The sequence below is a fragment of the Chelmon rostratus genome, chromosome 24 (assembly GCF_017976325.1).
Source record: "Chelmon rostratus isolate fCheRos1 chromosome 24, fCheRos1.pri, whole genome shotgun sequence".
Classification (NCBI taxonomy): Eukaryota; Metazoa; Chordata; class Actinopteri; order Chaetodontiformes; family Chaetodontidae; genus Chelmon; species Chelmon rostratus.
The window spans coordinates 11,904,026-12,147,818 of record NC_055681.1 but is presented as its reverse complement, the minus strand read 5'-3'; the positions used below and the strand labels follow the sequence as shown (position 1 = coordinate 12,147,818).

The 243,793-nt window shown below is 44.0% G+C and overlaps 6 protein-coding genes across 8 annotated transcripts; 3 read left to right on the top strand and 3 right to left on the bottom strand.

Moving 5' to 3' along the window:
- Positions 1–451: 451 nt before the first annotated feature.
- mgat5 (alpha-1,6-mannosylglycoprotein 6-beta-N-acetylglucosaminyltransferase) lies at positions 452–84,697 on the bottom strand. The gene is made up of 17 exons (XM_041966419.1): positions 84,562–84,697; positions 71,755–72,233; positions 65,708–65,872; positions 51,479–51,555; positions 48,682–48,771; positions 44,912–44,983; positions 42,285–42,446; positions 39,866–40,035; positions 37,924–38,058; positions 32,805–32,938; positions 26,153–26,286; positions 11,943–12,092; positions 5,313–5,459; positions 5,085–5,201; positions 3,948–4,022; positions 973–1,130; positions 452–675 (listed from the first exon to the last, which is right to left on the bottom strand). Exons 2-17 carry the CDS (start codon positions 71,993–71,995, stop codon positions 477–479), a joined length of 2,226 nt encoding a protein of 741 aa, XP_041822353.1. The 5' UTR covers positions 71,996–72,233; positions 84,562–84,697; the 3' UTR covers positions 452–476.
- A 1,404-nt stretch (positions 84,698–86,101) lies between these two features.
- clic5a (chloride intracellular channel 5a) lies at positions 86,102–94,253 on the bottom strand. Of its 2 annotated transcripts, none has more exons than XM_041965982.1 (6): positions 93,789–94,253; positions 89,343–89,452; positions 88,212–88,337; positions 88,010–88,116; positions 87,731–87,894; positions 86,102–87,647 (listed from the first exon to the last, which is right to left on the bottom strand). In XM_041965982.1, the coding sequence occupies exons 1-6, from the start codon at positions 94,251–94,253 to the stop codon at positions 87,483–87,485; spliced, it is 1,137 nt and encodes a 378-aa protein (XP_041821916.1). In that variant the 3' UTR covers positions 86,102–87,482. The 2 variants fall into 2 exon arrangements, with proteins under 2 accessions (XP_041821916.1, XP_041821917.1); XM_041965983.1 differs by lacking the exon at positions 93,789–94,253 and adding an exon at positions 91,409–91,650.
- A 1,798-nt stretch (positions 94,254–96,051) lies between these two features.
- Positions 96,052–103,833, top strand: enpp4 (ectonucleotide pyrophosphatase/phosphodiesterase 4). The gene is made up of 8 exons (XM_041966161.1): positions 96,052–96,157; positions 98,412–98,649; positions 98,737–99,030; positions 99,230–99,334; positions 99,728–99,926; positions 100,167–100,340; positions 100,646–100,915; positions 101,297–103,833. Exons 2-8 carry the CDS (start codon positions 98,413–98,415, stop codon positions 101,392–101,394), a joined length of 1,377 nt encoding a protein of 458 aa, XP_041822095.1. The 5' UTR covers positions 96,052–96,157; position 98,412; the 3' UTR covers positions 101,395–103,833.
- A 7,556-nt stretch (positions 103,834–111,389) lies between these two features.
- Positions 111,390–118,049, bottom strand: LOC121627463 (XK-related protein 6). The gene is made up of 4 exons (XM_041966389.1): positions 117,463–118,049; positions 113,900–114,096; positions 112,753–113,170; positions 111,390–111,894 (listed from the first exon to the last, which is right to left on the bottom strand). The coding sequence occupies exons 1-4, from the start codon at positions 118,047–118,049 to the stop codon at positions 111,390–111,392; spliced, it is 1,707 nt and encodes a 568-aa protein (XP_041822323.1).
- Positions 118,050–124,502: 6,453 nt separating this feature from the next.
- On the top strand, positions 124,503–132,173 carry gckr (glucokinase (hexokinase 4) regulator). Of its 2 annotated transcripts, XM_041966323.1 has the most exons (19): positions 124,503–124,625; positions 125,121–125,270; positions 125,349–125,417; positions 125,497–125,565; positions 125,858–125,931; positions 126,460–126,526; positions 126,615–126,668; positions 126,758–126,852; positions 126,954–127,059; positions 127,154–127,272; positions 128,122–128,220; positions 128,603–128,700; positions 128,905–128,981; positions 129,972–130,068; positions 130,167–130,276; positions 130,363–130,440; positions 130,780–130,923; positions 131,363–131,497; positions 131,581–132,173. In XM_041966323.1, the coding sequence occupies exons 1-19, from the start codon at positions 124,575–124,577 to the stop codon at positions 131,692–131,694; spliced, it is 1,806 nt and encodes a 601-aa protein (XP_041822257.1). In that variant the 5' UTR covers positions 124,503–124,574; the 3' UTR covers positions 131,695–132,173. The 2 variants fall into 2 exon arrangements, 1 of the variants encoding a protein (XP_041822257.1); XR_006008024.1 differs by lacking the exon at positions 131,581–132,173 and having other exon boundaries at positions 130,746–130,923; positions 131,363–131,496.
- Positions 132,174–147,118: 14,945 nt separating this feature from the next.
- On the top strand, positions 147,119–154,744 carry c24h8orf74 (chromosome 24 C8orf74 homolog). Its single transcript, XM_041965801.1, has 5 exons — positions 147,119–147,187; positions 152,910–153,093; positions 153,708–153,931; positions 154,226–154,387; positions 154,472–154,744. Exons 1-5 carry the CDS (start codon positions 147,119–147,121, stop codon positions 154,742–154,744), a joined length of 912 nt encoding a protein of 303 aa, XP_041821735.1.
- The last annotated feature ends 89,049 nt before the right edge of the window (positions 154,745–243,793 follow it).

Genomic DNA, 243,793 nt, shown 5'->3' with positions numbered 1-243,793 from the left:
GAGGGTGGAGGGGTTGGGCGGCTGTCAGGGAGGGGGGGCTCCTTGGTCCCTTGCTGTCCTGAACCTGAAGACAAACAGGCAGGAAGTCACTGATATGTGCACTCGACCAAGGTGGCAGCGGACAGCTCGTCTGCTGCAAGTGTAAAGTCTAAGACAACTCCCTTTGTTGATTCAAGTAGTTGTACACGGCTTCCAGGACTCGCAGCGCCCCCGCTGGTGAGTCAGAGGGGCGACGGATGCTCGGGTTGGCTGCAGGACGTCCAGCAACTCGACAAAACAATAAATATGATGAACAGACGCAGTCAGCTGAATGTTTTTCTGCTTCCCACAAGAAAGTCAGGCGCGTGCTTGATTGACAGCACTCGCGCTTGTTAAGATGCTCCGACGTCATTTAAACCCCATCCAGCCACGCCTAAACCCCCCGCCCCCAAAGCCCCTGCCCCACCCCCCTCCGCCCATCAGGCTGTGTGTTGGTGCTATAGGCAGTCTTTGCACAGCGCCACCTGGCCCTTCATGTAGTCGCGGCAGGGGCAGATGCGCTGCAGCGACTGGTGGGCGCCTGCGCAGCTGAACAGCAGCAGGTCAGACTGGAAGATGCAGTGGCGGCGGGTCTCGCTGTAGGCCGGGACCACCGTGTCGGCGCTCGACTCCACCGTCTGACAGTCCACACCAAACCTGACAGACAGAATTCCTTCAGTCATTATTGCTAATAATGGCTTAAAGTCATGTTCCTCTGGATCAGGCATGAGCCTTGACCCACTTCATCCAGTAAGCAAACTGGGCCCTCCACTGGTGATAAGGTGATACTGCAGTTAACTGCACTTCATTGAAATTCATTGAATTCACAACATATGGCTTCAAACCTATGGTGTGCTGCCACCTAGTGGACACTTTTAAAACAGCAACTACAAGTGGGAGAAAGCATGTACCTGTTCATGTCTGTGTGTGTGTGTGTTTGTGTGTGTGTCCCACCTGGCCAGGTCCTTGTCCTTGTTGAGGTGCTGGAAGAAGGAGGGTTCACAGATGAGCTGCTCCTCCTGACACACCTGCTTGCAGGAGCGTCCGGCCTCGGCCAGCTTGACCTGCAGGGCGCTGAGAGGAGGCCACATCACCTGACCGTGGCAGAAGTCCTGGCGAGACAGCGTGATGTCACACAACGGTAGCACACACCAGCTTTCACTCTGTCATATTGCTCATCAGTTACAGGTGTCTGGTGTTTTTTCTAACTCTGTGTGTCTCACTCTCTTTGTTTCTCTAACTAACTTTCTCTCGCCATCAGTCTTTTATTGTTCACTCTCTGACCCTCTCTCGCTCTCCCTCACTCATTCTATTTATCTGTCTTTATCTCTTGCTCTGTATCGCTTACTCACTGTCACTCTCTCTCTAACTCACTCACTTGCTCATTGTTTCTCACCTCATCCTTCTAACTCAGTGTGTCTCTCACTCTTTCTAACCCTCTCTCTTTAGCTCTATCGTTCACTCATTCGATTTATCTGTCTTTGTCTATCATTCTCTCTCACTCTCTGTCTGCCTCTTTCTCCTTCTCTCTCTTTCTATTTGTCTTGTTTCTCTGTCTCTCTCGCTTTTTCTCGCTCTCTCAGTCTCTCCCACTAACTCTTCATCTCTTTTTATTTATCTGTCTGTTTATCTTCATCTCTTTCTCCTTATCGAACTCTTTGTATCTCACTCTTTTTCTCTCTCACTCATTTGTTTTATCTTTGTCTCTTCCTCTCTCACTCTCTCACTCTGTCTTTATGTCTCTTTGTTTCTCGAACTCTGTCTCTCACTCTCTCTCCCTCTGTCTTATCACTCACTCTTTCATCACACTTTCTTTCTCACAATCTTTAACTCACTCTGCCTCTCACTCTAGCTTGCTCTGTATCACTCTCTCATTCTATTTATCTGTCTTCATGTCTCTCTCTCTCCCTCACTCTCTGTTGTTCTCCTTCTCTGACTCTATTTCTACTTTTCTCTATCAGTCTTTTATCGTACACTTTTTCTTTCTTACAGTCTTTCTGTCACACTCCTGTCACTATTTCTCCATCTTTGTCTAACTCTTCCTCTGTTTCACTCTAGCTAGTCTCTAACTACATTTCTCACTATCAGTCTTTTATCACACTCTCACTCTATCTTGCTCTGTATCGCTCACTCATTTTATTTATCTTTGTCTGTTTCTCTCACTCTCTCCCTCTGTTATTTATCGCTCACTCTTTCTATCTCCTCTGACTCTGTCTCTACCGTTCTCTCACTCTTTTATTGCTCACTTTCTTTATCTAACTCAACTCATCTCCCACTGACTCCACCTCACTATCAGTCTCTCTCTCTCTTCTTTCTTTTAGTCTCTTTGTCTCTCTCACTCTCTCTTTCTATAACTATATACCTTTCTCACACTCATTCTTTTTATGTAACTCCCTCTGTTACTAACTCTTCCTCCCTTTGTCTGTTTCTCCTTCTAGCTTTCTATCTCTTTATCTCCCACTAACTCTTCCTCTCTCACCCTCTCCTATCTGTCACACTATCTCCTTCTCTAACTCTTTGTTTTCTGTCACTCTAGCTCGCTCTCTCTCTCTCTCTGTACCTCTCACTATTTATCGCTCACTCTTTTTCTTTGTCACTCTCTCCCTTTCTTTCTTCTCCTTTAACTCTATTTCTACCTTTCTCACAATCTTTCTGTCTTCATGTCTCTTTCATCACACGTCTCACTCATTCTTCACTTTCTAACCCTCTCTCGTTCTCTCTGGTTATCACACTCTTCTTCTCTAACTCTACCTTTCAGTCCGTCTCTCGCTTTTTCTCCCTCTCTTTATCTGTAACTCTCCCTAACTCTTCCTCTCTCACTCATTCTATTTATCTGTCCTTATGTCTATCTTTGTTTCTCTAACTCTCTCCATCTGGCTTTTATCACTCACTCTCAGTCTGTCTCTCACTCTCTCCTTCTCTGTCTCTAGTTGTTTCTCACAATCTTTCTAACTCTGTCACTAATTGTCTTTCTTGCTTCCTATCTCTCACTGTTTGTCTCACTCTACCTCTATCTCTCACTGACTGTCACTAATTCGTTCTTGCTTTCTAACTCTCTCACTATCAGTCTCTCCCACGCTCTGTTTCTCTCTCTCTTTCTTTCTCACAATCTTTCTGTCACCAACTCTTCTTCGCTTTATCTAACTCTGTAACTCTCTCCCTCACTTTCTGTCATGCCATCTCCTATTTATCTGTCTTCATGTCTCTCTCTCGCCTTCTATCTCTACCTGTTTCTCTCGTTTATCAAACTTAGTCTCTCTCCCTCATTCCATTTCTTTCTCACTTTCTAACCCTCTCGCTCACTCTTTTTCTCTCTCCTACGCTCATTTTCTACCCCTCACACTTGTTTCTGTCTTCATGTCTACCTTTCTGTCAGTCTCTTTGTTTTCCAACTCTCGCCCTCTTTATCTGTCACTATCCCTCTCTAGTCCTCTCTCATTCTAGCTTACTATCGCTCACACATTCCGTCTCTCACTTTCTATCTCTTGCTCTGTCTTTTATCAATCTTTCTAACTTAGTCTACTTCCCACTAACTCTTCCTCTCACTCATATTTGTCTCTTTATCTGTCACTAACTCTCTCTCTTTCTCTAACCCTAACTCTGTTTCTTTATGTCTAACTCAGTCTCTCCCATGCTCACCCTAACCTTAACCCCATCTGTCGCTCTCTCCCTTTCTGTCTTTCTCTCATTCTATTTATTTATTTCTCTCTCACTATCAGTCTTTTATCACTTACTTATTCTACTTATCTTAGAACCTGTATCTCAAACTCTGCCTTTCTTGCTGTCTATCTCCAGCTAACTCTTCCTCTCTCACTGTAGCTCACTCTTTGTCTTTGTTTCTCTAACTCTACCTCACTATCTTTCTCGCTCTCTATCTCTCGCTCTCTTTCTCAGATAAGCTTATGAAGCGCTACATGTTCATGCAGTACCTGGTTCTCAATGAAGGCGTTGACTCTCTGCAGCATCCCCTCACAGGTGAACTCATAGGGCAGGTAGGGCTCAATCTGATCACACAAACACAAAACACACAACAGGTCAAAGAAGTGTCAGGATGCTCTGCATGGTGAAATATCAGCCTGCTCTTTGTACCACAGTCTTCAGAGTCCTATCCACAGACTCTGAAGACTTCAAGCAGGGAGGAACAACAACTGACGCCTTTGTCATAGCACCAAGTCACTTGCTTCTGTCTCTATCCTTGTGTACAGGGAGGAGGAGGAGAGGGAGGGTGTGCGAGCCAAGCTGGAGCCTGGTAGGCTGCAGCTCACCACAGATCAAAAAGCATATGAGGCTCTGCATGCTTGCCCGGTGAACAAAGCCATTGTTCCGACCCGCTCAGCGGAGCACAGCACAACACGAGGTCCTGATCCCGGGCTTTAAATATGCATGGATCTGAGTGTGAAGATGGAACAGGATCTCTTTCTTTTCCCCGTGCTTTCACTCATTCTCTGTCTCTACAGACAAGCATTTATGTCAGTTCGGGCATCCAATTTTGATCATGATTCACTGTCATTGTTTCTGGCAAAGCAGCCTAGTTACAGCTTCTCAGCAGGGAGGATTTGTGATAGTAACCTGCATATCTTTGGGTCATTTTCCACTGCTTTCTCACACTTTATAGACAAAATGATGAAGCCATCAGCAAATGAATTGAGAGTGGAGATGGTCATTAGATGCAGCTTTACTGGAGTTTATGTATAAATGTGAATAAATAGATATATCTGGACACTGATTTCATGTACCTTTAACATTAATTATTTGTGTAATTAGTCCTTTTAATTATATTGCTTATTATTCCAGCATGTCTAACACAGTATTATTTTACATCATATTTTGAAAAATGATAAATATGCAACAATTTTGATAATCAAGTATTTGTGTTAGCCATTTTCAAGTAAACATTTTAAAAAACATTGCTGCTTTTCTTTGTTCTTTGTTAAATGGGAGCTTCAGCCTTTCTTTGCATTGTTGATGCATTATGAAATGCAATAAAACAACTTGGGTATCTGAACTAATTGAATCTCGATCAAAATTTTTCAATATCCATCTAGTGTGTCTTCTTCCATGCTTACCTTCTGGCTAAGGATGGAGCGGATGGCCCTCTCCACCTCGGCAGAGTTCTCGATGTCCACCGTCCACACATGGGGTTGACCAATGTACACCTCAGCATACGGATGTTGAGAGGTCAGCTACAGAGTGCAGAGGTCAGGGGAAAGAAAAACACCTTTTAAGAGTCATATCTTGAGCGGGGGAGTGTGCAGAGTAAACCCATCCCCACAGATGTGCCCTCCTCCTCTCACCTCTCTCAGTGTGGGTTTGCCCTTGAAGAAATCTGTGTTCTTGCTGCTCTTTGGCGGGTTGAATTTGGGGTTGAGGAAAGCGCAGCCGTTAGCGATGGCCTCCAGGGGGGCGGGACCCTCGTAGGGGAAGGAGAGCCCCACAAACAACTGCAGAGGAGAGAAAACAAAATTGATTAGCCTCCACATGCATATGTTTTAAAACAAGATGGAGGGCAAACTGTAGATGGATTAAAGTGTAACACTGACAGGACTACGTTTGTGCTAATACTGCAGGTGGCACCTGGGAGCCGACATTTTGCAGCTACTGAAAAAAACGGACTACCAAAGAAGCCAGGGAGGGTAGAGAGGTGGAAAAGTTCACTGGCTGTGTTGAGTTTCTGTTTGCTGATAGCAGCAATTAGCCCTTGTTGAGGCAAACCTCCTTTGTTATCAGCACAAAATAAAGCAGAGACAGCACTTTTTCTCTATAAAACAAGGAAGGAAAAACAGGCGGAATAATGTGAAGACACCGCTCTCATGTTTATTCTTCCCGAAGGCCATTGAAGTTTGGTAAAGAGGGAGTACCATGGATATTTTCGAGGTGGAAACACAATAAACCTCAGTAGCCCAATGAGAATGACTGTAGTAACTGGCAAAGACGCTTTAACACAACCACTTTACAAATCTGAAATATCTCCTTTAAACCAACATTTCTACAATACCAAATCTCTATCACTGTGTCTCAAAATAAGCGTGTGACCCCTTAAAATGAAACAGACAAGGGATGTCAAATGTCTACTTGGAACCCCTCATCGCCAGTTCACCCACAGTGATTATGGATAAAGTGAAGTTATCCTCTCCTGGTAATCATTTGTGACCTGTTGCAGGGGTTCTTCTTCTCTTCCCCACCCAGATTTACCACACTGGTCTGGGAATCAGCCCACCAAGTCTCCTCATCCTTATTGTACATGAGGTCATGTCACTAAAATGCTCACTGAAACATTAGAAACCATTTAAAAAGAAATTTAAAGACAAAAACAGAGACATAGGCTGGGAAAAGTCAGGCTCTGTGGTCTACAGTAGACAAACTATATGTGCTGTGAATATTCAAATACAGCCCACAGTCCTGCTGACACAGCCTGAGGTAAATACTGTATGTGCTGTATAGTGAACCAGAGGGGGCTCTAATAACAGCTCCCTCCCGGATGGGAAGAGCAAATATTTGCGAGGCGGCAGCAGCTTGTCGACATGAGGGTGAGACAGTTATCTGGAACCAGAGAGAGGAGGGAGGGGTGGAGATGGTGGTGGCAATGGGCTAGCGGCTCGTTTATTGGAGGGCCGGAGCTGGCTGACTACAATGGCTAGCCTGTGTGTATTTGTATTGGTCAGTGTGTATCTGGCCATAGGGACAGAACAGAAAGTCTGAGAGACGACACGCTCTCTCTTTAACACAATGCAGCACTGTACCATGAAGTGTGCATGTACACACTCGAATAATCAGACGTGGCTTTTATGCTCCTCAAGCTTATATGTGGTCATAACCAAGATGTCTACAGCCTTCTCAGCTGCAGATGTCGGCCAACAGGTGGCAGCATAGCACACTTCTTCTACTGTGTGTATGTTGTGAGCATGCATGCAAAAGCTCCTCAATGCTGAGAAACAGTCACCCACTATTTATAGGGAGTGAGGGGGGGGGGTCCATACAGACTGAAGGAATGAATGATGTCTGCATCTCCTATGTCACAAATAGTGTGGAAAGCTCTATGGCAGTGTGCATTAAAGCAGTTTTGTGTATTCACGTTCAAGGACACTCTACTAATTAGATCCAATGCTACAGATCAGAGATGTTGTTTTATTGATTTATTCTCCGCTGCTGACACGTCCTGCCTTAGATAATTGTGACGTATCCTGACCCTAAACCACAGCCGCACGCAAGAGCGATAACACCCAGCAAGAAGGACGACATCAAGAACAATTAAAAGTCACAGAGCACAACAGACAAATGATATAAATACTCAAATCTCAAATCCGTCACTGAAGTAAAGACAGCAATACGACAATTCAAAAATACTCATTATGCAGAGTAATCTCTTCCAGAGTGGTAAGTCACAGAGCCACAACACAATGTTTCTTATGTAAAATGAAAGAAACTAGTTAAGCACAGCTAGTTAATATGCCTCTGATATATAGTGGAGTATAAAGTAACTTCACCTGGAAGCTACTCTGTACTTGTATCATTTAGTTTCTGTTTTCTTTTTACTTATCTCATTTGTCATGCAAAGTGTCGCAAAGCAAACAAGAATACAATGTTCTACAGCATTCTTCATATCATACCCCTCATGTTCATACACCAGCAGTGTTTTACTTCTCAGACACAGTCGTAGCTCACAAAAGCATTTGCATTTCTGATTCTGTCAGTTAGTTAAGAGTCTAAATGGAAATCAGCAGTTATCGCCGCAACGTGGGTGCAAACAAGCCAAAGAAAGACTGCACACAAAGAGGGGCCTCTGCTATCTACAGGCATGTGAAAAAATTAGGACACCTCATGAAATCCTGTGTATTTTAAAATATATTTGGACATATGGGTATTTAATGTCAATTTTAATTAAACTGAGGGATCCAAGTAATATAACTAAACAATAAAAAAATAAGAAAAGCCTGTTTAAAACTTTCTGTAAAATTTAATTAAAAAATAATGCAATTTCTGGTGAGGAATAAATTAGGACACCCCCCTATATTATCCCTCTTAAAATGTTGCAAATCCCAAACAGGTGCATCACGTCAGGTGCACATGATTAGTACATCGTTACCCAGCATTTGAATGGAGCCTTGCCCTATTTAAACCTCAAATTTAGTTTGGTGTGGCCCTGACAGTTGGTATGTTGAGGTGAGCGCCATGGTGAGGTCTAAAGAGCTTCCTGATGCCCTCAGAAAGAAGATTGTGGCTGCTTACGAATCTGGTAAAGGATTTAAAAAGATTTCAAAAGAATTTAACATCAGCCATTCCACCATTCGCAAAATTATTTACAAGTGGAGGACATTTAAAACAACTGCCACCATGCCAAGATCTGGCCGTCCGAGCAAGTTTACCCCCAGAGCAGAACGCAAGATGCTCAAAGAGGTCCTGAAAAATCCTAAAGTGTCATCAAGGGAATTACAGCAGGTTCTGGCAACTGTCGATGTGAAAGTGCACGACTCTACCATCAGAAAGAGACTGCACAAGTGTGACTTGCATGGGAGGTGTGCAAGGAAGAAACCTTTGTTCTCTAAAAAAAACATCAAGGCCAGACTGAAGTTTGCCAGAGAGAACATAGACAAAGACCACGACTTCTGGAATGAGGTTCTTTGGACAGATGAGTCTAAAATTGAATTATTTGGACACCAGAACAGAAGACATGTTTGGCGTAACCAAATACAGCCTTCCAAGAAAAGAACCTCATACCAACTGTAAAGCATGGAGGGGGCAGTGTCATGGTTTGGGGATGCTTTGCTGCAGCAGGACCTGGCCAACTCACAATCATAGAATCCACCATGAATTCTACTGTGTATCAGAGGGTGCTTGAAGAAAATGTGAAACCATCTGTCAAAAAATTAAAGCTGAAGCGTAACTGGATACTGCAACGACCCAAAGCATACCAGCAAATCCACCAAGGACTGGCTAAAAAGGAAGAAGTGGAGAGTCCTGGAATGGCCAAGTCAAAGCCCTGATCTTAATCCCATCGAAATGCTGTGGGGTGACTTGAAACGGGCTGTACATGCAAGACACCCCTCAAACATCTCACAGCTGAAAGAATTCTGCATTGAGGAGTGGGCCAAACTTTCTCCTGATCGATGTCAGAGACTGGTAAAAGGCTACAAAAAGCGTCTCGTTGAAGTCATATCAGCCAAAGGGGGCAACACTAGCTACTAGGGGGTAGGGTGTCCTAACTTTTTCCTCCATTGAAATACATACTTTATTTTTTTTCTTTTTTTGGATTTGTCAAACAATGTTCATTTTTGTTGTTAAATTGCAATCAAATCACTTTCTTTTTGAAAAATACATAAAAACATGACTGGATATTGGTATGTGTACCATTTCTAAATAAAGAGCTGATTATTTAATGGGGTGTCCTAATTTTCTCACATGCCTGTATACCTTTGACGCACATGTTCATTTAGGTTTATGTGCTGACCCGACTGAAGGTCGTCATGCAAATTATGAAGAGCAAAGAGCTCACTATTGTGCTCCAAAACAAGATGTCTCATGGCTCTGCGTCAGCCCACGCCACACCAGCTAATAAGGCGGTTGCTGAGTTTGAGCCAGCGAGTTAACTACTGTTTTTTTCTTCACATTACAAATTCCAGCACCTGCAGTGGGATGTGTTTGCTTTCTACTGTGCTGGATATGATGACAAGAACGATGCAGTATAAGACAACGCAAAAGCTAAAATTAGAATAACTAGAATAACTTGAAAACAATACTTCCTCCCTGTTTTACATATAAATCTATGGTTAATATGTAGAAAGAGAAGGAAAATAAGTAACGTATGTAAGACAAACCAGATCCAGACAGTAGGGGGCAATTAAACAGAGTTAGACATGCGAGATGGAAGAAAAGCCAAGTCAGAAAAATCAGAAACCTTTAACTCCGTCAGCCTGCAACGTGACGCAGTAAAGCTCTGCCGCACTTCAGCGGTTTGATCATTGACACTATTCCCCTGACGCAGCGCAGCATGTCAGTGTTTATTTCAGGAAATATTGGTTGAGAGAACACCAAATGTCAGAAGTCAACAGTGACAGTAATCAGCACGAAAACCTCCTTGTTTTCCTTGTGCTTAAGTGCTTAAACTAAACTGCAGTGCTTAAACTAAACTGCAGCAAAAATGTTTTCTGGGCTTTAATAAGCCATTCTCCTGTTGGTTTCCCATGCACAACCACAGGCTACATGAACACAGCAAACCAAAACTCACTCTGGCACAACTTCTTGAGTGCTGTTTTGTCTTTAGCCTTTTTTTTCCCAACACGATGGGTGTAATGATCTGCTCCACTGCTGAATACACCTTTGTTCTTCTCTGTAAACGCCTCCAACATCACTGGCTTCCTGGTTTTAGGTGCTCACTACGGCTGGATTTGCTGGATTTGCCGGCCAAGAATCGTTTTTTGGCTCAGAATCTTTTCAGTACAAAAGGGGGTTTAAATCTCTATCCATCTTTTTTTTCTATAAAAGTCTGAATCGTGATCTACGGCTCTCTTGCTCCGTTTTTATCCCTGCCCCTGCTCTTGTCTGATGTCTCTCTCCTCTGTCTGCCTCTCCTCCCTCCCTGGTCTGATGGGAAAGCATCTGGTTTCAGAGGTTAAAGAAATCGAAGCTCTTCTCCACCTTATACTTCTGAAAAGGTCGACGACTGGAGCCAAAAGACAGACTCCATCTTTCGACGCCAGCACTTCTGATGGTTTTAATTCCATACAGCGACGGGCAGCTCCACAAAATCTAGTGGAAATTCACCGCTTTCCTCTATGCTGTTGTGCATTCAAGAAAAGTAGGCGCTGTGTTTTAAACGATAATTAATGGCGTTTTGAAGAGATTTTGCAGGTGTGTCTTTCCAAAAACACAAGAGCAAAAATGTACAGAATGGATTGAACAGTCTTTGTTTGCATTAAACATGTGATGCAAATGTTAGCAATTCTGGCTTACTATCTTACTATCAACAGCTGCTGGCTAACTACCTGGGCAGCAGCTAGCTGAGATAAATCTGAATAAAGAAAAAATTGATCTGTTTCAGACGATATTGATACTAAATCTGTTTGTATGTCTTGTTTTTATTCAGCTTTGACTTGTTTACAGCATGCATTTAATTCAATCAGTTTGAGTTATGATGCTCTACATGCAGCTTTCAGCACACAAAGCAAAGCCATTCGTGTTTAACAACGCCACACACGCTCTGTTAATATGTAAAGTGTGTGTTTCGCTGAGCGCTCACTCCACGCGGTCCAGTCCTGTCTGGCTGCACTCTCTGGGGCTGTGTCCTTGTCTTTGTGAATGAAAGTGGTTTGAGCAGTGAGAGGAGAGGACAAGTCATGACGTGAATGGAGAAGTGCTGGATGGTAAACTACAGCCACTTGGATCAAGGCTCTTTTCAAAAGAGGCCCTCTGTTCACGTACTCTTTCTCACCCTTACAACATCCAGCATCTCCTTTAAAAATCAGTTTTACTCCCAACTTGTCTTTTACTGTACGTTACAATTTAACACTGAAGCGTGAGCTGTCTTTGTAAGACGCTGTGGTTTTAGGCTTGCCTATTTTGATTAAAAGCCAACGCCTCATTAGGAAACTGAAATTTTCTGTGAATCTTTTAGGAAAGAGCTCACTTCATTCAAACAAAGCTTTGCAAAGTAAGTGTCTCACACATCGACTACTATTAGAGGAAATGTTCAGAGCAGGTTTCGCAGCCTTGACGCACAAAAATGGGCCAAGGTTTGTGAAAATTATGCAGTATTCAATGTTCTGCCAGTTAGCTGGGCCACACTTTGTCAGTCATTTAAAAAAACGTCAAAGGGAGAAGTGTGGGAGTTGGTTTGTGGCTTTCATGTCTAATAAGCACCGTGCCCCCACACTTTTATTTCCCAGCAGGGTCATTTTTTCATGGGACATTTTACAGCCGGGCAGACTCACCTTGGTTTCCCGGAGGAGGAACTGCAGGTCTCGGCCGCTCAGGATGCCGTGGTTCTTGACGTAGCTCGGGAGGTGCACGGTGCTGGTACCGTGCACGGTGCCATGGACCTCCATGTAGCTGTGGATGGTGTCCAGGTACTTCTTTTTGTCCTGGAACAAACAGGGAGAAACATTCAGTTTATGTACGGATTATTTTTCATGAAAAGAGGTCCACAAACCAAAGTCCTCCTGAAAACCACCATCTTTTTAAGTCCTTTCTGAGAGGATAAATTTCTCTCAAAGTGAGACGCACCATTAAAAAAACGCCACCTGCTCTTGCAACATACTGACAAATTGAAATGAATTTAGTGAAAAAAAATCCATTTAGTTTATTTAGGTTAATCTGGTGCAATCCAAAAAACCCTATCCTTGAATGAACCATTTGAATTACATTTTTTTGGAGGGGGGATCAGTATCATTACTTTGTTATGTGGCCCGGTGAACTTTTGTTCAAGCTACCTGACTGACCATCTGGCCACAATGGCAGGCTGAGCTAAAAATAGCACTGTATGAAGAGCATCACTGCACACAATACGCTGCTACTGGTATTATAGTCTACCTGATCCATGATGTCCTTGATCAAAGAGACAAAAAAGCATTCAACGCATGCCAATAAATCCTACTTCATTCGGACCAAAAGTCATGTCCATCAGGAAGCAATGCTGCACAGCGGAGATTAATGTGGACGAGGTCAAAAGTGAAACGAAGAAATGAAGAAATTTAAATACATGTTTCATTTTCTTTTCAATTTGAAAGGGGAGCTCCGCCTAACGTCTCATATCAAGTTAACTTCACTTGTCATTGTTTACGATGTCAACATCAATGTTATCTCGGCTTGGGCTTGAGACTTGAAATGTTTAATCAACTTCTTGTCTGGGGGCAGGAGTTTGACAGATTTGGGCATTTGCCAGGCAGGGAGGCTCCAGCAAATGACACTGATCACTTTGCGTTTTGGGTAATGAAGGATGAAGCATTTTTGAAGTTTGACCGAAAAACTAGGGACTATAAGTGACGTTCTTTTGACTGCATTTGATTTCTTTTAATGCCACTGTTATGAGTTTGCAACTTTATTAAAATGCCAAGTCATTTGAGTAACCTTTATGACTGATTTCAGGGTCAAGTTGTTTGTTTTATTTGTGTATGTCAAACAGTCAATCACCTTGCAAAACAATAAGTGAATCGTGGAGAGCGAGTCACTGTCTTTTTAAACACCATGTCAGTCATTTCAGTAAATGAAAGACCAATGATTGCAACAAGTACACTGCCTCTACAGCAGAGCAGGTGTCAGCAATCTGTTCCTATTATACACACCCTGACCAAGACCCTGTGAGGTCAAAACCAGCCATCTTTTTAAAAACATTTATACGCCCCAAAAAATAGATGGCTTTAATAATAATGTTTTTTTCTGCCTTGGAGTGTGCTTTCATCTTCAAGGGCACCTTTGAGGTTCCCTGAATTTACTGCAGTGATTGCACTTTGCCTCTGCATTCCTTCATGTGTTTGGAGGATTGTGAACTCGGTCCGAGCGATAACAGTCCAGTGTGTACTGAGGCAGAATTATAAATGATATCAAAGGTGGTGCAACATACTGAAAGTGACTGTGTTTACTTTGAATATCTTTTAGTTTCCTGTCAATCCCTGTTGAGTGCGTCATAGAAGCCACATAAGAGCTCCTTTTTAAAGAGTAAGCCATGTTAATCAGTTTGGATGGAAACATTACCTCCATAATACGAGGCCTTTGATCGTCCCCACGCTGAGGCTGTCACAGCAGGTCTTTGATTTTCAAAAACGAGGACTGCCGTATAACACAGCCAAATTTGTACATAAGCTATTCCCCCGTGTCTCCTGCTGAAACGCAGTGTAAAACATCTCTTTTTCACTTAGTCCAGTGCCTGCAAACACTGAGCCGTATGCGAGTGACATGCAGCGCAGTCAAACGCTCGTAAAGCCGAGCCATTCAGGGACGCAGTATCGGTGAAAGCTGCCCATTTTCTCCACGATGACAGGATACCTTTAAAAACGCAGTCACCGATATGTTCCATGTTCACACGCTAATATGAACTGGAATACTACCGATTACCAATGGTTTCAACGCTGCCTCATTACTGTTAAACGTGACCCGTTTCAAATTTACACACAACTCCTACACACAAGCCTGCCTTTGAAACAGTTCTGCCTCCGGGACATTTCGCTGCTCTCACTCTGTGTGTGTGTGTGCGTGTGTGTGTGTGTCTACCCCAGCGCTTCCTTTTCGGGTTTAAATTTCAGGTAGCCGCTCGTCAGGGTCCCCTGGAGGCCTGGCTATCAGATGCCTCCAGCCAGCCTGCTGTAACTAAAGCAGCCTGGTGTGTGTGTGTGTGTGTGTGTGTGTGTTCAAGAGAGAGAGAGAGATGAAGTCCTAATTAGAGGGTGAAATCACTATCCTGTAATCTTTTCACTCAGGAGAGCTGAGCCAGGATTTATGTGTGTGTATATGATGGGATTTATAAATGAAGGATACTAGCTGGTACCTGAAGAAGAGGGACACACACAAACTCACACACACACACACACACTTTAAAAAAATCTATAGAGGGTTGTGCATGAGATCTGAAAAAGCAAATGAAAAGAGAAGAGCTGAGGCATCCCCACCTAATAACAGGAGGAAAGCAAGAAATACTATGAACACTAATATTTTCACACGTTTCTGGAAGTAAGGATAAAAAAAACACACTAATTCCAATGCAGTCTGGTGATTCATGTACATATTTTAAATTAAGATATTTGTTGCACTTTTACATTAGCTTTAGTACATCTGACAGTATGTTAAGGGTATATGTACAGTACATTATAAACAAATGTTCAGATTGGGAATAGTTTGTTGGCATTCAACTTAGTATAAATTAATGAATTTATTGAAGGATCTGACTGATTACTGCATTATATGCCTACGTCTGTGCAAAGTTTGTGAAAATTAAGTCAAAACAACTGTAAAATGCTTTAAACGTACATAACAATGAGTTAAGTGTTGGATTATAACCCCAATTCCAAAAAAGTTGGGATGCTGTGTAAAACATGAATGTGATCATGTGCTCATCCTTCTCGTAATATACTCACTTGGAAACAGTATAAAGGCAATATATTATATATGTTTTACCTTCCACGGGTAAACAGGTTCATTGGTAACAGGTGATAGTATCAGGATTTTAGGGAACACTGTTGGACTGTAAGATTGTGTTGAGCTACTGTACAACATGTGAAATGACCATGACTGCATGGAGAGGAAGGACAAAAAAAAACAACATCAAAGGAAAAACATAAAGCATCTTAAGGCAGCAGGATGTGTGTGATGTGTGTTTATAGTGGCTGCTTCAGTGACTTTGTGTGTGTGTGTGTGTGTGTGTGTGTGTGTGTGTGTGTGTGTGTGTGTGTGTGTGTGTGTGTGTGCAGGAGAGGAGCATAGATTGGCTTGACCCTTCGAGGCAGTCGCCACACAAAGCTTTTACGGTCAGAGGACATCACCAACAGGAAGACAAAAGTGGGACAACATGTAAGAGGCGTGTTTGCAATGAGCATCGCCATTTTTAGATCCATTGTGGATTTTCTTTGCTTTTCCTTAACGTAATGATATTGTGTCAACTTCAATTCATAATCCTGTCCCGGCTGTCAGCGCACTGAAGCAGACAGAAGTTATGACTTTGTAACAGACTGATAACATTACGAGAGAGTTATTCCCTCCATGTCCTCGGACAGTCCACATGGTATACGGCGAGTGGAGTGTGTGTGTGTGTGTGTTCATCTGTACTGAACGTGGACGTATATGTCTCCGAGCGCATGCAATATGCAATCTGAAACCAGGAAGCAGATCGATTGCGGCAGCCTTGTACAGGAGCATGTGCTTAGGGAGTTATAAAATAACTGCTTTAGCTGGAGAGGTTGATTGAAGCAGGAGAGACGGAGGAGGAGGTGAGTTTTATGACCTTGTAAATCAGAGCGAATTTGTAAACCCTGGCTCGCAGAGGAAACAGGAGAGGTGGCGGCTGCTTCTGCTTTCTGTCGGCAGAGGGGAGGGTTGAGGGATGAGTGTCCGGGGAGGAAAGCTCACTGGCTGAGAGACACGACCACTGAGACTCACAGCGAGGAAGTTAAAGCAAAAAAGATTGAGATGCACTTGACGCCGCTGATCCCTTTTTATGGCTGCTAGCATTACAGCACTCATAAGTAACAAGCTGCAACATTTTCCAACAAATACTTGTCAAGTCCACTATTTGTAGCCAGACGATATCACAGAATTGCAATTCAACAGACTGCGTATCCAGTTAATGAAAGGTTTTACATGTTTACTGTGTTTTATTAAAATATACCATGATCCATGTGAATATTCAGTTCTGATTGGCTGAAATTGTCTGTTTGCTGTTCTAAAATAACTCATTGGCCACATACTATCAGCCTGTATGTGTAACTATAGCAACAGAGATGCAGGAAAAGCATGTGTTTATAATTTATTGCAACACATTAACAAGCTAACATCTAATTACAACAATGATACGCACGATACAGCAACTTTGACATTTGCACTTCAGCTTCATTCAGCTACTGGCGTGCCTTCACATGCAGACGCAGCTGGCTTTTAAAGGGAGCGGGAGATGACATGGTTTAATCCATGTTGGCCAAAAACACACCAATGATTAAGTGACAAAATACAACGTCTTTGCTCCTTATGCCTTACTTAACTGCTGCTCAGATGGAATTCAACAAGCTTGATATGTGAGTTTATAGCAGTGTTTTCCCTTTTCTTATTAAACCTCTCCACTCTGTGTGTTCACAGGGGGGCATAGCTACAGGGCTGAGAGGAGATTTTGATGTTTCAGCGCTTTATCTTGACAGGCAGTGGTGTCAAGACACTCGGGATGTTGCAGATTAATCTTGCTTTACAGCACATTTCATCTGAAACAATCAACTTCTCCCACAATCTGAGACACTGTATGCGATACAAATAGTGTCTTCCTTTTGTTCACTCCTTATGTTTATTCTTTTATGTGAATTCTTTTGTATTTTGACGAGGTACGTCACTGCACGTTGTCATGCTTTAGCTTTCAGCTTCGTCGCGACGGTAACTGTGCCCGGGTCTTGAACGAAAAGAACTTTTCCGAGCAAAGCATCGTATGTGTAATAGTTTCTGACACTACTGCAGCAACTTTAAGAGGCAAGAGGAGCTCATCAGAATGCAGACAGGTGCACTTGGCTCGACCCTCAAGCTGCCTTCGACATCAAACATCAAATGCACCTCTGATCATCTTCCCATCTAAAATAATTTCCAACTGACAGACTCTGAGGCCCCAGAACTGGAAGCTTGTCAGTCAGGCCAAAGAGAATCACTTCACCCATTCTTCAGAGAAGGAGGAAAAATCATTTTCCCACATGACACACACATTCTTACATGCAGAGCCCATCACGCACACACACACCTCCGCAGTCAGTCAGAGAAAATGGTAGTGGTTCAGTTTAATGTGGTGATTTGCACCAGGGCACTTCAGCAATGCTAGCAGCTGTCAGGCCCTCTTGGTGCTCCCGCAGCGTGTGACCTTTTCTCCTGCTGGCTGACATCTGTCCGTATGGTACAAAGCCGTCTTTGACAGTGAGGGCGCCATCACTGAATAACTCCATGTGGAGGAAGCATCGTCATCAAAACCTGAGCAGAGTTTTTCCAATATGATATGATGCCATGGCCGTTATTCATATCAGGACAGCTTCAGGGACTGATGTTTAAAATATTTATGCTACAAGTTTACAAAACAGTGCAGTGCTATGCATTTCAACTATTGTCTGAACTTAAATGATTGTGATTCCTGTGCAGCAGCATATAACGTTCATATATAGACACATTCATCACTGTATGCAGGGTGTTTTTATCAAATTTGCATGAGACATTGCTGACAACAATAATTATTTTAAAGTTGCATGTGCTACTGCAGTTTTAATGTTACCATGTCAAACTGTGTGGGTGCTATCACTTTTTTATTGTATTAAGTTTTGAGTTATTCATCTTAAAATCAATTCCATAGCTATTACTTGTATGTATATGTCATTGTATACACGGTATAAACCTTGATTTCTGAGCACTGATATTTCAAAACCCTCAGTGCTGCACATTTATCAAAAAGAATAGATGTGCTTATTATACGAAATGTACAGTTTGAGCTATTGTTATGAGTTTTATGATGCATTAAAAGTGTACTGAGGCCCATTCAGTCCCATTGAATCTATAACTCAGTGACCGCATACAGTAGAAATGGTATTCAGATCTCAAATGCTCAGTACTGCATTAATGAATTTTGAATATTATATATGATATGTAATAATATGAATAAATATTAATGAATCGCACACTGTAAATAAGCTCATTCTAACGCCCTGCTCACTTTGATAAAAGATGCATTAAAGTCGAATGCTTCAGTATTTTCACTTCTATTGCATCTCTAATTCAGCCAATACTTTATGGCCAATGAGTATTCATACACTGTAACTAGACAGTAATCGAAAGTCATGCCAATCAGCATTAACGCTGCACGCATTTAGGTCAGGAAATATGTATGATTGGCGTCATTAGAACTGCTGCTAAGAAACCCTCCAGAACTCTCAGATCATCAGACACTGGCCTCCTAACTGTACACATGATCAGAAGCAAATCTGGTCATGGACAATTCAGCTACTATGAGCCCAGCGTTTGGAACAATCTGTCTGATGAAGCACCGCAACTGTGCAAGCCTTTAAACACAAGCTGAAGACCCACCTGTTCTCTCAGGACTCACCAGTTCGCTCTCTCTTTCCAAGAAAAAAATGTATACGTCTCTGAATATATATTTTTGTTCTATTTTACTTTGTTAATATTTGCAAGTTCACATGAATTGTGCTACATAAAGACATCTGGCGTGACTTCAGTGTGGTTCAGTGTGTCCCATGGGCAGAAAATGCTGCACACCACTAAAGATAAAAAGATACCTAGTTTAATAGATGAAGGTATGAGAGATGTACTTGTAAATAAACAGATTGATGGATGCACTGTAAAACCCAACAGACACTTTGACAGATACTTAAGAAATGCCCAGGGGAGCATGGGTGGGAAAACAGTATCCAGAAGTGCTTGGAGTGCGGTCAGGAGATGTTATTTACTTCAGTGCCTTGCCACGCCCCATTAGACATAACAGTGTAGAATCTATTGGACTTTGGTGGCTTGCCATGCCCCTGACAGTCAGAAAGTAAAGGAGGTGCTACGTGATTGCTGAAAAGTGAGTCCTGGCTCTGTAGATGTGGAGCTGCACAATCTTCCACTTGTAACGTATATGTGAAGAAATATTGGGATGAAAGTCTGGTTCAAGAAAAATAAATAAAAAAAACACATGCAGCAGCTATAATACCCCTGCTTGTCCTGCAGCGATGGAAACACCTGTACCGTCATATGCTTCATTGGGTGCAATTAAAAGCTTTGCGCCTTGTATACAGAAGCTAATGGTGCCGCAGGGATCTTAACACCATTTCCATACATTCAAACTACTACTTATTGAAGCATGCAGTGTACAAAACAGGTGCCATCGGGAGGGGACTGTGTTATTTCAAGCCTAATTATCAGAAAATTTGCTGTCCTTAGTCTATGTGGTAAAAGCTGTTGGGCCATTATAGTTTATTCCACTGTTAATAAAATATCTTCCTGAATAAGTAGTTCACTGCTTCTGCGACCACGGAAGCAAACAGAGTTGACGTTGAAGTGGATGAACACAACACATGTCAGGTCATTGTAAGTCAAGGTAGGTCAGTGTGTCCCCATGGCAAGACAGGAAATGACCAACGTGTTCATACTCAAAATATCCATCTGCGTTCTTATTCTTTTAATGACAGTTCAGCCGCTCTCACCGCTTACAGTGTACGTCAACTGGCAGTTCCACTGCTTTCGTCTCTCATTTTTTAACCAAGTTCATCTGCCTCTTCCCAAGTCCCACAACGTTCACACACAGTTTACTGCAGCTGCTTTCAGTGCTCACACGTCAGCCGTTACTTCAACTGGCGTCTTCTTTCAGTTTAGACGCTTATACACTACAACCAGCTCAATTTATCACCTACACACAGCTGATGTCTCAACTTGAATGTTCAACTTCATTCAGTCATTTTAACTTGTTTTGGTACAATTTATTTTCTCTCAGTCGTTGCTTTTCTAGTTGTAATATACTAAAGACACATGGGAAAGAAATATTTCCCACTTCGACCCGGCTCTTTCCACACATGTCAAATTCAGGTTTCGACACCGACACTCGTGCCAGATTAACAGCACAAGGGATTGCTTCATTAGATCAGACAAGCACAGTAAAACTACAGAAGGTTTAATGTTCAACTCAACTTGGTTATCTGTCACGAAAGCAGGATGAAACACACTGGTGTCTGTTTATGAGCCTGCAAGGGTAAGAGTGTGGGATGGTTGCCCTTCCTGCTCTGCATATGCCAGCACTGTGTGTATGTGTGCATGTGTGTGTCCCTGTCAGCTCAGTGTGTCTCTCTTCACCATGTCCTCTGATCTGCTGCCAAGGGCCTGCAGCTTTCCCTCTCCGTACATCCTACTCATTCTCACCTTTCTCCATGTTCCTTTCTGCCTCATCAAATGCTTTCTTGCACACGGAACGCTGAAAAACAGGGAAGCTGACCGATTTAATGGAGACGTAGTTTACTGGTGAGTCCAGGTAAATGGCTGATTGGTTTCTTTTATTAAATCTCTACCAGTTAGAAAGGAGATAAAGTTGTGCCAACGGGTTTGCCTTCTCAACACTGAACAACCATGAACACACAGTGAAACACTAGCTGGTTTCTGTGGTGTATGTATGGAAAGAGACAGACAGAGAGACAGAGGAAAGACAGGCAGTCATTCTCAGCTCCCCTTGCTCTGCCTTTCTACTCCTCCTACTGGGTTGCTATGGAAACGGCTCCCTCAGAGGTGGTCTGGCCATTTTATTTCAGGTCTCCCCATCAATGCTGTCTCTTCAATAACACAATAATTACTCGCCATCCTGGTTCTTTAATCCCCAGGATCTCCTTCAGGGCGATCGGCTGCTTTGGCCTTCATGAGGTTACCGGGAGGCTGAAGCAAAATGAGGAATAATCTAATTTCACTGCAAACCGATTCACTACAAATGATCCCCGCTTTAATCACAGGTTTGACTCTCAACTACTACCACACAGACAAGTGCCGACAGCTTGAAATCCTGCAGGAAGGTGTTTTTTTTTTTTTTACTCTTTTGCTTTAGTAATCTGGTGTTATAGGAGCAGCACTGCTCCATTGAGGAATAGCTCAGTGAGTGAGCCAGAAAAAGACATTGTTGAAATGCAGGCAGGTGTGCTGGCGATCGGTCAGTAGTCAGCTGGAAACGCAGCAGTAGAGGTACAGCTCAAGCCACAATTCATCAGTGAATAAACGCTGCAACTGCTCAGCAACAACAGTTTTGTTTCCCTCTCACTGAGTAAAGTGAGGGGGATTAATCCCAAAGTTAGGCACAACCTCAACCCTGGATCAGTCAGAATCTCTCCTGTGCGTCCCAAAAATCTGCACACTGTTAATTAGCTCACAGAAATCTATAACTGCAACCTTTCAGCTAGGCTGACCTTAACAGACATTAATGTTTCATGACTCATGCTAGCACTGCTGACACTAATGTCCAAATGGGTGTTGGACACCAGACACAGCCCCTCTCCTGAGGTTGTTCTTAACACGTGGGATTTTTGCTCCTTTTGTGCTTCTATTAAATCACACAACAATGTTTAGCTTTCCAATTTTTGCTTCAGAAGAGGAGGCCAAAAAAAAAAAACAAAACAGAAGGTACATGGACAAGAAACCCTCCCCAGATGTTGAGACTACTGTTCCTGATAGGGGTGGGCGATATGACCCAAATCTTCTTCTTGACATGAGACAACACTCAAGTTGAAAACAAAAGACTCGAAACAGTAACACTAACTTTCTTTCAAAATGGTTTAGTTTAGGCGAGGTGTGGCGCCTGGGGAGAGCATCCAGGAACATCGTAATGATAACCGCTCTTGGGTTGATATCAATACTACATGTATTTGGACATATCTGCAACATCAGTGAAAGAGTGGAAAGCAATATACAAACATGCAGAAAAGAGCAGAAAGCAGCTACACTCTGTGCAACGTCATCAACACGCCCACTAGCCCACCGTGTAGCAGGGTAGCAGTGAACACACTGGGAATGACAGTGTGTAAATATGGCTTAAGGCACAGGAAACAGTATCTCTACCGGTGGTCACGATGATACCGCCACAAGGTATATATCGTCATGTCGCCCAGCTCTAGTTCCTGATACCATGAGGTCTGAGCAGAGGTTCAATGTCTAACTTTGTCGCATCAGAATCTATATTTCTTTTCCCGTTGACTCCCAGATGTACTGCTGTTGATAAAAAAGTGCAATAAAAACATGTTCTGTGTGTGAATGGGAGACTATGTGTGTCTGTGTGTGAATGTGTGTGTGTGTGTCTGGGTGATTCCTCTGACTCACGCACTGGTTCACTCCTTACACCTGTGGGATGAGTGTGACCTGTGCACCTTTTTATTCTGATCAGGTAGAGAGACGGCCTTTCAATAGGCTGTGTTATGAGAGAGGACTAATACTTGCCTAACCCACATTAACCTCTCAAAATTAATCTCCAGGAAGGAGACGGCGTTCGGCTAGGGAACATTTCTGCAACAATGCTGGCTCTGGCACTCAGAGCTCACAACTAATGATTTTTTTCATTGTCGATTAATCTATTGACTACTATTGAAAACATCAGTATTTCTCAACGCCCAAGATGACACCCTCAAATGTCTTGTTCTGTCCACATATATTCAGTTTACTGTCACAGAGGGGTGAAGAAACCGGAAAATGTTCACGTTTACTGGAATCAGAGAATTTTTACTTTCTTTTCTTCTTTAAAGCGATTATCAATCATCAATAGTTCGTGATTAATTTAACCGTTGCAGCTCCACACTCTAAAGCAATAACTGATAAGAATTACCTGGGCATAATAAAATATGAGTCTCTTCAGCTTTCCTTATCTCAATCAAATTATTATTTCAATGATTATTTAATGATGCCTAAGAAGCAATAAAAAGGTACACGGTGCCACATTAGAAATATTGCCATTTGATTGCAGAGCCATGGTGGCAAAAACATGGAGGGAAAGAAGGAGGATTTGATAAGCGACATAAACACTGAACTTTGGCCATATTATCAGAGAGATTGCTCTACAAAAAAAACTAGCCGCACATTCCTGAAGTGTCAGGTGGTGAGTCTTAAGATCATTATTCTCATACCGTGAATATAATTCCATTTGGAGTTTCACCGTCTTTTTCTTACAGTATGACGCACTTTCTATTTCCAACAGCAGATATATCATTTTGAAATGAACCTGCTCAAGTGGAGAGAAAGAGATCGAAGGACAGCGCAATTTAAAAGGAAGAGGGAGGGAAATGGAGTAAGCCAGTCAGCTCGTTATCAGTCGGCTCCAAAATGGCCCTTTAATTAAAAGCAGGAGGTAATGAACACGCTTGGGAGTCTGATTAGTAGCTAATGCCCCTTGCTGTGAGCTGATGGGCTTCCTCGTCTGCCCTTTTAAAGCTACACTGAATGGCTTTGACTCAGTGCTAGAAGCCACAAACCACAGCAGCCCACCAGCTACCTCTGGATTCAGAACAGTGTGGCTTTGCACAGGTGTTAATGAGTCGATGAACACGTTTTAGATTCGGTATGTCTAGACAACATTTTGTTGCCCTGAAAACTGTCGAATTTGACTTGCATTTTTAAAACACAACACTTCCTTGTGTTGTTGCTGTTGATGATTGTGCAATGGTTGCTCACGTTATTCCCTCAGGATAAATCACATACCTGTGTGATCAGGATCACATTAATCCTGGAGGTGACACACAGGTGACACTAGCAGTATCATTTACCTGATCACTTTAAGGACTTTTGATCTTCCACGCTGGCTGTGTCGACATGTTGAGCATGCTGATGTCATGTGTGGCAAGGGGTGAAGCAGAGCTCAGCGGAGTGTTAACACTCAATCCAACCCTTGAAACATAATGTTTAAGTGGCCTCGATCCAGACACTTAACTTCTATCTGCTCCAGCAGAACTCCTCAGTGGTAAGTGGGTAAAAAAAAACTCTATTTATAGTGGGCAGTGTTCACATATGTAACTATTAGCCCTTTCTGAGCCATCAGTTGCAGAAACTATAGGAACACAGCAGCTCAGGAGCTAAACTAAGAACTAAATGGCCCTTTAAGGTTTTCGTTGCATCTGAATAACCATGAAAATTAGGCAAATTAGACCAATGGCGTACTAAAAAGCCATTACGGCTTTTTGAATTGCAATTTTCAAACTCAAGGAAACCACCAAGCTCAGAGTAATGGACAAACTGTTAAAGCAGTTAGTTAAGATAAAACCAGTGGATAAATGGTTGAAATCTTAAGCTTTTGCCACTCAAAGTGCTAGTACTGCAAATGCACATAAATATTGGTTAAACTGTCTGAAAACATTATTACCTCATAAAATTGATAGTGTTAAATGACATCCAGTTTAAAATCAATTCAGATGAACGGGTGGTATTGATAAAGGGGTACTTTAGTGCATCTTACAGGGTTATGAGGATAAAAAAAAAAAGGAAAGCAACTCCTACTGAGTATTTTATGATCAATTGTCTCTGCTTTAGAACGTCTTTCCCGTGCATATAATGCATGAAATATAATTGCTAGCCACTCAGCTGTAAGGACATGCATGCAAAGTCAATGAGTTGGTAAAGTGAGATAAAGTCAAGTGGGACAAACCATGACTGGCTGACGCAACAGTAACTGCAGCATAAGATCATTAAGCAGTTAGGTTCATCTTATTATTATTATACACAGCCTCCTGATGTTAGAAGGCATTTGAACTATGGTGACAAGTCTTTCTTGTAGCTTCTATGCTATCACTCCACAGAGCTACTCTGTCAGGCGTCTAAAGAGTCAGATGAATCTGGAGCAACACGGTCTGGAACATATATGGTGTCGGCGAAAGGCTGATCAAGACGCGGGCAGTAATCCAGCCATCCATGGCATGCCAAACAATGTGCAAATCTCTCCAAGTCTCTAAGTCGTTTTTGTCTAGGATACAGTAATCCCTTGGTCTCTGTGCCGCAGTGTGAGCATGCATTTGAATATATTAAAAATGCCACAGAAAGGGTGATAAGCTGAATTTGAGCTCCTAAACCAGACTGTTATTAAGTTTCCTGTGAAAGTTTTACCCAAGGTTGTTCAAAGAGTTTCACTGCAGAGCTCTCAGAGGCCTGGAAATGGGTTATCCTTGGTGCGCTGCTGTTCTTTGGTATGCCAAGTCTGTCACCTTCACCTTCAGACGTATACATCTGTGCATACGTTTATGTATGTCATACAGATAAGAAGGCACAAGTTTGCTGTGTGTCTGTATGCATGCATCTGTAGGTATATATGTGTGTACAGTAGCTGGACATATTTGTGGGGTTTTCTGGGGAACTATGTGGTAGACTGAGGTCAGAACTACTTTCTAGTCTGTCTGTGACTTGAGACAACAATATCCAGATCACTGATCATCAACTGGCGGCGCGCTGGCCTCATTCGACCGGTCAAAGCCTCCAGAAGAGGACCTTTTTGTTGAGATAAGGACTTATTCATTGGTAGTTGAACTGTGGGTTTTGTATTGAGCGCTGACTGCCTCCTTGGCAGACGTCTGCAAGCATTTTCCAGTAAAGTATCTAGTTTTCATTACAGATTTTCCATGGCTTTCAGGAGTCTGTTCTCACTGATATAGGCTCATAAAAATACATTCATATATAATTATTACACAATAACAGGATAATTAGGCCTAAAAAATACAGACATATTTTTTATTTGAAAGACTGGCCCCAAAGCGTTGGCTTAGAAAAATTCTGGCCTTTGGACAAATGCAGTTGATGACACCTGATCTACAAATAAAGTGCAGTGAACATGAAATAGAACAAAACTTACCATACAAAACTTACCGTTTTCAAAATTGTTAATAACTAAATACACTCGATAAAATACAATCATGTCTAAGTGTCAAATGTACATGTTTCAGAGTGTAAAAATGTATATTGTGTGCAAGTGCAGAAAAGACTTCAGTACCTTCCAGAAGTTGTCAACTTTGCCGTAGACTAGTGACTGGTTCTGCCTCTTGATGTCATCGATGTGCTTGATGTCGCTGGCATTGAGGTGCTGCTCCACCACGAAGCCCAGGAAACTGTTGTCTGGGGTGTGAGCTGCAGCAAAATAAACAAACAAAACCGAAGTGAATATGGGCGCTCTCAAAGGCCTCATTTCGCTTTCAGTGTGATGCATTTCGATGTGGTTTAAACGTGCTTCAGTAAAGCTAAAGGAAAAAAAGAACGAATGAAGGGAAGAAGTGAAAAGAAAGTCAGCGATCACTTCTTTGGGAATAAAATGACGAATGACTTCGGGTCATTTTCCTCGCCTTAATTTATGGATCCCTTAAGCAAAAACAAAAATACTTCAAATAAATCTTACACAAGTGTCTGCTTTTCGAAGTGCAGACTATTCAGCTAAATAAATAAAGCCCATTTCAACCTCATCATTGAGCACAGATCATAATTCCAGAGAGAGACTGCAACAGCTGCACAACACGACTGAGCTTTACAGTGCTGTAGGGACCGCAAAGCGCTGTGAGGCAGAATTGTGGTTTGTGATATTGGGCTATACAACTAAAACTGACTTGACACCTTGACAAGCACTCTGGGATTTTGTTCCCTCTGTTCCCTCTTGCCCGATGATGACTAGTTACTATGGGAACCACAGGATGAGCAGGTCAAGTGTGGAGCCCGGACTTGGCAGCACTTTACCTCGCTGCCATCTGCCTTGTAACCAATGTGAAGACAAAGGTTTGGAGTGTGGACAGAAAAGAGTCAGCCAAAAATGAATGTGATTAATAATCTAATTTAGAATAAAAAGAAAAAGGAATCGTACAAGCCGACTGAAATGCAGGCCTCATTACTTCAGTGGATGCAAGAGGTTGCTAGGGAGGTGTTTTGGTGCACAGTTGTGGTTTGTGTCAGGGCCCCAAGGGAGCTGCTGTGGTCAGAGCGCTTTTTTTTTTTTTTTTACCACAATGCTATTAGTACTAGAGCAGCAAATTAAGGTCAGTCAGTCAGGGGAGATGGAATTCGCTTCAGTACAGAAAAAGACTTATTGAGACCATTTCAGCAAAAAATCTCAACACCACAGCTGCAAAAAAAGGTACCAGCATTTAAAACAAGTCAGACAGAACTACTGCAAATATCCTCTCAACTACTCACTACTAGTATGTAATAAAAGGGGATGAATCATGACGTTTGACACATAAGGGCAGGGATACAGCTGCTGTAAAATGATTTAACTGCGGTAGATAACAGCAGAAACAATGACATACAGTAGAGGTTCGACTATGCTGAAGCAGTTTCACAAATACGGTAGATGTGTTTTTATCAGGGTGTTGGCTGGAATGTGACTTATTCCCTCACTTGACAAAAAGCCAGCGTTTGTTCAATTGGTCTCCCCCGGCAGTTCACATATTGGCTGCCGGCTAAGTGTCTTTAGGCAAACATAAAAAAAGAATGTAGAGTAAATGAGCCCAGCACCAGACCAAGCAATTATTGAACAATGACAAAAATGTGCAGACATTTTTCCGTAAATGGTTTGAAGAGGGCATGAACAGAAGTCTTTCATGCTGCCTTGTACTGATCATAATTCAGATCATAAAATCAATAATAGATGTTGAAAGCATGACTCCAGTTTCCATTACAGTAGTGGAATGTTTTTTGAATCCTCATCACAGATTGCTTTAGATACAATGAGAGTGTTGCACTATTATGGTGGAAACAGCTGCAAATTTGCCTGCTAGTCTACAGTTTTCAAATCTGTTCCTGTGCTGCACTTCCCAGCTTTACGATGCACAGAGGAACCTTTTACCCACCGAGTACTATTAGTCCACTTTGTGTTATGCGTGTGTGGGAGAGCACAGGAGTGTGGGAGTAGATGTTATGAAGATAGCACCAGCTCTGTGTGAGGCGTTTCTATGGGCAGGAGCTGAATGTTGGCAAATAACCTGCAGTGTCTCTCTCATAATGGCTGAGAAAACAATAGCTTTATCAATAAGAGTATAAACAGCTTGACAACACTGTTGATGACACTGCTCTCAAGCGTCACTCCCGAAAAGCCCAGCAGTTAAAGGAAAAATGTTAATGGATTTTATATGAGCCAATCAGTTCACTACGGAGCCTTGAAAGCATGTTTATAATGTCTTCTGTGGTTCTTTGTCAAGTTTGAGAGAAAATAAGATGCTTTTGAGAATAACACTTTCAGCCATAATCGCCCAACATCATGTCTCCTAATACAAAGCAATCACTGGACTTGCACTTGATGTTAGTAATTGTTACATGGTGCTATAATGTGCTAATTCAAAGATTGTGGTAATTGGATGCACTTACACAATTAGGATAAAAGAGGATTTTAGAAACACCTCAGGTGGTTGCTAATAAGTGAGATGTGTATCTGAAGGCAAAGAGGCAGAGATGGTCCAGGGCACAGGGAGGAGGCAGCGCTAACCACGTACCAAACTGACTGTGTAAACAGGACAGGCTGTTAATTAGCGTTCAGCCCTCTTGATGCATTTGGCAACAGATGCCTCCTCTCCCACAAGAGCCGCCACTCAAAATGTCACTCAACTTGCCACAGCTTCATTCGCTATTAGCTAACAAACAGCCTGGGAGGACAGCACTGCCGGAGAAGCAGCTGCTTTGTTGCTCTTGACTTGTGAGTGGGGGAACATTAGAAGGAATCCTGGATTCTGTTAGATTGGGCGTCAATATTGGCACAAACTGGTCTAGTTCGAGGAACAGGGTGAAGAAAAGCCGGTAATATGATCAGGGCAGGACATCCTGTCTGGCAGGGTGAGAGAGACTGTTCATGAGCTTCCTTTATTGTAGCCTCTATTGAAGTCTCACTGTATCAGGGACAATATCACATCATCACACAATGGCACTGCACAAGGAAGTACACCAGGAAAAGACTCATTTTACAAGAAACTAACAGGAGAAAGAGAAGAAGAAGAAACAGTAGAAATGCAACATCAGCACTAAAATCTCCTGCACTTTGAAAACTCAACATCAAAGACTTCTACAAGTTATTTGAATGAGCCTGGAGGGTGAGAATAAACTAAACCTGAAACGCTTTCGCACAAGCGCCATCTCGAAAGATTTGAGTGTGAGGTGATGTGAAGCACTGGATCTACCAGGCAGTACAGCGGTGCTGCCAACTTTCACAACGATGAAAATTACATGTGTTTAATCTCAAAGCAATTCTCTATAATCAGTAGCTATTTCCATCTCTCTAGTAATTGGAATATAAACGTTACCATCTGCCAAAGAACTAATGATTCATGATGTATGTCTATTATACCAGCATGTCCTTCAACACTGCTAAGCTTTGTATTTAGCATTCAGTTCAATTCGTCTATCGGGGAAATTAAATGAAAGGAATAGTTCGATTCTAGCCAAGAGTTAGATGAGAAGATGATAACACTACACAAACTATGAAGCTAGAGCCAGCGGCTGGTTAACTTAGTGCTCAGCATGGAGACAGGAAACAGCTATTACTTTTATATCCATGATATTCAGCATACAGACATGAAATTGGTATTGATCTTCTCAACCAACTCTCAGCAATGTTGAAATACGAGAGCAACATAAGTCTGAAGACGCACCCAGAAGAGGAATGAATAACTGATTCAGCAAATGATTAGCACTGATAATCTTAACATAAACAAGTCTTTCAGGTCTGGATGCTTGTCTGATACTTGTCTGGCACCAGCGTTTTATTACAAAAGGCCGTAAGTCCGGTCAGGCATATGGTGCGTAGGTACGGCCACATCCGTCTGCATTTCATTAACTATTCAAGGTGTCAAATGATGTTTATCCCATTTTCAACAAATCCTTCCTTTCTGCTTCGAAATCCTAGAGATATCAATTGCAAGAGCACATTTTTGTGTGAGCATGTGACGAGAACACAGAACAGAAGTCTACTGATCCCACACAAATGGGAAAAAAAGACCTTTAGTCAGAGGGTGTGCCAGCAACACTATCAATCTATATTTCTGCATGTTTTTATTTAATTTTATGCCTTATTGTTATTTATTTATTACTTCTATGTGCACTCAGTTTGGAAAATTGTCAACAAGGACCAAAATGTATTACGGCTACTGCTCATAATACGACTGCAAAGCTTTACACCATCAGCTGGGCAGATCTCGGGCTCAATTATGTAGTTGGCAATACTTCAAAGATAAATACTATCTGCTGCTATGTAAGTTCAACCTGTGACCGGTATGACTAATTATTTCCATTAGGGATTAAGTATTCAGCAGCAGGGATACACACAGGGATGTGTGCATATGCAGACATACTGTACATCATGGTTTCAGCAGTGATGCTGATAGGCTGGACATAGACGACCCCCTTTCTTTAACGCCTTTCAGTGCATTTACCAACAAGGTTATTGCTGGCTCTCTGCGGTAACCTGATTTCTTTAACCTCCTGTGTGAAATGTGGTCTTTAATTGTGGTAAGGGTTTAAGAGACACCAGGTTCACAAGGCTTGGTTATTTTTGTGCTCAACCAAATTTCTTAATGGGTTTTTATAAGGGTGTATGTGCATGACAGCAAGATGTCAGACAGTTAAAGTATCTCTATGACAGTAGTGCAGAGGGATTAAAGAGAGGATTATTATTCATAATCATCCTTGTTTTACTAAATAATTAGATAATACTCGGGATATAGCTGTGTGTAGTCAGTATAGTTCACTTCAAGTTTATATCCCATACAAAGTCCTTTGTAACAAGGTTGTTTTTAAGATGATGAAGTGTGTCGTACATAAATCAAACTTGACAGGATTTGAATCCCTCCATGTCATTCTGACGTACAGGAAAGTTAACTATATTATGAGTATATTTCCTGATTATAAATGACTTGTGCTGGGAAACAGTGCCAACTTAACGAAGACGTGCAGCCCATTCAAACACATATTGTGCACCAGAAAACACTCCCTGCTATCCCGACTGAAACTGATTAATGAGGTCAATTTGGCCTTGTCTTGTCTTATTGGCCAGGGGCCACATACTCCCAATTCCTTCAACCAATGATTTATGGGGCGCTGCCTAATCTTAACAAATGGACCAATCCAAATCTAGGATAAATTACCTACTAGCACCTGATTTGTCCATTGTAATGTCTACATTGAATAGGTGAGTAAAATACAATTTAAGGCCCAGGGTATCCAAATATGACATTGAACAATGCTTGAGTTTTTATTGTGGTTACTTTCTAACCAGAACTATATTACAATGACACTGTACGTGCAAAAAGTAATAAAATACTAATTTCCTTGAACGTCCCTGCAGGACCAGATTGGTGGGGTAAACGTGGGACAGAAACACGCTTCAAGACTAAATTTAGGAGCTACTTTTGCAGATCCTGACACCATCACCAAAAAGTCCTCAGCAATTAACTCCACCCATTCCAAATCCAAGCTGACCTACACATCCGCTCAGAAAAACACACTACAAGTTCAACATGCAAACATTACTTGTGCTTAGTCTGATAGCAATAAGGAACCTGAAACATTTGCATCATCATCCTTGGAGGTATTAATGCAATGTGCTGCTTGAGTTGCACGGCACACCATACGACTCTTTAACCTGAAGCTAATGTGTTGCGCAGCACAATGCAGAGAGGAAAAAAACCCAACAAATCTCTTGTGCCTGGAAGTGATGCCATTCTGTGGTTTTAACACTTGGCCAAGCCACTGTGCACTTGTTTCACCAGTGATATCATCTAACCTAGCGACTCTTAACTGGATTTTGTGCAAAGGCCCCAGTGTGTTATGAGAAAGACATACCCTATTCAGGGAACAAAGGGCCTTTTCAGGTGCAGTGGTATTCTGGATAGCTCCGGGCCTCACCTCGCAAACAGGGACTACAGGGGTAACATTTCACTTTCTCTTAGCCACGGGGAAAAGGTCAATACCCCGGGGGGGCTGGCACCCCTCTCTCTCCTCTGCGGCACCTCCACAACTCATCCACCTCAGCAAATGCGGTTGACTCCAGTTACAGAGTGATCTCACAGTAGGAGTGATGTGCACAGACACAGAGCAATAAAACCCCCACGTCCTACATTTATAATCACAGTAAAATGGAGATCTGAGTGTCTGACCTCTTACTTTCCTTTAATCTGCTTGATGATATTCCATTAGCGAGTGACGTGCTAGGATTTTCCAGAGCCTCATTTACGCCTCTTTTCCAACCTAAACATCGCATTTGTAGGAGAAAATCGAACTGCAATTGTGGACAAATGAAACAGCCTTACGTGTACTGGTCAGGAAAACTGATCTATACTGCACGTTGCCATGTTAGGTATCTTGACCCTACTTACACGACAGAGTGGGAAGTTTGGGCTGATGACTTCTGTGAGAGTCGCACGGAGAAGACGTGTTATTCTCGTTTAACCAGCACAATGTAAGTGAAGAATTCTGCATCGTTAACTGCAAATCAATCAGCAAAGTAAAAGCAAAAGTTTTCACGACATAAATTGTGGTAAACTGTTTTTAAATCCAGCACGCAGACAGACATGATTGACCCAAATGCTCTGCTTTTAAGCTAAAGCTTACCAGTCCTTTAAGTGACGTTTGACAGTTGGTGCTTTCGGAGAGAGTGTGTGTTGTGTGTGCCGACTTACGGAACATGGTGTTGAACTGCTGCGGGTTGAGGTTCCACTTCCCCCAGGGCGTCTTGTGACCCTTAGACTGGGCGTAGTGGGCGTGGTTGAACTCTGGTTCCGTCCCAAACGAGTCCAGCACCCGCAACATGCACCTAAAAAGTCACAGAAAGACAAGAGTGTTAATGGCTGCTCCATGCCAGAAGCACAGGCGCATGTGTGATTAGTTACTCAACATTAACACCATGCCGTATATTCCAACGAAGTTCGCTTTGAATCTTGTGAAATCAATAAATCCCAAACACTGTTATAAATCATGTCTACACTAACAGACTCAGTGTTTTATGTGCTTGATGCAAAACTGTTCACACCTTCTGCACACAATTACAGTTACAAAGAGAAGCTGAAGTAAGTGACTGCACAGTGCCTTTTCCCAAAAATGCTCAGTTTATCTCACAGTATTTCAAGAAACAAGCCTCTGGTTACTTTATTTTACACCAATTTAAACCTCACCAGCCTGAAGACCAAAACAATTACCCAACCTGTTCGTAGTTGGATATTACTGTATAGAAGCTACAAGGCTTTAGCACGAGAAATAAACACAGCTTTATTTTCCCAAACTGTGGGTGCTACAACAGCTAAAGATGAGTTATACATGTTTTTTAATGCTTTAGAAGCCCAACTGAGGTTTGCTAGCAGGATACTATGTTGGTATTCATAAACAAGAAGCTATGTCAGTTATGTGAGCTGCATTAAATAGAAAATAAAATGCAGTTTATCTTTTAGTGTTTACATCATGATCTAAGAAAGAGATTAGAACTAAAAAAAACTATTTTTTAAGGAAGATTTTTGAAATAACAAAAAGCCTGCATCTTTTGTTGTGTGTTTCAAGTGAAATATATATGTTCTTTGGTTCAGGAATTGTGTACAATATGTGGTCTGCAGCAGTGATTTGTTTTTTCATTGGACTACTTCAAGTTTTTATTTATATGAGCTATTATTGTTTGATTATTGGTGTGAAACTAATAAAAAAATCTTTCATTAGTGTTGTAGCATTAATGTTTAAGGCATGTAATCTGAGTTATGAGTGGCTATGAATCGGCAAATAAAAGGATTTTTAAACACAGTCTTCAAGCAGCTCAATACAGGACGATGAAACCGCAAGATGAATGCCTCCATTCTCAGACTGAGACTGAAATCCTGTCCTGTGGAGGTGTGACGGCGAAAGGACACCGTGGCTGACTCAAAGGTCACAGCACAAGATTAATTAGACCACAACCAGGAGAGGGAACAGTATATATGCAGAGAACCGCTCACTCGTGACCTTAAACTCCATGTGCTGCATTCACTGACTCGCTCATTGTTACTTTTGTAGATACTGGTTTGCTTTTGTCTGCTTTGTCCTGTCCTTCGGTGTCTACATTTTTCCATTAGGAGTGCAAAGGCCCAATGAAAGAAAGGAAAGCTAATATCAATCTGTTGACTTGGCCAGAAATGACTAAATCTATCTCTCCCTCTCATGCTATTAACCTTTTTTTTCTGTTTCTCACGCCAACTCCTTGGCTCTAACTCCTCTTGACTGCAACTTCTTTTATTGGGCAGAATAGTATTTTCTTGTGGGTAAATAAAATAAAGCGACTCCCACTTTGGGTTAAGGTAGAACAGTCAGCATTAATCATAAAGTGAGAGGAAGGAACCAGGTGTAAACAGACGTGCATGTGTATACACACTCAGTCTCACACACGCAGACATCTGCACCTAAAAATTCTCCCTCTCTCGCAGTGATGGTCCCTCCGCCCAGGCAGATGCTGTGCAGCTGCCTGTGTGAACTGTGAAAGGCCCTGGGAGAGCAGAGAGCTGGGAAACACATCCACCATGAGGAAACTTTAGACTGAAAGCAGAACAACAACAACATGCCCACATGCCATCTCCGCTGGCTCCGGAGAAAAACAACCTTCATCTGTCCCCAGTAGATATATCCTCCACAGATGGGCAAAGTGTTGTTGGAGCCATAACATGATGTAAATATAGCTGCAGGGAGGCTTTCAGCACATATTCGGAGAGCAGTGCGTTGACGGTGGGCGTTATAATGTGGCAGGAGTTGAGGCTGTTCAGCTCAACAAGTATGCACTTAGTAACACTTGCTGCAATATCACAGTCGAGCTGGTTTAAGTGGGGATGTTGCTGTCAAAGTAAAAGTGTAATTTCACTATAACTTAGTCCACCTGAAGTGATCCCAAATGGATAATGTATAACAATGGGTATGGTAAAGAAGGTTTTTTTTTCCGGTTGTGATTATTTCCCATGTGATGTCGGAATGGTTCCATGTGGGTCATTAACAGTGATATCAGGTGGGGACTCCTGTTTTCGATGAATCTACCTGAGGCTCTGTCACATGTCTGCTCACCCCTGAGGCAATACACGACAGATGGATAATAAACAGACATATGAGTTAATGATGTGGCTATAAAAGGAATTCGGCTGAATTACTTCCAAACATCAGGTTTTGGTTCAGAGCTGGGAAAGACACTCTAATATGCTATTGATTATCTTACTGGCATTGTCATAACCTGAAGCACCAGATGGTTTGTTCCACAGAACTATCTGGGAAACAGTTTGGAAAAGAGCGGGTACTTTCAACAATAACTTGGCAGGTGATTGGATGAAATCGGTCACTGCCTATCATGGGCTAAGTTCAACTTCAATCAGATCTACAAACCACAAGACTTTGGAGAGTGAAACTCTTGCCAAAGCCAGTCAGGAGAAGAGCAAAACCATCTTCTCCATTGAGAAATGCAAGTTAGCACCTGTGCTAACCGCTTTAGGAGGTTTTTGAAGCAACAGTAGCTAACAGAAGTTCCTCATAGGAACATACATTGCAAAAGAAATAACAGTCTGATATTACGTTTTTTCTTTTAATAATGTACTATTATATTAGGGCTAACTAGCTACATGGATTATCAACTGGTAAGGATGCCGTCTTTTTATCTGGGAAATTTGACAGATCTGTCACCGTTATCATTATAAACTTCATATGTGCCGTACTACAATGGAAATCTTAACAAGCGTAGCAATAGTGACTAAGGGCACTGTGGCTGAATATGGGCTCAATTATAGCAATTCTCTGCCAAAACTGTCCAAAAATATTGGCTTTTACATGTTACCACTTCATGATGTGCACAATCACACATCCGTCAAAGCAAGTTGTTGCCTTGACAGCGCCACAAACACCTCAACGACAGAAACTGCGGTTGTACAAAAGTCAGTGACATGAATCACACGCCCACACAAACCCACATACACGCAAGCAATAGATGCAGACAGTTGTTCTTGGCAAAAGCAAGAAAAAAAGACAGAGATAGAGGAGGGAGAGGCCAGATGATGAGATCAAACTTGTGGAAGGCACGTAGCTGATGACTAATTTTTCATTTGTCCTATTTCATTTCTGCACTACTGTCCTCAACAACAAATGTAGAACTGGTTTACACTGGCATATTTTCAGCAGCCTGGCTGATGCAGATGACAGTGCCTTGCCCGATTAAGTTATTGGATGAAAGGATTAAATGAAACAGAACAATAGGGCAACATTGGCTCCAGTTTATACCCAGAAAACAACAGCTCAGAGTATTCCCATTCCTCTGGAGCAGGATGAAACACAGTGCCACAGTACTCTAAGACAGATAGCCAGAAGACTGGGGCAATAACAAAACACATTAATCACAAGCAGGCCTGACAGTTTTGGCTGCTTTGTCCCCAAACACCAAAAAATAGCCCGTAAAAAAAAGGAAACAATAATGACACAGTTTATTGTTTGCAACAATTTTGGGTCTGATAGGCAAACAAGGCTAGCGTGGTCTGTCTTTTCCTGCCTTCCTGTATGACAAATACAGTCCAGAGAAGAATGAGATGGTTTCACAAAGGGATTCTCTGGCCACAAAAGGCAAGGAATTTAATTCACTTATAGGAGACAGCAAAGTAAAAGACACTTTGGCAGAAAGGCAACACGGGAAGACTAAGTTATATTTAGCGTAAGAGGAAAGAGCGGAGAAAAACCTGCATTCTAGGTCCTCTTTCACAAAGGTAGTAGAACGCGCACAGCGACATAGAGGGCTCTGACACAAGTCTTCACTAATGCTCCGAGAAATAATGCAGAAAATAGCATCTGGACCTTACATTACGCCTGAGGCTGAATCAATTTCCTCAGGGCACAAAGGGAGCGGATGTAGTTTAAGGTGTTATGTCGCAGACAAACAAAACCTGGTGACAAGCAGAGGAACCAGCGGGGCCATTAGTGCCCCCAGACTTATTGTTCCCTCTCTTTTCCTGTCAGTCGGAGCTGATGAGAGCTTCTTCAAAACAAACCAGGAGGGCCTCATCCACAGTCCTCAGCGGAGCAATCGGAGACAGAATGGACTCAGTGGGTGAAAACATCACGAACGGCGGACGCTGCTGCGGCCGTTTGGGAAATTGTGGTAATGTATGAGCAGAAAATAGACTCATTGTCCCACCAATAGCCAGACAAGCCAAAACCCAATGCCCTTTACGCATGTGAGGGAAAGCCGTTAAAGTTGGCAGTGGCAGCACAAGGTTAGAGAAGTGTAGAAATGGCTGAATTCTCCGAGTGGCTGACATGATGATGTGAAGAAACTGAAAGAGTGAGGCCTTGCTCTAACACAAAAGTGACTGTGCCAGATAATCAACCGTCAAAGGCTCAAGCAGAGAGAAAACTGTGGTTGTATAGGGAAGTTTCCCAGTGTGAAAGCATTGGAGGGTTTGAAAGAGAGTGCATGCTCAGCAAAACCTCCCTAAATGAATAAAGTTAAAGATAAAAATCAAATCACTGCAGCCACCAAATTCACATTGTGTTGATTTGGCAGGGCCTACAAAAGATTACCTCATCAGATAATTAAGGATCTCTGTTCTTGCTTTGGTTTTGCAGGAGTAAAATAAAAAATAAAGTAAAATAAAGTATTTTCCCACAACATTAAATAGTCATGACTAAGTTAGCAACAATCAAATTTAAAGTTTGGACAAAAACTTGATACTTGATATATTAAGTTAAAACTCTAACAAGCAGCTGACTCATAATCAGAAGCTGATTGAGGACATGACTTTTCAGGTAAAATAGAAATGTACTTACTGGTAATGGACCCAAGAAGGTCCCAGCGTCTTCTTAAACTGCGTCAGGCCCACAATGTCGATGTAGATGAGCTCAACCACTTTGTCACCCTGCGTCGGGCAACTAGACTTGTTACCCATGACCTTGCGCATGATCCTGGGAAGAAAAGTTTGGAATTAAAATTGACTTTAAAACAACAAATGTAAAAAAGATAAAACAAATCTAAACGTTCAGTCTGCTGCTGTACGTTATTTGTTTCTGATTTTTCTAATCAGTAAGCATTCACAGATTTTCCAGTAAACAGACACTTTGGGAAGATCATTTTGTTCACTCTGGTAGCACATGAAAATTTAAGACTTTTGCATATAAATATTCAGTCCAGTGCCATCTACAATTGTTAAAATATACTGGTATTTCCAGCCACAGCATGTATGATCACTGGCATATTTGATCAGGAGGCACCAATCTGTTCTGCTACACAGCAGTGAAGAAGTATTTGTACAGAAGCCGAGTGTAGATTATATAAGAGGATGTGTGTTTATACTATGTGTGTTGATATCCAAACTCAACCCCAGTCATGACCTTTCAACATTAAAAATGGATTTACTTCCTGCCTTACTGCATATTTGTGCTTTTGAAGGGAGCAAAAGAAAAGTATGATCCCTGACAAAGTGAGGACAAATAAGGGAGGCTAGAAGGCCATGTCAAATAGCATGCACCCGCTCGACAAGGGGATTTAGCTGGCCAAAAACCACTGACATAACCTGTGCAAATAACATGAGAGCTACTTTTGTTTACCCTAAGTTGAACCTTGAGCAAATACTGAGCCACTCAAACTGGATAAAAAAGATGGTAAACAAAAGGTGCTCTGATGTTAGGTCCTGTTCAGTTGCGCACAGCTGCACCAATGCAGCAAGAATCATGCAAAACTGCATGCAATCGAGCAACGATTATTATTTATACTGGCTGTGTTTGGCTTGAAAGAGTATTCCGCTGATTTAGCATTACACTACTATAACACTGTCAGACTCAAAGGCAGTTCAAAAAATGATCAAAATCGATGCTGCAGAACCTGAGATACTGTGTTTTCTATTCAGTGCATTCTTCTTCCTTGTCAAAGCTTGGCACCCACATCACCCACAATGCAACTCAACCACTAACAGCCCAGTCCGAGGACTGGACAGGTTTTTCTTTCGGCCTTGAGCTGCTGGCCTCCAGCAGAGACTAGGAGCAGCCTATAGGGGTCTCAATTCTTTCTAACTTCACAGGCCCAGATTCTCAGCCTCTTGCTACATCATTTTAGGCAATTTGTCAGATGTTCCTACATATTACGACTCCTGTCGACTCTGATTAGAGCAAACACTAAAGAACGTTGGATGTTCTGAAATCATGCATGATTCACTCCTGCAGTCGCATGCTGCCTTCAAATGGGGTCATGTTTACCGTGTTCACGAGAAGAGTCCATATGAACGCTCCTCTTGTGATATTCACAACCTCTGAAGTGTAAATTTTGTGAAGGCTCCGAGTGCACGGGTTGTGATGTGTTTGCTTTTCAGAAATGGAAACGTCAGCAGGGAAATTCAGTTTTCAGGGGATGATGAGTTAACATATGGTAATTTTAGTCACGCAGGGTTTTTCTTCGGAATTTTATGTCTCAGCAGCAAATCAAAATTTCTTGGAAAGAAAGAATGACAAGAGAATAACAAAAAGTCTCTTGGCATCCATGTTGCCACTGCCTAGCAGCTGTGTTCTCACGCCTAAATCATTTGAACGGTGAGCATATTGTGTACATGACTTCCCATGCCATAACCACTAGTTCCATTTGAAGGCAGCACCAGCCCAGCTCATAACAAAAGGATTTATAACAGGTACATTTTCTTAACATTTCATACTAAGTGCACCCTAGAAGGACAATTTAGAGAGCACTTAAGGCATATAATGGTAGTCTGTGTGTGGCACTGACTCTTTGAGCTCAGCCAGCGAGGCTGAGATGCGAACATCGTGGCCCAGCAGGTACAGCGTGGTTATGAGGTCGCTCCATTGGACCAACTCGCCCAATGGGCCACCGCTGAAGGCGTTTTCTGCTATTTTGAAGCCCGACTCCTTGGTCAGCAGGCCCAAGTGCACCAGGATCTGATGGAAGGGAAAAAAAACGAATGGAATTAAATAACAAATAGATATAATAAAATAAGTGTCATTACAGGAGAATTTAGTATTTTTGAAGAATGCCACAATTTACACTCCCTTTGCAGATTATTGTAGGAATAATTCAACAAATGCTCAATGTGAATGTTGCACACATGATAAGGGTTCCCATTAAAGCAACAAGATGCAAGAGAGCATAGTTTATAGTGCTTTTAGAACAGCGAAGGGGCGGAGTGCCTATATCACAGTATCAAAATCACCTCAGCCTTGTGTGGCTTCTTGCTTTCAGAAAACTACATAAACCTGGAGAGGTTTCATTAAAATATACACACAGCAAAGAAAAACACAATAAATTAGTTATAACAAATAATTATTCTTCCGCCAAGAAATGCAGTTCTTAGCCTTTTAGTGGAATGGTTGCCAAGCAACACACACTCACACAAAGCACCACACAGAAGCAGTGGAAAGTGAGTGGGGTGATTATTACCATTTATCTGAATACCGCATTAATGTGCAATTGTTGAAATAGTGTTTAATTGTGTTAGCACTCCTCTTTGCTGGTTTAATTGCGTGGTGCCAGAAGCAAGGATATTGGCCCAGCATCTCGTTGGGAGTTTGGGCATGGATCTGACAGAGAGCCTGGGTTAGCCTGAGTTTGGTGACGGTTTCAGCGCACCAGGTCTGAAAACACTCCATCTCTTTCAACCATTCATGCACGCTTAGCCCAGCCTGTAAATTAAAATTCACAACAAAATCTGACATTTTGAAACAATTTGTTTGGGGCAGTAACACTGAAGGAATGCAGCCACAGGTGGGTGTTTGAAAAGATTTAAATGGGAAGTGTAAAAAACATGCTTATCCTCAAAGGGGACTGGGAAAGCAGTTTCACTTTTTCCCCTGTACGCTGTACACATGCTGAGAAAAACACATTCAACTTAAGTGTGAGCGCACGCACGCACGCACGCACGCACGCACGCACGCACGCACGCACGCACGCACGCACGCACACACACACACACACCCACACACACACACACACACACACACACACACACACACACACACACACACACACAGGATGATTTTCAGTGGCTGAAGGGAACACAGTGTTCCACAGCAGGAGTAGGAAGTAATAGCATGCTTTGTTTGAAGTGGCCGACACATTTTTCATTGTTGACAGCCAGCCCCAGTCCCAGAGCACACTACTCGGGGATTAATATGTGCGGATTAATATCCAAGAGAGATTAGCGGCTGAAATAAAGACCTGGCTTTGAAAGTATCTGGACTAAGAGAGAAGAATGCATTTTGTTTAATTAAAGAGAGTGAAAAACAGAGAAGTAAGGAAGGATAGGTAATATGCCACTGACAGATGGACAAAGTTCTTATGTCTTGTATTCTCTGCTTTGCATCAGCACCAAGGTATCATGGGAATGTGAATTATTCACAAGGCCGGTGGAAATTGTGGAGTACATTATTCAGAGCTGGGAGCTGCTACCAGCTTGGGACACAATGGAATATCCATGTCAGTCCTTTCCCACCACCACTTCTTTCCTGAGCAGCAGGCTACAAGTGTGAATGCGTGTGTGTGTGTGCATGCGTACGTGCGTGTGTGTGTCTAATGCATGTGTTTCAACAGGCTGAAAGCTAAGGAGAGGTGTTTTCAGGAAGTTCTTGAGAGCATTATGTTCCTCTCACTTTTAGGCGGAAAGACATTAAATTTTAAGATAATAGCTTTATTAATATTCACTTGTGATATTTTGTGTGAGAGTAGGCGTTACATTCTCCCAAAATCTAAATTTGGAATTATTATCCATTATCATTATATCTGCTTGCACCTATTTCTGTGGCTGAGCGTGTGTTTGTTGGCTGGTTAAAGTAAAACAATTTTATATGGTAATCCATCACCAACAGATTTATTACAGTAATTAAGCCTACAGTATTTTCGGCTCAGAAGGGTTTTTCATTCAATATTGACGTAACTAATGTTTGGGGAAGCAAGAACAATAGTTTGTTTGGAATAAATGCAAAACCTGAACGTGAACAGCCTGAATATAACAACACAAAAAGAACTGAACAAAAATAGATGTGCAGTGATCTGTGATGTGCAGCAGATTTAGCCACCAAAAATGTCAACAAAATGCCAAACGCAGCTAGAAGACCGTCCCTTTGCCCGACTGAGAGCAAATCTCACTCAGTTTCTCCTGCGCCATACGATGGATTGCATGTATTATGCTCACCTTCTTCCTCCGACGCCGGGCCAGGTTCTGCTTGGCAGCCAGCGAGCGGATGGCGCTGACCCACGGCTCGGCCATGCGTTTGATCCTCAGCATCATCCAGCGGAACTCCTCACGTTGCGACATCACACGGTAAAGCTCCTCAAAGCTGGTACGGATCTCCGCCTGCACACAGTCAATGTGCACAGTGATACAGTCAGCATCACCCCATACAGTGAATATATGCTACTACTGAACAGTGTGTTCCTTCATCTGTACACCAGATAATATTAGGCTATTTATTTTAAAGCTATAAGACACTGTAACATTGTGTTCAATTTGTTATCCTGTTGCTCGCCACATTATCTGAGATAAATGTGTTTCTTTCAAGTGCTTTCATCCTTTCTGCTGCTGCTGTGACGCAAACCAGTGGGGATCTTGAAAAATGTATCTAATCTAATTTAAAATTGCAATATTGACTACTGCACTTTCCAAAGGGCTGTTTTCTTGGAGGGAGGCCCTTCTAGAATTGCTGTAATGAAAGTGAGAGCCTCTGCTCCAAGTCAAACACTGCATGCTTAATGATAAACCTTATATCTAAACTGCTCAAGTCTGATAATTTACCATTTAAGAATGGCAGATGGATTAAATGGATCGAGAAAGGAACGTAGGGATGGGTTGCATATTTATGATTGAATGAATTTTCGATGCTTAACATGTTGCACCATTTGTCAATCTCAGTGTGTCCTATTTCTTCCAAGAAATCTCTTTATAATCACTGACGCTGGAGTGCTTCTGTTGCGGTGATATTAACCGCCATAAACTGTCAAAGACATCTGCAGAGGAAATTATACATTGAGGGCACAGAAAAAAAGTGCCTTTGTACTGGCAAAGTGTGTATGTTTGAGAGCTCTCCGGAGAGCAAGACATCAAACAAACCTTAGCATAAATTTGTACAGTAAAGCTGTGAGGAAAAGAAAATTGTGGATTCAGAAAGGCATCGTATTTATGTTGACAGGAACAACAAATACAGAAGCATTCAGAGCGCCTCGATGTCACGAGTCAACGTGAGCTCTGGCTCTGTTGTCTGAAAGGGGTGAATACATCAGTCACACCTTTAATACCTCATTTATAAGACGGCTTTAAGGAGGAGAGGAGAGAAAAACAATAAGGAAAAATGAAAGGAAAAGAGTGAAGAGGTAAAGTAAAATAGTGAAAAAGGAAAAGAAAGAAGTGGAAGCGAAATAGAGGGAAGGCAATGACAGTACCCAGTATGGTCACTTTTTAGAGAGCCAAATTAAAACAGTTTTTATGAGTAACAGTAGGCTGCAAAAAGGGGCAGTATGTCCAAAGGTTTATTAAATGAGCTGTGATGGAAAACAAATCAAGCTTTGAAACGCATGTGTTTTACAAAACCCATCCTGTGTTGCAAGACTGGTGACTAACTGGAAGCCAAAATAACGTAACACAAAATACAGAAATGAAACTGCGGTGACTGCGGGACACATTTTCAGGATTTGTAGTGTCACGCCACACTTCGAGTGCAGCACAGAGAAGCTATGGTGAAGATATTCGTACTTTTGTGTATTTCGGGTATTGAAATTCAAGCACTCGTGGACAGCATGAATAGAGGAAAGAGAAGCAGTGAATGGGACAGAGCCAGCGAGAGGAAGACAGAGCGAGCGGAGGAGAAACCACAGTGCTATTACCAGCTGCTAAGGTGGCTGAAACAAGGCTGTTGCAGGGCATTAGCATCCCTCATCACGACAGGAAATCACTTCCGCAGACTGAACCTATTAAAATCTGGGCCTGAATTAAAATCTCCAAAGCCTGTCAAATGGCATCTACCCACCACCGAGGGCTCAGTGCCGTTGATGCATCCAGAGAGGGGGATGAAGAGTGCTTAATATTGATTCACCCGCAGCACAGGGAAGGGGGAGTGTTTTCGAGGAGCGCTGATGCCGTGGCCTGTGCGCAAGCCAATCGGCCCGGAGAAGCGCTATAAGTGGGATTTGAGTGAGCTGCCGCATTGGCAGGGATAGTAGATCATTATTCCAGATTTGTCCCAAGGTCCCGTCACTCCGGCTTTGCTCTGTGAGAACTGCTCGACTCTTTTATGCCATCGAGGCATGTTGACTCTGTGGATCGGCCTCAGCCCGCTTGTTCATTTTAAAATAACATACACACTGCACCACTGCCATTTGAGTACATTTTAAACAATTAAATATTGAAAACCATACTGCAAGTGATTCTTGGAACTAAATATCCCATTAAATGGCATTTTCTATGGTGTCTCAACATTACACAGGATGATGGAGTGGGACTTAACGCTGAGAGGGACTCAAGTTAAAAATTTATGCTAATGGAAAAATGCGCTGTCACAAAGTCTGGAGTTGTCACAGACACATACAAGCCTCTTTGAAATTAATACGTTCAAGCCACTTGGACCACAACCGTGACACTTGAAATGTAATATGAAACCCAAACACGTTCCTGTTTTGTAAAAAAAACATAGTGTGAAGAGACCATAGGCGGTTTTGGTACAAGTGATGTCTTGTGGCGAGAGCCCTCGAAAGAGCAGCCGGGGTAGCCGGAGTGTCCGCTGTGTTCTTAGTTTACGGTCAATGGAAGCTGTCTGCTGTGTTTCTCACCTGTCCCCTCCTGTCTATTTCTTCATTCAGGGTCTTTGTCCTCCAGGGCAGGCGAGGACACCAGTTCTCCACCTGTCAAATCGAAAACACCTTTTTAGTTTGGTGAAAGTCAGAACACACACACACAAAAATATAAAGCAACGGAGATGCGGGTCAGCAAAAGTCAGCTAATGCATGCTGAGAAACTGCTGTTCCAAGTGAGGCCTTGTTAGAGTCATAGGAGGCCATTAATAAGCCCACAGCAAAACACTGCCAGGGGTGCAAATGTCTGCTGAGCCGCAGTTCATTTGATGATCATCATGAAGTGCTGCTATAAAAGACTGAGGATGTTGTAACGCATACACACACGTCTGAAAACGAACACACTCGTTTTGTGCTGCGCAACTTGGAATAAATTTTGAAGAGAAAACACCTCTGGAACTGCAAGAAGTGGGATATACGAGGAAATATTAGTTACATAGTGCAATGCTGAACAACAAGATCAGAGACTGAATGAATTGAAGTTGACTGCTGTAAACAGCGAGTATTATGGGTATTACTGGCTTCTTCAGTCATATCTTACTGCACTACATCTGCTCCAATCCCTTTAAAGTCGGGAAAAATACAAAACATACTCAAGCAAGGAGGCCAATGTGTTCTTGTTGCACTGAACAGAGAAACTTTTAAGTAATTTATATTCATCTTTTAATTTTTTAATTTTAATGTCCTCCCTATGTGTGTGTGTGTGTGTGTGTGTGTGTGTGTGTGTGTGTGTGTGTGTGTCCGACAAAACAGTGCCACAAAATTTCCTTTCGGATAAGAGCATTTGTTTAAAGTCAAACAGATAGCACTCATTACTGACACTGGCTCATCTTCATCTGATGCAAATTACTTGTCCGCCTCTTCTTCAGCTTCGACATCTGTCACAACATTTCCTTCCTCTTGTATCAAGCATGATCGCCTTTGACCACACACAGCCTCATGGAGAAGTGATGTGTGTGTTTTGCCAATCTCAGCAACAAGAGACAGAGCTCCAGAGATGTGGTGCGTTTATTGTCCTTCATACACACACCGTGCTAGTTGAGCCCTGACCTTCCACAGCTGAAGATCCATCATGATACGCTGCCCTCTCTGGTCTGCCCCTCTGCAAGGTTAATGCGGTGGTCGACAAGTATGAATTATACATGCAAAAGTGTGCGTACTTGAGCCTCTGTGTGTGTGTGTGTGTGTGTGTGCTCTTAACAGACGAGCCCTATTGCAGCTGTTTCTAAATGGAAATGCATGCTTATTGCCATGGTAACCATGAGATCACATGACCAGGAGCAGGAGCAGAGGCTGAGGGCTGTTAGATAAGCAGGATGGGATACGGAGCGAAGACGCAACCGTTTTAAACCTTTCCTGTTCTTTACAGCAAATGGTTTTCTGTTTGTGTCCTGTTTTTCGAAGCACTGGATTGACATGAACAGAGAGCAAGACAGAAAAGGGTTTCTCTCCTCCTAATGGACTTTGCCGTTGTCTCACTTCTATTTCTATACAGAGCGGGCCGGGCTTTCTGTGCTCCTTAATTCACTGCAATGCTTTCAGCTCATATACAATATTCATAACAGGCTACTGACCTTCCCAGAGCTGAAGCCACGACAGAAATCTCCTCTAAAAACAACAAAAAGACAAGGAAGAGATCTCCAAAAGGAAATGTTGATTCTCACTTGAATCAGCACTTGATGAAACAACTTATTAACATGGACGCTTTTCTGGTAGAGGAGAGAGAGAATGAGGAACACACTAACGAATCACAATCAAGTGGAAGAGTTATAACGGCTATGATCCATGAAGGATCTTTGAAATGGTGAATCACAGAGGCGTCTCACGGGAAGCAGAGCTGTTTTCCAGATCTGAGAATATGAGTGTTTAAACAGTTTTGCAAACCAGCGTCTCATGAGCGCAAGTTGTGCATTCAGATGGTGATGAGAAACGTGTAATGGCAAATTATTATCAGATCGGGTTTAAGTTCAGCGTCAGGAAAGAATGAAAGCAATTACAGTGAAGCTGAAAGGACGGTTTTAAACCTTTCCCCCAAACTTGATCCATTTCAATAATCAGACTTACATTAGAATTAACAACAAGATTAATTTCATCGCTAGAAATACATTCTGGCCACGTTGGCTGGTAAAAGACAAATCGTGCAAAATTGAATGTCTCAAAGTGTCCCCTGAAGGAACATGAGCTTCTATATGTTAGCGCTTGTCAATTATGTACGACTCCTCCATGCTGGCCTGGCTGCGTTCTCCTCTTTGCCAAGGATATGTAGAGGCTAAGGCAGGGAAGCAAAGTCATTCCACGTCTTCCCTTAGAGGCTGAAAACTCATCTCTTGAAAAAGTACCTCACACCACCCCTCCTCGCCCTCCCTTCCCACTGAATCATCTCCTCTTTCTCCCACACCGTCCTCCTCAACACACTCTAATTTGCTCTCATTAAAAATGAAATCCTGTCTACCTCTCTTATTATCTTATTTTTAGCGCTTCATTCTTACGTGATCATTCTCAGGTTACAGGAATACTGTCAGGGCGCTCTGCCTCTGAACCATCCATTTTTCTGGGTTGTCTGTCCTGGTATGTTACAGAAATCCCAGCGTACTCTACTCTTGTACGCACTGTACTCCTGTGACTAACAGCGGCTAAATTATTAAAATGTTAAATGCAAATGTTCCCAATAGAGTTCCACTGATATGGCATTCTTGAAGGTTGACAGAGGCGTATTAGCAGAAAAAAGCATACATGACACATTTCCATCATGTTTTCGATCATTTGAAGTATGTCTGGAACTCATCTCATTGTGCCTTCTTCTTCAGTTGTTTACTGGCATCTGATTGGACAATAAGCACATTCATTTGCATGTCTTTAAGCAGATTTTATGGAAATTTGGGTAAATTTTGCTTTTCAATTGAATGAATTTGACTAGCAACTGCACCTTTGTTCAATAATTTCTCCACCATTTAGCAGTCAATAAAAATCCAATAATGTAATTATGAAACCTGTGATATTCAAGCATTACAGTTTTTTGAATATATTTTTGCTTAGATGCCTGGACTGTGGTTTCCCATAGCTTTTGTTCTTCGACATGAAATTTTTTCTGTAAATACCCCACTCTTGAACTTTGAAGCTTTTACTTGTCTTAAAAAAGGCAGTTGCTAACAAGTGGCTAAATGAGAGCACGCAGGTTGCCACGTCAAACACGGAAACTCATCTACTCGCTAGTTTACATCCTCGTGTTTATACTTCCACTCCTGGAAACTTTTCCAACCCACACTTTCCAACATGTAGATTCATCTACTTGAAGTAAAGTGTGTATAGTGTAGTAGGAGGCTCAGTGGTGGTGGTGTAGAAATCACGTGATTGTTCAGTGGTGTTCATTAGATTATATTGCTGAACAACACCTGTAAGCATCTGAAACTTTTGTTTGCTTCAGAGTTTATTCTCTGCACTAGTCCAAAATTCAATGGACAGAGCCCATTGTTTTGTTTTTTTCAGGGAACCAGGGCGATCCTCACTTCCAGGTTGGCCTACAAAAACATGTCATCCCCGCAGCGCTCTATCATTACACATATCTAAGAAGTGCTTCTTGATGCTGTGACCAGTCAGTTCCTCCTGGCTTGGTGGAAAATGTCCAAAGTGTGGGGAACATAGAGGCAGTTGTTGACTGTTTATGGCTACATTTGCAAGTTAGACACCCTAATGAACTTGAAATACACCTGTACAATTATCACACATATGTGCACACACACAGGGCTCACCTCGCTGAGATAGATGAAGAAAGAGCAGGTGGATCCGTCCACACCGTAGTTGCCGTAGCAGGAGTCAGAGCGCCACATCTCCTTCATCCACTGAGAAAGAGGAGGAAAAGGCAAGATTAAACCTGAGCCCCACGTACATTTTCACCCAAATCACCCCCTCCACACACACCCGAACTTTAATATCTGTAAAATATATGAGCACTCTGTAAATTATCAGCAAATGTAAAGTAACTCTGCTCTGGCAATCACACTGAGAGCCAAACAACTGTCATTTAGAGCTTTTTTCATTCTAATAATGGAGCTCTTTGGGTGGATACAAAAAATAGTCAGGTTGATGCTGGAATTTACCAGTCGCTGTGGTGTGTAGGCAGGTTGAGATGCTGAGAGAATACATAATGCAAGGTTTCGAAACCTATCGCACGAGCTATCTACTTTTCACTGTCCTCATGGAAACGGTCCAGGCTCTTTTCGTGGCTCAGAGGTTAGAAAAGCAGGATTAAAAGTCATCATCTTCAATCCCTGGAATCAAATGGAAAATGTGGGGTTTGAAAGTAAAGGGGAGATCATTTCCCTTTCATCAAATACATGTGCAAGTCATCCAGTGGAACTGCTCCGTGGCCAACAGGAAAGGAGTGAGGTTGGAGTAGCTCTCGTGTGGAAATAAATCCATGTAAAAATGGCATTCTTGACTACAGCGGAAGAACATGCATCCTCAATGAATTTATCAACACAAATAATAGTGAACAACTACCCTGAAAGGAGAAAGTGCCTCTATCTCTTCTCTTCCGATTTGATCCCTAGCAGGAGGATTTCCATGGGCCGTCATGAATGACATGCTGGGATACATGCAAAGCGGAGGGGCTGCTGAGCCAAGATGTGGACTGACAGCTATTCTGCTCAGTTCATAGGCTGGAGCACATCATGCATGCTGACTTACAGTAACCTAAGGGAGCAGCGCACAGGGAAATATGAAATCGAGTTTTCAAAGCTGTTCACAGAGGGGGGACCTGGCAGATGGGCTTGGATCAGAGTCGCTTGGATGGTAAAGGCATGAAGATTGTACTATATTTGTTTCAATGACAACCAAAGAGCTCTTTAAACTTAGAAAATGGATTTGTCAGATGTTACCAACAATGTACCCACAGTAAAACTGCTGTGGAAAACCAGTTAAGTGAATTTTGATGCCTTTCGGAAAACAGGCTGGTGTACAGTGTGTATGAGTGTGTGTGTCCTGGTGGGAGTGTGTATGGCGAGCTTTGGCATCGGCTGGCGCCCAGTTGGAAATGCTGACAGTATCAGCGGAGGATTGGGACTGGCTGAGCAGATGGTGTGTATGATAGGGCCCTATCAGCTCCAGGGAGACCCGCACACGCACAGAAAAACAGAAACACTGGAATGAAAATGTGCATACATCTGTGTGTGTGTGTGTGCGTGCGTGCACCTGCATCTGTGTGTGGGCTCACTTGGGCCCCATTGTCCCTAAAAGTGAAATTAAACCGAAAGTCTGCCATTAGATTTTCCTGCACATGGACCTGTATCAGCGCTTGTAATTGTACTGTTTTTCCCAGGAGTTGGCCAATGAAACCAGAGCTTAAAGGTCAGTGAACACTGGTCAAACATCAGTCAGGTGCCCGAAAACATAACTGCAGTCATACGCTGGAGAGGTAAATAGGGAATTTTTTGCTAATAAAAAATCATGTAGCTATTGTGTCAGGTAAGACAACAACTGTTGAACAGAAAGGGTAAATTTAAGAGAACCTAAAGGTGAGGAGTTTTCGACCACTAGGAGTGTGATAAAGCTGCTGCTTTTTGTCAGCAGGTCCCAGATTTGTTTGCATCTCATGTACTTGCACGAGGAAGGACATTAGCGCACTGCAGGGCAAGGCTTTCCTGCCGCCAGCTTCACGTTACATCGATCAACAGTTGGTGACAATAATGTGCAGAGAAATGCAGCAATGTGTCAGGCAGGGAAGAAGAGGAAGACAGCCAGCTAGAAAGACATGCTTTTAACGCGTTCGCTCGGCCTCAAAGACACACACGACGAGCGCTGGATGCAAACATAAATCTGTTCTTATATGAAAACTCCACGGGGTGTCTGTAAATAGGTCAAGTGTCTCTACATCTAGATTTACTGCAAATTAAAAAACAGCACCATGAAAATATTTCTTAAAAGTAGTGGCTCTAGCCCTCTTGCAGATGCACATTTAAAGCAAACCTTTGCCCACAAGAAACGGTTATATGATCATGGTAAATGCATAATGTTGTTAGTCGTTCCAGACTAAGCAAAGCTGGAGCTGCGAAGCCCCTGAGTGTAATGATGTGAGCAAGGCTGTGCTTTATTTCTAATGAATTCAACTCCTCATTTGTAAGAGGAATGTGTTATTTCAGCTTTTAAAAGTTACACAGTTTCATTTTGTTGTTCGATCCGTGCTCTCCTCCGTCGCCTAACAGACCCGTGACGAAAGGAAGCTTCGAGGTAAAAGATTTGATTTGGAAATTTTTAAAACCCAACACTCCGGAGGCTCACATGTTGGGGTGTAAATCATTGTTTACACTTGAGGTGTTTTTGCTCTGCTCTTACCAGGTGATCATTTGTCAGTCAAACAGCGTGGGCATCTGGTTACAATTTCCATTCATGTAGTTTCAGTCTCAGTTGCTGGTGCTCTTTTTCTTGTTCAGGCTACCAACTTTACTCATTTCAAACCGATCAATTCACAGATATGGAAACAGCGTGAAAGACAGAGAGTGAGAGTGAGAGACTGTCTTAATGTGTGTTTGTGCAGGATGTGTGATTCACCTTGAGCTTGCCCTCGCAGTGAGGGAAACCTTCCAGAGGAGGCAGCTCACACTTCTCCTGGGCTCCATTTAGGAGGTCTGGAGGAAGAGAGAGAGACAAAAATCAATAAGGTTAAGTCAGCCGGCTCCAAAATTCTTTAACTGTCTGTAGCTTGAACAGGATGTGTGATCCTCACGCGGGAGGTGAGGCGGACGCAAACTTGAACGTTTCGGGAACATGCACATCTGCCCTGCAGTTCACAAAGCCTTTCCCTTCACATGTCTGAAGAGGGAAGAACAATCTCTGTGTGTGTCTGTGTGTGTGTGACTGGAGTTCACTGACTGGATTTCTATTTCTAATGTGTGACTTAGAGAATCTCTGCAGTTGTGAGGTTAGAGTTAGGGATTACTGCGAGCCAAAAGGGTGCCATTAACCAGTGACACATCTATATGTGTTGGAGAATCATTCACAACAGATAAAAATACTGAACTGCCGCCACTCCAGCTGTGTCATACATTCATCTAGTCCAGACAAAAACACCAAGATTTCTTTATTCCCTTTTCCCTTTGTACCTCTCTATATAGCAGTTTTCATTGTTAGTGGCTGAGGCCATCATTTCCCAAAAGTGAACGTAGATTTCCTCCGTATGCATGCTGGACTCACAGGAAACATTAAAAGTGTTCAACTGAACTGGCCAAACATGGGGCGGCTTTTATTGTGAAGCAGGCACAGGAAATGTACTGTTTTTGCCGGTGAGGTTGGTGCTGACAGCAATCATTCATCAAATACATGTCAACAAAACAGTCTTTTTTTTTTTTTTGATAGAGTCTCAGGTTTAAGTATAGCATGAAGAAATTGAACAAGAAGGAACAGACCAGGTGAGTTATTAGATGAAGAGCTGGATGGTTAACATTGGTTATCCAATACACTGTTTGGACCGAACAGCAATATCTAAAAAAACTGAAAGTTTAAATTTAACCTGCTGTTTTCAGTATTATCACGGTTCACTAGCTTTCTTTGGGACTGAAAGGAACCTCCAATATACAGACTGGCTGCCTGCCAAAGTAGCTTGTACATAAGCAGCTCGTAGAAAAGATTGCCTTCCCCTGGCCGAGACATAGGGTCATTTGGCTGCTCAATGGTGTTAATTTGCCTTCCAGCTCAACAGACACACAGGTAGAGCGGCATATAGATGACGTGGCATTTTAAAGCTGTTTTCCTAAAGCAACAGTGACGGCGTCTGCTCGATGACGGGTGTGGTTTAAAAGTGGATACTTCCTTATGCGTTTCCCCTTGTGAAAAAGCAAGGCGACATAGAAAGCAACGCACAATGCTAGCACTGCAGCTCTCGGTATGGCAGTGCGGGTCAGTTGCATGGCTTTGAACAGGCACAGTCGCAGCACATCACGCCAGTTGCATCTTTATAGAAGTCTCGTAATGACAGCTGGAGACTGCCCATTACTCTGTGGTCAGGGATGACTGTCAGCCAACAGGATCACCTTTGGCTTGGCGATCTGAACTCCATAACAACGGAAACCACAAAGGGCTCAGAGCCGGGCCAGTCGAGTCCACAATGATGCAAACACAGGTCGAGAGGTATTTGAGACATTTCTTTTTTTTCCTGAACTGTTTGCTTTTTGCAATAAACAATTCCTGCAACTGCAGTGGGGGAGGGAGTCTGATATTTTCTCCACATTGCTCTCAATATCGACACAGGATTAAAATTCAAGGCCTGCATGCAGGCTTCCCTTCCATATAATCACATTTTTGATATCCCCATTCAGAGACGTTAACGTCATCACCACTGACCTTTACAGCCGAAATATAAATAATGCATTATGGAAGACTGCACGGTGAATAGATAAAAGCTTAGAGGCAAACATCAGACTGATGTAATGTGTTTGTGGGTGGTGTTTCAGGAGGATGGTGTGTGTGTGTGTATGAAGCTAATCGGCGGCTCCAGCACTGGGTCAGGCTTCTGTCGGGGTGGAGGGTGGAGGAAAGGCTCCTTTATGATGTTCAGAGTTATTTCTGTTTATTTGCACCAACAAGTTGCTGCTCTAAACAGATATTCTGATGGTTAGCTTTTCTCTCTCGCTCTTTCTGTGCAGCTTCTACACCTGTATTAGTGTGAAAAACGTATTTCACTGACACTCTCTTTGGTTCGCTCCCTCGGCGGAACAATGAGAGATAAAAGAGTGGCGATGACACGCCTCAGACTAAAAACATCAGCAGTTCGACAGTAAGCCACCAACAAGTATCCATCTGCTTCAGTCACCATCAAGGGGAGGAGAGGAGCGAATATTGAGTCTGGTTGTATAAGGGTTTGAGTCTCTGCGACTATAAAATGTAGGGCAGTCTCAATGCTGTTTTCAAGCTTTACATGTTAAGATTTTATCAAGCAGAAAACTATGCAGCACTGTAGTCACCACTAAAATACGCCTTTGAATGAGGTGCTCATTTTTGAGCATAATAACAGTACTATTAAAAGTAATTTAAGTATCCAAGAAAGGGAACTGTCGTCATTAAATGTGAGCTACTATAAATTAGTCTGGAGTTCAGGGTACAGGACAAAGTCTGAAGGTCTTTGACGACAACGTCAAGTAAAGTAGAAATAAAATGTGTCAAAATAAAATAAGTGGCACAATGAAGACTTTATTAAACACGGAGATGTACTTTCTTGAATCCATGTAACAACTTTAAAATTCATTTACAGTTATGCTGAATATGAATTCTCAGATTTTAAAGCACTCAACAGGTGTGCCATTTTCAGAGTGTGTTTTGTCCCTCTGGGTTGGATCAGCGATTTCCCTGATAGTTCTTAAAAGGCTCACTGGTACCCCTTCCAGATCCTGAATCCTGGCTCAAACATTGTTATTGTGCTGTGTACTATAGTAGGTGTACAGTGTAAAAATACAAAAATAAAACAATTGTGTCAGCTATCTTTGAATACTCCCTCTTACTGTCACATGCATGATCATTTCAATCTGCAAGAAAGAGAGGAAATGAATAATTTTTATCAAACTGATGAGTACAGGAGATGTCAACACTTTTTGGTTTCCATTACTGTCGAATGGCAGTGAACCGGTAAAGGTTTAGACATACGATGGAAAGTTTTATTATGAGTAATAAGGAAAGTGTTATTTTTCCTTTACTGTTAACACTCCTGGTGATTAATATGACTTTAAAGGTGAAAACTCCTGATGGAGTCAGTTGGTCACAAGCTGAATACAACACACCATAATGGCTTTTTATATTGTTTCCAAGAGTTGCAGGAGTCGAGGATTAAAGCCTTTTTTTTAGAGATGACCAGATCCCAAAGATCGGTATCAGAGCTGATCCGAGCATACAGATGTGGCATTGGCTAAAATAATGCTGTCTTTTGTCCAGCCTAGCCTGCCAGTGCTGCAGCGATGCAGTCCTTTATCACAGCTGGGCTCTCCGATGTGAGCATTTTTTCGTGTGCGAAAGTGAAAACTGAGTGTGTGAAAGGGAAAAATGTGAAGAAAATTTGGTTGCATCTGCGACTGTCTCCGTTCTGACACCTGGTTTGTCCAAATTCGCCAAGCTCTGACAATGCTATCTCTCATCTGTCTTAGCAAAGAGCAGTGTGCAAAACAGGAAGCAGCTTCTCTTTTTTTACCTGACACTGCGACATTTAATCAGATCACATGTTACATGTGGCGCGCATATAAATGCTTTACTTTCTTACAAAGGAATTTCAAGCATGCATCGCATGTGTAGTGCTAACACAATCCAATCCATGCACACATACTCTCGCCGTTCTTGTCCCAGCATGTCCTTCTGCTCGGCCGTTTTTTTTATTGCCTCCGTGTGTTTTTCTGTAAATCACACTGTGGCAATTCCGTTTGGTGTTGCCTGCTTGACTTGTTGTTTGGTAAAGTGGCTGTCTTGTGCAGCATGCAAGAGCCGTGAAGTGCAGAGCGAGTTGCTGTTATCTCGTCCTTCATACACCCAGTCATCCAGTCGGTCTGCCAACCAACCAATCAAACAACCAACCAGGCAGCCTGTCATTCACGCTGTCGTTCAGCCAGTCAGCCAGAGAGTGCCAAAGCCACCAGGCAAATCTTCTCCAAGCTTTAATCAAGCAGAAGAAGCTGCTGCCAAGGAGCAGCTAAATATAGCTCCCTTCATAATCAAACACAGCAGAGGTGGTGCTGTTTCAAAGGGAGCCGATTCTTTGTGGTTCACCTCCAACAAGGATGGACATCAATCCGTCCACCCCCTTCACCTGCCTCTTTCACTATATATACACTAACATTCAGTTGAGACAAAGCGACTTTTCCGATCACTATCTGCTATGCATTAAAGCTGAGCATGGCATGGTGAAAGTGACAAACACTGGCAGAGCGTCTAGCAGCAGAGCGTCTAGCGGCAGAATTGGGAAAATTCACAGACAGACATAAGAACAGCGAGACAGCTGCACGTTTGCTATCACTGTCAACGTGACACTGAATAGGGTGACATGAGGTGTGACTGACATGTTCAGGGGATGATATGAGGCGATAAGCTGAGCGTCAAACCACACCTCTGTTTAGCAAACACAGGAACAAAGGCAAAGAGATAGAGAAAGGCACACACAGCACACGCCGCTAAAATGAAAACCCTTCTTCAAATAGTATTCTAACGCCAGTTCATAAAGCACTTCAACAGCATACTAAAAGCAGACCACAAAAGGCAACACCATAAAGTCAAACGCTATAAATAAAGAATGAGCAGCATATAAAAGTAAAAATAATGAGTTAAATACGCATTAAGAAGTGCCATGAAATGTACAGAGAACCAGAGGCAGAAAACAGATGAGATCATTCAGGGTTGCATAAGATGTCCAAGAGCCTCTCACAGTACTTAGGTCACTATTAGCCAGTTCCTAGCACACAGTGTTGGCCATCTGATAGCCCTTAAATAGCATCATCTCTAACAAGTGATATTACACACAGAGACACACACACATACACATACACAGGGTTCTTTTTCCCTCTCCCTCCCTGTGTGTGTTTGTCCAAGTCCATGAGGTAATCTGACATTTGACAACTCCAGAATTGGATTGAGGACATCTGGTTTATGTTATTCTTTCTCTTCTTGTGTAGCTCTCTTTCTCCCCGTCTCTCTCGCCCTCATTGATGCATTTTGAAGCCGCGCTAAAGTAAAAATCCTCCCTCAACATGAAATCTGCCAGGGCAAAGAGTCAGTGACACAATTTGGACGGTGGAAACAAAGTAAGCGCGCTTCTGGCTAAATCTATTGGCATACAGGAGAAGGGTTAAGGGGGTTTTGCGCCAATTATGCGACAAGTTCTCAAAAATACAGTTTTCTTAACACAAAAACCTCAGCAATGAACAAATATTATTTAAAGTGAAGTATGTGTAAAGTGTCACCATTGTGATTTTGTTTTTGTGGCTGCAATTTCCATGGCCGCTCACACTCTGTGCAGCACATTGTGCTTCTACCTGGAATGAGATGTGCTATATAAATAAAGTTTTGCTTGCTCGATTCTGTGGTGAAAGCTTGGAAGATATAAAGAATGAATTCACGGGTGAAAAGTGCAGCGTTCCTCGTCGCTGTGTCCTCTGATCCACTGGCTTAGAAATCCTAATTTTAGATGCACTTTGCGAGAAGCAGCAGAGGTATGAGAGTGAGTTTGTGTGTGTTTTGTTTGTGTGTGTGCATCTCTGCGGCAGCTCATCAATTAGACAGAACGCAGGCTGGCTGATGGACGGTCTCCCAAAACAGCTGTGCAGGTGGAGAGAAGATGGAGAGATAATCACACCACTAACAGAATGAGGAAATGTATGAGATTCGTTATTATAGGCCTTTTTTTTTACATAAAACTGGCATTTTCTACACATTCAGTATTATTTTCCATGGTGATTTTTTGGTGCTTTTTTGTCACATAATGAAGTCTGAATAATAAAAAAAAAAACACAAGTTTGTTCCTGCTGCCAAAGCAGAAAGGAAAAGCAGGGCAAAAAAAGGCCAGAATGGAAGAAATGAAAAACTGACAGGGTGTATGTGACCAAAATGTCGCATTACATTATATAATTTGCTAATTGGCTAATTAGGGACGAGAACATTTTCTTTATCTGAATAAAGACAATTAAAATGCAGCTAACTCAGTGGTCTGTTAGTGTGGTAAACTATGATCCTTCTGTTTGCTAGAAGTCCTGCAGAAACTCGGCTGTGTCAGAAACTGTTTCTTCTATCACTGACATAATAACCACAGTAAGTGATTCCACTGATGTGTAAAAATGTCTCTATTTCTCTTCAATTTTTCATTTCATTATAAGCTTTGTTCTTTTGTCCACATCTGAATGATGACATCTTTCCAGCGGGTTGATTGGTCAGCAGCCCCCTGTCTACTTGGAGGTACAGGCGGAGGTAAAAAAGAAGTGTACAACTTGAGCCCTGATATTTTAGCCTGTGTTTCTCTTTACATTTTAGCAAACTGGCTTTATTAAAAGTTTGCTGAATTAGTCATTACTAGTTCCTGTTTGCAATGTACCCATGAATGTGCAGGCAACTATCACTGGATGACTCTGAAACTGTAGAAAACTGAAAAAGCTGAGCCTAGCAGTTTAAAAAATCTCTCCTCACGCAGACAAAAGATTCTGTGCCCTTTAAACAAAATTCTCAATAACCTCCTTGTCACTTTTATCACCTCATCTGATTGGAGTACAGGGAAAGAACATGAAAATAGCTCATGTAGCAACACACAGCACCAAGCTTATTCTACATGAGCGTGCATGGTGAGGTTTTATTGCCGACATCTGATGAAACCTTCAACCCGTATATAACTTAAACTCACTGAAAACAACTGGCCTGGGCCCTGCCACCTGAGGGTAAACAGCAGTGCAACACACACCAGAGGGGCTTCCCAGCGTGAGGGGCACATGTTTGGAGCTGGTCAAAACACATGTCTCGTGCTGCCTCTGGTCCACACAAGTGTTCCGCAGAAAAGTCCTGGAGGCAAAAAACAAAATCCAAATTTCCCCATCTAACCCCGCTCTCCGGCCCTCGTCCAGTTTCCTGTTTCTCTCCGTTTCTCTGCTGCAAAGAGCACAACGTCTGTTGTCTGGCTGTAATCAATCCCTCTATTGTGCTCGATGCAATCTGATCAGCCCACTGCTCTCTCCGAAAATATCCAAGTAGAAGATTTGGATTTTGCACCAAGAGCGACGAAGGACACGAGGTGGCCAGAAAACCGTGATTAGCGCTCATCATTGCAAAGCTATGACTAATGTTCCACTGTTGATTTGTGACAAATGGTGGAAAGCTGTGGATTTGAGCTTTAAGACACGCTGGACTTTGAGTGTTATGTTGCCAAAGAACATGTTATTGTGATGAGAGGGGTTTTAAGTAAAACCGAGAATAGTCAACTTTGTCTCTAAACTAAAAACAGCTACATGCAGGTTTCATAGAAATGTTCCATTTCCACTGAAAGGCTTAAATTATGGAAACATTTTAGGTCACCTGCCAAACATGTGCATTTCCTGTAAACAGCCGGACGACTAAATGCTCAGCCTGCTTTAGTTTAACTCACGGGCACCGCAGTGAGGCTGAAAATATTCTGCGTGTTGTCATTAGCAAAGCTGCCTCAGAGCCGCAGAGCTGCATAATGTGCAACGAAAAATATTGTCTCATTCTCTGTCTAGCTCCTTGCGAAGTGTGAATGCATGTGTAATCCTGCAACACATCTATAGACAAGTGTGGGACATTACACACAGGTGTCGGTCAATGTGGGCGAATGCATCTTTGCATTCTACTTTCGGTTCAAGTGTGCATGCATCTGCTGCTCTCTCCTCCGACTTGGATCCTGCCACTATCGCCTGGAGAAAAACCACCTGCAGTGAATGTAAGATGAAGCTAGAGGGGCTGTGGATTTTCTGTATATTATGTTCACATGTGAGTGTGTTTCAGTGTGGATTTAAAAAAAAATGCCTGGAGAAATGGCTGATATTTGGGAGAAGGAGGCAATGCAGATTATAGTCCTGCAGGACTGAGGCTGCGGCTTCAACCAGCTCAACAATACTGGCGAAGAGAAAGAGAAGACAATGGAGGGAAGAGGATACAGAGGGAGACGGAGTGCAGCATACAAAGAGAAGCAGAGCAATACAATATGCAGAGAGCAGCAAGCACAGAGAAGGGAGACAAGGAATACAATGAGACAGAGTGTATGGGGGAAAGAATGATATATATTATTCCTTTACTTTGTTAATGCTGGGGTTCCCACCAAAGCTATAATGTGAAATACACCCCGAAACTGCACATCATTTCTGACATTTCAGTGGAGTCCCTGCTAAACAGTCACTGACTTGACCTAAGGAGAGAGAGAACACATTAGCTGAGAGTGAGATGGTGAAAAAGTGGGGTGCACGTGTCCCAGCCAATGGTGTGTTAGCGCCAGATGTTCCTCCCATCCCACCCCTGCCTCCTCAATCAGCCACAGCCTCAAGAGGGACAAGCACGCCTGTGGGGAGAGGAGAGGAAAGGGAGAGAATGTGTGTGTGTGCTGTGTGTGGATATGACTGTGTGTTCTCCTGGAACGGCCTCAGCTCACCTGTGATTTGACAGATTCAAATTGATTTTACAGATGATGAGCATTGCGATGCTGCGGCTAGTTCTGACTCTGTGTTTTACTGAGAAACACTGCGGTATCGATGCTGCTAATCTTTATTTCACAACAAATGAGGAGACAATGACAGACATAACAGCCATCTGCAAAAATCGCTGTTTTAAAAAGACAGTTGGTAACGTGTCTAGGGCCTGGGTCAATGATCGAAGCTAATAACCTATGGATCTTACAAATTATTGATATTACATAACCAATAAAAATCAGCATAACTACATTAAAAATCCTGTTAAATATACAGTGAAGAAATATAAATAGGTCTGATTTGTCGTGGATTTTTGAAAAAATGTTAAACACTTGGCACCCAGGGAAAACATCAAAGATGGGTCAATGCAACTTTCTTTTGCTATTCACTGTGCATGCTCTAACCATGGGGGCAACAGAAGCGTTAAGGTAAATAGCTGACTTCCAGATGCTGATTTGAAGCGGTGAAGCAAGAAAATTAAATTCTAAACAAATTGGTACCCCTTCTATGTTTTTTTTTTTTTGTCATAGGTTTTACCAGCTTGTCTTTATCCTTGCTCTTGCTAAATACAAGTTAAATTTAACTGAGAGAGACTGAGCATTGTTACCACTTTAACGCCTTAAATATAAGTGAATCTGCACAGTGTCAAACGGTGAGTGCAATCATACTGGTATCTCTGGTATGAACTGCATAAATGAGAAGCAGAGGGCTCACAGAGCTCGTGTTTATTCTCAGTTTACCTTTCCCTCTCCCAAGATAAAACAACAGTGCCTAACATGGCTGCGGACTGACATTTAAAATATGTTTGCACAAAATTCTTCTGCCAACATTTTTTGGGGGGGATTGAAGGAGTGTTTCTAAATTTTACTTACAGGAGTGGTGTGATTTAAGCATTAACGTGTGAAAGATAAATGTGTGATGATCCCATGAGCCGCGTCAATAACGCCTCAGGAAGCATTCCCAGGCTCTACACCCAGCGCCAGGCAGGCAACCTAACGAGAGCAAAACTGCCTGCACTTTCTTGCTGTTTGTTTACAACACAAGTATAAGAAGATCTGATGAACTCCATATAGGAGGGGCCTCTAGGGACCTGCGACAGCACTACACAAGACGCAGGCACAGATTCACAGTTGTGCATGCGGTTTGCTTTGCTGCGACATGTTCCATGCGCAAATGAAAATATCCATCCACACACTCTCTGACAGTCGCACTGGTAGAGCTTGTCTGCGCTTGTCTGTTGGAGAGTCGTGGAGAGGCTTGGTCCTCTCTGCTGTGTCAAGTGAAGCTCTCAGACAGGCAGGTGAGATGAGATCCGAAGCTGAGAAACACTTCCTCTCCATATCCCAACATCAAGGCATCAAGATTCAAGTCTGGCCCGATTACTGGCTCTTACAGACCATGAGTAAGATTTTTAAAAACTTTTTTTTTCTTAACTATTCATAGTCATTTGTCTTGAATAGTTGTTTAATGAAATAACCTCTTTACATAGTAGATCTATTGTTAACCGCAGAGTCCGCCATTTGCGTGTTGGATTCAAACTCCCTTCACACACACACACAAGGGATTTACACGTACGCAATACAGCACTATTATATCCAATAAATCCAATAACAGCCTCCCTGTTAACTGTTTGCTCTCTTTACCCTGGATCACGTCACCTCTAAGGCAAACGTAACACCTCCTGCTGTTGCTGCTTTAAATTTAAAGCAATCAAATGGTGAAACAAAAAGTGGCTCTTATTGTGAAGGACTAAAAATTACAGGACTACAACTTTAATCGGCAAGAAAGTAAAAACGGACATCAACAATTCCAATTTACTTCTTCCGTCAGTAATTTTGTCAATTTTTTGTGGCAGTACAGAAACACCAAGGTGAACAAAGTTACAAAATAAAATTTTAAGTACACAGTAAATGGCCACGGCTGCAAAACTAATGATTCTAATTCAGCTTTAATTATGCTGGTGCAAAAATTTACATCAAGCTGCAGAGTGATGAGTGTCAGGATTTACACGAGCATTTGAAAGTGTGTGGGAGCAGACAGCCTCGCTCAGCAACTTACTAGCAGTGCGTGGGTTTTGTGTGTACGTGTGTGCTTTATTGGTATTGATCTGTACACTGAAGAAGTAAACAGGCCTCCCAGAACATAATGGAGACCACAGACTCTAAATCAGCAAGAGTTCCACAAGAGGCTTTCAGTTTTAAAATGGTAATCGTATGGTGATTGCGTGTAGATTCAATTTTTCAGGTTTTGCAGGAATATAATCATCCAAGAATTAAGCTGAAGTCAGCCTTCTTGCCCTCCTTCAAGTTACATACTGTAAGGACATCGGGTACATGTTTAAAAAGAAGTGCAGGGAACAATGAAATCATGAGGTAACCGAGACATGTGCAATCCCCAGCAGAAACCACGGCCTTGTCCCTTACCTTTTCAACACTGAGACCTCAGATCTCATCTTTCACTGTGAGCTGCAAACAGAGATGCGCGCGGATCAATAGCTGAAAGAGACAAAGCAGTGAAGACGCCCTAAGGTGTAAAAGCACAGGTCTCTGTTTACCGAAAAAGCAAACTGTGTCGGAAAGACGGAACGCTACAAATCAGCCAAATGTCACTGGCAGCGTGGCTGAGATGTAAGGGACATAGATAAACACGAGGAGTAATATATCATAGAGGGAACGAAATGGAGAAAGAGGGAAGCGAGGGTCCTGCAAATCACCTCCTGACCATTCATTACATCCGTCTCTATGCCTGGGTGTTTGTGTGTGTGAAGGAGAAGATTACATTTCCATGCCACAGGCTGGCCCACAGATGAAGCACTGCTGGGGAGGTTGATTAGCCACATCAACGAGACATGGCAGGACAAGGCGTCACAGACTGCTGTTGGACAGAGGCCCATCTGCCTCCTGCTGAGCAGCAACCAAGGCTGGATCGACTTGTTTTGATTCTATAAGGGCCTTCTGTTGTCCCTGGCTAAATGCACCAGCTTACAAGGCCAAAGCTATTCCTGCGCATAGACAAAGCTAGCATAGGCACAAATCAAACCAATGTTAATACCATTGCAGTTTTTACAACACACACATAATGGAGTGTGGCTGTAAAGCAACGAGAACAGGCAACATTCTTGTGAGATGACCAATCACAAGAGAGACGCAATGTTCCACCAAGGGTGCACAGCTGTTAGTTCACAACAGCGGCAGGAAGAAGCAGAGGAAAAGTTGGACGACATCGATCACACGTGAGGCTCAGTGCCGTTTCTGATGAAAAGGTGATCCAGCCTATCATCTATAGGTGACGTCGTAGGATATTCAACGTTTGCTGAAATAGATTGCGATCTTTGTCATTTCAGCATTCTTTGGGAAGAGTCCCTAAACATTTGGGTTATTCATTAATGTTTTTCTTTCAAAATAGCCTAAACCAGATTTGTGCAATGTGGGATTTTAGATAGCATGGGGGGAAATAATGCAGTGTATCAACATGTGGTGCATCTTTTCAGAAAGAGAGGAGAGGAAGAAATTAGACTGCATTGTCACCCTAACAGTGCATATACAGTATGTGAGCTCTTTTATGTGTTAATGGGTTTCTGTCACATAAAAAGCCTAATTATATAAGTACTCAAGTGAATTGATTTATTCCAATCAGCTAGTGAGCTAAAAAAAAATGTTTGAAACTTTCAGCATTGCTTTCCCTGTTATGTACATGTGTGATGGTGTGTGTTTTCCTTCGCCATGTTTCTATGCGCATCTTCAGTTCGTGCATTAAAAAAATAAGTGGAAGAACCACTGTCGAAATGAAAATGAAAAAACACAGTTGCAGTGCTGTTAAGAGCATGTCAAATCAAGAGGTGGTATCATAATCCTAACCATAAAGCCATGTCGGCCAATCAGAAGCCTGAAAAAAGCTATTACCAGTTTAGCTGCAACAGGAGGTCAGGAAAAGGCGTTCCCTGCCACAGCGGGCAAAGGAGATAACTGCACACACTCATCATCACAAGGCAAAAACTTCGCTTTCTACATGTCACAAGCAAATTGAGTTTCTAAAAGGTCCGTTTTCAGTGTCTAAAACCTGCATTTGTGTGTGGATGAAACGTGAAAACACACAGAAAAAGCATATAATCAAATTAAATGAAACAAACATGAATGTCATTATCTCCATCATGTTTTCTACTTTGTTTTTGATCAGTCGCGATATCCCTGGCACACTTTGTATCTTGTTGCGCCCTCTTCCTCCACAGTGGTTTAACATGCAAGAGCCCTTGGCAATGAAAATGTATACAACCGAGGTGAAAACAGTGCAGTCCCTGGGCTGCTGCTCAGCTCCATCTTGATAGCAGTCCCTCTGAAAGCCAGGCGTGTTCCCCTCACTGTCCCGATTCTTATCTCTGTAATTGCCTTCCAGTCAGAGAAGCGCACTAGCAGAGTTGGCAATGGCGCTGCCTGCCACCCACTCCAAGACAGGAGACATGCTCCACTGGAGACACTGGAGTGTTGGGGCCTTTAGTTCATTGCCAAGAGAGATGCGGTAGCCGCTTTGTCAGCTTGACCTGCGTTCTGGATCCAAATGTTGTCTCTCAGGGGCAGTGCTGGAAGCTTTAAGTGGACAGGGCACTGAAGGTCTATTGACATGTGTCGCAGGTCCAGGTGTTATCGCTCTACAACGCAGGAGCTGAAGCCAAGACTGCCTCGACATGGTATATGAGATTAGTGTGTCATCTCTAGTGTCCACAATGGCCAGACTGAGACCAGACAGAGAACCAACTCTTTTACACATTGTCTCCCCAGGCAATGTGCACATGTTGTCCACATGTCATTTTTATGTATTCTTATACATAACTTTATCTTTCCTTGGTCTTAATGAAAAAGTCACAAAGGCATCATCAACATGTAATAAAGAAACGGCAGTTCAGCAGCAGTCATTAGGATTAGATCCATTCAAATGTGACTTTGTACAACTCAATCAGCCTAATACACGTGTACATATATTGCTTCAGAGCACAGACTCCACATTCCTTCTGTTTAATGCTATGCAAACAACTGAGAGCAAGTCGCAGGATCCCAGAAAAACCAACACCTCGCTCTCTCAACTGGGCTGAATCCATCATCTGAAAGCTGGCAGGAAAATCAATGAAAACTAATAAAAGGGTCATGCAGCGTGAACGGAGGCCTTATTTGAATTATGTCCAAGGATGCGGTCTGGTCCTATAAAGTGCCTGGTGTGCACTATGCAACATTGGCAAAGTTTAGCTGGTTGTATGGCTCGGGAATGCTTTTCAGTGTGAGAAATTTTGAAATGAAATGAGGGCCACAGACAACAGCCACAATCAGCTTAGCGTCATTTCTTTAATGGGTCTCAGCTACTATATGCATACTGTGCACTTTCAAACCCTGGAGGAAGAAACTGCAGAAACTTGCCCATACATGACTCACAGTTTACAGGAATAACGGCTTTCCGACTTCTTCAAAGAGGATGAGTCTGGATGGAACAGCTCTTTTGTGCCTTTTTTTTTTTTTTAGAGCTCCAGTCATTTGGGACGAGATTTATCAGAGATGCACACAAATCCAGACTAGGGACGCCACCTCACCACAACATGCTTGATACTTGAGACTATTCAAAAGCAAAAACAAAAAAAGGCAAGACATACCTGCCACGTTAACTTTTTCAGAGTTTGTGGCGCTGGGTGTGGCAGTGCTGGTGCTGTTGGTCAGGTTGCCCCCTGTGCCATTGTAGATGTTTTCCACCTTGGACTCCAGCTTGCCCAGCCTCAGCATGATGTTATCCAGCAGCACTGCGAGGGTCTTCTTCAAGTCTGCAAGTGAGAATGCAAATAACTTTTTTTTTTTTAAACTCTTCACCAAACACCTGGAATATCTTACAAGAGATGTAGCACTATTCCTGCACCCACTCTTTTCTAGATCCTGCCTATTCACTAACAAACCATGATACAGTGGCATATTACTAAATCCTAGCCTTCATAGCAGCTTCATAGCCCTTGTTCTATAGATCAAAAGTGTGATGTGAGGGAGATAAAATACACACCAGTAGGTTTTAGTCTTGTACAATATCAGCAATATCAATACTTTTGAAGAGAGCACATGAGACTTATTAAACAGATTTTTATCTGTATCTGAGTCACTGAGCAATTCATTCTAAGAAAAGGCTTCCAGTTCTTTCATTATCACCCGGCCAAGCATTACAGTGAATACATGCATGAATCTTGCTCAACTACAGTGTGTCTGAAAATGTACAACTGGGGACTCTTTGTGTCCCACTACAACAAATCGTTGGATTTCAGGCCGTCAGCTTGGGGCTCATTTAAATGTAAAACTGGAGCTGGGGCGTCTTTGGGAGTGACCTTACTGTTTAATTTGGGTCTTTGCCTTTCTGTGGGCATCTTTTTTTCATGACCATCTCGCTGCATAGGACAGAGCGAATGGTAGAACAGGCAGCAGGGACATACATTCAAAATGCTAAGGCATGGCTTTTTTCTTGGCCTTTGTTATTGTGGTATTTGTCTGATACTGTAGCCTGCAGGGATTGCAATGACATTTAAAGAGAAATGCGAAGGTGTTCCAAGCTGATGTAAGTGGTATATACAGCGCAACGGCCCTTATCAGCAACATGCCATTTGTCTACAGCAAAGAGCTCTGTCGTAATCATAAAACTCATAAGTATATGATTTTATCAATGCATTGGCTTTCATGTGTGCAGAACCGATCCCTAGTGCATCACGCCTGCTTTCCTCAGATGATGATAATTGCAGCTTGTCTATCGCATACAAGCGCCACATTTTCCCTCGCCGCGATGCATTTGACACGCCAGCTTTCATCACGTCAGAGAGATTGGCAAGGGCACAACGAGGCCTGGCAGAGCACACCAGCCTGATTCGTGTGAAGAGAAACGCCAGAGCATTTGTCTGATTTGGGCGAGCCTTGTGCTGGCAGGAGCAGATGCACAGGGAGCGGCGCAGCGAGACCGGGAAGAAACCAAACGGAAAGCTTTGGAGCGGCGGCCTTGCCAAAGCTATTCGGCTGAACATAATTAGAAAAAAAAGGGTGAGCCCAGAGTTAATGCCCCCCTCTGTTCACCTCTGGCACGTAGACCTGTGCCCACTGACTAGGGGCTGTACATCAGAGAGATTCACCCAGCTTGTCGTAGCTCCTACCTCAGCTTATATCAACATGCTTCATAATAGGAAACTTACGTGAAACTGGCTTCATTTCTTTATGTGACACTATCTTTTTAAAAGGCAACAAATCTACTGATCTTGTAAGAAAGGCACAGCATTTTCCCTGAATCGATTAAGACAGTGGGCTTTTCTCAGCCTGTGTTCTTCTGTACTCATGTTCTCACGGACTGATTACACTTCTTCAGTCACAGCCCTGAGTACTGTTCCAATTCAAAGGCCACATCGAGCCAAGTGCAGTCCAAATGACGAGAAGTGTTCATTTTTTTTGTTTTATCGAGACTTTAAGACCTAACTTTTGTGGACCTTAATTAGCCAAGATTCCAAGCATGCACTAGCAGCAACCAGCTGGCTCCAAAGATGACAGACCTGTAATTGTCCATGCTCACCGCAGTAAAAACACCTCAGCAAGCTCTTTGTTTATTTACCAGTGATTCTGATGGGTAGAGGTAGACATCGTATATTTACGAAAGTATACAACAGTGCTGCCTCTGTGGATTTTTGGCTCCTTACATGCACTCTCATTGCACTTCAACAAAAAATAATAAATATGTATGAATGTCAACAAGCAGAGGATATTGCATTTTTCCCCTTTCCAAAAAAGTCTGTTAGTGGACCTTTGAGTTGAGATTATTTGGTCTCATAACAGGCGTACAGTTGTGTCTGTAAGCTGTGTATGTTGTTGGATACACATTGTTATGTGTGGGGTGTCTGGTCTTTGTAGGTTTTAATTAAAGTCAAGAATCAACTCAAAACAACAAATGACACCTGAAACTAAAGTGAAACTAAACATCAAAATGTTCTTAAGTCTTTAACAATTTGAATCAGAGACCTGCATAAACCAGCGTGTTTCTCTGCATCCATGGCGCTGTGAATAATGCTCCCACTTGTCCTTCTGTACACTAACACTGCTGCCAGGTAACCAGATGAGTAATAGCATACCTCGGGACACATTTCTGCCTGTCTCAATATTTCTTAGCGAGGTGATGCAGTTGCAAAACAAATTGAGCGGTCAGCACGCTGAACTTCACTTTGCGTTTAATAATAATGTCATAGAAGATAATAATCTGGACGCCCAATGACCTGGGATTTTTCATTCAGCCCATGAGCATTAAAAAGAAGTGATTACAGGGGGAACATAAGCCCAAGGCATTCATCAGTGATCCCTATTGTTTGCTGTCATCCGTAGGGCTTCAACCCAGCCTAGCAGCAGTCTCCATATCTTACCGACATAATAAAACAAAGAGCAGATAGAAGCAGAAGGAGCACACCATGACCTTCCGCCCTGGAGAGGACGGAGAGGATTAGACCAGCAATATAAGCTGACGCCAAACCCAGACCTCTCTGTTGGTAGTGGGATTTTCCCTGCGGGGGCCAGCCAAGTCCAGGGGTGCAAGTGCGTTATGTATCTACACCATAAAAGAAATCCACAATAGCTGCTGAACTGTGTTGTAACAAGGGGTGGTGTCGGGTGGTTGGTCACACCCAGCTGCATGGCTCAGTTTCAGGAGGGGAAAGATCATACCCTCATCACCTTCTGGGGAAGAAGATGGTATGACAGTATGACCTCAGGAAGAAACATGTTTTAGGTGCAGCTATAGCACTGATAGGTCAACTCCTGGAGTCTATTCAATCGCCAGAAATCAGAAAATCAATAAGTAATCAATGATATTCAAGCCCCTTAAAGTTCAAGGATGTGCTGCTCTTTCCTCTCCCATATGATCACGATCTTAATATTATTTGATCTTAGACTGCAGGTCGAACAAAACAAGCAACCAGAGGACGTCGTCATAAGATCCACAAAGTGTGATGGGAACTCCACTTCACAATACTCGATTAACAGAGAAAATAATCAGCTATGAAAACAATTGGTGATTGCATAAAAGGAATGGAAAAATTAGTTAAAACTGCATTTTTAGCTGGAAGTTATGGTTTGTAAGGTGCTAAAATATGTTATAGGGATAGGGACCCGAGCATACTCAGATCCAATCCAGAATGTGATCGTTCTAGACAGACTCTAATGGTGAGAGAAATAAAACAACAACACCATCACCAGCATGATGCACTATCAATTAAAAAGCAGCGTGGTTCAAAAGTGCAGCAATATAATAAGAGAGTCCTAAGAACAAATGACAAACAAAGCAATTCCAAAATGAATTTGTTTACATGCCAGAAAGACTAATTTAAAGACCTAACTGACAAATCTTCCCATTTTCCCCGCCTGCATCAACAATAAAACACTGTGCAGCCAACTGTGCAAAGACAGAAGATCGTTTCCAAACCAATTTGATATCAGTGAATCAAATGCAAAAACCGAATTGTCATTTATTGCACACATCTTTACACATTTACAACAGGATGCAAGTTTGGATCATAATAATCTGTAAAATCATATGTTTCTTAAAAGGTTCATATTTTAAAAAGATATAAGGTTGACAAAGAGGTTTGAAAGAAAAACAAGGAAAGTGATAACGCAATGCCTAACATGAGGAATGAACTCGAGCTACACTGTATTTAGCAGTGACCAAAAAGTATAACCCTGGCTCTGTATTAACATGCAGACAGACACATTTATTTTATGCTTTTCAACAGGTGTTTCTCACAATCAGTCCTAATTAATGAAGCAATGTTCCAACTGTGCTCCAAATGGCCCATTCAGAAGACACAATATTAAATTCAGATGCATTAAGATTTTATGGGTCATTTATTGGGTAGTAAAGGAGGAAGCCTATTTCCCCTTAAACTCATTACAAATCGTATCAGGGCAAATCATCGACCAAGTGAGTGAACACAGGAAGCACAAAGTATCCTGCTGCCTCCCTATCTAATCAAGGATATGAAATGGATTTTGATGTGATGTTGGACGGCGGTCAGCAGACTGTGCTGCAGCTCCGACGGCAACGAGAAAATCAATCCATCATATAAGGAAACCAAACAAACTGGACGGGACACCGTTCCCTGGGAACTCTGGATGGTGTTACCAGGAAATACTCGGACTGTGCTTGCATCACATTTATCTCACAGTAATCACATGATTATCACTAATTATTTTATTAGCTATGCACAGATGTTGAGGTTTGATTTTCTTCAAGCTGCTCAGTCAATGCTGGAAAAGTGAATGGCACAAGTACAACCTGCTGACAACAGTTTGGGTATGGTGGTATTTTACATAGCAGGTTGGCATTCCCAACATGTTTGCATGTGCCTTTAAATAAGCATAAGCAGCTGAAAGCGCCTACAAAAGAAAGAGCTGCACACTACACGCACAGCTTCAAACACTAAGCAAGTATTGTACTTGTTTCTTTGCGTACTTTGGCGTCTTCTTTATGTTCTCTGGGAGCTGATTTAATCTCCAGGAGCTTTACTGTATCCTGCTGTTTCTCTGGGCATTAGAGAACAATCAATTCCAATCTCAGGTTTCTAATGAAGCCTCCCATCGAGCCATACAGGTCTATTAATGGCATGAATAACTTATTGATGGCTCTTCTGGACCTGCACTATTACAGTATTATGCTCTGATGCAGCTATATCAGCGGTTCATCTCCCAGACGAGTTTTCTTGAATATAGGTAATGTTGTGCCTGCTCAAGAGGTAGACAAGTGGAATCATTCGATCCAATTTTAAGAAGATATAAAAAGAGAGGGAAAGCTAAGATCGGCGCTACATCATAACTCTATTAAAGTGGACTTCTTTTGCTGTTTTATTGCCTGGTAGTGACCATCTGAAAATGAAAGAAGCTATGTTATTTTAATAGCGATCACAGACCCTTGTAGGGCTGTCCAAACCTATGCAAAGAAATATAACGAAAATATTTTCAGTTTCACTGAGCAATGAACACTAACTTTTCTATAGAGGAAGGAGCAGACTGGTTCTGCTCACAGTATGAGTGTACATGACCACCGTTCCTATTACTTGGGGGATGTAGACAACAGGCACAATGTTGTCATGGACTCAGTTAAGTTTTTTGAGTCGATATTTGTTTAACCTTCGCAAACTGGCACTATCACATGCCGAATACCTTGGTACTGAAGAAAACTTAAACGTGATGATTCTCAGGCAAGTGCTGAAGTCATTGTGTTCTAGGATTTCTCAGCGGATTCATGGACGTTTACTCGAGATAATGATATCCTCAGAAAGTGCTAGTCGCACTGAATCCACCGATGTGTTTATCATGTATCTATGTCCAGAATTCCCTGAGCTATGACTCAGAGACAGAGAACACGTTTTGACAAAAATTGTAGCAATTGGGCTCTAAAGTAGGGTTTTAAAGTAGCTTAATTGCCTGCATGAGTTATGTGTCACAGTCGCTGCTGCAACTCCAACTGTTGACCCTGCTGGTGAGCGAACCAAATCAATAAAATAGCTAACTTCCTGTTGTTTTTTTCAACAGTGGCATTCACGTGTCCTTTGCACCTCATGCAGTATCTGTGCCGTACGTCTCTCACACCTCATGGTTTGAACACCTCTGGATTACATGAAATGCCGCAAGAGAGCTGGCTACTCACCGTAAGCCGTCATGGTACCCACATAGGGCCCATCCATGACACTCTGGTTTTCCTCAGCCAGGGCCTTGATGTAGCGCTTGCTGAGGTCCAGGATCTGCTGCCTCAGCACAGCACTGTTCTCATGGCTGGCCCGCTGCTGGATGGTGAAATGCAGCAGCATCATGCCCCAGATGAACCCAAAGCTGACTAGGAAGAAGCCCAGCTTCTGGGAGGACAGCTTCCACAGGAAGGGTGTAGCCATGTTGACTTGACAGGGGGTTGTGGGGGCCGCTGTGACTCTGATTGGACCGAGGGAAGGTGCAGAGGTCGAGGAGGAGACTCAAGGAGGCAGGTGGGGCATGGCCGTGTCAGTCGGAGTAGCTGCAGTAGTTTTTGGGTGGTGGTGTACGGCTTGTTTGCCTCACCAGCGTGGTTTCCATCCCTGACCCATCCTCATCGCTCAGTAACATCTCAGTGGACTGAGTCCGCCCTGTTGCATCCTGCCGCAGAGAAGACAGAGGGGAAAGAGAAATGAGTGGTTAATTGGTTGGTCCCATAAACACAGATAATGAGCGAGTTCCCTCACCCACCCCCAATCCTACATCTACATGATTACAATAAAAACACTGATAATTTGACAATGAGTCAGCAGTGTTCATCATCATTCAGAGTAAACAGAAGAAAGTATATAAGTAATAGTGAAAATTGTGAAAAAACAGCAAGTTACAAAAGCTTAAAATGAAATCAAAATCAAAAACAGCTTATTTTGTCTGACCAACTGTCTAATACCCAGAAACCTTAAATTCATATTGATATAAAAGACTGAAGAGCGGCATATCACCACATTTTAGAAACTGGATATTTCATACCTGTCCCTAATAAATAACAAAAGTTTCTGTCAATCAACTAGTATTAATCAATTGTTCTGGTACTTAGACTGAGGTTAGTAATCTCTTTTAAGTAGAAACATAGCAAAGTCTTATGTCCTGCTATATATTCTAATGCATGGATGGCATGGATTTTTAAAGGGAATGAAACACGGTCAAAAACCAGACACTAGAGGTGACAAAGCATGAGATTACAGCTGCTGTGCGTAGGCATCATGACGATCATTTGAACAGGTTTTAGAGAATGAGGAACCAGCCACGGATGAGTGGAAGTATTTGACGTGAGCGCGGTACAGATCTCCAGCCTGTTACTTGAAGCAGAGCAGCCAGTTTATAATTGCAGCAGACCGAGCAGCACAGAGGAACACTGTGCCCAAACTGGAAGTCGCTGTGCGGTAGATCCGACGGTGTGTGCGGGGGAATGGTGATACACGAGTTAATTTGACTACATGGGAGTGGTTGAATGGAGGTATACAGTACAGTACAGTACTGAACCAGGCTGAGATTGAAGGGAAAACTTCAGCGCACTTTTATCAATAGTGTATGAATTTTGATTTTAATAACACATGTTGTATAGAGCCACGGCCAACTAAATTTATTCTGGTGTGGAGGCAATGCAGACTTTCTGCAAGAAGACTTGCAACTACTGGCTAAAAACAAGATAGGTAATTGAAAGTTTAATGCTTCTCTGACTCTTGAAGGAGAGGCTACACGGAGGAGCCTTGTCTCACCCAGACAGTGTGATCTTTATGATTGATGGGGCTGTGGAGAAGTTATGCAAGAGGGTTTATAGTTCTCTCAAAATATAAACATTTGGATAGCCTACAATTTATCTTCCTCGCTGACGGGCAAAAACAAACTGAATTTTAAATATATGCCTTTTCTGTTATTACATTTCATGTTCAACAGGCTTTTCTGCAGGACAAATGAAGGAGGATGTCCCCCTTGGACTGTGTGGGCGAGCACGTGTCAAAAGGTCAAACTTTTACTCATTTACTCCCACAAAAGGAAACAAATCTGTAGGAGAAAAAAGGTCACAGACGAGGTGAAACAAAGCTTTACTTAATTTTTTGTTCACAGCTGCACGTCTGGGCCTCAAGTAAAAGAAGGGTTGAAACTGATGATTATTAAAATTATTGATTTAACTGTTGATCATCTAGTCTATGAAATGTCGAAGAATAGTATAAGACAGACATCATAAGTTATGAGAGCCTGTAATGTTGACAAATGGCATCTTTGACCGACCAGTGGTCCAAAACCCCAAGATGTTCAATTTTCCAATTATGTAAAACAAAGAAAAGCTGCAAATCATGTGGGGGGCGAGGATGGTTAGTATTTTCCTTGGAAAAACAACAAATGATTTCTCAAAATTTTTACTGGCTGGGGCACTCTGGTGGCTTCGGGGGAGAGGTGCCAAACATGAACCACAACGTCCGCTGTTCACATCCAGCTGATGTCGCATGTCATTTCCCATCTCTTTCTCTCCTCATCTCCTCTCATATGTCTACTGTCAACCATCTGAGGAAGGCATGAAAGGCCGCCAAAACAAACAGTACTTACTGTGATTAATTGTTTCAGCACCAAAAACAGCAGATGGTATCAATAACGAACCGGCCATGTAACTGGGTTGAAAATTACTACCAACAACTTGATTCTGGCACGTACTCTTTGGGTGGTAAAATAATACAAGTCACAAACTAGATGGTAACCCTATGTGCTGTGGATAGATGTCACAGAGAGTCCATTTATACTTTACGTCACTTCATGCATCTTTGGCAGAATGGATAGCCATCTAATCTCAAAAACGATAAGTATGAATACATTTAAGAAGCACTCTTTACAGACTAGGATCCAATTGCTTTAAAGATTTCCAATAGTGATTTGAGATCATTTTTAGCCAAATGCTGAAAAGATGTAAATGCATCTGTCTCTCCAAGACACGGACAAAACCTTAACTCCAAGTCCAACTGTGTGCCAGTAAGCAGTCTGTGGAAAAAGCCTCTACAGGGTCAATTAAACAAAAATCACATTTCTAGCTGTTGTACCATTCCCTTTTCTCCACTGTGTGAGCAGCTTCATAGATCTGTGAGAATAAAGCCCACCAGGCTAATTAATATGCTTTTGTCCTGCTTGCTATCTGCATTGCTGATTGACTACAACCATGCCAATGACAACAAATTTGGCCAAAACAATCGAAACTTTTCCATATAACGCAAAATGAGAAAGCCCCGCGGCACTAATGAAGCTATTAAATAGTTCAACAAGTCTTAACTGACAACCACAAGGCAATCTAGGCACAGCTAAATAAATGCCTCTGGCTTTAGACATTAACCAGCAACAACAACAAAAAAAACCTTTCCAGTACGCAATCAAGCCAATAGAAAAAGATGTTCCCTCATCTGTATTCAACCACTGTAGCTGTAAATGAGGCTAAGTGTGGGGAGGGGATTTCTGCAGCCTTGCTTTTGAACTGCGTTGCTCTTATGCTCTTTCAAAGCCGCTCTAACCAGGTCAGGACCACAGCCACATGCATGGACGCAACACAGTGAGAAAGCCAATAATACACAGAGCTAAAATTCTTTCACCTGTCCACACTTGAATCAACGCACTAATTGATCTCAGCGGTCAGTAGTCAGAATGAGGATCAACAAAGTCGACCATATCAGCGCTGGACTGTTGGTTGGAAATTATCCCCCTCATTCACAAGAAACACAAAAAGGCAGCCGCACAAAAGACTCTTTTCACCTTACATCCATCAGCCTCATAAATAGGTCAGAGACAGCTGCAAGCAGCTTCCAACAGGGCTGGAATCTCACAGCAGGTTATGACACACCATAATTGTTAAGTCATTTAAGACAAAGGCTCATGTGTGTTTGCTGCACAGACAGAGGTCTTTTTACATGTTTTAACAAAGCACGGATAAATACTGTATTGTCTGAATCCCTGCATCTTTTCTTCTAGCATTTAACGCACTCTGAATTGCTGTGTGATGTGTGCAAAACAAGGTTTTCAGTTGGGGGGAAAAAAATCTCTGCACTGCACTGTGAATTCATGAGACAAGCCCTTGGCAGAAGCACTGTGCAATCTGCAGCGCTGATAACATCAGATGTCTCTCATTGCTTGGGACTCACTTGCTCGGAGGAGAGCTGGAAAAGGCTGGCAGCACTCTCTGGTTTGGGCGCCGACAAGGATGGGGGGTTTTGGGGTTGTTTATCAGAGAGGAATGCTGCTCACTGCCCTGTGGTACATCGCTGTAAGAGGCACGAGCCAAAACCTACACAGTACATCGACTCGAACGATTCAGTTTCTGAAGACACACAATCTCCGTCAGATATGTTGTTCTTGTCTGGCCTTATTTCCTGTGTCCATCCATCTTATTTTAGAGGGAAACCAATCACGAAACAGCACTCCTTTGTTAGGACACCTCCCAAGCACGGACCGTGTCCTATAATCTGCAAAGAAAAGGGCGACGCAGCTATCCAGCCCCCCAAGCAATGCATATTTCTCCTGCTCAGTTACCTTCTGCTGTCTAATTCAGGCTCGTAATTTGTCTGGCAGGGAGCCCTCTGGCTCTAGGCAGCGAGTGAGACTGTGTTGACAGCCAGCTGAGGTTGCAGAATATATGATCCTTCGCAACTTGAGATGATAACGTAACAACCTGCTGAATGGGTTTTTCATTGCTGGAAGAAGTAGCAGCACACAAAGCCCCGCAGGTTCAAGAGACAGTGAAGACAGAAACAATTGAATCATTCAGGCCTCGGAGAAATGACTGTCCTCCCAAATCTGCACCAAAGGACTTTTTCCTGTTAGGGACAACAGAGCTGAAATTTCATCTCTAAAACTGCATTAGTTGTTCAGTTTAGTATCGACCACATTGTAGTACAGATACACCACCGCCAGACCATGCTGTTCTCCGAGGAAATAACAGAAAAATGTATTAAAAGATGGATGCAACAAATGACAGAAGAAGAAAATCACACATCTGAAATAAGCAGGAATGGGAAAAATTATTATTTCACGTGACACCCTAGTTTCCATTCTGAAATTACAGATTTGGTTTAAGTAGGTTTCCTGGGTTCATTTTCACAGTTTTCACACCGTTTTCATTGTTGCGCTGATTACCTTTACATTTAAGCACTGCAGAACGCCTTTAATCTACCAGAATAGAGTGGAAATCTAGGTGAACAACAGATCAGCAGAAAAGACTAATTGGTGTTAAAGTGAAAAACAAATTAATCTAAATTAAATACAAACATAAAAACAAAACACACATAAATCATTACAGGGTGCAGCTGACTGCTTTTTAGTAGTCGCATAATAAGTTGAATAGAGACCATCTGTTTATAATCAAGGTGTGACAAGTGATTTACATGTTAAGTACACGTGTTTTTGGAAGGTCAAACAGCTGGTGGGTCAATTTCCTGTCAAGAGCTGCATTATGAATGCAAAAATTCTGAAATATATCCACGACAATTTTACTAAAAAGCACAAGAAAATCTCCAAGGCAACAAACATCCCTCAGAATAAATTAACGGTGACTGACGAGCCATTTTTACCTGGTATTAAACTGCGTCTAGACCTGTTATCCAGATAATAAATGAGCAGGATAATAAATGAGCAGGTTTGTGTTTCCTTCCTTTGTATAAAAAATATTGTGACAGTGTGGTGAGCTGCTTTGTGGCTCCATAAACAACATTCATTCAGTGGCACCAGAACAACCCCTGATAAGCATTACATACCAATGTCGAACCTTGGTTTTCCAGTTTCCAGCTTTAAGAAACACCTGTTCAGATTACCTACAGGATAGCTCTGGACCATAGCAACATCCAATATGAATGTTTACACTGAGTGGTATTCGTCTGTTTTGCAGCTATCATACTTTCTTAGTATATTTTCCGTGTAAACAGATGAAACTGGTTTATGGTAAAGTCGTGGGGATTTAGAGTTGATATTGCATGATTGTCAAAATAATCATCTCAGGCTTTAATATCTCTCCAGCAGAGTCCTAATCACACAGCATTTGCCCTTGTTCTGTAATATGCTGAATTGTTAAGACCAGGCCAGATGGCTGAGCGAGGTAAAGACTCTGTCCATTTCCTTTGCATCTGTCATCGGGGCTGAAAATAAGTGTAGTTTAGGGGATACTCCGTAAAGGTGAAGCAGGCTGAGGGTGTTCTAGATTAATTCCAGTGCATTACTCCAGGTCTGAAAGAGGCTGCATTCTACTGAACTGAAATAACATACACTAAGAGCTTGTTGCATAACCACAGAAAGTAGTGAAATACGCTCCAGAAGTAGCCTCAACCATCAATTATGGATCAACTGGGAAAAAATATCCATTTTTCTCCTGAATATAAATAGGCTTTCATAGAGATTGACTTCCCACCCTCAGGTAACTTCATAGCTCTCTGCTGGTGACAGCCAGCAGGCTCACTTTTCACATAACAAGGTGTCAAAGTCTATAGTCATAGGTATGTTGCACTCCAGGGCTGTTCGGTTGGTCAATCAGCAAATAATAAAAAAAATGCTCTTTACAATGTTCCCTTTCAGATTCTTTTCACATCTGTAGTTTAGATGATTAGTCATTTAATCAATTAATCAATCAAAAGAAAATTAATGTCCACTTCTGGTAATCAAATTATCATTGTGATAATAAGTGATTTTTCTACCAAACTCGACAGTTTCAGGTTTTTAAATGTGAGGCTTCTTTTCTTGATCTTAGGACATCATAAATTGAATATTGTTGTGTTTTGAACCCACAGCTGTGGGCGTGAAGTCAGGCAGACTGACGCATACAGTAACCCATTGTCATTCTGCATCGTCAGTGCTGTATGGACCCATGTGGGGAAATCCAAGTCTGATTTGCAGCAGTTCATGCTCCACTATACTAAGTCTTATTTGTGTATCTATCTTCTCTGGTGTCACAAGGAGGAAATGAAAAAATAACAGATTGTAATCATTGTTAGTTGAGAGTACACACATGGAGTAGGACACAAGCACAAATTGCCTCTGTTTGGACTCCTTTTTACTTTCTGAATTATCAAGGAAAATCCCTGCACCCACATACTATTATGTCATATGTCACCATGGTTTTCAAATTCTTTGAATAATTATATATGTCTCTTGTACAGACAGCTTTTTTTGGCAGTTGACAGCCAGAAGATGGATTTAATAGCATGAATTCAACCAAACTGCTATTATCACAAATCAAATATCACAAAATCCTGTGGCTGGTCTGCTTTCTTTAACACCACAAAACAAACTGCGTTCAAGATATGTTCAAGCAGATGTTCAATCCACAGAAGAGTTCAACTGACAGCTCTCACTCCAACCTAAACAAACAGCACTAAATGGATAAAGAGCTCAGTTAATTTGAACAGATCGGGTTAGGTGTGAAAGCCCCCTAAATGTCTTGGTTTAATCAACCCAAAGATATCTCGTTTGCAATCACAGAAGACTCAGAAAACAGAGAAGATATTTACATTTGAGGAGCCAGAACAAGGCAATGTTTGCCATTTCTGCTCAGAAAATGCCATAAAGATTGATTATCAAAGTAATTTAGTGATAAGCACTCCTGTCAGTCAACTAAAAACACTCATGTACAGACATTTTTTATAAATACAAAGATTCAGGATGGCATCACACCTAACTTTGCTCACCTATTTGTCTTACTGATACTATGACAGCTGTCCATTTGGCACAGGCGCGTAAAGGCTCAGGTTGAGGGACTTTTTTAAGCATCGGTTCAAAAAGTCACCCGGGCTTTCCAGTCAATATCCATCCTCTCCCAGGCTAAGACTGTGCTAGTTCGCCTGTTGCTTGGCCAAAGGAGACGTGATCCTGATAATATGGCCCTGCTACCATGGAGACCGGTGTGACTCTGCATCTTAATGGACTTCTTCACATAAGCCCCGCCTCTTAATTATTCATAAGGCCCTCCAGAGAAACAGACCCTGCTGCTGCAGCTTCACCACCTTACTGGTGTGAATCCAGCTCGTAACCAGATATCAAGAGCTGACGCCATGGTTTGAGACAGGTTTTCCCTGCAGCTGAGTTCAGGAAGTTGATCTAAAATGTGAGAGCCACCCAGATCAATGTTTATTGGTTCTTTATGGAGTCGCTGATTGACTCAAACAGTTCCAAATTCAAGGATTTGTCATATGAATGTTCATGTGAAACAGAGAAAAATATGCTCCCTGTAACTTCCACAATCCTTCACAGATAAACATGTATCTGATAGTGTGGGAGCCTTGGAAGTGAATATGAACTTTGTGGATGGTGAAGAGAATGAAAAAAAAAACTAGTTTTGGTTTGTTCAGTGTTCCAGAAATCATTCAATTCAGATGATGAGTTCAAAGAGGGAGGTGTTGCACCAGGGCAACCAAGAGACAACAACAGGAAGCAAAATCATTACCATGAACACAAGCACACACTCATTTACATGCGACATTTAAAACAATGTGATCTGAAAACAAACACAAGCTGCCTGTCAGGTGACAAAACCTGTCCTTTAAGTTGAGCATTCAAAACTGTCCACCTCAGTCTGTCAAAGAGCGTCCCTTGGAATGAAGATGACTATATGGACTCATACAGGAAACCTCGCATTTAAGCTTCATTTAGGTTTCATCATTCTGCTCAGTTCTTTCATCAGAACGTGACAAATCAAAGTCCAAAAAACAAGTGTTAATGTGCTGATAAGTGGACTCTAAAGTCTGTTTTTTTCACACAGCCAATACTTCCTTTGTTTTCAGCCAGGGTTTTTTTTCCTGCAGGAATGCCTGCAGCACTTCTCAACATGTTACAAATTCATCATTAAGTGAATTGCTAGTTTTCAGCACCTTGTAATGTTCATCTTGATGAAGACTACAATGTAGTGCAATGGCAAATTTTTAAGCAAAGCACCCCTTCTGTGTTTTTCTTTCATATGTTTCATATTAAAGCCCAGCACCTGACGACCTTGACCTCCAAAACAAGAAGTCCAGCTCCACCCTGGAAGCCTAAATCCTATATCGTTTGCGACTGTGGGGGATCGTTCAGGGTTCAGAGTCCATGAACAGCTTGGGCGCTTAGAGGGCCTGCAAAAACTGCCATTTCTACCACACTGGTGACAAATCATTGAACTCTTGACTGTCCTCAAAAAAGGAATCACCTCAGCACTTTTGGAGTTGGGAGAAACAAAACATGCTGAATTTCACACCACTGCCATGGAAAAGGAAGCAAAGTAGGAGGTGACCCAAAAATTCTTTGGCTGTTGGATTTTTTATTTGTTTTCTAATTGTACTGTGTCTGTAGCTGTCTGGCCTTTGTGGCCATGCCTTGTTTGTACTGAGCAGAGTTTATAGTCAATTTTGATTTCTTAACTTAAAAAATCGTGAAGCCAAAACACAAAGGAAGCAGCAGAGAGAGCAGCTTGTTGTAGGTTTCATGCTAGACAGGAAGTAATCATTTCTGAGAGACACTGATGACCGCCACCACTCTATGAATACTCAGGAACTGTGCTTTACATTCAGAAACCACATGTAAACAGCACTAAAGCTCTTTGCATACAATATGATACACTAGTTTCTTATGTCCTTTGTTGCTTTAAAGCACTTTGTAATAAACATTCTTGTTAAAAACAGTTAATAAAGTCAGCTACAAAGCCAAAAAAACACTGCTAATGCATACCTTTCTTCAGGCTGAGCACTGACAGGTTTAACCTGCCACAACATGCCACGTGATGAGCGGGTAGAGGACAAGACCACCATGAACAAGACCTGCATGTCGGAAACAAGCCCAGTGACAAGTGTGGGTAGGAATCGCAGATGAGGCGCTGAGGGTAGACGTGACGCTTCATTTTTCCTGTCGCCACCATATACAAGCTCTGCTGTTATGATAACACAAGTTGGCCTTATCACGACATGTAGAAGAACGTCACTTTTGATCAAGCAAAAATAGTGATAAAAAAGACGCACACACAGGCATCATATCTAATCGTACAGATTTCTGCATCATGAAATTGAGCATGATAGCAAAGTATTTTCAGATAAGAAAGTGCAGTATTTAAAGTGCTTCCTCTTTCTGTTGAAAGGGCAACACATTTCTGAACTACTACTGAGACAGTTACTGCAGACTTAAGAATGACTTGACAAACACAACACAATCTGTGTGAACACAAAGCCATAACAACACGCTTGTCAAACTAATGCAGTACAAAAGACTTACTTTGGCCTGCTGGCATTACCAGATTCTTAGGCCTGACTGAGGTTGTGGTTTCTAACAAATGTATTCTATGATTCCACCATTCCAGCTCTGACAAGTTATTGACAGACGCTGCTAATGAGGCAACGGTGCTGCCCATGTCTCGCGCTCAAATCATATTCTAGTGTTAAGTTTTCAACAGCAGTGCATGGCTCAATATTCCGACTCTGAGAAAAAAATCTTTCAATAGTCTCTGAGACAAAAAGCAGGCATGAAATTGAGGATGTGATTAATGTTTGAGGTTACAGTAAAGGCCCTTTGAAAATCCCTAATCTTCCTTTTATTACCTCTTCAGTTTTTTAGTCATTGCCCTGGATATGAAAACAGCTTTTCAAGAGGATTTACTGTAGGCTTTGTGACTTGCCCTAGCAACGAGCATCTCTCTACGGCTCAGATGTGCCGCACGAATAAGTGAGTACTTTGCAACTGCAGAGCTCGAACAGTAGAGTGACTGTAAAGATGCAGAACCGTGTTGCGTCATGGGAAAGAGCCTCTTCAGGGTGGAGTGCCAAGGTGGAGTGGGGTTTCTGTCTAAAGGGCAATGAACCTGGCACAAACCTTCTTCCAAAAAGCAGATTTTATACCTCATTCTGACCTCAAGTAAGAGAAGACAGGTGTATCTGTGTGAATGTGTGTGTGTGTGTTTGTGCCGACAGAACAGGCCCTTTAATCACAGAAAGGCCAAGTGTTCCACTTCCCTGCATGGCATCCATCACCACAGCCCAGTTCTCCCCGATCCCTCCTCCATCTTCAGTCCCTCTTTCCTCATCCGTCCACTGCCTCTGCTGGCTCTCCACCCGAGGCCCCAACGCACCCCCCCACCTCCTCTCTCTCACACACACACGATTTCTTGCCAGTGAAGCATGCCACTGAAGCAAAGCTCCTTTTCCTCAGGATTTATAATCCCAAGGGCTCCAGCAAAAAGGTGGCTGAAAGAGCTCTTTATAAAGCCAGGGGCAGTTGGTGGCTCACCTCGGGATGGTCACTACACCCAGCATTAGCTCTCAGCCTACAGTCGGCGATCGTAAGCAGGGAGTTTTTGCTGGGTCACAATGAATAAGATAAGATATACTTTACTGTCCCTATAGGGAAATTTGCTCTGAACTCTCGTGTCGCCGATCGCCCACCACAACTGAATCACAAGCATTTTTACAGCCACAATGACCTTTTGACAAGCTGCTTGTTGAAAGTACACTCAATCGCATTTGGAGCCTGCATGGTAATGACACAAGATACATCCCATATAATCAAATCAGCTGTCGCAACCTGATTACATGAGACCACTTAGGGTGCAGGCTGAAAATTACTGGACTGCACTGGTGAGCGAAGTGCATCAACAACGGGCCAGAGTTGCAATGCTTAAACCATTAGTTGTCAACTATCAAATGAATTGATCATTTTTAAGAAAATAAAGCTCAAAATTCTTTGATTGCAGCTTCTTAAATGTTACAATTTTCTGGTTTCTTTATGACAGCAAACTAAATATCTTTGGCTGGTGGACAAAGCAAGACAACTAAACAACTTAATGGAGAAAGTAATTGACAGATTAATTGACAATGGAAGCAATCCTTAGTTGAAACCCTACCTTACTGACTGATTACACTTTTCAGGTTTTTCTCAAACATTTGGAAAACAATAAGTCCACCATAGTTGATTCTGTAAGTTAGAGTAAAGTTCTACAAGCATTTTTCTCATTATCAGCCTCTTTTTTCCCTCTTTACAAGGTGCCAATTTGCGTAATGCTCGCCAGGTGCTACCACTTCTCCAGCCACGCATTTCCAAAGCAGGGTGGGCCCACAGGACATCAATTAACACATCAACTTCCCCAGCCGGTTATCTGACTCTGTGTCACCAAAACGCAACATCATGCTCTGGAAGCTGAAAGGAAAAAAAACAACAAGCAAACGTGTCTTCCTACTTTGTGCACGACAAGGTGAAATGCCTGGTTACTGTTTTACCGGTTGAGTCCGTGAAAACTGTGAGACACAAGTAAGTGCAACACGATGTCAGGGACCGTCGTCCACACACACGAGCGAGGACAGCTGTTTCTCTGCTTGGTGAACATGACACAGAGCGGAAATGATAACTGCCTCGATTACTATCAACTTACACAATTAAAGCGGCGCAGCTGTAGACAAGCACCTTGACCACAAGAAACTGGCAATGACTTGGGAGTTGATCAACCTGTTCGAGATCTGTCCCTGATACAAGGATGCCACTCGGCCAGAGACAACCTGCGCGTATTCTGTCAATGTCTGCATGACCACACCGTGATACTATCATTTCATTCAGGAGCTAGCTAAACCTGTCGTGTCCTAACAATGGGACCCCTGCTCGCTGCGGCGATAAACGTCCCGATTCCCTAACAGGCTGGGAAAAGACCAGCTAGCGCGGACGCTAGCTACACAGCTCTATTACCGAGCGCTGTCGCTTCAGCGAGGCTAACCGACTTCCACGGAGGCTATCCCTGTTTCTGGCTACATTAGCTTTGTTTTGAGGTTTGAGACGGCTAGCTGCCTCGGGTCGACCACCGCACATTTGCCAACAACACACACACACACACACGCACCGCCGCAATGACAAGTCGCCCACTCCCGAGCACACACAGCTAAACACTGCGCCTCTTCTTCGAGCATTATTCCGCGAACAATGGGGCACAAAACGAGCTCCGGAGCTGTCAGGCTGACAGAAAGGCGCTTACCTTTTTAACGGTTTCTGCCGGTATCCTGCGGTGATGTTATAAGACGGGGGGTGGGGGGGGGGTAAGAATTAAATTCCAGGGAAAGGACGAGCTGAGACGTCGATGCGTTGAGCCGACTGGAAAGATGAGATTCTCGCCCCAGCGCACGAGCCCCTGTGTTCGGTCTGCCCACTTGCAGAGCGCGAGCGAAACTTTAGGGGCCGTCTGCAAATTCCCACCCCGCAAAGACAGGACGGGCTAATGTTGAGCAATTTCACTTCAGATCTGCGTTCATAACGATGTAATATAATAACACTTCCAGGCGCTAATTTTCTGCACTGACTAATCACTGCAAAAAGTCAATGAAGGATGAGAGCAAATGTGCAATTTAAAAAAGAGAAAACTGCTGTTTAAAAATCAGCCAATGATTGACAGCAATACTGTAAGTCACCAGACTTCAAACTAGCCTTGTATGATTTAATCACATTATGCCACAACTTGCAATTAATCTAAATGAAGGACAAACTGAGCTTGTGCTTGAATCTGTTTTGCTGGTTAGTCTATAAATACATTACTCACGTTTCTAAAGCTTGCTTTAAACTTTGATTACTCCCAGGCCTGTGTGGCCTGTGTTAGAAATGTGCTCTCATGACTGATGTTGAGCAACATTCGCCACATCAAGGTATTTTAACAGAAAGGGTAGATTTAAAACAGGACGAGCCCTAACTGTGTGTTCATGCTGTCACAGACCAATAAAAGCTTTGTGTTTACTGCCATCTGCTGGCTATCAGGAGCTATAAGCAAGACCTCCTCATATCAAACATTGCTCGGTAATGTAGAGAGATGGTGACTTTTTTCTTGCAATAACTGCTCTCTTGCCAGTCCTCCTGGCTTGGCCTGCTGCGCATTTTCTGCCTCAGCTGGTGATTACTGTGAAAATTTAATCTAAAGGTAGGGTACTGATGTTTATACCAGTGTTCAAAACATTAAAAATAAAGTTAGTGCTGCACAACCGCAGGAAGGAGGGGTGAGGGAGGGGAAAGGAGGCTAGGGGGACCCGCTGTGTGGAGATAACAAACACTCAAAGGTGGAGAAAAGGCTGTGCACACAGCAGCGCCTTCGGGGAAATGCATTGTTCATCCCTATAGGTCCTTGCATTCAAGGCTTGCCTTTATTTATTTCTGCCTATTGATCATGGTCGTGATTGTGAGAGATAATTTTGTTGTGAGTGCAGGATGCATGTTCTTCCATTGCTAAATGCATGAGCCTCAGCATGACCATGTTTCAGAAATTGCCAGCATGACATACCTAAGTTGACTGCATGTGTTTACCAAAGCAAAGCAGTATCAGAGCCTTCTGGTATTCCTGTTCTCTAGGAACATTTGCATGTGTAACACAATAACAAATGAGCTGAGTGACACACAGTGAGGATCCATTCGCTTTTATGAGTACACCACAATGAAACAGTTTCCAGTGGAAAATAAACACACAACTACCAAGCTCAGTGTCTGAGAAAATAGATTTATTATTCAAACAAGCAACATATTCACAGTGGGTTCATGGTTCTAATCATCGGACAGAATATTAATACAGCTGAGCTACAATCATTTACAGAAATATTAAGTTTGTGTTATTATTGTACAGCTCCATGGGGCATGAGAAGTCCTTCGATGAAATCAATAATTCACAATCACATCATATTCAAACATAATTTACTGTACAAACATAAAGAGCTGAAGGCAGAGCTGGGCTTGATTCTCACAAAGGCACAAATGATTAAAATGACATTTACTACCCTCAGTTTGCACGGAATAACAAAACGACACAACATCTCGCTTCGTACTAGACTCCTCGAGGGTAAATTTGGTTTGTCTGGGTGCTTTTTCTTTTCATTAATGGCTGATGTATCGAAGTGAAGCACACTTTTATTCTGACACCGTGAGACTATGACCATTGCAGACAAGGATTGATAGTAGAAGACATAAACTGTGGTGCCAGGCTGTAAAAGGAAGGAAACAAAATACTTCAGCACACAGCTCAAGCAGATGAATAAAGCTGAACTTGAACTGGTCAGTCGTTGCCTCATTAAGACAAGGACACTATATCTGCAAAGTCTTCAAAGCTGACACTGCCGCAATAAAAGACAAACTACTTTGGCTGAAACACATTCTTAACATTTTCCAACAACACTTTCTTTTCCACTAATTTGACTCTGCATTGTAATAATACAAAGAGCACAAATCAAATAATCAAATTTTACTTTGTGCATCCCATATATCCCTATTAGACTACATGTAGAAAAAGAATTTGTGGCATGAAATTATTAGGGTTTCATAATTAGATTAACAGCGAGCAGGGAGGGGTGATTCTTCAGAGCTCAGGAGAAAACAGCCTCCATCATTTGCTGACTGGGGGTCCGCTGTCACCAACAGGATCTTATCTTTTCGACATCTCCAAGTGACCGTTTGTGAGGCCCCACCACCCACAGTTACTGCCGCTACGCCTGTCAGGCTTTCCATTGTCGCAGCAAGAAGCATTGTCCTTGTGCTGCGCAGCCACGTTTGGGCTGATGGGCTCACTTTTTTTTTTTTTTGATGTTTTAAACCAGGATGTTTCAGGCAAAGTTTTTTTCCCCCTCAATAAATAAAAATCAGATTCTTTTTTTGGGAAAACATCAGCAGTACAATCACCTTTAACAAACGATTTCCCTCCTCTTCCACTTGTTTATAGTCAGTATTATTACTATTACATAGGAATAATTTGTTTTCACCTTTAAAATGTAATGAAACATCCGCTGTGCTTCATTTTAAACACATTTCAGCACAGCAGTGTTAAAAATGACTCATCCGTCGTAAAGAGTGTGTTTACTGTGTGTCAGAAGGATGATTTAGTTGATTTTCCAACAGGAGAGAAAGGTACAATACTGACTGGTTGTGATGCATTCATTTCCCCAACCTCTTAGCAACGTCCTTATAGGCTAGCTCTATTTCCACATCAGATGCGCACGTGTTGGTGAACTCATCTCGGCTGTAGGCGTTGCCGAGGTAACGCCAAATCCCTCTGAATTCAGACGGGATGTCGTAGTTCCTGTATTTCTTCGCGACCACCTGGCAAAAACACGTTACTGTCATACAACTGTAAAATCCAATTTCATAAGATCAAATGAACCAACCAATCAAAAGCAAGTTACCTTGACAACATGGAGTTTGGGCAGGAGGTTGCAGTCGGCCAGCGTCAGCTCGTCTCCATCCAGGTACTTGCGTTTGGATTCTCCCTCTTGAACCTCGTCGGGCAGCGGACTCATCAGATACTCATCCAGCTTGGCCAGGGCCTTGTTTAGACTGCTCTCTAATGCTGAAGGTCATAAAGTCATCAAAGCTGACAAACTGGTGCTCCTGTTCTGGATTTTAATGGATGTATACGTTCAGTGGATACATGTACTCATTAGTTGAGCATGCAGTTGACTTACATCGGTTTTTGTCTGGTCTTGTGTTTTTGACGTAAGCGGAGAACCTGGCAAATGTGTCATTTCCTGCTATGTTGGATTCGCGGTGCTTTGCTGCGAGTCTGGGATACCTAAAACAAACAAAAAAACAGGATGTGAACATGGCGTTGGGATGTTGCTCGCCCTGTTTCCTATTCCTGTGTGCGTTTCTGTGCGGGAGGCCTACTTTGGTGGAGCAAGCATCTCCTCCAGGTACTCCTCTATTTTGTTGACATCAGTGAGGACCTCCCCCTGGAAGGTGAGGAAGGGCGGGTGCGTCCCTGGGGCCAGGTTGTGGAGATCAGCTGGTTTCCTATCAGATTGGAGTCAGGTTACAACTTCTATTATAAAAGCACGACAGAACACTATTTCAATATCAGTGACAGTCTCACAGTTTCCAGGAAACAAATGTTCCTCTTTTCTTTGTCTATTCAGCCATAGTGGCTATTGCTGCTAATGCTAACTACCTCGGGCTTCATTTCCCAATAATAATTACTCTTTTAATTTAAGTGTTTCTAAATGTGACCCTCTGTGAATTTGTTCATTACCTTCAATCATTTCTTAAAGCAGCTCTCTGAGCCAGACCTTAATTTAGTGCATATGTGAAAGCTGCTCTGAAGCTAACTGTTAGCTGCTTAATCAAATGATAAGTAGTGGGATAGTGCAGTGTCCATTAGGAGGTGTTTGTGGCCTTAATTTTAATATATGTTGGGAGTGATTTTTCTCTCACCCCTATGCAAAGACAGCAAACACACCGGTCAGGGGTACAACTATGTGATCTAAATAAGGATTAAGCCAAGAAAACCCACAATTCTTGAACAAATTCACTGCACGTCAGGACAGCGTGTAACATAAAGTATTTCAGCCACTTGCTGAGGGAAATTTGATGAGTGGTTCATTTAACGGTATGTGATAAATGTAAGATTTGAGAATCGGGAATTCTGGGCTTTGTTAGAGCTTTTTCACTGCAGCTGGATGCAATCCTGAAGAGAGCCACGAGAGTGAACCAAAACAGTAAAACCGGGGCCCACAACACCAAACCGATGAGCTAAAAAGATGCTAAAATGTTCTAAAAGTTCTCTGCAGATCTGCAGACTATAAGCTACAGCTGTCACACACATAGTCATTTAATTCCTTAATACAAAAGTATTGATTATAGCAGCTTTAATTAACATTTTCTTCCACATTCTTATGTTTCAGTATTCCTTTTGTAGCGATCCAGGACTGTGTAAAGCTCTGATATTTACCCTCTCATCTTAGTGTTAGTGATAGTGTTTTATTATAATATCATGCAGATGCGATATGATAGTATTATTACCTCTTTAGGTCAACAGTGGTGACATTGAAGACTACACCTTTTAGCCAGAGGATCATAAAGAGGCGCTGAGAGAAGGGACAGTTTCCAATGCTCTCCCCATCACTCCCAGCCTGTACACACACACACACACACACACACACACACACACAAACATGGTTCAACACGACTGCTACATAAAAGACTTTAGACCATTTGTGATGCAGACACACACTTTTCCGAGCCTTCACATGCGGACTTACTCCTCGTCATACACGCACACACACATTTATAAACACAATGAAAAGGACACCCAGCCACTGTATACTAAAACACACACACACACACTGATTCACACGCATATTCCACGCACACACTCATGACGATTGAACAAATACACATTCAGTGATTTACTTATTATAACATGAATTGAATCACACACATTATACAAGAGGAATCAGTGCCATTTAGTTTGAAAGCGTCGGTTCGAGGTTGGGTCTGTGTGTGTATATACACACATTTATAATTGCCATATGATCATGTCGGCTAAGATGAATGTGTGTGTATGTGTGTTTGAGTGTGCGCAAGCTGCAACAGGACACCGTAACGAGACACCAAGTCCAACATGAATAATCCACACCGCTTCCATTTGCCGCCTCACTGCCTGTTTGGACCTCTAGTTCCCATAATACTGTAGCAGTGTATCAGCTGTCGAAATCATGTGACCTACTGTTCTGCCATAATACTCTCAGTCCAAAGAAGCACACACTTATTTTATGAAATTCTTGAGGAAACAAGTCCAGTCATCTTTCACCATTAGGCAGATTTACTGCATTTTATATGTAAAACACATTTTATCCAGTTAACCAGAAATCACTGCTTGCCCATGCAACAATACTGTGCTACATGCATTCATAAAATGTCAGCAGAAATGCAAAGTGTATATAATTTGTGCTTAAGGAGCTAAAACAAAATCACTATGTTAATTAAAAAAAATGAGACAATTAATGCCACTCACACACTGCCTGTACATTACATGGAAGGGTACAGCCGGACGCCAGTTAGCTTAGCTTAGCATAGCGACCGGAACAGCTCTATCCAAAGGTACCAAAGTCCTGGCATCATGTGATGTTGCCAGGCAACCAGGAAGTCACTGCTTCCCACCCATGGACATACTAAGAGAGCATAATATGGCACTGATGCTGAGCCTTGGGTTCAGTTTGTCTTAGTGGTGAAGTTATGATTTTATTTTAAAGGTTTTATAATTGTACAACTTTCCCAGGGCCTGGAAAAGAAATCTATGGGACCCAACAGGTCATGCTAAGCTAAGCTAGCAAGCTGCTGGCTATAGCTTCATATTTAGCATACACATACGAGAGTGGTTTCAATCTCCTTATCTAACTCTGTGAAAAATTACAATGATATCAATATCAGTAATCATAATGTTTAGCAGATTTTCTCATTTTGAGTATTTGCGAGGAAGATCAAACATGTAAAGGCGTGCACATGGAACAGACTCGACAGACTGTCACAATACAGTATGTACTGGATATATTCATTAAATGACTATGAGTGAGCAGTGCGTCTAAACTGTGTTGGTCAGCTAACATGCTAAAACCTGTCCATAAGTATTCATACCTGCACACTCTGCACATGCCGACACATACTGCATCATAACCTCAGACCATTTAAAACTGCCGTTCTCAATACTGAATGAGCCCAGTAATAATTTATGAGGAGAGAGAAAGAGAGAGATTGTCCATGCACGTGGGTGTCAGGTTAACACATGGAAAATCAGCACACAACAACAACATGGCATGCACACGCTTAAAGGAGCCACCCCCCAAATACACACAATCGATATTTGCTTATTCTATAGTCTGCATATATACAGCTTAAATTTTGCTTGTCCTACACAAAAATACTATATAACTTATAGGCAGAATGCAGGGCAAGATCAAGAAGTTTTTTGCAGAAATATAATTTAGAAGTGAAAACTAGTCTGGTGTCAGCTTGCGTTACACACAAATTGTGACACAGAGCTGTGCAAACACCAAAACACACACACACACACACACACAACTCCCCACCTTGACAAATAGCTCAATATCAGGGTCCTTGTCCTCCTCGGCTGCAGTATCCGTCATGGTCAAGAAAAACACACTTTGCTTTCGTGTTTTGTTTCCCCAACTGTGTAGATGTGTGTGGCTGTTTGCGTGTGTGTGTGTGTGAGCCGTTTCAGTTTACAGCAGATTTTACTCCAGGTCCACGTAGTGAAGTCTGCTTGGTCCCATAGCAGCTGTGTCAGTGTCAGCTGAGGACGAATGCCAAGGAGAGCGTGTGTGTGTGTGTGAGAAAAGAGAGAGAGAGAGTGTGTGTGTGTGAGGGGTTCAATTTGTACCCGAGGCCTCAGCAGTGGGGCGGGACAGCGTCGGGCAAAAATAACCCCCTTAGGTGGGGCGGGGAGGGGGTGGCACTGAAAGCATTAAGGTAGTGAGGGGGGAAAGGGCAGACCAAGTCACCCAAGGGTGCCCTGCCCCACCCACCTCTCACAGCTCTGATTGACAACACAAGCGGGTGACTTTGAATCATCGGGAGTCATCGTCTCCTTCTCAGACTCATCAGCACCCACGGGTCCCACGCTGTGAATTCTCAGCCTGTGTCTGAGCTGCTTATACATGTGTTTTTAATCATGCTGACCTTAATACAGCCATTAAACAGGGAAAAGCTAAAAGCGGTGCTATTCTAATTTTCTGTTATTGTCAAAAAATCCAATGAAAACACTCAAACCAGCAATGATTTTATCCTACAAACAAGTATTGTGTGTGTATCCAAAGCCTGATATATCTTAAAATACATCATGAGCCACACTGTTGCACTGGATATCATATAATAATAATGCTAATAAAAGGAAGAATAAAATACCTTATTTCTGCAGCACCTTTACAACAAGGAAACTAAATGCACAGAGTGTTTCACATAAAAAATGAGGAACATGGGCAATGTAGTACCAAATGTGTATTAATCCGCAGCTGAAAATAGTTCCTAGCAAAAGCACAATTTCCTCCAGCGTGGGTAACAGTTACGAGAAGACTACAGTTCACAGCTGTTTTAGGAGATTACTGAGCACTCTCTGAACATGAAACTAGTTCTTTTTTGACCCAGTGGTAAGGATTTGCATCATTTCGCCAGTTAAATGTTAAAGCTCAACCATGGACTGCTTCACAGATACGTTTAGATCATAGCCACTAGCCCTAACAAGTTTTACCTCCTGGCCTGCAGCTGTAATTGATTATATCATTAATTGCAGATGGGCATAGATTTATTTCTGTATTTATAATGAGATAACGTGACTTGTTGTGGACATGTGATGATGTCAAATTTGTTGGATTTGTCTTGATCTTGAATAAGTGAGCTACTAAGTAGTGAAAGCAAAGCTCCAATGCTAATGTAATGCTAACGCAGCAAGAAAACACTTGAAAGAGTCAGCATGAAAGCAGTTTGGATCCACTGGCCTTGGCGCTGTCATCAATAGACCTCTGTCACTCTGGCCTCAAGGTTATATTGCTATAATTCATGAGGTTGTAGTTTCAAAGTGCCAAATTTATGATCCCTGCATATGCTCGAGCAACTGGACTTTAGTGTGGGATGTGCAGATTGCGTAATAAGTTCAGTTTGTGTGTATGTTTGGCTGTGGAGGTACAATGTTTAGATTTTACTACTAGACAGATAGATCACCCACTAACCAACACATTCGAAATAAACACACACACACACACACACACACACCGAGGAATCCACATGCCATGCGACAGGAGCCATCCTGGAACTATCCCTGCACTGAGTCAGAACATTCTTGTCAGTTCAACTTAACTTATATTTAGAACCACAGTAACACACACATGCACACACTCATGCTCACCAACACACAGAAATGACTAAACATGATGACCTGTAAATAGATGTGTGTGTGTGTGTGTGTGTGTGTGTGTGTGTGTGTGTGTGTGTGTGTGAACGGCACAGTGAGGTGTTCAGAGGGCCGAAACAATGGGACATAAAGTCCACCTCTGGGTTTACCACAGTTGCATGCCACACACACACATACGCGCACACACACACACACACACTGGGAGTTACGCACTGACCTTGCACACTTGTTCATACTGATATGGAAGCGATTACGACTGAGATTTATGAGGCCCTCAGTGTTTGTTCAACCATGCAAAATGTATGTCTTTGTGTGTGTGTGTGTGTGTGTGTGTGTGTGCGTGCGTGTGCAATATACTTGCATACACACGTATCATAAAATGACAGAATTAAACTGAAATCAGTGCAGAAATATATAATATAGTAAATGCAGCCCAGTTCTTCCCTACCTGTGTTTTTATTTCCTATTCTTACTTTTCCTATCTTGAATTGGTTTTACCCCTTATTATCATTATTGTTGTTCATTAATATGATTAATATTACCTTTGCATAAAGTACGAATTCAGGTTCCACCTTTACAGGCTCTGGCTTCTCCTCAGCTCCCTCCTTCTCAGAGGAGGAAGATGATGAGGAGGATGAAGATCTGCGTGATGAGTTCCCTCCGTCCAACTCCACCTCTGGAGACCCCCTCTCCTCCTCCTCCTCCTCCTCCTCCTCCATCTTCTCCACTTCCTCTCTTTCCTCCTCCCTTTTCCAGTGCTCTATCTCCCCATTCTCTTCATCTTCAGCATGTGAGGAAGACGAGGAGGATGAGGGGGATCTGCTTCGCCTCTCCTCGGGGGCAGGGGGAAGGGGAGGGGGAGAAGGGGGAGCTGGGATCTGTCCTCTGGCCCATCCAGTGTTCTCATGCTCTGCTTCGGATGACGCCTCGCTGGTCAGGTCATACGTACCTGACGACTCGTTCTGGTAGGTGAAGTCTGGGGTCTCGTACGCGTTGTCCAGGTCCATTTTGGGTGAAGAGGCTAAACAGAGGTCGAGACTGAGGAGACAGTCAAGCGAGTCAAGAACGAAGAAGAGTGACTGTGATGCCAACAGTGCCTACCTTATCAAAAAACAGCCCGGACTTTGGACGGGGAGGCACAAAGGCAATGCCAAAGAAAGACAGCTGAGATCCTTAAAGGGCTATTGTTGGGTGGAGAGAAAGTACTTTCAAAGAGTTAATTATTTAGTGGCTTTGAGTACAAAGAGCATCGGAACAGAAGAGGACTCATCAGCTATGTGTTTGTAAAATCAAATCTGAGGAAGAAACATGGACGCCTTGATGAAGACAACATGAAGGCTCCTGCATTTCCCAAAATGCAATTCAACAGCATCTTTCATGAGCCCCTGCCTGCTTAGTACGTTTCCTCATCTTTCAAAATCAGTGCCCCGAGTTTGTAACACACGTTTTCTGTCATATGTTTGAAGTGTTTACACAGTACCTTACATGTAAATACAGTGGAGCGCTCCTTTAAGTTTCAAAAGGCCTTGAGCAACATGTCCATAATACTGCCGTCATTCCCATTCCCATTCCCATAAAACGCAGTGATAGCTGCGATGGCTTATCTCACCCTCTCGTGCAAGTCTCGTGTTTGTGTTTTGGAAGAAATTAAAACCAAAGGCTGCCAGGAAGATATTAAATTCGACTGAAATTGTGAGCCGATCATTAGCTTTGTGATGGGCTAATACATGCAAGCCACCCATATGCTCATGTATGTTTTTTTTATGCATTTTGGAGCATAATATGACCAAGTGTTTAACCAACATAAGGCCAGTCTGTGTGTGAAAAAGTGACAGCAAGTTTGAATACCACTCAAATACTGGCGAGGTCCTTGTAAAATATCCCAGGACAATTATAATAGAATTAACAACTAATTTGGCAATTCTAGGAGTCACACCTAGAGTAAATATCCCCTGGCACCTTGCTATGTCTCACATTGTGATCCGTCTGTCATGGAGGGTCACATGATCGATGTAGTGAGTCGCCCACCATAGGTCAGGATAACTATTTTTATCAAGCTGGTGATGATTGCAGATACATCGGTTTTAAATGTCATGTGAAGTCACATTCAGGTATGGGGTGGTGGAGAAGAGATGCCATCAAAGTTTTGTAGACTATATTTGTGGTCAGTTTGTATGTATGGGATGTGAATGTAGGCATTGTGCCTGCCTGGCAAATTGCAAGACAATGCTGTGATGGAATGATCATGCACTTCTAATCTTATTTACCACAATATATATCACACAGATGTATTTCTAGAGATCCTACTAAAAACTATAGGCACGATTGGGATTTTCTAATCATAATTCAACTACTTTGACATTAAAGATTTCCTGATTTTGAACAAAGGAACAACTGATCTTATAATTTTACACTCAACCACATCATGCAAAAGCAAACCACCAATACGTGTCCCGCCCCCCGAATCTGAACGTTGATTCGCTGCTTGAACTGCCAATTTCGCTAAGGCGGAAGTCGACGGTTACGTCAAGGTGGCGACAACAAGAGGAGAGGTGGACAGTTGTTACGTCAAAATTAAAGCATGATGCCTTTAAAACGAATGTGTGAGATAATTTCGACAGGTTGCTGGACTTCTTTCACTCATACATTACCATCTGAAGTGACATTTATATAGAAAACGAAAGTATTGATGACAAAAATAGCATTACTTTGTATTACTGCACGTGGCGTTTCAAAGAAGGATTTATTTTGAAATTCCTGGCCGGAAACTTTTCAAAATCATTTTAGTTAGCTCCCAGCGTTTTTGTGTTTTGGTGAAGTCCATTGGTGATGGTGCTGCTGCTGTCGACTGAAGGGGAAACTTATTCAGCAGTACTGTCTGGAGGACAACAGTCTGTCACCTCTGTAACAGGTAACGTTATTATACACACTGTTAGCATTATGCGACCGCTCTGTCATTAGCAAGCTAGCATATACTATGCAGACAGCTAACCAGCTCCACTGCTGATAGTGAAATTTAAATTCATATTTTTTGCTCTTTATATATCGCCCGTTCTATGATTTACCTCTGCGTTGTTTTCATTAGTCACTGGTGTAGTTATTAGTAACATTTTGGGGGTATTTTCCGTCAAGAACGGTGACTTCCTGGTTGTGGTTATGTATTTGTCATGGGCTGCTGAAGAATGTTGTCTGATAGTTTTTCAGTTGGGAGTCAGTTGCGTCACTGAGTTGTTTGCTCAGATAAATGATGTACAGCCCGCTGGTTATTTGTGGAAGTAAAATTTTGTCTATGAGGAAAAGACAGTGGCGAAGTTATAAGACACACATGGAAAGAGATGTGTTAAAATTGTGATGTGGATGAGACATATGCAGAATTTCTTTTGTAGTTTGCCTCTAACGTGCATTTCTTAAGGATTTACAGGAAATATTAATTGTTCAGACTTGCAAGAGCGATGGAACAAAAGACCATGTTGCCTTCAGGGTGCGTCTGCAAACTCGGAAATCAATATAATTTTTTGTTTGTCTTACTCAATTTATGTCTTTCGCAGTTTGCGCAACTTAATTTCCAGTATTCTCAAATTATATTTCACTTTCATAACCCAGTGAGGTTCTACTACGACAGAAGTGGCAGATTTAAGTCTTTACATGCTAGTGAACTGAATCAAATAGAGATTCAATGCCTGCCCGTCTTCTAGTATCCAAGATGTGTTTGTAGTCAATTTGATTTAATTAGATTTGCATCAGTTTCATGTGTCTTTGAGATGCTTGAGAGGCTCTGCTCCATTCAGAAAGTAAATAAGAAAATTATACTTGATTGAAGCCATTTTCGTCCCTGCTCAAGTGTCCTTTACAAACTGAATTTTCCAGTTTTCTACCAGCTTCAAGCTGCTCTTTGTAGCTGGGTGTATACTTCAGAGGACGTTTGTAGAAGTGAAAGGTTCCTATTTGTAGTCCTTGTTTTTATAGCCTCATAGTTTGATGCATATGAAACAGGATGTTCATGTGGAACATCGAAACGTGAGGACGAAGCGGGTAACTTGACATCTTAAAAATGACTTTTTTATGTTTTGAGGCTTGTGCACCTGATTAAAATGTAATCATGACAACAAGACAAATGTGAAAGGCCTGTGAGCCTTTCAAAAAGACCAGTGCTGTTGTGTGTTGTATATGAACAGGCCTACACTTCTTTGTTATAACAACCAAACTTCCACAAACATACAACAGTGTTAGAAATTAAAATTAGAATCCTTTACACACACTTCATCCTCTGCACACACTATGATAGTGTGAGAGAAATCCCAGTGAGCTTATGTTGTAAGCAGTACCTCCACTACTCAGACATACTGTGTTAACAGCTGACCTACAGAAAATAAATGAACCCCACTATATACAAACATACAGAAGACCCTCTCCTGTAACAGACAAGCAAGGTGACATGACACATGCCAACAATCAGCAAATCAACCCATCACCTATAAATCTGTAGAAGTAGATAGGTTGCCGTTTTGACTTTGCCTGCTGGTGCAGCATGAAGTAACCACCATAAGTTTCACTTCCTGCAAAGGAAAAGTGAAAGATCAAAGAATATTTTTTGCATTTGGAGAATCACTTTCTATGTGCTTCTGTGCATAAGAAGAATGACTGGCGAACGTACGTTGCTGTCCAGCCAGGCATTCGCTCTCAGTTCCTGTACCCTTGAAGCTTGACTGATGGTTTGCCCTCTTGCCACGTGGTTGTCAACCGACGTGCAGATCAGTAACTGCAGTTTAGAGGTGTGAAATTGAAAATGCAGTGAGCGCCTACGATCTTGGAAGAATGGACTCTGATACAGACTCTAACTTGTGATCCTTTACCTTTTCATGTAGCCTCAGTTTAATTAGTGCAGTATTTTGGATTATGATTAAATACCTGCAAAACTGATGTCCGTCCCATCAGCCTCAGTTGTACTATGTGTTAAGTGTTAATTAACAAGTGTTACCATGGCAACAAGCTAAACTTTATACCTGCTAAATGTCAGCATGTTAGCATTGTTATTTTGAATATGTTAGCATGCTGATGTTAGCATTTAGCTCTATGGAGCCTCAGAGAGCTGTTGGTCTTGTTTAAACACACCACGTCTATTCACCTGTAATTGTAGATAACAAGTTTCTTTCACATCTTTTCAGGATGTTACTGAAAATACTGTTGGGCTTCCTGTGTGGCGTCAGGGCATTGGCCCGAGAAAATGCCACGGCCCAGCAAGGTCCTCTGCCGCTGCTGCTGGTGTCATTCGACGGTTTCCGAGCAGACTACCTGCAGAGGTTCCCCATGCCGAACCTGAAGCTCCTGTACAGCCAAGGGGTTCTGGTGAAGCAGCTTACCAACGTCTTCATCACGAAGACGTTTCCCAACCACTACAGCCTGGTAACCCTGCTGCTTTGCTCTGCTTTTTGTTTTGGGAAATATGCTCCGTCAGAAATTCAATTCATAATATTCAATAATGAAATCTAGGTCACAGGGCTGTACGCTGAGTCTCACGGTATCCTGGCCAGCAACATGTACGACCCCGTCAGCCACAAGCACTTCCATGCCGGCAACGACACCGACCCGTCGTGGTGGAACAGCACGCAGCCCCTCTGGGTCACGGCGCTGGACTCCGGCTACAAGACGGCTGCCATGATGTGGCCCGGCTCCGACGTGATCATCAGAAACCGCACGCCAACGCACTTCTTTCCCTACAGCGCTGAAGTGACGTTCCAGCAACGGCTGGGGAATGTGACAAACTGGATGCTGGGAGACGGAAAGGTAGAAAAGTTACTTTTGTAAGCACCATCACTGTGTTCTCCAATTTGTTTGCCCATAAATGTCTTCCAAGGTTTCCATTTCGCTTTATGGCTGCTCTGAAACTGTGCTAACTTTAGGGCACAAGGCAGTAAAATTTAGAAAGCCTGGAAGGGTTAGTAGCCATTGCCTGACATCTGTGCCATATACCCCATTCCACCAGGAGCAAGGAGTGATGTTTGCTGCTCTCTACTGGGAGGAGCCAGACCGGTCAGGTCACATATTCGGCCCTGACAACACCACCGCCATGGGCAAAGTGCTGAAGGAGGTATGACAATTTAGTTTAATCTCAAAACCGCAAAGATGTCAAACACATGCATTTGTTAACATTCCCAATAATATTCACTTATTCACTTAGTTAGCCCTGAGTAACAAGTTATGACACTAGATGCAGTTTTTATGCGAGCCGCTCTTAGCGCATTGTTCAAATTACCCATTAGATAACCTGTCAGAATGTTTGGTCATGTGATTGTGTTGGATATTGCAATATCTTACAATGTGCAATAAATATGTACGTTCATTGTAGAAATGCCATAAACTTGCCATGATCCAGTGGCTCAGCACACTTGTAGTTGAATCAAATTTGTACAGAACGCCTTTCACTCCAGATTTGCTCATTGTAAACAGTGACTGATGGCCGTGTCTCTTTGCATGCCCTCAGGTTGACGACAACGTCGGCCTGCTGATTTCGGAGCTGAAGCGGACGGGCCTCTGGGGTCGCATCAACGTCCTGGTGACCAGCGACCACGGCATGGCTCAGTGCTCAGCTGAACGCCTCATTCGGCTCGACGACTGCCTCCACCCGGACAACTACACACTGGTGGACCTCACACCTGTTGCCGCCCTCATCCCACATGCAGGTAACCAGGTTCATATCAGCTGGCGTGAGATAAAAGAGCCTACATGCAAACACAGACACATGACAGGCTATCTTTTTATTGGTCTGATCATACTTTTGTTGACATTCTTTCACAAAAAAGTGTAGCTTTTTTCTGTATAAAACACATGAAGCCTATTTTATTTTTGATAAATGTGAAGGTGAAACCTGGTGGTGTTTTTAGGGCATTGCTCACACCTGTTTCTGTTCGTGCGCTTTACAGACCCAGAGGCTGTCTACAACCTGCTGAATAAGTGCCATGCAAATATGACAGCATATTTGAAGAAGGCCATCCCTGATAAGCTGCACTACAGGAACAACCAGCGTATCCAGCAAATCATACTGATTGCTGATGAGGGCTGGACCATAGTGCAGCGGGGGAACCAGCTGCCAAGATGTATGTCATTAGAAATGTTTTGTCAATATTGTGATAGCCAGAAATTTGTTCTTCCAGAAAGTCATCTTTCAATTGTCACACACTTGCTTTTGTTTTTATATATCCATTTATTTTCCTCATCCAAGACATGACAATAAGCTGCTTTGGTCGTTTTTGTTGTTAAAGCAGAAGTCTGACATTTTAGAGGGACAAAATAAAGTAATTTTGGAGATGCTGGACAATGTTATCAGTGTTCACAGTTATCAGCAAATGTCCACTGACAGGACCTCCACCCACCATAGTCTTACTCTCCTTCCCTCCCTCAGTGGGCGATCATGGCTACGACAACTCCCTACCCAGCATGCACCCCTTCCTGGCAGCGACGGGGCCCAGCTTCCGTCGGGATTACCAAATCAGCACTTTACAGAGCGTGGACATTTACCCGCTCATGTGTCACCTGCTGTCGGTGATCCCGCAGCCCAACAACGGCACCCTGACCCAGGCTCGGTGCCTGCTGGCTGCTGAGACCTGCTCGGATGTCCCACTGATGATCGGCCTGGTGGTGGGCGTCCTGCTAGTTCTCACTATGATCACTGGTCAGTCTGAATGATTGCAACAGCCTTTAATATGTGTTATGTCTATGCATTATATGCCCCAGGATAGAGCCCTGTGGGATCTCACAAATAAGAGAACCATGAGAGGAGGAGGGATCTCCAACCAAGGGTTATTGGATACATCATTGGTGATGTTGACCAAAGCTGTCTCTGTGCTGTATAGAATGCAAAAGCCAGAGTGAAGTTTTGTTGAAATATTACGAAGTAGAAGAAGACAAAGAGTGGATAAACAGCCATATTTAAAATTGGAGGGGAAACTAGCTAAAATATTTGGACGAATTGCTGACATACTGCTTGTTTTGACATGTCAGGGTAAATGTACTGAATGTCTCCAACTGACGAACAGAACTTGCTTCCCTTCAGTTCTGTTTAGGTTGGTGAGATCCCGCCGCCCGTCAGGCCCCCGGCCCTTCCAGAGGCTGCAGGTCGACTACGACGACGACGACCCCCTGTTGGAGTGAACCAGTCGGAGCTGGTCACCACACACTAACCTGTGTCACCTGTTCGTGCTCCGAAAGGTACTTGACTTGTTGCACTTTAATGAGTGAGGCCGCTGCTCGAGCTTTCATTATGGCATGTGTGTGCTGTATATGTGTGTACATGCATGCACTCAAAAGACCTGTTGTTTTAAAGCCTTCAGGCCCACTGACACCTGCTGTGAAGTTGTACACTGGTGTAAAAACAGCAGTAGGACAGAGTGAATTCTATACATGTCACTGACTCTTACTGTTGTTCAATCCTGTTACCATAGACTTGAAAATGTGACAAGAAGCCAGTTGTGTTTTGTTCAAGAATGTAACTCATTTTGAGGAAATACTGAAGAATCTTGGTATGAGGATGACATTGAGATTAATAATTTTATTCTAGGAGTTTAAAGAGATACTTTTGTTTAAGTTACTGCTTTAAGAGATTTCTTTTAGATTTTTTCTGCAGGGAACCGTCTTCAGAGAAAACTTGATTTCATGTTTGTGTGTATTTTATTTTTGTGGATTTGTAGTTTTACTTTTTGTCAGCAGAGGGAGCCAGTAGCTAATCTACGATTCATGTTGTGTCCCGCTGATGGCTCATGGAGAGGCTTGAAAAGACTCTTATCGGAACCGTGTGTTGGTTACTGAGTCGTCTCAACGACGCACACATTCTGCTTTGATCCATATTTGCATGCTGAAAAAGTGAAATTTGAAATCTGAATTAATACATTTTTATTCCTAAATTATAAGTATACTAAAATGCTCTCTATTGTATAAATACAATAAAGAGAAATGGTGTATTGAGGCGGATTATTTCTATGCGGGTTGTTCAGTGGTGTGTCAGGTATCCATTCTGTATTTATAGTATGTGTATGAATTATACCAAAGACTGTAATCAAGATGCACAACAGATGCTCCAAAGAGATATTCACCTGAAAAAGAGATTTTTTTTTTTTAACTTAAAGCAGTATAATGTTGCTTACTGGCATCAGGTAGAACAGTAACACACTATATCACCTTGATTTTAAGAATTGTGCAAGACCAGATTCACATAATGAGTTGAAACTCAAAATCATTGAGGAATAAGTTTTCATATTTATCTGATGCTTACTGACGCCTCGTATCTTACTACCAACAAATCCCATGAAAAGACCAAAGCCAACAACGAGTGGATCCCACTGACAGGTCTTGCCTGTTTGTCTAAAGCCTATCTTATTCCTCTGAACCACAGAGCTCCATTGTCGTCCATAAACTTTGAAAAACACGTGGATGAGCCACATTGTTGCACTGGATGTTCCTGCATTGTGATAAACAAATGCACTGAAGTTTATTTTGGCTCCATCCACTGTACTCCGTCCTGCCGCTGTAAATACTCAGTAGACCGTCAAATGAGTATTCATCCTCAGCTGAAAGTAGTCCCTGACTAATGCTGTAACGTTTGCTTAAAAACTGCAGTGCCCAGCTGTTTCAGGGAATGATTTAGTGTTTTGTTTTTTGTTTTTTTTTTTAAATGAGGTGATGTATTTCTGCCCTGTTTTAAGACTCACACACGTGGCTGCGTGCCACCAACAGGACAGAGATGTCAGAGAGTCCTGAGAGACAGACTCACACATGTTGATTTTTGGTCTTTTCGTGAGGTTTCCTGACAATAGCAAAACTGCAGACCATTGTCATGCTCATCCTTTCATGCAGTGCTGCTCGCGTGCTTCTCCAGCCATGTATCTACTGATATGTATATACTGTTCATGCATCTATTCATGTGTATGTGTGTGTGTGGTCGTGTATGAGGTGAAGAGGAAACAGGTGAAGAGGAAAAATTCCACATCCGACCTCTTGTCATGTCCTCTTCTGTCTTCTGCATATGGCATTTTTTTTAAACGTCAGCATGTAAACCCACCTGTGATGCCGTGATATAATCGGCATCAACAAACGAGACTGTGGTCAGTGTGAGTGACTCACTCTCGTGCTGTTGTTTTTCTGTTACTTTACACAAGTTAGACCACACACCTCATGAACATGGTTGCTTCAAGTCACATCGAGCAGATTAGATTTTTTGGATAGAAGTTTTCACCTTACTGAGGAGAAAAAACATTTTAGAAGTGTGTTTTTATTTCATCTGCACCCTCTTCCTATTGTCTGTATTAAACTGTCAGACATAACTTTGTGCCACAAAGCAATCTCAGTGTAAAATTCAGTAGAATGGTGTGTCTCAAGGCAATGGTCTCATTTTTATGATTATCATATTTTTGTGTATGTGGTGTTTTGAATGCTGCGCGTAAGCTTCATCTTTGCACTGTGTTTGTGCTTCATCCTAAGAGTCACTGTTTTTAGGTTTCTAGTTTGGAGATGTGGAAAAACTATGCAAATCCTGTCTGGGCTGTCAAGAGATTCCTGTGGTTTCATGTCACTTTCAGACGAAATAAAGTTGACTGAAAAATGAGATGCTTTGTGTTGTGATTCACTGTAAAAAAAACAAAAAAACCCTCACATCCATGGAAAGCAGAAGCGACACACGTTTGGAAAAATTAATTTATGTTCCTTTATATTTTTTTTCTCCATCGCAGTCACAACATTACAATGTAATAAAATGGTAAATATATAAAATCAAACTCAAGACTGACGCATATACATTTCTGTATCGTGTTCAAAACCAAATGAACTGTACATGTTTTCATTTATATCTGTTTTACATCATTTAAAATCATCTGTCATAATTTCTATGTAGTCATCTGTATTATTGTAAATCTTTGTCTCTTCACAGATAAATAGACTTTATTTTCAGGAGGTATTGTAACAAAAATAACACATTTCCTAACGCTGGCCACCTGGAGCCATTGAAAATATCATTCAACTCTTCCCCAGAATGCTTTTACGCTATCGCAGACACAGGATACACAGACAAACAAGAGATAGACTGTGTGTTGTCTCGTTTCCCCTCCGTTTCGGAAACATTCGGTGTGAATTTGGGAATCCCCCGAAAGGCCAGGAGATTCCTGAATGGCGTTTGAATGAGCTGACGCAGGAGCGGTTTGAACACGGTCGATGACAGCAGCCATCATTTCTACGGTGAAGTCGGGAGATGTTGGCCAGACAGCCCCTGCGCTCGATAGAATAACGGCTGCAGGATCGCTGGTTTTGCTCCTCTTTGAACGTTTGTGCCAATGCACTGAACTGTTTTTGGCACGCATGAGCACAAGACTCCTAAATTTCTTCAAATTTTCTGAAAGGGTTGGTCCCCAAAAATGTCCAGAAATCATAATTTTTCACTTTTGTGGTGGTATCAAGCCATGTGGGTTCAGTTTTACAATAATTCACTAATTCCTTGCTGTTTATGCTCATACCTTATTGCACAGAGTTAGATAACTGATACCGCTCTCCTGTTGCTGTACGCTAAATATGAAGCAACAGCCAGGAAACGGTTAGCTTAGCATACTGACTGGAAGCAGGGGGAAACAGCTAGCTCAGCTCTATCTAAGGGTTAAAAAAAAGTTTCACAATGTCTTAAATTCTTAGCATTGCAGTGTCTTTGACAGCACTGTGTGCATTTTCACCCCCCAGCATTCAAACTCTCAAATAAATTGACGGACAGTACACGTAGCGTGGACACAGCCTGCGTGCGGCTTTGCACAGAGCTGTTTCACCCGGCTTCCACTCTTTGTGCTAAGCTAAGCTAGCTGAGCGCTGGCTCCAGCTTCATATTAAGCGTACAGACATGAGAGTGGGGAAAATCCTTGAACAGTCATCCTACTGGCAATTTTAAAACAATATATGAGTTGCTAAAATTGGCTTTTTAATATTTTTTTTTCCATTAATCATTGCTTGTGATGATGCTCTTTCTTTATTTGTCTGTTTGAGAGAAAACCGCCACAGCTTGCGTGAGACTGTCTGACAAATCACCTCCAGCAACTTCACCCTGCCTACAGATCTAGGATCAGTGTGCTTATACTCTAGACAACACGATGGCACAGACTCCTACGAAAACAGTTTCCAGTTAAGCTGAACTTTTCTTCTCTCGTCGTACATTCTGGATATTTATAAAGAACATTTACTATCAGTACATTTGAAAGAGCCATCTAAGCAAACTCATCGAACATAGATCCAACTGAGGAGGATTACCAGCAAAAGGTATTTACAATCAAAATGCCAACCACGAGAAACTAAAAGGTACTTTTGCACAAATCTAGAGCTACTTTTTTTTCCAAGCTGAAGAACACAGTAAAAAAGCATGACCCCGACAAAATAAAAGCTCATGGTACATCTTATACATACATCCACGTTAAGGTTTAGTTAGACCCTGCCCTGTGCTTATAGTGTCCACACCTGAGTCAAACCACTGAAACCCCTCCGACTCGCTTTCCATGATTGAATTTGAGTATTTGTGCCGAAACAACCGAACCTCCTCGCCTCTAAATGGAGAGGATTTCAACTGTTGTTGGACTCAGATCTGGTAGAAACTGGTCTGAGATCAGAGACAGCTTACAAAACCATGATGAGTAATGATAATTTCACAGCTCTGAAACCACACGAGTAAAACTTTGGCTAAAAAAAAGCATATGAAGCATTACTGACACATACGGTAGTTTGCTCTCGCGCACACACACACACACACACACACACACACACACACACGCAGTCTAACACAACTGGCCTCATATGCTTTGCAGACCCTGATAGTGGAACATTTATGTCTTTATCCAAAGAACAAAAAATACCTTTCTGGTTTTACACATTCCTCTGTCAGGAGGTCGCGTCCATCCTGGTTATCCCCAATGTAAAGGTACATCACACCAATTTTAACCCATTGACATACAAACTTCATCGAGAAAAATGGAAATGACCATAGAAATTACATGCAAATCACCAAATTATCATTAACAAATGCAAAAAGTTCCAAAAAGATGTAAACAAATGGTACATCACATGTTTGCATTGTTGCACATTAACCGTTTTGTGCCTCTTCTCTGCAAACAAAAGGAAAAAAAGGAGTGAAATAAGAACAAGCGGTAAACGAGAACAGTGATGTGGTATTTTTGTAAAGGTTGACCAAGCCCAGAACCTTTCTGTGTGGAACCTTGCATAGCTGTGGATGTGTAGCCATACAATAACACTGACTGGGTTTTACTGTCCAACAGAGCGGGCCTGGCTAAGGCTCTGGGTTTAAGTGTGAAGGAGGAAACTTTTCATTTGCAGCGTGCAGACTCGACTGTCGAGCGGGGACCCATGGATTCTTGATCGCTGAGTGATGTGGAGGATAATTTGAATTAAAACCAAAATGCACACGGCGGGAAGTTATGACACCTGCAGTCTGGTTATGAGGCTACAGCCGAGTCCGCATGCTGCACGTGAAGACTTCCGTATAAAGAAGGAGCTGTGTGTTTTTTTTTTGGTTGTGTCAGACCTGATTTGGCTGTGTTGAACCTGATCTGTGACTGGCTGGAGCTCTGGGTGCAAAAGGGGTCATGGTTTGGGTCAGAAGGTCAGAGGTCAGTGCTGGGGAAAAGCTCGTGGGACAGCCGCACTGGAGCTCAACATGAATCTCCCTTTAACAAAGCTGTGACTCCTCAAACCTTTAAGCCTCTGCAGTCAGCTCTTATTTCCCCTGGAGCACGTGTGCCCTCAAATCTAGAACATCCATGCAAGAAATTCACGAGCACGGTATGTGAAACAAACAGAAAATGTCTGACTGCGTTCTCTAAATGTCACATATTTCGGTTTTTAGGACAAACGTGCTAACACGGTGAGCTGTTTTCCTTTGTGCTCTGACACACTGAGCCCATGCTTAATGTACAGCGGACGTCCACATCGGAGTGTACCAAAAAAATTAGCACCACCCTCTCAAAGTTCAGCTTTTTGCACATGACTGTGATCTCTTGAAAAAACAAAAAAAAACCACCTCCACTCCTGTCAAGCGGGTAAGGCATTGTAGCTTTTATGTGTCACTCAGTGTCACGGAGACAGAAGGTGTTGCTGTTTTTCTGTACACTCTCCACATGAGGAAACCCAGATTCCGATTCAGTGAAACACTCTAAACATATTTGGCTAAATTCTTCATAACACTGTAATCACAACTATACAAAAACCATCCAGCTTTACTCAATAGCACCATATGAATATTGTTCCCAAATTATAAAGGGGTGAGGGATTATTGGACGTTCGTGTTTGCGTGTGTGTGTGTGTGTGTGTGTTCAAGCGGTGAGGTAGGGATGCATCCCATTTGTTGTTACACTACTTTTCACTGCATCTGCATGTGTGCACTAACTCGCACATCTCCCTGCAGTGGAGGAAAACCCTGTGTGTGTGTGTGTGTGTGTGTGTGTGTGTGTTGGGAGCGTGTACACTAAGCACATCTCCTTGCGTCGGAGACTTGCATAGCTTCTGCAGGACAGGAAGAGCAGTTGTCCGTTTGGACGGAGCCTTTGGCACAGCCTTGGCCGATAACTGAAGGCAGTACTCAAGTTGCACCATAGAATTCAAAGAGACAATCTGCCCTTATTGCACCATAAGTACATGTGTGTTTCATATTTGCACCATATGAAGTGGGGTTAGCAGCCAATTGACTCGGTATCTTGCACCATATGACCACAGATGCCGCTGCTTCTGTTGCGCGATTGCACCTACTGAATCTACTCGCCAGTCGGCAGCAAATGAACTCATCTGACCTCTTCTTTTTTTTTTTTCGCGTAGCACCACGGAAAAGTAATGTAAGCTCACTTGCCGTTCGAACTTAAAGGGATACGTCAGCATTTTTGGTGTTCGTCTCCTTTTTTTTTTTTCGCGTGCCACGTTTGGCTGGAAAATGGTTCTTTTCGCGATGACTTCACCTGTTGGTAATCTGTCTATAACAGTGGTTCCCAAGCTGGGGGTGGGGACCCTGCTCAGGGTCGCAAGATGATGAGCAGAATAGGAAAGCACAAATTATTCTTTACTGTTTGTTTTTTTTCTCTTGTGAACTAAATAATTTGGTCTCTTCAGGCCTCTAAAAAGTATCGGGATGAAACAAGGATTCAAAAACTAAAATGGTTCTGCTGCGATCAATTTTTCTCCTTGTACTACCGTCCATTATGAGTCCAGCAATGTTGCAGGTTGAATGCCAAATTGGTAGAGCACTTTGTTGAGGGATCGCATGCCAAAAAGATTGGGAACCACTGCTCCAGTCCAGAGTTCATCATTCAGTTTAATATGGTATCAAACAGAGAAAGCAGCGAATCCTCGGCTGGACATCGGGTATGTTTGTTTCATCACAGTTATGAACTTTTCTGTCAATCCATACTAACATCACTGATCAAGTTATTGTTTCAGCGCTAAAATATGATTACATCTGGTGATCAGCGCAGCTTTAAGCTTGGTTCAAACCTTAGTTGCAAAGACAAATTATTCTATAATTTGACCCCCAGAAATGTTAAAGTACCCCTTCCCTTTAAACAATGACAGCTTCACTGTCTGCTTTCTCTTCACCTGCTCGATCCTCTTGGCCAGCAGCAATAATAAGAAGCATGCGTGTTTGTGTTCACCTTTTTTTAACCGCACCATCTGAAATGGCTCATGGCTGGGCTTCACCTGCTCTACCGCTGTCATGGGACTGGAGAAAAGATGTGGGGCGTTGGACGGCAGAAGCGCTTTCGCCGCCTTCCAAACCCTTGTTTTCGCTCGCCGTCACACGCCGTTAAGGCAACCCCCCCGATGGTGTGTGATTTCAGGAGCAGCGCTCCCGTCTGCGGCCCGATGACTGATATCTCGGCTCATTTGTTGCCGCCTGCCAATGTAACAGCTTGGATTACAGGGATAAACAAACAAAAAAATAAATAATGAGCCACACATCACAGCTCAGCCGTGGGTGGCTTTGGAGGAGTTGATTTGGCCGTTTTTCAGGAGAAGTCATCCAGAGAGTTGTGACGATTGAAGTCAAAAATTGTTTTATATCGGCTTCAGTGGCAGCACCCTGTTAGCGTGGGACCAACATGATTAAGACATCACACGCTGGTAGGTGCTGGTAGACATAGATCAGAAATAATTAGTCTTGCGTTTGCTCTTTTCGTCGAAGATTTTGGAGACCGTTTCTGGCTTTTTTCATCGGCGGCTAAATCGACACAACGACCAGCTCCCACGACCCCTCGAAGCGTAGCAGGAACTGATGGAGAACAACTGAAAGACCCCCAGATGGCATACACATTCACAAAACAGTATGATCAGCATGTATGGCCTCATGTCCCTTCCTGTATTCTATGAGTTGTGATATAATGGTGATACTTAAGATTGCAACAATACATGAGTAATACTGAAAACACTTATTCGTAGGGGGGTGGTGCCACTTTGTTGTGGATTCTTCTCTGTTTGACTCAGCAGTAGTAAGCAGTAGCATCTGCTTTTCAGAGTATTTTTCATGTTTAATGGCTTGCTTTTGTTGTCTGTAGATCAGTAGCTCTTGCTCCATGCTAACACTTTAGCATACAAGGGGTTGAGTGAAAGAAAAGGTCTACAACACGCTGGCCTCTAAAAAGATTCATATTTTAGTACAGTGTTTGAAACTGTATCTCAGCTAATATCAGAATGCTAATGTCTCAGCTAGCTAACCCAGAATAGCTGACGTGGCTAGTTCTGTTTTCTTAATTTTGGAGTTTGGAAACCACTAATTCTCCCATTATGCAGTCATTTTGGCACAATATTAGTATTATTTTTTGTAAAACATCATTTCACATCTTCAGCCAGAGGTTTTGGATCTCATATTAAGCTGCTATAGCTTCTAATATTCTCACTTTTAGAGCTAATGTTGCTAACTTTAGCTTAACACAGATCATGCTTAAGTGTTAGCATTCTTAAAGGAATATATTGACATTTTGGGCTCCAATGCAATACAGTTTTTAGTTAAATGAAAAGACTGGCAGCAATCTTTTATCTCTGTTAAGTATGAAGCTATAGCCAGGGGACTATTATGCTTAATTAGCACAAAGGATAGATTAGCATAAAACTTATTATAATAAAGACTGTTGAGTTGCTGCTCGGGAGATTTTATTTTTCTTATTTTGGACATAGGCTAGCTTTTTCTTCCAGCTTTCAGTTTTCGTGCTAAGCTACGCTAATCAACTCCTGGCTCTGGTAGTCTACAGACTTTTGAGGGGTATTGATCTTCTATCTAACTGTGAGTGATAATGATGGAACGATAATGAGGCCATCTTCCAAAATGTCAAACTATTACTTGAACGGACTGTAGCGCAAACTTTGAGTGATGTTTTGAATTCATTTGAGTGTGCATTACACGCCAATGCCCTCCCCATCTCCGTCTCCATCAACCAACGCCAAAAACCGACATGTCCAACTGCTCTGCCTCCAGTCAACAACAACGTAACGGTACATAAAAAACATCCCTTCTGTACATAGAAAATATACACACTACCTTTTTGACTAGACTAACGACAACATGTTCACAAACTCCTTTTATTAAAAGTGACATTTGTTCTCTTTGTGTCACGTCTTGTTGTTCTACTGAAACCCGTGAACGTGTGAGCGACGCAACATAAACGGCATGCGGCGGTCGAAGACTCCGGCGTGAAACTTTGGCGCTCGTTCTTCTGGTCTTTTTTTGCCTGCTTTTCTTCACGGCGGAGCGCGGTCGAGTGAAATTAAATCAATGAGAACAGACGCTGAGTGATCAGAGGAGTTGGAAATAGAGAGACAGAAGGATAAAGAGGGAAAGAGATGGACTCGCGCTGAAGCAGCTTGTTGAGTCATGGCCATGGGACTCGCAGGTCATAGGTGCCCGCAAGGAATGTGTGTGTGCGTCTGTGTGTGTGTGTGGGTGGGTGGGTGTGTGTGTGTGTGCTCATAGAAGTATGACAGATTGCTTCTGTGTCTGTGTGCTTACATCAAGTGCCACATTGTGAGTGTGAGAATGTGTTTCTAGAACCTCTCTAAATCTCAACATCCATGTATACATACATGTCTTATGATGGTGCATATGTGCTTATGTGTGTTGAGGTGTGTGTGTGTGTGTGTCAGAGTGAGGACTCATACTGCAACAGTTCATACAGCAGGGGTCCGTCACGGTAGCGGATGCCCACAGCAGCCGGCGTTATGTACTGCAGGATGTTGATAGTCCTCCGCAGGCGCCTGTCTACGTAATGGGCGTCCCAGGCCGGGTAGCGCTTCCTGGGCATGTCGATCTTTATAAGTGGGCCCTCGGGCTTGGCGGTGATGGGCGCTGACCTCACCTGGAAGACGGGAAGGCATGTCTCGGCCACATCCTCTTCCGTCTGTGACTTGGTCATGTGGGCCGGGGTCGGCGGAGCGGTGGGCGGAGCTGACGGGGGGAGGGGGAGACCCCAGAGCAGCTGGGCGCAGCAGGACGAGGCGGGGCTCGGCTGCAGGGGGGTTGTGGCAGGGTGGAGGAATCCGTAGTACAGCAGCATGACCAGGACGCCGCCGGCGAACGTCAGGTAGACGCTACACAGCGCTGGGACAGCGTAGGAGTCGGTCAACACTGGGTCCCTGTAGGCGTACCTGCAGCAAGGCGGCGACACGGGGGATTCAATTCATGTGAGTGAGTGTGTGTGTGTCCTGTGTGTGTGCTGTGTGTGCATGTGCCTCCCTGCACTGGCTTCTTATGAAGGATTTGATTTTCAAGTGTTAATATATAACATGGTAAATCACTCCACTCTGCTACACTTGACTACATTAACGTCATGTGTTCCGACTTCGCTTTAAAGTGTAATGAAACACCGTCCTTCAACGTGTCCTCGCCTTCTACACACTTTTGAAAACCCAGTTTCAAAGCCACCAATGTATCCGTCCGTCTCTTAATAACACCCTGTCACCCTCAAACCCATTGGTTCATACTGAAGGGGTAAATCTTAAATCCTAAAACAGCTTGGTGCTGTAGTTTTAACTAGTTTTGTTACTGACACAGGAGTAAACAGGGTATTTGCTGGGGACTATTTTCACTGGAGGATTAATCCACATATGGGGCTGAGTGAGTATTTTGGGCAGGAGAACGGATTATTTCATTTTTCAGTAATTTGTTTATAAAAAAGAAAAATATTGAATTTCATCAAACGCATTGGGTTTTCAAATGTGAGTAGGAGGCTGAAGCAGGCTGAAGGGCAGCGTTTCAAAGACAAAACATGGGAGGTTAATGAGCTTGTTAAGTATGGCGGAGCAAAATGATTTAAAAAAATTAAAAATGAGTCCCTGGATGAGATGTTCTAAGTTTTAACTGGTTTTACATACATTGCTGGCAACGTTTGTGCTATTAGAGTTCTCGACATACAATTTACCTACGTCTGAGCAGGCATGTCATTCCAACACACAGACCAACGTCCTCAGGAAACAGAGCTTTTGTAGTTACTTGGTCTAACTCACCACAGCCCAGTGAGGATGGTGTTCTCAGCCAACACCACTGTGTAGTACGCCACCATTCTGTAGCGCGTCCGACCCTCCTTCACATTAAACCAGCAGAAGATGTAGACAATGCCAACCACCATGTTGAAGAGCACCTCCTCCCACTTCGACATGCAGAAGTCGGTGCCCCCGTGCACCACCCAGAAGGCCATGGCGCACCAGTGGATCACTACAAAGATGCCGAAGTAGATGTGGAAGAGGGAGGCGAAGAGGGCGAGCGAGAGGACGCGGGACGAGATGGTGAAGAGGCGCCAGAACAGGTGCAGCAGCGCCCCGCGGTAGCTCATGCTGCGCTGGTCGTCACGCGAGTCTCGCAGCAGTTTGTGGTAGGAGGCCAGAACCCAGGCCAGAGACAGGAGGGAGCCCAGGGAGGAGATGCCTGCAGGGAGATGGAGGAGGGTTACAAGAGGCGAAAAAGTGAACCAGTCCAAACACATTAGAATCAAAGTTTCCAGGTTCGTGAGACAGAAAGTACACCAGCACAAATTATTATGAGTCACTGGGGGTGTTTTGAGTAAAAATGTGAGCATATCCTTGAATAAAAAGTAGTGTGTGACACGACAGCAACATTTGGCAATGACGCTTAATGGTGTGGGTCCGAAATATAAAGTTATTTTTAATGTCCCAGCTGCTGTGTGCGTCCACCCCCTGTACTAGTCACATATTTGCATTAAGTGAGAAGGTGTCCCAAAACTCCAGAGTGATAGGGATGAATAACACCAGTGGGTGGCCGCCTAGATGATACATTGCCTGGATGAATAAGGAAGAGGAGGTTGATGGAGTTTGGCTAGCACATCCCCCGAACACTTATGATTGTGCTTTTTTTTTTCTAGGACTACCTGAACAAAAAACAGTGTGAAAATCCAAAAGCAGCACCATCTGCAGCCACAAATTACCGAGCACGATGTGTGCAAATTGCTAATTACTGTTTGTGCAGCTGCTGATTTGTATGTGCTTTGTGGGCTGCATGAAAACATGGTGTTAGCGTTGTAAATGTGGCAGTTGCTTGTGTTCGTGTAGAACTGGCGTCCTTGGCTTTTCAAACACCCTGTGCAGTACTCTGAAGAACCAAAGACAGGCCATGCGGTGCAATCTGCGCTCCACCTACACTGCAGCGTCTCGGCTCGGTTCTCCTGGATCATGATGCAGAGCTGCAGGACCAGCTGAGGTGCCGACTCCAGGAAGGTCTCCAGCAGCCGCAGCATGTTCACGTCCGCATACTCGAACATCATGGCCCAGTACCAGCGCCGCTGGTGCTCCTTCTGCCGACGTGACATGATGCCCAGGTACAGGGTCCTGATGTACCTGCAGGAGGGCATGGGTAAGAGTGCTAAATAACAATAATTCTACCCATTTTGTTATCCTCCATGAATGAATGACATTTGAGTAAAATGAATGTCATTTCTCAATGTCATTCATTTTATTTCTTGCTAATTACATGTTTTGCATGCTCTGAACTTTTGTTTTAAGGAGTTCACTGATATGACAACTAATCCCTGATAATGTGACCAAATGATTTCTATTTTGCTAATCAATAATTAGTTTCATTTTCTCAAACAAAAATGCCACACATCTGTGTTTCTTCATCATAGTAACCTGAATATATGTTGATTTGTTTAGGTAAAAATTGGAATTTGACTCCTGAAAAATAATTGTGAATATAAAGCGAGAACTTAGCACTTGGCATCAGCTGCAGGAAACAGTGTGTTCTCGTAGTGGAAATATTATTTGTACACATACTGTACCTATAAACTGTATTAATCTCTTACTCTATTTTACTTGAGTGAATAAAACAAATGCATTTCTAAAAGCTATGGCCTATAGCCTGACTGAACTTGTACTATAAATATTTCCACATTTCACGATGGCCTGATTGTTGCCAGATCCTCTTTATGAATAAGATTTTGATCCATACATACTGAGTGGATTGCTAGATCTTGGAAACTGCAGTGCATGTGGGTGGGATGTAAGCAGTGATTTTAATTAAAAATGCCTCAGGGAATTTGCATGGTGTTTGTGTGTGTGTGTGTGTGTGAGTGTGTGTGTGGACACATGTATGTGTATATGTACATGTGCGTAATGTACTCTAATGATCCCCCCCTGCTTGTGTACTCTACGTGCATGGGTGTCATTGAGCGCGTGTGCATATGCTCCCACGTTATGCGTGGCTCTGTATGCACGGCTAAAACAGCCATCTGGTTTGAAACATACGAGCTGAATTCACGAAACATAAATTATGCACCATCCATGGGAAAACGCCTACATGTGCATGCACACCACTCATGTATTGTTAGAAAGGCTCACATCATGCCTGGCATGATGCATGAACAGGCACTTAGGCTGCCGATCATCGGAGCACTCCTGGCTAATTAATGATCCAGTGGCTGGTGAGGCCTGAAAACTCCAATGTGGACCACTTTATCTGTCCCATACGTGGCATGTGACACTCCATGTGTTTTCTGATGACACAGCTTTATGCATCCTCATTCTGGAACCAGAGCTTGCACTGCATTGCTTACGTATGTTTTTTTTTTTTTCTCCTGTATTCTTTCTGTACTGATAATGCACAGGCCTACGCTAAAGTGTGAAAGTTATCCATCCTGACTTCCTGTGTTTTTATTGACACTCCAGGCACTAAAAATCCTGACCTATCCTTATCATCATATTCCTCACATATGTTAGTGCTTCGAAACAAACCGTTTAAGACTGAATTAATGGATTTTATAGCTTTAAAATAAGAAACAAACACCGAAATGCTGTTTGTCCTTGACTCAAGAGCAATGTCGGATAAAGAACTAACATCATTTGTTTGGCTTTTTAAAAATCTGTAAACGGTAACTCCTCATATTCACGCTCAGGCTGAGGATTGAGGCTTTACTGTGCAGCGTGGCAGCCGACCCTGACAGCCACTTTACGCCGAGACACAGAGGGATGTGGTTTCAAACCATATGCACCGAATACAGTAGATCATCCAGCCCTCCACCCTACCCCCACCACTCTCACTCCCACTCCTCCTTTACCCTCTCTCCTCTTGCTCTTTCTTCTCCCCTCCCCCATTTTTACTCGCACTGTGCAACATTTTCTCCATCTCCTCCCTCACCCCTCCTTCTCTCTCCATCTCTAAGCGATCTGTCTCAATCAGGCCGTACCATTCCTCAGCTACAAACACCCCTGCGCCCTCCCCTGCCACTTCTTCCTCCTTCTTCTGCCCCTCCAGGTGGGAGAGTCCATTCTGCAGGCTGAGGGGGGACTACTGGGTGGGGTGAATGGAGATAGAGGAGGGATGTGTGTGTATGTGCATGTGTACGCCTGTCTGTGTGGGGGTTGATTTAACCCTACAACCACAGAGAGACTAAAGCAGAGGAGCTGAGTAGCACAACAGGATGTAAACACACACACACACACACACTTATCACTCAGCTGTCCCTGCTGCCTGCCCAGAGGCAAGTGGACACCATTAAGGAGTCTTCATGGAGAGTGGGGTGGGGAGGGAATGACAGGCAGCACCGTCCTTGTATAGAGGGCTGGGAGGATGGAGACGGGCTAGTACACTTCTGCTACTACTACTACTACTTCTCTACTACACACACATGAAACAAGAAGCAAGAAAAGCAAGGAACCTACAGTTTCAAAAAAAGATATGTGTGCGTGTATGGTATAAGAGCAAAAGGGTGCATGTGTGTTTCTGTTTATTTCCCGCCAATGCTTTTAGCACTACAATTAGCACCTACCCCTGTCCAACTGTGTGTATATGTGTGTGTGTGTGAGAGAGAGCGAGAGAGAGAGGGAGAGAGGGATAGAGTGAGGTGGAGAGGGAGATGTGTTGCCAGAAGCGCAGATGCTTTTCCTCTTTGTACTCTCCATGCATGCTGACACTCACGGGAAGAGCCGTGACACCGTTTTTCCACCGGTCACACACACGCTGACTCGCATGAGCACACATCCATATATATCCACGCACACGCACAAACACACGGCTCGTCTGTTCTCCAACTAAAGTGAAGAACCCTGGCTGAGTTGCTGTCCTCGGTGCTGAAAGTGCAATCAGCACCACGGACAGCGCCTCAGGCCAGATCCTGAAAACACACTGGATGGGGTTAACACAGAGGAGGTGCTGTGGAGTGTGTGGAGGCTCACTGTGCCAACACTATGATCACTACAGTTGTAGTAGATTGAGTCAGTGAGCTGCTCCCCTCTCAGCCATAAAGTCGGCTCTTTTCAGCCGGAGACTGGACAGTATGAGTTGCAGAATTAACTTTTCATCAGGTGAACCCAAAAAACTCCAAGCAGTTACAGCAGATAACGAGTTTGTCTGCAAAAGTGGGATCAGTGTGTCTCTGAGTCTCTCTCTTAATATCTGTCTGTCATTCTTGGATAGTGCTGGAGAGGTCACAGAGAGCGTTTCCCTGTCCCCCTCTTCCTCTCCTGCCTGTCAGTGTGAAGCAAGCTTTGCTTTCTTCGAGCAACATCGAGAAGACACCCTGCCCTATCCATTAGCAACATTAAGTGTGTGTGTGTGTGTGTGTGTGTGTGTGTATGTGTGTGTGTGTGAGAGAGAGAGAGAGAGAGAGAAAAGGACTGTGTGAGAGAGAGATAAAGGGAGGGAGTGTGGAGACAGGTGAGGATCAGGTGTGTGTTGTTGTTTGTGTGCCCTCCCCCTCCCCCTCCTACCTCCACACTTGTCCCAGCTGGAGGATGTGAATGGTGGCCTGCCACAGCCAGATGGTGGCCAGCTGCAGGCGGTCCCTGCCGGGATACAGGCACCCCAGAGCCACCGCGCCCCGCTTGGTCAGCCCCTCCACCTCCCCGAGCCCCCCGCCGGTGTAGTCCTGAACGAACCAGCGGAAACTCAGAATCTGGACCAGCACCGACGGCACCAGCACGAAGAAGAGAGTGAGGCCGAACCAGAGGTAGTCCTGCCTCTGATAGTAGTCCACCGCCAGGCACAGGTCCGTGCCAACGTCCCAGAAGAAGACAAGGAGGGCGAGGATGATCCAGAGGCAGTCCAGCCACAGCTGCTCCCGGGGCGGGCAGTGAGTCTCCCGGATGCCGACCCCTCCGGCAGGCTGGCCCCCGCCGAGCAGAGAGCCGAGGCAGGCTGAGCGGCAGCCCCAGTAGCAAGCGGAGGTGCGGCAGCACTGACAGATGTGGATCGCGGCGGAGTCCAGGGGCTCCTCGGCATCAACATCGTACAGCTGGGCGAAACCGCCCCCGCCGCACCCGACCCCGGCTTTGCCGCCGTCCGACTGCGCGGCCATGTTCCCCTTCCCGCTCCTGCCCTCCTGCGAAACGCACGACAACCGCACCGTTGTGCTTTCTCGCGGGGCGCGGATACCACGTCACTTCCCAGATACCTGCTGTCCCCTTCCCTCTCGCGCCGCGGCGACTGCTGTGTCTCTTTCCCGCCCGGGGCGCGAGGAGCCATCAGAGCCGGCGGCCGCGCGACGGCGGCTCTCCTTCTTCCTCGTCCGGTCGAGGCACCGCCACCGGGCGCTCGCGAGCAGCAGCAGCAGCTGAATCAGTTCCCGTTCTAGTCCAGCAGCCCTGCATCATCCCGTCCTGCGCACGCGGTCATCTAGGGCGACGGGAGGCTATGACGTAATGCATCTCCCGCTGTTCTTAAGACGTGTGAGTGAATGTGTGTGTGTGTGTGTGAGAGAGAGAGAGCGTGTGTGTATGGGGGCACGCACCGGACACCTGACTATTCTCTCAAACGGCGACTCGTGCTAATATACGCCTTCCTGTTCAGTCAACCGGAGGACCCCCGACGCCCGCCTCTCATTCCTCCCGCTCTCAGGCTGCAGGTAGCCGGCGACCACTGCAGCCCCTGTCCGCTCCGCTCCTTTCCGCAGCTCCAACCCTCTGCAGCTCCCGCTTCCCCACTCCTCACTTTTCTCTCCCTCTCTCTCTCCTCTCTCTCTCTCATTCCGCCCTCTACCGGATGACAACTTCAACCCCGAATTCAACATCTGCACGCGGGCGCGCGCACGTGCACGCGAGCCGAAGTACAAGGGTCGTGCAGTAGCCCTCTATGGAATCAGGGTGATTGTTTTCCAATGAAAGCTGCCTGTTTCCTCAATCTAGAAAAGGGAGCAAAATGAAATTTCCACCACATGCCATTCACCTCTCCATCAATCATCACACCATCCCTTCTCTCAATACTCCCATCCATCCATCGCTCTCCCTTTCTCCCATCCCTCCATCATCCCCTCCAGTGGGCTGACTGCCCTGTGGCTCTGCCAGCCTAATCAACCATAACATGTGTGTGTGTGTGTGTGTGTGTGATCCCTGCGAGGCGAGAATTTAGGATTTAGGAATGTGAGAAAACTGGGATGGACGCTGTGCATGTGTGTGTGTGTGTGTGAGAGAGAGAGGGGATGGGGTGGGAGCTGGAAAGCTGAGAGGCTGTAGAGAAAGAGGAATGGATTTAGGAATTAGAGGAGGGATGAAAGGAGTTTGTGTGTGTGTGTGTGTGTGTGTGAAAGAGAAAAGATGATTCAGACTGAAGCTGCTCCAAGGGATGAAAAGACTGACTGCAAGAGAGAGGATGACTGGAAGATTTAGGAATTGTTGGAGAGGAAAAAAAGGGTGTGTCAGAGAGAGAAGAGGGGGAAAAGAAGGATAAAGCCACAAAAAAAGAGATGGAAAGAAAAAGAAAGGCATAAAAGGCATGAAGATAAAAAAAGAAAAGGGAGTTTTAAGGGGAAGGAAGTCATAAGGGGGAACTAAATAAGGATTTTGTCATACCGACGAAGGTCAGAATGAGGGAAAAATGAAGGAAAGTAATGGATGAAGGCTGGAAGAGGGATGGAGCGGAGGGATGTAAAGAAAGATAAGAAGAAATGTTTTTATCATATAGAAATATAAAAAAAGGCACTCCATACACTGCCTCAGCCATGATCCCTCCTGTAAAAATCATTAAATTGAGGTGGAATGCACTGCACCCTCACGCACAGGCTTCATCATCATCACAAGCATGCTCACACACACACTCACTTTATTTCTCCTCACACACACACACTTGCTCCTCGTTCTCAGAGGCACGTTTCTGTGCGAGCGCTTGCACTTTCTCTCTCCCTGTCCACTGGAGATTAGCCTCTCTGTTGTCATGGCGACCGTGGCTGTGCAGCTGAAGGACGGGGAGAGCGGGTACATGGTTGTTTAGCTGTGTCTGAGCATGTGTGTGCGTGAGACAATGAGAGTGAGTGACAGTTATTCAGCCACAGCTCAGACTGTGGGCTTTTCCCCCCTGACGTCTGTGCTTAAAGGCAAAAATATTTCTCCAATGCAGACAAAAATGACCTGAGCACCTGCAGAGGTATGTGTCAGCAGCAAACTGGGTGGATGTTTGGAGCTATTGTCCACAGCCGACTTCAGCTTCTCATGAATTAAAAAATTAAATCCTCAGAAAACAGCACCATTCTCCTTGTGTCACAGTAACACTCCTGGAAACACGTCAAACCAAACAATTTTAAACTTTTATCCTGTTTTGTTGCAAGCATGAAGGTCAACATGCCACGAGCAGCTCTTGTTAAATTCTTGTGCAGCAATATTGGAAGGAAAATATCTGAAAAATAATGTACGAAAATGATTTATGTAAGCATTAAAAACCAAACCTCTCCTCATGAATCGACGGCTGCAGCTGCAGTCCCATCCTCCAATATTTATCCAAATGAATAAGTAAAAACGCCGGAGGACTCGAGATCAAATGCTTCTTGTGTGCTGATGATTTGGTCGTGCTATTCAAGACAAAATAGGCAGCGGCAGCAGCTCCTGGATCAGCAGTAAACCTCAAAAGACAGAGACAATGACGTGCCGAGTTGATGGGAATCAGGAAGGCACAAAATGAGACTTTTAATCTGGCTCGGAATGACTGGAAGGACAAAGCGAGATAAGAAATATGAGGAAATTCGTGCATCTGCAGCGGGGGCTTTGTGGGGAGGCTCCATGTAAAGCTGGCAAATTGAATAAGAGCCACACAATTAACTGCAGAGGAGAGTTTCAGTTTATTAACAAACCACACGGCAGCCTCTCGTCAGTCAGACAAATGAAAGAGAAGAGCTAACGACGAAAAAGTTGCTGGAAAAACACAACTCAAACACAAGGTTAATTGGAGCTTCATTCGGTTCTAAACAGAGCTCACACAGTTGACGATAATGTGAGCACAGGAGGGAGGACAACTGGGGAGGACACTGACTACTTCCAGCGCCTAAATCCAGTCTGACAGTGGTGGAAAAAGCATTCCGTTGCAGTAGAGGAGAATAGAATAGATTTTAATTGTCCACCAGAGTAGAAATTTGTGTTGCAGTAATTCAACTATGTATAAAAATGCTCCTTAATTAAAAATACATAAAGTTAGGAAGCACCCTCTCCCTCACTACGAAGATGTTGAACATTTTATTGAACGCTCTTACACAACCCTCAGGCCTCTCGTACAAAATACAGTACAATAAAAGTACAGTGGAGCAGAATACAGAGTTGATTCGTTTCTTTCTCCACCCTGTTTCTCTCCGTCACCTCAGTCTTCATCAGCGCAGGAGGGCCATCAGCAGAGTGCACAGCCAGCGATCATACACACACACACACACACACACACAGCCCATTTCACTTTGGCTGATTAGAGCTCACATCAGACTGCTTTTATGTCCACACACGGGGAGCAACCTGGGGTTTGGTGTCTTGCTGAAAGACACCTTGGCATGTGGACAGGATCAAACCAGCCCTGTGATTAACACACACTCTGACACGTAGAAAGTAACTGGGAACTCAAGCTGTCAGGTAAAGGATGGGGAGCAAAAAGCACAATATTTCCCTCTGAAATGATGTGAAGTGGAAGCATAAAGCAGTATGAAGTGGACACACTTTTGGAAGTACAAATACCCCAAAATTGTACCTAAGTGCACTACTTAAGTCAATAGTCACATTCAGCAGGCTGAAGGTACAAAGCCTCTTGGCAGAGAGGACGAGCCATCCTTACAGCCGCAAGAGGAAATATTGGAAAAACTACATCAACAGGGGGAATAAAACACATTTTCTGCAGCTGAATATGTGAATGTATACAAAACCTGGGGGAAGCTAACGGGCCGGAGCGATGAAAAGGTAATTATACAGGCTTGTCATGTCATTTTATGTTCATTTTGTTCAGCTCACTGAGGCAGTTTTACATCCTTTTCATTTGAAATTGATGTGTCACCATTTCAAAGCACTGGCAGTGTGAGAAATCTACTCTCATGCTGGTAGAGCTTATTTGAATTTGAAGCCCAAAAAAATGTAGAATGTTGTACTTTTAATACGACGCAGTTTTCAGGGTCTTTGGGATGTTTGGAGTCGCTGAGTGTTTAGCCAAAACTGAGGAACGTGAGCTATCAGTGAGCTTCAGTGTGGCCGACGGTATCAAATAAGTTGGTTTGAAGTTGACTTGGTGACGATGCCAGCCAGGGAAATTACTGCAGCTCGTGACAAAGAAAGCCTGTCTCTTCCTTTTGTGCCCCGAATGACTGATTATGAGAAGGACCACTTCAGAGCTGATGGCTTTCTTGCTCCTTTGGGGTGGGGTGGGGTCTGTCAGGAATTAAGAACAACGCTGAAATTGAAGCGGGATGGGAAGGAGGTCCTGCGGCTTCCTGAAAATCGAAGGACCTTTCATGGTTTGGCGCCAAGGTCAGCGTGCAGTGCAGCGATGCAGCAGGCTTGACTTGCCTCGAGAGCACCGGGAACACGAGGATCAACACAGGTCAAAGCAGCGTTTATTATTTATGAAGAGCTCATATGAAAACAGGTTGAAAACATGTTACTGGAAGGAAAAAAGGAACAAAAAAGGAAATAAAAAAATTAACCTGCCAAATTAGGCACACTTTGTGCTTCAGACTGAATAATACCTAAATTAAGATGTTATCAGTGGTTGGTCGGGCTGCTGCTACATCATTCATTGAGGACAGCTGCAGCAGGATTGCTCCCCTGCTCGGAGCCGTCGCAGACTCTGAGGGCATTACGCTTTAAATGGCTTGTTCTGCAAAAGTCAGAACAAGGAGGACGGCAGGATGCACTTGTTGCTGTTTTCTGACTCATCAAATGGCCAACGAGAAAAGCAACAAAATGCTGTGGCGATAGCGATTACCGCTCAGGTTAATTGAAGAGTCGGCTCTGACTGACTGAGTTCCCTCAACTGACTTGGTTTTGGTTAAAATGGCTGAAATGGTCCCTGACAGCTTCATTTTTGTCTTTAAGATGAATTATATCCTTTAACATATCTCTTATGAATTTTTCAGCACTTTTAGCACACTGAAATTATCAATAATCTTACATTCGTGGATTCACAAATGTGTATTTTTGTAATGTGACAGCTGAAATGATAACTAGTGACAGTGGACGAGGTCATTATGTGAAATATGAAGCACTTTCGCCTCTTTAAGCTTGTTGTTTTGGCTTTCGAGCCTGCGACATTACTGTTTTGGTTCACTCTCATGGCTCTCATCTGCAGTCAAATCCGCATGCAGCGGGCAGATGTTTTTAGCTGAAACCCACTTTGTGCTGCCTGCCCAGCACCAAACTTCAGACAGACGTGTCACCCAAAATATTTGAATGAATTTTCAATTCAATTAGCAAAAATCAGCTGACAGGCTGCAAACCTTGAGCTTTGAGGCAGTCGTCTGCTGCTGTGGTTGTTTATTAGCTTTTGCATTGTTAGCCTGAAGCTGATGTTGGAAAAATATCATCGCTTAATGTCATAAGTCAGCTGAGCTTTGCCGTTTAGCTACTGTAATCCCTCTTGCTTTCAAAGCATGCAAGTGTGACACTGGTGTGCTGCTGCTATGGAGCCACGTCATCCCGACAGCTCTATGCACAGCCCTGGTGCTAACTGACTCAGAGAGGTTTAACACCAAACTGCACTTCAGATGTCTGATATCATTAATAATCATTGTGAGCCGTAATGAGAAGTGCAGATGCATCACTCTCCTGAGAGCCACAGAGCTTTGTATGAAACCGGTCTTGTGTGTGTGTGGGGGGGGGGGGACGAGGCGACAGGAGTCATGAGGTGTGAGGAGAAATAGTCTTTTTTTTCTGTTGATGGAACACGATGTGAGGAACGTCCTTGCCACTGCGTCACTGACAGCAATTAGCCGGTAGTTATGAGAGACAGTAGTGGGAGTTTGGAGGAGGGAGGCCCACCGCAGCAAACAGTTTGATGGAGTCTGCTGAAAGTGATGAAATATTAGACTCCACAATCTGCTGGCCTGTAAATATTTTCACGCTGCCGAGAATCAGTTGGATCTGTTGCGCGCCGTTGGGTTGAAAAGCGTGTTTGAAAGTGATGGAACAAATCCGACTGTTAGTGGTTTTTTATTTACTGTGAGCCAACACGCTCAGAGCTCAGATCAAGGAGGCTTTTCCTTTTGAAATGTGCCTCATGTTGCGTTCTCGATCTCCGTGATCCAACCGTTTTCGCCGCCACGCATCCGAGATCCGTTGCGTTTCATTTCTCCTTCTCTTCCAGTGAGAACGTTTTCTATCTCTCTTGTTTCCTGTAAAACAGCTCCTGGAATGACTTCTGCGGCTCAGCCACAGACGCTGGCATTTGTGCTGATGCGTAAGAGAGGAATTCACACTTCCTTTTCCTCCTCAGTCTCAAAGGTCCTGAAGTGAACTTTGTCACTACAGATAGAGCCAAGCACTTTGTGGGTTTCATTTTAAATCCCTGTAACTGACAAAAAGGGAACAGGCTACACAGAGGGACACTTTCTGAGACAAATGCTTTTTGGCAGAGGAGGACAGGCTCATGCGCAATGGCAGGATCTGACTGGACTTGTAGTCTCTCCACTATGCATGAATGGGAGGTAGGTTAAAGCAAGGAATTTTGTGCATTTACAGGTTAAAGGCTTTCTTGAGTTAGACGAGAAGATTGATGCCATTCTCACATCGGTACAGTAAATATAAAGCTACAGCTAGGAGCCGGTTAGCCTCGCTAACATAAAGACAGGAAGTCTGTCTGACCAAAGTACAGAACTCCTGTAAAACAGCAACTTGTCTCTTTATATATTTAAGCGAAAAATCTAATTAATGAGCTTTTGAGGTGCTGTTACATCAATTTTATTCTCTTTTGGAGAAGAGCCAGGCTAGTTATTTCCTTAGTTTCCCAGTCTTCATGCTAAGCTAAGCTAACCGGCTGCTGGCTCTAGCTTCAGGTTAAGCGCACAGACATGAGAGTGGTATCAATCTTCTCATCTAACTCTTGCCAAAAAAATAAACTTACAGTGCATAGATAAATGGGTTGAGCTGGTGTTTGAGTGGAGCAAATATGCCGTGTTGTCCTTCAAAATGATGTTTCCCAGTCTCCGGATTATGAGCCGTCACTTCCCGTTTCGGAGAAGTCCAATCCCCTGACGCGGGACATCGACCGGGCTTCAGCCAATTGCATTGCGAGGATGCTGCAGGCCTGTGACGCCCAGATGTTTCAGGAAGAGACAGGAGGCACCTACCAGGTACAGGTGTTGCATAAGGTTTCTTTTCTCTGGAAAAAACATTGTTTAAGGTAATAATGATTTGATTGCCATTTTCAGAGGCTTTTGAGCGATCAAGTGGTGGAAACATTGATGGAGGTTTCCAAGAGGGTGGAGCTCATTCTGAAGGTATCCTCACTCTGTCGGCCTGTATTTCTGTCGGTCAGTCAGGCATGTTGTTAAAGCCTGTCTTCTGTTTCTTTAACAGGATCCACAGGACAGCCTTGTTGTACTGAGCGGCTGTGGGACTTCTGGTCGAATGGCTTTCCTCATCACGGTAAAAGTTGTCCTGAAATGCTCCCCACACGATTTGGCCCACTGCACGCCAGGAATAAGGAAGCAGGACAGCTGCAAACACAAACACCATTTAAACTATTCGGTCCCATTACGATAAAAAACAGACCATTTTCAAGTGATGTGCTAAAGCAAGGCAGAACAAGCAAGACAAAGGCAGTTGTAGCCTGTTCGGAAAATGACACTTGATGAAACCATGTGATCAAATCGCAATTGTTTTATGAAATTTCACTTCCTGCGTTGTGCATTTTGCTTGTGTGTGTGTGTGTTGTTAGTCGGCTTTTAACAGGGCGCTAAGGGAGCTGAATCAGAGTTCAGCGTATTCATACATCATCGCAGGAGGAGACAGGTATGTTGGGGTTTTTGTCACATCGAATCATGTTACACTTGTGATTGGAAATACAGTCAATAACCAGCAGAGACTGTGTCCATTTTAAAACACTTTATTTATATTGACACCTTCTGTCACCGGTTTTGTTCCTTTAGCAGTGAAACACATTACTCTCGCAGTCTCACAGGTTCAAAGTGACTGTTTTTCTGTTGAGTAAACTGAAGTTAGAATATTGGACTTTTGAGAGTGGAAATAACACTAAAGTTTAACACCTGAGCAATAAAAGTCATTTTGCTGAAGCTTATGGTGGCAAATGTTAGCAAGCAAGCCATAATCTTTCTTTGCTTGCTCAATGCCTTTTTTGCACAAAAGTACAAGTTCATTAAGGTGTGAAGTACATGTTGTACTGTGTGTTGAAGTGAGCAAAGGTGCATTTTATGGCTAGTGAACTCACCTTAGCAACATGGAGAATGTGCTGTTTCCTCTTTTAAAAGTCTTACTTTCAATATGTCAAAATCAAGAGTGTGTTTCTCTTGTTTTCCTCAGAGCTCTGCTGTCTTCCCAAGAAGCCCCTGAGGATGACCCCCGACTGGGCATGCTCAGTTTGAAGAAGGTGAGGGACACTGTGGAGAAGTGTGCGTGTGTGTGTGTGTTTGAGGCGTGGTACTTTCTGACCACTGCATGTTTTTGCTGACCTGCAGGCCTGCGAGGGAAAGAGGCGGGTCTTGTTCATTGGTATTTCCTGCGGATTGTCTGTAAGTCGCTCTAACTGGTCGAAATCTGAATGCTCACGTCTCAGGATCTTGCAGACTTCTAGTTTTTTTTGTGATTTCTGGCTGCGTAGGCTCCGTTTGTGGCAGGTCAGCTGGACTTCTGCCTGCAGCACCCTGAGGTCTACACACCTGTACTGGTTGGCTTCAATCCTTCAAATCAGGCCAGGTGCGTGAATGTTGTACTTGTACTTCACTCTTATTCCATAAAATTATGCATAATTTGTAATGTCCCTGTTAGTTTGAACATCTAAAATAATGATGTTTTAGGGACGAGCCCATACCCGGCTGCACGTTCACTTTTCGCAGTGTGGTGCAGAGGATGCAGGAGCTTGCCAAAAGCCAAAAGGCCTTCCTCATTAACCCAGCAGTTGGGGTAAGAACATCCAGCCACTTGTTCCCGTCATATTCAAGAAGGCGATGTGTCTGTGCTTTGGCCCTTGACTCCTTGTGTGAATGTGTGTGTTCAGCCGGAAGCCATCAGCGGCTCATCCAGGATGAAGGGAGGCAGCGCCACTAAGATTCTCCTGGAGGTCGTCCTGTCTGCTGCTCATGCTGCTGCCTTCACGAACACGCCCATCACACACAAGTGAGGATGCGGAAAAAACTTGCATTTGCACTGATATGTTTTACACGGAGTCTGTGCACATTGCTGTGTTGCTTTGCTGCTGCTGAGCTCTTTAGGTAATGGGCCCACCACCTCAAAGTGTCCTCAAAGTGTCCTATAACTGACAAAGAAGAATAATAAATTAATATAATAATATAATAAATACAGATCTATTATCAGAAATATAAAATATTTAGCCAACCCAGATCTTTCCATTATCTAATAGGCTTAAAAGTACATTCTGGTATGAAGATGTTTGGACAGTAGGTTAACAAAACTTGATTGATCTTCTGTCAAAACCTGAAGTCACCTCATAGCAGCTCCGGTCCAACTCCCAACAGGCACAGCACGCAGCTTGTTAAGTGCTCCTTCATGTTGGCAGCCATCAGCCTGCAGCTGATGCTCTCCAGCAGTCACCTCAAAACCTACATGAAAAAAAAACAAAAAAAACACGGACATGCTTTTCACATTACGAGTGATTGGTGTGTCGGTAGATCTGCTCACAGTCTGAAGAACACACACATGCTGTTCGTGACGTCAGTGCAGGATGAGGCACATGTGGCTGCATGTGCATCACTTCATTACGCATTTGCATGCTGTGTATGTGCTTTTCCTTCTTTGCATTTCACAAATGGCAAACAAAACAGCAGCATTATTTGTTGCTTCCACTGTGCGATGCTGACCTCTACAGATCATTGCAATTACTATTTACTGGATTGTTCCGGCTTTTATGTTCTATATAACAAACACATGTGAATGCATTATTGCATCTATCTAAATAGCAGAAACCCCTGAACTTAGCCCCCCCTTGTGTTTGCTTCTTTCCAACAGGGGCATCCTGCAGCACATGAGCGCATACGAGAAAACTCTGGATATCACTTACGCTCAGAACGAGGGGCTAGGCGCTCTGTTGGAGGCAGCTGGACAGAGGTGGAACATCCTGTTTTACACCTTTCACGTTCACCTTGGAGTGGTTGCCAGTGTTTCACGAGAACACTGAAGCAAAAATTGGCTTGAATGATTTGAAAAGAAAACCAGTGGAAAAAAAAACTTTACAAAATGGAATTGTATTTGTTGAGAGGTGGAAATGCTTCTGCACTGAAAGCCACAATAATGGTATTTGTCAAGGTGGATTAGCCGCTCCCAAAGCTTCCAGTGGTAGAGAAAACTCTGATCTACAATACAGGCAGCCCACACAGGTGCAGCCTTTCCTCTCATTAAACAGACAGTACTGCAGACTTCAAAAATGCAAATATATGCATATATATAGAAACTTTTTGCTGATCACAGATCTGACCTGTTTGTGTTTCAGTTTGCGGTGTGGCAGGCGTGTGTGCTACCTGGGCTGGGGCCCCCTGGCCGTGCTGGGCCTCATTGACGCCAGCGAGTGCAACCCCACGTTTGGAGCAGGTGAGCGCGATGTGCTCGTTAGCAGAAAGAACAACGTGGCTTCATTTGCAGCTTGAATGAACACAGCTAGTAAATGTAAAACAGTCTGTGGTGAACATCCAGAGATGCACTTCATTAGATGTAAGTAGGAAGAGACATTTCTCTTACATTTGCATGATATATATCCTTTGTGTGTGTGTGTGTGTGTGTGTGTGTGTGAGAGAGACTACAACGATGTTCGAGGCTTCGTCAGTGGAGGATACAAAGAGCTGAACAACAATGAGGGTCCCCTGACTTCACTGGTATGTGCAGGGAAACACTGAATAAACATCTGTTTAAAGAAAAAAGGACAAGTAGAGCGAATGAACGAGCAATTATTGCAAACAGAGAAGCTCTGATTGGTCACAATGCACGATGAAGCTTCTCCTGCAGCAGTGCTGTCAGCACGAGCCACCTCCAAACATGAAGATTTCTGTTCCGCTCTCGTCTATGAGTCTTACACAAGTCTGAAAAATCCTTACACGGCCTCACAAAGTATTAAAATGTCTGAAATCCAGTCAAATCCAATTAAAATGAAATCCAGCTCTCATTTTGCACTGTGTAATGACAAATCTGTCTCTGCTGAACCTGACTCATAGATTAACCCGGAACAGGATTAGCATGAAATACATCCGACTGTACCTGCTTTATGATGTCTGTTTTCAATTAATCTGCTTTAGTCTTTCCATTATACTGCCGGGTGGTGGTCTTAATTCAGTTCAGCTACTACTTGAATTTGTCTTTTTTTGAAATTTGCATGTACTTTTTAAAATGCATTTTGGAAAGAGTAAAATATAATTACCCTATTTAAAGATGGCAGGCTGTCTCACTCTCCTGGATGACATCACTATGTGACAGACGCAATATATTTGTGCGTACACTATCTCTTGCCGCCTGACTTTCCTCCTGTATGTGAATGTGTCATGTCCTGTTACTCCCTTGTGCACGTGCTTACCATTTTAATTCAGGGCAGCAATGGCGGACCCCGCCACTGACAATGCCACTTACTTTATGTAAAGGTAACAAGAGATATCAGCTGCAAATTAAATTTAAAAAATGTGTGTGATATGATGAAAATCACAAGAGTTAGAACCTAAAAACCCCAGAAAAAAATGTTTCACAATAATATGATTTTTAGGGCCTTGATAAGTACAAGACACAGTGTGAAAGTATCAGGTATTTGAAATGCTGGATATACACTGTGTATGCTTGTAGGAGGTATTTGAACATCTCACTTGCTTTCTTTCCTTAAGGGTCCGGACTTCTGCATAGCGCACGAGGATTTTTTGCACCTAGTCCTGCCCTCTCTCAACGACCAGGACGTCGCTGTTCTTATCTACACGCACTCCGGTGAGAGAGAACATGTTTTTTTGGGGGTTTTTTTTGCGTCCATGTTTGGATTCTGTCCAGATCAAATCAGCATGTGTCTGGCCGGCTTCTCTCCACAGACGATGTCAGTGAAGTGGCGAAGTTGGCACGCAGAGTGAGAGCAAAGACGGCCAACCTCCATGCTGTTTATCATCAAGTTGATGGAGACACTGCAGCTGCTGCACAACAAGTATCTATCTACCAACCTATATATCTATATATCCATATATATCTATCTATATATTGCATTCAGTCTGCATTGGGTTTTTTTTGCAGGATGACATCAATAAACTATGTTTATCCTCACTAAAAATCACTTGGCCATCACCTGCTTCAGGGAGCTTACTGCACATGGTACAGCACACACACACACATGCGCACACACATATCGATTCAGTGACTCATGGGAGCATGAGAAATAACTGCTTTGCCTCATTTACTCTTTTTCTTTGTGTACCGCCCTCCTTCAGCAGAGCATTTTGCAGCACTAGAAAGAAATAAATGCAGACGGAGAGTCTGTTGGTTAATGCTAAAAGACTCATTTAGTCTTTATTGATTTTCATTCATTTTAATATCTTCTGTTCTATAGGTCTTTTTTCAGGTGGTAGTTTTTTTTATCTATTTTCATGTGTCCATCGTTTCCTCTCATGCAAACGCAGGGAACAGAAAATCAATCGCCTCTCTCTCCCTCAGCAGTGGGAGCTGTCCACTAAGCTGCTGCTGAACGCCGTGAGCACCGGAGCGCACGTCTTAAAGGGGAAGATTTACCAGAACCACATGATCGACGTGCAGGTCACCAACAGCAAGCTCTACAGCAGAGCCACACGTTTACTCCAGGTATATAATGTCACATTAATCTGACTTGATTAATTGAATTGAATTAAATGTTCTGTTTCTGGATGCTGAGTGTTTCCGTTATGGCGCTTTATGGTATTTTCACTGCACACTATGAAGATGTTGTTTAATTTTTGTGTCATGTCATTAACTTTCTTTCACAGTGGATTTGCCTGGAGGGGAATGCCTCAGATTCTTCTCTGCTTTTATGATTTGCTTAGTTTTATCGATTAATTTGATCTCTATTTCATTTCTTACACATTTTGTCTCTTTGTTTTATGCCTCTTTTTGTCACTTTGTTCTGTCTGATCTAAAAAGCTGCTGTGTAAATAAAGTTCCCTTTTCTTTACCTACTGTTGAACCATGTTGACGTGCAGCACATGTGGCTGATCTGACCCTGCAATGAAAGATTTTCAACTAAATCATCTCCTCCTCTATCCAGAAGCTGTCTGGTCGTCCTGAATCCCAGTGTGAGGAAGCTCTCCTGAAGGCCGTCTACCGAGTGGACAAGCTTACAGTGGACATTACGTTGTCTGACATCGCCACACACACGTGCATCGCCAAAAGCAGGACCAAGGTGAGCAGGCAGTCAGGTGCATAAAGTACTGGGGGCGGGAAAGGATGGTGGGTGGTTGTGTGATATTTTCTCCCTCTGTGCAGGTGGTCCCTCTGGCTCTGGTCTGCTTGCTCACTGGTTGCTCTCTCGTGGAGGCGGAGTCTCATCTGGAGCAACAGCCAATTGTAAGGGAGGCTGTGGAGGCGTGCCTGTCATAATTGACACAGCATGATGTCATTGTCAAGCCCTTACACACATACACTTCATTGATGTATTTAATCAACCTCTATTTCCCCTCTACGGAGAGGTCAACTTTAATGATGGTCTCATTGATTTCTACTATATTTAGTGTAATTATGACAGTTGAGTCAAAGGAACACAGAGTCCTCCTTTATTAGTTCTTGCTTAAATTATAAGCTAATATCTATTTTAGGCGAAAATGTGAACAAGGCTGTTTCGAGGCAACAGCTTGAGTTTTGCCATCCGCACCTGGAGGCTTTACATGCAAGACCATGTTAGAACACTAAGGGGCAGACTTGACACCTCAACCCAAGCAAGCCTTGGCCTAATAACCTGCAAATGTACTGTTCTTCTCACAGACAGTGTTTCGAAAGACACTGTTTCAAATGCATGTTAGAACGTCGCAAACTACAGGAAAATACAGCAATAAAAATGATATTGCGTGCACTTTTTCCATCTCCTGATGTATTATTATGTTTAATCAGAAATAAACACAGAATATTGCATAACTTCTAAAACGAATTATGTTTAAAAAGGTCTACAATTCATCCTACGGTGATACTTGATGTTTCACCATCGTGTTCTGTCGCAGTTTTCAAGAGGGACAAGCTCTACCATATTGGTCCGTGTGATGTAAGTCAGCCTCAATCCCTCTGTGGCTCAGCACACACACACATCCACACACAGACACAGGTACTGGATTAGCGTGACGTGTGTGTATCTTGAGAGCAGTTGAGCAGCTTTGGAAATACCTTTGGAGCATAGCCAAACACAGCAGGGAAGCACAGAGCAGAGGCAGCCCAGGAAGGTAAAGCACACATCAGATCTGGATCAGAGAGCATTAGCACATAATTCTCAGTATTTATACGAACACCTCTGAGGTAATAAAAAAGGTGCTGTTTGCCACCTAGAGACCAACACAAGGACTGCCACAGTGAACCCTTTGACACTCATATGATGCTCTGTGAAGATAGCACAAAGCATGCAGGGCTCCAATTAAGAAAAAAAAATTAAATTAGCCTAATTACACTGTTTGATGCAAAAACATCTGCTATTGTCATTACATTGGTTTTATTATTGGGCTTCGCCTACAGTTTAAAACACTCAAAGGCAACAGCTGTTAGCAGAGTCATTAGCATTGTTGTGCATTATTCCCAGAACATAATGTTTTTCAGTGGAAATTTGGCTAATCTGAAACGCAGCTAAAGTGGCTACGTTAAGATTATTGGTGGCTACACAGCCAGAAGTGGTAACCAAGCAGGTTGTGCTCTCAGCTTCAGAGTGAGCCAGGCTAGCTGTTTCCTCCTGCTTCTACTCAATGCTAAGCTAAGGTAAATTAACCATCTGCTGGCTCTAGCTCCATAGTTAATGCACAGACATGAGAGTGGCTTCAATCTTCCCAACTAACTCTGCAAAAAAAAGAGAATATTTCTCAAAATGTTGAACTATTAGGCTATTTACATCTAAGAGACGGACATCTCAGTGTTTCAGTCTCTGCTTTGCTAGATAGCACAAGTGAAATAACATGAGACTCACCATCCTGAGCATTTATTTTATTTATGTCAACAGGATTACATTCATATATTCATTACGTACATGATGTTCACTTGGTGATGTCACAGAATGATGGACAGCCAAACAGACCAATAGCAGCATAGGCACACACCCCCCCAAACACAACCCCCTCCAGGCCCCCCCCACACACACGCTAACACACCGTCTTTGGACCTCAGACTAAGCAATAAGAGATATACATCCTGAATACACACCCACCCGTAGCAGAATATCTCTGCTCTAAAAGTACAGTAAGGGAGGCATCCTGGAGCCCAGCTCTCTCAGCCTGCTTTCGGTTAAATGTGAGAAACTACTCCTTAGGGGTCATGCTTTTTTCCAGCATTTTAAAGAGCAGCTTTGATCCATTTCAGCCTCTTTAACATGGTTTCTGCCGGGGAGCCACTTAAAGAGAGAGAAGGTGTCAAGAAACAAAAGACGGCCACATAACCGTGATCTCCCGCCCCGTTTCTGCAGAAACACCCTCACATAACCATGGATACAGTAAGGCATCAGTAACACGCTTCACGCTGTTGTTCCACATGGCTGGTTATGCAAACCCCACCTGACTCCACAGCATGTAACACACACTTAAGACAAGCTCTTGACTTGAAGCAGCAGAGGAAGGTTTACATCAACCTGAATTCAAACGTTTGCCTCCTGGCATGCACTGTAGATGTCTCTGTTTGTCAGAAACACACAGATGTGCTAAGTGTCACATTGTGCATCTGTTGTGTGCAAGTTTTTTAACGTGGGGAAAAAAACGCATGTGCAGTCACAGTAATTGGAATACATAAATAGAATGAAGTACATGTACTGTAAATAATTTAACATTAGCATTTTTAAAGGGAAAACAGATTAAATGTCAAAATACATTAAAACTACTAAAGTACAGTTTGTGATTTTGAATATATATATATATTTTTTTCAATTTTGAAGTAGGAATGAAAAAGTTACTTGAAAGAATAGTTCAACATTTTGGGACATATCTCTCAGAGCTGTGTGCTAAATATGAAGCTGCAGCCAGGAGTTTGTTAGCTTAGCTCAGCTAGCATAAGTCTTGGAAGCGGGATGAAACAGCTAGCTTGACACTTTAGCAAATCTAAAGGTCACTTATGAACACATCGTATGTGTCCGGGGAGCCCCATGATAACGCAAGGAAGCCGCTCCACCTGGCTAAGAGCTAGCCCCGCACATAGCTCCACCTACATTTGTACAATTTTTTAAAAATTTTTAATTAATTTTTTTAATCTCAATGAATGAGATACAGCGTGTTAGTCAGTAGAAGTTACCTTTGAACCTTTGGACAGAGCCAGGCTAGCTGTTTCTCTCTGCTTCCAGTCTCTGTGCTAAGCTAAGCTAAGCTAAGATAACCATCTCCTGGCTTTAGCTTCATATTAGCATACAGACACATCTAACTCTGGGCAAGAAAGCAACCAAACTATCAAACTATTCCTTGGAGGTAATCAGGTTACATCACAGAGCTTTAAACAGGAGTCTTCTTCACGGGCTACAGGTAAGCAGGTAGTTAAGTAACAGCTATTAGATGACCTTTCAAAAGAAAACTGGCTGTCCAAACCCCTGAGATTACAGCACTGACTCAATGAGACGTCCGAAAAACAGACAAAGAATTGAAGTGATACATTAACCAAGTATCAACACACTTGTTCTGGCAAACACTACTGAGACTGTCTAACATGTCTCAGGGGTACTTCATATATCAGTGGCTATATGATTCAATTAATCATTAAACTTGTGGTCCACTGAGCACAAAACTGAGTTCACGTAAGCTTTCGTGGGTGTCAGAATACCCTTATATTAACATTACTCATACATATACAGTACAGAAATACACATATCCCTTCATACATACAATTCACTTAAAAAATATAGATATTACCATTACAAATATTAGTCATAAATAGGATATGGTGGTTTCAAGTTTCAAGATTCTACATGTGAATCACTGTGAGTCCTCCTACACTGGATCCGGAGTGATAAAGTGCTTCAAGTGTTTGAGGGTTTTTGGTTTTTTAACCTACATAATTCTGCCCGTGAAGGGTTCGGGGAGTCTTGGATCTTCTGAAGTTTGTTTTCTGTGTGAGTTAAAAGTCATCCAGTTCCACGTCGCTCTCCTTGTGTTTGCGGCGTTTGACCCTGGCCGGCGACCGGCTCCTCCTCTGGCCCGCACCGCCGCCAGCGGATACGCCAGCAGCCATTTTGGGCACTTCTATGGAGTTTACGGGGTTATGGGGTGAATTTGTGTCAACGTCCTCCAAGGAGCCAGGCTGGGACTCCACTGATGTCCTGGTGAACTGATGGAGGAGAGCACCATCTGATTTGTTTCCGCTCACCTCTCCCTCTTCCTCCTCCTCCTCCTCCTCCTCCTTCTCAGGCTTGAGCTCTTCAACAGCATCTTCCACAACCTCCTCCTCACCTTTGTCTCCTCCGCCCTCTTCCTCTTCCTCCTCCTCCTCTCCTGTGGCCGCAGCCCCCTCACGTCCTGATTCATCCGCGCTGGTGTCACTTGGACGTTTGCCGTCGGTGTCAGAGTCCTCTGCATCGGCCTCCTCTCCCTCAGTCACCCCCGGGCCCTGAGGGTGAACCAAGATAACAGTGAATTATCTCTGTGCAGTTGTATTGAACTAAATTGGGTACTACTGGGGCAGCTAAGGGTCAGTAATTTCAGCTACATGTTTGTTACATAAGTAATGTAAATTAGTTTTACTAATTGCTGCAGCAAAAAAAACAGAATCACAACTCTTAATGTTTAAATATCTGTTTGAATGTGAAAGACGAGAGCACCGACTTGAGCCGAAGCAGTTTGCAAGTGACAATAACAGCAGACGTCCATCAGTGGAGGCACTGCGCTGCTGCCAAACAAAACAGATTTGTTCAGTCTGTCTAATTGGATAGGCAGATTATCTTTTCCCACAGGCTTAGACTTAGTGTTTAGGGCCGCAGTAGGTCAGGTTCCTCTTTAAGGTACAGAAATGAACGCAGCAGTCATGTTCTCGCACTCAGTGGCTTTTAAAAATAGGCGCGCTCAAATTCATAAATAGAATGGAGGAACAGTTACTTACTTCTTTAAAAAAATGCTACTTCAAATCAGATAAATTAGACTGATTAGTCTGTACCTTCTTAGAAATACTCATTTGATCATAATTTGTCTTCTCATGTTTGTCTCCTCCTATGAGGAGGTTAGTTTTTCTAGTTATTGACTAAATTCCTGTTTCCTGTTTGATTGATCCTACCTGTGGTGAGGTTCTCTCCTCCTCTGACGCCTCTCTTTCCTGCTCTTCGCTTGCTCCTCCCTTCTCGTCTTCGTGTGACTCCCCCTCTCCCGTGGCATCATCCTCGTCATCTTCATCCTCTGCCTCTGCCGAAGCGCTGACGTTTCCCTCTGCGAACTCCTCCACCGGCGTGGATTCTTCGTTTGCCACATTTTTTGCACCACTGTCATCCCCCGTTTCCTCAGACGCCTCCTCTTCTCCACTCTCCTTGCCGGTCGTTTCTTCTCCTTCTTCTTCTTCTTCTTCGGGCTTAAATTCAGACACTTCACACTCTTCCACATCTGCCTCCTCCTCCTCGCCCTCGCCATTTTCTGTGGTCTCTCCTTCACCTGTTGTTACCTCTTTTACTGTCTCCTTGTCACTCTCCTCTTGCTCTTCCCCGGTTCCTGTCTCTCCCTCGTTGCTCCCTGTCTCCCCCTCATCCTCTGCGCTCTCACCCTCTTCCTCCCCTGCTCTCTGTTCATCATCAGCTGTCTCTTCCTCCCCTGTGTTGTCGCTAGTTTCCTCAGCATCCTCTCCTTCTGCTGTTTCCTCCTCTCCCTCTTCTGCTTTGTCGCTCTCCTCCTCATTTTTGGCACACTGGCATTGGCATTGCGCCTCCTCTTCCTCCTCCTCTCCATTTTCTGATGTCTCCTCTTCCCCAGCTTCCTCGCCACCTGTCTCTTCCACTTCCTGCTCCTCATCACCCAGGCTGTTTTCCTCTTTATCCTCCTCTACCACCTCCTCTTCTCCTGCCTCACCCCCATCCTCTTCATTTTCCTCATCTTCCTCTGGGATGGTCTCCTCTAAAACAAGGTCAGCTTTGATATCCTCTTTGGTTTCATCCTCCTCCTCTTCCTCCTGCACAACCTCTAAATTCCTCGCCTCGTCATCCACCACGCTGTTGCCTTCCTCTTCTGCAGGTGGTGGCACGGCTGCAGGGGCCGGGTTTTTCTTCAGCTGCAGTATCTTCCGGAGGTCAAACTCGATCATCACTGGCGCTTCGGCCGCCAGCGGGTTCATTTTGAGAGGCCGGGCGGCCATTTTTTTGCGAACGCAAGCGTCACAGGGGCAGTACTCATCCTCACTTCGCTGGTCGCTGAACTCACCCGTCATCTCTCCATCGCTGAGGGAATCAGCAGTTCTCGCTGACTGGTTCTTCATGACCTGAAAAATAAATGAAATGTTACCTTTCTGCCTTTTTAGCAGCAGTATGCTGTAAAGAGGATCTGTGGTGGAATTACCTTCAACATGCGACGCCTCCTCTCTGTCATGGTGGACTCCCTGGAGAGGTTCCCTCCTTGCGGCGGGCGGGGTGACCTCCCCGCTTTGCCAGCACGGCCCTGAATCTTCCTTATCTCGCGCTCGATGCTGCTCTGGATGCGCCGGCTCACTTCGTCCCTCAGCTCCGAGATCATGGTGTCCAGGATGAGGCTGTCGTCCAGGTCCCAACGAACTTTGAACTCCGCCATGGCATTGATGTAGTGGTTCATGAACTGTTTCTCCAGCTTCTTCAGAAGGTGCAGGACCCACACCGGATCAGGGTCTTGGGACAACTTTTTTGACAAGGGTGCTCTCAGGACAGTTGGGGGCGTCCCTGAGCTGGAGTCCTCCAGGGTCTCTCGCTCATTATCGGTGGGGGATTTGGAGCTGTCGTTAGCAGAGCTCTTGTCTGATGATGAGGGGTTCTCAGTGGCTTTTGGGCTGTCCAGGCTTGGAGGGACTGTACTGTGTTCTTCACTCTGTGCTGCTTCCTCTGCTACGTCTGTTTTAGCTTGCTCTGTGGACGTCTCCTCTGCTTCTGCCTCCATCTCCTTTTGTCCTGCCTCCACATTTCCATCCTCTGCCTCAACCTTCTCTGCTCCCTCATCCTCGTGTGAACATTCGGCCTCATTTGTTCCGTTTTGCATTGCTTCATCTCCACCTTGATTTCCATTCTCCTTTCCTGATCCGCCAGAGCCACTGCTCATATCCACCCCGGACGAGGACCTCGGCGGAGTCACCTGCTCTGTACCAACGCCCTTGGCCTCCTTGGTGTCCATGGGCCTGGGTTCAGTGAGCCAGAGGGATTGAAGGATAGCCATAATGTCCTCATACTGCTGGTGTCGGTCCTTCTGTTGCTCACAGCCGGGGCTCACTGCAGGCTCAATGAGCTGGAGCTGGGCCAAACAGTCCAATAACCCCCTGGCTGACGTGCTCAGTCTACGACCATAAACTGGAGACACCTACAGAAGGCAGCAGAGAATACAGATTACATTACATACATAAACTGTGCTCACATTCATACATTATAATCCATTCTGTACCCCAAACATTAGGTATTCTTGAAGTTACATTTATGTTTCAGATGTTTCTCTAAGATAAGCTTTTTCCCAGGACATGTTTCCTTACATGATCGCTTAGACAGAAAGTACATAAAGTCATTGGTTTACCTCAGGCATGCTCTGACATCGACCCAGAGAGGAGCTCAGGAGCACTTTCATCACTGCAGCTGAAGAATGCCAGTTCCTGGGCAGGGACTCACTGCTCAACAACAGCGTGTCGGGGCGAGGAGCAGTGCCCTCCGCATCACCTGGAGCCGGACCCGAACTCTCCTCCTGCTCTGCTGCGCCACACTCAGCTTCCACTGCTTTCTCTTCTTCCTCTTCGGCCTTCTCCTCCTGGTCCGCTTTCTCATCTTCCTCCTCTTTCGCTGCCTCTTCTCCCGGTTTCTCTTCCGCCTGCTCCTCCTCCTCCCCCTCATGCAGCTCGTCACCCAGCGCGAGCATGCTGCTGTTGGCGGGAATGCTCCGCAGCCAGTCGCTGACGACCTCACTGGGGGAGGCGTTGGGCAGACAGGCAGGTGTCAGTCGCAGCTCCTCCTGATCCATCTGGTTCTTGCTTCTTGCACTTTTCTCACTCCTGGGCTTGTCGCTGGCTTTGCTGGCCTTCGACTGCCGGCTGTGTGGACGTGCAGCAGCCATGGTTTCCTTCAGCAGGTCAGCAGCGGACAGAGAGTGAGACAGAGTGCTCTCGCTGCATGTCTCCGCTTTGCTGCATGGTCTGCTGTGTAAGGGACAGGGGCTTGAGGACTTGATAGGTTTATCTTTCTTTTGAGAATTGGATGTTTTGACGCTGTCACTGGATTTGGCCTTGTGGCCTTTGACTGGATTCAAAGAATCTGAGTGAGCCGAAGCTGCCGACTCAGGCCTGAGGCAACAGAGACTTCTGGAGTGGACACTGGCCGCCTTGTTGTCAGCGATATCTTCTTCCCCTTTTGCCTTACTAGCTGGTCTACTGACAGCCTGGTTTTCAGTGTCATTATTCGCTGAATCTCCAGCACTTGTTTTTGCGACATCAGCATTTTTAATGCTAGCACTTGCAGGGGATTTGCTACGAACTTTAGCACTTGCCGATGACATTGCAGATGAGGTCCTGTTGTCGGGAGTGTTGTTAGCTTTTGAAGTCGAGGCAGACTTAACACTCTCTGCTGTTTTGACACTACAGTTACAAGAAGACTTGTGAGACCTGCTGCTTTTGGCTCTTTCTGTCTTTTGCTCTCCACCTTCCTCACCTTTATCCTCACTCCCCCCTGGTGTTTCAATCGTCGGGATATCGACTGCTGGAGGATTGAGAGACAAAGTACTTTTGCGGCCATTATTGTTGGACTTTTGAGACACGGTGGACCCTGTTCTCTGCACATCTTCCTTCATGGCAGACTCTTCTGTGCTTTTGGGGACATCAGGAGTCACTGTCTTCACTCTCCTCTTAGTCTCAGTGTTGGTGTGAAAAGAAAAACCGGACTTGCCACTGTCTGAGTCTGCTGTTTCTTGATCTTCAGGCAAACCAAGAGACACTGACCCTGAAGAGTTTCGACTGAGCGGTTGCTCTGTGCCTCCTGATTCCCTCCTCTGTCTTCTGGTCGAATGGACACTGGCAGCCTGCTCAGAAGCCTCCTCATTTTCCAGCTCCTCATTGTCTTCCTTTTTCTCCACCTCTTTTTCTTTCTTTGCTGAAGTGGCTCCACAGCGACATTTGGACCTGCCAGATTTAGCAGAGGCTGTGGAGTGAACTGACAAGGCACTGGGCCCTCTTGTCTCTCCAACAGGCAGCAAATGTTGCACAGGGCTGCTGGAGGGTGTAGCAGGAGCTTTGGGTGTCCTCCTGGGCGAGAGCGTTTGGCCACAAGAGTGTGCAGAAGATTCACTTCTTGCTGCGTTGTCTTCCACAACTTTTTCCTCTGCATCTGCTGTTTCAATAACAGCAATATCAGCTGCTCCGTTGTGATTGGACTTATGTGATAAAGCGGATGAAACATTGGATTTCCCGGATTTAGCCGACGCAGCGCTCGGTGCTCTCTCTGTTGTGTCATTTCCTTCCTCGTCAGCCCCTTCTGGTGATTTAATGGTGACAACATTTGGATTTGGTGACACAGGTTTCTTGCTGGAATTTGACTTGTGAGAAGTACTGGACCTCACCGACAATTTTGACTTTGCAGACATGGCACTAGCCACCCGCTCTTGATTCCCTTCTCTATTTGTCTCAATAGAAGGACCCTCAGCTTCATTTGGATTTGGAGACGCTGCGGTGCGGTTTGACTTCTGGGACTTGGAGGACTTGGCGGAGGTGTGTGATTTCCCTGACATGGCGCTGGGGGTTCTGTCCTCCACGCCGTTCACTTCTGTCTTTGCTGCGTCTTTGGCTGGAGAAGCCAATCTTGAACTTGCGCCGCAGTTAGTGTGGTGTGACTTTGCAGAGAAAGCTGATTTACCAGATAAAGCACTGGCAGCACGGTCCTCAGCTTTTTCACCATCTGCTGTGTTGTCTCCTGTTTCAGAAATTGCTCCTGTCTTCTCATTACAGTTAGATTTATGAGATTTACAGGATGCTGCACTGGTTGCCCTCTCCTCATTTTCCAGTTGAGCAGACATCACACTTCCTGCCCTCTGCTGCGTTTCCCCTTCGACCACATCATTTTCTTTTTCCTCAGCTACTCTTAAGTTTGGAGATGCAGCGATTTCATTGCCATGGCAGTTGGACTTGCATGACTTTGAAGACTTTGCAGACATGTTAGATTTAACTGATCTGCCAGACATTTGACTCAACGCCCTTTTTTCTACATCTCCGGTTTCAGATCTTGGAGAAAGTGACCTTTCTGAAGCTTTGGTGGACTTGTGGGATTTAATAGACTTGGCAGACAGATTGGACTTGGCTGACATGGCACTCGCTGCTCTCTCCTCTACCTCCATTCCTTCTTCCTGTCCTGTTGCTTCGATAACAGCTTCAGCAGCTCCCTTAGCACCTGGAGACACTGCTCTTGCACAATGACTGCAGGTAGACCTGTGAGATGTGCCAGACTTTGCTGACACATTTGATTTAGCTGATTTAGCCGATTTAGCAGACAGGACACTCTCAGGTCTTTCTGCGTTGTGAGGCTTGTCAGAAACATCAGGCTTAACAGAAAGGGCGTCCTCTTCATCCTCTTCTGCAGCTGCATTATCATCTGGGGAGGCAACCATAATACTTAACTTGACTGAAGCATTGGTCTTGGAAGATGCAGCAGACTTGGCTGACAAGGAGCTGAGTGCTCTCTCTACATCGTTCTCTCCCTCTGCTTCCTCTCTTGTCCTGATGTCAGGAGCCTCAGTTCTGTCGCAGTTGGACTTGTGGGACTTGTGGGACTTGTTGGACTTGTGAGACTTGTTGGACTGAGCTGACATGGCACTGAGGCTTCTCTTTTCCTCTTTTTCCGCTGTTACACCAGTGCTGCCATTACAGCCAGACTTGTGTGACCTATTGGACCTGCGGCTTGTAGCTGAGGTGGCACTCGGAGCCCTTTCTTCCTCTTTTCCTGCTGCCTCAGGATCAGACGTTGTGGACATGGCGCTAGATGCTCTGCCCTCCAGGACGTTTGATATTTTAGACGAACGCCCATAGTTGGTGAGGTTGGTCTTGTTAGATTGTGTTGACACAGCTGAAACATCTGAGTCATCATCATCACTGCCGCTATTGGCATTCTCATGGTTGGAGAGAGGTGAGGGAGGCTTTGGAGAGGCTTGGTGGGAATGATGGGACCTCTGTGATGCTCTGCTATTTGAAACAGACTTGTCAGTGCGTTTGCAGCCACCACAATTAGGACACACACTGGACGCCCTCGACCGCGGAGAGCCTGCTGAAAGTCCTGTGTGACCAGACAAACCACTAACAGCCCTCTTTATCTCTTCATCCTCATCATCTGCAGCTCCCTCTTCCTCTGAGGTCGGGATCTTGGCTTTGCTGGCCCTGCTTGAGGCTCTGCTCATTTTGAGCTTTGAGCTGGGAGCTCGATCTGTCTCCTCTACTTCAGCTGTTGAATGTGGGGTGGCTGCTCCACAGTGACAGCATGAGGTGGCAGATACAGGCCTGCTTCCTGTCTCCTCCCCATCCTCATTTGTCTTGGGTTTGGTAGCTGAGACCTTGCTTGTGGCGTTGTCGTTCAGATGAGTCTCAAAGGCTGGGGATGGGGATGGTTCATTGCTGTGACAGCACTGTGAGGTGCTGGGTGGCAGGTCATCATCCTGGTCCTCTTTCAGCGATTGCAGGACATGCGAGGAGCTGCTGATGGCAGACAGTGGCCGGTCCCCCTCGTCCTCAATCATCAGCTCATCTTCTGCTGATTTTCGGCTAAGTGGTCGCAGGTTGGTATCCACCGCAACAACTTCACTGCGGCTGCAGCACCGGCTCACCCTGTGCACTTCGACATGGGTGTCTCCACGCTGCTCCACCTCAACTCTGCGCTCCACCTGCTCCGTCACGCACATCTCCTCCTGGACCAGCTGGCTCTGCTCTGAACCTGAGCCTCCTCCGCAGTTGGAGAGTCGTGCTCGACAGCGCACCACCCTCCTGGAATTGCATGATGATGAAGAGCTAGAAGAGTGTGTGTGTCTCATCATAGTGTGGGTGTGGCTGGAGGCATGTGGGGGCGGGATAGGAGGCTGTTTGTGGCTGTGTGCTGGGTTTTCCCACAAGTCATACTGCTGTTCCTGTCTCTGGTAGCAGCAGGGGCAGTGGTTCCCCTCGGAAACATGCTTCAAAGGCTGGCTGGAATAATCCACAACCTCCGGGTCGAAGGATGTGGAGTCAGGGTCAGAGCAGCTCTCTGACTGACCCTGCTGCAGGTAATGGGGCTGGGCCTGGCTCAGGGGGCAACACTCATTGGTCAGAGATGGAGATTTCTTTATTTGCGTAGACCACTGGAGGGTCTCATCATTGTGTAGGCGAAAACGCACCCTCATCTCTACTGAGAGGCTGCCATCTTTGTTGACAAGGACACGCTTTTCAATGTCCTCGTTCATGATAGCCGGTCTGGCCTGGGAGCAGGTGCTGACGCCATTGCCGTAAGACTTCTCTGAAGACAAGGAGAAACGGGTGGAGCGGTTTGAGGAATCTGAACGCGGGTGGATGATGCTTTTTTTGGTTTCCAGACCGAAGTTAACTAAACAGAGAGAGAGAAAAGCAAACGTAAATGTAATCTGAACTATTTTACAGCTGTGTTCAAATTGATGTTTGTGTAATTGTTATTTGCCCACCCAATAGAGTACAGTGATCATTTTGTCAAGAGGAAACAACTTACCATTTTTCTTGCTTTCATGGCCCTCACTGTACTCGCTGGCTCTGGACTGAGCTCCATGAGGTGGGGATCTTGCTCCTTGAGTAGCAGGAGATCGGGCCCCGTTTCCAGGCGTCCTGGGGCCAAGACCAGGGGACCTGCTGCCCAGACCAGGCAGTTTTTCCTCTGAGCTCTTCCTGATAAAGTTTACCAGCATTGGGCTGAAAGCTTCCCGGCCGACACACACCAACACACCAGGACAAGTCATCAGGCTCTGCACGTTGTCAATCTAGAAACATATTCACGCAGTGTCAGGAGTTTCCACAGGTTGACGTCGGCAGTACAAAACACACTAAATCATGACCATGCATTCGAAAACAAACCGCTACTTACCCTGCGTCCCTCAGCAGTGTAGAGTTTGCGAACATGAAACTGCATCACCTCAGACACCTCATCCAGAAAGGCCCTCAGACTCCTGGTTGACCTCCTGCTAAGCACCACGCTCCTCCTCATCCCCGGCTCGCTGTTCTTCACCAGCAGGATCCGTCGCTGCCTGTAAGGCAAATGGCCGGGCGGCGTTGCGGACGAGGTTTCGGGCCTCTGGGGCCTATGGCTGTGATGGTACCAGATAGCTGGGCGTTTGCCGGCCAGCTCCATGTTGACTGGCTTAGCCTGTCGCCGGTCGGAGCAGAGGTAGCAGCCGCCGTCCTGGAGCTGCTCCAGGTGCTTGATGGTGTGGGTACCGCGGGGAGTGGTCACAGTCCGCACGCCAAATGGCAGGGGCACCTGTATATAGACACACACATGCACAAATACATTATATACAGTACATATCTGCACCAACTGTCTATTTATTGCCAGTGCATCTGCAGATCAAATGAAATGATTGGTAAATTATTACAATTGGAAACTGTGCTTCACTGCATATCAAAATACTGAGTGGGACCACAAGCCTAGTAAATTTATGATGGTTTTGACTGAATAATTTTTCCAGATTTTTTTTTATGTCTCTCAGCGGGTGAAAAGTTGAGGAAGTAGAGATAATGCTGTTACCAGTTGAAAAGATTAAAGCGCTGTACTGCTGCATTTACACAGCCAGCTTCAAAAGAAATCTCTCCGTCACAGCCCTAACGCCTGTCACACTAACCTTTTGGGAAAGGTCGTCCAGCAGGGCGTCAAAGCATTTGAAGCTGCGCTTGTGGACTGCCATCCTGACGCCCCCGAACTGGCTGTCACCGCTTTTGTAGAAGGTGATCCTCTTTGCCGGGGCGGCTGTGGTCACATGGGCGAGGCGTACGTTGGAGAGGGGCGGCGGGGGGAGGGGCGAGGCATGTTTAGACGGGGGCCGGGGGTCCCACATCCCTGCCTGGACCGATTGCATGCTGCGATCTCACACACACCTGAGGGACACACACAAACATGAACACTATAAAGCACAAACTGGACACAAAGGTTAGGATGGTGCATCAATCATCTACTCCAATAACAAGAGTAAATGTTCCCAAAAGACTAATGTTTTAATGTGTTACATCGGCTTTTGCTTTCCTGTTAACACACTTTCTAATCACACTCACAAGATCACAACACCTAATCAGGGTGTTTGCCTGAGGATTCAGGACAGGACATCCACTAACAGGACTACCTGACATTTAAAGGTGTTACATGTGTCATTTGGCTACAACAGGGGAAGCATTTTTTTCCAAGTCATTTTCAAATCAAACCTGCAGGCTTCCAGGTACACGGCTATTATCTGACAAACCTAAACGTGCTGTTTTCCTGCGTTGAATAGCGATGATGCCGAAGCATTGATAGATTTATTAAGGATTCCAGATGATTCTGTGTTTTTTGTGAGAGTCTTTCATGCCTAAGTCATATAAATCAAAAGACATCGAGCACATTTTGGCTGAAACAGAAGGCCTTCACTCAACTTAGTCAATTTTGGGCCAAAAATGGCAAAAACTTGCATTGATTTTCAACAAAGAACAGTCACATAATGTAAATTATATCAAATGCAGCTACATGCACATCTATAAAGATGTTAAAGACAGAGCTTTTCACAGCCTTCTATATTTAGTGGAGCAGACTAGCGCACATCTAGAAATCCTATTTAGAACGGATGCAGAAAGTTTCTGCCCTGCTTCTGAACAGCGAGCATAAACCAGCTTGCATAATATACAGGACGTAATTCACACTTTGTCTTAAAACCTCATAATTCACAGACTAATACACAAAAAGAACACTTTTCTGTTTGGTTTGGGTTTCACAGGTATGTATTTGGATAACTGCACAGTCACACACATGCTAACAGAGTGTGACGCGTCAACAAAACCAAGTTCAAACCAATCACTTATCCCAGATAAGAGCAAAGGACTGCAGCATAAACAGCCTGAACCAGCACAGGAGACTGCAACACGACTGGTAACAGGGATGACTTTCAATAACCTACGAAAAAGGTGAACGTTATCAGCAGGCTTAGCAAGCTTTTAAGTCCCATGAGGCCACACTGCAGGCCAAATCACTACTCTTAGCTGTATACATCCCCAACGTGACGCTCTGCCTCTTAATCCCTCTTCAGCTCCGTCTCTTAACAACTTCATACCTCAAATATCACCCTGCACGCTATTTATTGTCAAGTTATTGCAAAAAAACAACGAGCAGTGATGAAGTAGAGCAGAATTAGCTGTTGGCCTGAAAATAGGCCCATGCTTTCAAACCTGAAACCTGAAAACATAAAATTACAGTACCGATCTTCTTCTGGATTCTTCTTATTCATACTTCAGATGATGTTAGAAGCAATAATAAACACAAAACACCACTGAGAGCATTAAGATGGGGCACTTTTTAAGATTAAAAACATGAAAAATGTCAACTTAAGAACAATTTTTACAACTGTTACACATTTTACAATCCTTACACAAGAATTTCAACCACTAATTTGTCCACTTAACAGTTAGTTTTACAAATATATGCACCATTACAACACCAGGTACGCTACTCACATATTCAGGAAACATGGTCCAAAGAGATGTGAAAAAGCTTGCAGGGAACCTGTTCCTGTCCCTGCAGGGTCTGAGCAGTCGAGTCAGACCAGGAGGTAGCACTCCGTTTCAATGAGTGTGTGTGTGTGTGTGTGTGTGTGTGGCGGCTAGCTCTGCAGCTTGAGTCATGCACTAAGAAGTACAGTGGAGCCCCTGGTTCCACAGCTCTCAGGGTAAAATGGCAGGCGCTAATCAGGCAGACGGGGGAGGGAGGGGGGGCGGATGGAGAGAGGAGAAATGAGGAGAGAGGAGAAGACAGGAGGGGGGGAGGGCTAAGGATAGAACCAAAAGCCTGCTTAAGGACCTGTGTGTGTGTGTGTGTGTGTGTGTGTGTGTGTGTGTGTGTGTGTGTGTGTGTGGGAGAGGAGGGGGGGGTTGCTATGGTTAGGACAAGATGGTGGTGAACAAGTGGTTTTCTCATGCCTGGCGCACCTGACCAGGAGAGGAGGATGATTTGAAATGTTTATGCTTTCTTTTATTCCAACATGCTCTATGCTGTAGTGAATAAAGATTTGGAAGCTAATTTGGTGGACTTGTAGCTGAATTGCTCCGACAGTTTGAGCTGTATTTGTGAGGGAAAGGGGAATTTTTGCATCTTGATCATTAAATTTTCGCATGTCCATCTTAATGTTAAGCTGCTGTGGTTAGGTCGCCTGGCCTCTAGTGGGCTGTTTGTACAGTCTGTATGTGTCCAAGTGAGGGAAAACTGTGGTTTTCAGCACATCTCCTTCTCCCTCTGTTTTGTTTTATGTCTCTCTCTGTGTCACACACACACACACACACACACACACACACACACACACACACACACACACACACACACACAGCTCTGGTCGGAGAGGATTGTAATTACAGACAATCTGTCTGCCAGCAGGGTGCCTCCTGTTTAGAAATCACTGAAAACACCAACTGCTCCTACTGAACTGCGCCACGGCAAACTAGTCACTACTAGTGGAGGAACAGTAAAAAAAATGGATGACGACCGGGTGACACCATTAAAACCATTTACAATTCATTTTTACACTTCATATTTTGTTAAACTGTATAAATATTACTAGAGAAAGGAATTCTAGCTGTGCAAATGTTGTGTGTAGGACCTTTAAATACATGTAGCGGAGTAAAAAGTATAATATTTGCCTCTGAAATGTAGTGGAGTACAAGTAAAAAGCAATATGAGAGGGAAATATTCAAGTAAATTTCCTCAAGGCTGCTTTTTATCAGAGGTGACCAGGTGTTGACCACACTTAGTGCTTGTCCTCTCATGTGAAATCAAAGCCTAACGTTTGGAAACGGTTCAAGTAAAGCGTGAATCTTGAGTGTGGCTTGGGCTCGTGTCCACCCCTTGTGGCCAATGAGGGGAAAACACCCAACTTTCAATCCAGTGGTTGTTTTTTCCTGTGTGGCCTCAGGGGGCAGTAGTGAGCTCATTATGGCTCAGTCCACCAGAACGAGGAAAAGAATACGCTATATACAACTTACTGACTTACTTCCTCTGGTTTATTTGCCATCTTTTGATGAGGAGCACGGCTGCTTCTTTAACCTTACCAACAGGAAGCATCCCACACTAGCTAGCTCTTCAGCTGCTAAATGCTCCGCTACGCTCACTGGCTAGTTGCTAAATTTGTCTGTCGGGCAAGTAACGAACGGTGGGCTTATATGTTTCTTTAACTGAAAACAGTCTGGTTGTGATGCTGATGAGAGCCATGAGAGTGAAGCAAAACAGTGGAGCTGGGGGCCATAAAACCAAAACAAGGAACTAAAAGATGCTAAAACCCTCCGTGAAACTGAGAGGAACTGCAGAGTCTGGTGATGCTCAGTCAGTGCAAATGACTTCTGTTCACATACAAGTATTCATTTGATCCATTGTTGATGTAAAAACATTCATCAGAGCCGCTTTAAGTACACAACTTGAAGTGCCACTCTGCCATAATGAACACTCTGTTTCATTATTTGATACAACAGAATGAAAATCAACAAGATAAGCACCCAGCTCCTTATGTGTTGAAGATGGATTATGCAATCAAATTATGAGAAAAACATTGTTGCTCTCAGTTCAGATCTCAAGGTTTTTGAATCAAAATTTCTATCCAAAATATTATTTTGAAAGTACTTCAGACGTTTTAATTCAATCAGGGCAGTGCCTCTTGCTGCTGTAGTGCAATGTTAACGAGAGGCGCTTTAAAGTGACGTTATAAACAGCAACAAAATGAACAGAATCTCACAGAAAATATCTTTTTCCAGTCTAAAATACACTGTTTTTATGCTTTTGACAACAACAAAGGAAGCTAATTTTCATTTAGTATTTCCATTTGCAGGATATTAAACAAATTGTAATTCAGAGTTATGTAACTCCTTAATTCATCAGCTATCCGCTTCACAGCATTAATGAAAGACAGAGAGAGTAGGTGGGCCTCAGAGAATTCTGGGTAGACAGGAAGTCAGGGATGAGTAGTTCCTGCGCTGACAGGAGCCTGACATCAAAGTGAAGCATCAGGCAGCTGGTCTCTGGAAAAGCGTTGGCTCTAATGGGCATTCCTTGTGGATAAATCAAGGAACTCATCACTTCTGCATTGCATATGCGGCTGATATTGCTTGAAAGCATTCAGGCAGACTTCATCCTGCTTTACGTTTAAGAACCAAAACTAATTGAGTTTCCTAATATAATGAATGACAGACCTCACTTGTAACTGGTTCAGCCAGCAGGACAAAAGAAGAAGAGAGCAAAGGAGAGATTATATGCTCTCTGTCTCTCATCCCATTAACAGGTCTCTGTGTGTGACTCACCTGATCCTCACAACTGGATCTCTCTCAGTCCCTGCGTGCATGTGTACACTGTGTGTAAACAGTTTTAAAACAGAGTGATGAAATGACTCCATACACAGGCCTAACAACGTGCACACAGAGACACACTGACAGCTACTGCAGAGCTTGTAGGCCAGGTCTGCAGGAGTTTCATGTTGTTAATAAAGCAGGAATTTGAAGAGGAAAGAGATCAGTCTCACCGATAAGGACGCATACCGACAGCAGTGATGGAAGATCAATGGCCGATTGTAGAAAAAAAACACGAAACAAATCAGCCTGGGTGGTGAGATGTTAAAGTCCAGCGACCTGCAGGGAGCATGGAGCGACGTGTGGCGGACCGCTCCGCCAGACACATCGGCCAGAGCAGCGTTCAGCTTCCCCCGTAGATCGTAGATGAGAGGCGCACGTTCAGGCACGCGTCAAGTCAGCAGCTTCAATACCGGAAGTACTCTGATTTAGACTTTCAAATTAATGCGTCACGCCCGTTGCAGTTTGTAACGGATACATTACTATGTTTACAACCTGCAAAAATAAATCAAAATAATCAAGAAATTAGAAAATAATAATTTGGCTAATCATTCATACCATCATAGAGTCATATGGATCAGCTGTAATAAAAAAACAAACAAAACAGGAATGCTGAGACACTGACGTGAACATTTTAGCTTTTAGTTTATTATTCATCATGTATTTTAACAGTGCATGCGGGTTTGGTGACACTCTCAATGTATGAACATGGCTTTTGCTCATAAAGAAACATTACAATGAACATAACTAAAAATAACTAAAACCCATTGGTTAGATTAACCAAATCAGATACCTTATATGGAAGGATCTAATAATACTAATACTACTACTACTAATAATTATGATAATTATAATAATAATAGTAATAATAGTAATGTGGAAAAACTTAAAAAATGGGACACGAGAACCAGATGTGAAAAAGTGCCCAATGTTAAAAAAAATCATAAAATGCAATCCCTCTATCCCTCTTTATGTGCAACAAAACGTTTTATTTTTTATTTAATTAAATATTAAGAAAAAATACATTCACCTACATGACCTAATGAACAATACGTTTCGAAAAGATAAAAAAAGTGTATTGACTCCTGGTAATTGAGTAATAAGAAATTTATTTTTAAATTCACGACCGGAAATGGCATATTGCTTATACGGCTAACTTTACATAAATCAGTTCCCTTATCCATACATTAGAAAAGCCTCTCTCCTCCGCATTATTTGTTGAAGAACCATAGGAGGAGGAGAACGGAGGCGGAAGAAGAGACAAGAAAAGAGAAGGCAGGAGAGGGGAGAGGAAGACGAGAAGAAGAGGAGGAATGGTATTCATGTTAAAGAGGATTAGCCATCTGTGGCCCGGACTGATAAATCTAGATCCGTCATCAGCTCCGGTGCTCTCTAATAAACTCACTCACAAACAGAAACAGTTTGTCTGACAGCCTTTGTCAAACAAAACACCATTAAACCATTAAATCGGAAACAACAGGTGACCAACCGAACTAATTAGGCCAATGAACAGAATATTTCCACAATTGAGAATATTTTGCGGATAATAATTTCATTAAATACAATTTGATACTATAATTTTGTTTTAGTTCAGCAATATGACCAAAAACTAAAAATAAAGCCTCGTTCGACAAAGAATCTCAAATCTATCAGCTGCCACACGTCGTACGTATATGTGACGTAATCGCGTCAACAGCGCCGCACGCCCCTCTTACGTGCCAGCGTCCGTCTCCCACAGCAACCAAGTGCACGTGTGTTTTTATCGAGAATGGATTCCCTTACGGAGAGAGAAATAGCACTGATAGCGAGAGAGCAGGTAGGCGAGCATTCAAATACCACATGGGTTTTTTAAACTAATCAATAAAACTGCGGCGTTATTATGGTGCCTTCAAATGCTTTCAGGAAATTTAGTACACGAACAAACTCGACCCAAACATGAAGCAACCGACTGAGAGCTAACGCTAATGTTTACCCCAATTCAGCGACTGACTTCTGACTGTTTCCTTTCCCCTTTTCTTTTTTTTCAACAAAAGGTGTTTCAGGTACATTGCTGAGAGGTACTTTATGCTTTTTATTGTGAAGCTCTGAATTAGGCAACAGTTAGACTCAGTATTTACATTTTTCAGGCATTTGTACTTGAGTATGTAGATTTTATGCTATCCCTCCCCTCTGCTACATTTCAGAATAAAATACTGTTCTTGTACAACCATAGTTATAAAAAAAAGCTGAGACACTGTGTAAAATGTAAAGAAACATAATTTTCAGACAAACTTCACAAACAACAGTTTTACAAAGTCTCCCTGAGTCCATGTATTAACATCCTTCATACAATCATGTGTTCACAAAGTGTTGTACCTCGCTCCATCCTCGCTTGTGAACTCACTATATTTATCTGCAGTTGCTACAGTTGCTTTGCAGATTAGGAATTAACATACAAATCCATATATTGTGACCATAACATAATCTGATGCTTTGTTAGAAACAACACTACTGTATAAGTTAAAATAAACTTTATTGCAGGGGAAACAAAGTAAAATACTAAAAGCAGGTGCAGGGTAAAGATAAGAACTGAAAAAAACTACACTATACACAGCATGAGCATCTGCTTTACAAACTATACAGCAAATCTAAATAGTTACTACAGTGATGCACTTATCTCAGCAAAAACAATATGTGAGTATACACGTGTGAGCAGCTATAGCCTTAAAATGCTGCTTATACATCAATGCGTCAATAATAACTCAATAACAGAGCACTTTCAAAGGGGCCACACTGCACATTGACTACTTTTACTTCTGATACCTTATCTATATTTTGTTTGTAGTGCTTTTGTTCTTGCAACAAACGTATGTGGCTTTAAATGCATTACTTTCACTCTGTTGTATTGCAACTTCTACTTGTAGAACAGATGATGTGTGTTCTTGTGTCTGTGATAGAGAGAGGCTGGTGTGCAGAGGCTCAGCTGTCACTTCTCATGGCCTGAGTTCTGCGATGAACGGCGGCGCTTCCATCAGGAGTTCGCATATGACGTTGCTATGTTCGCCACGGCCTGTGGCTTCCCCTGGCCCGATGTGATCCGTGCAGCCGTGGCCGCCAAAGGCCTCTTCCCGCAGCTGGACGGTCAGAGCAAACAGCATTGTACTGTACAGAGGCCGTGCAGGTGACAGCGTTTCACCTGGAGGTCATGATCAAGGACCTTTAAAGTGGCCATCCCAGAACTTACCAGTGATGTTAAAAAGGTCACTTTCAGTGCCCACTGATTCAGTCTGTTATTATCTGTTTTGCAAAAACAGTTGCAAAAAGTGCGTGAAATACCTAGAATCTACTGTCAGGCAACTGCACGACAGCACAGAAGTAACACAAAAGGTTTAATGACCTATGGCGTAGGTAAAGTCTCTGTTTTGAAAAAGCTTGTATTGCAGAACACCTTTCTGCAGTAGAAAAACACATATGAATGCCTTTCATTCAATGCTGATTATCCAGTGGAGATGTTCTTTTTCAGCCCTGGAACCCCGATTTGAGATGAGTCATTTCCAGTGAGTCATTCTCTGTGCGTCTTATTAAAACAGTCTTTATCCAGTATTATTAATACAGGTCCATCACACTTGGGCCTGGAAGCTATTTTAAGCCGAGCTTCTTTTCAAAGCCACAAAGCACAAATTTGATGTTATTTATCTGGGGTTTGGTTTAACTTTCTCTCTGGCTTCTGGACTTTATTGTCGTCTATCCATCAGGTCTTGACGTACCCAAACTATTGGCGTTGCTGAAGGATGTGCTGTCTGAATTTTTTCCAAACCTTACCTCTGTCCACCGACACAAGCTCACCCAGTTCCTCACTGACACCTGCGTCACCCGGCGGAGGCTTTTCCAGGCGGTGGTGGGTGGAGCTACGAACATGCCCATTGTTCAGCTACACTTGGAGGTGCAGTTGCCACCCACACCCTGTCCTCTAGTGAAGGTAACAAAGCCTTTGTAATCAGTGACAAGCAGACACATGATTAACATCATACCTGCTAAAAATCAGCATGTTAGCATACGTATGTATACGGCAACATCGGAGAGCTGAGGGATACTAAGAAAGCTAGAGGTCATCATGGATCATAAGGATACAATATGGCTGACTTGTGAACACAGTGGCTGTACAGACAGGTGATTATCTGAAGATGCTGCAATGAACTTAATGCATCTCCTGATTTGTCTCAACTTCAAAACAGTGCCCCCTGCTGATCAGTGAACTGTACTTGTGCTGCAGGGCATGGATCTGCATGAGTGGGAGCATCAGCGACGTCAAGCTGAGCTCACCTCAATGTTGCGACTGAAGGAGGAGAAGCTGAAGGTGCTCCGACTTGGGTCAAGGGTCACACTGGCGGAGGTTAATGTTCCTGATGATGATGATAATGAACTGGATAAAGAGGTAAGACTCACAAAAGGGATCTAAAAAAGCATTTCAAGATAACTTTCATGACCATACTAGCGTTGTGTCTGCCATTCTGTGTAGGGGGTTTTGGCGTTGGTTCAGGCAGCAGTGAAGGCCACAGAAGGCCAGATGCTCGCAAGTCTGACCCAAGAGGCCTCCCTGCTCAGCGACATCCTGCAGCTCAAACTGCAGCAGGCAGCACTGACCACCGGGAGGCTCCACAATCCCGTTCCTTCCACTACAGGTCACATCAGCTCGCATCCAGATGCACCAGTAAACCCAAAGCCGGACAAAGCAAAACCAAAAACAGGACTGAGGGAATCTGGAAATGCAGTGAGCACAGGACGTCAGTGAATAAAGCCAAGTGGAGGAAAACACTGCAAATCTCTAAATTTTCTGCAAGTTTTAGCTCTCTTACTTGTGGATGCTTAAGTTTTGTTGTACTTCCTGCTTCATTTTCCAGTGTGAGGTAACATCCAGCAATCCATTTATGGGCTAATGTACAGGAAATTTAAAATGTCACAAGCGTTGAGACTAGACCCCAGAGCAATGTTCACAACCTGGTTTATGATCATATGCACACCATGTTTCTGTGTGTTTTCAAAGGTAAAGTCATGAGAACTGGTTTCATACAAGTATTTATTTAAAAAAAGTAATTCTATTGATCTGACAGAAAGAGCTAGAAAGAGTAGACATCAATATTAAAAAAAAGAAACAATCTCAGCTCTAATGCCCTTTATTCTACACATGTCTTTCACAGAACTGTCATTAAAACATAGCTAGTTTCCTGCATTCATTGATTCAACAACCATAAATATTTAGCACCAACTACATAACTTTTTTAAGTGGAATAGTGAAGGCAGACTCCAGGAGGTCATACTCGTGCTTCCGGCCCCAGTCCCGCCTCACAGTCCTGTGTGCTGGGAGAAGACAGGAAAGATATTTAGTCTTGTGATAATATGACAATAAAGAATCACTGTGACACTCGTCCCTCTGTTCACTCCCTCAGCAATCTGACGTATAGTAGTCAGACAGGATCCACATTATGGGTGACCTTGAGGTCAGGCAGGACTTTCTGTATGTGGTGTAAAGTTCATAGGGCTGATATTGTCAGTGCAGCTGACTAGTGCATCTCCTGGAGCCCCACAGGATCTCTAGAGGGGTCCGGAGACAGTCACCTGGACAGGTGAGAAGGATGATGTGAAGATGAAGGAGAGCAAAGTCACATCTCATCAGCTTGTTGCCCTGTTTCCAGTCTTTGTGTCAAGCTTTCTGTCTGGCTGCCGAGTCAGCAGGAGACAATACTGAAAACATGAGTTAGAATGTGTGAGAATGGCTGCGTCTCACCTCACCATCAGCTCTGCGTGGACCTCAGAACAAACACGGAGACCATGTTTAGTTGCATCTAATATATTATGGAGCCCTACAAAGAGAAAGAGGCTGTGCATACGTGTCTGTGGTAAGATGGCTTGAAATGCTGTTGCAACACACCCTCAGAATCTGTAATAAAGTTTCTTATCTTCAGTAGTTTCAGTGTGTGTGTGTGTGTGTATAGTGTACGTACATGTCAATCACTTGTGCATGATTCGCAGGGTAAACAGCAGAAATACCCAGTTCATGCAGCATGCTTCACTCCACCTCAGCAGCTGCATCCCCAGCATCATACACTTCCTGTGAAGAAAAGTATGCACGAGCAGCAACAATGACAGGTGCGCCTACCTGAGGTGCTTTAAAACACTGATCGAACTAACTTCCTGTTCCTTAATGAACGTGTCGTATTAATGACAGGCCTCTTTTAGTGAATTGCATTAGAATTTACAGGGGTTTCTGTGCTGTAGGCATTGTATGAGTGGGGGGCCAAGCCAGGACAACCTCACTGTCTAATTTTGTCACCTTTTGTTGTGTAAAACAGCGCCCTCTTGTGTTGCAACGACGACAAAATGTGGTTTAATGACAGTGTTGCACCCTGACCGAAATTTACCTGCAGGAAGGGAAGCCGCCGAAAGCTGGGACTAATTGATGGCTAAAGAGGATGAATTAATGTAACTGCAAAAGTGTGAATGACTTTTCCTGAAACAAAATTTCTGGAATGATCTGTTAGATAAGCCATATTAAGACCTGCGAACAAACAATGGAAGTTTTCATATTTCAATGAAAAAATAAGAAAATTTGCTCTGTGGCTAATCATGCCAGCTGCAGCGCTTTTGTCCGTATGGGGAGAGTATAGAAGGACTTTTGTTGACCAACAAACCAACTGAGCATCACAGCAACACACGCAGCGGGACACAACACAACGAGGAAACATCTGAGTGAAGGAAACAACAGTGCTCCGCTGAAAACGTGAGTCAGACACACTTTGTCTCCTCGCTGGCTTGTTTGCTATGAAAGGTGTGTGTAGGCCATGGATCCACCACATGTGCATTGATACTTGTTGATGCAAACGTGGATCTGTTGATTGAAAGTGTTGCATTTGAATGCCACGTAGCTCGATGCTCCACCAGAGCGGGTGCATGTGATTAACATAGTGTAGATGTGTTCATTCAAACCACGTCAAAATGAACGAAACACACACTTTCCTCCCGTAATTAAGATGAAATTTGGCGTCACTTCCACCATTGCCCCTGCTGATCATGCACGAGTGATTTGTTCTTGACCATTTCGCACAGAAACACTGTTAGTCCTGACTCCAATATCCAGTCTCAGTGAGGAATCAGGCCCACTTCACTACAGGTCTCACATTGGTATGTTTAAATCTGAAGTGAAAACTCACGATTCACTGGAAAAAATAGTAGATGCTGGAAAAACCACTGCAAGCATGTGCATGTTGTGCTCCCCGGTACCACCAGGTGGCACTACATACCAAGTAATGTTGGAAATCAGCAACATTGTGTCTGTGTTACCCAGCACTGCTGGTCCCTGCAAAGAAACATCACCTTTATTCTTTTTATAATCCTCTGCTGCAAACTACTGCCAGTTCTTTTTATTTGATATCCTTTGCAACCTTTTCCAGTCACCACAAAAGCCCTTTATCAAACGTGACACGACGCCCGCTGGGCGAAGCTCAAATAAAATAATAGTAATTTGCATGTTTATTTTCAGTGGCATTTTTGAAAGTGTAATATTTGGAGCTGCTTAATTCTCTGCCTCCGTACAAAGTGCTGGATGATGAACTTAAAAGTGCACCTGAGATGCCGAACACGGCACTTTTATTTCGGATTAAATTGGTGAAGATTTATCTGTGCTGTCTGCCTCCACATTTCAAGCTGCCGGATCTGAAGCGATCCCCTCTCGTGGATTCTGTTCCAACAATGCGGAATGGGCAACAATAGATGATGCATGTCGTATTGTTCATTTGCTTAAATAGCCTCTGGTGTTTTTGCCATTTTGGAGGCCTGCCAAATATCTGAATATGTGCTATACACAAATTCCAGGCTTGTTTTCCTCATTGTTGCGTTGTGTGCAAGCTTGAAATAATAGGATGCCTCCCTTGCTGTGGCATGCTCGGCTCTCCACATGAAAAAGAAGATATTCTTTGTTTAATGTGGAGATGCAGAGTGGAAATGATTACTGTTTACATACGCGCACACATGGGTGTAATTACCAGTACCTCCTGGTTAGAATAAAGGATTTCACACTTACAATAACACAATGAAGTGATGCCCTCCAGTACTGTCACACACACAGTCAAAACAATACAATTTACAGCAAGTTAGCTTCCATGCAACGCAGTGCGGTGGAGAGCAGTGCTTGTTCCAGAGATCGCACAGGCCGTTTTTCACATTGAACAGTCGTGCAGTGCATTCACACCTCGGTGCTGCTGCTTCAACATGCGAGCAAATATACTGCAACTTTTCAGCAAGTGCGTCTTGTCCAAGTCTCATTTAATACAAAACTCTACTTAAAAGCTACTGAGTTCATGTAGCTGTTAGTGTTGCAACCCCCTAAATCTTCTCCCCAGTAATTGGCAGTGGTGGAAGGTCTTATGCTGAATTAAAAGTTACCACAGTGGGAAAATCCTCATACATCACTTGTGTAATAGCCACTCAGTGTAGAATTATTGCAATATCATTACAGATCCTTGAACATGTAAGCGGCATTATAATGTTGTCATTGTGAGGCTAGTTTCAATTACTTCATGTAATGCTGAGTATTCTGATCTGTAACAGCTATATTTCAGAAACGGATCAAATTTTATCTGCAAATTTAAGTGTGAAAATAAATGTAATTGAGTAAAAAATGCAATGATTTCCTCTGAAATGTAGTCAGGTATAAAGAAGCAAGCACAGGAAATACTCAAGTAAAATACAAGTACCCCGAAATTGTACTTCATTACAGTATTTGAGTGAATGTACTTTGGTTAATGGCTGATCTTTGACCAGCATCAGAAAGCAGTTGGTTGGTGTGAAATTAATAGAGCTGTTTGGTTTTCCCACTATCCTCGACACCATTTGGCTTAAATATGAAAACCTGTTTTCTGACTGTTTTTAGCTAAATAAAAGCCTCTCATGCAGACACACATCTCGATTAATCTGCAGCCGCCTTTGCATTTAGCCTCCTCCTTGTTTGGCCACCCACAAACTCAGCCCAACATAAACAACTCGTCATAAACTGCGATAAATCAACGCAGTGTGTGACGTAAAAGTGAGAAATGGCCACAACACATGTTGTTCATGAACAGATATTTTGAATAATTTAGTCATGAATAGACAAAAAAATAAAGGTATGCAACGCCACTCTAACTGACGGTGCTCATGTTGTACGTGAATGAGCTCAGCCTCAGCGCCATCCCAGCGGTTAGACACCACCCTCTAATTCTCCATCATGACTCCGGCCACTGATGGGATTGTACTCGGGCCCATTTATTGCCATGAGGGAATTGAGGCTCCATGCAGTGGGTGAAGGGTTAATTAGAAACAGCTGAAGGGGTCGGAGGTGTGTATGTGTATGTGTCCGTGTGTGTGTGTGTGTGTGTTGGGCTCGTGGTCACGAGAGGGCTGGACCTCTTGGTAATAGGGGGTGGATTTAAACGAGGATCCTGTGCAGGAGATTTATCCGCCGGCTGTGACACGGGGGGACAAATAGTGCTGATAGGTGAAGGCCTCTCAGTGTCGAGTCCGGCTTGGATGACAAATGGCTTGTGTGTGTGTGTGTGTGGAAGACGATGCCAGACCATATTCACTTATCACTGAGTCAGGCCCTTCCCTTGAATCCGGCCTCGACGTCCAGCGGAGGCCCATTCGCTCCTCTCCCTCGCCTCTCTTGTTTTGCTCCTGCCTCTCTCTCTTTCCTCCTATCTCTCCTCTCTCTAATACTCACTTCCACACCCCCACCCCCTCCACCCCCACCTCCTCTCCTCCAGCGCTCTCAGCAGTATCTCCCCAGCCTCTTAGCTTCCCATATTACACCGCCAGATAAGAGTGGAGAAGGCCCCGACTGACAGGAACCCCAAATTAATTTACAAGCAATGATGCCGTTCCTGGCCTGATAGAACAGTCTTTATACAATATGAAGGGATGGGGAGCGCCGCCTCGGAGCCTCCGCTGGGGAGGGAGTGCGGCTGTGCTATCTTTGTAATTATAGGGAGAGACCTTGATCCTCCTCTGTCTCTTTCTGTCTCCCTTGGTCTAAATAAATGTTGTAGAACGAACCCCAGAGACAAATCCCAGCTCCTTGCTCTGGATCGAACCAATGAAGAAATCTTTTTTTTTTTTCCCCTTTTTCTTCTCGTGGCCGATATTACGCACGACTTGATCGTCACATGAAAGGCGTTGATTTCGGAAGACAATCGCGCCACAGTTGTTGCCGACTCCTCTGTCTCCCGCCGCGGTTACTTTCAGCACTTATTGCACGATTCGCCACAGCGCTATGGCCTAACAGGCTTACCGCACCGTAGAATCTAAAGAAATGTAAGTGGATTAAGGAAATCAGTTTTCCAGTTTATATAGCGTTCATTAGCCGCTGCCAGCAGTTGATGTCGGACCAAAGCTGCTGCTGTGGGAGCTATTACACCCTGAGTTTTTGGCGTGCAGGCGTCAAGGTCCCCTGACAGTTGCTGCAGAATGGGGAAACGATAAAGGGAGTCTGGATCCGAGCCGGCGCTGCTGGTTCGCTCTCACACGGTCGAGGGCTGGTCCACGAGTCTTCCCACTGGCCTCGCTGGCTGAAAGGCCGGAGGACATTTGTCCTGTAGATGCACAGGAGCTGTCTGCAGCTGTGTGACGCCACAGCCAATTGGTTTCCTGAAAAATTTAAGCAGCTTTAGAAAAATGGGCACACAATTTTAAATAGCTTTGAACACAGTGAGGATCTCATAATGACGACTTTAGGACTTGACTTGACTTGACTGGGGACTTGCCTGAAAAGTCAGCTCTTGAACTTCATGCTTCAAAGCTTTGTCATGTTTTTTTTTTCCTGTCTCACCTGCTTTTTTTTGCCTCAGTGTGAGGGGATTGTGCCAGACGATATGCTTGTATTGCTTGCAGCAAACAACAAATGCACCTTTTTTCAGTGTTTCCATGGAGACAGACCTCATGATGACATATTAATTAAAGGTTGCATATGGCAGCCCGCAATCTTTAGACCAGCGTCAGGCTAAAGAACAGCGTCCACTGATAGAAATATTACATTCACATGTGAGTGGGTGTCCTTCCAAAAGCCCAGGAATGGATTCGTTCTCATAGCTTGGAAGCTAAATGCTTTGTGGGCTGTGAAATGGGTAATTTGTTGAAGCCGGTGTTCGGGGGCCAGCTGCACACGGTTACACAGTCCTGCCCTGATGGCAGTCCAGCAATCCGACACAGACAAAACCCATTTATGTCCAGCTAACACGTTAATGTTGTTTCCCAGCATTATCAGCTCCGGCCCTCCGGGTCACAGCGTGACGACGGTTTGCTCAGAGGAGGACGAGGATCGTTCGGGACACTCTGCCGTGTTGGAGGGGAGAAAAGTGTGAGCACTCGTCTTTTTGGCACATTTTTGAACACTTTACTGCCTCCGGTCTCATTAATAACACTTGTTTTGTTCAACATACCTGAAAAACATAAAGAAACTATTAGAGCTGAAAGTTATTTGATTTAAACTGTTAGAAAATCAATCTGCAGCAATTTTGGTGTTTGGTTAATCTTTTATGCTGCTTGGAAAGCAAAAGATGTCAAAAATCGCATGTTCCAGCCTTGAAAATGTGAATATTTGCTGGTTTTCTTCGTCGTCTGTGACTCTATGATGAACACCTCTGGGTTTTCATAGTTTGCACACAAGAAGTGCTGTAATATTTTAGATTGAGACTCATAAAGCTTTTAAACCTTGATACATGTGTGTAATTTGAACGTATGCAGTGGATATAGGTGCTCTAAAGTTTTATTTTTATTCAGTAAAATCAGGAGTGAAATACGGGTTTCGTCCAATCAGAATCACTAATTAATTTTAAAGATTTTAAATGTTTAATAATGTTTAACAATAGCACAAATTGTAATGGCACAACTACATAAAAAAAGGGGAAAAGACATAAAAAAAAGTATGACTCTGGGGCTTTTATTACCACAAACTAATAAAAAAGAAAAAAAGTCCAGAGTCTAGATGTGTTGGCTGCAGTCTTGGGGATCTGTAGCCTCTGATACGCTCCAAACAGCATGAGGGAGAAGGGGCTGAGCCTCCGCTGGCGGCGGAGCAAACATTGCTTGGTTAACAGTTGCAGGACGAGATCACGGCGCCGACGTAGCTGCCACGGAGACGCGCGGCGGCCGGCTCGCGCTCATGTGCTCCTCCGCTCCTCGCAGAGCGCGAGAAGTGTAAATCCAAAGCTGAAAACTCCATTAGGCCGAGTCAGTCATGCATCCGTGTGCTCCAGTGCCAGACAGCTCTGTAAATCAGCTTCCCTTTTTCTAGCTCCACTGAAGAAAACAATATGGGTAGTATCTGGGTGCTGAGCGTCGGGCCCTTGGGTTGCACACACACACGCATACGCACACACACATTCACACACACACACACACACACGCACACACACACACCCTAGGGGCCTGGCTGCTACAGAGTGAGACCAAATGCTCTGATCCAGGTTGAACTAACCACTGACATGTGCACCTGTCAGACATGGGCTGCTGAAGGTGTGTTTGCATTTCTGTGCACATACAGCATTGTGTGTGTGTGTGTGTGTGTGTGTTCCAGTGTTTTAATATCCAGAAGACTGTATGGAGCTCTACCAGACAGTGTGTACAGATTCAGGAGTATTTTTCCTTCTTCGACTTCTTCTTCATCTTCTTCTTCTTCTTCTTCTTCTTCTTCTTCTACTTCTTCTTCTACTTCTTCTTCTTCTTCATCTTCTTCATCTTCTTCTTCTTCTTCTTCTTTGTACAATCAAAACAGTATCTGAGCTGTTCGTGCACACTGATGCAGAATGACTTCCTTCTGAAAATGGATTTGGAGTTTCTCTCTCACTCTCTCAGACACACAATCATTCACACACACACACACACACACACACACACACACACACACACGATCGCAAATACACAGACTGTAAAGTAAACGGATTTGGAGTGTGTCCGCCCGTCCTAATCTGTTGGCCAGTAAACGCTGACTGAGGCCTAGCAGGTGCTAGACACTTGTCTGTGGAATGTGGAGGGCCAGACCTCAGACCTCCCACCAGGACTGAGCTTCCTCTGTGCTGCAAGTGTGTGTGTGTGTGTTGCATGTGGAGGGTGCGTGGGTGGCGGTCACCACCTGCTCTTGACCTGATTTTGTTTTTTTTTTGTTTTTTTTAGGGCCAAAACATTGCATTGCACTCTGCAGAATTTGAATCTAAATTATGATGAATTACAGAATTGGAATGAACTGAATTTCCTCAGTATTGCAAAAAAATACAGTATATAATATTACAGTATGTAAGTTGAAATACATAATGTTTTAATATTTTTAAAATAAATTGATATTTTCAGAGTATAGCTTTGCCTCCAGTAGTTGAGGGAACGTGTATATTTTGGCCTTATGTGATTTCATGATTAGATGCCAGATTTAATTGCTATTTCAACATTACTCATGTTTGCTTTGGTAAGCTCACATCAAAGACAAACCTCAGGATGCCACATCCAGTAACTGGACTGAGCGCTAAAAGAAGTGGTCATAACATAAAATGACCGCAGTCAGCATTAAAGCTTTATGTGTAAGAGGACGAGAAGTAAATAAAACAAGCGCTCCCGCTGAGATGCTGAGATGCAGACGACGGCTGCATTCCCGGTCATCAGCAAAATAAATGAATAAATGGTGTCTGGTGTGACCCCAGCAGCAGATTAATATCAGATACAGTCGAAACTTCGAACAGTTCTCTAAATATTTGAAAATTAACAAACAGCAAGGTAACTCCTAGCAAGGCTTTCTGGCTGCAAACGGCTTCCCGGCTTGCATCTGAGTGCAGCTGATGAGAGCAGTGAGTACAGCTGTGGGCCATAAAACCAAAAAGATGAGCAGGAAGAGGTCTGAGGGAGCTGCAGGGGTCTCTGTGGGTTCATCACTATGAGCAATGCCTTTCACACACACGCTCATATAACCTTAAGTTTAAGTTTAATCCTTTAATATATACAAAAACAAGCTCAAATGCAGGAACAAGTTTTTGAATTATTATTATTATCATTATTATGTAAGTGTGCAGTCATGTATTTATTTAGTGTTGAATTATTATTATGATTATGATGATTTATTATTGATTTTCAGACAAATATTCTAATACAATAGTTCTGCTCATTTACAAGTGTATTCATTTTTTGAATATGGCGTCGTTACCTGAGCGTGCACGTGTGTTGAGATGAGTACAGTGTGGAGCTTGTGGTGACAATAAGTCCGTCCGCCTCTTTTCCAAGCTGTAATGATCATAATATCTCTGCATGTGTGAGGCTCAGACCACAGTGAGTTGACTGCAGACCTCCCTCTTGTAGCTCAGCATTAAAGGTGCTATTAATTCCAGCTTATCGGCATGGTAACGTGCAGCACTAGATGAGTGTGAATCAGCATAAAAGCTGCCGCCGATGTCCTTTAATGTAGATTAATGCTACCTGCCTGCACTGTTGCTGCCTCTGTGGACAGCAATTAAGAGCAATAATTACCTTTTCACGGTCTGCTCTCCTCTTAGTTAGGCCATTGCCCCCCACCTCCTCACAGTCCAAGCGCTTGGACCAAATATAAGGTAATAAGGAAAGTTTGGTGGGCGTTGGTGTTATTCTAGCAAATAAAAAGCATCAGGCAGACTTTTGACCATGTGAGGCATTTCACATATCAGAGATTCCACCAGAGTTCAATGAAGTTAAAGGGCTGAACCTCTGATTTATTTCTCTTCCTCTCTCTCTCTTTTTCCCCTTTCTTCCTTCCTCTCTCATTTTTCCCCGTGTCAGAATGACTGATGGTGGCCAGCAGAACCTGGTGTCCGGCATTATACCTCCCAACAAATGGCTGCAGCCCGCTGGGCCAGGCCTTGGACTGGACAGAAATCAATATTTCACCATTTAAAATCTATCAAAAGAGGATTTTTTGAGAGTGCTATAGCTGCCTGCTTTCCATTCCACCCACCACTAACCACCCTCCCCAACCCCCCCCCCCCCCCCCCCCCCCCCCCCCTTTCCTCCCTGCCATGCCACAAACACTGAATCAGACACTTTGTAGTTACAACTAGTAATCAATAAGCCAGCACCTTCACAGATCTTAACCGCGGTCGCCTCGGAGCGGTGATGGATGGCGAGGAAGGCCGCGATTCGTTTTGTCAGGCCATTACACCGGCGAATTCTGTCCACTTCATCCTGCAGACGATCATTTTTCACACTTCATAAGAAGCAGAAATGGGTTGCGATGGAGGAGAGGAGGGACGGCAGAGGAGAGGAGAGGCAGACAAAGAGGAGGCAGACGGAGAGAGGGTGAACCAAACAGCAGAGAAATTAGGAATAAAATTGAGAGGGAAATATAGAAATGAGAGGGGGGGGCGGCAGAGTGATGACAGACGGCATGAAAAGGAAGAGGAAGAAGGAGGAAGCAGAGATGTAAACCAGACTGAGAGGCTCCTGTAGCCATTTTCCATGACAAACACACACATGTGCGCTATAAAATCATCAAAACCTCGATTTTGAATTTTGCCTTCGCGTTAGAACAGCTCACCTTCACCTGCGGGCCGCCGAAACCACCCTCTGACTCCTGAAAACCTCTCTGAAAGCCACAGAACCAACAAAGAGAGTACATTTGTTAGCGGAAAAACAAGACAACAGTGAGCTGGGCTGTGTTTGCGCTGTGTGTAACCAAATCAGTCAGGGGGGAAATTGATTTTTTTTTTTTTCTTTTTTCCCCTTGTCGCTGAAAGCGTTTTATCGCTGTGAAGCACACAAGGGCAAAGTAACCATGAACAAGTCCCACTAGTCAAACGTATTGTGTTAACAAAACAGTAAAGTGGTAAATTAGTCGAGCTAAAACTTCCACACAGTAAAATATAGCGCTATTACCTCGCTTCATGTTCAATTATAATAGCCAGCGAGTGCTTTCCGGAAAATATCAGCTCATATTAGAAAATGTGATGGTGGCAGGAAACAAATGGACTTATTGGAAAGGGAAAGTCCTCCTTCCTTCCTTCCTTCCTTCCTTCCTTCCTTCACCTTCTGTCATTTGCATTAATATATCTCTCCCTCCCCTCCCCTCCCTCCCACCTTTCCTTCCTCTCTTGGCACGGCTCCCCAAGAACCCACGGCGTTCTTGTTGGATCGGTCTTGCCTCGGAAAACAAGTGACAGCTGCTCTGTGTGTGTGTGTGTGCGCGCGCACGCCTGCGAGCGTGGGCGTTCGTGCAGCCCGCTCGTCGCGGTCTCGCCCCATATGCTGGCCCTCACCTGCTGGCGGCCGAGGATTATGAGCTACAAGCCCTTATTAAAACTGGATTTGTTTACCCTCCCGCTTGCACGCGGCGACAACAAAAACAGTATGACCCGTCCGTCGCCTGGGCCCGCCACCCGGCCGTGAGAAAGGCCGCGGCGAGCCCAGCCAGCCGGGGACAGAAGCTGGGTATTAATGCACGGACAAAGGTTGAAGCTCATTTGCAAATCGCCCAAAATTGGAAACATTATTTCCTGAAAGCGCAGCAACTGAGCTCATCTTACGTTTCGATTCGAAGGTCACAGCCTGAAGGCGCCACCTTTTAGAGCGCTGACCTCGACACTCCCAAAATGACACATATCACAGTTGGAGTGTGTGTGGGCCGACCTTCATCACGCTGGATCTTCGGCTTCTTCGTCTGCAAAGTAAAATAAGCTAAAATAAGTCAACGCTGGGACAGTCCCACCTCCTCCATATTTATTGCCCGCGTCACCTGACTTCCTCCTTTGCTCTCGCCACGGTAACGCCAGCCGCTAGAGCTCACCACCGGACGATAATCGTGTTTATCGGTCGGGACAGTCGGCCCGCGGGGTCATTCTTCTGGTTCCTCGTGTTCTGCAGGCCTGGCAGTGAGCTCTCCTCCAGCGGTGGCAGAAGCAAAAGAAGACCGTGATCTCTCTTTCTGTTCGTTTCCCGTCCTCCCTCCTCCTCCCTCCGCTTCTTTTCTTCTCCCCAAAGTTTATTGAAGTGTTGTTGGATCAGCAGAGGTTCAGACATAATCTGTTGTGTTACAACCCAGAGACCTTTCTATTCCTTCTTCATCCGTTTCCCGACAGCCCATTTCCAGCCCGTTCACTCTCTTTTCTTTTATCGTCTCGTTTATCTCTACATCTTATTCCTCTTTTGCTCTCTTAATGTTCTCTACCTTGCTCTTCTTTCTCTACTCCTTTTTTATTTTTCCTTTATCTGCTCTTCTCCAGCCCTTTTCTGTTTTTCTTGATCATCTCTCAGATTTTTTTTCTTAATTCCCTCATTATCCTGTCTCCTTTTATTTCCATTCTCCCTGTCTCTTGGCCCTCATCGCCTCTTTCTTTTCTTCCCAGCTTCTCTCTGTTTGTCTTTTTCCTTTAATGATAGGAAGCCATGAGTCACAATAAAAGTTTGGCCAATGTCGCCTCACCCCTCCCTCATCTCCAGCACTGAATGACTGCAAAGTCAGCATCTTTTTTATGTAAATCGGGGAGTGTGACGACATATGAGGGTCCAGGCAGGAAGATGTAATGGACGGAATGACAAAAGAATAAAACTAGAGAAGGAGGGCAGAGTGAAACACATGTAAGGAGGGGTGAGAGGTGGGGAGTTGGGGAGAACGACTGAGATAAGGTAAGAAGATGAGAGGAGGAGGAAGAGGAAGAAAGCAGGTGAAAGTGAGAGGGAACAGAGGCAGAGACGAATGGGAGAGATATGGCGAAAGAGATGGGGAGTGAGGCTCGGAGAGGGAGAGAGGCAAAGTCAGCATCTGTCATGGAAATTAATGGGGATTGTGACAAGTTGTGGAGTGGAGGAGGGAGGGAGGGAGGGAGACGGAGGTGTAGCTGGAGAGTCTGCCGCCTTGTTGCTTCCCAGAGTACACAGCGGTGACAGGGGGGAAATGGCTGATTTGGTTCTGATTATGCTGCTAATGTTTCCCTTTTTTTCTTGCTTGTTGCTTTGGCTCCTTCACCTGACTGCGTCTCACTCTCCATCCTGCAAAAGCAATCCTACGTCTCAGTGCTGTGAAGGAAAACGCTGGGCAGGTTATTTAGGCAGGGGTCAGGGGTTAAACAGCTATTCACGCACATGTCGAGCTGTGCAGATTAGCATGGAAAGTAGGAATAAATGTGGAGTTTCATTGTCCTGTGCTCTTTAAATGACAGCGTGTGATGCATGTTTGTAGATGTTGAGAGGAAATCGCCTTTTTCAAGCATCAACTGTGTCAGACTAAACTAAATTGTAGGAAAAAAAATGAATGTGCTTGCTGGGAGTGTAAGAGTCTGTGCGCACTGGGAGCTGCTGGCCCTGTGTTGCTGGATTAAAAGATATTACCACTGTATTAGAAGCTTGTCTCAGCTCCGTCCATCACAACAGCTGGTCAGTTTTGCCAGAAGGGGGCACAAAACTACTGGCTTAGAGTCTTTCCAGGCCAAACGGAGAGCAGCTTCAGGCCTCCGCCTGTGGCCGCCTGCCTTCATTCTGCTTCCAAGCTTCAGTGTGTCACAGTTTCATTTTTATTGATGCCTTATTTTAGCATATTTTTAATTGTTTTAATTTTTTTTATAATCATCTGAAAAAATGTCAGATTTTGTCTTTCTGGGCACACCAGCTTTACCAGATCTAAGCTCTTACAAGATTGCATTTATTATTATTGTTATGTAAAGCCCTTTGAATTGCGTTTATGTTGAAAGCAGCCATACAAATAAACTAAAGACGTATAGAAGCATAGAAAGTATAGAAAAAATCAAAACAGTGTAAAAACACAGTTCTAAAAAGGATTGTAAAAAGAGTAAAATGTGATCAAATTCAGCTGAATGCAAAGTTTATCATTGAAAATACAGCATTAAAAAAATGTGGCGCAATTTATAGCAGAGAATGGATGTAATAAAAGCTGATTATTAAATGACAGGAATGCAGAAACTATAAGTGAGTGTTTGCACACAGTGTTAAACTGAAAATTGCTGCTTGCTGCAAGTGGATCAGTTCTGTTCTTAAAAGTGACTCAAATAAACACAAAATGTTCATTTAAAAGCGGCGCTTGCAGAAGATTTGAAAGCATGACAATGCAGCGACCCATCTGGCAGTGTTTATTTTAAGTGTGAATGTTTGTGTCAGTCACACACGGTGAGTTTCAGGACACTTTCAGTTTTAATAAATGAGAAATCAGGCCCAGGTTAAGTAGCTCAGAGGCAGGGACAAAAGCCAATTTCCTTTCTGCTTGTCACCTTTTGTGCCAAAGCACATTGGAGGATTGAACCTGTCAGTCAAGACCCGAACCAGCATGTTGCCCCTGCAACAAGACAATGACCACCCCCACCCCCTCCCTGCACCCACCCTTTTTTTTTCTTAGGCTTAACCCTTTGAAGGGGCTTTTAATGGCATTTTAGTGAAACAGAAACTGGCTCTGTCCATGTGAGAACATGCCGTGTCACACGCTGACGCCAGTGCAACAGATCTCTTGAAGTCACCCACTAGACAGCCCTAATTACTGGCTGCTGCATTGTTTTTAAACGTGGCCTTTTTCTCCAAAAATAAGTGGGGGTCTGCATGGTCTCTTTTAAATAATACTGGAGCTAATACTGAAAGTAAGACCTTTGCAAGCTTTTGCAAATGGTTGAATGAAATTTATGCATTAAAAGTCTCTAAAAGTTCTCCAGACTTACTGCAATAAAAAAGTCTGTTTCAGTGATTTAAAATGATGCAGTTGTTCAACTTTTCATGTAAACAACTACGATTTTGAACTTGGTTCTGCATGTGTGTGTGTGTGTGCAGTGTTGAACATTCATAAAAATATATTCAGTCTTTTTTTAAATTGAGAAAATCCACAAATCCGTGTAATATCACATTAATGATGATCAACTGCATGTGCGGTGAATTAAAGTCATTTATCAGGTTTTTGGAGTTTATTGGTTCCTCAGCAGGGAGAAACTAGAGGAGGGGGGTGAGGAGAGAGAGAGAGAGAGAGGGAATTGGGTGCTAAAGCACAGATTGAAAAAACTTCCCTCGGCCGGCCAAGCATCACAGACATCAAAGTGAAGACATTGTTTGGGCGGAACAATGGCTGCCGTCACAGTCCAGGAGTTCGTGTGTTGTCGCATGTTTGCGCTCCCAGAATCCCCCTCTGACGGCGAAATCACTGGATTATCAAACCGGCAGATGCAAACCGCGGAGAACAATATCACCGGCAGCCCTCGGAGGGGAATCCTCAGAGGCCCGTCTGTAGGAGACGCACAGATAAGATCAAACAAAGAGAGAAGGTACTCCTGCTCGAAGCCTGGAGGCTCAGACTGACTCACACTGATTCACTGGTGTTTTGCTGAACTTAATACGCCAAATTAAAACCCAGTAAAAGCAGGTATGACAAGAGCTATCTTCTTTACTTCAGTTTATAAATTTTTGACAAATGAAAGGCGTCACCACATTAAAGCATATTTTATTGTAAATTTACTACATTTACACTTTAACTTTGCTTTGAAATGACTGTCATTTAGTAGAACGTTGCTTTCCAAATGCAGCAGTGAAATTATGTCTTTAAACTAAGTGCAGCCATTAAACTCCACTGTACATCACATATCATTCACATGCATTTTGAATATGAAGATTTTAAACTGGTTGCACTTTCAACCCTCAGCAAACAGATGAAGCAGAGCCGCGGAGTGTCAGGACGCAGTGTAGTTTTGACATATTTTCCATCGCTTGCGCAAACCGCCTATCAAAAAATGTAGGAACATGCACATTTACGTATATAGCGTATGTTCCCAGTGGGAGTTGAACACATGTCGGCAGAGCTGGAACAATGCTTATCCATTTTCACAATCTCGCATTGCTTTTTTTGGCCCTGCAGGATCTCGATATAATTTCGTGCTTCTTTCCTGCATCGTTCAATTACGAGAAAAAAGTTTTGTGCCGAGCTATTAGGAAACAAGCTCGTGCACGCTCCGGGAATGGACCGTCCCGGTCAGCTGGGAGCATATGGGAATGCCATCAAACTGTGATTTGCTGTGTCGACATCCTCATAACCTCTGGGATGCTTCAGCCATGGAGGTCCAGGCTACCATGCCTTCCCCGACACTTCAAAACCACAGACAGACGGGTGGGGATAATGCAAAACATAGAGTCGGGCTGCATGATGGAGAGACAGACAGAGAGGGGGGAGAGGGAGGGAAATGGAGCAAAACATGCTCTGTTTTCCCGTCACTGGCACACTTGAAGTATTTTAAGTTTTCGTGCTGCGATTCTGAAATAGTCTGAGAGACGGAAATCCCCGGAGAAAGTCCACCTGGGCATCGACTGGCTGAACAGAAGATCAATAAAGATCAGAGTAATGGCAGGACACACACACACACACACACACACACACACACACACACACACACACACACACACAAACATACACAGAGGTTCAGTGAATAAAACTAACAGTAATCACACCTTATTAGCAGAGGCTCAAGTGAACACCAGCACAATCGATCTCTGGCTCCATTAATGGAAGTCATTAACGCTTTAATGAAGCCAAGTTTGGCAAAAAAAAAAGAAGGGGAGGAAAAAAAGGTGGAAGGAAAGGAAAAGGAGTGAGGTCACTAACGGCGGTGAGAAGAAAGATGAGTTTAGGGGCACAGGTGATGAAGAAAAAGTGAAGAAATGAATGAGCGGCGGATCTGTGACAGCGACAAACGTCTCATTTCTGCATAATTCCAAACATTTTGCTCGTGATCTCATGCCATAAATTCGGGAACAGCATCCTGCTCATGTTCTTTCAGTATCTTTTTCACCCCCCCCCCCCCCCCCCCCCCCCCCCCCCCACCATGTTTCCTATTAATAGCATGTAGCTTGTTAGCTCGAACAAACTCGCTGCTGACAGGCAGCAGCTTGTTGAAGGAAGCAGAATGTCGGCGGCCGCAGCCAAACTGGCAACAGGCAAACACCGGCGTGTTATTCCTGCATAAGCAAATGCTTTTTTTAAAAAATCTGCGTCCTTAGCATCCTCTTCAATCCATGAAGCGTTGCATGTCGGAGAGCAGCATTTCTCAGCTTTTTTTTGTGCTACTCCTTACTTAATCCTTTTTTAAGAGCATGAGATGAGATACAGGATTGCTGTAAAGGCAACATGGAAATGAGCCGCGCATGCACTGTTCTTGAATCTTTAAGCTGAAATAATGGCTTTCACGCAGTTTAACTTTAAATTTTAACACATCTCTCGAAGATTTCGTTTTTTACTGTTTTGCAAAAATAGACTCATCAGTTGAGTTAAACCTCAAAGCGCTGAACTAAGAGTTTTTCTTGCTCTGTAATTTTTAGTTGCACATCAATAAAGTTTGATTAAAAAGGTTGAACTTGCACATTCCTGGCATGTAGCTTTTGGTCCAGAAACGCTGATGACTACATTTCCCATAATGCAACGTCTTTTAAGTAAATGGAAGCAAGAGAAATAGCAGCCTTTTGCTGTAGTTGTGGTGGCCCTCTGAGTGAAGTCTCTGCAGGTTTTTCACACTTTGGCACATGAAGCATCCCCCCCCCCCGAAATGATGATGGGAAATAAAGAAGAGCCGGGCGAAGAAACACGAGCCGAGCTGCTGTGGTTGCGGCATTTATTTTGTCAGTTTTTCCTCGGCGCTCGTACAGGAGGAAGAAGACACAGGAGGAGGCAGATGGGATCCTGGGCGGAGGGAGAGCGGGGGCCGCGGCGGCTACAGCGTGCCAACAGTGAAGAAAAATGATGTGCATGTAATAGTTTCCTGTCTCCTGCAGTAGCTGATGGGGTGTTTAATGCGCGAGTAGTGCCTCAGAAAACACAAACTAGAGACTGGAGGGTTTCCACCCTCCGGACAGTGAAGCCATTGAGGAGTGCGACTTGTGTTTGCCGATTACCTGCCAGCGGGTTGTTTTAAATTTTTACCCAGCAGTGACTTTTCTTTAGTTTCTTACCAAATAAGTTGAAGCTGTAACTTTTCACATTTTATGCCACTTTATACCTCAACTCCAAACATCGTACTTTTCACTCCACTAAATTTGGCAACTAATGATAATTTGCATATCAAAACTTTGCACACACACATAATCACTTTGGAAAATACGATGGGGAATATGAGAAGTTCTTAAAGATATAATCATATACATGCCAACAATGTACAGAATAGCTAAAATGTGCTCCACCTTGACTGCGATGCCTTTGCCTCCGCTAAAACAGACAAATGCTCTCATCAGGAACAACAATACAGGAATGTGTCATATACACTTTTAATTACAAATATTTTTTGATCATAATATGGCTGTACTTAAGTGAGTGTATGAAAGCATTAATTGTACTAATAGCAGAGTGTCTGAATGCAAAATGAATCTTTATGCAGACGACACTGTTTAATTTTGTGTTGTGGAGAAGTTCCTCTTTAAAGGCATACAATGCAGTACGAATAAGCAAATACCTTTGTGTGGAAAAGTAATCCGTCTCAGTCATTACTTATGACCCTCTAGAAATGTGTGGCAGTGTATCTATCTGCAGAGACCCTGCCCCCTCACCTGTGTTTTTGTATTTTGCTGTCAGGATGTTCCCTGGCTGCAACCTGTGACCAGTGGTTGTGCAGCCCATAGCACACGCTAAACACATTACTTGATATAAAATGTTTGCAAGATACCTAATCACTCATTTTCCCACACGTAGGGCATCAAGTCCTCCAAATTAAATGGCAGAATATGCTGTTTGTCCTTCCCATCTAGAACGACACTTCCAAGCATTTTCTGATCGTCATTCGCATTTCAAAGCCGTTACAAATCACTTTTAAAGACTAAGTCAAGATTAGGATGTGACAAGAATTTGGTTAAAATAATCTTGGGATGATCAAAAGAGTGGCCTAAATGTTTAATATAATCTCAGAATTTATCAAAGACTCAAGCTGATTCAACAAATAAAACACGCACATTCAGTTTTATGAGATCAGTTTGAATCTCAGCCTCCCATGCTTACGTTTTTCTTTTCTTTTTCCTCTTCCCATCTCACCTTTTTTTCCTTGTCTTTCCTTTTTTTCTTCTGTCGTCTCTCTTCTGCTCTTTTTCGGCTCCCAATTGCTCGCCCTTGGCTTTTGACCTTTCCCACATCCAATGCAATATTTTCTGGAGCTGAATGTCAGCAGCCATCAAAAATGACTCTACCAAAAAAAAAAAAAAAAAAAAAACGGCATCAATTTCAGCCTTGTTAGGCCTCCGCGCTTTCATGTGCTCGCACACACACACACACACACACGCACACACACGCTGGTCGGCCAGCAGCAGACAATGTAAACCAATCCCTCCATTGCTGTCAGCGAACAAGTGGCTACCCGCTGGGTGAAAAAAGGGCACGGTGAGAAATGCTCTCAATCACTTTCAATTAATCCCCCCTGCTCTTTGCTTGAAGGGACAGTTTTTCCACGGGGTGTGTGTGTGTGCGTAGGGGGCACTCTGGCTGTGATGGCACACAGATATTGATTTATTATCGTCCTCGACAATATTTATGGCTGGCGGTCGTCACCCCCAGACCTGCTGGCATCAGGGAATCATTAAGAAAGTTGCCTCTCGAAGCTGCGTACGAATATTCAAAACATTTGTGCCACCGTTTCCACGATCGTCTCTTTCCTACATTAAAAAATCCCCCTGTTGTGATTTCCAGACACTTCTTATCTGATGCTAATAGTGTGGATAATGATAATAAAAGAGAGTTGGTGTGTGTGTGAGTGTGTGTGTGTGCGTGTGTGCATGATCAGCAGCGTCCCTGCTTGAAATGATTAGAAGGTTGGGGCCATTATGAGCTCCTCTCTGCCTTTTGTATCTGCTGTAATGAATACTGAGGGGGTATTTGGAGTACTTTGAGGAACTAACAGCCTTTTTAATCCTTTAATCCTGAGGAAAACCAATTTCACCCTCACACACACACACACACACACACACACACACACCATTTGAAAGGGGTTTCACCGAACGCTCTGTGTGTGTGTGTTTAACCTGCTCTCGTTAATTTCCCGGCTCAGAGACCTGGTGATCCTGGAGATTAGGTTCATTAAAATCACATATTGTACGCACCGTGCTGTGTGTGTGTGTGTGTTTGCATGTGTGTGCGAGCAGATAGGGAAGGGCCATCGGTGTCTGGGTTATCGCCCTTGTAGGTCCTACCCCACACACACACACAAACACACACACACACTTCCAGATGATCCCCCCCCGTGGCTGCAGTCAGCAGCGCTTGCTGCAGTTTGACCCTGACAGGCTTGACTCCTGCCAGTCTGTGAAACGCCCCACTGTGACAACTGCTACAGAAACCTTTGAGCAAGTTTTATCTTTAACCTTTACTGAGTGGGGGCCTAATCCACAGCTCCCTAAAGCATGTGAAACACCCGGGATTTTAAAATTCAAACCAAAATACGCATTAATGCACTTTATATTTTGAATTTTACTTTGAGCAAGCGATGACCTTTATAAGGCCGTTTAATTTGGACAGAGACTAATGGGTTTTTACATGAAACAGTCTTATTTGGAGCTAAGAAATTAGTTGATTAATCAATAAATCGTGAAATTAAGCTGCTAAATGCCAAACATTTGATGATTGCACCTTCTGAACTGTGACGGCTGACCTGGTCTTACATTAGATGTTTCTATAATAATAAGTGAGTTTTGAGTTTTGGCTGTTTCAGTGCATCACCTAAAACTGACCAACTGATTAACTGAACAATTAGCAGATTAAGTAATGAAAATAATAGTCCAAGCTCTTTTAATGTTAAGGTTTCTAACTGAGTGGTTTGACAAAGCTTCCCTTTTGCATCTCTTTCTCAAAAACAGAGTCACCCTTAATGGAAAAAGGCATTATGTTCTTGTACAAGTTGAACTGAACAGATATTATTTCATGATTTTATTAGTTAAAGTAGCATTAACACAATGTAAAAATACTATGAAAATCGCAATATCGTGATCACAGAAATACCCGGAAATAGCCTGATATTATTTAAGGACCATTTATTTTACTGTCGCATGATTGCTGCTCCTTTCACTGACTGTTTGCACGCTGTTTGGTAGCATATTTTACTAACAGGGCTGCACGTAACTTTTTTAAGTCAGTTACTCAGGTGAGTACCAGGAGATGGTGTTCAGTAGTCCCCCCATGCATAACGTGGTCTCCCTCGCCGTCCCCTCACTGTCCTCTGCTTCAGTTTCCTCCGTGGTAGATGATGAAGATGCACCTGGTTGACCCTCAGTTGTCTCCATCCACAGGTCGGCAGCCGGCTTTGGGTCAGACGCCTCTGTTTCTGCTTGTGCCACATTCACGTGCAAATAATGGTTTAAAATTCAAGTGTCCGCTTACTGTCTGCTGTTTTTTGGACATCTCTCACAGGAGGTTGTTTGAAACAACCGGATGTGCTGCATTTCAGACTTTTGTCACAGATGCATACCTGCACACCAGTTATGTGCACCCCTGTTTATAAACTAAATGTATCTGTTGTGTGTAAAATAAATCTGCAAAGTAACCATGTAAAATAAATGTAGTGGAGTATAAAGGACAATATTTCCCATAGTGCTACGTCCACTGCTACTACTGGAAAGTACGGCTTGCCCGGCTCACCATGCCTTGATGTGGGCTGTGTGATTTTTGTATTTCGTCGTGTGAATCGTCCCCTGATTAGATGGCATGGCTGGGGGCGGGGATTGAAAACCACAAAGCCCAGTTTGGAAAGTTTTCTGTTAAAGAGTCGACATATGCAATATCAGAAAGAAGAAAGAGGGAAACCTATAGGAGCTGAGGTGGTCGTATCATTGAGAGCTGGTGTCTTGCAGGATTATGTTTAAGACGAGCACGTGCAGCTCACACAGTGCTCACTGAAAAAGTTTGATAAGGAAGGAGTGCGTGAACTCCTCGATGTGCTTGCAGCGTTTCTTTTATGAGCATCCGTGCGTCTGCCTCGGTGTCTGCATGCGCATGACGGCAGTGAGCATGTGTGTTTGCGTGCATCACCTCCTACCATTGCTTCATAATGGAGGCGCGTCAGGGGAGTTTTATCACTGCGCCTGTCTGTTCGGGGGACTTAGGGGCCCCCAGGATGCTGAAAAGGTGGCTGAATTGAATGGAGGGTAGGGAGATGCTGCATGTCTATACATGAGTGTGTGTACGGGAGAGACAAGAGAGGCCATGTGTGTGTAAAAGTCAAGAGGGCAGCACACAAGAGAGCGCCAGAGAAGAATCGTCTTCCCAGCATGCCGCAGGGCTTCCCTTACTCCCTCTATAGGTGAGTAGCAACATAATTAGACAGATAAAAAGCAGCAGTGAATGCGGATGCTCAGATAAGCTCTAATGAGAAGGAGATGGGACGGAGAGGGAGACAACCGCAGAGGAGAGGGGGATGGAAAAAAAAAAGAGGCGAGGGGGAAGGAATGAAAGGAGGTGAAGCGAAGAGGTGGGCATGGGGAAGGAGGGAGCACGGGGGAGAGAGAAGGAGGCGAGAGATTCAGATCAGATGAGGGTTATTAGTGTGAGATGACACATCCGAGGAGTCCAGGACGGGCGATCTGATGTCTCTGCTTCCCCACCGCGCTCTCTTCCTCCTCTTCCTCCCGAACGGCCGCCCGCTGCAAAAAGTGCCCTTCATCTCAAGTCATTTAGTATCAAGTCGTCCAATCTGAGCTCTCTGAAATGTCCTGCTTTTCCAACACTTCCCCGTGAATAAACCATTACTGTTTTCACCCCGACGTGTTAAATACAATCATGATGCACACACGAGGGGCTGGAAATCTAGTCGGGATCCGCTGCGTCTTGCTCTGCGCACCAGCAGGATGTTTGGAGTCGTTTCCCAGTTCGCCTTGTGGCCAAAAACTGGCGAGAGGCGCTGGTTTTCACGAGTTAATGAAATGAACAAGCTGATGGAAAAGCAGCACCTCACATGCATTTCCTTCTGTAAATATACAGAAAAAGAATTAGGAAGCGACAGGGTTGCTGGGATTTGTAGTCTCAACTGCACACCTGTGCAAATTCTTTATTTTGAAACAGACAGCATTGAATTAGAAGCCCGAAATGCTCTGCTTTTGACATTTTTTGCAGCGTTCCCGCTCACTCTGCCTCCCCCTCCGCCGATCTTGATCTCCCTCCCTTTCTCTCCTGCTGCCACCGACTGCTCCGTGTCCATCTGGGTACAACATCCGCTCCCTGGGAGGCGTCGCTGTTTATCTATATCATCCTGCAGCAGATTAGCTGACACCTCTCACCCCTCCTGCTCTGACCTGCCCCGCTGTCTCACCCCGACGCACATTCTCCCACATGTCAACAGCTCCATTCCTAAACGCCTCGCAAGTTCTCTTTGGTTCATGCTTTTGTTTTTTCCGAAAGGAAACATGCGTTGTGTCTTTGTCATCCTTCCAGCGTGTTGTGTCATGATTCGTCTGTGTTGTTGTTGGTGTTGTTTTTTTTTTTGGCTCCCTTCCGTCAGTCGTTTGTTGCAGATCGTTCGGCTGTGACTTAGTTGGCAGTGAACACACGAACATGAAGTGGGCCATATCCTCACAATACCCCACTCGAGTCACGATCGAATCTGCTCAGTGTGTAGACAAGTCGTCGTCGTGGCCGCGGTGTCATCTGCTTGACGCACTTTTGCTCGGCTTCCTTTCGATTTTTGAATTCGGACGGCGATTCAGGCCTCCAAAGCTGTTCGTCCAAACGTCATCACGTGATGAATGCACATGCATCTTGTCCTGTGTATTTCCTTTAGTACGTGTGTGTGTCTTTTTCTGTGAAGCATGCCATTTGTGCAGGAATGGCGGACTCCGCCACAGAAAATGCAGACTACTCCTGCAGAGGTAAGGCTGTAACTGAATAAATTACCCCAAAATTGGGTTTATTTTCTATATTTAAATGTGTGTGCATGTTGGGTCATGAGGCAGGGGCTCTGATATCCAACACTCAATACTTATTTGGTGTGATTTGGGATTTATCACTTACCAGAATTGATCTTTGTTGTACCTGCTTACTGAATGTCCTCCAACACACCGTAGAATCTGACCATGGAAGTGATGTGAAGTGAGAGAGTTAAACCAGAAGTTAAAGTTTGAATTAAGTGCAGTGTTAATCAGTTTAAGCGTTCGAAGCCATTCTCACATCTTTCTCTGGATCTGGGTTCGTTAGCAGGCCGCTGTTTAATCCGGAGGAGGTAATGGTATCGATTAACACAACCAAACTGGTTGAATACGCAGCAAGAAGATGATCAATCATATCTATAGGAGTCCCGGGCCGCATGTTTTAGCCCCTGCATTAATTCAATCCCCATTATCCGGGCTAAGGAGGAGGCCGTAATGGATTTGTGCACTCTAACAGAAAATGGCTTTTTGAACCAACACACAATTAGCACAGAGAGTTTTGGCAAACCAGACCCATATTATCAACATAATGGGAAATAAGCCTGCAGCTTTTTAAATGAGTTAGAAAATGGGGGGTTAATAATGTGTACAGAAAGTTTTCAACTTTAATTTATCATTCCAGGAGAGACCATTAATCAAAGCAACTGTGAAGTGATGTTTTTCCTATTGATTTTAATCTATTATTTAATCCTTTTAGTTAATTTCCCCCACAAACTGCTTGATGTGATTTTTTTTTTTTTAGTCCGCTGCTTAGAAATGAGCCTCAGGCGTATGTTCACCCCTACAGCAACTGTGAATACCAGGTGGAATGAGTCTAAACATGACGGTGAAGTGTTTTAGTCAGGAACAGCACGCAGGAGCGACAAATACAATTTTTATTTGAGGGTCAAGATGCTCACTTGACTTGATATACCTGCATTTACCTTCCAGAACAAGCTGAAATACTGATCAAGTTTCAAAATAATAATTGAGTCCGACTCAAAGGCGACATATATTTGCTGTTTTACGGAGGTTTCAGCTGCATCTCCTCATTATGAGTTACGATGTTCCTGTTCGACCACCTGTTGTCACGTGACCCATCCTCACAACCTTTACCTGCAGAGGAAGACAGTGAGATGGGGGCGAAAGCTTGGGAAAAAGGTAGTGCCTGCAAGACGTGGTTTCAAATTTTTGAATTTCTCAAATTGATTGGTAATTCAATATAAAATCCTGATTGGTTCACAGGTGACATCATGTTGTTTGAGCCCCACCCACTGAGAGTAGAGACATTTACAGTAAGAAGCTGATTGAGAACAAATCTTTGCAGAGCCTTTTAGCCTGAAGACGCAATCCTTGAAATGAGCTTTAACTGAGTCTTTCTGTCTTGATTTCACTTTGTTTCGTATTTATATCAAAATGTTTCCATCACCAAAATGTAAATATATTTCAAATTCCACCACATTTCCATCCTCATGAATCTGTTCCAGCGAGTGAATCACACAAAACAGGATGTTGTAAGAAGGCTTCATGTGCAAGTGCAGTTATTTTCACATTGGAAATGTGCAACTGGTCTTTGCTTTTATTTATTATTCAGGAAAAGATTTCTGCAGTCTTTTTGTCTGTGCACTGCTTCGACACATAGATACCAATACCAGTGGCGTAGGCAAAAAGGAGATGAAAATGGCGACTAGTAGGGATTTTATGAAACATGATGACTTGTCTGTCGGGTAAACAAAGCTTCCTCGCCTGGTGGCCTAATACTCTGAAAAAGCGCCAAATCAGCCGGTGAGGATTCAGCGTGTGCGTGGGGATTAAAGCTAAAACCAGCGAGGCCGTGGCACCCCTGTATGCAAACACCGTCCGCTACGTTAACCCAGTTTGATATCACAATGCATAATCTCTGCTTTTTTAAAAAAAACACAGACACACACACAAACACACACACGGGCGTAATCTCTTCTTCCCGCAACTGTCGGGGTGTGACCTCCACGGCCTGATGCCTGCTGAGTGACGGGCCGCTCATCTCTGCACAGCACGCTGTGTTAGGATCACACACACACATTTCTACATACAGAAATGATGTCAACTTATTTTCTGTGCTTGTGTATTTTTTTTTCCATCTGTGACAAAAGCAGATCACATGTTGCTTTTAGCGGTGCAACGCTGCTTTGCCTGTTTACACCCGTTCTTTGTCGCCGAGGCTGGTGATGCTTCAAACCTTTTGCCGTTTCCTGTGTCTGCCGGTGCAGGTTTTTCGCCGGTGTTCGCGGCATGCTTCGCCAACCAACTTGGCACTACCCAGCTCTGTTGTAGACGTCAGAGGTTTTAATTAGCAATTTTCTGCTCCCTCTGTGTGTGGTTTCTCAGATTATGGCCCCCTCTTTAGTACCTCGCGCCGCTGCCGCATTTAAATAACAATATGAAGTGACACTGAGTGGGAGAAAACTTGGATGCGCAGACTGCTTTCTATTTCCGGCGGTTCAACGTCAGTCCAACCTGCCACCTCGGCGTTCACGGCGCTTTCAAACGCTTCACCAGCCTCCCCTTTACATGCGCACCTGGCACGCATCAGACCTGCAAATACCCATTAGTTAATATTGACACAGCATTTACAAAGCCACTTTTTTCCCGGTCAGTTATAGGTGCTCTGCAGATGTTTATCTATGTGCGCATTGATCCATGTCTTTCCATGCAAAGGTTGGACCCCGGAAAGGTTAATTGGAAAACAAGACAACAGAACAGCTGAGGGACTTTCAGTCATGCTGGACTGAAAGTTTGTCGGCGTAGTTTGCTGCTCCTCGAGGAAGGACAGTGAAAGCGAACGAGCAGGTTTTTTTGCACATCACACGTAAAATGTGATGAAATGTTGGCGGCAGCGATTGCGCAGCAGTTTTATCTAATAGGGTTATTCATTTCCCAGGGAACAACCGCTTCTCAAGCACCTTTGAGAAGCATATATTCGACCAAAATGTTTGGAAATTCGGAGGAAGGCGCGGCATGTGTACGTTCCAGTCACCTCTCTGTGAGCAAACACTGATCTGTCCAGGTTCGCGCTCATATCTCTTTGTGGGACCCTGAAACTGGAGCCAAAAAAAAGGGAGCTGAGAGGCCCTCGAGCTGAAGAGGAGCCACTTTACAAGCAATTCATCACCTTGCCGGGGCCTGTCTCTCCTCTTTCCCCTTACGTCTCTCTCCCTCTCTTTCCACTGCGCTCTACTTGTTCTCCTCTCTTCCTCTCAAAAAAAAAAACCTCCTCCCCTGTGAACCCCTCATCTTCCCCCCCGCCCCCTCCGTCGCCGCCGTCTCTCGGTCCCTGTCTAATCCTGGAGGAGAAAGCTCCGGTTCTGTTATGGCGTATGGGTATCTGACCTCGGCGTCGCCTCTAATCCGGCTTAGTTCACTTAATGATGCCACTTGTGGTGCCACAAACGCCACAGAGAAGTCTATAAAAGCCTCCCATTAAAATGCAAATCCGACCTGGCGGAGAGGAGCTAAGCGACACAAAAGTGGGAGAATTTGACCGCGGACCCCTTCTTTTTCGTCCCTCAGCTATGCAGCCGATGCGGCGAGCGCTCCCTCCAATAATAACTGATTCTGTGATTAGGACCACTGCGGCACGCTGGCGGTGAAATAGACTCCCGTCCTCGGCAGAACAAAACGAGAAAGAGAGGGAAAACTCAACCGATTCCATTTTAGCCTCGACTCATGCATTTTTTTTTTCACCGTTGTTGTCAGGAAATGAACAAATGGTTATCAATGTTCGGGGGGTAAATCTCCCATCTCTCCGCCAGGTTTTCCCAGCTGATACCATTTTCTCCGCGCGAGGCAGGAAATGAAATTTCTCTGTGCGCCGTATCACCTCGCGTCCGCCAGCCCCCCCCCTCATCTTCTCTACCTTTTTTTTTTATCAGGATATCCTTTGCTGGGGGAGAGAGTGAGGAGCCTCCTCTCCATCTCCAAACAGAGGAGTTGTCTCGAGCAATAACACGCTATACACATCAGGGCTGATAGACGCCGCAATAGAGAAGTTTCAATGTACAGAATTATTTGGTGGAGGATTTCTGACTTTTTTTTTTCTAAAGGGGGATTATACCATATCATGTCCTTCACATTACTGTGGGTGTGTGCACGTATGTGTGCGTGACAGTGAATTAGAGGACCATATCGGTGCGCTTTCAAACTCGTGTTGATTAAGGCGCCGCTGCATTTAAATGAAAAATGTGAAACGCATGGTGACTTTTTTCTTCATTCCCAACTTCGTGTATCTGGATGTGCGGAGTGAAATGTAATAGAGTTTAGCCGCAGCCTGAGCTGTCCGGCTTCCTTTCTTTCCCCCGCATGGGTGAAGAGGCGCAAAAAAACCCTGTTCATTTTATTTATACGAGCAAAAGCAGGACATATGCATTCATCGTCACTCAGATTTCCATGGGGAGAATAGTTTTTGGTTTTTGCAGTTTCCCGCTGGGATGCATGCAAATTGTAAATGCAAAAGTCACATTTTACAATCACATGTTAGAGAGCGGATTATCAGCCAATGAGCAGCTCTTCAGCAGAAAGAGGGCAAAACTGCAAATGTAAGTAATATTTATCAAAACATCAGAACATACAGTAGCAACAAAGAGCCTTGCCTTGTCCAAAAACCCAAACATATTGAATTTACTGTGATAGAAAACACTGAAAAGCATGGGCTGAAACCAGTGAATGTTTAAATGTTGTTTAAATCCGTCTACAGAATCACATGACATCTGTTAAATATGTCTGTCTATGAACAAATCAACTAATGGGCTAATTGTTTCAGCTCTTTTTTTTTTTTTAAGCAATTTTAACCAATTTGGGAAAGCAGCTGTGCAGCGTTTACTTTATAAAGGTAGTTGAGATATTTGTTTTGGGCCATTATGTGAACGTATCATGCAGCATGTGACAGATCCTGTTCTGGTGCCTGAGCAGTGTAAGTGAAAGAGAAATGGCCAAATATTATGGCACATGCCACAACATGCATCCTCCCGAACGGACTCAGAGAAAATGCAGGCCGAGAGATTCGATCAGTGCAGAAGTGCGCCACGCTCGAAGCTAATTTAGCGCTTTTGTTGGAAAAGTAACAAGTAATTTGGGTCCGGGCTTGCCAAACATGCTAACATTTTTATCAGCTCAGGCAGCGCTTCTCATTCCAAACAGCATCTTGGAATGGAAATTCTTCAAACAACACACAAAAATTGTTTTTGGCAAAGCCGTGGCGATGAGCCGGTGTTGTTGGCTCCGCGGTGAAAAGCTATTGAGAGTCAGGAGAGTGGATTTTGGGTCGCTTCACTGCGCCATTGCTTGCCAGCGATTGGCCCAATTCCTGCTTTCAGAAACGTGCTCGTGGTCAACACAAACACACACAAACACACTGAATACAACTTCTTTTCAGGGAATCCTGTACTACTGACATAATATTTTGCTATTATTTTTATATTTTCTTTTAAAAGCAGATTAAAAAAAAAACATCTTGCAGCAAAATATAGAGCTTTGCCCAGCAGAGTAAAAAGCAGCAACATTTCTGCTAAATTAACTTCAAACATGCAGAAGAAAGCTCAGACATCTCTTGCACTGAGTCACCACCTCTGCATCACACTGGGTGAGTTAATGTGTTTCTAATTATTGGTGTGAAAGAGAACAAAAGCATTGGGAGCCATGGATCTCTCTGACAGCGAATGAAACTGAAAGAACACCAAATCTGTGCAGTGGCAGGTAGCCTGAAGAAGGTTCACGTTACTTATTTTCCACCATTTGTTCCTGTACATTATGTTTGCAAGTTCCACCACATGTGAAAAGCTTAATATGTGAAATTTCTCAGCTTTTCAGAAAGGAAAACACACCAGTTTTTATATCGGTGACAATGCATTTTAGTTTTCACGAATAAATTAATTTTGACAAGCACGTAAACATGGGACCTGCAGCAGTAAAATTTTCAGCATGTTTGAAATTGATGGTGCACCTTCAGACGATGACAATAGTTTAACTTTAATCTTAAACAAAAGAATCATTCGCTACTGTCAGTAAAAATTGATTAAAGTAAGGTAGACTGACTGCATCCAGATGATGTCTTGTGCTTTATTATATAGAACGAAGCTAAACGTGAACTTGTGTAAATTCTGTCTCGTTTGATGGCGTCCACCACATTCTAGTGTTTGTTCAAAAAGTTGCAGGTGCGTTCCTTGAACTCGCGTTTTCGGCGACTTTCAGCACACCCTGCTCGAGAGGAGACAAAGTGCGGTATGTAGAGTGTGAAACAATAATTTTGAATCCAAATCAGTCAAATGAACTGTTCCAAAGGACTGAAAATGTCCCATCTGTGCTCATTTGGCCTTCAAGTGCCCAGAGGGGATCAGGAGAAATTAACAAATGGCCTTTACTCAGAATTGCACTGTGACAAACTTAAACTTACCGCAGTGTTCGATCCATGAGAAACTGTAGAACATGAAGTCGGCAAAGGTTTTAATGTATGTTCATGTTTCACCTGTATACCAATCTACATTATCGGTTAAATACTGAGAGCATAGGAACAGAGTTTTTACCTCCTGACGGTCGGCTGCAGCAAACCGAACACCATGAGCCTTGTCGGAGCGGCAGTGTGAAGTTAGTTGTGGGAAATGGAGGGTGTAAAGTGGGGAGGGCACGATGAGAGAGAGCGATGTGGGGAGCATCTGCCTGTGGTCATGGTTCATTCACTTTCGCTATGGCCTCTCAGCTCTTTGAAAATGCAAGATGGTGAAAGAAAGAGAGAAGGAAAAGGGCGGGGGGGTTGGAGAGAGTTGGCATGGCACAAAATCACCCCCCCTCCCCTTCCCCATTTTCATCTGCTACATTCATCATATCCTCGAGTCGATCGCTCCTTCCCCTTTTTGACCGCCCTCGTCGCCAGAACCCGAGGTCTCAGAGGAAGCAGATAAAAGACGGGATCAAACTTAGGGATGATGAGCGCTTGATCTTACAGCCTGCACAGCCCAGGGGAGCGGTGCTGTGTCTGCTCTGCTCTTGACGGAGCTTGTTCGTATAGTGTGAAAAGGGGAAAATCAGTCAGAGCGGTTCTCAGGGTGAACTTTCGCTCTTTTTGCGCTCGAGCCAGAAGAGAATTAGAAACTTTTTAAGGACACGCCATCTCTAAGACATGCACATTGGTGTTTCCACTAATCCTCTCCATCTCCCTTCCTTTTTCTGTTCTACCCTCCTCTAAGCAGAGCTAAGAGAGACAAACAGGACGACTGCCACGAAATTCAGTTGCATTTAAAAGAGGCTCCATCACGGGCTGTCTGAGGCTCCCCTCTGCTTCTCGGATAGGCCAGGGGGTTTTTGGGCGCTCGAGGGGGCGGGGAGTTGACTTGTTTGTACGCCCTGACAAAGGCGGTGTGTTTGCATGTTAAAGAAGACTTTTAGGGGAAAGAGAAAGATGCGAGGTCACCGCCTCACTGTCTCGGAGGCCTTTGGCGCGGCGCTGATAAGGCAACACAAGCCGGCGCGTTCGACAGGGGAAGATGTATCTGCTTGTGATACAGCGTCGCACCCGTCCCTGCTCCACCCCGGCCCCGCCTTGACCCGCTCTCACCCGCCCCCCGCCAACCTCGCATCTATAGCGTCGGGAAGCAAACCGTCACTCTCCCAACTCCTTCCCAATCACGTGCTGACCTCAGGGGCGTCAACGTTCTAAACTGCCCCCAGTCGGATTCACAATCGACATGTTCGACTAGTAAGTCCAACTATAAAATCAGCGCCGTCAGAGGTTCTACACCCAGAATTGCTAATTTCCTTTCAAAACTGAAAGGGTGCAGCCAGCGCTGCCCAGTGTCCTGCCATGTCCATTCAAACGATAATCCTTTCACACTTCTTAACACTCAGACGTGAGGTCTTTGTCAGCCCTCGTCGTGTTCTCACGTCACCGGTTTGTTGTTGGTTGTAATGGTAATAAATCCAGTGACAAGATAACTGATTGGGCAAAATGAGCGATTATGTTGAAGGGGTGAGGTGCTGCATGCAGAAAGAGGCAGGACGGAAAAATGAACAAGCAGAGAGCGACGCTGCCACCGCTCCTTTAAATAAATCATTTAAAGATACGATCCGTTTCCTGCTTCCTGATTAGAGCGCGTTTCGCTGCTGCAGCGCTGCGTTTGACGGCTACTGACGAGGAACGTGTCCAACCTCGTCCAGCGGTTGCATTATTTTGTGCGGCCTGAGACGGATTAAGGTCAGAGTGTGCCTCGTTGTAATCCCATCATGCCGTTTTCCCCTGATGAAGTGCATGTGCTCTGGACAAAAACATATCAATCACCTGCTGTATTCTGCACAAACTAACGCTATCCAGGATTACATTCCACGAGTTTGTTTTTAAAGAACAAAGGCTAAAATAAATGACTCTGGGCTGCTGAGCCAAGATCTCTTGCAACACATCTTTTATTAAAGTTTTCTTCAGTAGGCTGGAAGTGGAAAGCACATCTCTTTACTTCCACTCTTTCCTCTCTTCTCCTTCCTCTTTGCTGCGCCTCTCAGTTGGCTACACTCTTTTATTTGTGAGTCCTTTGTCCTCTTGTGCGCCCCCGTTTTGTCCCATTAACTCAGACGTGTCAAGGCATGCCCATTGCTGGCTGTGCCCAAGCCCGAGCATGGCAAAGCGGGACAGATGGTTGCTAGGGAGGTTGCCAGGGCGGATCAGTGGGCCTGTGTGTGTGTGCGCGTTCGGTATCTCAAAGCCACGCTTCGCCGTCGGACAATGGCATCGCCGGCCCACGCCGGGGTTGGGTTGTGGCACCAAGCCGCGACCCAATAATGCCGGTGCCGCTGAGGGTTGCGACCTGGAAACGGGGGCCGACTGTGATAACAGCTTGGCCGAGCGGCGGGGAGGACACCTTGTCAGTGTCGCCACGTCGTAACGCGTGAATGTCACTGTCCTGCCTGCCCGCCTGCCCTCCACCTCTTTTTTTTCCTTCCACCAATCACCCCCCCTCCAACCTCCATCCCAACCCTCCACACACACACACACACACACACTCCTCCCTCCCCTCTTTGCAAGCCTGCGCCTCCATCTTGAGAAAAACAACATGCCCACACTGAGATATGAAGACCAGAACCAGGAGGAAAATAAAAGGATTCTTGTTGATTTACTGCGCCGTTCTATTCTCGGCCTGCTTTTGAATCCACGCCTTGGCAACGGGCTCGATTCGCTTTGATGACCCTTTCTGGAGACTGTAATCCTTGTCTTCTGGTTCATGGCACGTTGTCAGTTTCGCGTGTCTTCATCGAGAATGCCGTTTTGTGTGTAGCCATAATACAGACACCAGCGAATTATAAGATTAGAGACCTGTGTTTAGGGGCCTGTGGTGTCTCTCCCATCTCTGAACTGACTTTGACTACCGGCACTGACTTACAAGGAAACCATCACTCTCCAACAAGTGGATGAATGCGAGGGGTCAGTAATGATACATGTCAAAGAGTGGGATATAATTGCTTTGAACGGGAATTTTAGTACTTGAACAAATGCTAAAACACACTGTTAGATGCTATAAAGCTGCGCAGCAGGGGTGTCCATTCAGAGTGCAAAACCCTCACTGCTTAACGCGTGTACCCGAACAACTCTCAGGAGAGCACGCTCTTTGAGGAGGTGCAAAGACTCCAAAGTATGTGTAAATTTAAACTTGGCTTAATCTTAACAGGACAGATTACACTCAGCAGGTGAGTCTGTGGGTTACAGGGACAGGCTGCTAGGGTTGGCGCACCGCCCCACCAGCAATAACTCTAATGGAGCACTTTCAGAGCTCCTGGGAGGGGGAATCAAATGATGTCAACCATGTCATAATCCAGACCTGGCTCTGTGTAAGAAACTACGGTTTTAAGAGCGAGGAGGGTTGGATTGGTCGGTGGTGGGGACACAGGCTTATCACGACTTCTCCGATCTGACATCTGTAACGTCTGATGTACATGGCTGGAGGAGTCACTGTAAATCTGACAGGCTGGAATATATTCGACCATCAGCATTTCAGGCCCCGCTCACATCTCTTCCTTAAGAGTTTCATTTGAGATAACGCCGTCTTTTAACTCTCCCGCCCCGTCACAAGCCAAATCATGACTGACATTTACACCGATCGCAAAGAAAAACGCAGCCTCGGGTCTCAAGCCACGGGGAATGTTTCTGCTCGGCTTCAACATGCTGTCAGTCCTCGTTGCAGAAGCCGAGCAAATAAATTTCGCCTTGAAAAGATATCTTCAATCAAATGAAACGCCGTGCAAACAGACGCAGCAGCGGGTGACAGTGTTTCAACAAGAGGCTTCGTTCTTCAATTACGGACCTTGAGCCTTTAAGACAAAGATATTGTTATCTCTGTCTCCCTGTTACGATCCATGTCTGATGTCTTGCTCTCACGAGTGGCTCCCGGAGGTTTTCTCTGATGGATTGGATCGCGCGCCTCTGCAGCGAGGACACTGTAACCGCAGCATCGCGCTCGCCCGCGACACAAAGCGGCATCGTCAGCATCGCTTTGTGATTACGAGGTCTCTGCTTGTTAGCAGCGTCGGCGAAGGTCACGTCTTATTTCCTCAGAATTGGAAGATTAGAGTGTTGATGGCGGCGGTTTGCGTCATCCCAGACTGCAACGACTAAAAGCGGGACAAACTTCAATTCTTAGGCTTAGTGTGCAACCCCCAACCCCCCCCAACAATAACCCGCTGGTGCATTGCTGAAAACCACAAAAATCAAAGTCATTTCAAGGCTGTGGACTGTGGTAGGATTAAGAGAAAGATTAAAGTTACAGTAGGAGCATAATTAGCTTCAAGTGCTGCGTTTTTTTAAGTCGAAATCCTGGTTGCACTCGGTGAGAAAGTCGCAGCCAGGAATCGATTGATGAACCGTCATTAGCAACCTCTCGTTCTGAAGAGGGGCAGGGAGAGCTGCCTATTGAAACCCCACAGGGTGCCGTCAGATCCCTCGCTCTGATAGGGCCACAAACCACCAACCTGTGTGTGTGTGTGTGTGTGTGATCCGTCCTCTCACTCGGACCATTCAGCCAGTGACTGATGACGTTCCCCTCCAGCACCAGGCGACATCGTGACACAAAGGGCCACTCCGGGTGAAACAAAGACCCTCTAATTGTGCCTTTGAGCAAGCCGCTTGGTCAGTCAGCTGGTGGCTGGTGGGTCCCTGGGGTCCGGCAGTCCTGCAGATTGGCTGAGGCCTGGGCTGCTGCACCGGGAGGAAATTAGGAAAGAGGAGGCTTTGTGTCTCCCAGTGTAGCAGTCTATGCTGAATAATAGTGATAATAATAACAGGACAATGGTCGATTATCCAGATTTTAATTCAAGACATCTCATATTCTTTAATAATTTCAGCAACACAGCAATAAAAATAAATATAATGTACTTTTTGACTGCAACACGATTATTTTCAAAACCTGTTTTGAAATGAATAAGACACACATGTTGTCATGACGGGGGTGCCATGTGGTGAAATGTAGGAGCAAAAATACATTTAAAAATATTGATGGCAAGACACGATAAGAGGCAACAGATTGCCCTGTATGGTTTAAAACGGAGGCAAAGACATATTAAACCTCAGTGTGAAATCTAATGTATGCAAATGAGAAAATAAGGGTCCAGTTGCTATTGGTGGATAATAAACAGAAAAAAAAAACGGAGATTAAATTTGACTTGATGTTCCGTTTGAATGCACCGTAATACACCTGCTGTTGTGTACTTGTACATACTGTAAAGTAGATGGGACATGTTTCCTTTGCTTTCATATGACTGTCGGCGCAGCGGGCCTTAAAGATGGACAGGAGTGAAGCAGACTGTGGTCGGTCTTGGATGACAGGAGAATCATTGATTTTGGCAAATGAAGCTGGTGGGAAAACACACTGCTGCCAAAAATGGAAAACAATTACAATGATTATTATTTGTAAAAAAAAAATCTTAGTATTAGCACTTGATGCTAATTTTGGACCCTTTTATCCAAACTTCCCTGTTAGATGTTTTTTTTGTTCAATGAAGAAAGTATTGTCTGTGTACCCAAAACCTTTTTATATCATTCCTCTGTCCTGTAGAGCTCCATTTTTGTCCAAATACGACTAAAAACAAACCAATGAACACACTGATGTACTGTAGTTTATTTTGAGTCAATCCCACGTAAACCCACATCCTCCTGCTGGAAATACTCACAAGAGCACCGAATGTGGATTAATCCGCATCTGAAAATAGTCCCCCAACAAAGGCTCAGTCTACTCATTTGCCACCGAAAAAGACGTAAATGAATGGTTTTCAGAAAACATTACATTATTATACATATGAGTGGTTATATAATATATTTAAAATAAAATACATATAAAATATATTTACAAGGACACATGTACCCTGGTAGAGCAGTAACAGCTGTGAAAGTCTTTTAAAGTGGATTTATATATGTATTAAAAAAGACAAAGCAGACTGAAATAGCAATCGTCTCTTCACAAAAAAAAAAAAAAAAACAGGCAGACAATACAAAGGCCAAACAAAGCAGTGACAGACACTCTGCCACGCACCATGATTGACTACAAAATATGCAGTGGCAAAACGCGGAGCTCAAAATAGAGAGTCGTGTCACCCAAAGTCGCGCAGGACGCCCAGAGCGTCCTGACGGTGACGACTGGTGGATGCTGGTGGTCCGCTGTTGTGGATGCAGACAGGCAGGCCATTTGGCCCTATTGTTAGCCATTGTTAAGAGGGGCTATTGAAGGCTAACCCTGCCTCTCTGGCTGAGGTCAATGAGGTTTGATGACGCTGTAATGGATACTAAATGACTCTTTAAAGAAGTGAAATGAAAGCATCCTACAGCGTTTTTACTATCTAATAAACTTTTTTATAGAGAGCATCTCTGAGAAATAAAACTAATAGAAACAATAAAAGAAAATGGGTCATTTTGATTTTGTCATAGTTGGAATCAAAACAGAAGATGGCAGTTTGCAGCCAAAGTCTGCTGCAGTTATTCTTATAACGAAACCTCCCAGAATCCACGCCGCTGCCGTGACAACCTCCCCACATCAAAACATGTTTTCTTCAAAACCAGGCGGCTATTTGTGGCGTCTCCCATGTAGCGGCATGTCGCAAGGAGAGTGTTTGTTGTTGCTGTGAAAAGACAGCCTGCTCTCGGAGACATATTTGTGTGTGTGTGTGTGTGTGTCGGTGTGTGAGAAAAGGCCGGCTGCTCGGGTGAAGCGGCGACAGACGACAGACTGAGAGGCAGTCTGCTCCTGCTGAGCCTGCACTGCTGTGCTCTGAACACGCCACTAGAACGTGCTCTTCTGCAGATTATACATTACTCACTCGCTCATAGTCGGCACTTCTGTCTCACACACACATTCCCATGCCTCGCACAGACCCCTTTCACTTAAAACTCGATTCATAACGAACCCACCACACTCCTGTTGGTGTACCAACTACTTATAAACCTTTTTGAGTCACCTGCATGGACAAAAATGCTGCAAACGTTGTTTTTTATCACACTTTGCAGGGAAACAGTGTCAAATTTTTTTATAGAAGAATCAAAAACATAAATGACTATTTCCAGGCTGCAAGAATACCACAGAAAACAGGTCTGGAGTACTTCTAGCACATCCTCAAGCAGCGTAATCACGGCAAATACAAAGCATCAGGGCAGGATCTGTCACCGGAGCATTGATTTCATTTGTCGGTGTTTGTTTGACATGGGAGATAAGAGGTGGGGCTAAGCCGCAACCGAGAGGCGAAAGGGGCAGGTCGAGTGTCTGAGGAAATAAGATGGATGGAGAAGGCTTTCATCAACTCCTTTCTCACAAAACCTAGCTGTGCTTTTTTGTCTTCTCGTGTCCACAGGTCATTTAGCCTTTATTCTAATGAATTTTACACCAATCTGTCCAATCTTTTGGGAAACCCTCCACACATCCACATGCTTTAGGCCTGTGTTGCACAACTGTCTTCTTGTGTATGTTTCATGTGCTCGGCGCCTCCTTAGCAGGCTAATAAATGTAAATAACGGTCTGCAGAGAGATTAGGGTCTCCATGCTAGGCTGCACTGCCAATTGAAATCTGCTGATGAGGACGGTCAGAGCACCAACTGTTCCTCAGACGACACCGCCGAGCCACCAATCCATCGCCATTTGGTAAACGGGACTGCAAGCCAGCCTGCTGGGATTATGGTCCTGCTCTCTCAGGACTGCACCATCTCTGTTTGTCTGTTCTGAATATGTGAAGCTTAAGTTTGTGCATTGGTAATACATACATGTGCCGGTGCCTGTGACGATCAGATAAGTACATAAAGCAATAAATCTGTGTGTGTGTGTGTGTGTGTGTGTTTGTGTGTTGATCCCATTGGGTGCTGACTGGATGACAATAGAGGAATTCCCAGTGGGCCCATTGACTCCCACCGAGACCCCTCTGTCCCGGTGGAGTCCCATATTTCCCGGAGTCCCCAGCGTCTCCTCCATCACTCTTAAGACAGTAATTATTTCTTCGTTTTCAATTAGCAGCCGTCACCCAGCGTGGACAGAGAGCCCACAGAGGACGTGGCTACTTCCTGCAGCACCTGAATTCATTGTAATTTTCACACAAGCCCTCATAAAGCCACAAATTGTCATTTTTACATTGTTTTTGCGCAGATTAAAGAGATGGAACATTAGCTTCAGAGGTACTGGAAGGCAGATTTTGTTCAGACAGAGCCAGGCTAGATGCTTCTCCTCTTTATGCTAAGCTAAGATGATCGGCTGCTGGCTGTAGGATCTCAAGAGATTACCTCTCATGATGTAGATGTTTGATGTTTTTGTAGTTTTACGCCTCTGGTTCGGTTTTGTAGTTCTCAAGCTATGACACGGTCTAGATGTTTAAAGCTTCAGTCAGCAATCGGGGTCCAGCTGTAGTCCATGCAGTAGAAACCACATGGTTCACATTTGAGTCTAAACACTACATGGACTGCAATGGGAATCTGGATCGTGTACAAGACTGCAGATTGGAGCTTTGAGCTGTTAAATTTTTACATGAGCGATTTCCACTTGGATGCATTTTTTTTTTTACATTTTTTTGTGATGGTTGAATACGAGTAAACAGTTTCTACAATTGCATGTTAAAGTCTTTTCCAATCAAATGATAAGCTCACAGCATGTAAGAAGTAGTTAAGTAACACGTTCAAAGATTACTGAGACAGAAGACTGGATCAGTGGAGCTTTATGTACCTCAGTGGAGCTGGGACCTACACTCCATTTCAGTTCAGATGGGGTGGCAGGAACCCAGAGGTTTGAGAGCTTCTCTGTGGGCGATTTCTGGATTGAATCCCTCCGTGGAAACTCCTCTTTCCTCTGTTAACAATTTCTGTCAAGGTTGAACCAACAATGCACTTAACCCCCACTGGCTCTGGTGGAGCTGCCACAGTTTCTGCAGGGTGTGTGTAGCTGTTTGAGTGCAAAGAAGGATGGCGTGGAGTCTCAATTATGAAACTGAAACTATGACATATATAGTGTAGATAACTTTCTCACACTCAGATATAAGTTGAGCTTGTTCCGGTGTTTAAACTGTGAGTTGTACAAAACTTTGATGCATGATGAAGCGGAACTCCGAGGTACTATCCCACTGTGAATAAACCAGTGTCTGCGCTCTTACGGGAAATGTTGCTGGCATTATATTTAATTAGCTTTCCTTAGCGCGTCCATAAAGAAAACAATTAGTCTTAATTAAAATCGCTGCATGCCGCGGTGTGGTTTCACAGTAATAAACCACCAGCGCCGGCACACACATACTGAGCATAAATAAATAATCACCAGTCATTTCATTGAGCAGTCACTTTACATTTACCATGGGGGAAACTTTATGCAAGCTCTCCATATTTATCCTAATTTCCTTTGCTTATCCTAACATGAATAATTGATAGATTTTAATTAACTAACATTGGGCTAAATAGCTTATAGCTGTGGTTAGGCTTTATTTATGGATAATTAATTGTTTTTTGTCATGTAGGGCATGTTGCTAGAATCTCAAGTGCTAAAATTGCATTTGTTTATCATCTGTTAGCCTTCAATATCGGCCTTTATTTAATTGTCACTGCTCGTTTATAGCATTTCAAGTCAGATATAACCCATGAGCATGAGAATAAAACTAAATAATATCATTTCTATGACAGCATGAGTGCATTTTTGAAGGGGTGGGACTAGTTAATGTATGCATTTTGCTGAGGCAGGAGGCTGTGTCAATAATTTATTTCTAATAGCAGAGAGTGTTTGGTTTTTTTTTTTCCTGACAGTGCGGGAGACCCGGGCCGCGGAGTGCCAAACACAATAACAGCGCAGGCCTGTGACGAATGAGAAGGGTAAATATTGTGTATGTGGGAGAGCCGCTGAGGCGAGACAGTAGCCTAAAGATGTGCTGAAGAGGAGAGGGACGCACGCATGAAACACACATGAATTTGGTTTAATATGTAGCTTCTCCACATGGGAAGCGAAGCAGAACCCTCGCTGTTCTCCCACCAGAAGGCCTGGAGAATACTGCGTGTGCGTACTCGTGGATTTGACTTTATTATTCAGTCTCTTCATATTCCGCAAATTGCTCCAGGAGGGAAAATACGCAAAGGGCCCTGGACGACCGTGAGAGCTGGTGCTGTGATTATTATTGTTGTTGTTATTAGAAGAGGTGGAAAATAATTTAAAAGCTCTAACTGGATTTCACCAAGAGATTCACTCACAGGTAGTCCTGTCTTGATTGCACATACCAATACTCTGCTAGCAGCGAGAGCGGCGCTATTATCGCCTTTGATGTTGGCAGTTCCATGCATGCAAATATTTTCCATGTGCAACATTATCATATTTGCTGTGGGTTGCTTGTGACAGTTTCGCACCCACCTTCTTCCCTAAAAATATATATTTTTTTACAACTAGAAACCCTCCAGTTGCAGTCGAATAACTTTGCAGGGTTGCAAAATCTGCATGCATGCACAAGCACATTCAGTTAAATAATCTTTATTTGCAAGGTTTTGGCTGTCGTGCGTCAAACACGCCGTTTTCACAGCCACTGATGGGCTCGGACAGGACTGCCCTCTTCTTTCACTCCAGTTCCACTTCCTTCTCGGTTACACTGTCAAACTCAGGTGTAGTTTAAACTTTTTAAAACTAATTAAACTAATTATCCAACCGGAGCTATATGTAAGATGGGCACAGTGATTAAAGTTTTGGCCCTTCCGATGGTGTATTATCAAAGCCCTCGAATTTTCTGTGTAATTTGGAATTAATTGGAAATAATATGTACGCTGCACTGGGCACATAGTGTGGCCCTCTAATCTATGGCCTTTGTGAGTGGATGAGATAAAACTAACCTTTTCCCCCTTCATACAGGTTCAAGTTAATTAAATCTCCTTTTAATTGTGTTTTAATACAAAACGCACATTACCTCTGTTAATTCGTCTCCTCGTGCCTGAGCTATATATAAAAAAAGAAAAAGCTAATAGAGGGACTGAATCAAGAAAAAGGAGAGAGAAGGGAAAAAGTAGTCATTTTCTCGCCTTCTTCATTTTCTGAGAGAAGTGAAGTGTCAGCGAATTCGGGGTGGCGAGGGCAAAATTAATTATTTCAGCTTGATAAAGCTTTTCATCTCCCTGACTCCTTGCGCTGAAAAAGCCAATTAATGATGTCAAACATGCTCTCCCTCTCTGGGGACAGCCTCCGCTCTGATGAGTGTGTTTACCGCAGTGGGACAGACTGGGTGAGCTCTGTGTGTGTGTGTGTGTGTGTGTGTGTGTGCGCTACCTCCATGCCCACCACAGGACCTTCCTTCCTAATCAGCGCCCACCTGTCAGGCCTCTGCCTCATTATCTACGTACAGCGAGGCCATTTTGTCAGGGCAGCGTCTTCAGCAGCCAGCAGCCTTCTGCCCGCCAGCGGGAATGTATGGCACTGTCCTCCGTGAGATAATTCACTTAATTACGGGGTGGAAGTGGCCGGAAGCGGGGATAGATCAACACAAACCGACGTGTAAGCCGAGTGCATGCAGCTTCAACTTTGTGCAGGCCCTGAGACAAGAGCATACAGGTTTCTCCCATCTGAGGAGAGGGTCACTTACTAATTAACTGGCTGGGAAATTTCTCTTATCTTGCGTTCCTCTTAAACTTTGGGGCGAGAGGTCAGATGCAGCAGCCGTAGACGCACGGCTGACATTAACATACTCAGATGCATCATTAAATAATAGCAATGGGAACCTGGGTTTTCTGGTTTGGCTGACAGTCTTAAACCATTGGAATTAGGAACATTATCCAAGTATATAGCTCACATGCTGAACTCTCAAAAGTACATTTGTAGTACATTACATTATTAATTGTTGTTAAATTGCTTTTTATGAAAAAAACATTGTGCTGCACTCTTTAAGCTGCTTCCCATTGATTTGGGTGACTCTACTTACAGCTGGATCAAATCGTTTTGTTCTGGTAGAAGAGACTGTTGTTGCTTATGGTTTTAAAGCATTTGGGAGCATCTATTGGCAGAAATGAAATACATTAATCTTAATTTTGCTTTCATTCATGTGTAACCACCTGAAAACAAGAATTGTTTTTATTCCTTTTGGATGAGGCCTTAATATCTACTATATCTACCCTCCACGGAGTCCTCCATGTCGCATCACCATGTCTCTACAGCAGCCCAGAAAGGACAAACCACTGGCTCTAGAGCGTACGTTTCATGTTTTTTGCAATTTTAGCAGTCACCACAGAGGCGGTTGAGGCAAGTGGTAGTCAGCTGGTTGCGATCTGCAAGATGCCACTAAATCCAACACACTGGACCTTTAATTAAATTCCTCCCATGACTGATAAAGGTGTTCCACAAGGATCAACAGTAGGCCCCCAAACTATTTGCTCTCCAGCTGAAAATTGCAGTGTTCATTTTTATGCCGATGATACCATTTTGTTAAGTTCTTAGATGGAAAATTAATAGATACAGTCCAGTATTTAAAGTCCTGATCTGGCAAAGCTCATGTTGAACACCTCTCTCAGGAAAGACATCAGATTGGATTCATGTGAAACACCGAAAGCAGCGTTTTTGCTGGTAATGTTTGGCATGACTGGCAACCACAGTGGGACACAAAAGCTTCCTCTAAAACACATCAGTGCTTTTGTCAGCCTCACGAGGAATCTGATCATAATACATATGACGAAAAGAGACAGTTTTGATAATATCTTGTGTTAGGAGTAGCTGCAGACGGGGAAATGACTTTCACCAAACGCACTACTTCACTTTGTGACCTTTTCTTTTAAAATGAAACAGCACTCTCGTCTATTTATTACTCCTGTGATGAGGTCAAGCTGCAGATACACAGCATTCAGCATCTTGAGCTGAGTTCAAAGTGAACAACCATGACAACAAATCACAGGATTGTTCCTCCTACCACCTCTGAAAAGGGGAGCACTTGTTTCTGCCATCATGCACCTTATTACTGGAGTCAGGGCTCGCGGCTGAATGCGCTGATGTTTTTCCGAACACTTGTGGCTGTCTGACTGAGTGTGTGCGATGACTGCTTTGTCTCGCTCCCTCCTCAAAGAGCTCTTGATCTCAATAATAACTGATAGCAAAAGAAAGAGCCACATCAGCATCTCCCCACCGTCCGTTCTCATGCTGAAGTGTTTTTCCTCTTGGAAAGTTCACGCTGGTTTTGGCTTACTCCGCCGCTGAATTTGTTGAGAGATTCGTCTTTTATTTCCCTGCGGTTTCTGCTGATGAGGTTTGCGGTTCTGTAGGTTGAGGTACTTGCTTTTCGCTCAGCCATGCTGCTTATGCTAACTATTTACATCTTGCTTATTACAAACCCACCACAGCCACACACGGAAAAGTACTATATATATATATATATATATATATACACACACAAACACAGAAGAATAAAAGCAGGAGCCGTTGCCATGTTTAGCTGCATTTCCTTTATTCCTGTTTATCTACTTATTAATGGCGTGTGTGTGTTTTCTCTGATCCATCATGTGTTCAGACAGATCATCAGCAGGATAGATCACTGTAGCATGTGACCCACACAGACATGGTGTGTGTGTGTGCATGTTTGTGGATAAATATATGTGTGTGTGTGTGTGTGTGCGTGCGCGCTGTTGGACAGGGTGAGAGTGAAATATGGACTTGGATGGGGAGATGAGGGTGCTGGCGCTGATCGCTGACAGCGCGATCAAGATGTACTTGACTGCTGTGTGTGTGTGTGTGTGTGTGTGTGTGTTTGTATATGGGACTTTTGGAAGTGTGCGTTGGCGTCTAAATATCTACTGCACTGGCACCCCCCCGTCGCTCCCCCGACCCCCCCAAAACTTCATCCATTCTGGAAGACGACGCTGATTTAAAGTCACGTCCTGCCAGCGCAACACACACACATTCACACGCACAAAAAGACAGAGAAATACACACACTTATGGGAACCATGTGGGACAGACTGTCTCTGACATTACAACCATCATCTCACTCACTCTCCTACCCATGTCTCCCTCGTTAAACCTTCATTTGGAGAGGTCGTGTGGGTGTGTGTGTGTGTTCAGCCATCGTTTGTAAAAGCCCGGCTTGTCAGGCTCCTCCGAGCATATTGATGGAATTAATGCCTCCTCGTTTATGGGAATGAAGTTCTCTCTCTTTACATCTCGCCCTCTGTTGACACTGATTTAGCCATCAGTCAGCCGTATAGAGTACATTACACATGTGTGGGCATGTGTCTGTTTGCATTTGAGTTATGTGAGTTATGTTTCTGTCCGGGATGCCAAATCAAAATAACTGCCACAGATTCTTTTTTTTCTTTCTTAAATTCCTAAAGGGAGCGTAACCAGATGCAGGTAAAAATATCTTTCCGACGCTGGTTGAAATATTTGACCTCGGCGTGGTGTGGTTGACTTGTTTTGTCAGGCACTAAAGGATCTGCTTTCCTTCTTGTTTATCACCCTCCCCTCCAGTAAAAATATGAATAACTCCTAAACTGCAGGAGGCATGTGGCAGCTAATACGATCTGAACGGTTTGTTATATGGGCTTTAAAGTTATAATCCTTAAGATGTTCATGAAATCAAGGCCAACTTTTTCAGCATTTCCCAGCAATAGTTACTCAACATATTTACAGCAATTACCATTATATGAAGTTGCTTTAGTTGTTAGTGGCGGAGTCCGCCATTCTGTATTCAAGGTGCCTTCACATGCATGAGGGATTGACAGGAAATGAAGCATGTATGCAGTTCTGAGAGGTGTTTCTATTATTTTGTCCACTTTTTTTTTTTTTTTGCTGTAGCCTCACTATGTCTGGCATGGCCATTAGCTCATGGTGGCTAGTGTTAGCTCATGTCAACAAGCATCTGTGTAAGGTCGGTTTGCTAAATTTATGACTGTTACAATACTTTAGCCTGTTAGCTGAGTGATAACCAGCACTTTAGCATTTAGCATGATCCCATAATTGTCATTTGCAGCCACAGTGGCCACTGTGTAGAAACAGTTTCACTTCAAGTGGGGGTCACAGCAAATTGTTCCCAACCTTTTACACTGTGTGAGATGAGATAGGACCCCAACCTGCGTAATCAGCCAGCGTGCAGGTGATCCACCGCTAGCCGGGATGCTCGTCCTCATCTATTTCTAGTTTTACTGTGAGGGGGTTTACCACAGGCTGCAGTCGAGTCATCTTATTTTATGATGCAGCAGTGTCTGACTGTCACGGTGCAGAGTGGCTGGTGACATTTGACTCTTTACTGTCCGCCCTCCGTGCTCCAGTGATGTGTGCATGCACATCCCGTGTGTTCACAGAGGTATGTCTGCCTGCATGTCAAAATATCCACCTCAACAAGTCATTTAATTTAAGCAAATACCAGCGGAGCTTGAAACTTGATGAGTTCTGCGACCCGCTGAGTCCCTTTGCGCCAATATTTCACATGAGCTGTCTCACTGCGTTTCTGCAGCCCTTCCACAAAGCCCCCACAATTAATTTGAGAATGATGAGGTTAAACATTCTACTCACAGGGCTTAATCTATGAAGTCTTAAAAATCACATTTTAAACAGCGGATCAGTGGAAGGAGTTCAGTTCTCTGCCTGTTTTTTGAAAAACTGGCAAACTATACTAACTATATTTAATGCTTACAACTGCTCAAAAACAATAGCCCAGTAATATACCATATATGTATATTTAATGCGATTTTTCAAGCACATTACATAAAACTTCATTGTAAATGTGACCACATGTTTTTGCCAAGAACTGCAGCCGCCTACAATGTATGTTTGTAGCCACAGAAAGATGAGGAGAGAAGAGGCTGTTTGTTGGGAATCTTTAGACATTCAGCCCATGCTAAGTGTCTGAGATATCACTTCATAACTTCTTTCATTATATGTCTGGTGTCAAATTTGACAACCAAATGCACAAGTCAGCACACGAGCGAGGGCTAAACAGAAAGAGCAAATAGATGTTTGTCTGTGGTTTGGACGCAGTCGGTGAGAGCTCCTCTGCTGAGCGCCGCCTCTCATTTCTGCTGCATCCACGCAGTTTTTATCTTTGGACTCTCTGGACTCTGCGCCATCGCACCTCATAAAAAACTGCACCCTCTGCTTTGTAGAGATCTAAAAGCTGTTTGTTGATACACTCCAAATGACAAACCCCGGCCACAGAGCTCTCAGATCCTTTTCTTTTTCCCCGCTGTTGATAGACATGGCTGTCTTTGTCGTGTCTCTCGTCCTCCTGGTTTCAATTGAGAGTTTGCTCTTTTGGCATGACACTGGAATGTCACATATTGCCAGCACGGAAGGTGACAAAATGAATTATGTTGACTATAAGAATAGATGATCCGAATGATTAATATTCATTTAATCCTCCTGTTGATATTCTTTTTAATGCGCACAAGTATTAATCCTCATTTTCCCACAATAGTGGGTGTAATTTAGGGTAATTTTTTAATAAAATTGAGTGTATCTAAAGATTATGGTTTTCCCTTCTGTCTCTCATTCACTGTTGCTCTCTTTATCTTTTCATCACGTCTTTTTTTCTCCTCTCCCTCGCTGCCCCGCAAAAGCCACAGATCATCAGAGTCCTCAGCGCGCCACACTGATCGCCGGCGTGTTTGACATAACGTGTCAAAACAGGCCACACTGTCTTATTCCAGCCACCCGCCCCCCTCCTCTTCCTCCGCAGCATCTTTTCTGTGCGATTCTGCAGCGCCAAATTCCTCCATGATGTCCAGAGGCGTTTTCTCCTTACGAATGGCAGATGCAAACAGTGAGATGGGTGGCTCGTCTCCCTTCACAGCCTTCCCGCTTCTATCCTCATTTGAACCCCCGGAGTAGTCCGCGCTTCGAGATCCGCAGTTGTTTTTCGCACTGGAGCTGCGCCTGGCGGCCGACGCTCACCCGTCTTATCAGAAATTATGTCGCCTTGGAACTGAATATAGCTGGATACATCAATAAATAATGTCACTCGATTAAAATGTAGTGTATTTATGCTTTTGCGTTGCTCCAATCAGCTGGAGCTTTTTATTTTCTCCACCGTGCACATGCACTTCAAGATGAAGACAATGCTGAGAAGACAGAAACATGGTGTCTTTGAACATGAGCTAGCTCACTTTGTTGACAAATTTATGCCAAATGCGCAGTCATTTTAGCTAAATCCACACCAAAAACTAAATCCTAAGCAGCCGTTTCTGTATTTTGATTGATTTTTATGTCTTTGGTTGTGGTGACAATGATTGTGGTGGCGTTTTTTGTTTTTTTTTTTCACTGGATGAGCTTCCTGCGTCCAAACAAAACGCCGTATCTGCATGTAGGTCAGTTTTAATTTCACTCCGTGTTCAGCGCTGATATTGATGCAGACAACACGGTAATTGTGTCTTCATTGTTGATTTCTCAGTGTGGACAAAGTGAGGGAGGGGTCCCACGAGGGGATGAAGAACAAGAGGAAGATGGGAGGCGGAGGAGGGGGGAGGCGCAGGGGGGAGGGGGTTGGTGGCAGTTGAAACCTCAGTCGTGTCACAACTGCCAATTTGCGGCCAGTTTGAGATGTTGACATCTGCATTCTTTCACGTTCTCTGTAAGTATCCGCGCTGAGCCCGGAGACCAGCTTTGGATTGCTTTATTTATCTCGACACTGCTGTGGTTGTAAGGATGATCCGGCCTACACAGTGTGTGTGAATATATTTGTTTGTGTGTGTGTGTGAGGCAAAAAAAAAGGGAAAAGAACATCCCAAAAATCATCATAGACAAATCTTTCCTTTTCGGACAGAAGATTGTGATAAGAGTATTAACTTTTAAGTGGAGAAAAGTGGATTAATGTGCTTTAATTGGTGCTCAGAATTGGTATTTTGAAGTGAATTGTGTCAAGCTTGCCTCTGTTTTTCTGGGCGACTGGGTTTAAAGTGAAATAACAGAGTAGGACAAGTGTTGTCAGCCATAAGGACGCCTTAAAACACTCAATGAGAGAAAAGAATATATCAGTGATTCAGTTTGTCAGGTGAATATCAATAATCCTTTGAATTATGAAGTGCTCTTTGTGTATTTCCATCAGCTGCCTCGATGCAAATAGACGCAGTACAATGATAATCACAACCATAGGTCGGATTTTTGGAATACTGAAGTCCTGACTCCACATCCCTCCAGTGAAACCCAACCCCCTCCTCTGTTTTTATGATTTCAATGATCATATTTCATTCGTTCAGTTATCTGTTCAGTTATTTTGTCTGTGAATGTAATCTCCGAAGCTGAAGGTCATAAAGCTGCCTCCACAGTTTGGTGGAGAAATAAAGAGTCCTCCATAGGGCTTGGTATTGAATCTCAATTCATTCTGAGTACATAGAATCAAACGGTCTGACTTTTATGTTTGTTGTCCTACACATAGCATATACTGCACAGTCTGGAATCAGCCTTTAAATATGTATATACATGCAGTGAACACATGTGACTGAATGATAAACCCTTGTCATTTATTTCTTTGTGGAAAGATTTTGAGTGCTCTGCTGTGCAGCTCGCCGTACGCGTCTCCTCTTGTGTGTGCACTCTCAGCTGGAGAGTATGTTCATGCATCGAACATGTTTCTCCAAGGCAAGACATCAAGTGGATCCGTTTTCATAACTTTATAAGAAGTGTCCTGTTCGATTAGCTTTTGCCACGGATGTGACAAAAAAAAGAAAAGAACTGCACCGCAGCACAACCTGTGTACAGTCTACGCTTTATGATCGCCAAAGGCCGTAAAAGCTGACATAAGCATTGCTCAAATGTTCACTGACTGCTCTCAAGTTTCCAGCAATGCCCCTTTCAGATTCCTGTCCCTCTCCATGGGGGACCGCTGTCCTCTTACAGCTACTGTCTGGTTCCCATGAGCTGTGAAACAGGATCATGGCCCGACTACAGACTTAACAATGCCTTTTGATATACGATGTTTCCTGTTCTGACACATGATCTGTCCGTTTTGGGGGAAATCATACCCTAAAGATCAACATTCAGTGTCTTTGGGAACCATTCTCTATCTATGAACCTTTAATTTAGAAGGTCTTTGTTTACGGCTTAGTTGAGGGCTCCATTTTGGTTCCATGCCTCCATTTCTTAATCACAGAAATGAACAAAACACCAGTTGTTAGCATGTTATTAGCCAGACAGCTAGTCAACATTTAATTTGATGAACATTTTGCAGTAAAAAGTGTTTCATTTTTAACCGAAACAGACTAAAAACTTCTTGCAAGCTGTCTCATGAGCTTCCCAGTCTGCGTGTTTTGTAGTTTTGCCTTTTGTTGCCAACGTTGAATTAAGATCATGTTTCTACTGACTGAAACAATAACTTTTGGAGACTGGACAAATGACTGGGGGAAAATTTTAACCTGCAGGATAACATAGGAAATCTTCAAATACAGTATTAAAGGATGAACAATACAATTCATTCAGTTCTTTGTTTCTTTCATTGGGCCCACTTGAAGGGCTAATTGGTGAACTTTAGCTGGCAAACTCCCAGCTAACGTGCTAACCAGCTAACGCCAGTCAGTCGCAAAAGCCCTCCCCAATTAGCTACGCTAGCTTCCTTAATTCTGTTTTGATTGCGGTTTTGGTCGGCGGCATCGTAGTTCATCAAAGTTGAACTCGACGAGAAAGATTCCCGTGGACTTCCTGGATCTACTGATCACAGGAAACACATTGAAATGATGCTTTTTTGATGCTAGTGTGACTGGGCCTTTAGTAGCACAGTGCAGCAGCTTGGTAGGTAGTTCTTCATGCCTTCATCGGAATCAGGTGACGAGGTTTGATAGATAGATCAAGCTAAAGGCGCTAATTTGCCGTGAGTTTCCTCAATGAACCACAAAGCGGTTGCTTAGCAGTCTGATCTGGCAGAGTTTCAACTGGACCAGGCGCTGCATTTGAACGTTCAAAAACGCCATCGTTGAACGTTTTCCAGGGTTTTGAAGAGCCGCCCGATGTCAACGCTCTGGCTGCCGCCGCGCTTGATCCGTGACGTGCTGAAACACCTCAGCTGGGTTTATGCTCGCGGACAACAAATGGGGCTTGAACCCACGTTCTCTGGTTGAGTGACAGCTTCTTAGACCGCAGAGCCATCCGGCCATCTTCCTCTCCACTATTTTTGGATGGTCTTCCAGTAACCCGCGCCAGTGATTGCAGGCTGCTGCGTTTGATGGCCCGAAGAATGTAAAGCGATACGCATCTTCATATCACAACCAGATTTAAGAGGAGATTTAAAGAGTACACTTGCGTTCAATACGCATCTTGTCTTTTGCTATTTGTATGTGTGTCAGTCATTCAGTCGGCTGGGCTCTCTGTGTCTCTCTCTAAAATATGAGAGTGATTACAAGAAGCTGACAACCGGTCCAGGCCTGTATCTCCGTCCTTTATATCCTCAGAAGAGCCTCTCTGTGTGCATCTCGCTGCGTCGACTCTGATTACTGTGATTTTCTTTCATTTGGCCTCGCGCTCGGTCCACGGCGCGCACATGAAGACACACACAGGGAGCTGCACGCCGCACGCAAGTGCGCGCAAGGATACAGGGATGTGCGCTCACCCCCGCCCACGCCATTCCAGGCACGTCCAAATGAGAGGGACCGCCGTGATGCCACAGGCCACAGGCCACCCAGTGCTGCAAATGAATACTCTGCAGTGCATCGCACTTCATCGGCCTGTCCTCCGAGGCCAGCGAGCTTCTGGTGTGTGGCTGCATGTCGAGTGCTTTTATCAGTGATTGCTTACTCAGCGTTTGCAGATACATGCTTGAAGCACCAAATAAGACGGGGTTGACCTCATTGCGACAGCTCAAATAGCGCCAGATGATCTAGAGCTGTCCCTGTGTGGCATTTTGCACTTCATTTACTTGCAAATAGGTCTTGTCTATGTGTGATTTAGCAAATGTGCTACACGTCTTTGAAGCTGCTTCGGTGTTACCGGTCGGTCAGTTGACTGTGAGTGCATTTCCATGCACCTGTTTCTGTGCACATTTTCAATTTGTTAATGAAAAAAAAACCTGAGTAGAAGCAATGACAATTGACTGATTGACTGAGGAGTTGGTGGAGACCAAAACAGAGCTAATAAGAGAGCAACTATTGGACTTGAATTCGTCAAGTGGCCAGAGGCACAACTCCAAACGATGATAATGCTGCTCCTTATTTATGTGAATAAACAGTGTTTGTTATATTAGCTTAAAAGATGATATGTTTATCTGCCCCGAAGTGGCCCAAAAGAAAAAAAAAATCCCTTAATGCACGTAAAGCATGACGCTTATACAAACAGATGGGATAAAGTCGCTACATGACAGAGCTAATGCCATGGAGTAATTTTGTGTGGTATTTTTTCGCAGCCATAGCCACTTTCCCACTTGGCAGCGCTGCTTAGTATAATTACCGTAAACAAATGGGTCCATGGTTGTGACAACTGGTAGCTTTTATCTCATACCAGCGCTGCTGTTAGTGGTAGTGTTTCTCAAAATTAAGACCACATTTCACATGATTCCCCCTGCTCCTCCTGTTGCAAAGAGGATGTTACTAATTGTTCCCGCTGCCTTCTGGTGCTGCCTGTGTTTGTTTTCTGTTTTAGCCTCACCGAAGAGGACAGCCATGTTGGAAGTAATTTGTTTTCCGCTGGCCTTTTCCATCTCGACATGACATCTTTAGCTCTGTTTGCGCTGCAGGAGCTGCGCCCTCGTCCCGGCGTGTTCTGGTTCAAGATGCTTCAGTCTTTGCCTCCAGGTGACCCATTCATGACAGGAACAGGTACCAGATATTAGTGTGTCGGCGATCTTTTCTCTGTATCGTTGTCCTGGAAGCATTCCGAGTCATTTCATGAACTCTCCCTCGCGTTTGCTCTCTTTGCTTCACCGCCCCCCCTCTTAAATATCTGCTGTAATTTAGCTCTGAGAGCTACACGCTGGATGTCAGGGCACAGGAGGGGAAAAAAATGGCAGCAGAAACAACCCAGGAATGTCATCCAGCCAGTCAGTCAGTGAGGCCAGGGCAGGCGAAGTGCAGAAGGGCCACAAGTCTTTGAAGTCCGCCTTGACAGTTGTGGACCCTGGACGCTCCCTGGCACAGCGCAGCGAAACCTGATCACGTTTCATTATTTTGATGGGAAAATCAGACAAACTGTTCACTTGAGGTTTATTTTAGCGCTGCTAACCTCTTGTCAAAGCACGGGGAACTTCAGAGTAGTGCATGGACCCACGCACGCACACACACACACACACACTCCTGCATGGCATGTAGAGTTCACTTTAGATTAAGCAACAAAGAACACATTCATCTTTTAAGGGTCGGCCAGTATTTTGATGTGTTTCGGTCTGTTCTGTCTTTTGTTTTATTGTGCTGTTTCCCAAATTGTACACACACACACACACACACACACACACATGCCCTCCTAACATCTGTGGTGCTTGATTACATTACTTTTGCATTTGACTCAAATCAGAAACGTGTGCACTTAAAGGTTGGCATGTTTTATGGACATGGCCTTTTACTCTGCAAATTAATTTCCTTGGTCTCTATCTGCAGTTTATAATTCCATAAAATATAATTGAAAACTGTATTTTATGCCTCTCCCGGAGCAAAACTTTCTGGAAAAATTTCTCCTGTTTTTGTGTGTGTGTTCTGTGAGCGCATGTGACATCGGAGCCACTTAATCAAAGGCCATCAGAGCTGATGAAAAAGAGGTTGGGATGGAGAAGGAAGCAAAAGCAAGAACTGTAACTGCATAAAATACATGATGTCGCTTATAGTAGTGCCACCTGTTACTGGAAAACTATGTGTTTTGAGCCACTAAGTTTTTAAATTAATGCATTATACAACTTACAGTGTACACTGCATTAAAGTTAGTGAATCTGTGTAGATTTATTGTACAACTAAATATCTATGCATTAAAAAAATAAATATACTGTATATACCCTGTGGCTTTCCTATAATATTTAGTATCCAATAGTATTTAACGGTATAATGTGAATAATGCGGACATTTCTGCTTGAGTCACTTCAGAGAGATTTTATTGGCTGTGGTGGTTGTTGAACAGTGAACACAACAACTCCCATGATCCCACGCTACTTCACGACATCATCGAGCCACGTCTTTTGTTACTGTTTTGATTGAGAGACCCCTAGCGGCCGGATGGGACCGATTATCTGTAGATGCTCGTGAATCAACGAGTGCCTAAAGTGGCCCTGATATCGATCTTGCTCACTTTCTCGATGAAATCCATCAGCGTGACAGACTCTTCAAAGGCATCTGAAAGCGGTTACCGTCGCCCTCCATTTTGGCGTCCCCTTTAAATTAGCTGTGTCGGGGCGCTCTGTTTCAGCGGTGTCGGTTGGTGAAGCGGCGGCGGAGTGCGAGCGGGAGGCGGTTAAGATGAAAGGACAGGCTCTGTTCCTGTGACTGACAGGCTACAAGGTCCTATTAGATGTTACATTAAAGCGCCTTGTCCAATCAAAGTGTCACTCACAGTATGAGGGGAGGGTCAAAGAGGGGTGCAATGTAATTTTTTTTTTCATTGATTGACAGGTAACAAGCTCCTATTAGCTTTTCTGTCAGTCACCCCGCTGCTGTTTGTTGCCCTCAGGTTGTATGTTGCTGTCGCGCTGTCCTTCTATCACACAGAGGTGAACTGTTTTCTGTTTGGGGAAGTTGTGCAGAACAGCTGTTAAAGCCCACTTGAATGGCTTCCTTTAGGACGTAATGAGATGCTGAGGGCGCAGCTAATCTCTGCTCTTCTGCCTAAGTCCGCTGTTTAACCAGGGACATGAATATATGGTGGGTAAATGGCTTTTCCCTCTGCCCTGGAAGCAATCTGCTCACTTCAAAGGTTAAGGGGTGGGGGTGGTGGTGGTGGTGGGGTGCAGCATTTAACTTACCCCTCCCTCAAAGCTAAATCCCTGTTTTCATTTCATTTTCTCTTTCTGCCTCTTTTCTCTTCTCATTTGGGCCTTTTCAGAACTACATCAAGAGCTTTCTGTGACTTTGCTCTAACCTGTTGTTTCTTTTTTCCTCTTCCTGTTGCTTTTTTCAGCGCAAATTTCAAAAAATCTTGAAAACGTGGACCTGAATCCTGATGATTTTTAACTGATTGACTTAATTTAGACGTGCCAAAATACTTACGATACTTACGATACGATATTTGTCTTCCTCTATTCCTATTTTTTAGTTTTTCTCTGTGTCTCGACATCTCTGTTTGCACACTCTTCCTCCTGCTCTTCCTCTTGTTTCCCCCTCCTCAGTCCCTCTTTTCCGGCCTCCTGTGCATTTGTGTGCTTCAGAAAAACAGCAGTGTTGGTTACAAACCCTGGGAATCCAGGTAAAGCATGGAGGGGCTTTAACCAGCTCAAGCAACAGGGGAAGGAGAGGAGGGAGGGCGGCTTTTTAAACATGAAGGCAAAGTAGTGGATCAGAAAGGCAGTGCTCGGACAAAAAAGGGATAATCCGTGAAATCTGTCCGGGTCAGGGGTCAACTTCCAACCAGCCATGTGCGTCTAGGCATGTGTGTGTGTGTGTGTGTGTGTGTGTGTGTGGAGATTAATTTAAGGAGGCCATGGAGGAAATAAGGGGAGAGTTAAAGGGGGTGTTTATCCTCTTTAAACTCACTTCACTGCCAACACACTGGGGAGTCCCAAGTGAGGAAATAGAGAGAGGGTGTTGTGTGTGTGTGTGTGGGAGGGGGGGGTTGCTCTGTGGCTGACTCTCCAACACACACACACAATGCCTATGCTAATCATTGTGAATTTTAATTAAGTTTCACCCGTTTTGCAATCAAACGGAAAACACATACAGTAATTGTGCCTCTTTACATACAGCAAGCAGCAGCTTGATATAGACGTTTTCATTAAAACGTGGAGCTGCGTGGGTTTCTGCGTTGCTGTATGCGCCGTACGAGCGCTAACGTCTGATAGCTGATGAAGACCTCGGATTGTCTTTGCGACGCATAAACACATCAGCGGTCGCATGTAACAGAAACAGGCGTTTACGTGTTTGCCCTCAGCTTTCCAATTGAGAAATGAATATTAGTCTGTCAGCAGGGAGCAAATAATTTAACATGCAAACAACAAATGATTTAATCCCCTGCTCCATCTTAAAATCTAGGTTTTTCTCACAAAAAATCTTGAGCCCTGTTGTTTTTGTGACAGTATTTCTTGTTGCCACTTGATTTTCCGAGAAAGTTTTGCATGAAGAGATTCTTCTCGTTGTGGTGATTCTTGGCAGTTTTATGAATAATACAAAAAACTCAAAGCTGAGTTTTTTCTGCTCGAAAAGTTCCCAATGTCAACAGTGTTTTAAATCTGAATAGGCTGCAAAATATACAAATTATGTAAAAGTATGGAGACCCAAAGTGGTCAAAATTATAGAAATAAATAAGAAGTAATCAGATGAATAAATTTGTTTGTAAATGTACAAAATGTCATAAAACAGGAAACTGTGACGTCAATCAATACGAGAGTCAATTTTAATTCATTTTTAATTGAATTCAAAATGTCCCTTTTCTCAAGTCTGTTTTTATTTTACGATGGCATTTTTCCAAAAGACACTTTTATTTCACGATGCCACTTTTTCATCCCAATGCAGCAGCCAATCACAATAAAGCTTCTAGCGAACTAAATTTATTTCCTCATATCCCATTTGTGCACTTAACGATCCAGATTGCCTCCACATAAATGCAATCAATGTGTAAATTAGGGCTGTAACTAATGATTTCTTCCATTATTTATTCATCTTATTTTCTTGGTTAATTGTTTAGTCGATAAAATCTCAAAAGATAGCGAAAAACGCCCTTTGTGTTTTCCCTGCACCCAAAGCGGCGTCTTCTAAGTGCTTGTTTTGCCCGACAATCAGTCCTGGAACTTTCAGAATAAAAGTCTGCAAACGGTGTCATTGCTGTGGGTATTTGTCTGTGCGTCGCGGTCACGTATCGAGCCGACAGGTTTCCACTTCGCCTTGGAAGAGTTTCTCTGGTCACTGCAGGTGCCTCCGGGTTGAAGGAGTAAAAAAGGTCAAAGGTCAGAAGTCAAGGGTTTAGGGGCTGTAAATGCTCCCACTGGGCCTGACACCTGTCACACATGTGGGAGGTAGGATAAGCTGTCAGCCTGCGTGTGTGTGTGTGTGTGTGTGTGAAGATGGACACCAGCAGCACTTCAGTGGGAAAGGGAAAAAATGAGGGAAGGCATGTGCAGAATGTAAGGGGTTTAAAATCACTTTAGACCGTGTCAAGTGTGTGTGTGTGTGTGTGTGTGTGTGTGTGTGTGTGTGTGTGTGTGTGTGTCTCCAGTGAGAAGCTAAGCACCTTGCACGCTGCACCTGTAGGCAGGGCTCAAGTTACCTCGTACGGACATTTGTGTAGAAGATCGTGAAGAATGTGTGTGTTGCTGTCAAGCCGTGGCCCACACACACACACACACAGCAGCTATTTACTATTAAGGCAACTAATTGATACTGATGACTTTCAGCTAAAAACAACAGTATAAAAGCTTTATGTTCAAAGCTTCAACACCTATATTGCATTTGTCACAGTGATGTGTGACGGTTTTGGAGGACACTGACAATTGATGGCAATGGTGGCGTCAGATCAAGCTTCGCTGCGGGTCACGCTCAAACATCTTGTGTCATCATCATTTCGGAGGACTTGTTATGTAAGATTCAACGCTTGTACAGTAGAAAACATTGACAATGCAGAAAGCAGCAGTGCTGTACGGTCAAACTTCAGCACTGTACTGATATATTTACATATATATGTGTATCCACATGTGTATATAGAGAATATCTATATCAAAATAGTTTCTTTCCATCCCTGATCTTGTCCCCAAACAACATCTCCTCCCCACAGTTTGCTACACAGCAAATTAGACTCGACACGACATGAAATTGGTATTTTGACGGGGGAGTTTCTCGTGTTGGCCAGCTACATGTTTGTCCCTGCACTCGTTTCTATGACAGTAAAGCTGCGAGCCACCCTTCAGTCGCTTTGCTAACAGCTTCTGTTTTCTGCTTTGTAGATTTGTTTACTGAGTGAGGCAGGGTTTTTTTTTCTTTTTTTTTTTTCCCCATCCACCATCCAACAACCAAAATGACTTGGAACCGGTGCCACCCGGCTTTGCCAAGTGCTCTGCACTAAAATGGATGCAGGCTCAGTCTGTATTACATGGAGATGAGTTTAGAGGAGAGCCAGAATTTCGTGCAGGAGAGAGAGTCTGGCGCCTGTGTGTTTCTAAATGAGATGAATTAGAATGATAATGATGACCTTTGTATCTCTGCCAAGCGTTTTAAAGGGACACACCGCTGATTTTACACCCAAAGTTCCGTTCACTCGTCAGGAGGAGCACCACTCAGCCGAGAAAACAGTTGCATCACGTCTTCTGTGGCTGTGGAGGGAGTTTTTTCAAGTTGGAGAAAATAACCCTGATGATGTCATCAGGGTTGTTGGGACACAAGGCACAAAATTTATAAGAGAAAACCTGCATGAACTCAGGGTGGGGAGCTTGCAAGAACTGGGTATTTACCAGGCAGGGATGGTTTAATGGAAGATGCTAGTTGGTTGCATTATGGGAAATGTAGGATCATGAGTTTTTAGAGCCAAACCCCATGCTCTTGACAAAAAGTCAGCTTTTCTTTCACATCTGTTTTACCAATTTTGACCCTTTTTGAATCTGTTTGCAATGTGCATGTACCATGCAAATGCAAGTATGATGCTAACTCTAAGGTATAAGAATACCTCATGGCTGTGTGTGTGTTTGCATGCACACATGCTTGCATATAGTGTGTTGTGTGTTCATCATTGTCATGTGTGCTGCTGCATGTGTGATCGTGTACGTTCCCTAAAAAACGCCCAAAGCCTTCTAATGCAATGTTACTTGTAATTAATAAGTCAGTAAAATGGCAGAAAACACCTCTCTACACATCACTCAGGCTTTGGAGTTATGCCATTCTATTCTGCATGTGTGTGTGTGTGTGTCTACAGTATGTGTGTGTGTATGTGTGTGTGTGTGTGTGTGTGTACAAGCCCCGCACTAAGTGGGATAATAATACAGTGACCCCGGGAGGCAAAGTGATTAAATTATAATCAGCGCGGATTAATTAATCTATAATATTTATTCCTATTATGGCGAGGGGAGAGGAGGCGCGGTGCTTAGAAAAGGTTATGTGCGCACGCTCCTCGCTCTTTGTCTCCGTGAAAAGCGACGCTCGGGGGCGGGAGAGGCGACAAGGCCCCCTTGACAACGCAGGCAGAAGGTTATTGCTGATATCAAACACCCTGCATGCAATTATCTGTCACAACAAATAATTAAGAGGGCTGATAATGAGGAAATTAACATTTCCATTGTGGAGATGCTTTATTGTCTGCTTGGGTCACTGCAGAGGAGGCTCTGAGAGCGACTGAATAAATTATCTTTCCCGCGTACGTGTGTGTGAGGGTGTGTGTTGCAGTCTTTGGAGAATGATAAGCAGGGATATACCAGAGAGAGTGTGTGTGTGTGTCTGTGGAGGCATTTTTGTGCAGAACACCGGCGTGCAGGATGGAGACCTCCTGGTGCAGTGTTTGCAGAGGAGCTGAAACGAATGATTATTTTCACTGTCAGTGAATCAGTCGATTTATTTGATCAATTCATCGATTCGTCGTTTTCCTGTCCACAACCCCAAGATGTTCAATTTATTGTCATAGAGGAGCGAAGAAAGTAAAACGCTTCAGCGCCAAAGACGTGGACAGAAACGCCCCTTGAACAGGCAAGGAGGATCGAAACTTTTGACAATGAACCCCAAGCAAAATGTGAAGCGGTGGTCTCCACGGCAACGGCGTGTTCAGTCACATCAGAGGATGAAGCAAAGGATGGAAGTGAGAGAGAGATCTGGCTCCATCTGTGGATGGGTTGGGGATGGTTGGGTGGGGGTGGGTGGGCGGACGGACATGTTGGGGGATCTATGGGTGGGATCCGTGTTTTCACAGGAACTTGACCCCCAGACACACACACACACACACACACACACACACACACACACACACATGCACAGGAAGGCCCCTGGTTGCCATGTGTTTTGACTGACACATTTTTGACGTTCTGTGTGCAGCCAAGAGTAGGTCTCTTGTGTGTGTGTGTGTGTACATGCATGTGTGAAGGAATATTTCCTGGCGTTTGAACTCCTCCTGATTGACACAAATGGGTTCGGGACAGCCCCCCTATAGGTCAAAGTGTGTGTATGTATGTTTGTGTGTGTGCGTGTGTGTTGGCATGACAGCTCTCGCTCTGCCCCCCTCCCCGTCCCCGCGGCTCATATTGAGGGTGATTTTAATACCCCAACATGTTTAGGAAGAGGCACTGACAACGCATTGTTCCCCCACAATGGAGGGCAGACGGAGGGAGCTGGAGGTCGGGGGTGGGGGGCAGCGGACAAAAGGAAGAGCGAGCGCTCACGGCTCGGCTCCTTTCACCCGCCGCGTCTAGACGGCGATGTTCCACGCAGGGTCTCGGAAGAAAAGAAAAAGACGGAAAGAGAAGGGACAGGAGGGAGAGGAAGAAAGAAAGGATGCGGTGGAGGAGGGATGGGTGGTGTTTGGCCTTGTCTGGTGGTCTCAAGATGGTCTTGACAGAACAGGAAAGGGCTGACAAAGGTCAAAAAGGTCCCAACCTGCCTTATCTGTGGTGGCAGGGTAAGAGGATGATTAAGGGAAGAGCAAAAAAAAAAAAAAAACTACAATAATGTTGCCTTCAATGACTGTTGGACAAACGGTGATCATGCCAGACAACCAAAGAAAATACATTATTTGACTGGGCAATGTTGAGTTTTGTATGTTTGAGCTACAGAAGGAGCAGAAGAGCATGACAGTGGAGCAGCTTCAACTCTTTCTTCAGTCTTCCTTTTAAATCTGTCTTTATTGGTCAGAACCAGGCCAGCTGTTTCCCTCTGCTTCCAGTCGTTATGCTAAGCTAAGCTAAGCTCACCCTCCCCTCGCATGAGCTACACATTAAGTGAACATGAGTGTGGTTTCGATCTTCTCATCTAACTCTTGGCAAGAAAGTATGTGTATGCGTCGTGCTAAATCCTTTAAATCACAGGGTTTTATTCATGCATTAGTAATTTTAACATGAATAGTGTGGGAGAAAGTGAACAAACAAATTTCCAAAAATGTCAAACTCTTAAAAAAATACACCAAACCACAAAATCTACAGTTTTTTTTGACACATTCCATTTAATTCCCAACCAGAGTCCCGTGAATGAAGACCAAGTTCTGTTTTCAACCACTAAAGCGAAAATTACGAGGAACATTTGAAGGCAGCGCAAGCAGCGTCATCACCATACATGTTCAGCAGTAAATGTGGTATTTATTGTGGCACGTTTCCATGCATCCCCTCCTGCGTACAGTGCTCTGCAGTCACGAATAGTTCAGTTTTTTACCGCTTGAATTGCAGCTTCGACTCTGAATTCGTGATGCATTACATGACACTGTGTTGACCACAAACCTTGAGAAAGTCTGCACTTAAGCTAAAACAGAGGGAGGAAGTGACAGAGACAGAGAGGAGAAGACAACAAGGGAGAGTCTACAGACATGTGTCTGTGAATGTACATACCAATGCAGATGAGGGTGTGTGCATGTACAGTATGTGTGTGTGTTTTGGTGGGTGCTCGCAGCAGGTGGCAGCAGCTCCGGGGGGGTACAGAACCCCCACAGTCCTCACCAAATTCTTATTTTAGCCCCGCGCTAACTAGTCCGGTCCAATAAACCTTTCACCTCGAGTGCAGTAAATCGCCAAACAACTGGTGTGGTTGGTCCTGCCACCCACTGTGACACGCCAGCAGGCGGGCGTAAAGCGCGCATGTCAAATGCCATCAGAGAGGAAACTCTAGAGGCCCGCCGGCTGTGTGTGTCTGTGTGTGTGCCCCCCCACCTTCCAGTTGAAGCAGTGATAGAGAAACAAGCAGGAGGGCCCACAGACGCCTCCTGGGAGTGGAGATAGATTTAGCTCTTTAGCTCATCATTATAATAAGTGTTAAGTTGCCACTTTTAGCTGAGTCAACGGCCTTTTTAAAGATGAAACAAGAAAAAAACCCATCTAAATAATTTAAAACAGTAAAATAAAAGAGCTAAAGCTATAATAAAAAAGGGTTATGATTTAAAAGATGTCGCTGACTCTGTGCGCCTCAGGTTTTTTCAGGCAGGGCTGAGGGCAGCAAAAGCCTGGACACCTGAGTCTTGAGCCAGGCCATCAGGGCCCCCACCTGAACACCGGAGGCCGCACTCGTTCACTCACGGAGCAGTCATGTAGCGCTTTAAATGTAGTCGGTCACACCTTCAAATCAGCTGTAAGAGTGAGGTTAACATACAACGTACGAGGAATCTGAATGCCAGACTGAGTCCTGACAGTTCACTTCAGGTGTTTGGCTCTTTTAAATTTCCCACCACATCTTTCCCCCCAGCAGCTTCCCTTCCTCCTCTCTGTTCTCCTGCTGTCATGCCTGCCAATGAGCTGACCCTCTTCCTCTCTCTCTCCCCGTCACACTCCCTCTCCTCCTCTGTGTTGGCCTGGCCCCTCATTTCCATATGAAAGTGCATACGGGGGCCCGGTGGTCCCCAGAGTGCGCCGACAGACTGTGCGCCGCCCCCATTCAGCTCTCATTTCCTCTCCGACGGCGAGCCCTCGCCGGATCAATCATGCTTTTTTAGCCGTGGCGCCGTCCAATCGCGTTGATCCGCGCCGCCCCGGGATCCGCCTCTATCTGCGCGCATGTGTGCGCGCGCGTCCTGTAAATAACACACAGGCAAAGCCACCTAAACTCACCTACGAGCATCTACCCACACTCTCCTGCTCACAAACACACTGTCACCATCTGTCAATAAATGGGGCAGCACTTAGAGAACTGATTCACCTAATTAGCAATCAATTAGCTTGTTACCACCAGCAGTAATTACCTTTTATAGAGCCAGAGAGGAGTGCAGCTGCTGCCACTAATAGAACCTGGACCCTCCTCCCCAGCCCTCCACACCTAACAAGCCCTGTCTGAGAGGGAGAGTTATAGGCCAAGTGGAGCAGCGAGTGTGTGTGTGTGTGTGTGTGAGGGAAAGTGTGTGTTGCAGGCGGGGTGGGGGTGATGGGGGGGGACAGCACAGCAAACACAGTCCCCAAGGGGCCTCTCTCCTCTCCCTTTCTAAAAGGCTTAAATCCTCTTTTAATGAATATAGGGTCAAGCTAAATGGGAAATCCATCATGGCAATAAAAGCAGGAGGCTTCAGCCAGGGAGGGTTTGGGACGTGAACAGGCGGACTTTGGACGATGTGGGACAGCGCTCCTCTCGTTTTGTCTTTAGCCCGGCTCTCCGGCGTGGCTCTCAGGACGGGGGAGGTCCACCTGCAGACATTCATGGTCCCCAGAGGATGAATCCTGCTGACTTTTATGATCCCCTGACTTCTTTCTTGAGCAGTTAAGAAGTGAAATATCTCAAAATCTTGTGCTTAGATTGGCACAAATTGTTGTACAGACACTCATGGTTCCCAGATGATTTATCCTAAATCTCAGCTTGTCCAATACTGACTAAATAGCTGCAGCCTCAGCTGTAAATGTCATCATGCAAACATGCTAAGCTAAGATGGTAGATATGATGCTACTGGCACTGCTAACATGACTGCAGACTGTTATAAATCAGCAATATTTTCGATGTTTGAGGAAACTGATGAAAGTATCTTGAATTTGACAGCAGATCCCAAACTTAAATTTTTCTTTGATTTGTCGAATTTGCCTCTGATGTCACAATTTGTCCTTCCGTCCTCACGCTTATTGCCTGTCGTCATCAACATGTAAGCAGCTGTTTTAATATTGTAGCAGGTCAAGATGGAGCTCACCAAATACTTTACAAACTGTTGAGTTTGGTCTGATTACATTTTTCGATTAATCACTTATTCCATAAAAAGGTCAGAGAGTCCGAAGCACAGCAGCCAAACACATCTCCTCTCCTCCTCCTCCTCCTCATCTCATGTCCCTAAGCATCCAGGACACCTCCTTTTTGGAATTCATCTCCTGTAATCCACCATGCTTTGCCTTCTCCTCCCCACCGACTGTTCGAGCCCTGACTATTTATTAAACGCAAACTTTGAATCCTTTAATCCTAAATGCAGCGCTTTATCCCCTGAAGCAGTGAGGAAATAAATCAGCATGCTCCCCCCCCCTCCCCCCCTTCCTTTCAGCAGCAGCAGCGCAGTGGCTCACAAATACCTATCTGGAGCCGCGGCCCCCTGTTTACTTGTAGCAGCATGTGGGCTAACAATGGCCCCAAGTGACAACCAAGGTTAATCCTATATGTCGCCATTATGCGGGGTCAAGCTTCCTCGCCATATATTTAGTGTGTCATTAATTTCCAACCTGCTACTGCGGCGGCGAGAGCAAGCTGCCGCTGCTCAGGTCCCCCGGTGCACGCACACACACACACACACACACACACACACACACACACACACACAATGACTCGCTACATTAGCTAAATGGCCAGAGCGCCGTCTCTCTCTTTTCCTCTCTCTAATGAGACGGGTCTCTGGATCATGTAGTCTATTCATCATTCTGCTTGTTCCAATCTAGCTCTTCTTTTATCAGGGTTTCGTTCGAGGGCCGAAGTCGTCAGACGAGACATAAATCACCTGTCAGCATTGGTCCCTGGGCTCCCATAATGCTCTATTAGCAGTTCCACCACCATTATTGACAAAGCAGTGACCAAGTATATTACGGCCAGAGAGGCCATGACTACTCCTGTTCATCTATTTTATACGGCGTGGTTATTCATCATCTTGTTGTAGAGCTTAAGTGTTGCTGCTGGTTTGGCCAGGCCTCTGTTACAAAGGAGGACTAACCTGGATGAATACAGATCAAATAGACCGTTTAGATGCCTGCTTACAGCTTGAACTCTGCAGAGGTGCTGTGTGGCCTGCTGAGAGTGCTTATATGTCTGCATTAGTTTGTGGCTCATCTTTTAAAGTTAAATGACATTTAACAGCTGTGGAGTTGTGAAGTAGGCCGAGGCGCCCTGGATCTGTGTATGAGTCCCATTCATTTTCTCTATAGGCTCACAGTTGGAGCACCTCTGTGGCATAAAATGAACATGAGCATGATGGATATGAATTTTATCTGATTAGCAAATGATCACCTGAAGACAAAAATCATGCTTTCGTCACCTTAGAATGAGCTCCTGTCTACAGAAGGAGCAGGTTGTGCCGCCATGTTTCTACAGTAACCTAGTAGGGACAAACCAAACACTGGTTCTGGAGAAGGGCTTTTCCTGTTTTTGTGAGTTTCTGGGCCATCGTTGCTTCTCCTACATGCTTGTCAAGGGAGGGTGAGGCGATGGGTATTCAGTTGGTTATAATCTCAGAGTCCTACACACGGATCCTGTATGGAACTCAAAGGTTTTTGGCAGCTGAGCTGCAGATCTTCTTTCACAAAAACCCTTTTTTAGACGTCAAAACCCTGAAGTGCACTGGTGCATATGGCAGGTTCATTACATGGTTCAGATACAAAGGGCCTCTCAGTATATTCTGGTCACTTCACTGATAGGGTCCCCCGAGAGTAAACTACCAGCACGTAGAAGCGTTTAGCCTCCTCCGAAACCCTGAGAAACTTAAGAAAGAGTAAAGGAAGATGCTTTTGCTATCTCTTTTCATGAGAAACCCGACCTCTCAGCCCCCACATCTGCAGCCAGTCCCTCCGGTCTGATCAGAAGAGACGGGATATGACCTCATCTGTGACCCCGTGACCCGAGGAAGTGCTTCAAAAGAAAATGAGAGTTCATCTGGGGAAGACTCGCACGAAAGATGGGGTTGCCGTTTGACCTCTTATGGAATCGTTGCTCGGATTTTGTTTTTGTTTTACGATGAACATGTGTCAAATAAATGAGTAAATGCTGGCTTTGTTTATCCCGTGCAGCTGTAAAGGAGCATGATGGATGCTGCAGCGGAGCTGCTTTACGCACCCCCACTTTAAAGCTCAGGTGGATTCCTCGAGTGGTGGATCAGAAGAAGCAGCACTAATTTTTAGAAAAAAAACCCCAAATAAGGTGTTTTCCTCATATTTTTATTTGCAGGATTTGTATACGCAGATCATCGCTTCATGGTGTAGCTTCACAGCGTGAGTTTTAGAGTGTTTTCACACCTAACTGGTTTGGTTTGGTTAAAATGAGCCTCTGTGAGTTTGTCCTGTCAGTCGATTCGTGAGAAGAAGGGTCTCAGTCCACTTCCAAACAGATTCTGGTGCAGTTTGTCTGTGGTGTTAAAGCAAATGGACCAATCAGAGGATTTGGTACTTGTAATTTGTATTCATGTACTCTTTTTCATCCTGTCTCTACCTGTTTGTCATTACTCAGAACATGTGGCAGTCAAATAATGCAAATAATGCTGATAATGAGTTTTTTGCTGGTGAGCTCCTCGTGTCACCCGAGAACATGAATAGAAACACATTAGATGCATAAAATGCTGCATGACCTGCTGTCAATCACTGAAATCTTCACCACATTTCTGCTCAGGGAAATAAATCACTTGCTGATACAATACAGGCTAGGTTTCAATATTAACATCAAATAAGAGCGAATTCAGTCTAGTAGAAGTAAAAAAAGATGTTTCAGACAAGTTCGACTGCAATATAAGTGAGATGCTAAACTACATGATGGATATTTTTTGTATTTTCTTGGTTGTGTGGATCAAAAGAAATATCACGATTCACCTCAAACCACCTGTCTGCCTGTCTGTCTGTCTGTTTGTGCTGAGCTTTTCTCCATGCGCAGTTACTCTCCCATCAGCCTCCTGCACTGAATGCTGTTTGTCAGGTCACGCATGGCTGTGTCTGCGTTTGTGTTTGCATGTGTGTGTGTGTGTGTGTGTGTGCGCCACTGCTGCCGACCAACCAAGACAAAGGAGGGGCCGCTGGGGAAGTATCGGTGCAGACGTGCACACACACACACACACACCTCTGTGGTGTCTGAGAGAGAAATAAAGGGAGATGGAGAAGAGGTGGCAGAGACAGGAAGACAGACACTGGGAGAAAAAAAGAAAAAAAACGAGGGGAAAAGGGGGAGAGAGGCTTTACCCATCAGTCCCTGGTCGGCCGCCAAGTGCACAGATCCATCCGATGGGAACACACAGTCTGTACACCTGTTCAAACCAGCTGGCCACCACTACCTGTCTCAGTGGCGGCTTCACCCTCAGACACACCCCCACGCTCGCCGAGGCGGGGGAGAGTCTGCAGCGGAGGACTTCAGCTGTTCAGTGAGCGGCGGCGAGGATCTGAAAACGACGGGTGTGTGCGAGGGAGGCTGGAAGAGCGGCAGGCAGGGTGCTGGTTTCGACCCTGCGAACTGCCAGGAGAGACCCGACAGACTGCAATTTCCATCCAATGGCTGCAATCAGAGCCAGCGCAGCTTCATGCGTAGCGTGTTCTTTATGTAGCGAGACAGAAAATAAGCATGTGGGCAAACGCACGCTGTTTGTTGCCCTTTCTTGACATGTTGCATGAAGTGCTTTTCTGTATTCCCATTTCTTCTTTAGCCAGTCTCCAGGGGGAACAGAGGGAAAAGAAATACGTTCTGTACATTCAGTGCATTTTGAACCAGCAAGGGGAAAAGGAAAGAGAATAGAAGAGGAAGCACAAGGAGGAAATTTCCAAATGAATGAATAAACAGATGACCCCCTGGCCCCTCCCATCCTCTGGGCGCCCGCAGATGCGTGTGTGCCGTGGGTGATAAACGCCAAGCCAATTGAAGCGATGCAACCCCGGCCGTATTAAAAAAGACCTAAGTGGCATCTGCATGGTGGAGATGCTGCTGGCTGGCCTGCTCTTTGTGCGGGCGGCCACCGGGGTCCTGCTGGGAAATCAGGCCCTGAATGGGCGCCGGAGAAATGAGGTGGGAGAGGTGCGCCGAAGGGCAGGGCGGCGGCTGACCGGAGCTCCAAAAGCTGGCACTGATCAACCGTCTGCATTCTGACCATCTTCTCTCCGCATTTCTAAGCAGGCGGTTGGAGACGGCACCCGCCTGCCCCCCGTATTAAATTCCTCTCGGGGATAATAATGTTCTCGACATGGAAGATCACATTCGGCAGACGTGACACCCTGACACCAGCCGCCAAGGCCTGCAAATGTAAATCTCACCAGATTAGATGTCTGTAAGCAGCTTCTGTGTGTGTCGGTGTTAGAGATTGGTAGAAGACGGGGGAAGAGGGTGTTTATACATGTGTGTGCGCGCCTCTGTCTCACATCTCGTCCCCTGAAATAGACCCTAAAGAGATCTCGCTGCGTCCCGTCCAGCAGTGTTCCTGATCATTCACTTCCCACTGGAACCAAAGACCCCTCTGCTTGACATTTTTATGGACGCTATCTATTTAGCAACCTTGCGCAGTTGTAGGCAGGATTTTGTGTCAGACGGTGTGAAATTGATCCAGCTACAGGACTCCGCGTCTCTGGGTCTGTCCCCCGCCTTGTCACACTTGCAGTTGCACTCGCGGGCCTTTTCCACATAAATAAACGCCTCTTTGTGGAGTAAATCACGCCGTTCTGCGTGTGCTAAAGAGCTCTGCACAGTTTTAGGGGGCTGATTTGCTGTATCTTGTCAAAAGTTTGCAAACTTTGTCTCAAAAGCTGACGTTGAACCACAGCACTTGCACACAGGAAACCATTTCTCTTTTCTTTTTTTCCCCCCGGAGCCACTGACTAAGCAATACTGTACAAACAGTGAAGTGACAATGCTTTCCTTATTTTCATCATCTGATATTCCTGAAGCCTGTCAAAGTAAAAATGATTTGCTTGATGGCAAATTTCCTCCTCGGCGCCGTAACCAAACGTGGTTTTTTAATGCTCGGTGTAAACACGTTCCTGTTCCCCAGATCACACCTGATATAAAGCAGCCATCACGTTCTGTCTCAATGTGTTTTACAGGATTAGGCCGAGCAGGTGACAGTATTGATCAGCGATGCATGATATCTTATTTCCTCTCCTGCCCACTATCTATCTATACAGTTGTATGTGTCTCAGTGTCTGCCTATCACAGTGTGGTTTAGAGAAGATCTGTCTGTTTTTACTGTCGTCTAGGCCACATTCTGGGTAAACAGTGCTTTTTGTGTCAATGTTATATCCTAAAAATGTTCTCTGGTTTGCCTTGTGCCCAATTGTGTTGTATTAGAATAATTGTACCACCAGTAATTATGCTAATAACTTGCTAAAATTGGTCCTTTTATTGGATCCTGCAGTAAACTCCACCCGCCTGGCACTCCAAGCTGGGTTAAACAAACACAACAATTTGCAAAACAGCAGAAATTGCTGACTTTTATTCACCCGCTTAAGCTAAAAAAAAAAAAAAAGTGGTGCTTGTGTGCACCTATGTGTCAGAGCAAGAATGTGCAAGCTAATATGTATTTGCACTGCTGATTGTGTGTGCAGCAGAATGGCTCCGCATGTGCATATATGCATGCCTGGGGGTGCGTCTCTACCCGCACGGGGAGTGTGCGTGCCGCCACAGTATGCGCGTGTGTCAGCATCATCGCTCCATCTCCCACGGCGTCTCCTGGAAGCTGACAACTGGATAATAGCTTTTTACTTTTCCAGAGCAGGGCTCCGGAGAGAACTAATATGATTATAAATCATTATTCAAATAGAAAGGTGAGGCACGGCGCTCAGGATAGTAAGAGAGCATGATAATAGCATCATTACCTTTTATTTATAATTCCTGTTTTTTTATTTTATTTTTTTATTTTGCAGACGTGGCAGCTCAACCTAATGCAAGACTACAGGGGATTTCTCTGTGATATGGGGAGCTGTAGATGCATCAAACCATCCAGGAGGAGAGGAGAGAGAGGTAAAGATGAAGTGATTTGAAAGAGGGAACATTTATAATAGGGAGGGATGTTTGCAGGGATTTAGTCTGTTGCTGCGATAAAAAATCCTTTACATGTGAATTTCTGGTTTGGGGGTTTATTTGCCATCTCAAATAAGCCGTCCCATCAGATACGCGTGAAGTGAATTGCTTAAAGGGGCACTTCGATGACTTAGTACTGACAAACAGACTCTAAAAAGAACCATCAAAATCTTTTTATTTTATACCAAGCAGATGAAAACTGTGCCTCCCACCCTCTGATGCCGACCAATCCCTTCCCAAGCCGGCGTCGTCAGTGACACAGTGATCAAACTCACCAGGTCATGCAGCACTTCCCGGATGTACACGCATATGCACACCTAATGCTGAAATACTGTATATAAAGACTCCAGGCACCATATACACATTTCACATTCATATACAATCTAAGAAACTACATGCAGCATGAAGTAAAAGAAACAGAGAGGGAAAAGTCAAATTGATTAGCCCTGATTAGCCTCATGTAGCAGTGGACCACACCATGTGGAGAACTTGTGAAAGTCCGACTGGCAAAGGGCCTTTGACATGCAAAAACGAAAAGTTAGTTGTTCTGGCAAGGCAGAAAGTTCCTCACATTCAGATTTTGCCTGCAGATGCACAGATTTCCTGCACCCCTCACATTATGTTATGTAGCATTCTGAAAAAGGCAGAGAGACACTTGCCGGTAATGAAAAAATCCTGATAGCTGTTAGTTGTTAGCTGTTAGCGTGCAAGGTAGGATGCTCTTTGTTCTCTAAAAGCAAAACCTTTCGATTCCCCCTCAGATTCGACCGCGATTGCTTGCACTTGGCTGACCTGGACAGCTGAATTGTGTTGTATATTGAAATCAGACTTTGACTCCTCATCCACGTGAGAGTCGGCTTTTATTCTGACTGTAATTCCAGGGATTTATCTGATGCTCTTATCCAGACGACGACCCGGTATCATTTCGAGGGAGAACCCATTCTGTGACTTAACTAACCACTTTGTTATTCTGCTGCTGTGCAGGTATGAGCCGCTGATGAGCAGGCAGCGCACCGAATGTCACTTTAATTCAGATGATTTAGCAGCCGATTAGTCACGAAGCTGGAGCTTTGTGTGGAATACGACAGGGAGGGAGAATAGAGCAAATCCATCTTTGTCAGGGCACAAAGATGCTGCTTGCTAAAGACTCAGCAATTGCCTCGCTGACAATTCAAAACGATGTAAATCAGAGAAAATGTGAAGTGACTGAAACAATGTCACAGACAAGTTTAAGATAAGGCTGCTGTTAAAAATCCCAAGAGCACAGAGACAGAGTCAGACTTTAAGAGCTGATCGAGGATCAGTTTTTCCTTTGAGGTTATGACAGCCAAAGATAAAAATCAGCGCCTTGATGTTCGTTCCAACAAAATGTTTCTGTTTAATCCAACCATGTAATGAGGCTCTCCGCTCCCATTGTGCGCATGCATCTGTGTGCACATGCAATGGAGGTATGTCTGCGTGTACCCTCGTGTGCATGGTTGTATGTGTGCATGGCTTTTTTTCGTGGCGTCCCGCTGAGTAGGAATCTCACCATTTGTCCTCCAGCTGATTTCTGTAAATGCAGCAAAGGGGGCCCAGCCCAGTAACTTTATTTTTGGCCTTCCAGCTCTAAGGCTTAACAGATGTCACCCTCGGCTCCTCTGCCGCTCATTGTGCTGCAGAGGAATCTGCAGCTAGAAAACCTTCGTAAGAGCTGATTTCAGTAATTGCGGCCGTGAGAGTGGATCCGAACCCGAAAAGTGTTTCCTAAACTCCACCTCTACAAGCTACAAGCTGCAAAAAAAAAAGAGAAAGCCAAGTATAGATTCATCAAGGAGCAGATTGAAATCAGATTCTCCGTTATAAATACATCTGTCTCTCTGAGACGCATACGTAATCGTACTTCAGCAAGCAGCTTTTTCCTCTCTCAAGAAACAACAGAAAAAGAGCTGCTCCGTTGCTCTCAATACATGCAGTCGTACAGAGGGCGTCCTGTGCTTATGAATCGCTTATCTGATCCATGATCAGCTCTACTGTCAGGTGATCTTTGTGGGTGAAAGCCCAAATAATCGTCCCACTCATAGGCAGCCCAGTGTCCCCTGGACTTACATCTATTTTAGAGAATACACACCTCAGGATTTTAGCAGCTAAACTGTACTTGCTATTCTTCTTTTAGTGCTTTTATGGCCCATAGCACACAGCTCCAGGTGCATTACCCCCACCCTCTGGGCAGGAGTTGGGCCAAACATGATTTGTATGTAACCCGTGACACTCAAGAGAGGACGGCAGCATCGTTTCAGCAACTGCTCCAAAATGACGTTAACGCTGAAGTGTCAAAGGTCCGCGTTAACTATGATAAGCACAAAGGAGGAAGTGATGTTGTTATAGAGCCACAAAATCCACACAGGGCGAAGGTCATGATGGATGAGTTCGCAAAACATTGGACTTTAAACCGACAGCCAATGTATGAATGTATGAAGTATGACCACAGCCATTCCCAAACCTTAAGCACATGGTTATTACGGTAACTTTAATGAAATAGTCCTTTCAACGCAAACCATCATGTTTCCCTAAGATTTACAGTAATGAGTGTAATTTCCGATCATAATGGTACCTTGAAGGCATCAGTGGAGTTGTTGCGAGACGTCCAGCTACGAGATGTTAGTGTGAAAAAGATCAGGAAGGACTACATTCGCAAAGTCATTTTGGAAAACGTCTGTAGCCTCTTTGTCACAGCAGCTCTGGCCAGGAGCAGCGTTTGCCGGGGTTATCAGTTCCTCCAGTTCTGACTAACACCAGCGTCCTCTGGTAAAAGTGTGGTTACTTTTTCAGAGCAATTATTTCTGAGGTGCCCTTAAGGAAAGCCCTGAACCTCTAATTACCTCAGTGGAGCTCCATAGCGGAGAACAAAGGAAGAGCCTGCACTTTTCTTTCAGCAGATGTAACTGTGCGGACGTGAAACTCGGCGTCATTGACAAAAGAACATGCAGATTCAGCAAAGCTTTCCCGTCCGAGCGAGATGTATTTTGCTGTGTTTTCTCGGGATGCTGAGATAGCTTAAGAATGCAAATTGCGCAGTGAAATCACTTTTAAAAAACAGTGAGGACTGTCGGAGCAGCAGGGCACTGCTGAGGGGTGATAAAGCATGGTGGGGTGGGAGACTTGACCTTGTAGCCCAGAGGAAGGGGGGGTACCATCATTAGTGTGGCACCAGGAAGGTTGTACACTTGACCTGACAGCCCTCGGTGTCCAGATAAGAGTGAGGGATGAGGTTCAGTTCCTCCCTCCTTCCCTAGCTCGTCGCTTCTTCGCTTCCTCCTCCTCCTCCTCTAAACAATCCTATTCTCTACACTCTCCAGTCCGACAATTTAAAACTTTGCCCCCAGGTACCGGCGTTAAAAGAAGCAGGAGGTAGAGAACAAATAAATTTAATGGCTCATATTCTTTCCTGCTACACTACTGCTCTGGCTGCTCAGCAACATTTCCTCGCCTCTCTCCTCCTCCTCCTCCTCCTCCTCCTCCTCGCCCTCCCTCCCCATCCCCGGCGACAGTGCCGAGACTTGTTAGAAGACTGATGTCTGCCCCAGTTTAACTAATTAATCTTTCTCAACTGGAGAGCTTTTCCTGAAGCCCAGCAGAACCCGTCAGACCGCTGAGTGATCACACCTGGGTTTTGTGGCGGAGATACATCACTTTACGTCAGATGACAAGAGACCAACGCACACAGAAATGTTGGATGTTGGATTTTTTTTTAGTTGTTTTATCTCTAGGCAGCTTTGATCAGGCGAATCATGAACCCAAATGTTATTTTTCTCAGCGACTTCCTCCAGCTCCACTGAGGAGATTATGGCACACCTGCATCAGCCTCGAAAGGTAATCCGTCCAGTGAGTTCTGGATCTTCCCCGAGGTTTCCTCCTGGTTTGGTTGTGGTCATAGCCAGGACAGGTCCCTGCGAGGTGCCCAGACCACCTGCACTGCTTTCTATCAGTGAGGCCCTCATGAATGACTGTGGTCCCCATGTGAGGCCATTCACCCAACTCCCTGTATGGCTGCTTGTACACTTCCTCCTGTGACAAAGCCTGTGACCATAGTGGCCCACGGTCTGAGTTTGTTGCGTCCACAGCCAGGAGGCGTCCGTGATAGGTGGCCAGTGAGGTAGCGGCGTCTTGGTACGTGGGTATCCTGTGGTCTCTCACTCACGGGGTATTTGTGTTGCCTGGTGGGAGGCACTGCCTTAAAGGCTAAAGTTAGGGAACAAAAGTCTCACCACAGATTACATGATATAGACTGTGACATAAATGGCTTCAGCCTTACTTTGCAACTAGGGCTAATTTTAGATAAGTATACGGTAAATTCCCCCGCCAATTGGTGGGTGTAAGATGTATACCTGCCTCAACTGGTTCCTCACGAAGAGAAGGGTCTCTCTGTGGTAACACAAAGCTTGTGATCAAAGCATCATGGAATCATAGGAACTAGGTCCATATTGCACCTCGCAATTTACAGTCACTTGTGTGGAGGTCAGGATGGTAGATGGTCGTGTCGCATGTCTGCCTTACATGCATAAGAAACGAGTTTGTGTCCCAGCACAGACCTGAAATGGATGTTCTTCTCTTCATTAGTGGAACCAGACAAACCTTAGCCGTACCAGAGTTGCCAGGTGCAGATATTGTAGAAAGTGAGCGCTATGAAGACATTTCCATTGGACTTAAGGAACATCGTCAGTGAATGTACAGGTTTTCGCAGGTTCTTCCAAAATCAACATTTTTGTCTGGCGATCGGGTTGGACCACATGTGAGGGCTGTAATGAAGACTGAGCTTTGCAGTGTACCTCAGATCTTTCTTCATCCCCGTGGTCTGACTCAGCCTGCATTGCTGCTGCCAATGTACTTAGCCGGCCATTCATCTGAATGGGACAGGTCTCCTGTTGCAACAATATCCTTCATCTGACAATTCTGAAAAACCTGAATAAGGGTTAAATAAACACATTCAAAATATTTGCTTGGAGCCCTAAAACTACTACTGTGCATTCAGTATTCTGGCATCCATAAATCACATGTTCATACATTAGTCCGACTACAGCGAATACATCACCATGGTTACAAATGCGTTTTTGAGACCTTGGGACATCAGATTCGATCTTGGCTGCATTGAGTTCCTTTTGGAGCAAGAAAAAAAAGTACAAGAAATACTCATGTCTCCGTGGGAACCAAAATAGAAACAAAAGCACCTCATGCTCTATTTTTACACAAGGCTTATTTATACTGAGCAGCAAAAGTGAAACCCCGGCCAATGAAACCTCCTCTGAGAGGACTGGCAGCTTATTGTTGCATCTGATGTTGTGTGCTGCGCGGCTAAATTGCTTTTAGGAAATCTGCTGGATCGCTTTAGAAAAAGGATTCTCTCAGTGTGTCTGGCAGTAGAAAAGACATTCATACGATGGACCAATTGCAACATCTCATCCCCTTCTTCAGGAAAGAAGAAGGGGATTTATGGGAAATGTCGTCTTAATGCTGACATATAACTAACACTAACAAAATCTCTATCGTCGATCATCTCAACCATGATCTCATTTGTTTGTCACCATACCCAGATGTTACAGGTAATTTGACAATGATGTATTGATGTTAATAATTCCTCGACATAGCAGCTTTAAAATCTGACCTTTTGAACATGCAGCGTTTTCATCAGACAGTAACGAATTATGTCTTGTTCATCATAAATTCAGAATAGATAATGTTGCTTCACTGTCTGGCCCAGGTAGGATTGTCTGTCTGCGGGACTGCACAGTATGAGCTCTTATGTCAAAGCTTCATTAAGTCCCGGTCCATGCTGATTGTTACCAGCTGTACTCCAACACACAGTCTGTGTGTGCACACATGAGTGCTCATTGGTTCATAGAATCAGTGGCGGTTGGCTGGTGAGGGACAGTGAGTTATATCCTGCACCGATCTAATGAAAGTCCTGGGGAGGAGGAAGACCAGACACTCTGGATACCGTAGAAATATAATGCCAAAATAGTGTCCGTGATGCTTTTTTTCTTCGCTTCAAAGTATAATGACATGATATAGAGTTTCATGTTTGTGTGGGAACAGCAGTACAGTAGGAACCTCGACTTTCCCAGAGTATTTACGGATTCTGTCCCTCTAACCCTCAGGTGAGGCAACTGCTGAAAGTTTGATGAAGGAGAAATTGTGGAAAGGAGTAGTAATCATGGCACAATAAATACACTCGCAGGTGAAGTTGGGCTCAATATAGTAAATATGTGATAAGAGGAAGCTAGCTTGTGTTCTTTACGAAGAAATAACTCAAATAGTGAAAAAATTAGGATATAATATTGTTTGTATACTTTGAAATTGAAGCTACCTTCGCAAGAACTATTGAATCTGCCATTTGTTTGAATGTAACATGCGTTTAGAGGCATGTTGTGTTCTCTGACATGCTGAAAAAAGCATCTAATTTCTTGTCTGGGAACTGGCGCAGGAGAGTGGTTCAGTGGTTTGACCATGGGGCCGCAGTTTGAATGCATCAGCAGCTGTGAGGCCCATAAGGACTCGACATATAGTTAAGTATTTAAGAAGGCCATTTGATAAAAGGTTTTCAGAGGCACAAGAGGATACTGATTTTGTCAGTGTTGGGCTGTCGTGACAGCCAACGTATTCCTGCCAGAGGACCTCGTTCAGTACAATTGGTTTCAATTCAGTTCAATTTGAAATCGTTAAAACACCATTAGACTAGTCCAAGTGTGAGGACATAAAAGCACGTATGATGGATTCTGTATCGTTAAAGCTGAGCATTAAATGGATTTGCATTCCTGAGATGGTAGAGGCAAGATTGGATGACCTTGCTTCCTGCAGGCAAGGTCATCCAATCTTGCTTCTCTCGTCTCAGGAACATGACTTTAATCTGTTTCATTTTCTTCAATCAAAACTGAGTGCGGAGTCAAACATCACACCAAGATATTTGACAAAACACACAAGCTGTTTGGATAGTGGATCAAATGAAAACTGCAGTGTCTCTTAAGGTGGGGAGGCTAGTGGAATGGAATACCATGCTGGTGAATGACGTGACAAAAGTGGTCCCAGAATGGATCCCTGGGGCACTCCAGAGTCTATTAATACATACGGTTGTCAGCTTTTTTAAAAGCTGCAGACGGTCGCATCAGAATAGAGCGTTTACTTGTATCTACTGTGCTTTAAAGAAGTTTGGATTTGTGTTCTTTCCTGTGTTTTAAAATGCAGCTCTGAAAGTTCCCGTGCAGTTAAAACTCTTCTGTTGGAGCATGAGCGACTGTGCGTGCGCTTACATGTGCACTTGTATCAAGATTACAATCAGGATTTTTGAGTATCCTGTGTATTTTTAATACATGTAAACATCTTCATCATCTACGGGCCTTAACCCAGTTTTGATGAATCTGGATGATTTGCTACCTGGAGTGCGCTGATAGATCCCAGAATACTGTGGCATGGAAACACACTCTGTGCGGTGTTTGAAATGGAAAGTTGATTTGCGTCCACTGGTCCATGTTGATTTAATAAAATCACACCTCGTCCTCAGTGGGACTCCCACTCTCTCACAGTGGATTGATCCTGCCCTGCACTTGACTCCCAAAGCCAATAAACAGCTATCACTTGCCGGTCAAGGAGAAGTGAAACTGTTACTTTTGGCTCCCTGTTCTCTGCTTTGATGTGAAATCACCAGAGGACCTTGGCTGATAGACTAAATATACACAGACATCTGCACCTCACTTCATTCGTGTTTTATGTTCTTTGCAAACATGTTATTTTTTTTCTTTCACCGCGGAGAGAGTCACGGTAGACTAATGAAAATCGGCTGCCGCTCAGTGATTGATTGCACGAACAGCCAATTGGAACCCTGCTACTCACAAAATTGGTTTCATGTAAACCAACAGTGGCACTGCTGCTTCTTCATTTCATGAAATGTACCAGGGCTTCAATCCTTTTTATCCATGACTATTATTAAATGAAAGAGAGCCAGACAGGATGGCTATAGATCCAAAACCATGTGTGCGATAGCGCAAATAATTCCACTTTTCATCGAGAGGACAGGGAAAAGAGTGGAGGAAGGAGAGCAGAAAAACAAAGCATGTGCCAGATGAATTAGTGAAGAATATATCATAGAAAATGACTTCTTTACAAAGCGAGGGTCATGTACCTGTGCTGGATTTAAGAAGCTTCTATGAGTTATCATGCTATCATTCCACGCTGTCAGTGCCTTATTATTTGGAGGATCAGTGACGCTTGTATTATATTTCACTCCTCACTCCTTTCGGGAACCTTCCACTGCAGCCCTGCTGGGCCCACTCATAACTGGAGGAGTTTTAGGACTTCATAAGTTTTCCCAGAGAGAAGCCACAAGACTGATTTAGCTGTAATCTTATCCTATGTCTTTATAGAAGCCAGATCCGGTGCATCGCAAGCTGAGCAGTCAGACTCTGCGATATATAATATGAGCTGTGGAAATGACAGTCACCTCCTCATTTGCAGCGGTGCAACTGAAGAGATGAGCTGTTGAAGCCTCTGTATGATGGGCAAAAAGGGGGAAGAAAGACGTTTTTAGGTCATCCCAACTTAAAATCCTTAGTATTTTAGAACTGAAGGGTCTGAACGGCCCCACTCAGAGATGGATTGAAAAGCCTGCTGTCATAGAGTTTAGGGGAGGCATGATATTGTTTAAATATGAGCATGATGGCGCACATTTTCAGGCAGTTTTCACGGAATTCATTTATTGTGTTGTACACATGAGAAGTGACAGAAGTAGTTATGTTAAGAAGAAAAAAAAGAGAGCTATAGAGAGAGAAGCCAGAGCTCGAGCTTCTCTCACCTCCACACGCCGATCACACCACAAAGTGGGTGTGAATGTCGAATTGACGGTTGCAGAAGGTTAGCGAAGCTGGACACATCCCCTCCTCTCCAAATGAATAAACAAATGAAATGTCACCAGAAAAGGGCAGAGGACAAATCGCAATATCCACTCTGAGAGAGAAATTGGCTTATGGGAAATGCCTGTACGCTATTTAATAAAACAAGACATTTGAATGATATTGGGAAAAACTCGCGGAGTTGGAGCAGTTGGTGCCATGACCTAGTATCATTTTCTATAAAGAGAGCGAGTGGGACAGAAACACATGCAGACAGGGGAGAGAGAAGGAGAGCAGGGCCGGGTGGAGGGGAGGGGGTGGACGTGGTGGTTAGGAGGATCCGTCAAAGTCAGATCAATTTATGCTGCTAAATTCTTCAAGGCGTCTGCTGAAAGCTGGAGGGGGTCTGGGCAGCATGCTTGTTTACCGCTGATGAGAGATAATTTCATATTCTCTCTAGCACGAGTCACCTGATAGTCACTCATAGCGCCGTATGAAATATTGGGGCCACGATCGCAGCGGGACTCTAATGACATATCAGTCTGCTGCAGCAGCAAGGCTACTTGTATACCTTGCGGCTGGATGGGTCAATTTAGATCACGTTCAGAGTATAAATTAATCAGGGAGCTGGGGGAGAGGGTTTCAATTAAGGAAACCTGGATTGAAATGTGCTCGGCTTTGCAGTTGAATGGATTTTCGTGAACCGATACTGTGTCAAGCACATTTATTAATATCGTATCTGTCCTTATGTGGACAAAAAAACTGACCTTAAATCATTGTCCCTGCAAAGAAGCGAACGGCGCCCCAAATTTCCTGTCTGGATGCGCCTGAGCAAAATCAGCGGCGCGTCTTAAGCTAACCCACATCTGAAATCCCGATTCATGCACGCCGCTTTGTACCAGCGCGCGAGAAGCGGCGCGCCGACTTATCCCAAATGCAGATGTCAGAGCAGGCTTTCTGGTTATCCGATCCGACACGTAACATGGCAGATCGATCTGAGCAGTGTATGGCATGAGACGGGACGTGAAAATGACTCTTCCTCTTCATTTCACTAGCATCGGTACGGTGAATGATGCACGTTTCAGCAGCGTGGTTTCTTTTTTAGATGTGGAGGACATCCAGAAGGTCAGGATCTGGTTCACGGTGCATCACGCACATGGCTACACGTGGCTTAGGCCAACGAATCAGAACAGCTTTTTATGTGTGCCGGGCCGGCAGACACATGAACTGTGGATAAACTGAAAACTCAAGTGAGAAAAACAATTTTGTTTGAGCGTTTGAAGAGTAATTGGTTTGCGAGGGCATAAAAACTTGGGTCTTGCTACGGTCTGGATGGTACAACTACTCCTGCAATTTAATAATGCACCTCCTTTAAGTTCGAAAACTTTAAAAGAAAAAAAAATGTTCAAAAAAAAATGTTCAAAATCAATGCAGCAGAGGTATTTTAGTCCCTAACATGTGTCAATCTTAAAAAAACACTGGATACTACATTTCCCATAATGCATACTGCATCTTCAAAGCTGCCCTGTCTAGTAAATGTCCATGTTTTTAAAACTTCAATCTGTGTATTAAAATGTTGGACTCTCTGTGCTAAAGCTGAGGATACTTACTGAAAGTGATATCATGTGAATAATTTCTTTGGATTTGGCAAAATGTCTGCAGAGCCACAGAAGACATTATGTAACTGTTTTCACAGGCTGAGTAGCAGGCTACTCCTAATGACTCATCAACTGACTTTGACATGGAATATTGAACGAAGCGCTTTTCATTCAATATGCTGCAATTATGTTTTTTTCCCGGTGCAGAAAATGCCACAGTTAAACCACAGAGCACAAAGAAAGTTTGTTTTCATTTTTTCTGGGAGTGTGTCGCTCATGCTCAGCTACACCTCTGCAGCCGGAAACTCACCATCCAGTTTGTCCCGCCGCCTCCGTTGATTGCTCTTGACCAGCAAAATGCGGCCTGAAACACATGTTCCCGATCACAGACCAGAGTCCACTGACAGCGATTTTAATGAAGACGCGAAAACAAAGTGTCTAGCTGAAGATCTGAGTGGCGCTGGGACTGGGCGAGGCCGTCCCGCGGGTTTGGCTCGCCTCTGCTGAGCAACGCGCACCAAAGGAGACGTCGCTCAGCGCCGAGAGCGCTGCGTTACACAACTTGATGAGAATTTGGAGCGGGGAAAACAGAGAGGGAGAGAAAAATAAGAGGTAAATAGAGAGACAGAGCTGATGAAGAGGGAGAAATGAGAGCTGGTTAGTGGCTGTAGACGTGAACTCTGGCTGAACCCCCTCGCTCTGGCGGCCTCCATCGCGGCCTCAACGGGATGAGGCATTCGGGTACGACTCAGAGAGCCTGACATCAAACCGACAGCAAGACATGATATCTTATTTTCCTGAGCCGCGCTGACACAAATTCAGCTCTCCACTTATTATTTTCTCATGCCTGTAGTGAGAGAAGAAGTTGCGCAGAGGAAGGAAAACTCGCCGGCAGTCGGCTCCCAGATGTTCGCGGAGTTCCTTCACTTTTAATTCAAATAATTTGCAGATTGTTTTCATGACGGAGGATAAAGACGTTCCCCTTGTCAGAACTCCTTTTGATTGAAAGAAATCCTTGACCCCGGAGTGCCTTCAAATTAAGCTGAAGGAACACGATTGCATGTGCATGCAATTGTATCTGTCAATCTCTGCATGAATATAAGACATGTGGACAAGCCTTCAACGTATATATGATCCAGTATGTGTGTGTGAGTGAGAGGGTGCAAGGGAGATAGTGTTGCAGCTTCACGTCATCTGCAGTCCAAAGAGATGAAGTTCATGTTCAAAATACACATTACACTTGAAGGTAATGTGCTGAGAGGTGGCGATTGCCTTTATCACGCCACATCTGACAGCGGCACGTATTGGCGGGGGAATTTTTTCGATTTGTTTCATGCTAATTCGAAAGCAGGCGCGTAACGGTATGGAATGGTCCTGAACCTGTGCCAGCCTGTCACCTTCCCGCAGCTGTGCTCCCGTTGCCGCGCTGACAGGAGCTTCAACAATTAAAGCTGAACAAATAAATGGCTATCTCGTCGCACACGGAGGTGAAATTGGCCCACTTCGAGCATATCAATCAGAGCAGATGTGTGTTTAGATAACAGAAAGACCCGAGCCAGGCACGTTTCTATCAAGTGTTTCAGAGCTGGAGCGTTTTGTGGAACAGCTGCTTCGCTGTACAGTGTTACAGCAGCAAGTCGTTTCAGTGCGCATCATCAAAGAGGACCGCAAACTTTCCAGATGCAACACGGCAACAGGCTAATGGCATACTTTTGTTTTTTTTTTTCGGAAATTTCAGTGCCTTTTGGGATGCAATATTGGGCCAGTTTCATGAACATAGAACATCAAATCAGCTGCAGACTGTCAGAGTACGTCTGCGTGCCTGGGCTAAAAACTGCAGTTAATAACTGTATGCCATGCTGTTTATACAGTGGTAGCTCTGCCTTCAGTATCTCTGGCTGTATTACGTCATTTGGGGCAATGTATCGGCTCAGTGAGCAGCGCTGATTGAAGGTGATATTAGGTTTATTTTGCAGTTGTGTGAGCTTTGCATTTACAAAAGGAAGTACCTTGGTCTGTAAGGTATTTAATTAGTTGGAGTAGCCAGGATTCAATGTTCCTGTCTCATTATTTTATTCATAAACAATAGATTTTCTGTACTACATCAATATCTGGATTGATATTGTGATATAGAAGTGCATACACTGTGATATAATTTAATCCATATTGCTCACTCCTCTGGCAGTACAATAATTGTTTTTTTTTTGGCCACTTTGGAGCAGCCCAACAATTTGGAAACACCACGCTAACATAATACCATTTGATAAAGCAGATATGGAGAATAGGTTTGCAAACAGTGGATTATTTACACGTCAATCAGTCACTGAGTGTTCATTTGGAGTGACGTTTCTGGCAATCTGATGAATTTAAGTCCAATATTCACTGTCCTTTTGGCCCTTTTTTTTTTGTTCTCCACTGCTCCCGGAGGGAAATGTCTGGCTCGTTAGCGGCTAAATGCTCTGAAAGCAGCTGATTGGAGTGAACCAAAACAGTCGAGGGACATAAAACCAAAACAATGAGCTGAAAGATGCTAAATAGCTCTGCGGTGCTGACAAGACCTGCTGAGCTGGCTGATATCTTTTTCCTGATTCCTCACCTCAAGGGACCCTGCATTTAAAAGCAGTTCTTGATGAGCAATATACATTTTTCTTCAGAGGAGCGCAGGTCTGGCGGGCCGTCGTCCAGCCTCTTTTATCCAGGCATCCTGCTCATACATGCAGTACTTACACTCTGAGCTCGGCCGCCTGCCTGTGGCTGTATGCGCTGCGCTCCGCCGTGGCCACAAAGTCTGCCTGCCATCCAGCTAAGATAGTAAGTAGAAACAGTTTAGGCCTAAGCAGCAGCAGCAGCACCTTCGAGCGCTTTGCTTTCCTGCCACAACTGCACATTCCAAATGGAGTCTCGGCTGGGTAAGAATGAGCGCGGCGCTGGCCAAAAAACGAGGCGAATTAGCATAAGTGCCATGTTCGATCCATCAGAGGGGGACTCAAATGGCTGCTGGTCCTCATCCCATCCCACTTTTGGCCTTGTTTGCGGAGGAAGTCGTGAACTCGGAGAGAGGGAGAAGGGAGAGGCGGCCTGTTTAAGCTGATATTTGCTCTCAAAGTAATGTGGAGCAGATTTTTTGGAATCGGTGAAAGGGCTTCGTTGTAATTCCCTTTCATGCTCATCTTCTATCTCTGAAGTCACCACGGGGCCTAAACAGCAGCATAAGGATGCCAGATGGATTAGAGGGATTGTCTCTTTCTCTCCCTCTCTCCATCTCTTTCAATCGCAACATGTTTTGTGTACAGGGATCCAGAAGGCAGATGACAGAAGACCAAATCACACTGGCTCTTTCTCACTGTCACTCTTTTCTTTTCTCAAAGTAACTTACTCTGACATGTCCTCTCTCTCCCCCCCCCCCCTCCTGAAGCTTGCTGAACTGATTTCCTCCTCCACATAGTAACTTGCTTTCGCAAACGCTGGAAAAGGATGACAAAGGATTGCTTGGGCGCTACTATTGGTTCCTTAGAAATTTTCTTTTTTGTTCAATTCATGAAAACAGAAAAGGGTCTCATGTTTTTATGGCAGAATCCAGGAGAGTCGGTGCAACCCGCTCTAAGCTCCTATTGTGCGGTTTTACTGCTCAGTTAAAATGTAAATAATATTCTAAATATTGGCTTTTAGATAGTGAATGGCATGCATGCAACAGCAGGAGTCAACACTGAAGTCTCAGACATAACACACACTGCTACCAACCACAGACGGGGATACCCGGTGGGCACTGGGGTTTATCCCTCTTTGCCCACAAACTCCATTAGAGAAAATGGTTGCCAGGCATTGCCAACAACCATGGAGGGAACACTTGCTTTGAAAACAATAAAAGCGGTTCCGCTGCTGCATTGGATTTGTGTCGCATAAGTGCTCATATGAGAATTGGAGCAAAATAAAGTCAATATTGGTGTTTGTCTTGCAAAAATGCTCCACTGAAGTATTTAATTTAAGCTTTTTTTTTTTTAATACAACACTGACTTATTACTGATGAGCTGTGTCGTGCTTTAGGCTGCTGCACATGGTAAAACATCCTCCCCGAATGACAGCTGGAGGTAACATGTTACGTGCTATCGTGGAAAAAGCCAAGCGGCCCGGGCCGGAGTCATCTGCCTGGGATCTGTTCGGCTGGTTACGAGGATCCTCATAAATATCTCCCACCAGCTCATCAGCTGCATCGCGCACCATTTTCCGAGCCGAGCCTGAGCTGTGGGCTGTCGGAGACGAGCCGTGATGGATGCAGTGTGGCACGGTCGCTCGGCAGCGCTGAGGGCCACACTGATAACACAGTGAGTGTGTGTTTGTTGTGCGTGCAGGCCAAGGACAACTCTATTGTAGTTTCTTAAAATCTTTAAAGGAATAATTTGACATTTTTGGATTTAAGCTTTTTTATTTTCTTGCCGAGAGTTAGATGAGATGATTGATACCACTCTCATGTCTGTATGCTAATATGAAGCTAGGGAAGGAGGCCATTAGCTTAGCATAAAGATTGAGCAGCTAGCAAACAGCTAGCTAACTGTGTCAAAAAGGGAAAAAAAATACACCTACTGACACCCCTAGATTTGTACTAATTAACATGCACAGAGCCAGACTAGCTGTTTCCCCCTGCTCCCTGTCTTTAAGCTAAGATAAGCTAATCAGTTGCTGGCTATAGCTTCATATTTAGCATACAGACATTAGAGTGGTATCAATCTTCTCATCTGACTTGTGTAAAGAAAGCGAGTGGGTGTATTTCCCAAAATGTTGAACCACTACTTCTTCAGTATTAAGTGCGTAAACGCTGTGAATGTGTGTGCCATTGTTGCCAAGTGACTGAAAGCTTGTTCTCCCAGCAGATGAAAAAACATCCTCACTTTACCAAGCAGTTGATAGCATCATATGTCATAAATTTTACGATGATCCACTCACAGAACGTGCAAATTTCCGCATCACAGTTTGGCAGAGGGGCCGTAATGGACTGGAGGGTTGCCAGTTTGAATATGTGCTTGGGAACCCAGGGGGTGGGGGTAATGAATGAGACATGCTCGTCCCTCCTTGTGCAGAATTACCACCACAAAGCCCTTGAGCAAGGCAAAGGCCCAGAAGCGGTCCTGAATTCCTGAGTGTGAGTGCAATGCAGGTATTTCCTCAAATGAACGCCCTCTAAGCCGTCTTTCCTGTTCAAATGCAGGCTGAAAAATGGCGAATCTTAATGTGACAACCACTGCATGCTGGTGCCAGAGCGTATTTGCTGCGGAGACGTCTCCCCGGACAAACGTGAAATCATGGAGTTGGTTGCCATCTCTCCTGACATGCCGCTTGTAAGAGAATTATTCGCTCGTCTGTAGCTACACTTGTGACAAGGCCGCAGTATCAGGCCAATGAAATTACAGCTGTTGTTAACTGCGGCGGTCACACGCGGATTGAGAGCATCCCGTTGCTTTTTTTTGCAGGCTTTGCGTTGAAATGGGCCGAGGTCAAATGGCGGAGCATTGAAAATGTGGCAGATAGCTCGTAAGCCCAAATTGTTCACAGGAATTGGTGAATATTGTTTTGGCTGACAGGTAGTGGCGAAATAGCCCCTGCAGCCAGGTAAAATGTGTGGATATCAACAAGCTGTTTGGCTTTTTTTAGGTTTACCATGTTCTTGCGAGGGACATAAACAAAGAACAATGGTTAACAAGGTTGTTGTTATGCCAAGGCCTCCTCCGTAATCTTAGGCGAGCTTTTCCAGGGTTTGCCTCATCCACCACCACCTCACACCTCCCCGCCAGCTCGGCCCCACCAGGTGGTTTGACTTTGCAGCCACTTTTCCACTTGAGGACTTAATGCAGACACACAGGCCCAGCTGGAACCCATTAGGCCCACGGCCCAGCCACCTATGCTTAAAACATAACACCAGCTCAATCAGCTGGTCCGGGAGGCCTCCAGCCGAAAGGAAGCTCACTGGAAACCGCTGCGAGTGTTTTAACCTCGCTCCTGGAAACGCATCCACTGTTTTAATCAAAATGGGCCTCAACGGAATTTACAAATACTCTTCATTTGTTCGTTAGGAGGTTCGTGCAGTTTGTCACATATTATGAGTTTTATATTATGAGAGAGTTCTGATGAAGATCTTCACCAGCGTCCATTCAGGACACCAGTCGTCAAATTCGGCAGATTCATTAAAGAAACTGTTTTGCTCCTCTCGAATTGTATCTATCTCTTTATCTGCTAAACGCTCCGCTGCGCTCACCAGCTGGTCGCCAACTTTGTCCATCTGCAGTTTGGTGGCGAGCGAGTCCAGCGGGTTCGTGAAGGCTTTGAAAGCGGCTGCCTGCTGCCTGCTGCTGCTGAAAATGACCCTGATGAGAAAACCAAAGCAATAAAGCTGCAGGCTGTAAAAGCAAAACAACACGCAGAAAGATGTTAAATGCTCCGCAGAGGTGAGGGAAACTGCAGAGATGGGATGCAAACAGCGGTGGCCTGCGTGCTGGTCAGCTGAAACGCCACCAATGCAACCGCATGCATTTTGGTGTCATGCCAGAGGGGGTTCATGTCCCGCTTCAGGCCATTCCTACAAACACGTAATCTGATATAGAGTCAGAGTCCACCGCTGTGGACCGGCCAGCGTCTGATGTGTGAAAGATCAAGCTTTGTGCAGATGGTCTTCAGGTCGCAGAGGGCAGCGCTCTGTCTCTCACTCTTGCACTAGCTTTCTGCTGTGTCACACCTCCAGACACAGGCTGCTTTAGCCTCTGGCTGACCTGGCCTTGGCATGCATTCAGCTCAGACAGACTGTGGCACCCAGGGTCGCAAATTACTTTATTCATTCAGCTTTAATTCTGCGGTAAAATCAGTGCAATATATTCAAATAAAGTGCAGCCTTCTTTGCATGTTTACCCTTATTTTGGCAGATTCAGGTACCAACTTCCTGAAGAATATTTAAAAATAATACGGATATTTAGTCATTACTTTCACAAAAAAAAGCAAAAATATATTCTTTAGTCCAGTTTGCAGGTGGCTTTTTTGGGCGGTGTGAAGTAAAACAGTTTATTCTGCGTTTTGGGATCCCAAGTCTGCTCCAAGGGTCTTTAAAGGTCTGTGAGGTCACTGAAGGCTGAGTCGGGCTGAGCAGAGAGACATCTGTCCAGGCCTGGAAGGATTTCACGCTTCTGGCCGTCCAGATGATTTAGGCCCTCCAGGACTACCTGCTGGGAGAGGCTCCCAGCGGGTTAACCTGACACAGATGGATCCCCATGCCAACACTGAACACACACCCGGAGACACGCACGCACACACACACACACACGTGTGCGCGCACATATGTGAGCGTAAAGACAGATGCAGGTGTGGACATGTAGGAGCGAGAACACACATGTACAAAGCTGAATTTCACACACACACACATGCGGTAGATGCAGGCCGTCAGACCAGAGGGACGACACAGATGCACAGCCAGGCAAACTGATGCATGTCATCCCACACAGGCATTACTGAGCAAAGTGGACAAGGAGAAGATTAAAACTTTTTAATCGTCTCATCTGGACATTGTACCCGTCGATCTTGGATACAGTCTTTTAATCTGAATTAGTTTGGGGCGCGGTTAAAATTCCTGATTTGCTTTATTTCTCAGATAATCCATTGCACTTAAAGAATGGACTCATTATGTGCGACTAAGCGGTGGCTGATTACGTCCAATCAGCGCTTCAATCATCATTGTTCAATTCCAATACAGTTTCAATTAGCTGCATTCTGACAGCCTTTACTTTTTCCTAATTTATCCTAATGGGAATGATAAGCAGTGTTGTCAGTGATAGTGACCTTTTTTTTTTTTTTTAACAGAATTAATGTGTTTTCTGATGAGGAGATCCATACCACTCTCACATGTTGGGTAAATGTAAAGATAAAGCCAGGAGACGCTTAGCTTAGCTTACCTTAGCTTAGCATAGCTTAGCATGAAGACTGGAAACAGCGTCATTCTGTCCAAAGGCAAAAATAAAATCTGCCTAATTGGTGCGAATCTTTTCGTCTGACTCCTGGCAAGGAAGCAAATCTCCCAAAACTGTCTAACTTTTCCTTTAAAGTCTGACTTAAAAATAAAGCTTGACTCATTTACAGACGTTTGCCATGAAAATGAAAAATTCCAGGTTAGCGATATCCATTGCTCATCTTGACTTGTTCAAACCCGTCTTGTCCGACTCATTAATTAACTCTAACTGAGAGCTGATTGGCTGCTAAGTCATTAAACGGGTGCTGCAGCCATTTATTATTGCACTTCTGAAAAGCTGTAGAACTGTACAATTAAAACAGATTAAAAAAGACAAAATCGAAGGAGCAGGGGAGGAGATACTGTGACTTTTATCATCTTGTATGAGTCGAGACTCCAAAACACGAGATCCTACATTCCCCATCATGCAACTTTTTTAAGCATTGTTTGTTAGACCTTCGTTGACTTGTAATTTGCTGGTGGAGATGACCCTGCTGACGTCACTATGACGTCACTCGGGTTGTTTTCTCAGGTTTTAGAAAGTCAGACAGTAAGTCCCCCTTTAATAAAAGAACAGGGTGCACTTCTAAACCTCTCAAGCGCCATAGCATTAGCAATCAGCGGCAAAGTTATTCAGTACTGCATAATTTTCCAAAACAAATAATAATATCATGTATTAGAAAAGGTTTCATGTTATAAAGTAATGTACTCGACAGCATCCAGCTTTTCTCATTATGGCTCTTACAGTTTCACTGGCTCGTAAATACTGCAATAAAAGATCAAAACCCCAAGCGGTACCATTGTACAAGCTCGTTGGAGCCAACAGTAGGAGGTTGATTTCTTTTAAGTAAATTACAGATGAGCCTTTAGCTTTTTGTGATGTTTTAAGTAGTTATGTTCAGTCAAATCAGATGCCAGCCACTGCACAGACGTCACATTAACGATTTTTCTCTCAACCGGCAACCAGATTTTGTCCAGCGGGATCGACTCTCTCGTCCCTGTCGTCATGAGTCCGTAAAGCCGAGTATAAACTTCCCTCTGTTGAGTGGCAGGGATCAGCAACATCTGGCCAGGACATCAGGAAACGCCTCCCTTACTGCCTAACACACACATACACACACACACACAGAGTTAGGCACACTGGTACTCAGACGTGCACTCCAGCGAGCGTGAGGCTCATGAACATCTGGCTTCCCAGACTTCGCCTACAGGGAATC

Coding starts and splice junctions, on each gene's coding strand:
- mgat5 (XM_041966419.1), bottom strand. CDS start 71,995: ATGGCTACACCCTTCCTGTGGAAGCTGTCCTCCCAGAAGCTGGGCTTC. Junction 5,460..11,942: donor TCCTCCTCCGGGAAACCAAG/GTGAGTCTGCCC, acceptor TCTCCTCTGCAG/TTGTTTGTGGGGCTCTCCTT. Junction 4,023..5,084: donor GCTCCATCCTTAGCCAGAAG/GTAAGCATGGAA, acceptor TTGTGTGATCAG/ATTGAGCCCTACCTGCCCTA.
- clic5a (XM_041965982.1), bottom strand. CDS start 94,253: ATGGACCTGGACAACGCGTACGAGACCCCAGACTTCACCTACCAGAAC. Junction 87,895..88,009: donor AAGACCAGACAAAAACCGAT/GTAAGTCAACTG, acceptor TATGACCTTCAG/CATTAGAGAGCAGTCTAAAC. Junction 87,648..87,730: donor CCAAACTCCATGTTGTCAAG/GTAACTTGCTTT, acceptor TGTTTTTGCCAG/GTGGTCGCGAAGAAATACAG.
- enpp4 (XM_041966161.1), top strand. CDS start 98,413: ATGTTACTGAAAATACTGTTGGGCTTCCTGTGTGGCGTCAGGGCATTG. Junction 99,031..99,229: donor GGATGCTGGGAGACGGAAAG/GTAGAAAAGTTA, acceptor CCATTCCACCAG/GAGCAAGGAGTGATGTTTGC. Junction 99,335..99,727: donor TGGGCAAAGTGCTGAAGGAG/GTATGACAATTT, acceptor GCATGCCCTCAG/GTTGACGACAACGTCGGCCT.
- LOC121627463 (XM_041966389.1), bottom strand. CDS start 118,049: ATGGCCGCGCAGTCGGACGGCGGCAAAGCCGGGGTCGGGTGCGGCGGG. Junction 114,097..117,462: donor CAGCTGGGACAAGTGTGGAG/GTAGGAGGGGGA, acceptor GCCCTCCTGCAG/GTACATCAGGACCCTGTACC. Junction 113,171..113,899: donor CCGAGCCGAGACGCTGCAGT/GTAGGTGGAGCG, acceptor ATCTCCCTGCAG/GCATCTCCTCCCTGGGCTCC.
- gckr (XM_041966323.1), top strand. CDS start 124,575: ATGGCAGGATCTGACTGGACTTGTAGTCTCTCCACTATGCATGAATGG. Junction 125,418..125,496: donor GGGTGGAGCTCATTCTGAAG/GTATCCTCACTC, acceptor TTTCTTTAACAG/GATCCACAGGACAGCCTTGT. Junction 126,527..126,614: donor GCATGCTCAGTTTGAAGAAG/GTGAGGGACACT, acceptor GCTGACCTGCAG/GCCTGCGAGGGAAAGAGGCG.
- c24h8orf74 (XM_041965801.1), top strand. CDS start 147,119: ATGGTCCAAAGAGATGTGAAAAAGCTTGCAGGGAACCTGTTCCTGTCC. Junction 147,188..152,909: donor TGCAGGGTCTGAGCAGTCGA/GTCAGACCAGGA, acceptor TGTCTGTGATAG/AGAGAGGCTGGTGTGCAGAG. Junction 154,388..154,471: donor ATAATGAACTGGATAAAGAG/GTAAGACTCACA, acceptor CATTCTGTGTAG/GGGGTTTTGGCGTTGGTTCA.